Genomic DNA, 245,457 nt, shown 5'->3' on the forward strand with positions numbered 1-245,457 from the left:
GTTAACGAGGGATGATGGAGGAGAGAGAGTCGGAGAGGAGGCGTACTGTCTGTGTCACATTCCTCTTCTCTTCATTTGTCTTTTCTCTCCTCTTTTCCCGTGTCAATTACTATTTTTTTTTTCTTTCTGCCTTTCTCGCTCCGGACTGGTGGATGGTGTGCGTTTGCAGCCCCCCCCCCGGTGCTGACAGCTCCTGATAGAGCCGTTCTAATGGGAGCAGATGATGATTGACGGCCACGCAGCCAGCTGACAGCACGTAAAGGTCACATTAGCTCCCACTGCGATGGAGGAGAAGATGGAGAGAGGCAGCCAGGGAGAGGGAAGTGAGGGGAAGCAGGTAGATGAGAGAGAGAGAGAGAGAGGGAGAAGCTGAGAGGGAACGGGAGAGAAGACAGACAGTCAGACGCAGAGATGAAATGTCAGAAAGCTCTGGAAGGTAGTTGAGGATAATAAAAATAGAAAGGGCAGAGACAGAAGAAGGGAAGCATCGCAAAGGGAGACGGGAACTTGTTTCTGTTTCCACCTGTCGTCAGAGTGAACGTGTTTATATCATAATCGCATTTGTCGGCCAGAGATGACGTCAGTGACTTTGTGCAGAGCAGCCCCCCCCCCCCCCCACTCCCCCACCCCCCATCAGTCAGAACTACGACTCTGTAGCTACGAATTCAAATATTCAAGTACAGAAGCCACGACATTCAATTTAAAATCCAAACTGTTTCATTTACAACGTGTTTCAAGCCTTTTACAGAAATCTTTTGAAAACTATCAATTAAATCTGGGACTTTTAAAGCTGCAGCAATATCAGAATCAGAATCAGAAAGTATTTATTGCCAAGTAGTTTTACACCTACAAGGAATTTGCTCTGGTTATTGGGGCATACAATGAACATAGAAACATTAAAACATAAAAAAACACAATAAATACAACACACATAAGAAAACAATATATATTTACTCACTATTTACTTCTTATTTACTCCCTTTTTTCTAATATTTATACAAGTAACATTTGTTTAGATATAAACATATCTAAATAAAATATATATAATAGATAAAAGATATAAAAAGTGAAGTAAAAAGTGAAATGCAAGACAGTGAACAGTGTGGATAGATAGAGAATTTGGAAAACTTGGTTATTTTCTTGGAGTCTCTTCAAAAACCTGTTTTCATGCCATATTTGTGTGTATTTCAAATCCTCTATTGCAACCTTGACCTGTGCACAGTCACCCCCTCATTCTCTCTATCCTCTACCTCCTCTCCTCCCCTCTGCATTCCCTCCCCTCCATTTTCCCCTCCTTCATACATATTGCATTCTCCTGTTACTCCAGCCTCACACTACATGCGGCCTGACAGTCCCCACATAACAGGCTCCTGACATTTCCTGATGGATATGGAGACAGCAATGAGAGTTTACCTCTGCTTCCTCCTTGTCCTGCTGCGTCTCACCCACCTCCTCCCCTTCTCCTCACCCTTCTCACCCCCATTCTCCCTCGTGTGCTGTGTGAGGACAGAGAGAGAGAGAGATGATGTGTGTGTACGTGTGGAGGGAAAGGTGTGTGTTTCTCTGCAGGCTGTTTATACTATAGTCTGGAGTTTTCCCCCCATCCTCATATGGCAAGTGCTGTGTCCTACCAGCCATATACACACACAAACACACACACACTTATACAAGGAGCCAAACATCTCATTATGTCTATAGTGCGATGTGTCTGTGTGTGTGTTCAAAGCTGTGTTCAGCCCATAAACAGACAGTAAGAGCACTTGCTCAGGTTGTTTGTATGTGACAGAGAGAAAAGAGGCAGAGAGCATTTGTATGCATATTTGTATTTGAGTGTGTGTGTGTGTGTCAACTGAAGAAGATGAAGTATGCGTGAATGTGGGTTTTTATTTCTCTGCAATTCATCCAGTGTGTGTGTAAGTGTGCACGTGTGTGTGTGTGTGTTAAATACTGTCAGTGGACAGATGGTTGTGAGAGCCGCTACATCGTTTAAGAATAAGACTTTTCTAGGGTGTTGATAAGTGTGTGTGTGTGTGTGTGTCTGTTTTGTGTGTGTGTGTATACTTGTAAATGTGTAAAAGTATTTGTGCCTTTTGTCATTATGAAAACCAGAAGTCCTCCAAACTCATTTTGCAGGTCATCGCTCTGAAAAGGGCACAAAGTGGATTTGAAGGTGAAGGATGAAGGAAAACTCCGGCCTAGTACAACTGCAGGCTTATTCAATATTTTTTACTACCGTTGTGTACAATGACTTTGTTGTTGCCAAAGTAATTAGTAAGATCTATAAGAACGTTACAAGTCCGGACAGGTTGTAAAGAAATTGGCTTTATATTTGCTGCTTTTCTTAGTGGAATGCACTATATGCAATTTTAAGGAATGTTATAAAAAACAATAATCAATAGATAGAAAATGAAATGCACTGTTAGTTACAGCCACATATGCAAATAACAACTTTTACCAACCTCTTCATTCTCGCACCCTCCTACTCTCCTTCTATATATAACACTTCATAATAAGGTCATATACCCTCACACACTTCCATAGTCACACTTATTCTGCCATTGTTCTGTTCAGGCTCTGTTCTCTTTTATGGTATGAGTTGAATTATGTCTCTTTTTTTATGTCGACCAAACAAAGTCATTATTAGTTTGTTTTTTAAACTTTAGTAGCCGCAGATTATACCAAAGTACAACTTACTTAAAGACAGTAAACGTAAGTCCCAGGTTTTATTCCTTTCCAGGGATCAGTTGGATTGAACACACATCAGCAGATGCAGACCTCTACGTTTAAAGCTGTGTGCACACGTTGAATTTTTGGAGAGAATTTTAGTTTGCCATCAATAAATCCTGGTGTGAGAATGCTCAGCCTGTTGGAGCCAGCGTCGCTCAGGGACGTGTTTTGTCATGTCCACGTTTGAAGGACATCCGAGACGTCTTCAAACGCAGCCACCGAAGAAGGCGGCACAGCTCGTGTATGTAAATTGATGTCGTATTGACACAGGCTCCAATTTACAGAACATTTTTCATCCTCAGAACTTCATTACCAGTGATGAATGCGTCGCCGCTGTTCCAAACACTGGCTCCCCTTCACCTTATTCAGAGAAATAAAAAAGCCTGATCTTGCAAATCACAGATAATGAAGTAAAAGGGAGGAACGCTGAATGAAAGAGAGAAGAGAAATTGTGAATTTGAGGCGGTTTAAGTCTGGACGTGATCACGACTCTCCTCCATTGTCCTGCTTCACCTCATCCTTCCCTTTATATACGCCCTTTGCTCAAGTATAGATTGGTGGGCGGTGAGGGAAGCGTGGAGCGCCGCGGGGAAGGAGGGATCATCAATAGTGTTGAAACGGAGCTGTGACACGCGCCAGGGATCCTAAATCTTACCACGTTTGTTTGTTTGTATGGAAGAGGGAGATAAAGTGTAATGCACGACTTTTCCCCTCAGCTCGTGACAGTGTTCGGTGTTTCAGTCTCTGCCGGCTCTAGCTCTATTCTTGTGAGAACCATCACTTCAGTTTAAATCCTTTAAACATTTTCTAAAAAGGTGTTTCATCCTTCACCTCTTTGATCTTTGGATTTGCTCAAGGGCTCAGGTTAAATAAAGGTTAGTGTGTGATTAGAGGACGTGTTAACATCCGGGAGGTCGAGGATTAAGTACATAGAAAGTATCGCTAAAGGTAGAAATACATGATTTATTAAATTATACAAACCCTCGATATATAATCAAGTATTTGTTTATTGACGGTCAGTTTTGAGACGGATTACTTTCTCATTCCGAACCATTTGTCTTGCCGCACACACGGTTTTTCTCCCCATCTATATGTCCTGATGCATTTATTGAGAATTGCTTGAGTTATTGTCTTTAAAGGGAATATTCATGAGGCGGAAAAAGTCTTTATCCCTCATTTGATTTAAGTACTGGCAGCTGCCACAGAGACTCCACCGCCAAAAGCTCATTAAAGATGCTGAGTCATTCCTGGTCAGGGAGAAGCTGAGTCTGCAGAATGCTGTGCTGCTGCAGATCAGTGAGGTCGACCAACCTAAACTAACCTGTCCTGCGTCCTCTCTTCTCTCTGTCCCACGTTTCCTCCGTCTCCCCGTAACAAAATCTTCCTCTTTTATTTTTTAGGAAGGGCAAATCTTTAGCGGCGGCAGCCATGTCACCGAGAAACACAGTGACTCAGCTCGTGATTAGAGCCGATGTGAGGAAGTGAAATATGATACGGCCATTAGGGTGTTTGTTAATGTTCTCTGCCCCGCTGCACCCAAAGGCAGCTCCATCATTACAGATGCATACAGTGCAGAAACTTGTTCAAACTTCCAAACTTTTTTATCAGCTCTCCCTGAACTTGTTACTGTGCTGGTGTAGTGCAGGTAAATTTAGCCTCAATCTCGCTGCTGATGTTTTTAAATTCAAATGTGTTCCAGATATATTATCTCACAGCTCAGATACACTGTGTGTCTCTCTGTCAAACAGTGCTGGTAAATTAAAGGAAGGCAGGTTTGACATTTGGAGATTAGCTCAGCACCAGGCCTGGAAACAGAGGTAAACATCTGGCTCTACTGAGAGCGACTGTATGTGCAGGTTTATTTCTTTGCCATGTTCTATGGATCCTTGTCATTGTTTTGCTGTGGTTTAAAATATAGATTATATTTAACCAGATCTTTTCCCTCTCTGTTTTCACACTTACAATTTTTTCTGAATTGATCAGTTAGAGTTGCTGGGAGTAAAAGTTAATGGGGAGAAATGGCATTTTGTCTTCATGCTGCCCACTGAAACCAGTAACCAGTGGATATTAAAATCATAACCTTAAAAAAGGCTCTTATATTTAGTTATTTACCATGAAGCGTTGGAGGGTTTAGTTTTGTCCGATGTAATGAATGAACCTTTATGCCGTGTCATTAGCAAAACAAACAAACAAACAAACAAACAAATAAATAAATCTCTGATAAAGATGTGTGGAGGGAAGGAAGCAGGGTTACAGGGTGTTGGCTTTGATAGATGTCAAAGACTCAACTGTGAAGCATTTCCTCTCTCAGCGGCTATCGATTGACCTCAAGGAGCGAGGGAAAGAAAGGAGGCAAGGAAAGAAGAGAGAGTACCGAAGGACATGAAAGAGGAGACTCGTGAGGACGGAAAAGACAGCATGCATCTGAGGGTGAGGAGAAGAGGTGAAGGATGGGGGGGGGGGCAGAGTGTGAGTCAACGTGAGGGGGCAAAAAGAGTCAAAGTGAAAGAGGATCTGATGAGGAGGGGGAGACAGATGAAAGAACAGGGGGGGGAGAGGGGGAGAGAACAAGTGGATTTGGCAGGAGGGGAGCTGGATGGAGGTGAAGTGGAGTTCACCGGGGGGAGGAAAGGAGTCTTTCATATTTCGGTAATTATCAGTTTCACTCGTCTCTTTTCTCTTCAGCTCTTTCCCTTTCCTTCCCACAAGCTTCTATTTCCACTATCTCTGAATTCTTCCCTCTTTCTATCTTTCTGCTAGTCACCTTTCTTCTGTCTCTCTTTAAAACACACACACACACACACACACACAGATAAACACTCCTCTTCCTCCCACTGTCCACAAATGAAGGTGTGCAGTAATCTGGGGGATGGAGCCGCAATAAAATCGTCCCACCAATATAAACGCCCGCCTAATGATGAGTGATGATCCGTCTCGTTCTTATAGCATCAAATAATTAAGTACAAGGACATTTATACCAAGGTCCAGCAGTCCCCTTGTAAAAACACATTTATACGCACTGGATTTTAGATTTTTATTTCTGCTCCTAAGCCCCACACACTCATAAAAATCATTCCTCTAAACCGTGAATTATTCTCTGAGAAATAAGGAAAATGTTGAAAAAGGCTGAAAGGTTAAAGAAGGCAAAAAACATGTATGGATCCGCCCCTGATCTGGTTTACTACCACTCAAAAAAAACACTAAATCAAATTATTAAATTGATTCAGTAGTTTTTACATAATCAAACAAATATGGATCAAAACATAACCTCCTTGTAATTAAAACAAACCCTGAGGCCACTGCAGGTCTCAAACAACGTCCCATCCACTAACATGGATGAGGCGGGATTTTACAACCTATACTGCCGCCGGCCACCAGGGGCGATCGAGCCGCGTCTCTTCCAGGGAGCCGTCATGCCGTCTGTGTTTATCCACCGTCTATAATTCACAACATGTTGGAGCATAAGATGAGCTCAGGAAGTCAGTTTCAGCCAAAATAAACAAAATGTACAAACATGGCCCATCATTAAGTCTGCATGTTCAATACCTCCTCCATTTCTCTCTCAATCTCTCTCTCTCTCTCTCTCTCTCTCTTTCTCTCTCTCTCTCGCTCACTCACACACACACAAACACACAGATGCACACATACAAACCCACAAATCATCTCAGTTGTCGTACTTTGTTTTTCTGTCAACTCCCTTTCTCTCAGGCGTCGCCTCAGAACTTCAAACCTCAACAGAGACATTGAAAAATGCTGTTTGTCATATTTGTGTTAGTTTTGTATGTTGTTTACTCCGTTTTGTCAAGAGGAAAACTGCCTCATTGTTTTGTGTGCAAATCTTTTTGTGAGTGTGACGGACAATGACGCTGTCAGAGGAATGAAGGAAAGACGAGCAGGGAGTGAAAGAGAGACGGAGGGAGGAGAGGGAGGAGAGGGAGGAGAGGGAGGAGAGGGAGGAGAGGGAGGTGTAAACAGCAGTAGGATATTGAAAAGGCAGAGGAGAGCTATCAGAGATCCTGTTAATTAGCCGTCCCGTTTATCACCGTGGGCAAACCTCGGCGAGGTACCCTCTGTTGTCGAGTCGGGGGAAAGTCGGGGAAAAGACAATTTTTTCAGAGGCAGCGGAATGAAAGAGAGACGGCAGATGAAAGAGACGAGGAAGAGACAAGGGAAACGAGTTAAGAGAGAGAGAGAGAGACTCAAACATTAAAAGTAGGGCTTGTTTATTATATAACACCACAATAAATATGTCTGTGTATACAAACTTAAATATATATATGCTCCTGGTATTTGATGGACAGATATTCAGAGAAATATCAATATGGACTTTTTATAGCAATAACAATAAGAATGAGATCTGATACTTTATCATTACCAAACAAGCGAACATAAGAAGAAAGTTCATTATTACAGATGAGTCAACGATATTCTTTGCTTCATTTATTACATAATTATCTTCTCAAAATCCATTTCAGCATATATATTCCCCTAATTCGATTTTATATTAGAATATTTAATTCCATTCTGCCACTAATATATTTTATTTTGAAAACACATCACTGTTTCCACAATTCCGCCTGGTTTCCCAATGGTGCTCGTCCCATTTCAGTTTTCAAGCTCCAGGGAGCGTTGTAGTGTGGACGCACAGAAACTGACATGCTTGGAAACGATGACACAGCATTTTCCTGTTGGGTTCCTATGAGTCCTTACTCGAGTGAGAGAGGGGAAGTTAAAGTGTCGCTAACAAAATAAAAGTTTCTCCATGTCGTCGGCCCAACAAAAGAAATCCCTGCTCTCCAAACAGTCTACAACTTCATGAACAGAACTGTCCCTTGTTGGGTCAGTTCTTATCACCAGAGCGAACATTTACTTTTGACATTTCCTCTCTTAGCATCGAAGTGCTTTAGCACCGCAGCACTTTGAGAACTTTAATATTTACAGACCCAAATGGAAACAAGCAGCGACTGCCTCTGCTGCCATGTTCATCAGTGGAACGTTCCACGGCTGCAAAGTGAAGCACTTCAGAGGCGGCCTCGCTCCAGCCGCTCCAGTAGGATCCAGACTCACGCTCCGCTTGGAGCATGCACTTTAGTTTTTGGAAGCTGGAGCAGTGTTGGCAACTGTTGTGTCGTGACCCCTTCGTCGGCATTAGTTTTTGTTTTCCAATCAAAATGTGATTGTTTCTTCTCAGATTGATGCATTTGAATGGATTTTAACAAGGAGAGGTTTCACTGAACAATAGTTATTAAAATAAATGTGTCTGACATGCACCGGAGGAGAAATTGAAGGGATGCAGCATGTGAGGAGTCGTTGGCACTGAGACCAAACCTGGGTGTTGAGTATTACACCTTTTCTCAGCGGCACACGAATATAAAAATATCGATAAAGAGAGAAAGTGATAAAACCCTGAACAGTGAAAAATATTCAGTGACAAATTAATAAAAGGAAAAGTTTAGTGTCACTAGTGAAACTGACGAGTTTGCAGAGCTACAGGACTCTGTCTCTTTCTTTTCGGGCGCAGAGAGTAACCTCTGAAGGACCGTTTAGTTATTTACAATGTTAATTGTGAAATGAGTAAAGTAATTAGTGTGATGGAAGTTTTCTGGATGCAGCTGAAGAGTTTGATTTAAAGTTGAGGCATCAAGGAGACCAGGAGGTGAAACAATAACTGGACGTTTACCAGAGTAACAAAAAGCCCCCCCATCCAAGTCTGTAGATGTCTCACACAGCCCCCCCAGCTTAACTTTGACCCTCCCCACCTCGCATCACCCATACTGTCACTCTCTGTATCTACATGTAGGTATTTATTACTTATGGATAGTAAAATGTAAATAATGTCCCTTCGTTGTGTCCACGAGCATCAGTCACCAGTCAACATGTGTTTTAATGGGCGTTCATGCGTGTACTGAAACTACATGTGGGATGTTGGGACTCAATAGTATACCCTGTGGGGCTGGAGCCTCCACTCTAACTGCCCTCTGTATACCAGCCACATCTAATTGAATCTAATTGGGACAATTAAAGTGAAAATCTGTAGTAATTAGGGAGTAATTGGGCTATTGTTATTGTTACAAGTCTCTGAAGGGCTGACAAAGAACCAGTGCACACTCCTGCAAGAGATGCACCATCTTCCTGTTGGTGAGTTTCCTCCTTTTCTCGCATGTGCATGTAAACATGGGTTTCCAATTACATGTTCCTGCAGAATACAGATGTTTGCATGTTGTATGAAAGTCGTATTTGTGCAGCAAAATCCACTTGCACACTTTATTTCACTGACACGTCTTTATTGGTATTACATAGATTTCAAATAATACTTGAGATACAAAAACAAAAAGCAATAAGATAGACTGAGAAAGAGGGATTAGCTAGATTACGTTAATCAGGTGTGATGATGTAATCTGGGATGCACAGTAAAGTACATGTTTGTTGAAAACATCTAAAGCCGTCATGGTTTATTGGTTTGTTCTAGTCTAATATACAGTCTAGGTTATAAACACATGGTAGTTCCTTTCACTAAAAGCCTCGTATACCACTCGGACGTATATGTCTAACATGGGTGGTGTAAACTGGAACCACTTTGTTGGTCTAAATCTTCACATCTGTGTGAGATGCTCCTCTTGAAGACCTCGTATACATTTTAAAACCGTCTTTAATATCTAATTTATTGAAGTCAGCGCATGAGAAGGACTGAAAAGTACATTAATGAAAGTTCACGCACTGTAATTGAGTTGATAAATAATAAAGTGTGATCATATCACGTCTGTTTTCTAGTAGTTTGGTGCACATTGGAAATATTCTCACTAAATACTAAATAATGAATCTTCACTTTTTGTCTATTATTGAAATAAGTGCATGATGAAGACTAAATGATACATGAGTGATACTTAATGTTCTTTGATTTAGCATTTTACACCCTGATAACCAATTACAAATAATGCAATAGCTTAAAACCATGATTGTGAATGCAATTTAAAAGATAATAATACATACTTGTAGTCTTAAAAGTGTATTTTAGAAGATAATAGATAACATGAACTATAAAAGCACATATTCAACCCCTGTTAAAGATATAATATGTAACAATTCTTCATTAAAATATGAAAAAACAACTATACCCATTATATATTATGTTGACTTATATACCTACATCATCCAAAAGGTTTCCAACAATGTTCAAACCCACAGGAAATCACACTTTCATTTAAAATAATAAGTCTCAGTTTGGTTTCATTTCCGCTTTAACTTCATCATCAACGGTGGTGAAGACTAGAACTCCCATGATCCCACGCTGCTTTATGACATCATCAAACTTGGTCTTTTGTTATTGTTTTGATTGAGCAGCCAAAGTTATTTATGGTACCTTTAAATAAACTACAAAACTAAACTACTCTTATACTGAACTTTAACAGCAGCAATGTAAACCTTCACCCATTCAGATAACACTGTACATATTGAACTACCAGAGGTTTGTTTGTTTGCTGCAGTTTGGTTTCTTACTGAATATGATATTTAGATATAGAGACGTAAACATCCTCTCGACTGATTTCTATGTTAATTAAACCTGAGAGAAGAAATGTAGACGATCAGGTTGGGAAAATAAAGGTGCCACATTAGCATGCCGTCTTATATGGTGGAAAATTCAAATCAAATGCGAAACATTCCATTAAAATGTCTAATGAAGTGAAAACAATAGTGAATGTGTTTCTGGGGAAATGCATTACCTCCACTCTAATCCTGAAATAGTGCCGCGCAGCGCACAGGGAGGAGATCTCCTTCAAGGTGATGACAGCCATGTTCCTTTATTGTCTTATGTACCTGGGAGGATGAGTTGAGAAAGTACATCTAACGATAACATTATGATTCTTGTTATAGGAAAATCCTTTCTAAAAATTAAACCTGAAACAAATGGAGATCACTTTGTATTCCTCCTTTCCTCATGCTTTATGTTTACTCCAACAGAAAATGCATCAGGTTGTGGATAATGAGGTTTGGAGGGCGGAATGTTTTTCTCAAATGTCAGACCTAAAAATTAAAAACCTGAGGCTGGTTTCTTGTTCTTTCTTGTTCTATTCTTTTTGTGCCGATGCTCAGAGAGATATTAATGGCTCCCAGGACAACGGCTAAACTAGATCAGAAAGGGCACGAGTTCTCTCTGTTGTTGTCTTATTACAGTACCTGTTTTTTAAAAGCCTGAATGAGGACAACATGAACGAGATGAGTTCATATCCATAATCTCACCAACTAGAGACACTGCAAACGTACATAATAACACAATAATCTTCTTTTTTATAGCAGTCTTTCTCATCAATCATACAAAGCGCGAGGTCAAGAAGGAATTGAAATCTTTGTGTATTTCTACCTATGTATGTCATTTTCAGATAAAATTACATAGGTAGCTAGGAAGAATTTTTCATGACAAGATAATTGGAGGCTGAAACAGAAAAGGCAGTTTCCTCCCTACATATGAAAATGAAAAGCTGGTTTCCTGGTCGACTGCTTTTTCACTGACTGATTTCAAACTCCGAATAAATCTGACATGGAACCTGTGGAAACCAAATTATGATTGTTAACCGTCTTTACTTTCTTGCTTTGTATTTGTCCAACATAGACTTACTTAGTTTTTAGCATCAAATAACCAATTAAAACCCAAATTAGCAGAACATGAACTCGAACATGTGCTTTGGCTGTTTGCTGTATTTATACATTTTCTTGAGAGTGGCTGTTATTCTTTTGAAATCTTAGGGACAAAACCTCTAGTCCCTTCCTCCCAAATTCAACTGACTCTACAGTGAAGTGATTACACAAATCAATATGGATCTGGTTGATTCAAACAACTGTTGTGCTATCTTCAAACCTTTAAAGCACACCTGTGTTTATATATACTTTATAGAGAGAGGGACGGGTTCTCTTTGTTTCTGTTGGTGTTCTGTGGCACAGCTGGAGGACAGATTCACTGTGAAGCCTGCTGAGACAGAAAACTCACTGTTTCTCTTTTTGTCACCTCTTCCTCCCTCCCTGCGTCTCCGTATTCTCTCTCTCATTATGGGTGAGGGCAGAGCCCGCGCCTTCCTCTACCTCCACCTCCCCTCCGCCTCTGAGGTTCTATACCTCCCTGTTGGTTCTGTCCGTCTCTTTCTCTCCCTCCCGTCACATCTTCCAGGCTTCGACTGGGTTCGAGACAAAAACACCTTCAACCTCTCAGCTTCTTTTCTTTCTTTGTGACTCCTGTTTTGCTCCCTCTCTTCTTCCCTGAGGGGTTGTGTGTCAGGAGCTGCCCGAGGGAGTCCCCCCCCCCCCCCCCCCATCAGGGTGCTCCCCACCTCCCTGGTTTTCGGCTCCCTCACTTCCTCCCACGTCTCCCTCTCCTCTTCCTCCTCCCTCCATTTTCCTCAGTTTTCCATCTTATCCTCCTGGGATTCCCGGGCCTTAATTATTCATTGTAATTTGAAGATTAATTCTGCACGGCTACCTCCCTCATCTCACACACACACACACACACACACACACACACACTTTCTTTCCTTTCCTTCCATCCACATTTTTCCTCCTTATTACTTTCTCTCCTCTCTGTCCTCTATCTCCTCATCCTCTCTCCTTCGTGCCTCCTATGTTGTTCTTTTCTTCCTCTTTCTTTTTTCCCTGTCCACTTCTCTCAGCCCTCCCCTCTGGGTCTATACTAGTCTTACTTTACCTATACATCCTTTCCTCCCGGCTCCCTCCCTCTCTCCCTCCCTTCTTCCCTCTCTCCCTCCCTCCCTCCCTCCCTCGTTCTCTCCCTCCCGGTGACAGGTTCCATTATCATGTTTCTCACGGCTCGCCTGCTCTCCCCCTGATGGATGACCTCACACGAATATTAATTTACTGTAGCATTAACAATATCACATCTTATTCTACACTTACCTCTCCTCCCCCCACTTCCCTCTCTCCGTCTCCCCCCTCTCTACCCTCCAAACACCCTTCAGCCACTTCTCTCTATTTTCTCTTCTCATTTCTCTCCTTCTACTCTCTCCGCCACGTCTTTATCGCTCTTCGCACTGTCTCCCAAAGTTAGCGCGCCTCGCTCAAAGTAAATTCCTTCACGTCGTTTCGTGTTCATTCAGAAAGACAATAAAATACATTTAGCTACGGAGCAATTCCATTACCTCGCAGCAGCTTATCGTCTTTCCATTTTGAATCCAAATGCAATCTTCACAGAAAACCTACAGCAAATGTACACTGCAGGAATACAACAATAAATTGACTGGCATTTACCAAGGCCCCTTGGGATTTGCATAATTCATGCAGCGCATCATGACCCGCAATGCATAATGGAAATGTTGAGTGAAAGGTGCTTGCACGGTTTATATGGATCGTAGGTGTGAACAGAAAAGCTGTTGACACGAGAGGAGATGGAGTTGAGGAGGAAAGATGTGGAAAAGATGAGTGCAAGTTGTTCATCGCTCCTTCTTCTTCATCCTTTCTCGTGCCTCCTGCTCCTCTCTCTCTTCCTCGGTCCTCTTTTCTCTCTCACACATTGCATCCACTTCTCACCCTCTTCTCTCCCTCTCCGTTCTCCATGCACCACCTTTTATCCCATCATCTTTCTCACAGTCTTGAGAGGCTCATGCACAATACACACAGTGTTTATCATCACCTGTCTAAGTGCATTTGATCAACAGGATGCTTCGTGGGCTCTTTGGCTGCTGCTCGTCCTGAAGTCAGAAGTGTTGGACCTCGCAGACAGAGATAAATGCCGTTACATTTTTTGCAGATCAGAGATGTTGTGTGGATAAAATTGGTTGCAGGGAATTCGCTGAGGTCAACAAACCTTTGTAAAGATGCAAATTGTCCCACATTTCCAGGAGGAATAAAATGAACAGGGGAGGCGGGGAGACGTCAATCAAGAATAGGCCGTGCACGTCGACACTAGGAGTTCCACTGTGTGTGCATTAATAAAATGTACATTACAAAGTGCTTATTGGGCAAAAGTATGCATACAGACTATAGAACTAGATACTACTGTAGCTTATATAATTTGTATTATATTACTGTTATTTTTGTTTTGTTTATATTGCATGTTTAACTATGTACTAATAAAGGAATATGTCATTTTAAATCTTTTCGCTGACAAAGATGCTTATGTAGATTTTGCTTAACTTACTATTTTCACAACTAGAATTTTGTGCTCAGATATTTTGTTGCTCGGATGTATTTCTTGCGCTTCAGCTTTAGTTTCTTCTTCTCGTGATCTCACTACTTCTGTGTCAATCAAAATTCCCCCAAACCGTCAGAAAGACCGCGCTCTTAAATAGAGATAGAAAAAAATTACTTAATCTAGCATAGCTGTGTAAATTACAAGCGGTAATAATTTTGAAAAGCAAGCTTGGTGTACTGGAGAAGATTGTCATTTTAAGAAAGAGCATAAAACACATATAGTTGGATGCTTTACCTAAACTAATAAAAAGAGAAGAATCATTTTCTCTCTCAAAAGTTGCAGCGGTAATTAAAAAGTCACCTTGATCATTTTGGGATAATTTTATTGCTGACTAATGGACTCACAAATCTACTGACCCATTTCAGAGTGAAACCTTCATTACAGCGTCTGCGTATGAATTCAGTGATTTCTCTTTTTATGGGACACATGCAATCAACAATTATCTGGTTCTGTGCACATGTGAAACTCAATATAATTGCCGGTAATTTCCTGTTTCCTGCCGTCTCTTTGCAGCCCATCCAGTGTGTGTGTAAGAATAATGCACACAGTGTATATCTTAAATTCCTGCTGGGCAGAATAATCCCAACTCTAGAATAATGTGGTGTTTGGATGATGATTCAATGAGACATATATACAGTTCATCTACCACAGACTAAAATGAAAGACCACCTCTTATTTACAGTAGCTGTCAGTGTGTGTGACAGTTTTAGTGATGACCTTTCAAGCCAGTGAGTTAACTGGAGAAGATTAATAAGAATTCAGAAGACAGACAAAGACATGACGGTTTGATGTTAAAAAAAGAAGAAGTCACAAATGGTTTATTGGTAAGAAAATGCAAAGCTAGAATAATAGGACGTGTGCAAGAGGAATAAAGATGAAGAGAAAGCGATCGTGTGAGGAGATAATGATGTTCTGTATGAATACTGCAGTGAAAGGTGCTGTGTGCTTCTATAGGAGGCAAATGTAAAAGATGCATGGAAAGGAGCCAGTCCACTGGAAATTGATCTTGTTCCTTCTCTGCGTGAATTTCCTCAAACCAGTGCAGTGCTGGTTCTAAACATTCTGCTGCTTCCTCTCCATCATCATCAGGGGTTATGATCCCAATCTCTAGTTCCAAGTCTTCTTCAATACAGCAGGATGTTCATTTAGTAAATCAAGGTCCCCATTAAGTGTCAAGTAGATGATAAAGCATCCGTATCCATTGGTCCGTGGCTACAGTGTGATTGACAGCTAGTACTGTCCACTGTGGGCAGGTGTAGGTGGGCGTGCACCAGGCTCCACCCCCTCTCTGCCAAATATGGTAACATCTGGTTTAAAAAAACAAGATGTCAAGAACCAGATTTTATTTTCGGTCTTAGTAGGCACTAATGTTAAGATGGTGATTTGTTTTCCATTGACCCGTTAGCGAATCTGACCTGATAGCGGCTATTTTGTGTAGCTAAATAGATTCTGGCAAAATTACAACTGTGTGTTTAATCACAGTCGAGCTAATGAGATTACGTGAAGCAGATTTATAGACAATACAAAACACATTACTCATAATACCCAGCATTAAAGCAATAGAGGCTTATTTTACTTTCAAACAGTGACCTGCACTTTTGAACGATCCCAGACTTAACCACCCAGAAGTTTGTTTTCCTCTCATTTGTCCTCACTTAGAAGAACAGGTGTCGTAACTTGTTGCCTGAAGGACATTAGATCTCACTCTGACACTGTGTCTCTCTCACTGTATAATGCCAAGGACTGCGTCTTTAGTGTTAATGCAAAATAGATGGAGGACAAATGATTGAGTACCTCCATGTTGGCTGTATTCTCTCACCTCTGTCCTTCGGGTTCCTGCTTCCCTCAGTGACTATTCTGCTGCTGACTTGAGCGTCACTTTGTCCAAGTGTCTGTTAGTGTGTCTGCCAGCGTCAATGCACCGGAGAGGGGTAGATTGTGTAGTAATTTACGACCCCAGTGCAGGCAAAGCTCAGTGCTGTTATAGAGCTACACTGAGCGTAAGCAAGAAAGTTAATTAAAAGTTAAATCTGTTCAGTTTTCTATGAAATGTTCAAATTAGAAAACCACCAGTGCACTAAAGTTTCTGCCTTTTATGAAGCTGTTCTCAATCGGCACATTTCACCCCCCCCCCCCCTCTCATCTGTCTGTATCGGTGTTTACGTGAAAGCAGGTGCAATCGGCGCAGATGAGCCATTCGAGAGTAAAATAGAAGCCACTGGGTTGTCGGCTGAAATTCTGTGCTCCAGTTTCTATAGACTATTGGTTGAGACAGCAGACAAATACATTTACAGGCTGATGGGCTCTCAGGGTTTTCCTGCTCCCACTCATATGCAGAAGCAATTCACTCACTCCCTCGTTTGCCTCTTCACACTTAAGGTTTTGGAACTTTCTCCTTTTTTTCCATTCGAGCAAATCCAAACTATTGAAAACCTGAATGTCACTGATCTCTCCAGTAATTAGATGATGCCAGATGGTAGTGATGATGATGCTATTGCACAAATGGCAAGAAGAACTCTTGAGGTTGTGTTTGTTATTTTATCACTTTGTCTGGTTCATACACTTCTTCACAAACTATCCCTCTGAATAAGGTTTCTGCTTCTTATCCAAACGCTCACTCATGTCAATATTTGCCTAAATGACAGAGCCTCTGTCAGGATGCAGTCTTGTGGAAGCTGCTTGTCGGGAACTCAAACTCGGTCGAGCACTTTTGTCGTTGCAACTAATCCGGTGTGTCTGCATGTTTCCAGCAGTAATGACCGGCCTCTCCATGTTCCCTGCAAACCAGACTCACTGTTTTTTTTTTATACTTCAACAAAAAAAGGATGCTCATTTATTCTGCATCCATTTGTCTTTTCTTGACAACTGATGGATGTCAGCGATGACACTCAACAGCTTCACGTGTGTTTCCTTCGTCCCGACTGAGACATGAGGGGCGTAACAGAACCCCCTTAAGGAAATGTGAGTTTACCATTTTTCTTAACAACTGCAGAAAAAGCAATACATGTCATGACACACACTCAAATGCAAAACCAATGCATTCACTCCCTTGAGTGCTTCCTCCAACTGAGAAAATAAACCACAGAGCTCAAACACAAGGGTCTGAAATGTACCACATGATGCAAACATGTAAATTATCGGCTGACACATGCAAAGCACCAGATCAGGATTTAACCGTTTCTCCTCAAGCAAAAACCCTTTTACCTCTCCTCCCTCCCTCCTCAAGCGGATAGAGAGACTCTTCTCCTCTTCTGTTCACTGTCAGACTCAGACTGTGAGAGCGACTCACAGCAGCAGCACTTACACCTTCACTTCTCGGTGAAACTAGCTGAGACAGAAGGGAAAGACTGTGTCCCCACTGGGAACTGGTTGTATTTCAACAGTCTGCAAAGAGAAGAGTGCACCTCTGTTACTGGGAGACTAAATCCCAGCATGAACAATTTCAACAGTATCCCAACATTTGTGAAAACCGTGTTTCAAAAAATTTCACATAAAGGAAGGGTTAGGGTTAGCGTTAGAATAAACTAAACACCTTATCTGTCAAATTTCCCTCCTGAAGATGGAAATCTTACAAGAGGATTATTTTGTAAAACTTAAAAAAATATTTCCTAAAACATAAAGGCAATATAGTTTTGTGCACATATTACTCTGACAGGACTAAATCTACATTTCTGGAAGAATGTTTTTCATAATAATACATATTTGTCGCTCTGGTGGGTATTTTTGGGAGAAGTGAAATAAGTAGTACTCATTAGTGGAATTAATATGGATTTGATTGACACTTGTCGACCTCTTCCACTTGTTGATGAAAGAAAGACACAGAGATTGTGCAGGTTGAGTTTGAATCACCTAGAAAACTGAGAACAAGTTTTAAAGCCATTTGTTGCTGCAGTGGCTGTCGTACACACACACACACACACCTCACAGTACTTCTCTCGGCTTACAAGATCACCCAGGTCTGACACAGTGACACAGTTGCGATGGCCACTCCAGGCTATTCCTCCTCTAAACCAGAGAGAGAGAGAGAGAGAGAGAGAGAGAGAGAGAGAGAGAGAGAGAGAGAGATTGAGAGAGAAGAGAAGAGAAGGTGATAAAAACATAAGGGAAATAGAAAAGTGAGAGTAAGACTCTTCATTTCTCTTAATCGATTGATGCTTGAGTAAATGTCCAATTAATCTGCCTGATGATAGCAGGACGAGCTCTGTGGATGAAATATGCATGAGGGTCCTTCAGACGGCTCTGCATTTAAAACTCCTTTTCATCTTACACCCTGAGGAAGTGTGTCCGATTAGTGTGTGTCTGTGTGTGTCTGTGTGTGTGTGCTCAGACCTCTAGGAAGCTCAGGATAATGTAAACTCAGAGGGGAGGTGGCTTCGCTGCAAGTTACGCGCATAAACACACATATTGACTGAATCATCCATCTACTGAAGAATACAAACTCACAAGGAGAAACATAAATCCACAACAGGTTCCTTTAAACACACATCGGGACATTCAGAGTGTCTGTGGTCACCCCAGCTACACACCACGTTCAGCACCATTACTTTGATTCAAGCACAGACACACAAAGTTGGGCAGTCGCAGTACCTCGGGGCCGAGTGACCGATCGATCATCGAAAGCCAATAATGGGACAGGACCCAGACGCTGAGTGGGCAGGGTGATCATTGTTAGTTACACAACACCACCATCTCCCTTGCACTCACAGCTGCAGCAGCGTGTGTGTGTGTGTGTGCTTGTGTGTAAATGCAGAAGGTAATCTGTTTGTACTGAAGCAATATGGCTGTTAGGTTTGCACTGGGTGGGGCTCATGTTAAATTTGTGTGTGTGTAGAAGTGTGTTTCTGGCTCAACTTTTCCTCTTGAACTCTGCCTTATTCAATACTGTACTTATTACTGCTCATAGTTCTTATATCATACAATACCTGTTAATACTGTATTATTCCATATATATTTGCTACTGTACATATCTTATTTATTAACATTTCAAATACGCACAATACTCTACACTTTAACTCCTTTTTTTGCACTTCTGGTTAGACGCTAAACTGCATTTCGTTGTATAAGTACTTGTACTGTGCAATGACAATAAAATTGAATCTAATCTAATAGTACACAATACTGCACATATTCCATATGCAGTGATTGCAGTTCAACTTCGCACAAGAGTTGGAGTATGAGGAATAAGACCAGATGGAATAGAGGCTTGTTTCAACAGGTTCTTCTTTCTGCTAGTTTTGTATTTTTGTGTTTTCTTGGGTTTTGTGAATTTGTGTGAATGAGTATTTAAATCCAGTTATATTTTATTTACTTTGCACAGTTCCTACATTCGACAGTTTCTGAGCTCGACAGGGTTGTAAACAAACTTGAAAAGACAGAATTGGAGAAAGTGTTAAAACATGTGCACATAAAAACGTGTTATGAGGATCGTACAACCATTGGTAATGGTTTAAAGATTTAGATGCAGTTTCCTCTTCTGCAGATGTTTTTCCTGTCACACTGTCAGATGCCAGATCTGGAAATGCAAAACAATTATTTTACGTGTCAGGCTTTTATGTTGTGTCAAAATATGCCTCATAACAGACGTCTGTTTTAACTCTGTAATCTTGTTTTACCCACTTTGTATTCACACTACAGAATCTTCACATTACATAATATGCTCAAAACACCACCTGGAAGCGAACTTTGATTTTGCTTTCAGAGTTTTTGCTTAAAATGTTCCTACGTTTGGATAAATAGTCACAAAATATAAGATACACAAAAACAACTTTTTCCTCCCCTTGAATCGATCTCCAAGCTGTTCTAGGCAGTAAATTTATTGCAAGTCACATATCAAAAGAACGAATCAGAATTTTTGATTTAATCTTGGTAGGATTTGTCGAGGATAAAACCTGAATGTATTTACATGTACGTCCCGTGTCCTGCTGTGTTTCAGCCTCACAGAGTCAGAACGTCTCCGATTCTCTGATCCTTACATCCTTCCTCCATATATTTTCAAATCCAAGATCATATCTGTTTTTATTCCCCGAGTTATGCTCTGCAAATATCCACGTGCCCTAGCATTTCATTTGTATGTGCATGTGTGTGTGTGTGTGTGTGTGTGTGTGTCTGTGTGTTTTCTCTGTGTGGGTCTGAATTGAAAAAGCCATGATGTTTGGCATTATGATTTAATTTCCATGGAAATAGGTTGCGGGGGAATGCCCGGAATGAAATGGGAATTTCAGAGGCACCAGCACATACTATATCAGCTTTTTGGTTACACACACACACACACACACACACACACACACACACACACACACACATCATTCCTGCTGAATCAGGTCTTTAAATGTAAAAATGTAAAGCAATTATTCAAAATCATGCATGTGCTGCTGATATGAAACTACATCAGTTTTTTTTCTTTACAAAGAACATCGTGGAACTGTCTTATCTTAAATTCAGAAAGCGTTTACAGGCCCCAAAACCAGTGCTGATGGACTGGTCACGACAGAATGCAGTCTCCTAAACTGTGTATAATTTGAACTGGCTCAATAAGAGCCTTTTTTTCCAATATCCTTCCCACACCTGGGGCCTCGGCTCACACCACAGTGACTCTGAGACACTGCCTGCTGGGCAAAGCTGCCTCTTGCATAATCACAGGAGCAAACATAAAGACAGCTGTGCCCATAGGGTCCAATATTTATTATTATTATTATTATTATTGCCTAATAACACAAGCTGCCTTCAGGAGGGGTGATTGGAATTCAAGGAACAGGAGGAAGAAGAAGTATCAAACGTAGAAGAAGTGTTTTAACAAGGGGTGAGTGTGCAAAGTGGAGGATGAGGACATGCCCTCAAAAGGATCAACGGAACCGGAGGAGGAGGATTTTAATATTCACAACATGGGCCCAGACTTCATGTGCACAAGGAAAACGAGAGAGGAGATGAGAGCAAAGGAAAGAAATTAGAATATAAGGTGACTTCCAGCTCAATTACAGAGCCAGTGAAAGCCTGCAGCTTCCACATCCTCGCTCGTTCTCCTCGTGCTTAGTTTTCTCAACATCCACATCCTCTCTTCCTTAAACTCTTGCCCTCTGTCTCTTCCTTGACTTCCTTGTTTCATCACTTCCTCACTTCTCCTCCGCAGGGCTTCTCTGTCACACGGGGCCTGTAGGTGAGCAGTCGTCTGATTTCCAGAGTGTGGGTAAAGCCAAATCCAGCGACAGGATTCTTTTATAGTGCAATTCCAATAATGAGATGCACTCGTCTTGACCCCGCAGACGCTTCAGAGGAGGTTAACCTGCAAAAGGAAAGTTAAATCCGACACTTCCCTCTCTTTGGTGGAGTTACAACTTCCAAATTGTCCATGTGCATTTCAGAAGAGGGAGAGATAGAAACGGCCTCAGCCTGTAAGAGTGGAAAGGAAATGAGGAATGAAGGGGGAAAATGGACGACAAGGTTTGCACTGGTCTGAACAGTTGATCCGAGCCACGGTTGAACAAGACGGTAAAATAATAAATGTCCCTGGTAGAAATAAAAATGTACTACAAAGGATTTTAGGACGTCTTTGCAGGAAACTTTGAAAGTACTGCGTGTGTGAGTTCAGAGCCTCATATCTCGTGTACTGGCTGTCATTCTACCCACAATACTGTTTCCATTAATTAACTGTCATTTCCAAATGTTAACAAATGCCCCACTTGGATGTGGGAGCTGACAATAAAAATGATTTGTTTGATCTGTCTCCTCTAACACAAACCCCCCCCTCCACACAGAGTGCACCAAGGTAATAACCACGCGGTATCATTACCAGAGATTAATAGGGCCTTTAATATAGTCATTAAACTGCAGTCTGAGAATATGGATGCCAGTTGTCAGCCACGATAGGATTCTGTTCCATCTCAGGATGCTGGGAGGATCGTCTGGGTGCCGCGGTTATAGGCACCACTGGAACCATCAAGAGCTAACCACATCCACTGGCATTTACGCCTCACTGGTTTCCAAACTGAGAGGGTTGAGCTCGCCTGCGCTGAGGCGACCTATCACTGATGCAAATGGCCTTTCAGCGTGTAGCTTTAGAAAATGATATTGTTAAAAATTATCTTTGACACAACTGTTTCAATTTTGGGACATTTTACACCTTTGCACAATGTATATGGGCCTTTTCAGCAGGTTTCAGAGACACGTTTGACCCTGGTAAGATGCTCTAACTATAACAAATATAACAAACCGATCATAAACAAGCTATAATATAAATAACATCTATAAACAAAAGTCCAAAAAGTACCAACAAGGACATTTGGTCAAAGAAAACATTTGCTTGGTCACACATAAGGAAGATGTTGCACATCGCAAACTCTCCATCTGTGCACATTTGTAAAAGATAGTAAAAGCAAGGCCACTTTTCCATTAGGGATACACACAGTAAAGTATAGTTAGCGTGTGGTGTATTCACATGGTCTGAGCAGCATGCTGTAAAACACCACCTGTCTTTATCTGACAGGTATTTATGCACGTCCGATGTTATCCTGCTGCCGAGCCGCACAGATCTCACATCTCATCTGAGATGCTTTTCTCCTGAGGTTTAATTTGCATTATCTCCTGCATGTACATTAGATGGGACTGTGTGTCACCAGGATGATTTCAAAAACGTTATCGCCTAATGATCGCGGCTCTTATCTTAAACCCTCTGGTCGGACGGCAGTAATGGTTTCTTTGTGTGTGTGTGTGTGTGTGTGTGTGTGTGTGTGTGTGTGTGTGTGTGCTTCAAGCTTCCAGCCAGTGATTTAACTTCCTTTTTACTTCCTCATCTGTTATAACTGCCATCACTAAAAGGCCGGATTCTTTTAAGTTTGGAGCTTGGATTCATGGATCATAGAGGCAGGGTGGTTGAGAACAGTTCACATTCAGGAATCAACTGATCCATGATCCCATGTTCTCTCTCTCTGTGTGTCTGTGTGTGTATGTTCTTCTGTGTGTATGTTCTTCTGTGTGTATGTTCTTCTGTGTGTATGTTCTGCTGTGTGTATGTTCTTCTGGGTTCTCCAGCTTGATTGTCTCCAGCCTCCCTGTAAAAAGCTGGATAGATAATCGCTGGATGTTTTGAGTAAGTATTTCAACAACTAATGGAACCAATTCATTTCGTTGTCGACTAATTAGTAATTACTTTTTTTAATGTGTAATTAGTATGTCACAGAACTGGCAACATGCGGTCCAGCAGAGCAGAGCCAGAGCACCACAGCAGTATCTTGTCCGACTCTCGGTCGAGGAGACTTGGTGGTTGTGGTGATTCTGTGGATTTGAAGTGATGAGTTTAATCCTGAACGCAGCCTCAGTTTCTCCTTCAGGTTTTAATAGTTGTTGGAAGTTAAACCTGGTTTCCCTTGTAGCCACAAAAAGAGGCTGACCCAGTGAAACTGATGACCTCTTCTACCTGCTTCTCTAGCTGGGTCTCAATTCAGCAGCTGCATCCTTCGGAGGACGGACGCCAGCTGCATCCTCCAACAGTAACACGTAGAAATATCTTCTTAATGTAGAGATCTTCTTCAGATGTTTTCTGACGATTTCACCACGCCTCATTGGAGCGCAATGAATCATGGGATATGTTGTTTTGGGAAGGATCCAGCTGGTGGAGCCTCCGATGGTCGGGGGTGGAAGGACACGTTTGTCGGAACCTTTTGAATTAGGACGGCCTCGTTGTGCCGCTGTGATGTAATTGAGATGCAGCGTATAGTATGTCTCTCTCGCCTCTCACCCTGTCCTCCTGTCACATCTCTGATTGGACGATGGCTGCTGACATCATGAACAGCTTGTCTCCTCCAGGCTTCAGCTCGATAACAATGTCTTTCTAACACTGCACACGATCAATCAATCAATCAATCAATCACTCGGCCGAGCAGCCGATCACTCTCACATTACTCTGAACACAGTTCAGTCGTGTAGCTGACAGACGTGGCTCCTCACAGCCGCCGACAGACGAGCTGCTCTGGATGCAGAGTGTCCTGCAGAGCGCCGTGCAGAAGCCAGACTCACAGGACGGCCTCTCCCACAGCCGAGTAGAGGATTTCCCACCAAATAGAAAGTCTGCTGGATTGTGAACTGGTTATAAGACCAAAAATCCACACATCCACATTTTTTTGGGTGCATTTTAATGTGTTTATCTCGATGATATTCTCCTTTTTATTCTTGCAACAGAAATAACAAATACCTCCACACAATGAAGTGTTGTTATCACTTCAGGCGGCTCTCATTTGTTCCTTCTTCAAGGTGTATTCACTGTAAATGATGATGAGAGAGAGAAATCCCATTCATGTTACTGGTTAAGCTGCTGGTTCTCAAGCTTCATGAGCCCTCACAGGGGCTACACATGATTTATGTATCTCAAATCCAAATAATGGAAATGTGTTGCCTTTAGGCTTTTTCTAATAATTTATGAAGTGAACCTTTATGTGCCTTCACCTGTTGAAGAGGTTGATACGTTAGGAAATAGCTTTTCACTCTCCTGTGGGCTGAGTAAGACGTTCATTCTTACATCTGTTTAAGAAATGTTGTCCTGGAACCATGTTTTAAGAGTGTGTGATTATGGATTTAGAATACTCACACTTGAAATGTCTTTCTTTTGGTCTTGAATCCAGCACAAAGGCTTCAAACAGGCCTGTGGGCAGGAATCCTTCCGCTCACTCACACACACCTAACCTTTCTGTGTGGACACGGTGACTTGTGGTTTTAATGAGGACGAGAGGCTGCTCACTTACTTTGTCTGAGGTCCTCAGCTGATTAGTGTTTTACTCTTTACCTGCAGCGGGTTTTAATTCACTGATGGTTGAAATTCATTCTTTTTTCCAATCCTGGTTTTTCCACAGTTTTTCACATTTCTTATAACAGCTCATTCTTTCTACATGCGACACAAGAAAGGTTATATGGAATATACAGGAAACTGAATTGTCGCACAGAGTTGTGTTGATTTCTCTGCTGCATTTCCAGCTACACAACATCTGGGATCACTTGTTTTGATGGTGAGAGCTCACAGTGCTCGGAGCTCACACCGTCTCCAAGTCTGAGTTTGGTCAGGTGCACAAAGCAAAGACAAGGATCCGGGTTTAAACAGCACGTTGGTCTTCTGGGAGGGAGGCCGTGTGTTTGCACGTGTGTGCCTGCATAAATGGACTCACTGTGTTGTTTGGACACACTTTTTATTTTGCACATCCTCTTTTGTTTTCAGAATGCGTGTTTGTGAGTTTGTGTCTGTGAATAATCAGGCGAGTAATCTGCGACACGCCAACAATTTTTCTTTGCATGTACGGGCAGCTTATGTTTAAGAGGAGTTTAAGTAATCCTCAGAGGATTGAATACAAAATGACTTCATCTGTGTTTAACACATTTTTGCATAAATAGTGTAGAGTGAGTGTGTGCTGGTCCTCACGGGTGCAGATACAACTGAAAGGCAATGATGTGTTGCTTTACTTAACCAAAGTCGAGTCACCAGATAATGCAGCTTGTCTCGTCCAAATTTATTCTGTGCCATGGATTGATTAGTCAGAATATCTCTGTAGTGCAATATTTTTTGTGTGTGTGTGTGTTTTGTGCGCCCCAGTGAATAAATACACAAAATGACGCTCTGCATTAATGCTGTGTCCTGCATTTAAACTTGCACGGGGCAATTCACTGAAGTGAGGCTCATCAATATCCATTTCCATGAACACAGAAAGGGAGGACCTTTTTGAATGCACTTGCAAAAAAAATGCACAACCGCGTAACACAACTGTGTCTCCACGACCCCAGAGGACCTTATATAGGACATCGTTATATTTTACCTCACAATGACACTGGGTCAATTTAGGTCCAACAAAAACACTTGTTCTTGGCAAATATGATGACACCAATCAATGTTCCTGCAAATACACACACACATATACTGACACACAAAATCACCGACCCTCAGTCTCCACGGAGCCTCACTGGAAATCTTTGGAGATTGGCTCCCATTGTTAAAGGCTGTGTCAGTCACTGGCCTGTGAGCTGGAAGATGATGAAGAGGAGAATAAACAGACAGCTCCTCTTCAAGTGCAGGGAAACACTCATGATGCTCATCAGCACCAGTCGTTGTGTGTCTGTGCCATTAGCAGCGATGGTTCTATGCTGAGCTGGAGTGGAGCCATCACCTAGAAATTCATTCTTGTCACATTTCAGAAACTCGCCTAAAAAAATCTTTTTTTTTTGTCAGCTCAAAACAATTTAATTATAGTTTAAGGATAAATCCACATCTATCCCTAAAAAGCATTTTAGCGGTTGTGCCCTCGCTGGCAGGAACAAAATGAGTCACCTTGAAAAGCAGAGTAACTCCACCTTTGTCTCTGCGGTCGTCCGTGATTTCATAATGAAGCTCTACAGTCGGAGGGAGAGCAGCAGTGTTACCAGCAGCACGTGTGTCTGGTGGAGCAAAATATAAAATACAACACCCGCTACCCTGGAATCCCCTCACAGCAGCAGGTGGACCTCTGCTCAACGCTCGCCCTGATAAGAGCTGATAATTGTCACTGCACCAGTCCAATGAAATTCTGTAGATGCCCTTTAGAATAGAAGAAAGGAATAAAACACACAATACAAACTATAGAGAGTGTCGTCATTTATTGTGTGTGTATATCATCGTCCACCCCTCATTTAGTGGAAAATCTATTTTGTAGTTTCGACGTAATCCTGCTGACAAACAAACCAGCAACAAACAAATGAAGGAGGGAAAAAAAGTCCCATTTAAACCCGATAATTATCTCCTTAATTAATACAAAACACTAATACGCCTGCTCATCAGCGTGATAGATTATATTAGCCGAGGCGGCGGCGTCACTGCGAGCTCCTTCTAATGGATTTCTGAAAACAACAGGAAGACGCTACTGGAAGGAAGTGCAACGCCGCAGTAGACCTTTCATTAGCAACAATGACTACAGGAGGAGAACAAATCAAAATGAAAGCAGCTGTTATCCTTTTAATCCTTTAAATAAACCTTGGCAGGAGGTTCTGATGAGAGCCAAGTGCTTGATGAAGGTGGAGGGGTGAGGTGAGTGGAGTGGAGGGGGGGGGGGGTGGCTTTGAGTACCCGTGATGGAGGTGGTCACACGTGAAAACCTTACAACGGATTTCAGCCCAGTGATCAGCCGCGGCCGGGCCCCTGCTGCTGTGGCTTCTTCAACCTGTCGTCCCAGCTCACTCATGAATAATTTATCCTGGACCCCATAAAATCACATCTCTAGAATCACAGATTAACACACCAGGGGATGAGGGTGATAGGAGACAGGGAGGAGAAGCCGGGGGGGGGTGGGAGTCGGACCCTCATCTTCCACCTGCGTCTTGACGTGTCATTGATGCGTCTTTGTTGCCTCCTTCACATCTTCAACTCTGTGTTCTCCAAAAGATGATGAGGAAAAATTATTTATTAGCAGTGTAGAGTCCAACACGGACATCTGTGCCCATTAATATTTTACTCTGGCTGAGGAGGTACAGTGGGTTATCCCCCAGTCACCTAGAAGAACAGAGCTACAGCCATTTGCATCCTTTAGCATTGACATAAATATACAGATAGACGATCATCCTGGATGCAGATGCTGCCATCTTTTGCGACATTGACGATTTGTGAGGAGCCGCGGTTTCAAGGTCATACTCATACAGGCACTCGACCAATAGCCTGTCTCAGCTGTCAATCATGATGTTTATACCAATAAACACGTCAACAAACGTCAGTGTGATAAGAACCAGTTTTTATTTTGGCCCATGTCCCGTCCACTGACGTAGGGTGTATGACCTATCCCGCAGACAGCCACTAGGGGGCGAGCCAGATGTTTTTGGCTTTAAATTTCAGACCCAAAACCTATGAGATTATCTCACCTGATAGAACCGATGCATTATCTGACAATCCAAAACACATGTCTTATCACCGCCCTGCACCTCCTGGCTTTTCCCCTCTCCTCTCCGGTCGACCTCGGCCTCGCTGAGGAAATCAATACATTTACATGGGTTTGGATTTAATGGCAAAATTGGCAGCTGCACCTCTTTGAAATTGGGGTGAGAGTAAATTCTGTGACAGCCGTGTATTCACAGCACCTTTCAGCGACCCCGTCTCACCTAGCTCTCGCTCGCTCGCTCGCTCTCCTGCTCTTTGTGCTCCCATCATGCTCTCACGGTGCCATCAGCAGAGAGAGAGAGAGAGAGAGAGAGAGAGAGGGAGAGTCTGCTGGCGTGCTTGTACAGATGTGCTGGAAAATTTGAGGAAGGGCGGTTGAGTGCATGCTTTCACAAAAAGTGTCAGTGGCTGGCGGTCACCTCACTGTCGAGGCTCGGGGGGGTTTAAGGGGAGATTAAAGTTACCTGGCATCTGGTGGTTGGCCCTCGCATCATCTTTCTACAAGGGCTTGTGTTAAATATATTGTGTTTGTTGTATCTTGCAGCATAAAACTGGGTGTTAACATTTACCCCGCTCGTTAAATGTAACTTTAAGAGGCCTTGTTATCTTTCCGTGTTTTCCCTTTACAACTCAACTCCACACTTTCCCTTTGAGGCTGAATCATAATCACGATTTTGAGGACGGAGATATGAATGTATTTCAGGTGCGGGCTCCGAGGTGTGTGATTACAACTGTGAGGGAGGCTGTTTTGAATTTAATGAAGCTTCTGTTGTTTGTCACCCTCTTTAGTCTGGAGAGAAACTGACGGGAGTCAATAGGATGGAGCACAACATCTGTTCAGACTGAGCTAATGTAGAGTAAACAAAGCTCAGACGAACTGATCCTGAATCTGCTTTAATCATGTGGTGATTTTAGGTTTTTTGTTTGCTTTTTGGGATTCTTCCTTTTAAACGAATCTGAGAGAGTTCCACGCAGGTTAACGATTTATTTGTGGTGGTGGGTGTTTGACCATCTGATATATTAACTCACATTAAACCCTTCTAGGCGACGCGTAGGAAAATATTAAAAAATATATAAACATATTTACAGGAGCTGCCCAAATCAATATTAAAAAGATTGATTGTATGAAAACTTAATGAAATTGAAGTTATTGTCTTAAACTGTTTTGATTTTAAGGTCTTTGTAAAGGTCTCAATTTATGAGAGATTTATTATCTTTTCTGTTCTTTGTAAAGTTGTCAGAAAGTCTCTTTAACTTTTCTCTACATAACATTTCAACAGATTGTTTTACTGGGAAATGACACAAACATCATTATTACATCAGATCTGCAACAAGGTATTTTGTGCAGCTTTTATATAACAGCCAAGATTTGTTTGTCAAAGAAGAAAAATCTCCTTTGGGTCATGACAACAAAAAAGAAAATACACAATAGGCCTATTTCCCTCAGGGGGCCACTTCATAAGCCAACTAGAGAACAAACAAGGCGACAAATGAGTCAATAACAAATGTCTATACTTCCTCCCCTGCCCCCTTTGTGACCCTTGATTTGTGTATCACTGACAGCCCTCTCTCCTCAGCGCGACAACAGACTGACAAGGCATCAATCTGTGCTCCGTGGCACCGAGCGCCCACGGGGAGGCCAGACGATCGATATTCAGAATACATTCTACCTTCCACTTCCTGCGGGGGAGAAGGAGTGGAGAGCGGAGGCACACACACGGCTGCACGCACACGTGCTCGCTTGCGCTCTCGCAGCGACACGCACGCCCGACACCGGGGAGGGCATGTGCAGTTGACATGTCAGCGTGCTGCAGGCGGGCGGCGGTGAGCGAAGCCCCCTGTGGTGAAACCTTAAAGTGTCATTAGCTTCCTCTGTCGCAGACACCACCTGCCTGGCTGCCATTCAGCCTCTTACATGTGAACACTGTGCCCGAGAGGGAAATAAGAACACACTAAAAATACACGTTTATAAAAATACAAACGTCTTAGTCACGGAGGCTATACACCAAACTCTGAATAGATTGCAATCTTCTCTTGGAGGTGGGTTTGTCTTAAACATGAGAGGTCATTTGGACACACGGCTTGGACACGTGGGCAGACTAAAAGGCAAGTTTATTTGTATAGCACATTTCAACAACAAGGCGATTTGAAGTGATTTACATGTGATGATAAAGACATCAGGGAGAAGAAGCATAAGACAAAACATAGAAGCTTTCAAAACGAGTTAGATAGAAATAAAACATGTGAAAAATTAGTAAAATAAGAAAGAAAAGAGTAAGAATAACATTGCAGTGCTGGAAGGCCTGTGTAGCAAATATGAAAGTGTTCAGCATTGATTTGCAGCCGACCTGCAGTTCTCTGGGAGCTTGTTCCACACATGTGAAGAGAGACTGAGCGCTGCCTCTCCAGGTTCAGTTCTGACTCTGGGGACAGAAGAGCTGATCCAGACGACCTGAGGGGTCTGGCTGGTTCGTGGTATAGCAGCAGATCCGAAATATATATTTTTTAAAGTGTCCCAACTTTTGAATAATGTGATGAACAACTTAAAGCTGCCGGAGAAGTGGTTCATCACACTGTTAGAAGTGAAATGAACTTTTTTTCACCCCTGCGCAGCCGCCATTTTAATTTCAAAAGAGGAAAAAAAATTTTTTTACTATTTCTTCCCCTCATACTGTTTTTTGCAGGAGTTGAATTTCTGCAGACGTGTTCACTGTGTCATCACAGATCGGGAGCTCCCTCCCACGAACTGGCTTCCTTCTCAACTATGAATGCATTTATACTCATATGTAGTGGGTTTAAATTGGTGAATCTTCAATATCAAGTCTCGCAGAAGGGTCATTGTTTAGTGAGTAACTCATAAACTGTCATTGTTATTTTGAATTTATTATTTTAGGATAGAGACGAACATTTTGACATGAAATGGTTTCACACGGAAAGTTAATGAATCCAGACATAATATTTTTGGCAGTTGTTTTTCAGATTATGCATGATTTGCAATAAATTAAATATATAAAACTGTCATTTTGAATCCAATCTAACTTTAGCTGTAAAGCAACTTCCGCTTTGCTCATCAAGATTTCTCCCTGAAATATTGTCCTTATTAATTCAAAATTAATTTAATGCACTTAACTACATTATTGACTAAATGCTGTTACTATATTTTTTATTTTTTTTGATTCCTCCCTTCGTGGTTACAGCAGATTAACGACTGCAGGTGACATTTTGTACGTCCGACAAACGCACTCGCTGACTCCAACAAAACTACTGAAAGTGACAATATTGTACAGATTTCTGATTTTACAGATGTGTAGACCCGGCTGCTCTTGTCGTCATATCTTGTTGTTGCTCTATCTGAGACACAAAGACCCTCTGTTATTGCTTTTTGACCACACGGCTACAAGCTCCTGAGCTGCCTCCCGACTTCATGATCCTCCTGGAGGTTCTTCAGAGACAGAAGCAGGAGCAGTGTGGGTGTGTTTGTGTGCATCGCTCCGCCTGGTGATATTATATATAAACACAGCGGCTGTCATAGAAGCAACTCTCTTTATTTATGTTTCATCAGCGAGCGTAGGCCGTCGTCCTCTGCTGCTGTGTGTTTATGCAACTGGTTATCAGATATGAGGCAGCCTTCTTATCATATTGCATGTCTCCAGGCTGTGAGTGGGTTCCACCAAACTTCTCCCAAACTAAGCGATTGAAACGGAACAGAAAAAACTTTTAGTCCTCAAGACTCGTTGCCCGCTGCATGAACCCCAACAGTTCAAATCCCATTTCTGCAGTGTGGAGAAACGGAGGGGGGGGGGGGAAAGGGAGGGAAGGAGATGAGCACAGGGGAAGAAGGGGAAGAAAGGATGTTGGGGGGGTGGTAGGGGAGGGGGCTGGCATGCTCCGTTGTCTCAGTAGATAAGGAATAAGCTCATATGGCTTGAAATCTCCCTGGATGTGCTTTCAACACGGCGCATAAGCAGATATAAATATATTAATGGGAGCAGCCTCTACATTTATTAAAGAGGGAATCCGCCACTTTTCTGTTGCACCCTGAGGGGTAATGAATGACACAGTGATTCATCAGGGTTTTGTGTGTCTGTGTGTGTGTGCGTGTGATCACTGTGACTCTCCAAAACATGCAGACATCTGTGAGCTGTCATGGAGTTTGTGCGTCCGTCTGAGAAAAGGCCAGATGTTGTGCAGCATCCATGATGATCTCAACAGTGGTCCGATCTCCTGTTGTCGTGTCACTGTCCCGGCGCTTCTGTTTAATTAATAACAAACTACGTGAAAGACAAAACCCACAGATATCAGCTCTGGTTCACTGAGAATCCTCCATCTTTTCTCTGCCTCACCTCATTGTTTCCCTTCCGTTTCTGTCCTCCCCCTCCTGATGCAGGTTTTCATTTTTCTCATTGCTGCTCCCCTATAGGCTCCTATATTATTCATGAACTCCATATTGTTTTTGGGGGCGATGCAGAATACATGTTTTGCCTCCTATATCACCTACTGCACACCAAGCAGGCTCTGCTCCAAAGACCCATCCACAATTTAGCAGGGGCCAAACTTCAGGATTACTGCAGCCTACTGCATTAATAATTAATTCATATCGCTCCAGTGTTTTTTCTATCAGGCCTGTAGTGTTCACTGTGACGATTCAGGAGAGCGAGCGGTGGGGGGGGGGGGGGGGGGTAGGGTGACAGATGCCGTGACCCGGACGTAATCTTCACCTTCTGATACTGGCTTCCTCCATGTTCTCACTCCTGTTCTCACTTATGGCAATTTGCTTACTTATCCAGACGGGTGAGCACGGATAAAGAAAGGCTTCCGGGTTTTCTTTGGTAGCAATAGTGGGAGAAATTCTGAAAATCCAAAAAGCATGAATGGAAGAATGAGGAAAACATGAATTAAATACCTTGTGATTACACTTTTAGTCAAGTAAAATACTGTCTTAGTTTTTTTTCGCATTTAAAACTGAGACATTTTATTCTGGCCCCGTTTCAGTGTGAAATCTATGGGGCTATGAGATAATGCCTTTTAAGGCGTGTCACTATAGACTGGAACTAATACTGATATGGCACTAAATCCCCAAAATGTTGACAAACACGTGTTGGTGTGAATGCAGCACAGAGTCAAGAGTTTCCGACACCAACCAACATGGTGATGGTGCAGGAGGTTGTAAAGATAAATCTGAAAACAGTCATTATTCCTGTATCGGTGCAAAGTGACCAACTCGCAAAATCCCTCCTCAAAAAGTTCTGTCATGTTAAAATTCCTTCCTTGTGTCCTACAAGCATCTCCCCTCAACTATCACACACAACCTTTCCTCTGAGAACTTCCTTCCAGACCTTTACTCTGCACGACACCACTCACTGTAATCGTTTCAAAGTCCTTAAGTCACTGGACCTCGCTGTGTCGTCTCGGCAGACAGATGTAATGATTGTGTAGTCACAGACGGACATGTTGTTCTCGCTGAGACTTAAAAGCAGATAATTGGAGAGAGGGAGAGAGAGTCTGTGAGCAGGAGCAACGTCTGCACGGTGTCACCTTCCGTCACATCCTCACTCGTACAGTGTCGAGAGTCCTCGCTCCTCACCGTGTAGATTTATGTTCCTCAATTTGTGGTGATTGCCACTGATTCTGATTCTCCCCTGCAACACTGACCTTCTCCGTCTCGCCGGAGTTTTTCCTCTGTGAGACGCGAGGTCGACTTTGAAAAGTTTAAATCCAACTTTCCCACTTTTCCGTTTAGTTTTCCTCGCAGCTGCCTTGCTGCCAACCCCCCCCCCCCCTCCCCCTCTCTGGCTCCCGCCGTCACCCACCCTGATGGTGTAAGTCTCAGATTTCTGTGCCAAGTAATCTACCCCCATCAAATGTGATGATATGCAAATTGGTTGATTATAACATGACAGCAATCAGTGGGGCCCTTTTCCAGCCATCGGATCGGATCTAAAACTGGCTGTAGAGATGACACTAAAGCCAGGCATTAGCCAAACGGGGGTGAGTCATCATGCGTTGCGTGATTATGGCTCGACAGTCGGCACACACGTAGGAGATGTGTATAATCCATATCATCCACATCCTGCAGAAACTTATATTTCGCCATTTAAATTCATGGTTCATCTTTTATTCCGTTAGAGAATTAACAAAAACGGAAAGAACCGTTTCCCCCCCCCCGAAAGCCGCTAAACATTTAATTAAAGTATCATTTATGCTAAGTCCATTTTCTATTAGTCGCCAACAATGTTTCCCTGATGGACTCTTTGTGAACCGGGTCAGCGTCGGCTCCGGGGGGGTCGAGCTAATTATCCCATAGTCGCCGTCTGATTTTCATCCATCCCTGACCTCTGACCTTCCTCCTGACCTCCAGGACCTCTCGTGTACCCCGAGTCTTGTGTGTGTGTGTGTTTGCAGTCAAAGGCCTGTGTGTGTGTGTGTGTGTGTGTGTGTGTGTGTGCTAAAGACCTGTCTGCGCACCAGACACTGAAGCAGTTTCATTAGGATCACTAGCTCCCAGGAGGGGGGCATGTGAATAATTACCAATTAGGCTGTTGTCAAGAGTCAGTGGTTGTGCAGCGCTGTGGCAGCCCTGGAAGGTGAGGGTGGGTGTGTGCATGCCTACGTACTTGTTAGACACGACTCTGTGTGTGTGTGTGTGTGTGTGTGTGTGTGTGTGTGAGACGTTTTCTGATTGCACTCCCCAAGCGGTGGAGCGTGTGGCCTGGGCCGTTAAAAACAGAACATTGTTTAATCTAATGCTTCAGTCATTTGCTGGAGTTTTTGTCACCTCATTGTAAAGTCACCACACGGATCACACACACTCTCCGGGTCTCTCGTTACCTCCACCTGTAAAAAGGCCTCTCGTCCTTATTTAGGACAACAAGCTTATTTGTCTGTCACACACCTGCGTCACACAACCTGAACCCTTCTCAGTAAACCCACTTCTATCTTAGAGGCTCAGAGGTTTTTCAATATTTCTGAAAACACTGGTAAGAGTCATACTTCTGCCATAGCTGAAGGTTTATACTCTTATTAAAAACCATATGCTTCTATCACAGCTTATTTTAGATGCCTTGGCTTTATTCTCACTGTGTCTATTGTAGTTTTTTGTTTTTTGTTGTAAAGCACATTGTGATACTGTTTTAAGAAAAGTGTTACAGGCCTATATTTACATTCGGTTTAGTGATAGTCCCTTTTAGTATTTAAATGTTATTGCAATGCATGTAAATTAGATAACTCATCACCATAAAGTCTTATAATAGCTCAGATGAGAGAAAGGAAAGTAAACAGACATTTTTCTGTGCCTTCATCCTACTTTCATTTAAGCCCTTTGGGAGAATGTCAGCACAGTGGGGTTCTCTGGAGTTTGCATTTCACGTATGATCAATGTCTTTTTAGTGCTTGATGAAAGCGAGTGATGAAAGCGGGAGTCATCTTCTTCTACAGCCTCCTTTCCTCTCCCAGGAGAACAGGGGGATGAAGGAGGGCGATACATGACGTTACAGAGTGGTCAAACTCACCTCTCCTCCTCCTCCTCCTCCTCCTCCTCCTCCTCCTCCTCCTCCTCCATCTCCCGTTTCCCTCGTTCTTCATTCTGCTCGGCTTGTTCCGTGACAGGGTGAGATGGGATGGGATGATAGGAGAAGAGGCGAGGTGGTTTGGGTGATGGGTTGCGTTGTCAACTCTCTATCTCCCCGGATCTCCTCTCATCTTGTTCCGCTCACCCCTCTTCTTGATCTCTCCACACCTTTTTGTCTTGCTCTTCATCTTTTTTCAGCACCTACAGCTACACTTGCCGGCTCTTTATGTTTCTCTTCCTACATCTTTCACTCCTGTTTTGTCTGCCTGCCCTGAGAGATGAGGAGGAAATGTGGATGTAAAGAAAGAGAGAGAAATATTGTTCTGTGGCTTGGACATTTCATAACACCCTACAATTTTTTCCAAACCCTCTCCCCTATTTTTAATTCTCTTTCTTTTTGAGCTTTTCTTGCAGTGACCCGTCTGCCTGGGACTTTACTACAAGAACAACAAAAACTTCAGTTTCACAAGTCAGTCTTTCTCCCACCTTTACCTCCCACATTAAGAACTGAGTGTTTAGCCACAGAGAGAGAGTTGCACTTCAGAGAAGACGTGACACTCTTCTTTCTTCTTTCTCCTCAATCCCTCGATATCTCAGCATGTCTCTGTCTTTATTTGGCAGTATGGACAAACAGGACCTGCCTGTGGTGTAAGGAGAACGATGGAAAGGAGGCTTGATGTTGTTGGAAATCTTCAACCATGCTTGCAGCATTGGATCCATAGTGGTTTGTTAGTCGGTCTCTCAACAGGTTTCTGTCTCGATCAAAAACTGCATCTCGACAACAAAATGCAAATATTGCCATGAATTATCACACAAACATTCATGGTTCCCGGAGAATAACAGCTACTAACTTCAAACTAACTTTACAGCAAACATTTTTAAGTTCTCCTGACATGTAGCCTCAGCTATTGGATGGATTGTCATGCAAATTAGTGAATTTAGATAATCTGCATGTACGTGCACAGGTGTTTTGTATGTATAAGTCAAAGTATTTATTAGTTAAACAATAACAAAGAAATTCACCTGGAGAAAAACCCTCCTTTTTTACGTGTTGTCATTCTGCATGTGCATGAATGTGTGTTAGGGTCTGTATGAGTTGAAGACGGTGCACTGCCACAGAGTTGCTCATCAAGATGTGAAATTGTGTGTGAAAAAAAGTTTGCCAACGTGTGTGTGGGAGAGAGAAAATGGAAGATTTCCCCTGTTGGCTGAGCACGTCAGGCCTGTCAGGAGATGAACTCATCTCCCGGCCTCACGCCACCAGGCTGCTGCTGCTGCTGCTGCTGAGGAGGCTGCTGCTCTCACCTCTTTCAACTCAGCTCTTATATGACCGTCAGATAGAGACACATATGAGACCAACTCAGCAGGAACCAGCCACACCTCCGATCCCACAAGTCGAACATAGAAACAGTGGAGATGTGAGTTGGTTTGGTTGAGATAAAAAAGCAGTTCTTGAATTCTCATCAGGAGATTTTCAAGCTGGTTCAGGGTATTGCAGATTAACATTTCTCAGATTAATGCGCAGCAGTGGGTTACTTTGAATTAAGAGGAATCTCCATCATGACTCAGAGGGAGTCTCTGTGTCTTCTTTCCCGCTCTCCCTTTACTACTGTATATTCATGTACTGTGATGAAACCAGAGTTCCCATAATGAGGCGGGCAGATGAGAACAAAAGCATCCTCATGTCTCTGATACATCACTTGTCCCACTAACTCACTTTTTAGAAGAATATTTCTTTCTATATTCATAGAAATGATCTGTATCCAGCTCAGTTTGTGGAGTCTCTTGGGGAATATCAGAGTAAAGCACATGACATTTAAAACGGCTCATAATTCAACCACTGAACCGCGACTAAATCTCAATTTGAAAGTTGATGAAATCCCCACCAGCACAGTTTGGTGTGAATTCAGGAGAAGAACCTGGAGTTGTATAAAAGGGGCCAAGATTTGTATTTATCTCTATGTATTCTTTTGATTAATTTGTGTGTGTGTGTGTGTCTCCATGTGTCCATAACTAATTGCAGTAAGTGACTTTGTGTTTCAAGGAACTGGCTGCAGCCCATGTCTGTCCCAAAGTCCTTTCACATTCCTCCGCTGGATTTAGGAGCTGTCACCGTCAATTCACTTTCCTCACATCAGTCACAGCTGGAGAGGAACAAAAGGTCATCTGAGGGGGGGGGGCAGCGCTCCAACAGGTCAGGTGGTCAGGAATGAGGAAGAGAATCAGAGGAGGTGAAGAGGAGAGGAACAGAGTCATGGACACACATACTGTTACAGTACCGGTGGCAGCAGCGGGCGTGACGGTGGCAGCGGGGGGGCGGGTTGTATAATTTGATTTGGATTAAGTGTTGCTTGGAAGAATGACACAAATTCTACAGGGATTAATCCGGCTTTAATTCAATCTGGCCACGGGCAGCCTGAAATAGCCTCGCTCCGGTCCTGCTGCTCCTCTGTGAAAGCACAGCTGCACCTGGCATGGGGTCCACGGGCCACACATGCAGGTGTGTGTGTGTGTGTGTGTGTGTGTCTTTGGGTTTGTGTGTGTGTGTGTGAGAGCACAAGACAAATATGTCTTGTGGTGGTATTTAATTGTGTAATTGTTTGGACGTGTTGAGAACAGAAACAGATGATAAAGCTGTTTGTGTTTTTATCACTTAAAACGCAAAGTAGACTTCAAAACTTATTGTCAAGACATATTTTTCCCCAAAAAACTGTTTCCATGTTGAAGTGATGGTTAAGAAGCTACAGGTGAGGTCTCAGGTCTTGATGGTTTTTGTTATGGATCAAGACAAGACATCACCAGTAGGTTTAATTTCAATTAAAGGAACAATACATGTGACTATAGGAACATAAAAATGGCATTAAAAGCCTAAACAATGCCAGTTACCAGTTTCAGTGTTGAGTATGTGTGCTCTAAATCGATGAAGTTTGTGTGTGTCTTTTTACCGAGTGAGAAAGAGAGACTTTATTTGCTCTCTAGCACACACAAACACACAAACACACAACTGGCTGTCTCCCACCATCTGCCTCATCAGTATCGTTTGGCTCGTTGCCTCCAAGCAATCTACAGTTCAACGCAGTTTCCTCTAGAAGGGATCATGGTCCCACAGCTGATGTTAAAACAGTTCTAATCACGACTGCACTGGTCCCCTTGAATCTGCACCTGTGCTCAAAACACCAATGAAACAATCAGGACTGAGAGTTTAGGTTTGATATAAGATCAGTAACAATCTGATTCCAGAACATTTAGATGGTCTCACAAGGTAGAAACCGGTCAGAATAACTCTGCCAGGGTCCTGAGACTTATTAAGCAAAACAGAGAAGTTGTAAAACCAACACTAACAGACCTTATGTGTCGTATTAGCAGCTAACGCAACATGCTAACACTGTTGCCCTTGATTTAGCCTTCGAAGGAAGCAGAGGAAAGATCCATTTATCTATTGCTCTTCCTGGGGGATCCCGAGGCGTCCCAGGGCCAGATGGGATTTGTAGTCCCTTCAGTGGATCCACATCCATCTCCATCTTCTCCCCTCTCATGACTCCTTCACTTTGGGAACGAGGAATCTTTAATTAGCCAAGAACGTACGAAAATACTTCATAGAAGAACATTGCGACCAATGATCAGCCAATGAGACGTGGCCTTTGAACACTGAACCAAATGACTCCAAGGTGATGATCAGTGACAGATGCTTAGGTGACAGATGACGAGAAGAGAACGAGGGATAGTTTGGACGCCACTCGGTTATAGACGGGAGAATAAAGACAGAAAAAGAGGGAGAATGGATCCACAGAACAAAATGTGTCCAGAGTGAGACGTGAACAATGCAGAGGCTGGACGGTGCAGAGGTGAGATTGTAAACACACACGTCCGTGCAGAGTCCAGAGATGGCTGGAGGCGTAGATGAATAAATCAATAAATGAAAACATGGAGTGGGCGGGCTGCAGATAAAGGTTCGGGTCACTGTTGAGAGGTCAGGCCTAGCATTAGTGGACCCTGTGTGCATGATAGCTCTGGTTTCATGGCGACCCTGTGTCCTATCACAATAAGAGTAGTGTATATATTACTAACACACACAAAATGTGTTTAAGGCAAATGTACTGCCGAGATACATATTTAGTGGCAGAGCTTTTTAAAATGTAGAAAGTGCTGCGGTTTTGAACCACATTAAACTGTTAGACTATAATAACATTTAGCTGGGTTTGCACACTGACTCCCACATCACAGAGCAAAACCAATTTGTTAAAGGTTGTGGTTTCTGTTTAAACTGGAACAGTATTTTCTTAAAGTCTAAAAAATGCCCTTTGAAAGACGGTGTTGTCAGGGAACATGTTAGTAATATGTTCAATATCATAATTTTGCAACTTCATAGATATGCTCGATAAAAAAAGCTGAATTTATTGGCTTGTGTTGCTTCAGATAAAATGCATATGAACGTTATTTCCATGAGACAGGGTTGCACATGCAGGTAACATGACAAAGACGTGTGCTGTTTCCATTACATTCACGCTGACCACAGAAGAATTAATGGAAATCTGTTTTCCCTGCAAACTAAAAAAAAAAAAAAAAAAAAAGAACAGAAAGAGAAGGTGCAAAACATCTTAAAGAGAAATCATCATCATCATCATTTTTTCAATTTAAAGCGTCAGACCGCGAGCCGGGCTTGGATGTCAAGGTGCCAGAAATGATTAGAAGAGGAAACGCGTCAAATGAGAGGCAGCCGGTGCTTAGTCTCCCTCATGGTCCAGCTTTCCACATATTCCACCAACTGATTTTACCTCTTCAGAGTAAAAGAGAAATGTAAAAACAAATAATATAAGCGCTGCAGGTGTATTAATCGAAAAAATGATTTACCTCATGTACTGCAGTAAAAAGCTCTTTAATACTTTGTACTCGTTAATTTCTCCTAACGCAGATCAAAAGGATTCGTGTGGAGAAACAAACACTGACCCACATTCTTAATGGTCCTTTCTAATTCCCACTGGGGGCCCCTCATGCTAAAAATATTTATACTCGCTATATAACGCAAGGTGCTTTGGATAAAAGCTTCCGCTAAGTAGCTGTTATCATGTTGCATTACTCACATTTGGACTCGCCGGTGCCTCCACGAATTAGGCCACTCGTTATGACTCATTAGAAACGAGCCTCACAGCCCACGCTGCCGGAGGCCTCATTTATAAAGATGAGTCGAAGATTTCACCGTTCCAATGTTTGTGCACAGAAATCCATCGCAAAATAACTTAGTTATGAATCTCGGCCTTGATCATTAATTTCCCTGCTTCATTTCTGAGCCGGACTCAGAAAGAGTTTTCTCCTCATTTTGATGTTTTACCAAAGCGGGGGGGGGGTGAAAGGCTCCAGAGAGAAGTGAGCAGAGAACAATTCAACTTTCTGCTCCGGCACAGTTTGTCACAGAAGCAGGGAAGTGGAGGAACTTTGAGTTTGAAACAAGGATTTGTTCACACAACATCTCTGAAGGACCTTCCATTCACACTCATACTTTTCTTCATAGTGATTTAACTTACCAAACTTTCTATCTGGTAGAACTTTAATGTCTTTCCAGAGAAATCTTCAGCTTAGTCGAACACTTAAAAAGTAAAAAGTAACATCAAGGTAGAAAAGAAAATACGCTTTTTAGTATTTTGTCGCTCGTCCCTTAATGTGACTTAAAGTGAAATTGCAGTATTTCTCAACCTGCCACAGGCTCTGTCCTGAAGCTGATTGGACTCTTACGAATCATTACAACACACACACAGACACACACACAGCCACACCCACACACACATGCCCTCACCTTGTTTCCTGGAGTTTGGTGTGTGTGTGTTTGTGTTTGAGAGAGAGAGAGGAAGAGTTTAAATTAAATCCCAATACCTGAACACGTGCACTAAGTGTTTGAATGCCCTTTTATTGTGTGTAGCTGTATGTCACGGCAGTGCAGAGTGTTAGTGCTGCATGGTTAGCCCGGTGACTTGGCATTTAGACTGCAGGTGATAGCAGCACCCTGTGGTGGGTGGGTGTCTGTGTGTGTGTTTGTGTTTGTGTGTAAGGCAGACAGAGGGGGCTGAGGACGCTGATTAGCCTTATAGCCTAGGGATTGAGTAATTATAATGGAAGTGTGTGTGTATGTGTGTGTGTCTCATCATGTTTATGCAGATACTAATTTGTTTGTGTCAATGGGCTCTTGAGTGTGTGTTTGTGTAACTTTGTGAACTGTCCTCAAACAGGCAATGTCAAACTTTCTAGGATCAGATCGACTTGATTCTGTGACACTATGAGAATAGTTGGCATAAATGAAAGGTTGAGTTTATTCAATGACCTGTCTTGGTTTGTAAAGTCTGAGAGAATTGATGTTTCAGAACAGCTGCCATGTTTATTCAAATAGAAATTCAGCAGCAAAGTCTCATCATGGCCCAACGAGTGGTGTGTTGACCCACGTACTTTATTTTGACATTGGACTTCGATCAATGTTTAGAACAGGAGGTATAAACAAGAAATGTAAAATACAGGCCCTGAAGAAACTAAAATATATATTCTTATTTGCATATGAAATAACATCTGTCTCATACGTGACCATAGTGAGTAAATAGTCATGTGTGTGTGTGTGTTGGGGGGGGAGTCCTTCATCTGTAATGGCTATCGACAGCTTTAATTGTAGCTGTGCTGACAAACAACTACATTTCATCCTCGTCTTCATTTACTCCAGTTAGTGTCCCAACTCCCCAGTTACCACAGAGTGTGTGTTCACGGAGGACAGCAGTGTGTCTCCAACCAGCTGCTGTCTGTCGGATATGGTTAGAGGTCAAGAGAGGCAGTTGTGTGTGTTGTGTATAGAAACAAGGTGTGTGTGTTTGTGTTTTTTCTGAGACCCCTCGGTCGACTGATTTTTATCTGGGAACATTTCGGTCTCTCTATCCGGGGACATTTTGGTCCCCAGGAGAAGCTGCTCTCGGGGGGGGGGGGGGGGGGGTCATCCTGGGCATTCTGTCCACTGTGTGAAGGTGTCCCCGACCAAAAGTGACTCCGAAAGAAATTCAATACGACTTTTGTTTGATATCCACTGTCGACAAAACATGTTGTGGCACGTTCCGATCGTCGTTAGCGCAGCTAGCACGTAGCAGCTCGGAGGGGTAACTTGACTTGTTTACTAAACTTCATGAACAAAGCTGTCACTCTCCAAACGCAGTTCAAGAATCTGGAATCTGGTTTGACCTACTTCTTATCCAGGTAAAGCCCCGGTGTGCGTTTCTTTGTTGCACACGTTTGGGGTTTGAAAACATGAAAGAGAGACGAAAAGGTACGCATTTTAAAATTCCTTTTGATCCCTGCTGTGTATGTCAACAAAGAGCTGAATGAATCCGACTTGCCCGTGTCAATCTGCCCGTCTGCATTGTGTCTTTGACTTTATGTCTCTTTCTTTCCGTCTTTGTGTGTCTTCGGTTCACAGGAAGGTCACGCAGTCGCGTCCCCGTCATCCTCCGTGTGTTCCCGGCCGCTCACGCTTTTCACGACTCCTCGTTACAGGTGTTTGGATGAGACAGGAAGGAACAAGACGGGGAGATGGAAATAAAAAGATGCCAAAATAGTTTGAGGCGTGTGAGGAACTCTTTTTTTTTAGATCTGGGTCCCGAGAGTGGATGTTTGAGAAGCACTGACTCCAAACTGTCAGGGTTCACTCAGAGTTCAGCTCGTGCTCCTGTTGATTTCAATTAATTCCCTGCTCCTCGTCTTCAGCCAGAAGACATTTGTGACTTTAGCAACTCTGTCTTTATTTTCATCTTTCAGAAGATTCGGTTCATCCAATTATTTTCGGGGTAAATAATTGAACATATTCAGAGACGCCGAATGGGAATGGATGACATTTTTAATGTTTTCTCCTTTGGAGCATATTTTTCCCGTAATATTTTTTAAATAGTGTTGTAAATTGTGACGCTTGTGTAGAAATAATTGTTGTGGTTTTGAAGCATTTGTCCATCATCACCTGAAAGAAGTGTCACACACATCAAACTCCATCACAGCTCTTTGTTTTTGACAGCATGAAATATCAAAGACACTCGCAGGCACAAAAGTTTTAATCTTAATTAAAAAATTTTAAAAAAAAAAGCTCTTTCAGATTTTGTTCTAGCAAATTTCAGCGGTTTCAATTCAAATCCCTCGATATTTCATGTCTGTGTAAACTCGTCCCCGTCTGTCCTTCGCTCTCTCTCTCTCTGTGCTACACTTTTTCCCGATCGCCCGCCCGTCTCTCTCTCTCTCCCCGTCTACTTGACCTCACCTTCTCTCTCTTCCCTTTCAGCGTCTAAATTCCCATTCACCTCGCATCACCAGCCCGCCACAGTTTGATGCTCCTGTCCTCCCTCTGTTTGTCTTTATCCCACCTTCATCTCCCTCTCCCTGCTTCCCTCCATCCATCCAGCTCCTCGGGGGGGGGGGGGGGGGGGGGGGGGGCAGAGGCTTTGATGCTCCCAGGCCGCTCTCCTCTACCGCCGCCGATCCGCTGTGAGGGAGAATCATATGGAGCCTTTGAGCAGGATTTTGCACTGCTCTGGGTGCTATATGTTATCTCCATCCTGTGTGTGTGTGTTTGTCTGTGTCAATGTGTGTGTCTGTGTGTGTGTGTGTGTGTGTGTGCGTGTGTTTGAAGCCAAGGAAATGCATTCCCCCAAGAGCTCACTAAAGTTCCTTCGTGCTCAGCCATAAGGTAGCGGTGAGCAGACACAGGAAGAGGGTCCCTCGGGAGGAGTTGTGATAAAACACCTTCGTCTCTCTTCCTTTACGTGTCCACTCATTTTCATTCAGTCTCTCTCTCTCTCTCTCTCTCCCTCTCTCACCTCCTCCGTCTTTACTGATGCTTTGTTGGTGTTTGAAAGGAAATGAAGCGCTGTAACATGAAAAGGATTTTCTCCTCCTGAAGTCGGACCATCTCTCTTTTTTTTTCATCTCAGCTCAAGTCTGTTTACTGTTGCTATTATTATTATTATATATTTTTTTATTATAATGATCCTATTCTCCATGTGTCCCCACATTGGATTATTCATAGAGGGCGGTGACTGGTAAATAAAGGAGAAGTAATTCAGTCAGCTGAAGGGTATTCATTTTTCTTACTTTGCCGAGGAGGGTTCGGTTTCCTCAGATTTCCTGGTGGAAGGAACCACGCAGAGTGCAGTTCTGCCAGATGTTTCTCCCAGTAAGAGTTTCTTTCTCTGTGGTGGGAGCTGTTGGATTTTTCTCTACAAATTTAAAATGTAAAATCAAATTTAATTGAATCCATCAGCAGTTTGACAGCCTCATGTTAACACTTAGGTGTATTTTGTTTTCAGATGTGCCAACTGAAAAACAACAACATGAAAGCTGCTATTGAACATAATTTACCAACCTGCCAATCATCCTTTCTGCTTCTGTAATATTAAGTTGTCACAGCTGAATATTTGTGGGATTTAATGCCACTTTTAACTGAGCGTGGTTGTTTGACATCTTTCATGAAAGCTACGTGGGACTCTCTCCCTCTTGATGGAGCTGTTTGTTTCTGTCGTTAAAAAACAAAACTCTCATGAGGCATAATTCCACTGCACCGAGGCACGACCCAGTCAGAAACCAGACAGCGGTCATCGGGGACACTGCGGAGCCGGTGAGAGTCGAGGTCTTGGGACTGGAAACAGGCTTTTATTTTGGCGTAGCGACTTGGATATCACGTCTGAGCCCGACCGTGCTCCTCTCCTCGAACTCACAGCACTGACCGCAACATTACAACTCTCAGCGGGGGGGCTGAAGAAAGCGATGGAAGGGAGGAGAGGGAGAGATAAATAATGTAAAGAGAGTCCGTGAGTGACAGGGAGCCAAACTAATAAAAAGGAGAGAGTGCGCAAGGTAACAAAAGCCTCAGAAATGAGCCGCTTAAGAGCTTAGCCGGCATTAGAGACGCCTAATTTCCCAGTGAAACCATCTCAGCCTCAGCTGTACAGCGGCAGGAGGCAGGAGCCTTATACCAGCAGAACAATAAAGAACCCGTTTCATCATTTGTTTCTCCCTCCACTGACATTTATTCATTTCCTGTATTTATTAATCGTGGCTGCTCCATCGTTACTCAACCCTCCGAGGTGTCGAGCGTTAAACAATGAAGCGTCTTCAAGGAACGAGATCTGCCTGCACGTGAAACTCTTTATGAGTGGAAGGGATTTGTCTTGTCCTGCCTCAGATATCTCCCAGTCGATCACCTCGACTTTTCACCGGTATCATGTTTGTAGAGAGAAGCTGCAGCTGGTCCGTGAATCGGCTCAGGAGTGCTGCAGCTTCTTCCCTGGAAGTCAACCCGTCGCCTTCTCTCTCTCTCTGCGCTCTGACCTTTTCTTATCCCAACTCTCGGAGCAATAGATGTTGAGATTTAGTAATAAAAGACGGGGTTCACATGCGCTCTTGCAGAAGCCGAGAGTGTCCTTGCATCAGCTCACTTTTAGGCAACGTTTTTAAAAGAGAGAGAGAGAGGTGGAGGGGAGAAAATGGAGAAATATAGAGGGAGGGAAAGGAGATAAGAGGGGAGAACAGGGGAGGAAAGGATCCCGGATTAGAAGGAGTGGTGGAGACAAGACCCTGCACACTACAGAGGGAAGGTAAAGCTTCTCCTGCAAGCGTCAGGGGAGGAGAAATGAATAAAGACGACTGGAGAGCCTTATTTTCCCCTCTCACGAGAGAGGAGGGGGGGCAGCCAGAGTTCACCGAAAATTCACGGGAGGAGAGAAAGCAAAAATGGTAGAGCGGGAGAAAAAACCGCCTACGCACATGAGATGAAGCCTTTATCTGCACGTATCGTCTCCAAACACACCCCCCCCCCCTCTGCAAAAACACACTTATCTCATTTTAGTGTGCTGTTTAAATAATGGAGAAAAGTTGTTTGGTAACCTAATTTTTACCTCTTCCTTTGGCCCCGGGCGACGCAATGAGGATTAAGTCAAATTGGATGGTTAGAAACAAAGAAGCCTGCATGAGGGAAGGGAAAGACAGATGGATACACACACACACAAACACACACACAGACGCACCACACGACACACACAAAGTCAGATGCATATTTTCACGGTTTTGTTTTGGATTCACTCCAACTCCTATTATGTTGTCTTGTCTAATTAGTTTCGTCTAATGTAATGTAATCCCTTTTTCTTTTTTTCTTTCATGGATGTTTTTAGATGCTGCGTATTTACTTCATCTCGGAGAGAAACGGTTCAAAAGTAAATTTTTGATTCCTGTTTAAAACCTCAGAGGCTCTGAAAGATAATCTCAAGAAACGCACCGGGTTCTTTGAAATGTAGATTCTGAGGACGAGCAGGAGGAAGGTGAGTTCAGGCTTAACCGTGGGATTCTCGGGTTCAGCTCCTCTTCTCCTCAGCGGGTCATGTGTGAGATAACAAAACCCTCTGACTTTTCTATGATGATTTATTCTTATATGAGCAATCCTCCTTATTGCAGTTGATCCGCAGCTCAGCAGGAGTGCACTCGTGTGTAGGAGGACCGCCCCCCCCCCTCCTGTCTTGTTTGTTAATTTCAGTCAAAGCAGGTGTGTGTTTGTTCACCAATAAAATCCCATAAAAGAGATTTATTGAAGCACTAAACTACTGTATTTCGTATATTTGTTTTATATCTATCTTGTTTGTTTAATGCTCCGAGCGCTACTTGACACTGGCACAGCTGCAGCTGAAACAAAGGGTAAAGAACTAATAACTTCAGTCAGTGATTACTAGTCTGATTTGAAGCCAATATTTACCTCTTTGCTGTGCTTTATTCAGAGTTATAAGTAAAAAAATCTGTCACTGTCAGTTAATGTTCTGTTTTACTATATATTAGCCAATAAAAAACATTATGATTTGTCACCACATTTGTGAATAATAGGCCTTCAACTGTCCAAAAAGCAGGAATCACCCCGTGGAGGGTTTATCCTCAGTGGTCCACATCTGTGGAGTCAGTCCTCAGGTTGCAAACACACAGTGATGACACCCCACCCCCCCGAGGCCTCCACACCCGCTCCGCTGCTTGGTTCTGTCCCGGCTCTGTCTTCATGGCGACCTGTCAGATTCCCACTAATCCCCAGGATGAAGATGCCATGTGGCCTTTGGTGCTTCGCTTCTCACTGTACCTCTCCTGCACTCCTCTGTTTCACTCCTCTCTCCATCCGCCTCTTCTTCTCTTCTTCTACTTCACTGTGTCAGTGCCCGTATGAGTCTGATCTCTCTCTCTCTCTCTCTCTCTCTCTCTCTCTCTCTCTCGCTGTCGGTCCCTGTAATCGTTTCTCCAGACAGATCAGGACTGAGCTGTGTGGCTGTGTGGTGGAAGGAGTGCGTCAGCCTGTGTGTGTTTGTGATGAACATGTGTGTGACAGCAGATGACCTCGGTTGACTCTGCTTTCAGGTGCATTCAGGGACAATTAACACTTCCCCCTCTATATACAGTCCCCCCCCCCTCCCCTCCCCCCAACACACATTTTAATTCATTGATAGATCTGCTGTCTGTGCTGCTGCATCAGTTTTGACAGTGATTAATTTGCTCCAGAATTAGACATATGTGTTTACCGCCAAGTGATTAATGGTCATAAAATTCGTAGTGAAACTAATGAAGCTCGGTTGAAAGTTCAATCACAACAACTGTTTTGAATGTTTAAAGTTCTAATCTTTAAGATTTCTGCCCTGGTTCTCATATATTCTATCATCTTTAAACGATATGGACAGAAAAACCCACGATGCATTAATATAAAAGTCAGGAAAAACAAGAACCATCAGATTTTATGCCTTAAACAGAGCGAGCCCTCGGCCTCACAGCAGCCAGGCACAGTGACGTCGGTTGCTTTGCTGCAAATAAAGGTCAGTTCCTGATAAAGGTCAGGTAAGCTTTAAGAAGAGCCAAAAATAATGGTTGTCATGGTAAAGTAAGCATAATGTACATGTTTACAGCTTCTCCAGACTGCTGTCAAATCTAGGATACAACTGGAAGAGTAAACAGAGAGAACACACCTCCACCAAGGCTGTTTGACCACGTTATCACCATATTCAGTGTCGAGTTCATATAAACCATGTACACAGACATATTCTGCCAACTGCTTATATTAAATGCAGGCAAAATATCTGTATTTGTTACTGTAAAGTACACAAAATACTTATTTTGATTGACAAAATCTGGATAATTATCTTAATCTGCATCAAATCTCACCTGTTCATAGGGATTAACACTCTACAGAGGTTCTTCAGAAAGTTCTCTGCATCGTTTACTGAGAAATGTACAGAAATCACAACATTTAAAGGACTCTCTCCTGACCAATAACACATCCTCCAGTAAACAACAGACAGAAAAACCAAACACATGAAATAATTTAACTTGTGCCTGCTCTGTCCACAGTTGACATAAATAACTGACCACTCTGTAATTCTTCAAACTGCCCCAGCAGAAAAATTAATCTCTTTTCATCTCTTTGGTTTGCTCCATGCAAAGATCCTCCTCAACCCGAGAGGATCCACCGGCATTAGAGAGAAAACAAATCTGTAAAAGTAATATGGCAAACATCAAATCAACTTCCAGCTAAGATTTGATTAAAGAGCGACACCTCCCTCGATGTGCGTCCTCCCCCTCTCTGAGCTCCACTCACCCCTTTCACTCACACTCTCATCCCTCCTCTATCCGTCTCCCACACACACACATGCACTCGCTCACCGAGATTTATCCCCCCCCTACCCCCCCCCCCCCCCCCCCCCACTTGTTTACCAGTTTTCGGCCTGTCAGTCGTCGCCAACGGAACGGAGGAGAGACGCTCTATACCTGACCAAGAAAGGGACGGGGAAATCATAAGAAAAACTATTTGCATAAGCCTCAGGGGAGAAGGGGGGGGGGGGGTAGCTGGATAAGGACGATGTTCTATTTTTGTCGGATCTGGCCTGGGATCAGTGGCAGATTGGGGCTCAATGCATCACTCAGCCACTACAAAGATAAATGTATAATTGAAAGAGAAAGAGAAACAGAGAAGACAGATGCACGATTCAGACTCCAGTCCAAAGCTTTGAGGCGATCACATGCTCTGATCTCACGCACATCATTAGCCAACGTTTTCTTCTCCTCGACGCATACCTGCATGCATGTGTGTGCTGTGTAATACGAGTGTGTGTGTGTTTGTGTGTGTATGTGTGAGTTACAGAGGACTGAGAGGAGTATTTGACAACTGCCATGCGTGTGTGTGTCTGATCATCTGTTTATATTAATCTTGGATTTTGAGCAAAACCAATTTCTTTACATTCATACTGACATGTGATGCAAGAGTCTCTGCGCGATTTGCTGTCAGTGGCGTGTGTGTGTGTTTGTGTGTGGGAGTGTGTGTGTGTGTTGGATCTTTTTATTTGAGCAAGCGTGCACAAAGCAGCACCTCTATATGTGTAATCATGATAAAGTTTGCACACTCCCTGGTTGAAGGATATAGCAGAGGAGCGAAGGGGATATAAACAAGGCTGAATGGGAATTAGGTGAGAAGGAAGGAGCCCCCCGGGGCCAATAAACTTGCTTAATTATAGGACTCCTTGTTAATTCCGTCTCTGGCAAAGCAGAAGATCTTTGACTTGCCAAGGAAACGCAGCAGCTGCAGCGCCTGACTTTCCCCTGAACTCGACGTTTTCCAATCTGCAGCACGGAGAGACTCACACGTGACTCGTGCTTCATTTATTTGTGTTTCTTAAATATTTTGAGAATGTCTCAGTTTAGACTGTTCAGACAGTTGCTAAGCTGCAGGAAAGGTCAGGATGGAGAGGGAAGTGGACGGCATGTGTCTAAAGTTTTTTTTATCTTCAATCATGCCTCGTCGGAGGGGGCTAATGTTCGAGAGCGAGTCTTTCTGATTCTGTTGCTCTTGCCAGGAGGCTTCAGAAGAATGTCAACGGGCGGAGTGGAGCGGTGGCAGGTGAACGGTTTGTTGCCAGGAATGTCATCACTAATACGGACAAAGATTTGTCTGTCTCACAGCACAAACAGTTTATGTTCCCGTTAATGTTTCAAGCAAAAGACGTATTTGCCTTGTTAATGTAAAGTGTATTTATTACACAACAATACATTTAGGATGCAGGTATCTGCTCTTCCATACGCCACTGATGCTCCTGAGAGAGGTATTCTCTTTACCCTTTTTTGTAGCTGCCTCATCAAAGCCACAATAAAGAAACAAACAACCAAAGAATTGACCCCAATGGGAATAAAATTAAACTACATCGATTATGGTCCTGCTCCATAAGTTGCGGTGATGAGGAGAGTTTGGGTTTCGAGACGTTATTGCAACCCTCTCCTTGCAGATCATGTGTGCGTTTGTGTATATCTGTGTGTAGGGAGTCGTATTATCGCTTATTTCCACACAAATGGCCGGCTGGTGTGAAATGAAAACTGCCATAGAGGGAGCGAGGGAGCGTGGATTTAAAATATAGAGGGAGAGTCATTGATTAAATGCTGCAAAGTGAGAGTAATTCAACAAGCTTTGGGAATACACGCAGTACACGCCTTCCATTATTCATGCCTCTGCATTTCTCTCTTCACCTTCCTCTTCTCTCTCTCTCTCTCTCCCCCCCCCCCCCCCCTCCCCCCCTCTCACCTGTGAGGCGGCTGTCGATGTGCGATGATGAATCGTGGCCGGTTGGGAAACCAGCGTTTGGTTCTGTCATTATTCAATAACAGGTGCTACAGAAATCAAGGCACTCTGGCAGTTATTGTGCTGCTGCCGGCGCCAGGAGATTTTTATGCCATAATTTACTTTACTGCCCTTGTCCCATAGAGCCAGCGTTAGGGTGAGTTATTTGTCTAACTGGGGAGACGGGAGAACTGTGGGCGTCCACCAGTTTGACTAACTACTTCAGTTTAATAAGAAACAAAGTGTTCCGCAGTCGTCGATAATGACAAAGTTGGCAGCGGTTTATCAGGGAAGCGGTGGACGGGGGGGCATTTATCTCTGGCAGCTTGTGCAGACACAACATTGAAGCTGCAGAGAGTTTACTGGTGATATGGATAAAAGAATGGGAGTCATTGACAACAGATAAAAAGTATATTAAACAGATATATCGTTCTGCAGGTGACTTCGTGCAGCTATCTTACAAGAGTTCACGATGATATTGAAAACTCAAATATTTATCTAACAACATATGCGGATATTATGCTGAACGACCGAGGTCAAAGCTGCATGTTCCTTAGTTTATAAGTCAGAACCAGTTGCAGTAAACTTAGAAAAGCAAACAAGGAAACAGCATTGATCTTGTACTGCGGGATAGAAATTGCCCAGGTAGGATTATAACAGTGTGTTCTGTTCTCCTGCAAGTCAGAGGAGCCAGGAAAACTTGAAATGCATCACGTGCAAAGAGGGAACAGTAGGGTTCAGAGGACAGAGCCCTGAGGTGTCCCACAGGTCATCTTCACATGAGACCAACACCACAACAATAGTAAAAACCATAAAAAAATTGAAATAGAGGTGAATAACAGTGAATGCAGGATTTTTGATCTAATATGATTAAAGTAAAGATTTTCAAGCAACAGTGGCAACCACCAGATCAGTGGTGACTTTGTGGAGCAGAGTGCAGCGACTGTTTCAGCATTTAAAAGTGAGATCAGTTGTTCTGCTACAACTTTTTAAAACACCCTGGTCAGTTTGGACATTTGTTCAGAGGAGGGCTGAACACTTGTGTCCTTAAAAGAAGCAGAGACTTGAAAATCAAAATAGAGATGATGAGTATATAGGCTGATGGATTTACATTCTTCTTTGCGAACTCTCAGGATGTCAGGAACACACAATTAGAGCTTCAGTCTGTTGTAAGGGACTCTAGATGTTGTGTCGAAGGAATCAAAGTAGGTCGTAGTTTTTAAAGAATCGTGTGTCCCCTGCTGGAAGTAGAATGTTCAGTCTAACTCCACATTTCTTTAAGGAGGAGTCTGTGTTGACATTTGGATGTGTTATGGTTACTCACATTAAACAAAGCCCTCCACTTGTGTCTGTTCTTTTCGATAAGGTCGTACACATATTGTGCTTTGACCTTTTTAACCTTTATATAAGATTTTTAATTGTCTATTAAAATGTCAAGTTGTCGGTTTAGAGGTTCATGTCCAAAGTCATCAGAGGAGTCAAAAGTAAAAGTTTGATTTATAATAATTAGCTGTGGTGAGTTACAGCAACAGTATTATTTGGAGTGCTTTGATTATTCTGTCCAGGTGTTCCTGTCTTATACTGCAGTCTCTGATTAATAACCACTGTGCACTTCTTCAAGTGGGTATAACTTTACATTAACAGCAATAACACCATGCCACAAATACTTTGTTATGCACCATGTGGCCAGGCTGGGCAGGTGGCAAAGGAAAACTGGGGTTTAACCGTCTGTAATAGGAGAAGCAGCAATATGGTCCCTACACAAGAGGGAGTTAGTGGCAGCAGATGATTCCTGTTGTTGGTGGAAGGAGAAGAGAAAGAAGAGCCGGGGGGGGGGGGGACGTGTGATATAAATAGTCACTGATGTAGGGAGGCTGGTGCAGGATGCTGCAGGTTAGATGCAGCCATGTAACGTGAAGGATGTTACATGAAAACCAACTGTGAATAAAACCAAACAGGAGCGGGTTTGACCGACCGAGGGTTTGGATATAACTTGTCCCTAACTTGTCCCCCCCCCCCGACCCTTACTGCTACTGGCTAGCAATAGAGCTGCACCTGAACACGGCGATACATTTCAAGGCCTCTGATTGGTCCAGTTGAAAACAGAAGAAATGACGATTCCTCTCCTCCCAGTGTAACGGTTGTGTTCTGCTGGTTTTGCGGTGGCTGTCTTGCTGAGTTAACAGTTGTGAAACCTTCCTCTCGCTTCAGAGTGTTTCCTGTGTATCATGACTTCGGCAGGAGTCGTTTCTACTGTCCCAGCTGGCGACTTGCCAGCCCAGCTGACCCCCTGCAGGGGCAGCAGATATGTCAGCCCGCTCTGCTTAAACTGCATTGATATGTGGGGGGGGGATTTATCTTATGTTAAGCCTGCGGGCTGCAGCCTGCTGACTTATACCGGAGCTGGCCACAGCGACGGCCAACAGGGGTTAATGGTTTGGCAGTGGGAGCTGAGGACACGGGACTTACGTCTCTGCCACTAATTGCACAAGGGAAAGATTTGTTTAAATTGGGAGAGAGTAAGCCTGCAGGGCTTCAGTCGGGGGGGGGGGGGGGGGGGGGGGTTGGGGTTTCTCTGCTGAATATGTCAAGGCTCTGGACCAGTGGGGCTGCGTCTTAGCAGTACTGGGATATTTGCTCACTTCACGGATATCACATGATTTACTCAATGTATGATTTCCCCACGCAGCTCAGGCCCAGATGGATCAGATGTTTTAGCTTGAATGGGACAGAGAAAGTTTAGTGAATATGAGTTGTTCTTGTTCACATACGGTAAAGACTAAATTGATTCCTCTTTTACAGTTATTACGGTTGTCTATGTGATCTGCTTCAGTTGATGCCACCATCATAAGCCGTCTTTCAGACATGACCTACGGGTGAAATCCGGAGAATTGGCCACAGAGTTTTACCCATAGTTTTTTTTCTGCTAATGCAAAACACAGCGGGGGGGGGGGGGGGGGTTCTGCTCAGACGTGTTCACAACAGCATCAAACTGAGGTGGAGCAGCCGGATGCAGCAGACAGAGGCAGGAAGTGACGTGTTAACTCTGTGTCTTTAAGTCAATCTACAACTATAAACTATTCCAAAATAAAGCTGGTGAATCTGAGGATATTATTTCCTCTGTCTGAAATGCTTTTCTTGTCTAGTTTGTTTCATAAACATAAAACATCAACTTTAACATAACATCTGGAAATACAGGAGACTGGAAGTTATCTATGTGTATTTAATAAGAGGCTTTCTGCAGAAAGGATTGACACAGAGAAACCACAAGGATGTCAAAGTGAAGATGCAGGACATTCAAATAAAATTATCTTCAATAAGAGGACTGGAGCTGTCTCTCTGAACCAGTCCAAACTGGTTCTGTAAGCGCAGGATGGGAGAGGAATCTGAACACTGACACCTGATTTACATATGTTTCCTTTGGAGATAAAAAAACATACATTCAGTTCTATAGGATCTGACAGTTTTCAGCTCTCACACAGTTCAGACCATTCAAACAGTCCAAGTCATAAATTACTAAGACACGTTGTATATGTATGTAGATATAGATCATTCAACTTACTTTTCAACTACAACATAAGTTTCACACATACTTAGTTAATTCTTCCATTACACATCTCAGCTCAGTGTTTTGTAAAGGGGATGGCGGTCGACGTCGGGGAGATAATCCAACATGGCCTCCGTTAATTTGATGTAAACAAACTCACTGATTGCTGTAGAGCTCCCAGACGACTGCGGAGCACATGATTAGCAGCCATGTTCTCATTGATCGGCTGAGGGATGGACGACAGATTAACATGTGTCCACTTCTTGTGCGTGTTTTGCTTTGCTCCCCATCTTGAATAGAACCAACAATAAATAGTACATGTTATTCCCAGTCTCCCTCTGTCCCCGTTCATTCCGTGACTTCCACTACCGGCAGCAATATCAAGCTAAATATTTGTATTTAGCTCGAGAGGAAATCACATCTACGTGTTTTTAAACCTTGTTCTCTTCGTTTTTTCGAATGCTCCCCTTCTCTCCCCCTCCCTCCCCCCCTCTTCTGTGTTGCTCATGTTAAGCCTCCTATCTGATGTGTTAATGAGGCGATAATGAGACAAGGTTTCGCCTTAATCTCAGGCGGAGAATGAGAGCTGCGGACGATCTGAAACAGTCGGTGGGATTAGGGCTCTCGGTGACGTGAGGGCGTGAGAGAGAGAAGTGGAGGGAGAAATGGAGAAGGGCAGAGACCAAGGTGAAAAGTATATATGTGCGTGTGTGGTGTAAATTAGTGGCAGACTGTAATGTGCTCTGCTGGTGATTGAACAATAGGAGTAGGAGGAAGCTGTTGACCTTGATGGGAACTGAATGATGAGGCGTGTTGTGCCCAATCTTCACATTTGTCGTTTTTTAAATCCATCCTGTGTGACGGCTCTTTTATTGTCTTCAAAGTTTCCTCTTCTCTCATCTTCTCTCGCTCGGCCCTGCAGTCTTTGTCTTTTTTCTCCCCTGCTCTCCGCTCTCTAAAAAGATGAAGGGATGTCCTTTATTTCTCTTGATGAAATACCAGGGAAGCTCCTCTGCAGATGTTCCGTGGCTCCCACCTCGTTCACCGGTGGGATCCCTTCTAATCAATCAGGTCCATTACCACTGAAGTCTCATCATTTCCCCTCATCACAGATTTACCCGTCTTTGATTTACTTGAAAGTTTAGCCAGAGTGACTTTCAACAGAACTTATGGGGACTAAAAGTTTTTGATTTTCCTTGTGGTTGAACTTTGAGGCATAAATTATCTCAAGAGCAGCAGATTGCTTTTCTCTTAACTTGCCGCTGCTTGGCTTCGTCACGAGTCAGAGGTTTGAGGACTCTTGACTTCCCGCTGACTCGTAAAGCTGACAGCTGAGTCCGGCTGTCCCCTTCTCTGTAGTTCCTCCCCTGCTTCCCTTCGCACTCTTTTTCTGTCTGACGCCATATGTTGCTTCTTTGACCGAGATTCTGCCCCAAGGGATTATCTCGGATTATCCAAAAGTCTCGTCTTCCAGCTCCAATCCCACTTCTGGCTCATCCTCTGACTTCTGATTTCCCTCTGCAACCGGAAACTTTTCTTCAAGTTGTACACACCAGCACCCTGGACCATTATTATCAAAATGCACTGATTTATGGGTCGTCAGAATATCCCAATCCTATTTTTCATAAGGAGCAAACAGTGTGTACTACAGAACAGCATAATGGAATTTAAATGTATATGAGTGAAAAGCAAAAATAAGCAATACATTTTACCATGAACAAATATGTTTGAAAAACCAGAATCTATTAAATGATGTCATAATTGTTGCATTTTTGATGAAAACACCAGTGAATGCTAATTCTACATAACTTTAGTTCTTCTTTTTGGTTATGTTTACCTCACTCATGAAGACAAGTGCAGGAGAACGCATGTAAGAATCCATATGGAAATACACAGTGCTGGTCTCTGTGTAAGAGACAGTGGGATAGTGGGACAGTGGGACAGTGGGACAGTGGGATTATGGGAAACGGAGCTGAAGCAGTCTGTCTCCTCGTTAGCAGGACTCGGTCTCACGACACAGCAGCACGCCACACGGGGAAACTGTCAGAGAAGTGATCTCTCTGTTTTAAAGATGCACTGCTGTGATATTCAGCACACACGGCAGACATGGGCCATAGGGTTCACACACGCATGCAATCAGTATATTGCCTATTCACACACATGCACTTGTGTGTGAACCAGTTTATGCACATTGAGCACAGATGCCTTTCGGTTCGCACACACTGCAGATCAGCTAGGGGCAGGAACACTCCTGTTTGCATGCCAACTGTAACACACTTGACCTGCATAAACTCAAGTGATTCATGCAAGAAACACACAACAAACAGCAGCAGAAGAGAGAGAGAGAGAGGGGGGGGGGGGATTCTCCCTCACTTGAAATGTTAATATTTATGACACCATGACACAATGAACTACCGCTGAGGACGTTTCCCTCGTTCTCCTACTTCTGTTTCCGTGATAAATCTTCTTTCCAAGGTTGTGATTACTCATTTTGTTTCTTGCTCTCCTCTGTGTATTCCTCTGCATATATAACCTGAAATTCAAACTGAATTTAAATGAACACAACCAAAGTCAAACTAAACTAAATAAAATAAACTGAACTAATATTTCCTCTACCCCCCCCCATATCGCTAGCATTTAAGTCAAAAAGCAACTCACGTGTGCCCCTGCTCATGTAAGCAGTGAGGTATTACACACATTGTGTTAACATGTTTACTAGAGAAGCAGATAGAGAAACCTAACACACTAATGCATAATGATATGTGGAACCACAAGAAGATTGGTTCTGCTCTGATACACACAGTCATGAGCTTCTCTACACATATGCATGCGTGGCACCATTCACTCTCATTCACAGCAGCACACACACAATGAGCTGGTTATGGATATTATGATATTGTTAATTTGATTATATGGAAATATTGTGAATAAATGTGAATGTAAATGGGAATACATCCCTTGTCAAATGTTAACCTTAAAAAATGTAAATGTTTTGATCATGAGAAATAATTCTATTGGTGATTAATGTTAAGAAAAAGGTGTCGATTCTGCAAATTAAAAATATATTGTCCTGAATTAAACTCTTGTTACAGTTGTGTTCTTGACCCGGCTGTCAAAAACAGTTTGACTAAATCTTGTATCTATTAATTTCAGAAGTTTTTATGTACGTCGGCTTCACACTGTGAATTACATTTACATTTCTACACATTAAAACACATTAAAGCTATTGTGTTAACCCAGAGAGTAACACAAAGAGTGTGTGCGCTTACACAGACAGGAGAGCTGCTCATGGTTCAAATGTTCACAGACACTGTTTCATTTTAATCATAATTAAAACAGAAAGAATAAGAAAACTGCTTGTTTGGCAGCCTCCCAGCAGACAGTGTGTGTAACTGTGACTGAACAAGAAACAGGCTTATAGTCAACAACAACACACACATATACACACGTGACTTATATACAGTATGTATAGAGGACAGCATTTCAAATCCAGTGTGACTAATCACACCAACATCACATTAGACCCGCTTTACACTTTGCACTCCACACACAGGCTGAGGTTTGAGAACCATCGTGTGTGTCTAAAGCATTTTAGTGTTTTCATGACAGCTGGAGTCAAAGGTCACGTTACACCTCACATGGAACACACACAGTGGTTTTACTGGAATTATACCATGTATAATGGGAATTTGTACACAGACTGATGTGGGGAAACATATGGTCGAGTTTATGTAGAACACAAAACATACACACATGAAGAGAAGTCACACAACTGGACTGAAGGAGGATGTGGTTTGTGTTGAGAGATGTTTCTAATATTTTGTCCAGGCTTATTGAATAAATATTAGAAAACTCTCACTATAACCTAATACACGTCACAATATATTTTATTTTATTTAAACTTTGGAGTTCAGTGGATCCTCAACACTTCAGAGCTTGTCGGAGTTGTACTCAGATTTATGTGAAAGCACAGCCTCCATCTTTCTGAAGCTGGTGTTTTAAAGGCAGTGGTAAATCCTCCGCCTGCCGACTGATCCCGGGCCCCTGTGTGTACTGATATGTGTTTCAGGGTGGCTAATTAAATACCTGCCTTATGAGTCCTGATTATGGTAATCGACTGCCAGGCAGGCAGGTCTCTGTAGATCAGACAGTGGATGTCCTTGTGATTAGAAGTGTAGTGGAGCTGGGGGAGCACCGGGGAGCAGGTCATTAGCAGGTCTAAATGTGGTAGCGCTGCTCAGGGAGCCCTGTGATCACTCCGGAGAGTGAGGGAGCCACGTGGAGGAGGAAGATTGAGGATTGTGGGTCTTTGCTAAGACCCTCTTCCTTCCGGTGCTGTTCCACTGGCCGAGGCAGAGAGGGAAGACGAGGGCCGGGTGGATTAAACATCAAGAAGATAAGAGATGACAGACTCCAGTCGAACCTGATCCCGTTTCAAACGCAGTTACTTTGATGAATACGAGGCTGGATTTCAGTTTGTATCCATTGTGATTTTAAATGTTATTGTTGTAAAATGAGGGGGTGAAAACACGAGAACAGCACTTACCAGTCTTCTTCAAGTAAATCAAGCCGTAACAGATTGATCACACTCGTAGATATCAGTCCAATAAATACTTGTTTTCTCAAAATCCATGAATTATTCAGAGGGAACTCAAAAAAGACATCTCTAGATGGCCCATGTCCCATTGGTACACTACGTTTCGTGTATATAATATAAAATATCAGAAAGAGGCTTGTAAAATATGTTGAATTATAATATATACATAGAAAAACAGAATATGTACATGAGGCCTGTAGCTGTGCTGAGACTTTGGGACTTGAACTCATGTTGTTTTAGAGGATTTGCTAAATCAACTAATGCTGTTGTTGTTGTTTTGTTGGGAGCTCCCTGTACAACAGAGCCACACACGATTATATCATAATGCAGGAGCTGCCTCAGCTGAGTGATGTTGCTTTTTACATTGTACAAATTCCATTTTCATCAGATCATCAAAAATCAGTTAAAAAAAACACAGAGCTGCTGGTGCACCTGAAGCCCCCGGGGGCACTTTGTGCTCTTTGCCCTGGTGGTGGTGCGGCCCTGCTTATTCATTGTCTCTATTTTGGGAAAACAACATTTCTGGTCATTGTTTAAGATTTTTTATGATTTTTGGAAGTTCAAGCATCTCAGTGAACATCTCATCATCATCTAATCTCATCTGTTTCAGATTTTTTAGTATTAAAACTCTGCAATGTTTGAAAAATAGATTTGGTCCGTGCAGAACTTTCTCGTTTTAGTGATGATTGTTCCCATAAATGCACTTAAAGCACTGAAAAGCTTTGAAATGTAATTCCACCAGTTGATAGAAAACACGATATGTGATCAGATTAATTATGCTGCCATGGCATCACTATCTGAACCTAATAGTTATGGACTATGGTTCTAACAGTAATATCTACATTCTGATATACATGTATGTGTGCGTGTGTGTGTTTATGATTATATCTCTGTATTTACGCTTTTCAATAGACGGCAACCAGCTCCACCAGTCTCTCTCTCCCTCTCCCTCCCACTCGCTCCCCATCTGTCACACACACACACACACACAGATATAAACGTGCCAGCTTCCTGCCTCCAGACCCACCGCTGGCTCCGTGCATGTAGAGCAGAGTGCACGCCTCGTGTGAGCCCGGAGACCGCTGCGCTCTCTTTGACATCATATTGAATTTGGTGGTTTGAAGACCGGCTGTTTGCTGAGTCTAATTCACCTGGACCAGACCAAGCCGGGCGCCGGGGAGGGGCTGATAATTAAAAAGGCTCGCTGCTGCTGGGATGGAATATTCATGGGAGATTACTTCCAGCCTCCAACACCTCTACAATATGCACTTCACTGCTGCGTGTGTTTGTGTGTATGTGTGTGTGTGTGTGTGGATGTGCATGCATGCACGCACAATCACGCTTGTTTTGATGGATACATGCACACGGAAATAACACTGACATATATTCGTTTTGTGGGTCTATGTATTTATTAGCCTTTGTGTGTCCTTGTGTTCGATTTGTGTATGTCTACACAATCATGCTACTGTTGATTGAATTGTGTATACACGTGCATGAGTGTGATTTTTACTATTGACATTTTGCGTGTCCATTTTCCTCTTTGTGTGTGTCTGCACAATCAGTTTTGTATACAGGCACACAAAGGAGTAAGTGTGATTTGTGTAATTGGGATTGTTGCTAGACAGTTGCGTGTGGTGTGTCTGTTTTTATAACTCTATGTGTGTGTGTGTGTGTGTCTGCATGATAATGGTTAGAGTTGTCTATGCACCTGCACAGTGTTAAGAGGGAGTGACATTTTTGTGCGTGTGATTGCAAGTAGACATTTATGTTTTTATTACTCTGTGTGTGTGTGTGTGTGTGTGTGCGTGTGCATGTGTCTGTTTGTGTTTGTCTACACTCCTCTCTGTGACCTTTCTCTCTCCCAATAATGCAAAGTCATCAACACGCCACAGAAGATATTTAGGTCAGTGAGAGATGAGAGACGGAGCGAGGGAGTGAGAGACGGACAGAGAGAGAAATAATGAAATTGACGGGCCCCGTGAGGTGATGACAGCCGGCTGTCCTCACGCAGTTGATGGATGACAAATGCTCAGTGTCCATGTCCATCAGTGTCCCCCGCTGCTCATCCCTGTCAATACAGCACAAGTTAAACAGAAGATCTGGCCTCTTGGCTTTCATTAACTCTGTCACTGACATTCTCCTCCTGTTGATAATGTCTCTGTGAAATGTGCATCAGTGAAGATACGTCGTAAACTCAAAGTCGGGAGCGGCAAAAACATATTTTGCTCATAAATATTTGTGCAGCGATCTGGCTCAATAATATGCAAATATCTGCATAAACCCTCCAAACCAGGACACCTCACTGGAGACATTCAAGTTCTTCAAAACTTCTCCGCTGTGTTCAGACACCCTGAACTCCAGATAAACTCCTGGAATCATCTGGAGAGGCTGCATGGGGGAACGCAAACGTCCGACTCGGAGGCTCTGGACGCGTGAGGGATGCACCGAAAAGAAAACAAACATCTCAGGATGAAGGAGAGGAGACGAAGATGAGGAGGAGACCAAAAGAAGATGTCAACTTGGAGAGACAAGGAGATTGGAGAGCTCTCCCTGATGAGGGCCAACGATGTGCTGGGAAAGAAAACAGCAGAATGAATACATCGTGAATGCTCCCGATATTTTTCTGTGGTCTGAAGAAGCTGGAGAATCTCCTGCTGCGTTCTTCACATGTTCAAGTCCGGACCCCATTTTCTGGACAGCTTCATTATCTCCAGTGTCGACCAATCTGTCCATGATGGCTCTTTATTTGTTATAGATCCTTCAGTACCCAGGAATGACCCCGTCCACACCCTGAAAAGCTTTGACCTTTTAGCCCAGTGCCGAATCGCCTGGCTCCTCCTCTCCGGTGCTCTCTCTCTCCCTCTCTCTCTCTCTCTCTCTCCTCCTCGCCTCATTAGGGTGAATTTGAATCCGGGGCCATTAAGGAGCGAGAGGCGAGAGTCTGAGATGAGATGAAAACAGTGGGAAGGCAATAAAAGAGCCTTGTTAGGAGAATTTTATCACTGTTTACTCCGCTCTTAGTCTGGAGAACAGCCTGCGTCACACCAGGACCTGGATCCATATCCGGCACAATGGGGCCGCAGCTTTTTAAAATTTGATCTTGTTTAACGCAGACGGTTTAAAAAGCCATTCGGGACCATTTTCACTTATTTCAAAAACCAACAGCAGCCGCCCCCCCCGCTGACATTTAAAAATATAGTCCCCTGTCTCCCGCTTTAGTTTGTTAGAAATCAAGCACCACACGACCTCACTGTGGTGTTTCTGAATGAGAATCTGAACCGCAGCATCTTTCATACCTGGGCAGAGACAGGCCTCTGCCCCGACCATTAATCATAATTCCGCGGCTTTGTGTGTGTGTGTGTGTGTGTGTGTGTGTGTGTGTGTGTGTGTGTGTGTGTGTGTGTGTGTGTGTGTGTGTGAGAGAGAGAGATAGAACAGCAGATGAAGACACGGAGCAGATTGAGCTATTTGTTATCACAGTTTATCCCAACACCGGGATGCCTGCTATTTTCCTGCCAACACTGGGAATGGCAGGTGGAAAATGGGATTCCTCCCTCTGCTCTGTTATTTTATTGGATTTTTTTTTCCCACCTTATCTTTGCCCCTGCATTTTTTCTGATGGATCGAGAATAATTCTCCTGTCTGCATTCATGGAGGTCACGGAGGTGAGGGCGAAAAAAAAAAAAAAGAGGGAGTCAGGTGGCGGAGGGCAAGATGGAGGAGAGAGAGAGGGATGGGGGTGAGGGTGGATGACATGCTGATAGGGGGAGATAAACATTTTTCTGCAGTTGTTATCCTGGGTGAGGCTGTGACCTCTCTGGCTTGTTGATTGTAATGTTTGGCCGAGGCGTTATCTCCCGACCGCAGAGAGCAGCAGATACTGTCTGGAATATTAGCCGCGTGTTAAACCGGCCAAAGACACTGGGATGCTCCAGCTTTGTTCTCCGTCGGCGTGCATGTGTGTGCATCTCCAAGAATGTAGCCGAGCAAACACGACCGGTGCTGCAGGTACGGCTCGGCATCACAAAAGGCCTAGGTGTGTGTGTCTGTGAGTGTGTGTGTGTGTGTGTGTGTGTGTGTGTGTGAGAGAGAGAGAGACAACACAAGTCTCCAGTGCCTCAGCTTGAATGAGTGAAAGGAAGATATAAAGTATATATTTAGCTCGGACTGGTGTGCGTGCCTTTACCTCCAGCGGTCAGCTCACTGGGGGGGGGGGATTAAAGAAAGCATTGAAATAGATTCATTATTTATTCATCCACTTCCACCTACCTCCACCGCACCATCTACGTCCCCCGGGGGTGAGCGCAATGAAATTAGATCTCTGCAAATGAAGACACCTCATCTGAAGCTAACTGTGGATGAGCTGCACGCAGGGATGGAAATATGAAGTCCTGCTGCATGTGTGTTTTACACATGACAGGTTGTGGCGGGATGCAAATGGACGCATGTTTAAGCCATGGAGGAAATTGAGCGTTATGTGCGTGATGCAATGGCATGCGGGAGAGACGCTGGATATGTGGGGGGTTGGGTGGGTGGGGGGGTAGGGGGGGGGGGGGGAAGATGGCATGAGTTCCCCTGGATTTGTGTCAGCGAGTGATTTCATGTGCGAGTGGACTGTGAGCATGTCAGGATGGTTGTGTGTGTGTGGCGGAAAACGAGGGCATGTGTGCATTATTGCATGCAGTGGTGGCGTGAGTGTGTCCAACCCCCCCCCCCCCCCCCCCCCCCGGTCGGCTACAAGCACTTGGGATTGGCTCAACTTCCCCCCCGCTGAACAGATGGGGGTCAATTGGGTGTATCCACGCAGAGCCAGCCTAACCTTGAACACTGGAACTAGGTGCGGGCTACCTTTCCAGTTCACCCGTGGCTCCGCTCGCCAAGTGGCCAAGAGCCATGCCAGCCTGCCACCCCCCCCCCCCCCCCCATTCCAATCTACCGTGCTCGCAGCTGCCAACCCCCCCCCCCCCCCCCCCAGCCACCAGTCGAAACGAGAGGGATGAAGTGGGGGAGGGAGCATCGAGCGTGTAAGAGAGACAACAAAAAACGGGAGGATTGGCAATAATAAGGATTTACGGAGAAAATGAAAGGAGAAAATAGAGATGGAGAGATGGCGTGGTGGGGATGGGAGAAGAGGAGATTGAGACAAAGAGAGGATTGACAGAGAAAATAGGATAAATCGGAAAGGATGTGTTTTAGCGAGGGGGGCGGGGGGGCAAAGGGGAGAGAGTTGTGGAGGGGGGGGAGGAGGAGAGCGCTCGCCCCGCTAGTTCTGTGCTAAGCATGCACGCAGGGCCCTCTCATTATTGTATTCCATTGGCAACCATCGCTGAGCTCCTTCATGTGTACTAATTGTCAGCTGGAAAAAAGAATTAGAGAATGGATTGTCTCAAATATGACATTGGTCACGATCAGCTGCAGGCGGGACACAGTGGGAACCAGACAAAGAAGCCAAACGCCAAAGTTTCATCAAAGCCTGAAGCTGGCAGGTGGAAAAATGAAATTACTTCCATTGAGTGTTGCATGGAAATAATATAAAAATGTGGACACTTCATAACAGCGAATGGCAGAAAACTGAAGGAATGTGTTTAGTTAGCAGAAGACAGAAACAGTCGAGAGCAGTGCAGACCTCGAAGTCGATCATTTCTACTTCATCGAGTTTTATTCTTCCACCGCACGTCTGACAAATTTAGAGTTTTATTGCCGTCAACATAACAAACACAAATTCTCAAATCAAATGAGGCAACGTGTCATTGTTTCCCAGCACCGCCCACCACCTGCACCAGTCAACAGCAAGTCACATGACACTGTGTTGATGATGTAAATCTTCCCAATTAACACATCATGAAAATAAATAGAGTTAAGTGGTTAGAAAGGCAAGATGGATGGAAGAATAGACAGACAGACAGACAGACAGACAGACAGACAGACAGACAGACAGACAGACAGACAGACAGACAGACAGACAGACAGACAGACAGACAGACAGACAGACAGACAGACAGACAGACAGACAGACAGACAGACAGACAGACAGACAGACAGATAGATAGATAGATAGATAGATAGATAGATAGATAGATAGATAGATAGATAGATAGATAGATAGATAGATAGATAGATAGATAGATAGATAGATAGATAGATAGATAGATAGATAGATAGATAGATAGATAGATAGATAGATAGATGGATGGATGGATGGATGGATGGATGGATTATTTGGTCCATTTAATTCATTGAGCCACACACACCCACACACACAGACACAAAAAAGTTAACACACGCCCCCACGGCCCCCGGACATCTTTGCAGTGGTCCTCCTCTGTGAACCCTGGGTTCCCGGGCCCTGGTGTGACAGATTGCCAGCCGAGCACTTCCTGGTTTCTGCCGGCCTCGTTCCTATCAGGGGCCACCGTCTCCTCTGACACGGCCGGCTGAAGCCCGTCCCCGTAATCACATCAGAGCCAGAGCGGAGGGAGTGACAAATCACATCACAACACTGACTCACTGCAGTCGTTGTGTAGCCTCGGCCCTGGTCCCTGTTTTTGTCTGTATCTCCCTGAATGAAGATTCATGCTTCTGGCCTGTGGGAGGAAGAGTAATGTGATAGAGAGGGTGTGAGTTATACATTGTGTGTCTGTGTGTGTCTGTGTGTGTGTGTAGGTGTATGCAATCTGTAAAAGTCGCCAGTCGACAGGCAGGTGGGATGTTTGAACAGTTAACTTGGCCTGGTTTCCTTAAACTAACTGTGCTGCGGTGATGTCATTTCTTATTCACTCTGCAACTTTACTTGGTGTGTGTGTGTACGTGTGTGTGTGTACGTGTGTGTGTACATGCATGCTGATGTTTAGGGAAGGTGGAAATCTGATCAAAGCATCAAGTCATATTCTTTTGATATGTAACTGTGCAGCAGCAGAGGGTTGTGGGTAAAAAAAAAGCTCAAATGCAAATATCCTTTGCATTTTTCTGCAAATGCACATACTTGTTAAATAAAACAAAGCCAGATGAGATATGATATATATATAATTCCTTCAAAATGACATAAACAGATTGGTCTCATGCTGCTGAATCTATTATTGCATGTTTTCATTTTCCTCCTCTTTAGTTTCTCTCTAAACTGAAGAGTCTACGTGTGTCCTTATGAAAACAATGCTGCAGTAATTTGAGTGGCACGAGCAACGCACCATGAATCAAGCCAATCAAGCACAAGTCGTTAGTTGGATGAAGGATATTCCTGCTGTGCTTTTAGAGCAGGATTGTGATTATGGTTTGGTACCGCTCCCACTGGAATAATTATGGGATTAGTACAGGTACCAGTACCCAAACGTACAATTTGTGTGTACTTTAATCTGTCTATAGGTGTGTTGTCGTCACTATTCTTCTTTTTCTTCTTCTTTTAGGTTTCATTGTTAGTTTTCTGCTTCTGTCAGCAGAGTTTCTCACACACAGATAAAGAGATTAAGACTTCCTGAGCTCCAGAGTTTTATTTAATTATTTGGGCTGGTTAGAAATATGCCTGGCCACCTTCTGTCGACCCTGGCTGGTGAGTGGAAACTTGCAAGTGGAATTCAAGGTGAGATGGTGGCTCTGTATGTAAGACACAGTGCAGATCTTAGATGATGTGTCCTGTTCTCTCCTCCTCTCCTCTCTTCTCCTCTTCTCTCTTCCTTTCCTCTCCTCTCGATTTGTAGACGTGTGACACTAGTATGCATTTATAATAAACTCTTCATGTTGTGTTGTTTCATAGTCAGTGGTTCGGGCTTGGGTCGGGTTGCTATAAAATCCATGTCAGTTTGTTGTTATAGCCCGGTGAAAAAGAAGAAATGTGACCGTTTAGGTAAAATTGTGCGGTGACTTTGACAGTTCGAAATGTGTGAAGTTGTGCGTTTGCATGAGTGCAAGTGATGTGCTTTCTTCTGCCAATAAGCCTGCACTCATTAGTATTAATGCTGTAATTTTGTGTGTGTGTGTAGATTTGTGCACCCACCACTGTGCGTGTTTGTTATGCCATGAATCTGTGTATATTTATCTGTGTGTGTGTGTGTGTGTGTGTGTGTGTGAATAGCACAGAGCATGTCTGTCTCCTCTGGGGCATAATTAGAGCGAGTGATGTAAATAAAGCGTTGACGGTGTCAGACGATACCTCCACAAGCGTTTTTCTCTCAGATTGTGTAGATTGTGTTGTTTAAATAAGGTGCAGGCGGAGTTTGTGTGATGTCAGTGAGGAAAGTGAAATGCCTCCATACTGTTGCAGTGCAATCTGGGTGTGATGGAGTGTGCAGCGGCGTGGCAATGTTCTAGTGTTGTGATTTCACTGAGCTCCTGCACAAACACAAGAGAAAGAAATGAGTGGAGAAAGCGATCTCACTTTCCTTAAAGATAAGTGCACTTGGCCCGTGGGAGTTTCACTCTGCTGCAAAGTGATGAAGTTCCAAGTTGTGTGCTGATCTTTTGGTCGAAGCAATAAGAACATTCATTTTACGGGGTCCAATTAATGTGCCACCAGCCATCTCCACAGTGCTGTTCAGCTCCCCGAGGCCTCAGGGCCCCACGTTTGACCTTTCGTCTTCTCATTTGGGGCCAAGAAGGAGGCGGAGCCAAGAAGAAGGCGGAGCTTCACATGATCTGCATACCAACTCCCCTTTTCACTCACATTTACCACTTCCTGCTTCTAGAGGTGACTTTAACACAGATTCTAAAGAAATTTGAAAAACAGATGTAATCTCAAAGCATGTCTGGTACATAGTGAAATGCATAGCCTCTCACATAGCACACAAATAGAACCTTGTGAACCACATTTGCAGGTTTAAACACATGCAGCGCAGGAAGATATATAAACCAGAGTAATGTTCCAAAATGTGACGGCATCATCAAAACTCCCAACAAAAAGAAACCAGCAGTTTGTCTTTGCCTTCAAATCCAAAATACGGCTCAGTGAAACACAGTATTACTTATTGGCAGCGGAGGGGAAAGAAAGTTCAGCCGAGGTTTGAAGAGCAATTTTTCATCGGCACACCTCGAGAGACTCCGGAGAGAGGGCCCCCGATTGAAAGGCATGAATATTCTGCTTTCAATTTGCATACGCTTAGCTCCTCATCCTCTGGCCCGCGCACCTTACACCAGCGTTCACTAATCTCTCACACGGCTCGCTCTCCTCTCTCCAGAACAAATGTCATCATCAAGCTGTTTGCCCTTCTCCTCTGTTTGAGCCCTGCTCCATCGGCTGGAGCTGCAATCAATTATGCAAATAGTGCTGTTGTCCCGGATAAATTGAGCAGCGTCAGCTCTGGTTCTGAGGGGCTGTTGACACACCTTCTTATTTTGCACTTGCAAATAACGCAAAGCTCCAAGTAGCCATACACGCTCACAAGTTGTTGGGTAATGTCAACACAATGATGTGTTATGACTCAACGACTCCCTTGTAAGGTTTGACAGACAAAGTGTGACAGTGACAGGGACAGAGTCAGTTCTCTTTGGCAAGCAGCTTTTGAAGTTGTGTATTCTAAGAAAAGTTTAGCCCTGAGAAAAGTCCTCTAAATGTCCTCAAGCCTGTTCAGTTTAGATTGTCTGAATTGTCCACAGGGGTCACACACAAACATTCGGACCGCACAACTGGCAACGGAAGCTTGAACAGGAGGGCAGTGGATTTTTTATTTCCATATTTTCTCCATTTGGTGTATTAGAAGATTTCACGAGTCATGACCATTGAAATTATTATAATGTCACATCTGATGAGATAAAATCAACAACCAACAACGAGAAGAAGAAGAAGATGGAACACGAGAAGCTTGAAAAAGGCTGAAAGAGGAACGAGACAGTGGTGACATCACACATCAATGAAAACTGGGAAAGTGACTTCACCAGATTCCAGGAAACACGTCTGAGATCTCTGTCCAGGAGAAGCAGCTAAGATACAGAACCACCAGGCCACTGGTGCAGGACCTGAGAATGAAGAAGTGGTGGATGTAATAATTAAGCTGCACAATGCATGCTCGTGTTCCAGATGCAACCAGTGGTTAAGTGGAAACTGTCTATGAAGCCAGTGGTGAGTCTTTGAACACACACTACGCAAACAAGGCCAGGTCAGGCTCCTTGATTCTGTGAAAGTCAATTTAAAGGTCCCATCAGAACACCCAGTCGATGTATGAAGGCACAGACCTGCTCTGATCATAGAGGTGATTTAACTCTGTAGGAATCCTCACCCAATGTTTGAAACATTTCAATAATAGTCTAGTGTGATGACTTTACATTTCCTCAGGAAGGTCTCTCATGAACACAACACAAGTAATAAGAGACAGTCCCAGCTCCTCTATATTTTCTGTGGTAGATCATTTCCAGCGAGAGGACAATCTTCAACCTTCCTGTTGTCATCATGAACAACCCACACTCAGACGCTCTCCTCTACACCAATCCATCAGCTGCTCTCTCCCTATCTCCGGTGAATCCTTTTCCCTTAGAGTGGCTTGAAAAAGAGAAAGACGAAGAAGACTTGCCACGTGTTAAACTTCAGGATAACAGCGATAAATGCCTCAGGTCTCGGAGCAACCCAATCTGCGGAGGGAGTATTGATATAAGATTGGTCTGTACTGTAAGTGGAACCCTTGCGCCTGTGTTATTGCTTGCCTCCAACCATTATATTCATATTCATTTTCTTTTTGTAAGATCCAATTCTAGGGCAATTTGAAGTTCTCATCATCCGGTACCAACAAATAGACAGAGGTGATGAAAACAGTTTGACCCTGGTCATAGACGGCCTCTCCCGTCCTCTCATCTTTCTTTGTCTTTATTGTCCCATCAGTCGACTGCTGGAGTCCTCAGACGGCCTTTTATTCTCCTGCAATAAGAGATGTGCATCTTTGAGCCTTATGCTCAAGTCTTTATATATTCATATGAGAGCTGCACATGTAATTAAGCTCCACACTGTAAATACACTTCGGCTAACAGGGTATTTTTGAGGAAGTATTAGCGATCCTGGCTGTCAGCATTGGAGTGTCACTCCCAGTTGCTCATTATGCAGATTTAAAGTGACTCCCATTGAGAGACACTAAAAGGAATCGTTGAATATGATATCATTTGGTTTCACCGTTAATCTAGAATCATGTTTTGTTTATTTCTTCCCCCCCCCCCCCGACATCAAGCAGCAGTGTGTGTCTGCGTTAGCATCATTTTCTACTGACGCTCATTATCAGGAGCAGTGGGAGGGTGAGGAGTCAATTTCTTGCATGTCTCTATGATTGCGTTGAGCGGAAAGTTGTGTGTCTTAATTGCAGCATTGAAGATATTATTAAGCTACCTTTGATTAGCTGAGCTGTAATCTAATTTACAAACCCAGTGCCCTGTATTAGGTGCGTAATTACACAGTGGGCCACACGTGCCACTACAAGTGGCAGTTTTGTGTTTGCGGTGGCGTGTGTGTCTGAACGCACAATTGAAGCGGCCGCAAGTTCTATTACACTCTCTGAATACGCTGCAAATTATAACTTAGTCTAATATGCTATAAAATAATGCAATATAAAGATGTCTTTGGTATTAAATGATTTGGGGACACACAAGAGATCTTTATTTATATATAACAAACAAAATAATCATATAAACATTTGTCTGTAGTTCCTCTTATTGTAGATAAGACATTCGACAACCTTTAAACTCATCAGCCATCGTTCCGATAATGAATTAACCTCTGACCTGTCGTTTGCAGCCTCTGGTAGACGCTGGATATCCAGAAAAAAGGTCTGTCACTGTCTTAGGCTGAACACAGATTAATATAAAAGTGAATAGCCTGCAGAGCAATGCATGTCACTGTCACACATCTTTTGTTCTCCTCGTGCACTGTTCACCAGCAGGCAGCCCAGAAACCAGAAGACTTGCCCCCAAAGTCCTCAGATTCTGCATATTCACCTGCAGAATCTCATAGAACATGTATGATTCCATGTGCAAAAGGAGTTTTTAAACACCTGTTATAAACACGTATGCACACAGTATATTTGTAGATTAGCAGCTTGCAACTGCACACACACACAGACACACAAACACACGCACACTCATGCACACTAGGGCAAGAGGGATACTACTGCAATATAATTTGTCTCTTGTGATGAATTCCCACCGGTGTCTCCTGAGACATCCAGCCCATGCTGACAAACCAGCACATTTTTCACTCCCACTCCGCTGCTCCTTCTCTCTCTTTCTTCCCTCTGTTTCTCTCATACTCCAATGAATTGATTTTTTGCCTTCCCTCCCTCTATCTCCCTCTCTCTCTCCCCCCTCTCTCTCTCTCTCTGTCTCTCTCACCTTTCTCTCCACGAGGAGGAAGAAAAAGTGCGTAGCTCTAAAATGTGGCTAATGGCTGCTGGGATCACTCTGGTTATTAAGAACAAAGTGCAATGCCTCGGGCCTGACTGTTGCCGTGCTTCGTTTTCTCAGCCGGAGCCGGCGAAGTTGTTTCTTTTGCATGTTAAGCTGCTCTCTGCTGTTAGTTCACACTCTTGGCACATTTCCTAACGTTGGCCAACGGGACGGCGCGGTTGGGATGAATCAGTTTGTATCTCTGGAGGTTCTGGATCCTTCCAAACCTTTTTGACTTTTCTATTTTTAATGATGGGGATGTTGTCTCGACCCTGATCTTCCACAACTCTGAAGCTGTGAAGCACAAACTATTGTCCAAGTTATTTCGTCTTTGTTTGCGATCAGAGTCGACGCCCAAGAACTCCAGAAAAGATAGATAGAATAAACAATAGGAACTTAGAGAGTGATGGAATAATAGAAGACAAAGATGACTGAGAGAAGGAGGGTTGTGTAGAGAGAGAAGAGGAGGGACAGGAGCAAAATGGAGGTGAAGAAGAGGGAGAAGGAAACACAGTTGTTCCATTTACCTGTCTGTCTGAAGTTGGCTCTAAAAATAGGAAACAGTGGCATTCCTTAATCTGCCATCACCTCCACAGTGTATTCAGATAAACTGCCCTGCAACCCTGAACTACCACACACACACTACCACCCCCCCACACAAACACACACACACACATTTAAATATCAAAGCATCATCCAGTTACCGAGGAACAGAGCAGACGCACAGCTCCATATGAACCTGGGCGGTTTCGTGTAAATCGTACAGTTTCGACTTTATCTGAAGTCACATTAGCTTTTTTTGCCGCGGCGGCTGGAATAACAATCCCTCGGTGAAATGATATCGGATTCAGTTCCTCGGAGTCGGCCCGCTGAGGTTGAGGAATGAGGCTGCTGGGCAGATGTCACATGTCGGGGAAAGTGTGGGTGAGCAGTAGATCATGCAGTCGTCATGGGTCTTATCTGCAAACTGCCACATGGCTACTTGACGGTCGGCTGGGCCCGGCCTCACCGTGCCCTCCTTTCTACCTCAGCATCCCTCGCGCTCTTCCACTCTTTTTGAGTCCTGAGGTTTTTTCTCCACCTCTTTTTCATCCTTTCTTCTCCCATTTCACCATCTAACCCGTATTCCTTTAGCCATCATTCAGGTTTTTAGGTTTCATTTAATATGACAAGTTTCAGCTGTGAATCCTGAACTTACAGAGGTCCTCAAACAAAAAGAAACATTTAATCAAACGTAAGAACTCTTATAATAATAATAATAACAACTAATTATAATGATTCAAATAAAAATGTAAGGTATAAGAAATGTACAAAATGAGTTTGGTAGATTTGATTCAAGAACAATTAGAAATAACCCCCTCCAAAACTGAAATTAAATGTGTATCATCTCCCTTAATATGATCACTTATGTAGCCTGAGTAGAATTTTTTATGTAATGTCATGCAACGTTTAATTGCAATTGGGTATTTTTACATCATTGCACTGCTGCTCCTGGATCTGATCTGTCCTGTGACTCTCACCGTTTCTTCATGACCTTGAAGGCACCACTAACGCTCATACCCGGAACTAATTGCAACACAAGGACTCATTAGCCAATGACAGTCGTCCTCCCATGGGCTGTTCTACCCATCCTTCCCAGGACGTGCCGCCCGGACAACCCCTGTGACCTGCTCCCTCCAAAGAGGCTGACACAAGGATATACAAAAAAAAGTTAAACACCACAACTTCCTGCTTAACTCACTAAGGTCATCAACTGTCACCTCCTCCCCCCCCGTCACATGTCAGACGCCCTGAAGTCTGATTCATAGTCAAACCACATACAAACATACAAACGTTATTATCTCATTTGCATTTAATAAAATAAAAGCATGATTGCAATAAATCCAGTAACAAATCACAAACAGGCGATTACAGAGATACTAATGAAGGCAATAAAAACAATCCGACCAGAAATATTGTTGGAGCGTATCTGTAATCTAATTCCATTATGAATTGTTGCTGTGATTAACACTGTGGTGGTGAAGCATCTCGTAAAGGGAACGAGGATTCTCTGCTACCCATCGGAAAGAGGCCGAGTGACACCCGCTCCCCTGGTTCCATTTGAAACACTCTGTATCCATTATTGTCACCACTGCTGCGAGTGTGGGCATGGGGATATATATATATATATGTGTGTGTGTGTGTGTGTGTGTGAACGTGACACCTCCCGTGTGTGTGTCAGTGTACAGTACATGTGTGTAGGCGTATATCTCTTTCAAAGACACATTAACACCTTTTCACTTGGCAGCGTTTACAGGGTCCCGTCTTGGGAATAACACAACTGCGGTACAATACATCTGGGACTTGTGGCCTAGTGTTATCAAACACCCGCTCCTCTCCTCCTCCTCCTCCTCCTCCTCCTCCTCCTCCATCACTCTGTTAATCTTTTCACCCAGAGTCCAGTTCGGCAGTGAGACAGGGATGCAATGCAGACGAGTCCAAAAAAATACAAAACAGAGTGTGCAGCAGAAAAAGTTGAACCGGGCTCAACTTTACCCACGATGCACTGCAATGTCATCCAGTGAGATGCTGCGTGGGCCAATCAGATGGACACAAACCAGCATTCCTGGTGGATTACTCTGTAACTTGAACTGATTGTCTCAACAGAAAATAAATTCGCAGCCTCTCGATAACTTTCCAGAGCTGTGAAGTCCAGTTTCTGACAATTAACAGTTCTTTAAATATGTTAAATTGAACTCCGAGGTAACAGATCAGTGTTTGTAAACAGTAGTGTGTGTGTGTGAACCCTGTCATGCCTTTATTCACATACACACACACACACAGAGACACACAAGCACCTCTTCTCCCATTATCTTTTCACCCCCCTCCCTCATTCTGCTTGGATGGCTGGGAAATCAGCCAGGGAACAGAAAAGGTCAAGTGACTCCGTTCCCTCCTCCTCTCCTCCTCCTGCCTCTCGCCTCCCCTCTCTCTCCCTCTCTCTCCCTCTCTCTCTCTCTCTCTCTCCCTCTCTCTGATGTGTGTGTGTGTGTGTGTGAACAGCAGTGGAGAGGGAGGGGCCCGTAAAGAGCATCAGCGTGAATTGTTGCATGATAACGAACCTGCAGAACTGAGCACACCATATCTACACCATATCAGGTTGTGATTTACATTAACATTTAATTTCTCCTTGTCATTTTATTCCTAAACGATGATGCTGGCTAACAGGCTCTCGGGGGACGGGGAGGGGTTATCAGTTGGGGGGGGGGGGGGGGGTCCTACCCACAGATCCCCTCACTGCTTGTGGGGATGTGTTGACAGAAACTACTACAGACTACAAATGGTGCAGGAGCTTTTCTTAGACTCAAGGCTGGGGGCAGATCTGCAGGGATGGCAGCTGCCACCCAACAACCCTGAAGAAAAGGCGTTGCTACCCCAGCTGCCACCCCCAGCTTTAAACAATTTAATGGTTAATAATGATCATGTATTTTACTTAACTAGTGTCATAAAGTAATGTTTTATTTTATCCAACGGACTAATAAACAGTTGGTTTAGGTCTTTTGGGAATGAGGATGGATTTTGGATCAATAAACACCGACCTTGTTCTTCGAGTGACAGAATGCAGATGATGTGGCCGTCAGTCCCAATGTGACATCACTTTTAGAATAGATTTACAAATTGGCAGATGGGACAGCGGGGGGTGGGGGGGAGAGAAGACAAAATAGACAGTTTGTGTGCAAGTGCGTAAATGGATGATGAGGCACGGGGTGAGTGAGTGGAGATGTTGGTCTCTGTCCTCGGTGAGTAATGACCACAGAGGAGGACAGATGATCATGTTCATCAGCTCCCAGGACAGAGGCTACCAGCCCCCCTGCTGGGGAGGATCAGTCAGGCTGACCGCCTGTAATCTGTGTGTGTGTGTGTGTGTGTGTGTGTGTGTGTGTGTGCGTTAGAGCGTGTGTGTTTGAGCATGTGTGTGTGTTTGGGTGTGTGTGTTTGAGCGTGTGATTGAGAAGAGAGCAGGGATGGAGAGGGGGCTGGATGACAACAGTGATAATGTGCCAGTGAACCGTATGCACACATAAAGACATAGATATACGTGTGTGTGTGTGTGTGTGTGTGTGTGTGTGTGTGTGTGTGTGTGCTCATTATTGAGTCATTCATATTCAGCAGGAAAAACTTGTGTCAAATCCACCACACTTCTAAATGAAGTCCCCAAAGCAGAGCAGGGATCAGTACATGATGAATATCCAGCGTTCAGCTGTGTTTCAGTTCACTGAGTGGGACGACCCACACACAGACCTCAGGTCAGGTGATTTATAGGCTTTGTTTTCTGTCCATAAAAATCATTTGACCACATGCTGCTGCTTAATGGGAACAACGAGGTGTGCTAACTGTAGCCTTTTCATCAGCATGACCTCAAAAGACTTGTATGATGCTTTTTCAATGTAAAACCTAAAAACCTTCTTATGTCATGTGACGCATTTTATATTATTCAACCTGAATATGAGTTTAAAATGTCTCCTTTAAAAATGTACAAAGTTTAAGATGCACAAACAAAGTCGGAGCTCTTTGGTCAAGGTTCAAACAGGAATTCCAGTTTATTGTGAGTAAGAAACACAAAGGATCATCTCATTCACTTCATTAACTGATGAATGCACTTAAAGTGTTTTTGAGGAAATCATTGTAATCCTCACATTCACTCTGAATTGCTCTTTAAAGAGAATCATTTTAATTAAACCAACTGGAGATGTAATTAATAGTATTTTTTTTTTATATTCTTGATGAGCTTTGGGAATGAGATACACAATCGTGTTTGAATTGAACTCTGGTGATGATTTCTTTATTCGAGCTGATGCACGGCAGAGAGCTGGTTGAGTTTCCTGCAGCCTCCTCCTCTCAGCACTCACAGCAGATTGTATTGATTGGAGATTCACCCTGTGTTCACATCACTGCGTTTCTCTTTGGAACAAAAAAAGAAAGATGGGATCTCACTCGTCAATCTGCGGTAAACTGTATTGCTTTACCAGCTAAACTGTGAGAACGATCCGTTCGGCCCCAAAGTGTGTTTACACATGCGTGCGTTCACCTTTTGTGGCAGTGATACAAACAGGGAGCTTTAAGTGTTGTGTTACAATGATGCAAACCCCTGAAACGGCAAACCCAGCAGAGGAGCTCGTCTCCTGCTGCACAACACGTGAACACAACTCCTCACTTTGAGTAGCAGCAGATCAATAGTCCCCCGAGACAGGAAGTGATTTCCATTATAAGAAATTATCTTGAGTCAATTTAAGGACAATTTGTGTGCTATTAGAATTTTCGAACAAATAACTTGATCAGTGTTTAGCTCTGTTTGTTTGGGATGTGGGGGACAATGACACTGATTGATAAGATTTTCTCTCATGTTTGGATTTTTCACTTTTGATTTGTGTGATAACCAAACAAAGGAAATGAAAAAAGACCGACAAGCTGTTTTTTTTAAAGCTTTTAAAAGCGTGATCATGATGGTATTCATTGCATTTTCTTTTGTACCTGTGCTTCCATATTGAGTTGTGAGTAATCATATCTATCTGACGCCTCTGCTATTTCCTTAAATGAATAATGAACGTTCCTAGGTCAGTTCCCTGAGCTGCTGCAGTCTGTCTCTACCTGTTTTAATATTTCTTTCTCCAATAACTGTTGGGTATGATCAGATTTTACACAAAAATCATTTTAAAGTGTCAATGTGAAAATAAATTACATGATTAAAAAGTTGCCCACAGATTTGAAGCATGTACCTTGATGGAAAAAAGCAATTTTCAGTTTGTAAAGTGTTTTTCTATCCGAGCACAGATTGTGTTCTCATGAAAAACACGTATTTGACATAATAATCTAACATGTAGGGCCATCCAAACACTTCTAGGACAGGAGATTGAATCCTCACTAACCTCCTTCTACAGCCAATGGCACCAGCTCCTCAGACACACGTGTCCTCACTCTGTCCCCTGTCTTCCTCCAACAAGACATGTCAGTGATGACAACCCTCAGTGCTGCAGGTTCGACTCCCGTGGAAACACCTGGCGCGTTGATCCCAGCTCCGCAGCTCCATGATAGGTCCACTCTCACGCACCCCTCCACTCCACATCCCAGCTCATTGCGCGCTCCCGCTGTCAATCTCCTCCACTAAACCCTCCCCCGAGATATGAAATAGGCCGTGTGGCCGCCCGGCTCCTGCACTAGTTGCCCAGACGGCGTCCCGCTTCCATCCGAACACGAGAGCCGCGTCTCTGCTGCGGTGCGTCGCGCGCAAGGGCTGGACGGAGATGACAAGAGCCCCGCGGAACTGTGCAGACAAACATGGATCTCCGTAACACGCTGGTTTCGGTGCTTTGGATATTATTGCTGAGCCGAGTGGAAGACTGTCACGCAGAGGAAGGTACGTGGAGACATGTGGTCCGTGGCGCGGGCTTGTTTCTCTTTCAGCCGCAGCACGCAGGTCCGCGGCGGCTGCAGGAGTTTGTCCGGTGATGGAAGCAGGTGCATTTCTGTGCAGTAATGAGAGAACGTTCATTTTTTTTTGGTGGAGTTGGAGATGAGGCACGATGTTTATGTTTATCGGTGCGCAGTGAAAATTCTCAACAGGAAACAATGGTTGCGTGAAAACGCGTTTCCAAAAAGGCTTACCCGACAGATTTACGCATTTGTGTTTCAAGCGTCTTTTCCCGGGAAAACCCGTTCACATGAGCTCGACTGTGTTTTTATTCACTCAGTTTAAAATCCGGTCCTGTTGATGATAAATCAGTTCTCCCTAAATCACTGCACCTGCTCAACTTTAAATTGCGGATGTGCCCAAGTTGTTTAAAAACAATTTTGCTCCAGAGATCAAAACCTGGTCCACGTTTGGATCATTTCTGGAGCCACCGTCCGCTTCAGTTCTCACTTTGTGATTCACTCCGAGAGGAGAAGTCACATTCCTCCACCGCTCCTCTCTTAATAACACACAAATCCTCAGTGTGATGTCACTGAGATCTGAAAAGAATCGTTGATTTCTGTCCTGAAATATTTGCGCAACTGGTTTCTTTGTCTTTTTCCTGCGCTTTGGCTGCTGCTGCTGTGGCCCAGACGCCAGGGCGCATTACAGGCTGATGTGCTTTAATGCCGCTGCACGCAACTCGCCTCCCTCTGAGCTGCATCCCTCCACCAGCTCTCTCTGCCTCCATCCGTGTGTTCTTCCTGAGCACTGGGAGATAAATTGTGGATGTTTCCATCAGGAATCAACACCGGGCTGCAGGAGACTGATGAATGATTCACTGAGTGTGTTTTATCCAGATTTGATGCTGATGTGGGAGTTGGATTTGCCGGCTTGTTTAATTGCCCCTGTTCATGTGCACTTTGTGGATTGGGTGTGCAGGAGAAGGAGCATTCACCATCAGCCAGCAGCCGGCTGATTGCAGTTAAATACTTCATGCCTTTACAAGTTATTGTAAACCTTGTGCAGCTTGTGAGTGTGTGTGTGTGTGTGTGTGTTTGTGTGTGTGTGTGTGGCTCAGGTGGAAAGTGATCTAAATCACTTCTGAGATCGTAGAAGTGGAAAAGAACATAATGGCTCCAGACCCACCGGCTCTCTTTCTAAAGAGGGGCTTTATTATCCATTCATAGATGAGTGGGTTTGGGATACACACGCTCATGCACCTGTGCACACAAACACAATTTCACCTGCTACAAGACTGTGCACTTCTGGCACACACACGCACATACAACATATATGCATACATCATTGACACGCAGCAAAGTGCATCGGCCCCACACGCAGCTCAGGGTCAAATGCACACACTCGCTTGACACGTTCATGTTGCGTTTGCGTGCAAGCTTTCTCACCAAGCGCACGCACACTTTGCATGATGGGATCATTTCTGGGCTTCGAGGGCCCTTCTGTTCATGCACTTCGCACAAACACACACTTGCACTCCCCCCCTCGCGTTAACACACACTTCCTCTCGAGCTTTGGATTCAGCGCTCGCTGCTAGACTCTGGCTGCCAGATGGATTCGGTTCCCTGGAACGCCGGCTAGCTGGATTCGGATGCTAGCTTTTGTTGATTTGCTGCTTGCGATTAATTGCTGTGAAAGCAATGTGCTCCTGAAGGCGGCTGCTGGCAGCGACTCTTTCTCGCTGCTTGTAAAGGATTTTGGACACTGGAGAGGTTTCCTCCTCCCCCCCTCTTTGCTTTAGATTCTCGGCCATTACCTCCATATTAAATGAGGTAATCTACTCAGCCGTCCGGGCTCTGACTGTTCTGTTAGAGTTTTTCTCGACCTACAGAAACGTGTGTGTTGGTTAAGCCTGCACTCGTTCCTCTGTGAGGATATTGAGAGGATCTGTTAAAGCCTTTATTATTTTACAATAGGTATTCAGCTCTTTGATCCCCACTCATGAAATTCTTCTCGTCTGCCCTCGTTCCTTATTATAATCCTTTATTAGCTCTAACTCACAGTTTTTGTGTTTCCCTTTGTGATGCTGCGTGGCTGATGTGTGCGTCTACATTATTATATTGTTAGTTCTTACGTCCTTTGTCCTTTCCTGTCTTCCTTTGTTCTTCCCACTGGTCCTCTCGTATGTCTTCTTCCTCTCCTCCACTTCCCTTCTCCTCACTTTCCTCCCTGTAGCTCTTCTTCCCCCCCCCTACATCCTGAGCTGACTTAGCAGGTGCTAATACGGCCGGGGGGGCAGCGTACTGGCAGAGCCGGGGTTGTCCACCATCCCACAGCAGCACCTCACACACACACAGACACACACACTCGATCCAGCCACCCCCCCGCCTCCCTTCAGGCCCCCTTTTCTCATTCCCCCACGCCTCACCGCTAACACACCTTGGCATCTCATCGGGATCTCATTTACTTCCCCTCCCTCTCCCCCTCCCACCCCTGCATCCATCCATTCTGCAGCAGGCTGCGAGAGGGCACGAGCCAGGTACGGAACAATAGAGGCCGAGCGGGGGAGAGGAGCGGAGTGATGGAGACTCAGAAAACTGCAGCGTAACCTGTGAGATCATCCAGTCGGTGCGGCCGGGGGTTCGCTTGATGCCTCGTGGTGTCGGAGTGGCCGGGGGGGGGGGGGGCTCGGGTGCACCGTGCTCCTGGCGTGCAGGCAGACTCTCACTTTACCTGCTGCAGCCTCATTCTGCTCAGGCCTTTTCTCGTCTTGTGTGATTTAAAGTTTACAGGTTTTTTCTACCATGAAAGTTTAAGAGTCTTAGACGGAGACAGTTTGGGATAAACATGTCAGGAACACACAGAAGTCTCCTCGTGTACCTCCTGACAATATGAGTGGTCTTCCACCAGGCAGCCGCTCAGCCCTAACCCTAATGTAGCTCCACTTCAGAGTCAATGTATGTTCTTTTAAACATTTCTTATCTCCAAGGTTTTATGTAGCTACTATACAAGATCCAGTAAATGTCTCTGAAAAGACGGATTCTAACCTGAAGATAGATCCGATAAGTTTTAGGGAGCGTACTAAAGACTGTTTGACACATGTACGTCCTGTTGCCATCACCCAGGCTGGCTGGTTTGTAGAGGATCATATTTCTGTTGGTGTCCTCTCGTCTTTTCAGCAATGTTTTAAAAATGTCATCGAGAAAAAGTGCCTTTTGCCGTTGGATGGAGACAATGATTATATCGTCAGAATCCTGTGAGCTGGTGATGCTGCTTTTTCTCTTGTTTGAAGCTGTCTTCAAGTCTGAAGGTCAGAAATAGACAAAATAGTGTTTTCACAAACCTCTGTTGGTCAGAGGCGCGTTTCACACCAGTTATTTTGGTCCGTACTAAACTGGAAAGTAAGAAGGTCCGGGCCAGACAACGTGAAAGCCTCTTCAGCTTGTTCTGTTATCCTGAGGAATGAAGCTCATGTTGGATGATGGTTGTTGGTGTTGATTGGTGCCACTGCAGGTGGAAGTGTTTGTAGTGGATGTGGTACATCCTCAGTGTGTGTGAGACAGTTTGGAAAATGACGGATCACAGAACTCACCATGAACTCTGGATCCTTCCTTCCTTTGTCTCTGGATTATCTTCTGTTTTTCACCTTTCAGTCTCTGTGCTTTATGAAGTGGAGTCACTGGGTCTCGGAACACAACGCATGCAAATTTCTTTCAATCTCACTGTCGCCTCTTCACCACACTCCGCTCTGCCAAGGGAGAATTAGTTTTCTTCCACTTGTGTTTTTCATTAAGTTTATTTGCACACAGACACACACACATCCTCAACAATGCATTGTACTGGTTTGAACCTACAGAAACAGACTCATGTTTGTTTACTTGCGTAACCAGAATCCTTCCTCAAGCACAAACACACAATCACATCACACAGTTACACTTTCTATAACCACAGTCTGTTTCTAACTTTCACAAAGTCGTAATAATAACGTCCCCAAGCCACAAATCTGAAAACACTGTGACTTTGAACAGGAGCTTTAATTTAGATGTAATCTGAAGTTCATTCTTTTGTCTTCTGAGAGACTTTCTGTAATTTGCTTTTTTAACTTTTCAAATTCCTGCAGGTGTCGTATTCAGATAAGACGTCACCTTCACGTCACTTCTTTGATAAACCTGCTTTTTATTTAGATGGAATCCTTCTTCAGTCAAGTCAATTAAAGAGTCTTTTTCATTATTAAACTCGACTCATATGTTACATAATTACTGAATCTTATAATTAGCACTTAAAAAGCAATCTGAGTAATATGGGGTTTCACCAGCGATTGCCAGCCTGGCAGAGAGGAACACTCCGCCCTCCCAGGCATCATTTGGGACTAATTGTCTGTGATTTATTCCGGCTTATTTCTGCTCTGCTGCCGCTGCTGGCCCTGATTGCACTTGTCTGTCTCTGGCCGGCGAGCGCGGCCTTGGACCCGTGCACGTTGGATCAGATGACTGTGACCTCTGAGAACGCTAAAGGTCAACTGTGGTTTGTGAAGACGGCAGGCGTATCGCTGCGTTGTTCTCCTGCTGAGCCCTCGGGGACATTGTCATTTTCTGGAGAAGATGAGGGTGAAGATAGGAGGAGGAGGAGGAGGAGGAGGAGGAGGAGGAGTGGAGGCACAACTGCGGTGAAATGGATGAAGGGAGGATCCCCCCCACCCCCCAAAAATGATTCATGACAAGCAGGAGGGGGGGGGGGGGGGGAGAAAGGGATAAGAGGTGTGTCAGGTACAGGGGTGAGGAAAGAGGTTTGCTGAGCGGAGTGGATGAGGGAGTGACAGAAAGAAAATTGGAAGGGAGTAAAAGCAGGTGAGGGGGGAGGGGGGGGGGGGGGGCAACGGATGAGGGAATTGTAAGCTGCCACCACAGCTTTGTTCCATGGCTGTTGTATGTTACATGTAATGAAACAGAGCATGGGTTCCTATAACACGTCAATGCACCAGATCAGCCAGATGCTTATTTACCTCCCACTGCACTGGAACGCATTGACACTGATGGACTGAGGAACTGTGTGTGTGTGTGTGTGTGTGTGTGTGTGTGTGTGTGTGTGTGTGTGTGTGTGTGTGTGTGTGTGTGTGTGTGTGTGTGTGTGTGTGTGTGTGTGTGTGTGTGTGTGTGTGTGTGTGTGTGTGTGTGTGTGTGTGTGTGTGTGTGTGTGTGTGTGTGTGTGTGTGTGTGTGTGTGTGTGTGTGTGTGTGTACCGGAGAGTATTTGTGTTTATTGAATCCCAATGGGGTCACCTGATTCCCTTTGTTCAGGGAAAGGACGCTACAACCGCATCGGGGCTTTTCTGCTGGATCGGCAAGAATGAGCCATCGGGAAAAGGGAGTGTGTGTGTGTGTCGCCATGAGCGCGAAAGAGCTGTGTCTCTGTAGATCTGTGTGTGTGTGTGGGGGGGGGGTGAAGGAAATGTGACGAACTTCGGAATTTTAGAAGTTGATTTGAGACGTTTACAAGTGTCCACATCCCGTGTTAGTTTTTAACCCTTTGTTTGTTTGATATTATTCTCATTGTTGTTTACACGTAGTTTGAAGGGCTAAGACAACACATCTGTCCTCTTTATTGTAAATGACAATAAAAGTTGAACCTTTACTCAGTTTTACCGAATATATATTTTTTCTCTAAGCTAAGATGTTAGGGCGACATGTTAAAGTTGCATATCTATGTGTTTTAACATCAAATAGTTAATTGATGAAATGATCAATTAAGTCAACCTTATATTAATTGTGGTTAATTTTCAGTTGGTTATTTCCATCGTGTTAAACTTTTTAAAGGGTTGTTCAATAAATCACCAAACCTTTCAGTTGAGTTTTTCAGGAATCACAAAGCAAGACGTTATCAGAGTGTTTGTTCAAATAGCAGAATCATAAGGACTTGTGCATATTGGAGGAGAGAGGTCTTCAAACCCACACTGCAGAATAAACCAGAGCTACATGTGAGTTCATGTCAGAGCCTCATGCAAACCTCTCAGGGGCCTGTTCCTCTAAAGGTTCTGCAAAAGGTTATATGCAAAAAGAAGTCCAACGAACACAACTACAGAGAAAATACAAAATGTGTGTTACCACCCACATCGCCAGTATCTTAGAATTATACTCCAGCCTGATTTCTATACAAATGATTCATCGTTGCTGCTTTTGTTCGGATGCTAATTGATTAAAAGCGTTTTTTTGGCAGGATTTTGTGTTTCAGTAACGTTTTGATCTTTTACTTGATTTTATACAAAGTTGAAAAATGTCACCGGTGTGTCTCTGTGCTGCAGCTCTCGCTCTCGGCACAATTCATCCGCTCGCTGTGTTTTGCATTGAGAGTAAACACTAACTGCATTAATGAGGAGCTCAATGTGGGCGGGCAGGTTGGGAATTGATCTGACAACTCTGCGGTGCTCAGTCAGTCAGTCAACCACCCTCACACTCCCCCCTGGCATCTGAATTTCATTTCCTTGTTTTTTCCGTTGGTGAAAACAAAAGGAAATCAAATTAAAAACAGGTTTATTGAGATTAGAAAGACTTCAAGCTCATAAGACTTTATTCATTTGATGTGTGGTCAGACTCCCGGAAGCTGCCGGCCAAGTAAACTCTGGCAATCTGAGAGAAAAGTCCTAAAACCACAGATTGCCCTCGATTTGGCAAGACTTTCTAATTTCTTTCTCCACTTGATTTTGAATCTATTATTGCAGATTCTCAGTCCTGCTCTGCCCGTGAGCGCTCTGTCGCATCAAGCAGCTTTAAGGCTCCTGAGAGGAAATGTTGGGAAGGTAGTAGAGATCTGTGTGTGTGTGTGTGTGTGTGTGTGTGTGTGTAGGTATTGTTGTACTGGAGGTTAAATGCATTGCCCTCCCTTTCAGATGTTGGCTTAGAGACCATCAAGCTCCACTGAGCCCAGTTTAAATGGCCCCATCATACTCGTGTCATGGAGGTGACAGTGGTCCTGGAATGTGCAAGAAATCTGACCGAGCCCGACCCGAAGCTGAAAGGCATTCTGTGTTTTGTGTCTGAACCCGACCCAATCCAAATGTTTACAGGCACGTGCACTGTATAAAATAGTAAAAGACTCTGAGCCTTTGAACACGGAACAGCTGAGGCAGCGTTGTCCAGTCGTCCAGATCCACTTACGTAACGGTCACATGAGCTGACAGGAGGAGGTTCTCATCCTGTGGAACACGAGGCCCGGTCCAGTCCATGTGTCCAAACTGGCAGCACACTTTGCATATTTCAACACAACACAAGAGGAGCCACATCTATTCACGACTGTACGCATGGATTCACGCTCATGCTCCCGATAGCTTCGCTCTCTAACACACACACACACACACACGCATGTGGCATGTTTGGCCACTCCACTCCACACCCACCCCTCCTCTGACATTAGTCTCCCCTCTTCATCTTTGCTCTGCTGTGTCAGTGTTCGCCTGGCTGGCTCGGGCTGAGGCCGGCCAGCCTGAGGACGCCGCCTCCTAATGTGCTTTTCATGTCGGCTGCTCCTGCGCCATGTCGGCCCCGATGGCAACATGTTAGGAGAACCTTCGTTTTATCTGTGTGTGTTAGTGAGGAAGATGAAGAACACTGCGGCTGACATTAAACTTGTTTAAATATGTACATGACTCTGGATCCTTCATCATCCCTCTGTCACTACCACACGTCTCTCTTCCATCCTCAGCTCCGTCGACTACAGATACATTAGGGTTTGTTAAGGAAAGAATAATTATCTTCTGTAGAGTCGTCTTAAATAGTTTCCAAATCTGTTGTGTAGTGTTTGTGCACACAGGTAGCATTACCTTTAGCATGTACTCAGTGATACAACTATTGAACTGCATTCTCCTTAGAGTAGAACTTGACCTGAAGCAGTGGTGCGTTCAGGTGCAGGTATAAAAACTGAAGATAACTGAAAGTCAAGTGATGGCTGCAGAACCTGGGTCCATTTCATTCGTTTGGTGGAAAAAAAGGAAGGTATATTAATTTGTTATTTCATTTAAACATCAAAATATGATTTCAAAGAAACACTATTTCCATCCTTAATATAAATGGGTTAAAAATCAATAAAACAAATCTCCAATCTGATCAAAATGGCCCCAGCGTTGCATCAACAGCGTGTGTTATAAGAAAACTCTACCAGGTCTATCCATTTAAACAGGCTGCATTTCCTCAGCTGAACCTTTGTCACGACACCTGAATGCACCGGAGAGTGTCAGTTTCGGTCAAAGAGCAACCAGCGGCGGACATTTTAAACCAAATAGGATACGGCTGGTCACAGCAGGGGGTGGCCTTTGGAATAGCCGCACACTGAGAGGTGACGGAGGGGACCGAGTTATTTAAAAAATGACACGAGGGCTTTATTGTCTTCTCGGTTAGATGTGAAAAGTTTGTAATTACAAAACGGGTGTTGTGGCTTTTCTACCCTGAATCATAATCCCACACAGATTAAGTAAAATATCCAATCCAAGGCCAGGAGTACACACACACACAATCAAACATGCAAAAGACTGGTTCACACAGTAGTTCCAGGGACACACACTGTTTGTCTACCCGGTGCCGGCTGCCCAGCAGGTTTGTTTCGTCCTTGTCTTTGCTGGCGATCCCCCCACCCCCCCCCCCTGTCTGTGCTCCGCGGTGGTAATGACCGTCATGTTGGAAATGGGTCCGGCTGGGCCCTCGTAAGCCATTACCCCCATGCCCAGGAAACCCCATTAATCTTTCTGAGAGGCGTTTGACCTTTCAAACTCATTAACCACAGCCGGTGCTCAGACAAACGCATACACAAGCCGCAGATGCGCCCTGGCTTTCGCTCGCACACGAGCAGTGCGAGTGCACGCAGGGGTGCTCGGGCAGACTCGGCTCTCACACACACACAGACACACACACAGACACACACAGGTGAGGTCTGAAGCTATCGATGTGTGTCCAACTGCCAATATCGCCTCGACCAACTCGCCATCTCAGCCGCTCTCGCCCTCTTTCTCTCTCCTGTCTCTCCTCTCCTGTCCTCTTCATCCCCTCCTCATCGTGTGGGTTTGGTCAGTGACCTGGAAAATTGCCCAACCTTTTAATACGCCGCTTCCTCGGTAATGAATAAATACATAAATCGCACGGCTCCGGCTCAGTCGCTTTTATGATACCCCTCCTTGCCCCCCCCCCCCCCCGTCCGGCCGGCCTTCGCCGTACACCTGATTGCACCTCGTCATCTCCACCCTCTCCACACAGACACGCAGGGGGGGCGGGGGGGGGGGGGTCTTTGTAGTGATAGCCCCCCGCAGAGAAGACTCTGTGTAATGAAAGGGTGTTAGTGACTTGGCCGGGGGCGAGAGAGAGAGAGAGAGAGAGAGAGAGAGCCCGTGAGTGTGAGCCGCGTAGATGGCAGAGGATGTAATGGGTGGGGGGGGGGGGGGCGGAGTGGGCGAGGCAGGTTAACATGCCAGCATGGGACTTGCTCTTCTCAGTTTATCAGAAGGCGAGGGCGAGGGCGAGAGAGAGAGAGAGAGAGAGAGTGCGTGGTAGGTGGCAGAGGATGTAATGTGGCGAGTGGCAGCGAAGGTTAACACAGCAGCGTGGGACCTGATCTGCTCAGTTTATCAGAAGTGCAAGGCAAAGTGGAAAAGACTGTAATAGGCTAAGTGACCGGGGGGGGGGGGGGGGGGGGCAAGAGGAAGTGAAACCTGGAGAAAGAAGTTAAGAGGCTGGAAATTTGGACCCAAAAAAACAAACCAGCTGACCTAATTCATAGCAGCTGAATTAAACTACTGTGGCTAGAATCCAGTATTTTAATGTCACACCATTTCGGTCAGGCGAGTTGAAAGCCTGTTGAAAAGCAGAAATGATTGTGTGTGGGATGAGATGGAGACCAGCGGCACATATTGGGAATGGAAACTGGGAAATTGTAAATGTTGAAAAGCAGGTAAAATATGCAAATGATGAAAAAAAGCCCCCCCCTGCAAAACCAGCTTGTAAAACACCAATGTGTCCATGTTGCTTTTGTGATGGCCACATGTGTGTGATGTACACAGCTACTGACACCGTTGTGTGTTTGTGCTCTCGGCTACTTGTTATTACAGAGACCATAGGCACATTCGTGAACATGTGTCTCTGTCTGTGTGTGTGTGTGTGTGTGTGTCTCTGTGTGTGTGTGTGTGTGCATTCCTTTTATGTGCCTGGTGGTGATTGCAATCAGAATGTCATCAGTGCACGGTGGTCGGGTGGAGTGTGCGCCTGTTGTTTCTCCCGGCTTCCTCTCAGCCATTAACGTGGCCTTCCTGTCTGCAAGTCCATTAGCAAGCCAGCCAATCGGCTCGTCCGTTAACCAGCTGTCTGGGCGACCGGTCATTTAGTCGGGTAATCCACAAAGACTCCGACCCAGGAAGCAAGGCAGCCGGCAGTCAATCAAACAAACGACTGGTTATCACGTTAGCCGGATGACTGTTGCATTGTCGCAGGTGTTTGTGCGACTATATGATACACACACCTGCAAAGACCGTGAATCATTATAACTGGAATATGAAAGTAGAAAAATATTGCTCCTCAGGCAGATCCAGGGAAATCAAGTGAGCCTGTTGCTCAGCGCAGGTGCCGGGACCAGACCGGCAATAAGACGCTAGGGCTCCATTTGCTAAGAAAATATGCAAATCAAGTTGTAGCAATAACCGCCATCAAAGAAGAACAGCGCACTCTAAAAATATGAAGAGATCGCGGGGGGGGGGGGTTGCATGTACAAATTGTGCGGCTCAGCTGGAAGACTAATCCACGGGCTGGCACTCGAACGCCCCAGAGCACCACTTCGAACCGGAACAGGCTCTGATCTGATTTGACGTTCGAGGATGGAAAACCCTCTTCTCTGCAAACACGACTTATTGGCCTCAGAAAACATTGCAGTCATTCTGCAAAATAGAACATCAGGCAGTCTGCCTCGTGATTAAAATCTCCACAGGGAGTTGTGTATTAATCTGATTTTGTCGTCTGTTTCGGACAAATGACGGTTTTACAAGTGTGGAGATGTTTTTCTTTGGCTGCTTGAGCCCTGTTGCTCGTTTAATAAAAACTACTGAACTTCTGTCTATTCATACTGCTTTTGTATAAATACATCAGTACCTCAGATGTATTTATGTATCTAAACATGGGCGACATGACGGCTCAACAAAAGTAAAGCCAAATTGTCTTGATCGCCCCCTGGTGGCAAGCTGCAGTATAGGTCAAAAAAGTCAAATTACACTTTAAATACATTTCTCTAAGAAATGCTTTCTGGTGTTTTATGTAGTTCAACACTGATGTTTTATAAGTGTTATTAGTTATGGGTTATTTAATGCTATAAACATCATGATGTAGGCTCATTCTGGCTTGCGATTGGTCGAGCTTGTGTCTTGGTGGGACCTTGATCCTGTGGCTGCAAGATGGCGGCGTCCATACCTGGGATACTTCAGCTTAATTTCTGCTTAATGGGAGGAGGTAGAGAAGCTTTGTCCATCTATGATTCACAGTCTATGATGCACAAACACACAAACACACACACACACCAGTGGCTCAGGTAGAGGTGGAGCTGGTTGCCCATTAATCAGACTGCATGTGGTTCGATCCCCTGCTCCCCAGGTCCGCACGTGGAGGTGTCCTTGGGCGAGACACTGGACCGCAAATTGCCCGTGATGTCCATTAGTGTGTGAATGTGATGTATGAGTAGAGTGAAGTGTTAAACAGAAGCAGTGTATGAGTGTGTGTGTGTGTGTGTGTGTGTGTGTGTGTGAGAGGTGGCGTAAAGCGCGGTGAGTTCGGTCGTTAAGACTAGAGAAGCAGTATATAACTGCAGTGCGTTTACCATTACATTAACACCGTGAGCCCATCCACTTTCGGGGGCTTGTGGTGTAAATGTGACACGCAATAATAAGATAAACGATTGTGTGATAGCTAATACTGAAAAAGCTTTTTCTTTCTTTTTCTCTGCAGCTTAAGCTCTGGAATTATTACATGGTTTTTACAGTATCTCCCCTCGGTCCCGCCTGTAGCTAAACGCCAGCCACGGTTATTACAGTTCTGCTGGGAAGGGAATGGTGTGTGTGTGTGTGTGTTTCTGTGTGTGTGTGTGTGTTTCAGCAAGAGCCGGTTTATGTGCTGTAATTGTTTTGCCCCCCACATTTAGTACATTTGCTGTGTGCGTTGTGGGAGCCGTGTTTCTGGGTCCACACACTCTACGGATGAATTGATTTTAATGGGGTTACTGAGGGTTATTATGAGGGTGATGGTGATGTTAGCGTTCTCTCCCAGTTCCCTCTCTTTGTGTACTGGCACGCGGTTCCTGTTTGTCCAGTTTTTGCTCTTGAATTTGCATTTGAATGAATCACAAGAAAAGAATGGATGCTTGCTGTGGTCCTGTGCACGGCTTTTCTCTTTTTTAAATTTGTTTATTAGGTGCAAATATTGAAAGTCCATGCACGTGTGTCCTCTCCCTGTGTGTGTTTGTGTTTGTGTGTGTAGATCTGTGGAGGTTAGTGAGTATTGCTGAAGTCGTCAGACGGAGCCGAGGTGACTGGGATACCTTCCTCCCTCTCACTCTTTCTCTTTTTCTCACCCGCTCTCTCTCTCTCTCTCTCTCAGTTGCTCTTTTCATCTGTCTCCCCGTCCCTCCCTCCCCTCTTTCTCTCATTCTCTTTCGCATTCTCTTACTCCATCTCACTCGCTCACACAATTGAACTTGGCAGTGTTTCAGGGATTGAGTGGCTTGAGTTAATGGCGAATTACCTGCCTCTCTGAAGTCGTGTGTGTGTGTGTTTGGAAGGAGGTAAAGTAATGGACTTTGCTGGAAGGTCATTTGAAGGAGCCTGGCACTAAATCACTAAATGCCACTAAAGCACTCAATGAAGCCCTCTTCATTTGGCAGGATTGTGCAGATTTACATGTGAGTGTAAATTGCTCACTAGCTTGTGGAATGTAATTGTTTGTTTTTGCGCTGGATAATCTCCCCCCCCCCCCCTCACCCCCCACATAGACAGTAGCACTTGCAGCCAACTTTCAATACCACAGCTACGAGTGACATTGGATTTTCTTTTGCCTCCGTGTATCGTTTGTTTGTGTGTGCATGTAGCTGTGTGTGTGTGTGTGTGTGTGTGTGTGTGTGTGTGTGTGTGTGTGTGTGTGTGTGTGTGTGTGTGTGTGTGTGTGTGTGTGTGTGTGTGTGTGTGTGTGTGTGTGTGTGTGTGTGTGTGTGTGTGTGTGTGTGTGTGTGTGTGTGTGTGTGTGTGTGTGTGTGTGTGTGTGTCTGTGACTCTGGAGGCTGCTGACGGTGATGCAGGGCGGCAGCACCACTCAGACGTCTGACTCAGACCACACCACACGACTTGAGTTCATTAACTAACTGACCGCCAGTTATCGAGCCAGGATGACGAGGAGCACTCTTCCTCTCCAGCGTCCGTCTCGGGAGCAGTCGCAGGAGAAAGGTTGACTTGATGATGAACATGTCGGGGGTGCGGCGCCGACAGAAGACGTCGAGTCAAAGAGTCTAGATGTTCAATCTGAGGAGGGACTTGTTTCTGTCTGGTTACATCCATTTAAATTGGCCTCACTGTCTCGTTTGAGTGTAATTTAGTTGCTCTGACACCTGGAAAAAACAATTGTAAATGGTAATTTCTAAATTTTAGTGTTATTTCCACATCCATGCACCTTTATATACAAACCTTTCGAAACACTGCTGCCCCCACTTTAGATTGGAAAGCGCTGGGCTGCATTATAATCGGAACAGGCAGAAACTGAGACCTGTCTGGTTGGAGAAATGGAGTTTGGATGAATCTTTAGATTTCAGTTTTTCACTTCTTGGTTGTTTTCTGTCCCTTTTTCCTGTCCTTTGCTTTCAAAGTCATTTAAATGAATTGGGCATATTTGCTATTTATGTTTATTTCAGTCATCGATCAAACTAAATTAAATGCAAACACAAATCTTGAAGGAAAAATAGCAGAAAGAATAATCTTATAAAATCGTCCTTTCCTTCACAAAACATTAATTAACGAAGCAAATAATTTGATAATTTCACATCATATATTTGTGAGTGTCTATAAACTGACACATCTTTTTCTTTTCTGTCTCACTCTCTGTCTCATTCTGAAAGTCAGTGAAGATGGACGGAGCTGAAAATTCCTCCCACATCCTCATGTGCAGAACATGTGACTTATCTGCAGATGCCACCTCAACAGTTATTCTAGTGTCTTTCTCTTCCTACACAGACGCACACAGCGTGAGGGCACAAGGAAATCTTGCTTTTAGCCAGCCCCCCCCCCCCCTTGAGAATGGAAGCTGATGAAAAATTCAGCTCTGTTAGTGAAAGAGAAGCTGTAAAGAAAAGCCCTTTGGTTTAGTTACTCTCTTCTTCTTCTTTATGTGTTATCACCCAGTCTGTCGTGTTGTCTCTGATGGTCTCCAGTCGTTTTCCATTTTGCATTTCCACTTTTATTTTCTCCATCCATTTCCCTCTCTCCATTCCACCTCACGTCGGCCTCTCCTTCTTATTGAAATATCTCTCAGTAAATCTGTGTGATAAATGGAGAATGAGGCTTGTGACTGTGCCACGATTTCAAACAGCGTGACCCTCGGTGACTGGGCAGAGCTTTGCAGTCGACATTTGGCCGGAGCCAGGAACCTTCTGCTCGGTGGGACCACGTGACCACAGCAGCTGAACAGGTCTCGGACCCGTGACCTGGAGAGGTTTGAAATCATATGGTGAAGCGATGGCTGTGGATCTCAGGAGCGGCTCCTGCTTGGGTCGGCAGTGATGGAAACATAACGTTGGGTAGAAGGAGCTAATTGTCATTCAGTGTGATATTATGTAAATATACATCAATGGTTGTGTACTGGGCAGCACTGGTAAGAATGGGAGGTTATCCAGTGTCTCTGGTGTGTTAATGAAGTGGGACATGACTCACCAGGGGGGTTTACCTGCGTTTAGAAGAAACCTGCTTCCATCTGCTGATTTGGTTTGAAAGACATATTTGAGTCTATTTTCCGTGTTCTTCCGGGGTGTTGATTCGGTGGAAGCCTGGTGAAGGTCTATTGAAATTGCCGGCAGACCAAGGTCAGAGGGAAAAGGTCGATTTGGAATGCAGCTCAGAGAGGGACACTACTGAATCTAATCTGTTTATACAACTTCACCTCCAGTCTCCCTGCCGTCTTCCTCTCATTTCAAACTTGACAAACAAACAAACACACACTCTGTCTCATAAACACACACAGGGACGCACACGCGCCTGTCCTCACTTTATGGAAGCAACAGAGGTCCCTCGCTTTATCTCGCAGGTGAAATCGGGAAAATTGAAGCGTTGCATTTGCATTTTAATTTGCCCTCAATCAGGCGTCGTGTTTTGTGTTGCGGTGAAATTGCCTGGTGTTCGCTCCTCGTCCCTGTTTATCAGGGTCCGTGGGAGACGGGCCTCAAATTCAAATCACTCTCCCCGTGTGTGTAGGGATCGGACTCCCTCTCTCTTCTGTATCCACTCCTTTTTTCTCCGTCACTCGTTCTCTTTCTCTCTTTTTCTTGATATTTTCTATCTTTCTGAGCACCCCCCCTCATCTATCTATCACCCTCACCACCTTCCGCTCCTCACCCTCCCCCCCACCCCCCCTTTTCTCATTGCCAGGTGAGTGATTCCACAGATTTCATTAGCGATGCCATGTGCCACGCTACTTGGCTCTGAAGGGCTCCAGCAGTCATGGACTCACGACCCCGCTCTGCCCTCATCTTCTCAACCCTCTGTCATCCTGTAGCCTCCCCCCGATACACACACACAAACACACACTGACACATTCACACCTCTCCCCGTCCATCCCTTGATATCTCCCGACCTCCCTCCACACATATTTTCCACTGTAGCCGGCTATAACACGGCCATAAGCTGTCTGTGGCAGATGAAGGATCTCCTCCACACGAGCTGCTGCTCCTTGGAGTCCAGAGCAGTGGAGGTTTAACCCAGTAGTGTCTGTAAGAGCTGAACAGTACATTGTGTGTGTAGTATATGCTGCCACTTTGTGTTCCTTCAGATCACAGAGGAGTTTGTATCGCATGTGCACGATCAAGTTTAAACTTCATGCCGCTTTGGATATTGTCCTCATCTGTTCTCTGTTTTCTCCACACACCCCCACCTTCCATAAACATCTGTTTAAGGTGCCAAAAGCACTGCCTGATCCAAAGCCGCAGTCAACACATCGTCCATGATTACAACGTGAGCAAGAAACGCCTGAAGTCATTTTGTTTGTAACACAAGGTGAACATACATTTGATCAAATCCCCCTACGTGTTGCTCTAGGTGTTTCTGATGGCCGACGCAGCCCCTCGCTCGATAGGCCGAGCCCCTCGGGGACAGGACCTCTGAGCTCTGAGCTGGGTGATGTGGGTTTTTTGAAGCAAGGTGTCGAGGAGGGCGTCAGGGATCGGAATGTATGACCTCTGACCTTTAACCCTCAGGGAGCAGAGAGTCCACCGCACAGCATCGAACAGAGTGTGTTTGTGAAGGGTGCTTTTATGTGGTGCAGATGGGACATAGTGTTTACAAGGCTCTTGTTGTGCTGTGCTGATAAAGGTGCTTTAACCATTACTGTTTTACTATCTGGATTATTAAACAGTATTCTGAGAAGAGGTTTCTGCTTTACGCCCTGGTTTTTATAACACTTGTACAACTTAATGAGCTTCTCAGGGGCCAGGAAGAGAATTACAATATTTCACTCAGTGGACCGGTAAGAGATTTGCAAACAGGCGACATAACTGGCATTTCCGTCATATTTCTCCTCGTTGAATAACCAATTATACTGTATAATACAGTTCTTGTCTTGTTTTAATTTAGAGCCGCGTGTGTATTTTTAACAGAGTAACTTGTTTGCCCTGTTAGTCGGGGGCTAATCGCGGAAACGCTGCCTTTGAGTTAATATTGTATGTTTGTGTGTATTAATGGCCTGATTAGCAGGACCCGAGTTGTCATGTTGATGAACTCTAATTACCCGAGGCCCCATCTGCAGATTTTATCACTCAGCATGTTGCTCACTACGTGTCTGTTCCGAGGACACGGCAACGTCTCGATTGCCACACACATCCACATACGTGTGAATGAACACGTGTACTAATACGCACTTGATGGATGTCATTGGAAAATACATTTGCATGTGTGTGTCACAGTATTCTGTGGAGGGGTAAGTGTGTGTGAGCAAGGACGGGGGTAGATTTACTCATTGTACATGTCTTGAATGACACCATGGACATTTCCTTGAGGTTAATGGAATCTTACTGGTCTGCACAAATTGTTTGAGTTTTCTTTTTCGGTAAAAGTATGAAGAACCATAACCATCAGAATAAGAAGCCCACCCCTCACGTGGAACCCTTCACGTCGTACAGGAAACAGAATCCTTGTTTCCTGTGGTGTTCCCTCACTATCTCGTCCTTTTCAGGGAAACCCGCGTCGGCCTCAGGCGTGAGCGCTCAGGGACGGCGGCCCTGTGGCGGCGGCCCTGTGGTTAACAGTTAGAGGAAAACAAGCAATTAGCCTAATAATTAAATCCCCCAGTCAACCAGCCAGTCCGCGCAGTGGAACCAGTCCTGCTGTGCTCTGCATTTCCATTCACAGCAGCACGGATCCCTCCCCCCCCCCCAAAAAAAGAGGAAATAACAGATTAAGTCAGTTCTATTATCTGGCCGGTGATGAACATGCAAACAATTGGAAGTGGAGGAAGAGGAGGGTGAGGAAGACGTGGTGGTTGTGGTGGTGACTGTGGGTGTGCACTGCTTTCTCATTCTGTCCTGTTGGGTTCTTGTTTACCCGTTTGGGGGGGGGAGTCATCAGTGAGGGGAGGGGCTCTTTGTCTCTTTGATTCCATTAATTACCGACCTACTGCTGCTGTGGTTTGGCTCAGTCTGGCTCTCTAACCACTCGCAGCTTCCTGCCGCTGCTTCCCTCTGCATTATGTATTTATTGCCTTGGTTTGCTAATTAATAAGCACAGTTTCCCGAGGAGGAGTCCGCCTGCATTTGTGTGCTCATCACTAATGGATCCCTTTGCTGGGGCCGGGTGAGTTTCACCGTCTCCTCAGAGTCGGACACTTCCTCAGTTTGGGTCAGTTCGGTTTTCTGTTGGTGTCTTTTGGATCGTGGTGAGCGCAGCAGGTCTCTGGTGGAGCAGCCGGCTCAACTCCGCTGATGAGCTCCCGTCTGACATGAATCTAATATCAGCAGCTGCACAAGCCCGTCATTACAGGGTTTGTATGAAATGAGCTCTACGGCACTTTGCAGAAACTGAGGAACCTTTTGTAACGGGCGATAAACCGGCTCAGTAATCTGCACGCTCCTCACATCCACCATTTTATAACTTTATAATGTAAAACTAACTTCTCTCTCCTCTGTTTTCTTTGTGTTTATGGTCTTGTAAGTTTAATTTACCCTTTAGAAAGTGTAGAGGTCAAGAAAATCTCACAGGCCAACATCCTAAAATAGTTTGACAAAGCACCCACCATTAAAAACTATAAAGGTGGATGTTGCATGTCAACTGTGAATTTAAGTTTTGAAGAGCCGGAGATAAATGGGCTATATTGACAGTAAATGGTGGTTTTATAGTCTTAACAGCCACTTAAAGCAAACAGGGCCTCCACCTCATATATCTCAGCAGCAGTTTGTGCTTCAGTGTCTTGCCCGAGGACACTTGGGGAATTGAGACCCTCAGATTAGACCGCTGTCCTGACCAGTGATGAAGAGGTGGTCTTCATGACCCTGGAGATCCCCCGGCTCCATCACCTTCTCTGGTGAAGGCTTTGACAGTTAAAGAGGAGGTCTTCAGGCTTTTAGCTGAAAATGACAACCTCCAGATGAACCCTCATCTTCGTCCCTGATCATTTCGTGCTTTATCATCCTTCATCGGTCCTTTTGATCTTATCCATGTTCTTTTTTCCCTTTGCCATTACCCCCTCACTCCGCTCCCATTGTCTTTTTTCGTGCCATTTATTCCGGGCTTGTGTTGGGGTCGACAGGTGGTCGTTTTTTTTTCCGGCCTATTGACTTCTTTGACAGAGCCATCTTTTCTTCTGCCTCTCTCTCTTCTCTCCGTCCCTGCCGAGCACAACTGGTCACGCAGCCTCCTGACTGATTGGCTGTCGGACGCATCGATCCCCAAGGTCGACCGGCTGGCTATTGACAAATGTTCCTACAATATCCCCCCCCTCCTTCCTTGCATCGTCTTCTCCCTCCCTCACTTGTGTTTTCTTACTTTTCTCTCATCTGTCCGCCTCTGCTTAGTCTATAACTCACGTTGTGTCATCTCCTGTCGACCCTTTCTCCCTCTCCCTCTCCTGCTCATCCGTCCGTCCGTCCAACCATCCATCCATCCATCCTCCTTTCCCTTTATCTCTTCTGCGTCCGTCTCCACTATCGTTCATCAATGCAGCAGAGATCGATGCTGAGGATAATGGGGGCTGGACCTGCAGGGCGCCGGTAAAGGTTGTTCGGGTCCTCAGACGCGGTGCTGACACGGCCGGCATGATGGGAGGAGAGAGTGGAGATGAATTGATGAGGAGCGAAGGGAGGAGGTGATATCGCTCATGGTAAAGGGGAGGACGAGGAGAGAATCAAAAAGGACGAGGTGGTGTGCGCCTGAAGGCAGCGATGAGACACATGGAGGCGACTTTTTTGGGGAAAGGGAAAAGACTGATGGAGTCGAGAGAGGACAGACGTAGAAGATCCCTGGAGCCGGTAGAGTGCTGACTCTGCTCTGCTGGTTAATACACCTCAGTCCAGAGATAGAGCAACCCACCAGGCCTGATGACGTGAGGAAATGTGCAGCTGCAATGGAGCTGGATGATGCATCAGTATATTACTCATATTCTAAAAAGGATAATGTTATAAAGCTTAAAGGTTAAGATCAGCCGAATATCAAAATACATCATTCCAACTCCTCCCCCGGGATAAGCAGTCATTCAGACCGGGTTTCTTTTAGCTGCTGAAATACATTTGGGTGTGTGGCACTTATGTGTCTCGGCATATGAAATCGTGAATTTAAGTTTGCTTGGTATGGAAATGCTAATAAAATCTGTATCTAGTGAATTTAAATGTGGTTTCATAAGGGGACTGTTGGACCTCGGAGGTTTTCAAAGTAAATGTTACCGATCAGATTTGTTCAGATATTCCTGTTTGCATTGATTCTGGATGTGTTCAGAAACATGGCGCCATCGGACCACACATTCTAAAAAATAAGCTTAAGTGTAAAGTTAAGTGGGCTTAAAGGCTCCATCATCATCTCATTCTGAAATGTGAAGTAATCCACTCTTTCTGACGTAGCCACCAGATGGCTAATGCCTTTGTATTAACCCAGTTTAGTTTTCAGTACATCATATTCCCGTCTACGGCCTCATGAGAGAGAAGATCTGTGAGCTGAGCTGATGGTAGACAGTTGGATTGAAGGCAGAACAGCAACATGTCCATACACAACCTCTCTACCCGTAGAGGCAGGGGAGTGTTCGGGTGAGATAAGATGAGTTTGAGATGGAGAGGGTGCACTGTGTGTACACGTGTGAGCTTTGTGTGTGTATATGCAATGCCAATATGTACCCTATGGTTTTTCCTCCCCCGTGAGGAAGCTGTCAGTCTCGGCGCTAAGTGCTGCAGGACGTACACACACAAATAACACTCCCACGAGGGGGTGTCTGAGTCGAGGAGGGTTTCAGTGATTGGACTGAGCCTGAAGCAGCAACCTGCACACGAGTGCTGGTCACACGGGTCAGACAGATAAGAGGCACCTTGTCGTGTCAGACGTTAATATCTACATCCTTATTGGACACTTTGATGGAAGCAAACATGCACTCACATAATTACTCGCTGTTTGCACTTGTCACAGTGAAGCTCGGACCAGAGGAGACGTGGAGCAGCCAGGCCGGCGTAACCTTCCTCTGGCAGCTGATGTTCTCTGCCTATATTTAGTAAAGGGAACTGCTCTGTATAAACATTGTTATTATAACTCTCTGCTTGTAGGTCCTGCAGCCTGGGCCATATTTCCCCTTACAGAGAACTGTTCATATCCTGGTTTTCCTTTAGCATCTTGTGATGACGGCTCCCCCACACTGCTCTATTGAACCATGATGTTCCTGAGTCTCTCCTGAAACACAACCTCTGCTCTGCCGCCTGCTAACTTCACCCGTGATGACGCAGCACACGTTTCAATGCGTTCATCTATATATAAATCTGTGTTTGAAGCCCAATCGTCTGTGAAACCACGTCTGTGACGCGTCAGCTTTTCAGCGGCTGCTTGGTGCTTTTGTTTACCTCTGCACAGCGGGACGTTTGCTTTGCAGTGCATTATGGGAAGATGGGAGATAGAGAGAGAAGGTGGATATTATGGCTGTGGAAATGTGTGCGTGTGTGTGTTTATTCCTTGTCGAACCCTGGGGAGAGTGCATTATGGATATAATAGAAAAATAACCTGGGAGGAAAACAATAAAAACCTGCTGGAGATCGGTGTGAACTGTGTGCATCAGATGAGTTTGGCTGCACAGAGCGTTTCTCTGCTTATTGTTGTGTATGTTGACCCACTGTGGTGTTAGTTGTGTGTGTGTGTGTGTGTGTCTCAGTGCAGGTTCTTCTCATTCTTTCAGCTGTCAGGGAATAAAACAAAGAGGGGATGGAATAGACTAAAGCAGGGAGGGGAGGGGGGGGGGTGAACGTAGAAGAAGACGACCTAATTTAATCTGAAGTGGTTCTCAAATTGAACCAGAGGGAAAACAAAGTCATCAGAAAACCTTGGAGCTCCTCTGGACTTACGTAACGCCGAAGCCCTCCTCCTCCTCCTCCTCCTCCTCCTCCTCCTCCTCCTCCTCCTCCTCCTCCTCCTCCTCCTCCTCTCGTGCATAAGGCAGAGGGTGGCCCAGCGAGGGTGAACATGACGGGTGGAAGACGCCACAAACAAAAACGTTGACTTCTCGTTGTCAAACTCTCAACCGTCCTCTCTCTTTGCCTCCAGTGTCTCACCAGGTTCATTTGGATCTCTGTTGCACCCACATCCACCTCTGAGGCCCCGGCATGCCCCGTTCACGATGGTGAGTGGCCTGAGCAAGCGTCTGGGTGAATAATGCAGTCTGCGGGCTGCTGGCTGCAGCTGGACTGAGGAGAGCGACTCGGGGTGGAGGAGGTGGAGGAGGTGGAGGAGGAGGTGGAGGAGGTAGCGCCACGGTGCAAAGATACAGACTTGAATTATTTAACACCCCTTCTGAAAGGCTTGCAAGCAAGGCATTCCCAGAATTAAAAACCAAGCCTGTGTGTGTGTGCGACTTTTTACACACAAGCTAAACATGGACACACACACACATGCTTGTATCCAGTATATGCTGGCATTCAAAGTTTGAGCCCGATCATGCGTGACATGTGCTGATACAGGTGCACTCACATTATGCACGCTTAAACTCGGGTTATATTTACCCACAGGACAACACAAGTGTGTGTCTGTGTGTGTGTGCAGACCTGCACGTCCCACACGCGTGTTCTTCATGACGACAAAGGTTAAAGCTGGAGCTTTTCTCTGCATCAGGAGAATCTAATTGTGTTCGTCATTGCATGAGATATTGTTGAGTTGCCTGAATGACATTTACAGGCAAACATGCATGATCTTTTTAATTTGACAGACTGGGATGAAGCTACAGTGCAAAGTTATCTAACACTTGTGTATTCATTCTATATTTATATACAACCACAGCTCAGCCTCTTGAGTTAGAGAATGACATCAGATTCAACTCGTTTCCATCCTCGAGCCCGTGTGTGATAATCTGTGAGATAAAGTGAGTGTTCTCCTCCTGCATCATGAACTCTGGTACCTCGTGTGTTATGCAAGTGCACATGAAGCTGCCTCACTGAGCACACTCCACATATGCACACTTACTGTTGATTGCCTTAACCTTACAGAACTCCTATATGCCTTATGCTATAGTCCTTAAACAGGGTGATCCCACAGCAGAGATGTATGGTTGCGTAAGAACGGGAGCAAATCTATGTCAGTTGTGTTATTCAGTAGAAATCCAGTAGAATGAAGTTCAACTCGAGGCTTTATTGTTTCTCAAAAGCCTCTTTTTATTGGCCTTGTTGCACGGTGAATTAAAAATGTTTTTTTATTTTTGCCTTCAAGATGCTTTCGATTTGAAGAAGTGGGCACTTTGAAGTGTTTACTCGAAGGTACCAAGGTTGCACTTTTTGGCAATTCAGTAAAATGCAAATTGAAGCCTGCGGGGGGTGGGGGGGAGAGGGAGTTCATAATTTCCTCAACAGGAGGGACTGGGTTTTGAATTAAACGAGTCAAAAAGGAAACTGCAGAGCTGCAGGTGACCTGTGTTATGATCTGCAGGGTGTCACGGTGACAATCAGTGAATGAAACTCCTCTGCAGCTCCATGTTGTTTTGCTCTATTAGAACTACTGATGTGTTTGTGTGTCACATTTGAGGCCGTAGTCCAGTTTTTGGCCTGAAATTACAGAACTCCCACACAAAAGTCCCAGACCTGATTCAAATCAGGAGACAGTGGACGAGCGTGAACTCTCCTCCATCGGTCGTGAACTCCTCATGAACTCGCCAAACGACCTAGTGTCATGTCGTGTGAACAACGAGAGTCATCCCTGAATAGATGGAGACGCTGTTCTCTTTGTCGATGTTTGACTTGCACGTCTCTTTCATCACCGCTCACCCCCTCCCTCTCTCTCTTTCTCTCTCTATTTCTCTCTCTATTTCTCTCTCTAACCTCTTGCTTTGCAGATTTCTGCCGTGCGATATTTTCCCACATCATGTTTCCAGCACTTAGCTTTTAGTGCTGTGACTGTTCCTGAAGTGGTTTCTACATTTGTCCCCTCACTTACCCCCCCCCCCCCCCCCCACCCCCCCACACACCATCCCTTTAAATAGTTCTCCAATGCCGGGGTCCACTCAAACCCCCGGCTGACGTGGCTCGCCTGCACCTCGGCATCACGGAAAGAAAGAAACACAGAAAGAAAGAAAGCTGCTTTGGATTTCTGTGTGTGTGAAATGCAACCTGATGGTTTCCTTTAGAGCTAAATCTGACATCAACATACTGTATCGCCTCATTTCATCGGAGCTTTACAGAGGGTTGACTTTGGGCCCAGGTGCCGGTGAAGGCAGCTGAACTCGGCAGCTACTCTCTCGTAACAATAAGACCTGACAGCGCTCTCACCGCCCTCACTACATCGAGACAGACAACCAATTACAAGCTGTTACAGGACCTTACAAATGAAAATAAGTCCCTTTGGCCTCTGGTCGCTCCGTTTCTCTCTCTCTCTCTCTCTCTCTCTCTCTCTCTGTCTTTGGCTCCGACTCTCGTTCTTCTCTTCCATCCTTCTCATCGCTCCTCCTGAAAATCTATGTGCCTCGTTGCTCGGGAACATATTGTAATAGAAAAGCCTCGGAGGTGTGTATCCGTGAGGTAGCAGCATGTGTAACCTTAATAGCGTCTCTTTTTCTTCCTGAGGTTTCTGACTCAAACTGTCTTTTCTCATTTTTCTCTTCTTCTTTACAGTCAGTCCTCACTCTGCGCCTGAAGTATTAGCTCTTTTTGCCTTAAATGCATCTTCGTCTTCTCGTTCGCCCGCTCTCTGACTCACTCAATGCCGCTTTTCTTTCATCCCCCCCCCCCCCCCCCCCCCCCCCCCGAGCACACACAAACATGCATACACACACGCTCACTTTATTCTCCCTGGAAGCGATTTGTCTTAACAGGTGGTCATTCAGATTCAAGACTGGCACTGCAGGAGAGGTAGAGAAAACGAGGAGGCAAAACTGAGAATTATGGGAAGAGGAGGAGGAGGAGGAGGAATAATATACTGGGGACGATTTCAAAGTGAGTAGAAAGAGAAGTGATGTGCTGGGGGATGTCTCAGTACTTCTCGTCCACACTTGCACATTTACCCTTGATAGCCATTTGAGTTTGTATATTTTTGGGGGTAGAATGTATTCTGTACCGTCTTTGTCCTTTTATTAAAACCCAACTGGTTTCTGCTCTCCAGCGCGGGTCACAGATGATATTCAGTTTGCAGAAGCATCACAGTGGTAACGTCTGCAGGCTCCTGCATTGATTTCAGGGTTTTACCTCAGCGTAGAAAGGCTCTGAGGGGATTAGCACCTTCAACCTTATCATCAGGCCACAGGAAGTACCTCATCACACACACAAAGCAGCTAAACCCACTTTTACTGCCTTCTTTATAATGGCTCACCTCACTGGCTGCTTCAAGAGGAGCCGCCGAGCACTTAGCCATTTCTCCTGGTGTTTCTAAATGGATTTTTTTATTCCACTTATCGACATTATACTGTTAAATATGTAAGTTTAAATGAACATTGTTCTACAGGACCTTTTATATCAATTAGCTAATGGACATAGAAATAGCTGCTGATTTCAAATGTGAGAATTTGCCCTTAGGCTAAATAACATTTGGCAGCAGCATAAACTATTTGTAAAAAAATTACTCATTACTTACAGTTGCAGTTTATTCTGTATTACAGGCTTTATGGTTTCAGCACCTTGACAATAACAACTCACTTGTGATGCGTTGTGTAGTTAATTACACATTGTGCTTAAAGAGTGGACACTTCACTCTCTAACCTATGTCGCGGTAGAAACATTTTATGACTCTGGTATTTGTGTTTGTGTGTGTGTCTGTGTGTGTTTTTGTTTATACCAGCGACAAAGAGTTCCCCGACGTCCCCTGACACCATTTGTTTAGATGGGTCTCTTTTTGTGTGGGGGTGTGTGTGTGTGTTAGTCCGTCCATTAATACACCGCATTTGTCTTTTATGTGCCTGTTTGTGTTTTTATGTGACACCTCATATCCCCGTCCATTCATCCTTCTTTATCTGTCCTGCAGCAGCGTTACTGTATTGCTTCTGTCCAACAGTTTATCATCGGCCCTCCCACGTCTGTGAGCAGGAGGGGGGGTGGAATAAACAGGAACATCATTCTTCATATGCAGTGCTGTGATTCAAGACCCCCCCCCCCCCCCATCCCCGCCCCCGCCCCATCTCCGCCAAAGTCCCATGATCCCACCCTGCAATAGGATCCTTGAGCAAGACTGTAAATCCCAACCAGCCTCAAGGGGGCTGATATTTTGTTTTAGTGGGGAAGTAGAAAACCTGTTTTCCTCCTCAGGGATCACAGATACCTGCTGAGAAATCCCTCTGGTACATGTGTACATACCTGCGGATGTTTCATGTTGATTTGCTGCATCGTCTTGTTTTGAATCGGTCTCAATTTGTCTTTTGTAGCTTTAATTTGTCCGTTTCAAGTCGATTGTCTTACTGTGTTGCTACTGTATTTACTGCTGTGACAGGACAAGTCCCAGGTCTAATACAGAGACAATTCTGAGGCTGGTGGAAAGTTATTAAAACAATTCCTTGTCCCACCTCAAATCTGCCAAAGCAAATCTGGATTTCTTTCTTAAGAAGTTTCAGTCGGTAAAAGCAAATCTCAAGATGTTGAAGAGAAGATTTCATCAACTTTTTAGCAACAGAGACGAGTTCAAATCAGGTCTCAAGTGTTTTAAAGCAATTCTAAAGATGCTGAGATAACTCTGTCCGATCTGATCTCAATTATTCTGGTTCTAGTCTTAACTTTGTCAACGCAGGATTTAGTTAAATGGAACAAAAGTCAAAAATCAATCCCAAACAATCTCTTTTGTGTCCAAGACAAAGACAGATCCTGCCATATCTGAAATGTCTTTTTTTGGGCAATGTAGGTTCATCCTCAGTTCACGTCTCTAACCTGAGCTTTATTTAAAAATTCTCTGTCTTAGTTTCATCTCGTTTAAAATTTCAGTTTCTCCTTCAGCTCTCCTGTTGTACAAAATTGATAAAGTCCTTAGTGAAGTTTTAGTGACCTGAGAGTTTCCTGAAGCAGCGGCTGTGCCTTGTTCTCGTCTGATAAGCAGCAGGTCACCGGGAGGACAGCGGCACGATCACAGAGCCAGCACTAATCCCACCGTGGAACTGTGGCAGATTATCACGGTGATCAAGCCCCTTTTTCAATGGGACGGATTTAAATATGGCTGCTGACACTGTTTCTGAGCTGGGGTTCGACAAAGAGACAGATTCCTCCATCTGATAAAAAGAACGGTTCCGCTGAAACAATTACGTCTCATTCATGTCTTTGTTTTAGACGTTAAAGCACATTTCCTTTTCTTCCTCTTTCACATCTCTACTCTCAGTTGAATGGTTGTACACACACTTAGTTCAAACACAGGGAACGCGAACCCTCAACCTAAGAAACCCTTGATATGGCCTTTGTGCCGGAGCTGTCTTCAGGTTGCCGTCTCCCACCAAGAAGCCAAAAGAAGCCGAGCACGAGCCGTGGCTGCACTTGACAAAGGTCACATTTTTAGTGTTTGCCTTCCTGAGCGTTATTGATGCACCAGTGACCCCCCCCCGCCCTCCTCTTCGTCTTTTCTCCTTGAATACTTCAACTGAGAGAAGTGGAGTTCATCTCTTCCCTCTTTCACTGCCGCAGAGCTCATCCTTGTGTCGTCGGCAAGGCTGAACAACTCAATTAATACACACACACACACACACACACACACACACACACACACACACACACACACACACACACACACACAGATCGGGGGAGGATGAACGAGTGGGTGAGGTGAGAGGAGGAGGTGGAGAGAGAGACGCTCACACTTCAGATTCATGTTTAATGAAACCTCTCAGTTGACGACAAAGACTGAAGCAGATCCCTTGAAACTTGCACCTCCTTCCTTCACATTAAGGTTCATGCATGAAGGTTGCGTGACACACTGCAGCAGAGACACAACACACACAGTACAGATGTTATTTTCTAAGAGAAAAACAAGATGCTGTAGAGCTCGTAAATGTGTGAGAATAATCCTTTTAGCAGACGCCAACTTTTGCACAATGCTCATCCAAGAGTGGCTCCTGCAACTTGTAGGTTCTCAAGTGTTTGGATTTCCAGATGGGCATCAAATAGCTTTCGCTCCATTACTGGGTCACTTTCTCTCAATGTTATTATTTTCTGTTTGGAAAGGTTTTTTCAAAGTCTCTTCTTTCAGGGGCTTCTAATGAGAGCCCTTTGAAATCGTCTCTCCGGCTTCAACAGCTGCTCATTTTTTGAATTTCACCTCAAAACACCAGCAGCTGTATAGACTCTGAAATGATTCCTCTTGTTTCTCCTCCGTCTAATGTGGCCGAAGCAGAGACGGCTCGTTACTCCTCCTGTGATCACAATGTTTCTGTGTCCGTGGCGAAAGTCCAATTGGATCCGAGGACAGATGGACACAAAAACAGCAAAACTGTCTCACAGATCCACATTGTCCCTATAATGACCGGTAATTATTCATGAAACAAGCTTTGCAAATCAGTGTTAGGAGCTAATGTGTCACGACCGTGAGTCAGAGGCATAAAGAGAGAGAAAGCTTTTGTTCTTTTCTTTTAACTTGAACCTCTCTCGCTCCTGTGTTGACCTCTCCTGCCCCTGCTCTGGTTTTCCTCACTAACTTTTATGTTGGCTTCTCTGTTTCATCCGTCTCCCCTGCCCCGCTGCCCCTAATGACCCATTAGTCTTTCTAACCAGGCTGTGATTACACAGCTTATATATTCAGTGTGTGATCACAGTGCCAACTTGTGTGTGTCTCTCACTGACGGACGGACTGCTCGCCCGGGCACACTGATCCCTCTGTGCATCACCCGGTGGATCCATTGGTTTGCCCTTCATGCGCTCCTTTCTCTCCTCCTCGTCTTCTCTCTCTGCCTCCCTTGCCAACGCGACCCTCTTCTCCCCCTCCCCCCCTCCATGTTGGCTCTGTTTCTTTATTCTCTACACTCTCCTCTGCTGATTATTTGCTTCTCATCATCATCTCTCTCTCTCTCTCTTCTCAGCCTGTGTCTCTCCAGCACCCCTTGCCCTCTCCCACTCTAATCTCCTCCAAATGCCTCCATGTTATCAGCGAACCACAGAACTGTGCTCTGGGCACCCGGCGGTGTTAACCCCAAAAAACAATAAAGTTAAGTGTTTAGTAAAGGATCTCTCATGGTCCACCACGGCTTCCCTGCACTGCGAGCAAGAAGCTGATGTCTCCTTTTTCATTCAAACCCAAATAAAGAAGAAAAAGTCTTTAGATTTAAGGGTTATCCCAACTATGGCGACATATTTGTATTAATAAACATACTTTAGTAACCTTTATATGACTTAACCCTCTAAATAACTCCTTTTAGACAAGAGTTGTTCATAGACCTGCTGCAAATATCTCTGCAGGTTGGCTTGAAAAAGATCATCCGGTGAATTGACGCGTTTATTTCGAGTGTAACTTCAAATAACTCTGTTTCCCTTTTAGTACGTCGGCACCGTCCATGTGTCAGAGTCCACAGCCTCCCTGTGAGGATGGAGAGCATGAGTCACTTAGATCACAGGTCTAAGCTACACAGCTACATCTTACAAGGACTCCAGCGTGAGTCAGACTGCGTAGGTTTCTCCTCTTCTGCTCACCAGGGCGTCCGTGAGTCGTTCATGATGATAAGGCCAATTTCTGTCACGTACCCGAACAGCAGGTCTGAGATCAGACTTTTAAAGGAACGGATTGAGAGGCTGAGGTGAAACATTCAGCTCTCAACCCTCTCCGCTGTGCCGTGCGGTATCTCTGACACGGCTCCTAATGTGGATGAAACTCGAAGCAGAAAGTTGAGTCACACGCTGAAGGACGGGATGAAAGTAACACTTTTCAAGAAGGGAAAGAGTGTTCGTCTTTGCTTGTCAGACCTCATTTTGCCTTGAGGCTGCAGGTGTCGGGCTCACGCTATATTCAGCCTGGAACTGTGCGTGTGTGAGGTTTTGAAAGCAGACAAGCTTAAAGCATGAATAACTCTAATATCAGCGAAATCCGTTAAAAATGAGGCGATCATGCAGCTCGCCGTCTGCCACTCCAGATGTTAATGTTACAGTATAGATTAAGATAAATGTGCTGATGATGGATTTTCTCGCACGCCGGCTGAATACTGCAAACAAACAATATGTGTTCTCCCTCCGGCTGCTCGAACACATCCTGACCAGTGAACTGTGGCTTGTTGGTTTCATCTTTCAACTTCTGTTTGAGAAAACTGTTAAATATGTTCCGCTCCGACTCTCTGAGAGGCAATACACGTGTAATCATGGATAGTACGCAGTATAATGAAATACAAATACTGCTCTACCCAATGTTTGTGACTATAGACTTTGTTGTAATTGCTAAATCAGAGTTTCTTAGTCTCTAAAATGTCAGATATCAAGAAAAAGGTTCACTGTAAGGTCCCATCTGACCAACACCGAATTTATTCTGTTAAAAATTAACTAATAAACCATGAGTTTGAATGTTTATTCAATACAAAAAGTTTTGTATTTAAGATTAGAGTAAAATGTAACTTCAAGTAACCAGCCTCCTAAGTTAAATGTTTAGTTTGTTCATGTTTTCATATACCTCATTTTATATTATTTATGTTTGTTTGGAACCTTTAACTACTAAGTAATTTATCAGAAAAAGCTACTGTCAGATTAATTAATCATGACAGAAATTCTCTCTCCACATACATACAGAATTGCTGACAATCATTTTAGTTTCCACCATGAGATTTTTCACGTTTTCTTCTGTTGTACATAGTTGAAAATACATCTTTGCTTTAGAATTTGTTGCTGCTTTGAGCATTTTATTGGTCATTTGTCTTCCATTTCTCTCAATGAAACCAATTCTGCTTATACACGCACTTATATCGCACATCTGCACACATGTGGGTGTAAACTGTCTGCTTAGTCAGAGGCAAACAGTAAAACCGCGAGGATGTAATTCTAGTTCTCTTTCCCTCCCTTGGTCCTTGTACTTTGTATATTCAGTCTTGTTGACATTTGCAGAGTGAAACATTTCCTCCTCACATAAGAAACATGGAGGTCAGAGGTCACCGGGCTGTTTCTCCTCTTCAGCACCACCTGTGTGTTTCTTGTGTAGCTGTCCATGGTGCTGAAAGCAGACTCATGACTGACGCAGGCTTTTTAATCACCGTGTTTTCTCTGCTGTGTCTTTGAAATGTCAAATCAGAAGCACACTTTGTCTCTGGGCTTGTTTTTAAAAGCTTTGTGGTCTCTGGTTTGTTTATACTGGTGGAGGCTGAGGATGATGGGAAACTCTTTGTCCAGCATCAGTCGTCAACAGACGTCATTATCACTGCCTCACCGGGCGAACTGGCAAATTGAAAATCATGTAAATTACATGTATTTTCTTTTTGTTAGTCTTTCTAGTCCAAACCTATTTCCACTGCCAAGCTGGAGGAAATAGAATCTTTCAACTTAATCAACCTCTGACCTCACACTCGTCTGTTCTCTTCTTCTCTTCTTCCTTTTCCTGCAGTGGTGCTGCTGAACTCTAAAGAGACTCAGGCTGAGCTCGGCTGGACGTCATACCCCCCCAATGGAGTAAGTGGGCTAACTTGCATTTGTCATCGTTTGCTTGTTTGTATTTGCTTGTCCAGCTGTTATTAGCGCGCCAGAACCCCCCCCCCCCCCCCGAATCTCTGTATATTCATTGTTCTTCAAATCCCATTTACTTCCCACACCTTGCGTTGGCTTCCCCCCACAGAACAGAGGTCATCATTTACATTAATCGATGGTGCTAATTCCGGCCCGGGTAGAGCGGCGTCCAGACGAGCGACAGAGAAACGCTGCCTCAGATGAATGAGGCTCCGCTCTATCGATCCATCTGGCTTGTAAAAACCTCTCGCATGAGGTTATGACTGCTAGACAAATACAGGAGCCCTTTTTAAAGGACCTGCCAGCGCCACCAGAGCAGTATGTCACCCGGCTTCCCACCTGGAGGTTGGCCTTTCCATGGGAACACTCAGGCACATGCATACACAACGTCTGTTGTTAAAAATAGCAAAGAGAGAGAGAGAGAGAGAGAGAGAGAGAGAGAGAACACACTGCACTCTCTGTGATTTAGTTTCTGAGACTCGAGTGCAGTTTTTTATATTATCATCACATGTAATCCATTTTCACAGTCTGGTGTGTGTCCGTGTGTGTGTGTGTATGAGAGAGACACATTTGTTGCTCACTTTGTTGATCACATTTGCTGATCTGTTGCACTTATTTAGCTTTTAACTTTAAAAGCTCACTGAAATTATATAGATATTTTTGTCTGGATCCTCCCCTTAACTAAGGACAAATTGCAATTCACCAATTACTTAAAATGTAATCATAAATAAGTCATAATAAGGTGAAGTTAAAATAAACTTTAAAGTTAAGATATACAATATATATCCACCATCCAATTTGTCGTCTGTAGTTAAAATAATTATAGGGTATTCATTATTTAAGGCACCTATATGAAAGTTATGCTGTTCATGTAAATAAAAAATACATTTCTATATCAAAATAATTGAGATATGGATGGTGAGCATATTTTAATAGTGTGCCCCCCCCACATCTCACTGTCTTCTGTTCAGTAACAAGAAAAATGTGTTATTATTTGACTGTTAACCTGACGTGACTGTATTTGTTCTTTCATTTTAATTTTTGCCACGACCCTGATCCCTTCTTCTCGTTTCCCTTCCTCGTCTCTGTTCCTCTCTTCCTCTTCACTTCACCTCCCTATCAACTCCTCCTTATCGCCCTTTTATCCTGTCTCCTTTGTCCAGTGGGAGGAGATAAGCGGCGTCGATGAGAAGTACAAGCCCATCCGCACGTACCAGGTGTGCAACGTGATGGAGCCCACGCAGCAGAACAACTGGCTGCAGACCGGCTGGGTGACGCGGCGCGGCGGCCAACGCATCTTCGTGGAGCTGCAGTTCACACTGCGAGACTGCAACAGCATCCCGGGCGTAGCGGGGACCTGCAAGGAGACGTTCAACCTCCTGTACGTGGAGACGGACAGAGACCTCGGGGGGGTGACCCGAGAGGACCGCTACACCAAGATCGACACCATCGCCGCCGACGAGAGCTTCACGCAGGGCGACCTGGGCGAGAGGAAGATGAAGCTGAACACCGAGGTGCGCGAGATCGGTCACCTGAACCGTAAGGGCTTCCACCTGGCCTTCCAGGACGTGGGCGCCTGCGTGGCCCTGGTGGCGGTGCGGGTGTACTACAAGCGCTGCCTCGCCACCGTGCAGAACCTGGCGGTGTTTCCCGACACGGTGGCCGAGGCGGCCTTCGCCACGCTGGTGGAGGTGCGCGGTGCCTGCGTCAACAACTCCGAGGTTGACACAGACAGCCCTCCCAGGATGCATTGCAGCGCCGAGGGGGAATGGCTGGTGCCCATTGGGAAGTGCAGCTGCAGCGCCGGCTACGAGGAGGGACACAGCAGCTGTGAAGGTAGGATCTGAATAAACAGACCGGGGGATAATTGGATAGAGAGATGACAGAATACAAAGAATAATAGAGGAAAATATCGGTGTATTTTTTATTCAGTTTGTATATTTTTAAGTGATGAAAGTTGCTTTTTCTCCATCAGCTCCAGTTTAATTTGGCTGTTTTTATTAACTTCAGAGACACGAATGAAAGTTTCTTGAAAGACGACAAATCATTTCTCAAAAGAGAAAAACTTTGTTGATTTGCATTGAAAACTTGAAATCGTCTCTTCACACTGGATCACAGGATTCGTTCCTTTTGTTTTTTAAAAACAGACTTTTACTGTGAAAGTGACGAGAGGGAGACAGATGATGAAAAGATGAATAAGCAGGAGACAGAGAGGAGTTGGATTTGAGAATGAAGGAGGCTGAATACTGGAGAGAATAGAAGAACAGATTAAAAGAACAGAAGGAAGATGAGAGATGATCCATGTGGAAAAAAAAAACCTGTGAAGCTATGACTGAGGCTGTGAGTGTGTAGGAGATTTTGAAAAATTCCACGTGACCGAGACGAAGCGTTCACACAATTGAGAAGTTACAGAATAGATGTTTAATGAAATCAAATCGAGGAACAGAAAAGCTTCTCTCACTCATTGTGTTGCTTTTTTGTTCAACACTGAAAACGACAGCAATGCTCATTTCACATGTGAGTCGCAAAGAGTGTTGTCACAATGTTGTAACCCTGACAAACAAACACACACACACACACACACACACACACAACCACACATACATGCGCTGGGTGCTGCACTCTGACGTCAACAGATCTGAACAGTATTTTGTGTATTTTGTATATTTTGTCACAAGCCATTGCTCACGCACCAGCAGCAGTTGGATCCTGTTGGCTTCCCCCCCCCCCCCCCATCTTACATTGTTGTGCGGCGTAATGTGTGTGTTGGTCTCCACGAACAGCAGACTGTGCACATCGTAAAGGAAGAGGAAAAGAGTAACAGACAGAAGAAAGTGAAATGTAAAGAAAAGCAGAAGTCTGCTGTCAGTTATAAAGTCACAGATTTCAGGAGTGTAAAAAAGTATTCATAGATGTGATCGATATTCATCTTGAGATTTGAAATAATGAAATTCTCAGACCGGAGTTGCCATTGAGTCTCTATAAGAATAAGCTCTGCAGAGTTTACACAACAAGCACGGGGGCTCAGGATGGAACAGCTGGCTGCAAGTTCACAAAAGCAAGAACTTATACAAAGAGGCGTTACTTTACACACAACATGAAAACAGAAGACATGCCAGAACTAATACAAAGAGGAGCTTCATAAAACTTAATAAGAAAACAGATATGAGCTCCTCCTGTGTGTCTATCTGCTGTGTCCCTCCGCTGTAGCAAACTCCCTGTTTGCCAAGGCCACAGCAGTGAGACACCTGGTCCGGGGACTTCCACAGCCTCAGACACTGGTCAGTGAAAGTTTCCATAACAATAGACAAAGTTGCACTTGATATGAAGTGATGCAGAACATTTGCTCTGCTGCAGAATTCCTGGTTCTGCACTAAGTGGTTGACAGTCGGCGATAAGCGGCGCCCCGCTGATTCTGGCAGTTGGTGTGTGTGTGTGTGTGTGTGTGTGTGTGTGTGTGTGTGTGTGCAAACAAAGTGTGTGTTGTGTATTGATCTGCTTCTGTGTAAGTACCGACGATGCTGCGATGAAAGCCGAGCTGAAGATAAAATGAAATCTGATGGACAGAGGGAGACGCTGCGGAGAGACGAGTGAAGTCAGGAAAATAACATTTTGAAAAAAACACTGGAATGATGGGAGAGAGGGGCAGATGAAGACAGGAAGCAGAGAGAGAGAGAGAAAGAGAGAGAGAGATCTTTGCTGTGTCTAAAGTTTAGCGATTGTCAAGGTCCATAGGGAGAAAGGGCCTGCCAACCACACACACACACATTCACACCCACACACAGACACACACACATTATCTCTCAATTTGTTTCTCTATCTATGGAACACTTCCTCTATAGAGGCTCGTTCCCCAGCTCAGCCGTACTGGTATGAATATGCAGCCCCGACATCTCCCACTGCACCAGAGCTATTGATCAGCTGTAATGCTCCGCTAAACTGTGGAACTGCACTGGGACCACTCATACACACACAAAGTAAAGGACACACACACTCACTAGCACGCTGCGGTTTCTGCACAAACACACACACACACACACACACACACACTTAGTTTGATTTAATTCTGTGTGAAACAAAAGCACTGCATATCTCTCTCTCTCTCTCTCTCTCTCTCTCTCTCTCTCTCTCTCTCTCTCTCTCTCTCTCTCTCTCTCTCTCTCTCTCTCTCTCTCTCTCTCTCTCTCTCTCTGCCTGAGAGGATGGGACGGCCAGTTGGACTTTGTGCTTGTGTCAGCATCATGCACACGGGACATGCAATTAATAACACAACTCCTGTAAAGCAGCTAATCGTAAAGCAAACAACTCTGATAAAATTATAGATTCTGTGTGTTTGTGTAGCGTGTGTACAGGTGTCCTTTTTACTCCTGGGTCTAATTGTGTAACTGAGCGAGTGCACACGCACCAAGTGTCGGCCGCGCAGGTCAATAATATTGAACAGCCGGTGAGTAGCTACTGATATTAGTGTAAGCAGATAGTGTTGAGCAGTCGATGAGAGGATTAATACCTCACACAGTGTCAACACTGGATTATTTAGGATTACACTGTCATAGTTCTCTCACCTTGTCTGTGGTTTTAATGCCAATGCAGGTGTAACCATACTGCTGATTTACTGATAGTGAACATTAAGTAGTTTGTGGTGTGTGCTTACTGCTTGTAATAATTTCATGTGTCTGTGTTTCTCCCATCTCAAAAGCCTTATCAGCTTCACGTGAATTGTCGAACGTGCAATTTGTTTTATATAAACTTTGAAGAAACGGGCGATAATGATGATCATGACAAAGTGTGCTCCTGATTATTGTGAAGCAGGTGAACTTCTCCTGTTTGAGTCCCTCAGCTGCTCTTCCCTCAGCTGCAGTTCACTTTTACAGTTCCTGAGAGAAAACTACAAACGGCTCATTCCTCACATTCCACTGCTCGAGTTCTTCTACTTCTCAGTTCTCCATCTTTGTGCATAATAACTGAATCGCTGTCAGAAGCTGATGGATGAAATGCATTTATCGTCAATATGTTGTTTTCACTTTGCTCTGCTTCGTCTCTTTGAACTTGAGTTTCCTAAAAAAGAATCTCGTTCAGAATGAATTAAAGCAGAACCATGTGTACGTGTTATTGAAAATTACCATATGTGCTCAGTCAGCTTCCTCTCGCATAACAAAGGTGAAAGAGCATAAAGAAAGGATGGAAATTAAGAAGCAGACGAGGGAGAAGTGTGCACACGCTGCAGCATCGTTGCCACGCGTCTTGACCCTGTGTGCGTTTTACAAATGTGCACAACATGCACGTGCGGTGATGAGCGTGCACGTTCTCTCCGCAGTCATTAGGAAATGCCTCCAGCAGGAACAGACCCAGGGGAGAAGAGAAACAAATGATGTAATAATTCACCTTTCAAATACACGTTTCATTAGCGTGGGTATTTGTGTGTGTGTTTCTTTCACACTCACGAGCCTCGTCCTGTTCTAATTAAGGCCGGCTGCTCTTTCTATATAATTACTGAGTGTGGTTCAGGCCTTCAGCAGATTCTCTTTATTATCTCTGTTGTTTGCTGCTCCTCAATCCGGCTCCAGGCAAATTCACCGCCCTCCTTCTCTTTCCTATTGCTCTGCTTCCCTCTGTAATTTACTACACGCCTTCCTTCTCCTCCTCTTCACCCCCCCTACTTCCCTCATTTCTTTATTTCCTTCACCCATTTACCCCCCTGCCCCCCCACCCGCATGCGTTCCTCGCGCTGCCAAAGAAGTGTGCACTTCATATCTACCGCACTGATCTTGGAGGAGCTGCACGACTTACTTTGCGTCCTTTATTCCCTCTTCTATCTCTTCTTTTCACCTTTTCCCTCCTTCTTCTCCTCCCATTCCTTCCTCTACACCAGTTTTCTTCTGTATATTTTCTGTAAAAGGTTGTTTTCTATGTTCCTGCCCCTCGCTCGCTGCCCCCTGTGGGAACCATGTGGCAGGGTGAGTCGGGTTAACAGGTGGAAATCTGCTGGAGAAGCTTGGAGATATATATTGTGTGTGTGTGTGTGTGGGGGGGTGTGGGTGTGGGTGTGGACGTGAGAGAGCGCATGAGGGTTGTGTGTTTGTGTGTAACCTAAAAATTTGGCACCGGTGCCCAATCGTATGTTTCTGAAGTCGCTCCCAGTGTTGCACTGGTGTCTCCCTCTGTCTGTTGTCCCTTCTCGTCTCGTCCTCATCAACCCCCCCCCTCCCCCCCAACTCTCTGTCTCCCACACAGAAGTCATCCCGTTGTTTCTTCTTTGACATTTCTTCTCCTCCTTTCCGTTCTTCCCTCAAACTACTTTGTGCCTTTTATAGAAAAGCCGCCTCTCGAATCACTTACCACCCCGCCTCTTTCCTTCCCCGGCGTTTGACTCCTCTTTCAATCCCCTTCTGTCTTTTATCTGACTTTTTTTTTTATTCCCCTTTTCTTTAAACCAGCCCTCCGTGGCTCGGTGCCACCCCTGCCCATCTGGTCAGTCCTCCCTCCCTCCCTCCGTCCCTCTCCCTCTTTCTCCTCTCCAGCCGCGTCACATGCTACTGTTAGTCATCCCTCTCCCCGGCTTTTCACTTTCAATAATTCATGGGACTCCTGGGAGAAAGACAAACGTGTTCTTTTGAGCCCGGCATCTGATGTATTTATTCAGCCGGCCTGCCGCACAACAAGTGGCCATTTAAAACACACTCGGACCCGCAAACATTTGCACACACTCTTAAAAATGTGAAGTCATTCTCACGAAAACGAGCATTTGTATGCGAAGCTGTTAAATGTCCCCTGGTTATTGAAAATGTGTGATGGAGGGAGGCCGAGCGTTCACCATTCATCTTCCCCAGGCCTTTGTTTACCTCTGGAGAATAAAGGAGGGAAAGAAAATGAATAAAAAATCAAGATGTTATGGGGATGGAAAGTGATAAGTTGGGGTGGGGGGAGGGTAGGATAAATAGGACGAGGAATACACGGCGGTGCAGAAAAGAGCAGTCAGAGTTTTCTCATGCTCGTACGGTTTGTAAGTCGCTCTGCATAAGAGCTGAATGCATAAAATATGAGCGATAAAAGCTGAGGAGGATTTGCAAAAGAGAGGAAACGGAGGTCGGACAATGACGGAAGTAAAATGAGGAGCTTTAGGGGTTAAAAGCTAAAAATCATGTGGAGGAGAAGGAAGCTGAGCTGCAGGAGGTGAAAAAGGAGTTGTGGAGGTGAGAAGAAGGAAAAGAGTGGAACACAAGAGAGGTCTGGCCACAGGCAGAACGAGTGTGAAGATGGGCTGAACCTGCAAACTGCCACATGCCTCCTCCCTCCCTCCATCCATCCATCCATCCTCTCTGTCCTCGCAGCGCTCCCACTCTCCCACACCCGACTCATGAATTAACCACAGCTGACATGAATGCATCAAAGTTAGAAAAGGTTGGCGCTGCAGCTTAATCATGTTGCTAACTCAGCCGACACGACGGCCTCGTTCCTCTGCAGCTCACTCAGGACCACTGAGCTGAATCTAGCTTCCTGTAAAGGACAGAAACACCCTGTAGTGAAAAACTCCTGCACGTGAGAAAGTGACAGACGTGATGTTACCGAGGAACAGATTAGGAAGACACCTTTTCTTCTGTGTTTCATTTCCCAGATTTGACTCTTTCATCATCAGAGCGCTGCAGTGTGACCGAGGCACGACACGACAGTGGCTGCTTGTAACATCACTCGAACTCGTCGGAGTTGAAATTTGTCGCCTGTGATTAAATAATTGGGCTGAAAAAAAACAAAGTGTAAACCGAGCACACAGCAAGAAATTTGAAAATCCCCCGTGGAGTAATTCATTCATCAGCAAATGAAAACAAAACAGACGAAAAAGGAGGAGATAAATCAAAATGGATGAATGAGGGAATATAATGGTGCACAAGAGCAGTATAATTTAGTTTTCCTTTATCTCCTGGGGGAAGTATTTATCTCATTTATGGTGCAAGAAGCATGTGGCTGTCAGTCAGTGGCTCTTTTTTACAAAATGTTGCTTTCCATTGAAAATCAATGCACGGTAACACAGTAAGTAAGTGTTTCTTTATTGAAAGAGTGAATTCTTCTACGTCTTAAGTGAAATAATCAGTTTGAACATATATGTTAAAGACACATTTCACAATCTGAACTGGCTGGAAACCACAGCTCAATGAAGTGCTTCTCACTGGGCAGTGGTGGAAAGCTTCAGAGCCAATTATCTTCACCATCAAATGTTGTGATGGCCACATCTGCCCCGTGTTCACAGATGGTGTAAAAGTGACTCTGCAGTTCTGTGGCTGCTCTCGTGTTTACCTAGGGAATACAGCAGAGGAGGAAGAGGAACTTGTGATGTCAAGTGAGACGACTGGTGCCCCCCCCCCCCCCCCCCCCCACCCGGCTGTCACCTGAGAGTTGTTGACTCTCGTGACTCTGGGCCGCAGCTGCTGATAAGACGCGGGTTGCGACTCCTCGGTGAGCGACTGTGACTCATGAGAGGTTCCGTGGGGACAGGCGGCCTCTTTAGCCGGAAGATAAGTTTGTAAGACTCGATTATGTCAGACTGTCTAATACCGTGTGTCCTGAAGTGACGCTGCAGAGAGACACTGGTGCCCAACACAACTTGCGAGTGTGTCTTTGTGTTTGTGCACATGTAAGGAAGGATTCTGGGCCTCCAGAGACACACACACACACACACACATGGAATCTACCTCATCTGTTAGAAATGATGTATTCAGGGTGAGAAGGCAGTGTCGAGCAATTGCCCCGCCGCCCCCCCCCCCCCCCCCTCCGTCACCTCCATCCAGTCCCATTCAACCTCTAGTAATAACTTTCCATCTGTTCCAAATGGATGTGGGATCAGTGTATAGATCTGTCTGCCCCCACTTAACCTTGGTGAACACACTTATTGAGTCTTAACAGGAACGCCTCAGCAGGAGTGGCATTAAAACTGTAATTATTATTTCTTGCATGCATGTGTCGGTGTAGTCGCAGGAATGAAAAGGGGAACAAATGATATGTTTAATGCATCTGGAGGGCGAGGAGTCAAAGGTCAGTGGATCTGCAGAATTGGACTGTTTTTTTGTCACTTTATTCAAATGGCTCCACCAGTTAGTGAGGAGCACTGGGCAGCATTCAACTTGTTGGGATTATCAACAACTTATAGTGGTATCTTCAGAATCCCACTAATCTAAATATGATTATGTCTTTCTGCAGGTTTTCTTGTTTTAGCTCATAGCTGATATTTACACCACATTGGATTTCTGATATTAAATCTTCATAGTTTAAACCAATAAGCTCCACAACTTATTTAGTAATGTAAACTTTCAATCTAACGGGTTAAACGTCTTTAACGAGGGTCTTTATCGGCCCGAGGCGCTTGCTCCCCACATTTAACTTGTCTCCACCACATCGTTAGACTTTATCACAGCATCATCGCACACTGAAGACCTGTGTACTGTCACTGCACAGTCGTCATGTATCCGGAGTAAACCTTGAATAACACAAGCTTGTCGGCCATTAAAGTGCATCTGTGCAAAGGTTTACACGTTGGTGTGCGTGTGACAGGCTGTGGCGCCCTTGCTGTTTGATGCTACTGTGCATATGCGACTGTGTGTGTTTGTGTGTGTGTGTGTGTGTGTGTGTATGTGTGTGTGCCGTCTGTATTCACAGCTCGGCAGAGGGGCCTGCAGTGAGGACAGAGTGCCCGCCCCCCCTGGCTGCGCAGCGAGCCTGGCATGCCAGCCTGTGCCAGCTCGGTTTCCCATCCCCCTTCCCTCATCGTTTTGTTGTCATTTGTCTTGGCCCTCCCCATCACGCACCCGCCCTCATGTACACCGATACACACGCGATACACACAATCACACACAAACACACACACAACCCCCATCCCAATGAAAATGGATGCCGTTTCCAGGGACACCTGCGCCTCCGTGTTCCAAATCCTCCACCCTACATGGACACAGATACATATGCACTATTGGCCAATGGTTTTAAAACATCCCTTTCTTTTTATTTAGCTTTAAGCAGATTCAAGTCCAGTGAATCACCTTTAGAGCTGCAAAGGTAAAACGTCTTTGCATTAAAGTATTAAAAGTTAAACTTCCCGAGGTAAACAACAAACAACTCTAATAGAAAAACAGCCTTTCAGAGATTAGGGAATTGATTTAGTGGCAGTTTTCCTTCCAGCAGTGGAAGTGAATTAAGCCTTGAAAGTTAATGCAAACTAATTCCTACACGTTCCGCCATAATGTGTTGATTTTAAAACACCGGCTTCAAATGATGGAAGAGCAGCACGGCCCCCGGGCTGGAAGCTCATGGAGCTGGTTTGGGATTAAATGGAGAAAGAGGCGAAAACAAAACAACCTGCGTGTGCAAAAAAGTGTTGGAACAAACTGTCCAAACAAATATATCAATTTGAGAAAACCTAGGTAAAATCAAGGACTTGAGAATCCCAGATTAGCTTTTACCTATATCATATATCTGTTTGATGGTTTAAGCTTCGAGGACACGGAGTCATTACAGTTTTTAACAGGATTTCTCGGACGCGTGCATTTGCATCTCCACACCCTCATCTACACAACGCGCTGAGGAAACAAACAACTCCACATATGTGTGCGCAGACACGGGCTTACTCCCACTCTCTGCCAGGCTCCCGTGCGTTGTTTGTTCATGAACCGCTCCATCTGCTTCTGTCTTCACGGCTAACCAAGGCCTGCCTACCACGCGTAACACACTATCTCACACACACACACACACAGACACACATAGAAAACCCACACACACATTGTTTTAATGTGTAATCATGCGTCGTTCCACAAACACCTGTCGTCCCCATTTGGACTTGACAACCCATAATCTCCTGGATGGACAGGCTCATTAACACTCAGGCTCTCCTGCATCAAATACACAAAAACACACAAACCATAACTCTAGATCCACACTGTAGCTAAATCTAGTTTCATATTCTGCCGGAGTTGTGCAGGATTTTGAGTGCAAACTCCATCAATAATTGTTTCATGCTCCTTTTACCCTCTCTCTCTTTCTCTCTCTCTCTCTCTCCATCCCTCTCCCTCTCTCCGTCACACCCGTACTCACTCTCACTGTGGGGAGCAGTGTGAAATGATTGGCATCCCGAGGTGAGTGTTATGGGTGACATTTCCACTGTAATGCGGTATAGAAGTCTCCTGCCGAGCCTCTGCGCCGCTGTCACAATGCGAGATTGGGGGCAAGAGGTGGGCGGGGGGGGATGCAGGGGTGGAGACACGGAGGCACAGGAGGGGAGAGAGAGAGAGAGAGAGAGGGAGAGAGAGGGAGAGAGAGGATGGCAGCTTGATGGGTTAACACATACTGTACATTTAGACAGAGGTGCATCAAAACCAGTGCACACACACTTCACCTAAATACATGGAACTACATGCGTGGTCAAAAAGACACGTGAAGTAAAGTAAGCACACGATACAAGACGTGTTTAAAGGTTAAAATTGTATATGTACAAATCAAATCAAACTTTCCAGAGAGACAGACTTGTTCTCTGAAGAATATCAAAGCGTTACAGCCCATAAACAAAATAAAAAAGAAGAGAGTTGACAGTTTGAAAGACTCCGAGCTCATCTTGGCCTGCTGTGGTTTAATTTTCTGTGATGTTCCAACACCACCGAACAACAAAGAGAGAAATGAGTTGTGTGATCTGAATAGAGGATCCGCTCTTTTCAGAAATGTCTTGAAAGGATTTGAAACACGAGGCTAACTGTCCGTCCCCTGAATGTAAAACTAGCCTTGAATTCCAGGCACCCAAAGAAACTCATGCACACTCGTGTATTAAAGTCAGTTGTGAGCGGTTCTTCTCCCGGCTGTGAGAATGACTGTCTGTGCAGTGAGTAAACACAATGTGAGCACAGCATGAAGCTTCACCTCGTCTAACTTCAAATGTGATAACAATACCACAGAGAGTGGATGATGCACACAAGCTACACAATATGTTGGAATAACAGGGAGAACCAAAACCCTTTTTAATAATTACTGATCAGGTTACATCCAGAGAGAAGTTTGCACTGATGGGTCGCGTGAGGCTTTTGTCTCCCTCGCTCTTGTGTGTGTGTGTGTGTGTGTGTGTGTGTGGGTTGCGTTGCTCACCATCCAGAACAATGTAAATCTACTGTTGAATTAGTTATTTCCCCCCCCCTATCATCCATCACACAGGACACACTGTGAGGGCGTAGTGCGGAACAGTGTGTGTCTGTGTGGCGCGGTGAACCGGCGCCGTGTTTGCACAGATTGAAAAATCAGACACGGGGAAAACACAAGTTGGCACACGCCTGCTGATGTACAGGGCATGTCTGCCAGGGCAAACGCACAAATGCACTCACACAGACACACATTCACTGACGACACATACTTGTAAATATGCACAAACACGAGTTATCATTTAATCTGCTCACACACACGTATGTGCACAAAAGCCGTGCTTTGGTTTGACCTCTACTGTTTGTTTGTGTTTGTGTGTTCGAAGTTTGTTTGGATCAGTGAACATGTTAAGTGCAGCACTGTGTGTGTGTGTTGTTTGTGTGTCCATATTGCACAGATAACACCTGGCAGCGACTGGACAAACACACACTCATCACACATGGAAACTCATTCAAGTGATGAGTTTGTGTAAGCACAGTTGAACGCACCTCTGGGTTTGTAGCTCAGCTGTAGATGTCGCATGAGTGTTTTGGCACCGGGAAAACACACAACACAAAAACACACAAGACACAAACACACACCGAATCAATGGCGGACTTGTCGTGCGGTTTTAACTGGCCCTGCCGGCGGTGATGGATGTTGTTTTCATGGAGCCCCTCTCCGTGCTCTGGATCAAGTTCTGCGAGCGTCATGCGGTCTGACACAGAGGGGACGGGCGGATAGAGGGATGACGAAGGAAAGGGAGGAGGGGAGGAGGAAGAGTGGATGACTGCAGGGAAGGAGGAGACAGCAGAACGGAGGGATTTAGGAAAGGAGAAAGAGAGTTGGGGCTGGGGAATAAGAGAAACTGGGGCCACCTGCTTGGAGGGAAGGTCACAGTCAGCAGGGAGGGTTGGAGTCCTGCTGAGAGAGGGACACGTCACACAAACACACACAAACACACACAAACACACACACACACAAACACACAATGCTTTTTAAATCCAAAAATAGTCCCACATCCTCTGCTCAGTTACTTTTCCAACGTATTTAAACATGAAACATGTAAAATGAAGAGCAGACACAAGGAGTTGTCGTGTTGTGGATGCACATGATGGAGATTTGTTGTCTCATCTATGAACTTGACTCTTCATGGCCTTCACCCACACACACACACACACACAGACACACACACACACACACACACACACACAGTCTCAAGCAGCCTCGCCCGCTCACTGTTTTTATTTGTCCTTCGCTCGTGTTGTCTCATCCGGCCGGCCCCTCATCCATCCCCGCGTCGTTACTTTCATTTGGCACGAGGATAAATCTCATCCCAGTTTATGAGGCAGCAATTGTGAGGCAGATAGAGGTAGATAGAGGCAGATAGAGGTAGATAGAGGCAGATAGAGCAGGCAGCCGACTATTAGACGCAGAGACAGATGGAAACGAGGGGAAGAAGACGGTGAAACAAGCAGACTAGATGCTAAAGAGGAAGATGAACCAGCAGGCGGGGAGCCTGTAAGACAGATGTGCTCTCGTTGTCTGTTAAAAAGACAAACGTTGGCATTTTGAAGAGTGAATAGAAGCAGTTTAAGTTGCACAAGTATTCAGAAAGTTGAGACAAGGCCGGAGTTGGTCTAGAAACTTGGGAGAGTGGGTTGAGAGTCTTAAAGCTGCAGGCCACCATTTTACTCCAGGACAGATGTCGTCAAACCCTCGTGACAAAGAAGTGTAATCAAGTCTTGATATTTTACAGTTTAACCATAAACTTGAGTTGTGTATGCGACACACAGGATCATGCACCAGTACCCCATGGTCCCTGCACCAGTACCCCCTGGTCCCTGCACCAGTACCCCATGGTCCCTGCACCAGTACCTGGTCCCTGCACCAACAACTGCAATCCAAACCACTGAGAGAGTGGGACTCCAGTGAAAGAAACTCTCACAGTCGGCTAAAAACAGATTTTCCAGCCGGCAGTTGACAAAAGCCTGAGTTTCCTCTTGATTTCCTGAGCAGTGTACACACACCTGCTGTGGTTGATACTGCACTCGCCTTCAAAGGGCTGCTGCTCTGTGTGTGGTAAATGCACCGGTCAGGGCGGCCTGCAGAAAGCCTGTGTCAGAGCTGTAAGTGACTGTAAAGGAAGTGAAGGCTCCCACTTTCCCCTCTTTATGGTTCCTTCATCCTGTGGACACCCAGCTCCTGTGGGATGACAGTGGTCAGGGAGTAGATTTCCACTGTCAACTCTTCCACTGCAGGGAATGAATGAATGTAGGAGGTGGCTTGGTTAGAGATGTGGTCATTTCTTTAGGATAAATGCCCTCAGCCCGTCAGTTCTCGAAATACAGTCACCATCGCTGAATTTGCTGAAGTAAGCGTTCCTCATCTTTTTTTTTTTTTTTCCATTTTTAGTGTTTTAAGTTATTATCCTGGACGCCCTCGGGGACTGGTAATTTTCAGAATGAAAGAGGGGGTTGATTTCAGTGTCATTAAAGCAGCGCTCGCTTAGTAATAAAAATCATTTTAAGCTCGCCTCGTATACGCTCGATATTAATGGCTTTATTAAAAAAAAAAAGAAAAACTGTTTTCCATCCTGTCAGGCCGATGTTTTCATTTTAAGCAAATCGAGCGGCGGTTGCATGAATCCGGCTGAGCTGCTGCAGCAGATGTCTCTCTGTGTGTGTCGGTGCCAACCTGCCCCGCTGTCACGGAGGGGACGTCCTCCATCAGTACAGGACAAATTGACCCGGCCCCTGGGGCTGCCTGAGGGGACACGGTGGACTGTCCCTGTCCCGTCTGCAGGAGAGACTCTGAACATCTCACTTAACCAGCGGGAGACACAACACTGGAGGTTCAACACGGAGACGTCAGGGAGGAGCTGTGGGCGTCTCATTGTAGAAAATATAATGGTAGTAGATGGTGGTGATTGGGAATATGAATAAATAAATAAAATGAAACCACTAATCAAAGCTGTTTATACAGTATCCATGACTGTTTGTCAAATAAACATTTATTTTCCAGAATAATGCAGAAATTATACATTTGTTTTCTTAGTCCAAACTCAAAATATTTGTGTTTAGCTCAGATTCCCTTTCTTTGTCATCTGGGTTTGTATATGACATCTTTTAATTTAGTTATTTTTAAGGATGTCGGATGATTTATCTGTATTGGATCGTTTTTTTTCAATCCTGAACATCAGCATCGCTCCCAAGAAATCCATATCAGTCGGGCTGTAATTACATTTAGTTAATAGCAGCTGTCGAATCCTCATCATTGGAAAACATTTAAAAAATGATTAATATGTGAGAGTGAACTTTATTCTGCAGTTTGGTTGAATTCCTGTGACACACATTTATTTTATACGGCGCCTGTGAAATGTCAAAAACCACGATTTGTCCGTCGTTGAGCTTTGACGAGTGTCTCAGTCTCAGTATTTAGGGGATGTGAGTCTCGGAGCTCACACGGTTTTAATGTCACGGTTTCATGTGTATTTGTGCGACTGTGTGTGTGTGTGTGTGTGTGTGTGTTGAGTGGCCGCTGCGACTGGTGTCCCCTCCATCTGTGCTACGGGTCCCCAGGGGCCTTTAGACGCTCTCTGATGGCACATCAGAGGCCCCCACCCATAAACACTAGCATTAATAAATCGCTCTCCTCTCTCTCTCTCTCTCTCTCTCTCTCTCTCTCTCTCTCTCTCTCTCTCTCTCTCTCTCTCTCTCTCTCTCTCTCTCTCTCTCTCTCTCTCTCTCTCTCTCTCTCTCTCTCTCTCTCTCTCTCTCTCTCTCTCTCTCTCTCTCTCTCTCTCTCTCTGCTGGCTGACTGTTGTTTATATGGCTGTAAAATTCAATTAGGCTGCAGGGGAGTGGGCCGGCCCGCATTACTGCCTGCCAGGGTGACATTTCATTTGCAATGAATCATGGGCCAGAGGAGGACCGGGCCGGCGAGCAAAACAACACTTCTCCACTCCTATCTCCCCCCCTCCTCCTTCTTCTTCTCCTCCTCCTCCTCCTCCTCCACTCTTTCTTCCTTTCTTTTTGCTCCGCACGTCTTCACTTACTTTACGACCTCTCCCGGTTGCGTCGGTGCATAAAGCCTTCTCCCTATTTTTATTTCCCCTCCTGAGTTGTGACGCTGAGAAAACCTCCAGAGCTCCCTCTTGTTTACTGTCGGCTGTCCACGCGCGTGTGGTGGTGTGTTCACTTCTTCTTTTTTTTCCCTCTACTTCTCCTCACTGCATTTATTCTCTCCGTTCTTTGCCTCTCTCTTACTTTTTCTCTGCTTCTCCTGCTGTCCCGTCGTAGCACTTTTATCAGGATGGTCACCTGATGTTTCATCCCTTTGTTCCTGCTCTTCTTTCCCTCCCTCTATGCATTTGAAACCCTCCTTCATCCTTTCTTCCTCACTCCTCTCCTCCCACCTCACTCCCTCCTTGCTCCCCTCCTACCTGCCTCATTTTGATTGAGGCACGGACCTCACCTCTTCAGCCCCCGAAAACAAAAACCCTTAAACAACAATAAAAAAAAAGAGAAAGAAAATGTCTCATCACATTTGAACATGCGTCACTTTGCCTGACACAAACAGTCTCCGGCGGTCGCCGCTGCCTGGAGGGTTTTGGGACCAGGCCAGCTCTGCCTTGGGGGACACGACAAAGAATTAGGATTTCCAAGAGTGCAGCAACTTGTAAGTCAGAAAGTGATGGATTCTGGGAGTTTTCTGGCCCGCACCACGTGAGTGCATTATTTAAAACAGATACAAAGAAAGAAAAGGAAATCTGGTTAAGACCACAGAGAGGTGAGATGAGAAATTGCCTCTCGTGCTCATTAGGGCGATGTAAACAGAGCGGAGTGAATGGGGTGGATGAGGAGAGCATCCAGTTACACTCTAAATGAATGCAGAAGCTGCCATTCTGATTACACAGCAGAGGGATTCTACATAAATCGAGGATAAACTGTGAATAATCTAATGCGTAGACATCCACGATGAGGAGGTATTAGTGTCGCCCTTCGAAACATGCTTTTGAAAACCTACCAGAACTTTAGTTCCTCTCAATTCCATCTACCAGAAACGGGCCGGGGACTCGTTCTGTGCTCCGTGCGTTAGATCAGGGAGCAGGATTAATAATGCATGTTGAGTGCTCTGATTTTACTTTGTTCCTTTGTTCCCTGAGTGTAAAGTTTGGGTCTTTTTTAGATTTGTGTTTTTGTGTGAGTCAGGAGAAGAGTTTTGTTTAAGTTGTAATGTACACACACACACACACACTTGATAGGCTTGTGTTTCCCTCATTAATCCTAAGTTTTTTTATTAATTGTCAGGATGATACAAATAGTTGAACTTGTCAGTTTTTAACTATTGTTCTAGAAAATAATCAAAAACCCAATTATTTCAAATAACAAACAGAAAAACATGAAATCATCATAAAAACAAATGAAACAGTAAACATTTGGTATCCGTTCACGATTTATGATGTTCATGAGTTTATGTTTTCACTAATGTTTGTTGGTTTGCTTATTAATCAGCTGGATGACACACAGGTCAGGAAATTACTCACTAAACTATTCATTTGGGTCCAGTTCATTTTTTTTATAACTTTATTTACTTAGTCAGTTAATCTTGAATTCTGATGAACACACAGTTCAAACAACTTCTTTGTTCTTCGCCTGTTTAACATCAATATAAGTTTTCAGTCTGGTTCATTTTATTTTTGTTTCCTCTGATGAAAGCTAACTCAGATATGAGCTACTTTAGATATTAAACTCCACCGCAGCATTCACAAGGCTGCAGTGATCTGTATCCTGATTCTTATATCAACACAATGATGGTTAACATCTGCCTGGTAACTCGTCTGCATGCAAATGGATTGTTCGTCAGTTCACAGAAGACACTAAACCTCCTCCTGTCCACTCCCGGTTCCTATAAACCCGTCCTGTAGCCGGTTAACGAGCCATGTGATCGTCATGTGACACATCAGAACGGCTGTAGATGGAAGCAGTAGATTTACGGTGGCGGCGGGGGGGGGGGCTCGCCATGTGACTCCTCCGATAAGACCGGCCTAAGGAACAAACGGTAAATTTTCTCCGCCCTCGCCCACGATGAGTCTCGGTGCAGCAGGAGAGCGCCGCCGCTGACCTTCAGGTGTCGCCATTTGCATGATATCAGGCAGGTGTGTGTTTTTATGTGTGTGTGTGTGTGTGTGTGTGTGTGTGTGTGTGCACCTATGATTGTCCTCTGAACTCCGCCAGCTTTAAAAATAGGATCTCATTTCATATTCCGGTTGAGATGTACCATGCAGATTGCTTTTATAATGCAGTTATCACCATGAAACACACACACGCATGCACACGAGGGTATTCTACATCATGCTCTCTTCACTTTTCAGATGTCTGCCATGCACACACACACAAAAACACATACACACTCACACACACACACACATCTTCAGTGAGTCGGCCCCTGCTCCCAGTTTAGGGATGAGCCCTGAAGGGAAGGTGATCTTTATTTAAATCCAGTTGTCTGTGTTCAATCCTAATCTCCTTCCTCAGACAGAAGGGATTTCTCCTGCTCCGCTCGGCCCACTGATGTGATTCACCGCGGGAGGGGGGGCATGGGGCGATGAAGGGGTGGTAGTAAAAGTGAATGATGGGAGATGGATAGGATGCAGGAGAATGATATCCGTCTTTGAAAAGGGCGGCGGACATAAAGGCAAAGGGCTGCAAATGGAAGAGCACGGGGGTCGAGGAAAAGCCACCGGGAATGAGACATTAGTTGTGCGTTTGTGTTGATGTTGAGCTGAAAGCCGAGGCTGTACCAGGTTGTGTATCGTCGTTTGTTTTTGGTGGGGTCGGCATCTCCATTAACCCAAAGAGCCGCAGCGAAGCATCGTGGGTGACAAATCCTCAAAGAGCCATAACTCCAGGATCCGTGCACCTCAAATAAAAAAGCACAATTTAAAGGTTAAGTCCACAGAATTCAGGTATTAAAACAATCCTCACATCCCCACAGGTTCCGTTTGTGATTCCTGGAGCCACATGCGTTTCTCACTAAAGACTGAACCTGTGGAATATACATATATATTCCTTATTATACATATATATATAGAATTCATGTTTGCACAGAAACAGATCTGTGGGTTTTTGCCCTCATCTCTTAATCGGCCAAATATGGCATTTCTGAGTTTCCATCTTGACTAATAATCTATGTTATGCTTTGGTGAAAAATGTATCCAGACATTAGTCATAAGAAAGAATTCTAAGATCTCATTATCAGACCTTGGAGACAAATAATTGGTTTAATATTCTACAGTTTAACCATAAACTTGATGAAAGAAAACATAAATTTAATCAAATAGAACTTAGATGAAGCAGAGAAATGTCGTTTTTTAATTAAAATATAAAAATAAAATAAAATCTGTTTCGGCGTTGTTTATTCTGTATAAGAAAAGTTATTCATAAATATAAACCAGTTTCTTTCTTACTGATGTTTTGGATCTGACCCTTCAGTTATATATAACGGGGGGGGGGGGGGTTGCTGCATGCATGTGTTCTGCAGCTCTAATTAAATTTTGCCCGGCACCGTGTGTGAGACACTCAGCATGTTCTCCGCTCTGCTCGGCCCAGGCATTCTGCATGGCCACACAGCATCACCGAGATAACTCCTCCACCAAACTAACTCTTCATCCCCCTGAGTCGCCTCTCAACTTCCTCTCTCTCTCTCCATACTCTCGCTCGCTTGCTCGCTCACCCCTGCCACAACTTTCTCCCTCCCTCTCCCCTCCCCCCGTCTCCTTCACCCTTCGGCCGTTCTTTCCCAAAGACAAAAAGTTTTCCACCCCTGTTTGAGGGACTGGATCGATCCATTGTCAGACCTCCCGCCGGCGTCCTCGACCGCTGGGCAAAACCATTAAACTCCACATGGGGGGGATTACGCTTCATTCCTCTCTGAATTCTCCCTGTCTTGTTTTTCGCCCGCTCCCCCCTTTCACTGCCGTGCCCCCGTGTCCTTCAGCTGAGGTGTGTGTTCCTACGTGTGTGTATTTGTCCGAGGCCCTGCCTGCGACTCACAGGAGGAAGATACCAATTAACACATGGGCAGGGGATGCTGCTGAGTCTGTGTGCGTCGTATGACTTTGTTCCTTTTTGATCAGTTGCTCAACAAACAAGCAACCGCAAAAGTTAGGATAGACAAGTGTGTGGGGGCATGTGGGTGTGTGTGTGTGTCTGGGTCGGTGGGTGGGTGGCCCAAAAAAGTCCACCCCCTGATTGGACCAGTCAATACCCAGTGTGAAAAAGGCAATAACCCCTGGTGGCAAACCTCTTATCGCCCATCTTTTCTTTCCCTCTTTATGTCTTTCTTTCTATCCCTCCATCTCTTTCTATCACACAACCCCTCTCTCTCTCTCTCTCTCTCTCTCTCCTCTTCCACTCATGTGTGTCTTAGACCAAGAGGACGCCTTAGAAACACTCCGTTTGTTTTGTCTTGTTAAATCACTGGAGGAGAGGAAACAGTAGGTTGACATGGTTTGACTCATGCTCTCACTTCTCAACCAGGGGCATCGACATCACCCTGAAAACTGCAAACACACAACACAAGTGTTTTAACTCTAGGAACTTTCTCCTGGAACTAGGAACCTTTACAGGAAGTACCAGGATCTTGATAAGGTTCCAGGTGAATCTTTTTCACCCACAACATGTACTTAAGTATCCAGAACCTTCGGGATGGGGGCTTTCTAAGGTACATCTCTATTTCAGGTCAGCGATAATTTCTACAAACCCTTTAAAACAGACTTTACCTGCAGATCATGTCTGGAAGCGGCATACGAGTGGCCAGTCAAAGCCTTTGCATCACTCTCTGTGTGTCTTTATACACCCGGTCAAGTTTGTGTGTGTGTGCGCGTGCGTGTGTTGTGGGATTTGTTTTCTTCTAACCCTGCAGAACTCTCGATTCCTGCTGCCCTGCTCCCCAAAGACACATTTTGTCACTTTGTCATTTGTCATTCTGCAGTCCCCCACGGCTGGCTGGCTTTGGTGTGTGTGTCTGTGTGTGTGTGTCTGTGTGTGTGTGTATGTGTATGTGTATGTGTATGTGTATGTGTGTGTGTGTGTGTCCTGCTGGACACCACACAGCTGCAGCCCTCATTCTGGCCTCATTACTTCACACTTCACTCCTCTCTGCTCCTCCCAACATAATCTCAGCCTCCCCTCTTCTCCTCCTCTATGGTCTCCTCCATCGACACCTTTTCTCCCTCTAGATGTTTCCTTCACGGACACTCGAGGCCAGAAGGTGTCGGAACAGTTGAACAGTTCTTCGGCCTAATAAAATAACAGAAACTGCATCAAAGTTCCACATCTCAGCTTTAATTAGTGCAAGATTACATTAATAAAGAAACAAGTGAACGGACACAATCTGAGTTAAATATCCTCGGAGTGAGGAAACGTGACGATAACGGACTCTTTCATTCTTCCGTCACCTTCTCTATCTTTTGCGTTTCTTTGTCTCTTCATCTTCTCGCCCTCTTTCCGATTTTCAATCTCTCAGGACTTTGGGCATCATTAATTCATTCCACCCTTTACCCTTTGCCCCCACCAGAGTGGATGACATATTTAATTCATCGCTCGGTGTTTGCGTGTGAGCTTATGGAGATTTATTGCATTGGAATTAGGATGCTGATGCGTGTGTGTGTGTGTGTGTGTGTGTATGTGTGTGTGTGTGTGTATATGTGTGTGTGTGTGTGTTGCTGTAGGCTAACAGAAGTAGAAAAGGGAAACGGGGAATTGCAGATGAAGACGAAAGGAAAAAGCCCTGCCAGCCCTAAAGATGGGAGTCCCCAGTGGACACGCACACACGCTACACACGCTACACACGCTACACACATGCCAACATAACGTCCTCCTAGATCTCCTCCTATATGGCATGAACACTACCCTGAGGCAAAATGAACGTACACACAACAGACATGTTCCACACGCAAAATACGGACCTTACACATGCATGTTTGGCTTGTGGTGTAAATGCTCCACACGCTACAGATTAGCACGCACGCACAGGGAATCCCCCCCCCCCCCTTTCCTCCTCCTGCACATATAGCCTGGATATTGCAATTATCCAACCTTTCTCAAACACTCATCCGTACAAGACCGGTCACATCTGCGTTTTCCTGCTTGTATCCCCATGCCAGTCATCGTCTTTCTCTGAGCCGGAGTCTCCTCAGAGCCGAGCGCTGTCACAATCCCTTCACCGCGGCATCACTGAAATCTTCCCGGGCGGAAAAAAAAGCAAAGCACCATCATTAGCTCCTCCTTTAGGGAGCGATCTGCGGGCCCAGAATAAGCAGGTTTTTATATTTGTTTGACGGTGGTGGCACCGGAATTCCTATTCCGCTCAATTTGTGGAATGAAGCGAGCATCAGAGCAGATCACTGGGCGGGAGCTGTGGCCGCAGGGCCCCATTCTCTGCCTGTAACTCCTCTCAATTGATTAAAGCAGGAGTGTTATCATCAGCTCTCCCTCCGAGCTTCCATTTCTTAACTGGGAGGCAACAGGAGAAATGCTTTCTCCTTTGATTTATTTCACACACATGACTGGCCGCGCATTTTTTACCATTAACCGAGGGAACGATTTCATCGGCTGTCATAATGAGAGTGACGCCATTAGCAGTGTCCCGTAAGTGAACAGTGTGTGCACATGTGAGTGTGTGTGTTTGTGTGGGTGAGTGTGTGTGTGTGTGTGTGTGCAGGGTTTATAGACCATGCTAAATGTCACTGGGATGTCAGCCACGTCATATGGCCTCTGTCTGTCTGTCCGTCTCTCTCTCTCTCTGCAGCACAGATCTGATAAAGCGTGAAGATAACAGTGGCACTAGGCAAGGACAAAGTCATCTCTCTCTATCTCTTTCTCTCTCTCTCTCTCTCTCTCTCTCTCTCTCTCTCTCTCTCTTCCTCCTCCTCCTGTATGGATTTCTCTGTCCTCTCTCGCCTCATCTTTGGTCTTGGTCTCTCTCTTCCTCCATCTGTCTCCTTCGTGCCCACACCTCCATCTTTGGATTCCTCTCTGGTTGTTTCTGTTGGCTGTGTCCCTCTATCCTCAGCCATCAGCTTTTCCCTTTGTTTCAATAAAGAGCCCGACGTGGAACCGTTAGCCTCAGGGCTGCATCCACACCACATGTCCAGGGAGGTCTCACACAGCATCTTGCTTGTTGTCTACATCCACTCCTCACTTAAGCCTCAGTTGCAGCATCATCACTCTGTTACTCTCAGACTTTAATCTATGATCTCCAGGAAGACGTCAACAAAACAAAACTCCTCCCAGTTTCTTTAACTTTTCTATTCTCTAATTGTTTATTTGTCTTTACTACCATTTATTGCATTTTTAACTTTTTACTTAGTTACTTATTTTTTCTAACTGTGCAGTTGTAACAAAGCAATTATCAAAGTTCTACTGACTCTTTATCCTCCTTTAGTCTTCATCTTGCCACACACTGTTGTTTATATTAGTCTGGAGAAGTTTTAAACGCTACACGAACAGAGTATTGACATTATAAATGAAAAGTTGTGTATTTATGAACAACACAACCTGCCCTTATTGTACTCACACTTGCTGCTACAGCCACATTTGTTCTGGTGTGACCAGCAGCATAAGGGGGCTAATGTCAGTTCCCTTAATTAATGACTTTAACCTACTTGTGCTACTTTTACACCTCATGTTTCAGTTCGTCCCATATATGCAAAAGTGAAACGGGAATAGATGCACAGACGTCTGACGTGTCGTCCAGTGGCCTCTGTTCAACAGATTCCAGCTTCCAGCCTTTCAGCCACAGTTGTTGACCTGAACAGAGCCGTGATCTCAGCCTCATTCGACCCCTCTTACCGAGCGGGACACGACCTCACTAATGCTGTAGTGGCTCATTTGGATTAAATCCCTGCAGCCGGGTTCTAAAATCCTTCTGAAGGACATTTCAGAATATTGGAAACTGCTAAAGCAACATGGTGATGGTGTGGTGCGTCTAAACACTTGTCCACGCAAGACTGTGCCATAAAATACATGTTTATAGCACAGACTGTCAATTATATTTATAAAATGATGCTTTATTGATCCCTGAAGGGAAATTCTATTTCTGTTGTTGCACCTGGCCTCCACGGCGAGGTCAGAGGTCGGGGCCACGTGCTAACCCTATGTTTTATGTTTAAGATTCAATCCACTTCCATTTACTTTGGGTTTGAGGAGAGTATTGACGGACGTATTGATTCTTTGCATGTGTGTCAGTTGTCATCCCAGCATCCTCTTGCTTGTGCTGTAGATCGTTGTGAATCTTCTCCAGCAGACAAAGAAGAGCTCCCAGTTGCTCCCAGTCCGAAAACAGCCTCTTTTAAATATGCGCTCATTGTCCCTTTTTCTTTATCAAACCCGTTTCCACCTGTTTGTTCACAGGCTGCACTTGAAGTGAACCCTTTATTGTTGGGGGGGGGGCAAATGAAAGAGTTTCCATAGATGAAGCAGAATTGAGAACAGGGGATGAGTGATGCTTGGGGGGGGGGGGGGGGGGGCTCATCTGACTTTTAAGCAGCTGTGAAACGTGTGCGAGCAGATCTGAGAGCATCTGATGGAGTCGGGGTCGCTCGCTGTCGTCTGGACCACAACAAGATGAAAGGTTCCTCATTCTGCTTTTCAGCCTCTTGTGTCAGCGCAGCACCGGATCTGCTGCTGCTCAGTGATGGACGCCAGGAGTTCAGTGAGGGTCTCACGTCGCCGCTGACTGATGTTCAGGGCCTTTACATGAAGCCTTACAAGTAGCAGCCGCGAGCTCACACACAAGCCTGTTGCACGCCATCGAAACAATCGCACATTCTCTCCTCCTCCTCCTCATCTTTCTTTTAAATGTTAAAAAGAAAGGCAGCAGACATCAGAGAGCAGTTTAGAGGGCAGGGAAGCTGGGAATCAACAACCTCAGACTGAGAAATGGGATGAAAAGGGGGAAAGGAGGGTTGGAGTTGGTGATGAGAGACGTGACGCCCACAGCTGCCAAACCACTCGTCCTCCTCGTCGGGGGTTTCCCTCCTCTTCCCTCCCTTCTTTCTTTCTTTCACCTTCTTCTCCCTCGGTTTGTCTCCCCTGCTCTGCCCGAGGCGCTTTCTCTGGATCAGATCTGACTTGTCACGAGAGCACAGTAATCCCTCCATTACAAGTGACCTGCCCAGAATGTGTGTGTGTGTGTGTGTGTTTGTGTGCGACTGTGTAAAAGTCAATGTCTCTGGGGCTCCGGCCTAGATTGAATTATTCATGAAGCATGCTTATTCCTTTACTCTCACTTTCTCTCATTTTGCCTTCCCTCCACTCCCATGTGTTCTCCCCCGCTCTCCCTGCCTGACCCTGCTGCCGGGTGCTAACTGACAGTCGGCCTCACGCCATGTCAGCATGCCTTGACACACTTAAACATGATTCCTTGTTTCACACACGCGTTGTGCGTCTAGACTCGGCGTGTGCGTGTGTTCTGTGGGAATGTGTGACAGGGGGAGGCTGAGGACAGGAATCCACAGCCCCTGCTCTCAGAGTGTGAGTAAGTCTCACAGACAGATGTGTCAGGGGGGGCTCGCTAACTGGGACTCCGCGCTGCAGACACACACATGCACACACATTAATAAAGTCTGTGAAGCACTTATTTGACCAGAGGGTTCATTAATAATACATCCTCTAATTTAGGTTCACTTTCATCACATATTTTCCATATCAGTAGTTTATTATATATTAAAGAGAGTTGTACGTTTTGGACTTTCAATGATATGAAGATGTTTGGATTTTTGACTGTTATTAGTAATTTAAAGAGGTGACTTTGTGTTAAATAGATTATTATTGACATTATCTACCATTCTGTACCAACATCTCACTTCTATTCATCCATGTGGGAAGATAAACCAATGTGTATAGAGTGTGTGTTTGCATCCCTGCTGTCCTGTTTGTGTGTTGAGACACATATTGATCTGCAGCGACCTGTGATCAAACACAATTAGGTGTGAATGCTCCACACTGACTATCGACATCTCCTGCCGCTGAATGTGTGTGTGTGTGTGTGTGTGTGTGTGTGTGTGTGTGTGTGTGTGTTTATATGCGTGTACTCTACTAATAGGTGAGCAGATACTAGACACACACACTGTAGAGGTGTTACCACACTGCGCTGGAGCTCTGCGGCTGGTTCACCTATTTGTAAAATACTGAATATCGTGTGTGTGTGAAGATGTAAACACAGATGCATCAGACTCGTATGTCTCCAGGCCTGCTCTTCTGTGTGTGTGTGTGCGTGTGTGTGTGTGTGTGTTGGTGTTGCACTTCACTCTGCATTGATCAGAATGGCCTGCATCTCAATCCATTATTGATCTTTGTGTGTGTGTCTGTGTGTGTGTGTGTGTGTGTGTGGTGCACACCTCGAATGGCCTCATACCTCTAGTCTTTTTTTTCCAACTGTTGTCTTGGCAGTCTTTGTTTACCCCGTTGTTCTAGGATCAATCTAATTGGCCGAGGTCTGTCTGTCTCTCACTCAGCGAGAGCAGAGCCTGAACAAAAGGAAGGAAGGACGGATGGACGGATGAATGGCTCTTGTCCTTTATTGACCAGCGGGTGTTATCTCTCTGTGTGTTTCGGGCTTTTGTGTTCACGTTTAAGAGAAGAGATGCTTCATGTGTGTGCAGGGAAACAAAGGTTGTGTGTGATTCGGCCGTATCCCCATCGTGTTTGGAGCTGTTCATGCGCTCACAGATTTGTGCGAGTGTGTGTCTGGCCTTGTGTTACAATTATTCCAGAGCCACAGGTGTGCGTCAGCAGATGAATTTAGAGAAAGCTCCTGTGCCCGTCGTGGCCCGTCTCATCGAGGCGTCCCTCTTCTTCCTCTGAACGCCACCTCGCGGGGCTTTCGGCCATTTGTGTCGGTGACTGCGTGTGCGGAGCTTAAGGTCATCAGATCCCATTCTGGTCCAATTCCACCAGCGCTCAGTGGTAGATATCAAAGCGTCTTGAGGAAATACTAATGAGGCCTCTTTATAGACACAGTGGGTTGCACACACTGGAACACATGCCCCCAATGCCAACCAGCCAAGCAGGAAGAAGTGCTTTGGTACACAGAGGAGCATGAACTGCACAGGCCCGGCAAAGCTAATATAATAACATTAAATTAAATTAGCAACTCCAGTTAACAACTCATTACATAACAGCGGCAGTTATGGAATTTATTCAGCCGATAAAAGAACAATGAGACCTCGACAAAGAAATATTAAAAGCTGTTAAAAGCGGCTTAATCACGTATTAAAGGTCGATTAAGAGCATTCTTACGGTTTGAGGTCGAATCTGTGGGAGTGTTTTGAGCAGTCGGGTTATAATCAGAAGGAGTCGCCAGGAGTAATCTGCCGTAACTTTCATGGAGAAACGCAGCTCTTGCTGATTGTTTCTGGGGATCCCAGTCTGGTCTCCAGGTCTGGCCTGTGGTCGAGACCTGGAGACCAGACTGGGATCCCTGGTGTCCCTCTGACCAGTTGACTGGCCCTCCTCCCTCCTCGGTGCAGCGACTCCCAGCTCTGATACTCACGTCTTCACAGTTCAGCTGCTTCCAGAGATAAAATGTCCGGGTTGAGCCCACGCGAGAATGTTTGTGGGAACATGACTGAGAAATTCCCAGCGAGCCAGTGGGAGTGTTGATGAAGTTTTTAACCCACAGGGTGAAACTGGAAGAATATAAATATCTCTGAGTGGTAAAAGAGTTGTCACACAGGACGCCAATGAAGAAGTGAACTGGGAAAGAAGGCTAGATTCAGGAGCTTGTGACGATAAGGACGATGCCAGTGTTGATGAGCTGTTACCATTATTCCCAGCAGACTTTAAATGCAATGTTCTGGACATTCTCTAAAAATAAAAAAAGTCTCTGAGAAATGAAGTCACCATTTGGTCTCATAATCACTTTCCCTTTAGCTTTGACTCATCCACCTCCCCGAAAGGAAATATCAGGCCATTAAGCTGCTGCACACTCTCCTGTATCAGTGTTTTTCTTTTGCTGAAAAACTGCTTCGACTGGAAAATGCTAATGACGCCTCACAAAGTGAAGCACAACATTAGTTACTGACGGAAAAAAAACAAATCAATCAGCGGCCCGATGCTGAAATGCTCCCCAGAGCAGCGAGTAACGGCTGAAATGGTTCCTCTTATAATCCTTTCACCCATTGTGGGTATGAAGATGTTGTTTAGTGCAGCTACATATGGAAATGTTAGGCGATGGAGTTTAGATGGGTAGACGGCTGAGGTGAAATTAATTGTGGGGGAAAGATTTGCATCCTTTCTAGTGTGTGTGTGTGTGTGTGTGTGTGTGTGTGTGTTTGTGTGCTTTACTTTGAGCGGGGCTCTTTCCTGTCTTGCTTGTGTCACTTTCTCTCTAATAACCCGTCATATTGGGCAGTGTAACCTGCCCAGCTGGCACTGTCAGAACATGTGTCTGGATGAGTCGGGATGACATGAGATTGTGTGTGTGTGTGTGTGTGTGTGTGTGCGCATGTGTGTGGTTATCTCAAGTCTTTTGTTTCTTGTCTCTTTCATATGTTCGTCTGAGGACAAGGAGGAAAATACTTGAAAAGATTTTCAGGTTCATTTCCAAATGTTCATCAATACCCACTTCAGTATTTAGTGGTGAATCATGGGTAATCATTTAAAATGTAGATATTATGTGAGGAACATGAGTTACTGTGAAAACATGGCCTCAGCAGTATTGATTTTTTTAACTAGATGCTAATAGAATTTCTGAATGCTGAGAAGATCGGTGATCAGGCGCCTGTTGGAAGGTTCATGTGAATCTGGGTCGGATCCCTCATTGGCTGCTAGCTCGACTTGTTGTTTCACTTATTAAAGCCAAAAGAGAATCAATTACAATCTGTTTTTATGAATTCATGTCATCCACCATTTGAGTCCCAGTCCAAGGTTTGAAAAAAAAAATAATCTGGGAATCCAACCAACTCCTGCAAAACACAGAAACATTTTTTTAAACTGCAGTCTATCAATATGGATTTGTTTTAATACAAACAGAAGAACAGTGGAGCACAGAACTCCGTCAAGGCCCAGCAGTCTCCTTCAGTCCAATCAAGCTGCACCAAATCACCACACACTCATGGACGTCAGCTCCCTAAATGTGCCTGATTCCTCTGCATCAATATCAATGAATTATCCCCCAGGAAATGATTGATGATGCAATTGTAAAGAAATTAATCCTGATACGCATCCGCACCTTTCGTTCAGTAGTTCTTATGCAAACAAACGATGATGAAAACACAAACTATACCCGGTTGTGCGTGTGAACAGCAGAAAACCTGAAACAGCAAGTCACAGAGTGCATGTGTTGGTGGTTGTGAGTTGATGGAAATCAGTAACAGCCGAGATGTTACAAGTCTTTCTTCATCATTCGACTTTTTATTTATTGTTTTATTCGAATACAGGAAAAAGTTAATGGTTTAAGTGTCAGGAAGGAAGAAGAAGAGGAGAGAGTAGAGATGTTTGTGTATATGTGTCATCTGTTGTTGTCTCTTCGACTGTCCTGCAGCCGGCCGCACATTTCTGTCCGTCTGCTCTCACACTGTTGTGTAAGGGTTCACTTTGTCCTCTTGCAGCCGGATGGCTCGCTAAGAAGTCCATGTGCCCACAACCGACCTGAATACTGCAGCAGGCACTCTGTTCTCTCTGTGTGTGTCTGTGTGTCTGTGTGTCTGTGTCTGTGTGTGTGTCAAGTGCCTAGAAATCGCTCTGTGACAAAACCGCCATCTCACACTTGGCCGGGAAGAAACTGGAGCGTCACATGAAAGTTGGCATTGTGCTCGTAGGAGGTAAACTTGTCTCTTGTGTGGCGGAGAGAGAAAGAGTCAGAGGATAAAGACTGACTGGGAGGGAGGGAGGGAGGGAAAGAAAGAGAGAGAGAGAGAGAGAGAGAGAGAGAATTACATATCACAAACCCTGCAAGCTCAACATAAAACTTTCCAGAGCGACTCGTATAATGCGACCTTACATCTCCGTCCCTGGGCGCACCTCTATATCTTCATCTACCCTCTATATCCTCCTCTACCCTCCTCACGGTGGCCACCACCTCATTTCTACACGTGTCAGCTCCAGACGGACGAGAGTTGTTCTCTCGTTGTTGCTTCTGTTTTGCTCGTGTCACTTCAAACTCTGAGGGGTTGTGCGTCTGTCTTCACATTTTGAGTTCAGAACATGCAGCCTCCAGTGTGTCTGCTGCAGCTGCTGCTCTGGATGTGTGTGTGTGTGTGTGTGTGTGTGTGTGTGTGTGGGCCGAGGTGCTGGACATTGTGTCAGACAGCGTGTCCTTGAGGTGCCAGACGGTCTGTTCCTAAATGGTTCCTGTACATTCGGTTCCAATACAAACTAAACTGAGCCCAACTCTGAAACACTGAAGTTTCGAGTTTTATTCTCAAATCCAAAGTAAGTCTTTTACAACATTTTGTTGAGATCATTAAAATCCTCTTGAGTTCTGCAGCAGTTAAATTATATCGAATGAAAAGATCAAATGTACTTAATCATAATGTCAATCCAGTGATTTTCAGCTAAATATAAATTCAATGTCAAGACAAGTTTTATTATTAAATATTGATGCTTACCCACGAACACTTAATTAAAGCAGTAGCATTTCCTTATAAGAATTATAACTGTCAAACTGGGAAACAGATTTCAAGTAGCAGCAAGAGTACTGAGGATAAACATTATTAAATCTGATATTAACTCATAATTATCTAACTTTAAAGGTCAAAGTCATACAGGCAGAAGTGTTGAGTAATTAAAACAAACCCCTAAACAATTAAACTTTAATAAAATCGTCAGAAAACCTGAAAACAGTCCATTTATTTTATCTAGATATTTTGGGGGTATTTATTGTCAATAAACATTAATATATCTCTGAATTATATATTTGAGACCGTAGAACACTGCTTTGTACATGCAGACTTTAATATTTGCTGTGTCTTGTATCACTTTTGACAATTCCCAATTCCACTAACCTGTCTGAATGGTCTTTAAATCGTCCACCTGGCAGTTGTGATTCAAACAACTGGTTCAAACGTCAAGTGACATTACTCACAGACCCCTCTCTGTTCAGGTAGATGCACCTCACGGGCTTACAGGGCTCTCAATGGTTCTCTCCTGCAGCTCAGATCTTCTCTCTGACATTTCATCACACAACACTGCAACTGATTCACTCATTACCATGGCAACTGCTCGCTGCACATTGTCTAAAAACCCCCCCGACCGATACACAACTGATCATTATTGTTCTGCCACATGCACGAGACAGGGGGAACTTCCCCTGAAATGAAATCAAGGTATTTATTATTTTTCTACACGAAACCGCGTCGTGGATTCTTATTTCATCTGTGGACACGCTGTGAGGGAGCGGGGGGGTGGGGTGTGGGGGGGATTCATTAATCAATCTGTGAATTTTTCAACAAGGTGCCACCGAGGAAACTGGAAACATATTTGAAGAAAAACCAGCAGATTATTAAGTAGTAGAGGGGAATGGTGGTGGGTGTTTCTGCTGCTGGGGTCTTGGATGATTGCATGTATGTGTATGTGTTAGGTCCTGGCTTTGTGTGTCTGTGTGTGTGTGTGTGTGTTTTTGCACATTTCTCGACTTGGATGGCGGCCGCTCCTCAGAGTCGGAGTGATCCCACTCACTCCATGTTCTTTCCTCGGGGCGTGGAGATAGTGAAAGGTATTAATGGAGAGAGTGGTGGGAGGAAAGACAGTGAGCGAGCCGGAGGAAGCGTGTCGGGATGGGAGGGGGAGATGGATGAACAGAGGTGATGGGGGGGAGGTGAAAGAGCAGGATGGATCGGTGGAGGAGAGTGGGTGGAGGAGAGTGGGTGGAGGAGGTCAGCGAGAGGAGGAGCGGCTCGGATCCAAATCCAAAGGTGTTTTTGGCAAACACACCCCCCGAAAAAAACTACTCCGACTGCCCAACCAGCTCCACCGGATATTAATCCTAGTTTCATCTCTTCCAATAAAATCCCTCTCACTCACCGTCTCTCTCCCTCCTTCTTGACCTCATTCGAGTAATTTTAAATAGATCTCTCTCTCCCTCGCTCCCTTGCACTCATCTTCTGTTCGTTTCTCCTCTTCCAATCGATGCTCTCTGACAAACTGTTGAGGAGCCTTACACAAACTCTTTTGCGTAAAAAAGCAAATAAAAAAAAAGAGAGAAATAAGCCCCGGCTGTGCCAGTGTGCCAGAAGCTAGAAATCCCGTTCCCCTTCTCCAGCGCTCGTCTCCGGCTCTCTGTGGCCTCTCCGTAAAGCCGGAGCTGTCGTGTCCCTGAGTTGACCCTGTGTGCCCGGACAGCCGGCCGATGTGCCAAGGGCGGGAGTGCAACAAGGACACTGCACAGAGGCGAGCAGGGAGCAGGACCCTGCATGAGTGAAGGAGGAGGAGGAGGAGGAGGAGGAGGAGGAGGTGGAGGAGAGACGGGAGGTGTGTGAGCGACCGAGGAGGAGGAGAGAGGGAATAGGAAAGCTTGTGGAGACTCTGTCAAGCCAACACGGTGAAGCCACAGAGCTTCTACCTGAGATGAGTCAACCACGCTCAGGCCGCCACTTTGCATAACCCGGACAATAAGGATGTGTTTTTCTTTCCTCAGACATTTGTTCAGAGAAAGCAGGAGGCGATGCTCTGAATGCAGAGCAGAGGCTTGAGTGCAGCTCACAGATGATTTTAGTGGATAATTGCTGTGAGAGAAATGTTTGTGTCCGTCTGCTGCGGCTGGGAACCGACCCTGAGATCACCGACACACACAGGAGCTGAACAACCCACACTTAACAACTATATATATGAATGTATATATATATATATATATATATATATATATATCTCTGTTGTGTCTTCATTGTCAGAAAGCAGCAGTTATTGAAGGAACCACTCCTTAGCATAAAAAAAGAAGATGAGAACTTAATTTGATATCACTTTGTGGTATTGATTGTCTACATTGTGGTTAAATCTGAATCCACCCTTGTTAGAAATAATCTCAAAGGGAAGGTTGGGACATTTAATATTTTCCATATTTCCTTTGTTTCATAAAATACATATTAAATTAAAAAGCCTGATGTTATTTCCCTGTGTTGATTAAAAACACATGTGAAGCAAAGACAATGTTCAAATGTTTATTCACAATTCAGTGAAGTTTCATTCGCCCAGTGGGAAGACGATTAGATGAAGGATATGTTCCCACATCTTTTAATTCTAAAACTAGTACTTTTTAGATAGATTAGATAGATGTCTGCTAAAAACTAGTGTCCAGCTGTCTTTATAGGGAAATTACTCAAGTGTATATACTTGACCCATGATTCAGATCTTCCATAGGAACCAGTGGACTAAGGGTCACAGGGAGGTGAGGTTTAAACTGGAAAGTATCGATAGATAACAGTAACTATAATACTATTTCCATCCTTAGTCTTTAAAAAGACAGAAAAGGATCTTACCTCAAAGCAGCAATTGGCCAAATCCTGATTTTAGTTTGTTTAGCAATTATTCCAAGGTGTTTCTAGGAAATCCTCTTCCTAAAGTTACACAACAGTACTACACTTTTGAAGAACTCTCCACAATGTGTTCCTGCCAGAACTCTGGAGCAGTGGAACCACTTCATCCAGCCACGCTGCAGACAGTTCCATTTCTTTTGTATTGAGCAGAGAACATCACGGAGTAAATCTTCTGGAAGCGCAGCGTTGGATCGATACTGCATAAAGTTTTACTCGTATGGAGAGCAAGTACTTGAACTGTACAGTAATCACTGAAGCCTTTTCCTTACAGCGGAGCTCCCCGTAGTGCAACTTAGTTAAAAATACAGATAGAGAGGTTTATATTGAACCTCACTGCTCACTCTCTCACACACACACACACACACACACACACACACACACACACCTACACTCGGCTTGCCTCCCAGCGATAGAGGAGTGAGGAGGGTGTCAGCCAACAGGAAGGCAGAGATTGAGGGAGGGAAGAGAAGGCGAAACAAATGCAAAGGGAGAGCGGGTGCTGCAGAGCTGTGGGGGGGGGGGGGGGGGGGGGGGGCAAATCGATACGCTCGCACACACAACCCTCCCACGCAGCAGCTAAATAATGCTGCTGCTTTGTCTCGCCTTCTCCCTCCGTGACCCCGATCATCTCCATCCAGCGTGTTGAAGACTTTATTCTGTGCTCGCGAAAAAAAGAGTTTAAAACACAAGTTTTCTTTAAAAAAAACAATGTTTGCTTCCCGATATTAAAAAATTGTTATTAGCTTGTAAGTCTCTCCAAGATTTTTTAATTTGTAATATTTTCTTTGACTACAAAATCCTCCTCTGTCCCAAACGGCAATCTCAATCTGTCGGTTAGAACGTGATTCTCCGGTTTCCAGTACGTCAAGTTCAACGGGTTCGAACATCTGCTCCTCGGTGAACTTGACCCAGTTAAATCGATTTGAAGAAAAGTTATTTTAATAACTACGAGTTGGAGTTCATCATAATCATGGGCGGATTTCCCCAGGGGGGACAGGGGGGGGGGGATCGTGCCCCTCAATATCATTGCAAACATAAGCATTGATTGTACCTATATCATTTTAAGTGGGAATAGATTAGAGGAGATAGGAAAGGGGGGGGGGGGGGATAAGAGTGGGAATAACACTACTGATGCTAATGGGTGTAGTTGTGTTTTTAATGATGGTGATATAACAGGAGTTGTAATGATGATGATAATACTGCTGATGATAAATAAGAGGCTAATTAGTAATGATAATTAGAGTTTTGTTGTGTCAGATCTGGATCCTGCAGCTCCGGAGTCAGACGTACCAGCACAATGAGGACAGAGATTTAATTAGCTTTATTAAAGTAAGTTTTGGTTCAGGCGTGAGGCTGTTGCTTGGTGCTTTCACCCTCCCTCCCCCCTCACAGTGCCTGAGTAACAAATCTGTCGGGGAAGAATTTGCAGTTTTTCCGCCACTGGATCTGAAACTAAATACATCAAATTGGATTTACAACTTCCCCTGCTCGTTGCCAGAACAGGGCAACACAACGCCGGACGGCATTTAGGTATAATAACACGTAATGGAGACATCTTCACCAGCCAAGCAGTCCCAGCAGCAGAGTGGCCGTGCAGCGGGAGCGAGTGTGAAGCAGGTCCGTTTAACTGGGCCGCCTGTGGTGTCAGTGTTTGATTGTTACTGGTGCAGATAGCCACTGCGGTGTGAATGTCTGCTTGTTAGGCCCGAGTTATGACAAGCGTGGTGGCTGCGTGGTCAGTAGATCTTAACGTCAGCATCTGCCTTCAGTGCCCTGGTCTGTCAGCCGGCTGCCTGACGAGTCTGATTCACCCACAGTCCATGTTTGACTCATGGTTAATAAGCAGAATCACAGCATTTGAATTTCTCCCTGTTTTTGCAATCGTGTTTTAAGTGAATAACTTTTCCAAACCTACAATAATTTGTAGATCTTGACAAAACTTCTGTAAGTGAAGGACAGAGTTTATCCATGTTTGTTATGGATCAGCTTGAAATACAAGTACTGGCACAATGACAGAAATGATGGTAAATGGCCTGTATTTATAGTATATAGTAGTATTTATACTGGAGTTTTACCATTCGCCCATTCTCACACAATCGTTAGCACTCTCTTTTCTGTGAAGGGCCATTCAGGGTTCAGTATGTTGCCCTCAGACGCTTCAGTAAGACTTGGATCGAGCCGCTGACCTTCCGGTTGGTGGACGACCGCTCTACCCCTCATCCACATCCTGCCTCTGATGCACCAGCAAGTTACATTTGGGAGTTTGGTTTTACAAGCTGGTGATTCCCAGTGCAGGTCCCAGTTTATAATGGGATCTGTGTGTGTTTCATGTGACCTATATGAAGGAAGATATGTCCAATAAAAATCCCACAAAAAGTTCAAGTTTCCTTAATTGGCCTTAATTAGGATCCAAGGCTCATTGAACTTTGATTCCATGTGTTTCTCATGTGACCAAATCAGCTTGAAGAATGTGGGATTGTGACGTGGAGTCTGCGTTGGTGCCGAATTAACCACATGCATCAACTTTTATAAACCAACAAAGAGGGAGAGCCTTTGATTGCCCAATGTTCCCAGTGCACCGATGGCCTCTAATCTAAATGTGTCCTTCCTCTCTTCTTCCCTTGTTTACCCTCCACATCCTATTCTGGGTACAGTGTGACTGTTCAGTGAGTCTCCAGCCACCTGTTTGCCTGTTTCAAGCCGACACTCACCACAGCTCCCAGCCCGTATTAGGCGATGGTTGTTGACAGCACTAAGTGAGGCAGTAAGCAGCTCGGTGAAGTGTGTGTCTGTGAACGTCTGTCGCTTCTGCTTGTGCAGCTTGATTCTGTTCAGTTGCTCTCCGCTCGGTTTGAACCTCTTTTTCTTATGCTCTGCAAATACCTCTCTGTGTCAGATGCACCCTGGCCGACCTGAGACCCGTGGAGACGAGGATACACACACACACACACACACACAAACGCACACGTGAGCGGCGGACACAAAAAGCATCGGCACAGAAACACACACCTAACGCTTTCGGAGTGACTTTACTCGATGACTCACTGTCTGGTTCAGTCTGTCTCCACATGCTACAGCATCTGGACCATAATTCCCAGCTAAGACCTTGGCGGAATGTCCTCCTAGATGTTTGTGTGTGTGTGTGTGTGTGTGTGTGTGTGTGTGTGTGTGTGTGTCTGTGTGTGCGTGCTTCATCATGCCAGGATGAAGATTGCACTCTGAGTGAAGTGAAAATCCTTCCACGCGGCAACGACAACCCTGGAGATGGATGGAGGGTTCGGAATGGAGCTCGCTGTGACGGATTTGGTCGAATGGTACAAAGACTGTTGTGAAGTTTGTAACGATGAACACCAGAGTGAGAGGAGGTTTTACTTTTCTTTTTTTTACATATACTGTCCTCCCTCCACACTTTCTCATCCCTCCCTTTTATCCCTTATTTTCTCTCCCTTAATTGCTTGACTTGCATCCCAGGGCTCCTCGTGACGCCATCTTGCATGTCTTAATTAAACGGCTGCTTAGAGAAGGGGTGGGGGGGGGGGTGTTAAGGCACAGAGTGAATGGGGGGGGGGTGCATGGGGGAGGATTGGGGCTTGAGAAGGGATGGGCGGTGGAGATTAATGAAAGAAGAGTCCGTTAATCACACAACAAGGTCAAGGCCGCTTTACCTTCACAGCTTAATTGAGGCGCCCTGATTGTGTTGCAAGGCCTCATTTTTAATTCAAACAGCAGGTTGACTAAACCACGTTAATTGTCGCTCTGTGTGTGTGTGTGTGTGTGTGTGTGTGTGTGTGTGTGTGTGTGTGTGTGTGTGTGTGTGTGTGTGTGTGTGTGTGTGTGTGTGTGTGTGTGTGTGTGTGTGTGTGTGTGTGTGTGTGTGTTTGGGTGTGTGGGTGGGTGGGTGGGTGTATACATGTTGGTTATATTCATGTTGTTGTGTGGGTTTGCTTAACAAAATGTGTATTTTATTAGATAATGCTTCAGCTCGCCCTTGACATCGTGACTTGTTGTTCACTTCCACTGTTTGAAAAACTTTGTTGCCGAACACATTTATATTTCATTATATTTATAGAGGAAGCTGAATTCATCCCTTCCTTACGTGTTTTATGCAAATTACATACAAAAAAGTTTCGGTAAAAGTCAGATTTTTTAAATTGCGTTTCCATTTCAACTGTTTCCAAATCAACAGTCCCCCCCCGCCCCCCCTGCTAGTGACTCCAGTGCATAATCAACAGCTCATTTGCATTCGTATCTCCACGTTCCGCTCCTCACTCCTTTATTATGGGATGCAATTACTGAGCTGTGTCTGTGGCAGGAAGGGCCTTCTGACTGAAAACTGCTGTGATCACTGTTTTTTTTTTTTGCAGTTTCGGGAAAACAATAAAGAGAAAAATGTGAAAGTATCGGTGTAGCACATGTGTGTTGTGTGTTTTCCATATGCGTGTTGTGATCCCTGACACGGATCTAAGCCGTTGAACTCAGCGGGGGGGGCTGAAGGAGGGGCCCACCTCATCCATCTCTTTGATAGACCAACTGTTCCTCATCACATGGGGTCTCACGCACACACACACACACACACCGTGTACACACACCTCCAAAAACATTTGAACTGTCGGGTGCTCTGACCGTGACTCTCGCTCGGCAGTGAAAACACTTCATCAGCCTTATGGTCCAAGCGACCCCCCACCCCCCACCCCCACCCCACTGGTATCTCCATCCATCACTGCACCCGCTCGGGTCTCTCTAATAACTTTGGATCAGGGACACTGGATCTCAAACGTCGCAGGGAATGAGCGATGAGCAGGGATTTGTCTTTTGGCCGGTCAGCTGAACGCCACAGTGGAAACGTTATAGAAACCTGAGGCGGGGGTTTTACCTTGGGATCAGAATGTAGAACCAGGCACAGCACTTCTCAGGTGCTGCTTTCAGCAACTAATAAAGACGTGGTATTAGTTTTGACTCTCAGATTAATAGATATATATAAAAAGGGAGGTCATACATTTGATTATTTCTCCGAGACATTTCCTTACAAAATGTGGCTGTCATAGGAAGGGCAGTTATAGAATTAACATTTTATTCTAGGGGTGAAAAATACAAGGTCAGGCTGTGATGATTTGAGTTTTGCGTTCATGAACAGGAGAAATGATTCATCACCGTTTTATAGTGTGATGGAGAAACAGAGATTTGACCTCTTGGCCTTCGATCAGACGCACAGGTCAAATGTCAAATGAGCATCAGGCCTGTGAGCCTTGATTGTGTGTGCTTTGTGTGTCCACATATGATGAATCCACCTGAAAAACCTCACACTATCAAACACACTTCTACCAGAATGAGCTAAGGAAACACCTGTATGATGTAAAGCAATGCAAAAACAACAGCTCAGCCTCTGACTTACTTCTCCATTTGGTGGTGTAGTCTGCTGAAATGATTATTTCTAATAATGTGCCTGTTTCATCAAAGTAATTTGAATGTCAATTAAAAAATCTGCAAAAAGCATCAGCTGCATAAAAATATCACGTTGCTTTATCAATAGCTCCCCTGGAAACTGAAATGTTTTGCAAAGGTTGTACCCATTAGTGGCCTTCAGTGTTGGAATGCATTATAATGAATCAGATGGCTGCTCACACTCAGTCTATCAAGAGACCCGTGTTTTACAGGTAGAGCATCCACCTAATCCTCTGGCCGCTCTGCACAAGCATGTCCCTCATTCACACACATTAGGAGCTAACAGCTGTAAAAGATGCACAGGGCACTCGTTTGCATAATTGCACTTCATAGGCGCCTTTTCCCTTTCCTAGTCCCCTTTAAGTGACTATATTACATGTGTCTGCCAGGGGTGAGGAGACATCTGATTACCCTTCACCTCCTTTAACAGTTCTACAACTCCACAGTTCTCCTCCTCTGCCGTAATATCTCCGGCCGATTGTTTTTAAAGATCTGGGTCACAGTGTTTATGAAAAAGACGGATTCGGATGAGGCGAATGGAAACGGTACAGTGTGTCATTAGCAGGCGAGACTCATTCACATTCGCATCCCAGATTTGAATGGCTGATTCAAAAGACACTAATGAAATCGGCATGTCGCAACAGACTGCCGGCTCGAGATTATACTTGTTAATTTCCATAACCAGGCCACATTCAACACACACACACACACACACAGCATTGAGGGGGCTGCAAGAAAACAAAAAGTCTCTTGTTTCCATATCCTCCCTAATGCCTCCATCAGCGAATGTGATTATAGCTTTCAGTTGAATATATTATTACATTTTTTTGGAAATCTAGGCGTGTGTGTCATGGAGAACTGAACCGACTACCACAAACAATCTGAGGATCATTTTGTGTTTCTCTTTTTTTTGTTCAGTCTCTGACAAAATAACAAATACAAACACAAGACAAACATTTCCTCTCAAAACTTTTTCCGTCACCCATAACGTGCAGACACGGTGTAGACATCTTCAGTCAAGTGCTGACAAGGCAAGATGTGCACACATGCATCAACACACACGCACCAACACACATGCATCAACACACATGCAGCCCAATAGCACTGAATCTGGTTCTGTGAGCACATGCTCCCTGACTGGCAGCTGATATGGTTTCAATGTGAACGACTGGGCGGCTCCCTTAACATTCTCACTTACACCCCAACGCTAACATTAGCTGAACCGGTGCTTTGCTGCAAGCTGTTTCCATGCAGAGCGTGTAGGCATGTTAAGATGTGTGTGTGTGTGTGGGGGGGGGGGGGGGGGGGGGGGGGACTGTCCATCTGGATTTGAAGGTGGTGAGGATGATAATGATGATGATGATGATGATGATGATGGCTATCAGTGGGACAGGAAGGCTCAGAGCCCGCAGGCCACCTTGTAAGGCTTGAGTGATCAGCGCTCCCTTTTTTCAGGATGTTCCCGTCTCACTTGTCTGTAGCTCGACTGCTTTTTCGTCTGGACCTTGTTTTTTGCGTGCATGTGCACATAAGCATTGGAGACATCTCCCCACCCCCCTTGTGTGCCTTGTGGCTTTTTGTGTTACCATACACACACATGCTTGCATGCAGGTGTTTCTGGGATCGGCTCGGACATGAATAAATGGCCGTGTGGTTCAGGGTAAACTGAAGCCATCAATCAGGTGCACTGGGAAACAAAAACACTGCCTACTTCAGCACGGTGACCAGTAGACATGGCTGCTGATCCCAGCAGCTGCAGCGTCAGGGTCCAGTGATTAAGGTGAGGTGAGATGATCTGCAAAGTTCTACGGCTGTGAAGCGCACTGGGTGTCTGCGGGGGCGATGATGTCATCGTAAAGGCTCCAGTTACCCTCGGAAAATAGATGTGTGCCTTTCAAACCGTGTCACTGTCAGTGAACACGTGCCTCAATGGATCCCTGAGACGATGGTTGACCGAGTCACATAGAGGGTTCTGCCATTTATTAAGATTGTATTGTTGTGTGCGATAAATTGTTGTCTTTCGGAACATTAGCTACAACCCCAACGATTACTATTGGTTCTGCTTTTGTTTCATTCTCATCAGTAAACTCTCAGGAAACATGCACAACAAGGACAGAATCCTTCTGTATCTGTAGACTGACCTTGATCATGAATTAGCCTAAATGCAGTCAGGCACACAATCAGATTTATAAGTATATAAAAATCCATTTGCCTTTTATTCAATAGTTGTCAGTGGAAACAGGCTGAAAAATGGAATTAAAAAAGCCTCATTCAAACTCCATCTCCACAATGTGTCTGCTCATTGTGCTTCAGTCAGGATGAGAGCAACAGCTAAACACCTGACACATAGAAACAGTGTGCGTCCGTGAGATGAGACAGCGAGAGGAGGAGGACGAGGAGGAGGAGGAGAGTGGCATCCTGAAATTGTTCCCTCTCAGTCTTTTGTTCCTCGGCCTCTGATAAATCCTGTGAAAATGATAGCCGGAGCCAAAGCAGGGGCAGCGGATAATGGATAAAAAAAAATAGGGAGGGAGGGAAGCAGGGAGCAAACATGAGGAGGAGGAGGAGGAGGGGGGGAGGAGGAGGAGGAGGAGGAGGAGGAGGCAGGGCTGAGCAGCGTTTGCCACGGAGCAGAGCTGATAGCAGTCGGGAGCTGTTTGAGAAGATGAGATGGGAGAAAGGTAAACATGAGAGTGACATGGGTATTAGTGGACACGGTGAGAACAGAGGACAAGGGCGTCCCTGTCAACAGCCAGTGATTGACTTATGTATGTGTGTGTGTGTGTGTTTGTGCGTGTCAGAGCCTCAGCGAAGTGAGTCAGTGTGTGTTCATAAAACACAGATATGCCCCCTCAGTCCATGTGTCTGATCTCATCATGTGTACACACGAGAGGAAGTGAATCTGATTAGTTTGAATCCATAAACACGTCTCGCTCTAATGTCACATTCAACATGGGATCACATGACCAGCGATAACACACACAGGACTTCAGGGAGGACATGGATTCACATCACGTGCTACACTGTGCATATTACCACACAAATGAAGAATTGCATTCATTAATACACTGACATAAATGGTAGCCAGCAGTGTTTCAGGGGACATGGTGGGGGACCGGCCCTCCACACTGTGCATACACATACATGTTAGTAAAACAGTAAAGTTTAACCCCACACCTTTCAAATCAGCTTCATTTCCCACGAGCATTGATATGTTCCGGTTTTCAACAAACACAGATTATGCAGCTTTTGCCAGAAAGCTAGTAAAACATGTTCCAGAAATGTTGGTTCCCATTAAAATAACCTTAACTGACATGTGAGTACTCTGAATCCTCAAAGATGACAGTACATGTTCTGCACATTTCCATGGTTCTCAGAGGATGAATCTGAACAGTATCATCATCAGGGTCAGAATACACGTGGCTTAATGTAAATACAAACTGTGCATCAGCATGTCAGTGTGCTGATGTTAGCATTTAGCCTAAGCACCATGTAATTACCATCCGGCCCCACAGAGCTTCTATGGCTGCAGTCTCTCACTGTTGATTCTCATTACCTGTAAATTGTCAGAAATAATCCAACTCCATTAGAGGGTCGACTTCAGCCGATAGAAAGAAATATGTCTCTGCTTTGAACTCTATTTAAAGATCTAATACTGCTGACGTGATAAACAGCCAATCGTCAGGTCACTCTTTTGTGATGTAGCCGCTCTGCTGAGACGTCCGGTGAATGAATCTGCTGCTGTTTACATTGAAATAAGGAAAATAAATAGAATGTGCTTTTGAGTTACACGTCTGCGGCACAAAAGCACAGCTGACATTACCCCCCCCCCCCCCCGCTGGAATGTTTGCTAGTTATCCTCCTGTGTTCCCTGTGTGATGTCAGTCTGTGGTAACCAGGGCAGAGCAGCCAGTGAAATGATAAAGAAAGGCGTTGACCTGAATGGCACGGCTCAGAGCTTTCTCCCTGATTACACCGAGGCAGCCGCCAGTCGGTGGGCGGACCTGAATGAGGTCTTTACTTTGAGTTAATAACAGGGCTTTACACTGTCATTCAGGCCGTGGTCATATCTCCAAAGCAGCTAGCCGACAGGTTATGACACTGCATGTAGAGAGAGAGAGGAGATTGTTTGTCTGCAAAGAGCCGAGCACGGAGAGTGTCACCGAATTGCCTTTTTCATCAGTCACTTAACGTCAACCTATAACACCATCAAAACCAAAAGCCTCCATCATGGATGATTCGATACCGGTATTCAAAGTAATTTTTCAGTTTCTTAGAGTTTGACTCGAATGTATGTGCAGTTTGCATCTCGGGAGAAAGATGGAGTGATTACAGCGAATTTGGATTGTGCTTGTTTTCCTACAAAAGTCGAGAAGCTGAGAACTGGGATCCAACTCGATGGAGCACTTTGAAATCCGAAAGGTAGCGACTATTCAAACATTAAAACCTGTAAAAATATCAATGCTCGGTCTGTTCGAGAACATTAATTACAGATTCAGCATTTACTCAGTTTCAAAACAAATTGAATGCATAATAATCCAGATTTATAAAACTCACATTCTGCCGTAGTAGAGAGAATTCATTCACTCTTACTGGATCCAAACTGGACAAGCTTAACACATTGTGAGTATGCTATGAAAACTGAGGGCTGCCACAGGTTCTCTATCATGTTTGGAAGGGGAGGGTGGGGTGAGGGGTGTTCAGCTGCAACATGCAACCTCACCACTAGATGTCACTACTTTCTACACACTGAACCTTTAAAAGAAAGTCAAGAAAAGTTCTCATGAGTGCGAGTTGTGAAAAGGGAAATATGGTTCTTGATAAACTGCTTGTGCAACAAAACCTGCAGGGTATTTTTTTTATGGAGCAGTCAGAAGGAATAGTATATGTGACCAGTACAGTACACCAGCATTCAGTTTTCCAGTTGCCCGAGCCCATTTCCCTAAGCTCCAGCTATTCTCAAGTACTTTTAACTCTGGTTCAGTTTGGCTCAAATCCAGGTCTCTTCAGCCAGAGTCGTATTATTCACCGCCGGCTTTTAAGAACCGTTTCCATTCAGTTAAGCCCAATTCCAAGTGGTCTTATTCTGTCAAAGATATCTAGGCTCCACAACCTCCTCATCATTTCACCATTTTATAATCTGACCCAAACCTGAAACACTTAAATGTACCCATCAGTCATTTTTAGTCCAACACGCCTATCCGTGTGACCTGGAGGACCCAGGTATGTGTGTGTGTGTGTGTGTGTTACTGAGTGTGTGTGGGTTCGAAGCTGTTTGACGGTAATGGAAATTGTCTTTGCGGATGTTAAAGCTGCCCACCGTCTGAAATAATGCAGAGGAATTAAAGCTCTATTAATAATTGATTTCCACCTGCTGGAGTCACGTCCCATTCTTCTTCGTGCCATCTCTTCTTTCCGTGCATTGCCTTTTAAAACCTGTTAAAAGGCCTCTAAAAAACAAACAATTTAAATATTTGGCTTCTGTGTGTTTCGGTCGGTTTGTGTTTGCTCGTCAGTGGAGGTTAAGCTGTGTGTGTCTGTGCACACGTGTCCAAAGCAGCCCTCCTTTAGCGTGATTAATATTAATCAATGTGTACTGTCACGGAGGCAAAGGGACAATTCATTGCTCGCATTTATCGTATTAAGAAACCTCATGATTTATTAATGGGCGTGTGTTTAAGTTTAGGGGAAAGAAAGGGAAGGGAAAATAAAAGAGAGAAGGGCAAAGCGTAAATTGATTCCCTCGACAAAGGCAGAGAAGTCTATTAAAGTAATTTGTGAACTCATTGAAATGTAGATTCTTCTGGCCTTTTTTCTTATTTTTTTATTTCATTCATTAGATGGTGAAACTTCTGTCACATCTCAGTGTGGAATATCTTACTGTCACTCATCGGATTTAGATTGATACCAAGCTTTCTAATTTTATCCGACCACCCTCGGGCTTCCCGCTCGTACACACACCAGACAAAGCTTGTGTGGCGTATATTCCCACTATAGATGACCTCAGTCTCACTGGCTGTCACCGTCTCTTTCAGTGTGTCTCATTCGTATGCGTCACACGTCCACCCCTGTCTGTCTCTCTGTCAAGCTGAAGGTAGTCCGGTCCCCCGTGCTATCTTTGTACAGTAGTTAGCCGAATGTCTTTCTGTCTCTCTACACACCATCTGTCCGTCTCCAATGGACTTGGCATGTCGCTTCATATCTATATTGATGCACCTTGAAGGAATATGTCTATATATGTGTGTGTTTGTGTACATGTGCTGCCCTGTTCCATTTAATCGAGGCTCCCCGTCGGCACATAGGACAAATTGATCAGTTGCTTTGCCAGCTGGTCCTGGCAGATCTGTCCTTCTGTCTCCCAACACCCCCCCTCTGTCTTTCTATCCCCCGATGCTCTTGTTTCCACTTTAACTCATATACCTTCACAATTAAAGGGTATAGAAGGGATGGAAAGCATGTCTCCTAATGGCCGAGGTGGTGTTCTTTACAAGCATCTTCTTCTTCTTTTGAGTCACAGTTGGAAGCTTTTTTAGAGATTCCACATTCTCCCATTGGCAGATGGCGGCGAGCCCCGTTCTGATTGACGTGACCTTGCCTGGCATTGGCTGTTGGCCGCCCCCTTCGAAGCGTCCCTCGCCGTGGAGGACGACGGGCGGCGTGCGCAGCCAGCTCCTTTTGTTATCTGAGCCGCACATATTGTCTTGATACCCCCCTATCATTAGACACACATTTCCAAGGTGGGCTGGCGAAATGCGTGTCCACACTGAAATGAAGAGATAAGTCTGAAATTCAACCAGACACCAATGTGGCCAGCTCGCTTCTAAGCGTGATGGGTAGAAAATGCTAAACCAATTCCTCCTCTCGCAGATCTATGCATAATTTTGCCTTGATTTGGGCGCCATTGGTGCTTGATGTTGTTGGCGTGGTGAGGGAGGGATAGATGCAGCGTGGTCATGAACAAAGAGCCTCTACAGGGTGTGTGTGTGTGTGTGTGTCTCTCTTTTTCATGCTTGACTGTGCTGTGAGCTCGAGGCTTTTCTCCGTGTAATGACAGACATTAGAAAGTCGATTACATGATTCTTCCAGCTTCAGATGTGCGACTCGCAGGCGTACACGAGCGCGAGGACACAAAACACAAAACACACGCAGTCGTGCACTCGCTTTGGTCGGAGGCAGGAGAGGCTGACGGCGCCTGCTAATCAATGTGTGATGGCAGGCCTTTTGTGTATGTGTTGTGTGTGTGTGTGTGTGTTGATGGTTTGCAAGCATGTCCGAGTTGAATAGGTGAGACAAGACAGGCCCCCTCCGTTACAGTGCTTGTGTGTCCATGAATGTTCATGAGCATTTCAGTCCTGCAGGATTGTGTTTGGCTCTGCGCCTGCTGTGTCTTGTTGTCCTCACACGTGTCCACGTCGCCTCCTCTCTTTATCACCGACCGTGGTCAAAGTGTGACGCTGCAGCAGAGGTGGGAGACAGATGTGAAGTATTGTCTCCAGCAAGCTCCATTTGCTGTTCAGTGTGTTTGGTGTCAGTCGCTCCCCCCCGTCCTCCTCTCGTCTGTCTCCTGTTGGAGACGCAGCCGAGCCTTCATGGTCGGTAGGCTGGTGACGTGAATGACATTTGAAAAGTGTGAACCAGACAGTTGAGGACATGTTAAACTTGTCTGTGATCTTTAAACAAATGTCTCATGTCTGTTATCTCATTCTTTTGAATGGAGATCATGCAGATTCGCTAAATGATCCTGATGTAGAAAAACAAGTGACACATGTTTTGAGTCATTAAAATCTTCTCTTGATCTTGACATTGACGTTTCTACCATTCTCATGTATTTAGACCTGTCCTTGATACATGTAGATCTGTTGACAACTGTTCACGTCCTCGTCCAATCACAATTCAGTCTGAGGTGTAAATCATGATCTTGGACTTGACTGTTATAAGAACTATACTAAACGTGGCAGAAACCATCTTTTATAACTTGTATTTTGACTTTAATTTTGGCCCATAGCCCATCCACTAACATGGAGGAAGTAGAGTTCAAATCTATACTGCAGCCATCCACTAGGGGGCAATCGAGACGCTTTGGCTTCACTTATAAGGAGCTGCCATGTCGTCAAACTTTATGGTTTTGAGAAAAAATCAACTCAAAGACGACGCCTGCCAATTAGAGCAATTAGGCAGCTGTTCATTGAGTGAATTAAACCTGGAGAGTCGACACGCGGAGAGGAAACTCTGAAGCGCTGTTGGTTTCTCAGAAGATCAGCAGGATGAACATCGATCGAGGAAATAAGATAAAGCGGGCCGATGAGAGAGGAACGCGAGGCAGAAATGAAACGAGAAGCCATGAGGAATGGGAGAAAGGGAAAGTAAATAAGACAGATTTATTACGAGGATAGAAATAGAGTTAGACATGAGAGGGAGGGGGCGGGGGGGAGCATGCCCGAGCTGTTAATGTAGACCTGCTGTTAAGAATAGGGTCTCAGAAAAGGGGCGACCGGAGCATCGAGCGAGATCTAGGCTTCAGCCGGCTGCTTGATTTCACACTTATTATCTCCTCCTGCTACAAAGACCCGACGAGTGGAGAAATGAGAACTGCAAAGAGCGAGGCTGTAAAATAACCTGCTTTATTCTGTTTGTGTTTGTGAGTGTGTTTGCATGCACCCCCACCCAATGTCACAGATGTACTGATAAGCTTCTATTACACGGTTTATATTCCTGTGAGCCGCACACGTAAGGTCACGAGTGCTTATCACCCTCGTCCACATTGTCACCCTTTGTACTCTGATGTGCAGCGGTTTGGATTCCAGCGCTTAGAGACGTCTCACGTTGAAGAGATGAATGCAAAATGACAACACAACTGCAGAAGCAACAACACAAATGCAAACATCACAACACAGCAGTAAAAGCAGCAACACAAATTAAAAAAAGACAACACAAATGCAAAAGCCCCAACCTTACAACAAAACAAATAACACCAATGCATACGTCACAACACACCTGCACAATCCACAACACAACTGCTAGTGCAACAACTTAATTATTAAAGCAACAACACAATTTTTAAAGCCACGACACAAATGCAATCATCACCACACAACTGCAAAAGCCAGAACCTAATTATAAACAGACAACACAAATGCAAAAATAAAAACATGTCTTACGCTATAACTTAAAAAAGTGACAACAAGATTACAAATGCCACTACTGCAAAAGCACCACAACAGAAACACAACCACAACAGAAGTGAGCGACAATGGATGTTGACAATGAAACGAGCAGAGTTACTGTTGGGAGCCGTCACGAAAAATGTGATGCTGGTCTATTATTGGTGTTACGGTACAGGTGAGCTCCTCTTGTAAGGGTTACCTGTACCGTAACACATCAAATAGACAAGCATCAAATTTGATCTTCTTGAGTTGTGTTGTTGCATTTGTAGTCGTGTTGTGGCTTTTACATTTGTCGTTTCCTTGAATCAGCTTGTGAGACGTCTCACCCACCGAAGGAAATCATTTAAAAAAAAAAAGAAGCAAATAAATGGCAAATGAGGGAAACTACAACAAAATGCAGTTGTGTAGTTTGCGTGGCTGCGTGTCACATCGGCTTGATTTCATTTTCATTTCCGAGCCGGTTCAATCCTGCACAAGCCTTTGAAGCCGAGGCCACTGTTCACACGTAATGTGACAATTGTTTGTCAGATGGATTTAGTCTCCTCTACTTTTCTCTTCTAATCCCATCTTTTATATCGTCTCTACGTCCCTGTAGATTCACTTGCTTTATTTCCTCTCTCGTGCACTGAGAGGGAGATTAGAGGGTTTCTCTTATCCTCAGGCTTTAAAAATGCAGATGTGCTTAGTGGCGTTTTACATGCAAAGAACCCGAGATGCTTATAAATGATATAAGATGGTTTTATGTTATCTTTAAAAAGGAGCCGGAGCATTTTTATTAGGTCGTGTATAGAAAACAATGTGTGATTCATGTGCTGATCCCCATGTGAGTAAATCTCCACCTTTCACAGGGATTACTCTTGTCGATGAGATAAAGCAGAAACGATTAAATCACATTCCTCCTGGCATTATCTGACGTTTGGCGTTTTTGTGTGTCCTCTTTTGCAGCGTGTCCGCCCGGAGCCTACAAGATGTCCTCCAGGCAGCAGGAGTGTTTCCCCTGCCCGGCCAACAGTGTGGCGGAGGAGGAGGGATCCGTGGTGTGTGTGTGTGAGGAGGACCACTTCAGGACTCCCCTGGACACTCCCTCAGCACCGTGCACACGTAATAACACTATATTTGATTATATTCATACGTGCGTGGCGACCTTTGCCATTCTGTCCTTCCTCCTGTAACACACTTATATGAGGTACTATTCCATCTGGACCTTTTTTTTTCACTAAGTGAGCAATTTCATGTTTGTAAGCCAATCATTATCTCACCCCCCACCATTCAACCGCGTCTTCTATGTCCATAAAGACGCCCCCCCCCCCCGTGATTTACCCGTCCTTCACCCTGCATCCTGTCGTCCTCGTCCCCCCCCCAATGCTCATCCCATCCACCACTCCGTCTGACCTGCACCCACTTCCCCCCAGTCTGTGTCTCACCGTCTATCCTTCGTCCTCCATCTCCTCCTCATCGCATCATTTCTGTGTCTCACCCCCCCCCCCCAACCTTCACCTCTCCTTCGCCCTCAGGTCGTCCACTAAAGTGTTAGTCCACTTATGACCAGGAACTAGTCTTCCCCAAAACACGGGGAAATGTCTGGTGCTCTGTTAATAAAACTGTTTTCCTGTGGTCAAAGTTATTATAGTTGCAGACTTAAAGTTTAATATTTATTATTTTTTTTTCCTTTTATAAGTATATCGTTTGTATAAATTATCCTAAACGTAGAGCAAAAACAGTTTGAGTTCATTCTCCAAAGTCCAAATATCCTCGTACACATTATTTTATGTTTTAAGGTGGATTTTCCTTTGATTGTAACTGTAACCTCTCCAAACCTGTGATTTCACCTTGTTGGGTTTTATCCGGTCATTACGTATCCATCCACTTCAGCCATGTCCTCCGGCTCTTAACCTTTTATCACCCGTCCATCCCTCATTCCTCCCGACCCGATGACCACATTATGCAGTCATCACGGCCAGTTTCTCCATCTTTTTAACCTTGTGCATTCTCTCCGTGTTCCTCCCTCTTTTCTCCTGACATCACTCATCCCTTTTTCTGCTCTACATCCATTATCCACCTTCCTCGACTGGACCATCCTGTCTTCTTTTAACCTCTCCATTCCTCGCTTTTGACCCCTGCACACACACACTCTCTCTCTCTCTCTCTCTCTCTCTCTCTCGGGTCTGTCTTCTCAACCCGGCCGCTCATCGCTCTTCTCTCTCCGCTCTGCCTTTTCAAATTTACCTACCTCTCCGTCCTCTCCTTTCGTTCCACGCGTTCAGAGTTATCATCTTTCTTCCCTCCGTCAAACCGAAAATCTCATCCCTCTATCCTCCAGCAACAAACTACATCATCTCCTCCCCGCTGACCCCATCTCTTCGTCCCACACCTCTTGCCTCCCGACTCCTCTCCCTCACCGAATTCCATTCTCCTCCAATCAAGATGCACTGCCAGGCCGATGGAAGCAGCAGCGTACAGGGCAGCTCTATCGATCCCTGCATGGAGAACAGCCTGTTGATTTAGCTTAGTAATTAGATGGAGGAATAATGGGCTCAATATCCTGGGAGTACTCAGGGCAGCGAAACCATAAGGTCACTATGTCTGTCCGGGCATGGTTGTATGCACACACTTCACTTGTGTGTGTGTGTGTAGAAGTGTGTGGTCATACTAGCTTAGGTGCATTGGAGGGATTTAATTAGAATATTGATCGCAGCGCTCTGTGATCCCTGTGTGATAACATTTATAGCAGCCTAATGACCACATTAATTACACTATTGATTCGGTAATTATGATCATCCCCAGATTTGCCTAATCCACCGCATGTGTGCATCTGGAGAAAGGGAGCGCTTGATGAATCTAGCGGTTTAGGAATAAAAGAAAGCGTTAGGTTTGATATGCAGACTTTATTATCCCTGCAATTAAAGAATAATACCAGCGAGGTTTTATTCTTCTCCTCTGACATTAATGCTGGAGAAATTTTCCCTAAACCCTCGTCTGTTTACCGCAGTTAATAGGCGCCGCTGCCTCTTTGGAATAAAAAGGCTCTTTATTGTTTAAAGAACCAGATGAAAGAACACGCCGCCACATGTTTCCGATGAGATTCATCTGGTAATGCTTCCTGACACCGCTAATTACCATTAGCTAATTACCGTCCGTTTACACATTTTCCATTACAGCACACAGTTAAATATTCCCCGGTGGCTGGGAGGAGGAACACTTCGGAGACAGGGGGGGGGGGGGGGAGGAGTATTTCCTTTGACAGAGTGGAACCACCGCTGACAGAACAATGACACCAGCCTTATAATGAAAAAACTACCTCAGAGGGATGCAGAACGTTTTTTCAAATGTGCGGCTCCGAGAGTCAATTTTGAAAAGCTGTGGGAGACCCCGAGTTTCACGAGGAGGCGGACGAGTTGCAGAGGACGAGTTTTTTAGCATCTGGGTTATGGAAAATACAAAAATACAGACTCCTCATTTACTTTAATGCCAAAAGTTTTAAATAAGAGCACATTAAGGTTTTCTTTAGGATTTCTTATCTTTAAATTCACCCTTGTTTAAAGAGCAACTCCTGATTGATGGATAGAAGTTAGATAAACAACACATTGCCCAAAATAGATCACAGTTAGAAGAGCCTCATATAGTTAAATATTTAAATAGATAAACTAGCTCTCTACGCTTGCAGATACTGAATATCTAGATATAGATAACCTATCATGAAATGTGCTGTTACCTTAACCACCTACAAATGTATCTTCATGTTATCTTGATGAAGTATTAATTAAATGTATCTTCCTTGTTTAGAATGATTAAAAAACTCATTAGCTACGTTATTATTTTTCTTGACCGTTGTGCCTTGTTACTTGAAAACAACTATTTATAAATCCGAGTCTTCTAGCGTCTGCTGTGGGCAAAATTATAAATAATAATAAATTGTCTTAAACCTTTCTGGTAGAATATTATTGTCTTGTGATGTTGAGGAGCAGAACTTCTATTGAGAGACACTCTGATATTGAAGTTGAGACGTTAGGAAAGAGAAACGTCAAGAGAACGAGGGCGTGCAAGGCCGAGTGAGCTGTGAACAAAGGGCCCAGCTGTGTCGACCTCAAATGTGTGTGAACGTCTTGTGTGTGTGTGTGTGTGTGGGTGTGTGTGTTTGTGTGTTCTCACTGTCAGTGTGAATGGTTTCTGGGTTTCTTACGTAACCCTGTGCTCCAAGTGTGTCATGGAATGTGGGGGTGGGGTTGGGGGGGGCAACTCTGATGTGTGATGTGTTGTACAGCTTGCACCAAGCGACACATCTTCACTTATTCATCACGCAGCACATGCACACACATGCAGGGGCGCATTGAAAATTCATGGCCTTTAATGGACCCAAGCTCTATTTAGCCGCCGTGTGCACGGACCTGCAGGAAAAGGCTCCGGTCGGGGGGGCACGGACACACTGATGAGATCCAGGCGTCTAACCTGACATTTGTTTCAGACCTTTTCTTTGACACGTCTCTGTTTCATCTTGTGGTTGATTTTAATTCACTTTAGATAAGTAGCATGATGATGCTGAGTGGGGGGTTTTGTTACACAGATCACTGTTTACATAATTTGGAATTCAAGCTCACACATATTCACAGGAAAAGGAGATTTCACAGGAAGCCATGAGGTTTCTATTCATTGAAAAACACACACACTGGATATTCAACATTCATTCAGTTCCCACTTCTATTCTTATTCTCCAGATATCACGTTTAATCCCATCTTCATCTCACTCCAATAAATGTTCTGTTTACCATCACGGCCAAACCATGAAGACTCCACATATGCTTTTTCTCAGTCACCTCCTCCCATTAGGATCAACTGGTTCCCATCAAATGAATTGTTTCTTGACACCAAATCCTGCGAGGAACAGGATGATCACAGCATGTTGTGTGTGTGAAACCCAGAGCGCTTAGTTCTGAAGTCACGGGACAGATCTCCTTCTCTAGCGTGTTGAGGTGGACTCTTGACATGTTGTGTGCACGAGGCCTTTTTCAATCTGTGTCCAGCTTCATTCAAGGTCACAGAGATTACAACAAGTGGACACATGGGTCCACATAAACAAGGTCGGGTAACAAAAATACAGTTAACGCATTGTGTGTCCGGAGACTAGATATTTTTTTATACTTATTTTATTTGAAGCTCTGCCAGCCTTTATTGTGTGGTGTTTCTTATATATATATATATTGGCACAAATCGTCAAAGTCCAAGATATTTTGTCATTTTAAATGGCTCGAGGCAAAAGGATGTGTTTTGCCAGAAAGGTTTGCAAAAGAGGGAATACACATTAGTCTGGTTCCCTGTGTGTCTCGTCTTTTGTTTGCCTTTTCGAAAGAGGCTCATGAATTATTTAGTGGCTTTAAAACAACAAATCGAAAAAGACAATTTTCCCTGTTCCTGTTTCTCTCAGGGCCCCCCTCCCCTCCGAGAGACCTGGTCTACAGCCTGAAGCAGTCCACGCTCATCCTGGAGTGGGCGGCGCCGTCGGACACGGGCGGCAGGCTGGACCTGACCTACAGCGTGGGGTGCCGGCGGTGTCTCGGGAGGCAGTGCGAGCCGTGCGGGGCGAGCGTCGGCTTCGTGCCGCAGCAGGTCGGCCTCACGGAGAGGACGGTGACCCTGGTCAATCTCCTCCCCAACACCAACTACACCTTCACCGTGGAGGCCTTGAACGGAGTGTCGGAGCTGTTGCCCAGCAAGAGGTTCTTCACGCAGGTCAACGTGTCGACAAACCTTCCTGGTAAGTCACAGTTTGATATTTGAACACAGGCTGAGAGGAAGGGGCTCTTTCAATGTTAAGTTACTGTACCAGTCTGAACTCTCAGGAGACAAACAACAGCTGAGCAAGAACTGGGTCACGCTTTCAGTGACAAAAAGATGATCTGGCAAATGCACTCAATCGAGACAAACTAGCTCAGTCGCGTGTCTCTGGAACGCTTTGAGAATTCAGGCTACATCACGTGTGAGCTAGAAATTAAATTTAAATCAACTTGCTGTGCGGGGGTTCCTCGGTATAAGCATCCTGAAGCAGGCCAAGTTTGAGGGGAGTCCATTAGTATCGAGCAAATAGACTTCCAGGCTCGATTTGACTAAATCTGCTGCTCCTCTTCCATTAAACAAACGTGTGATAAGATTTGTGCTATTTTGCAGTAGATTGTGTTAATGGTTGTGTTATGGAAATATTTCCAGATATGGATCCGGTTGATTCTTCTGCTTTCTGATAAAGAAATAGATTAGATTTAGTGTTTACTAAATGTATTTGCACATTTGACTCGAATACTCTGAAGCTCTCAAAGGTTTGGTTTGTAGCCGAGTTCGGTCAACAGGGGTGGGCCGCTTCTGCACACACACACACACACACACACACACACATACACACACACACACATGTATACAAGACATGTACACACTTCCACCCCCTTTAGATCATAAATTGCTGGACTCTAAAGCGACACCGTGGCCTTTCAATATCCTTGTAATATATGCAGATTCTCACACTGCCTGCTGCAACATACAGGCACATCGCACCCGGCATTCAAAGCCAAGTGTGCATCCTGCAGAGTGACTTTCATTCATGTGTACACTAAGTAGCATAAAGTCATTAGACACACTCCCCCCCCCCCCCCCCCCCCCCTGCACTGGCAGCGTGTCTGTCGATAGAGCACAAAGGTCTCCGGTGGAGGTGATCGTATTATCAGCAGAAGCAGCAGGCCATTAGCCGGGCCTTTACAAAAAGAAGAGCTCTCAGACCATGTGCTAGAATGTTTCAGTCGGACCAACAACCACTGATATATTCCTGCAGGTGTGTGAAGTCGACAAGAGGAGTTAACATTTCATTTTGTGTGTAACCCATAAAGAGCTCTAGGTCAGCAAAGTTCACTCCGACAACTGAAAGGGAACAAAAATAAGATATAGTTTAGAGGAAATTATTAAAAAAGCTTTACTGTTGAAGAGGTAGAGCGGCTCGTCCACTGGGTAGAGGTTGGCGGTTCGATTCCCCGTCTCCCCCATCCTGCAGGGCAACATACTGAAACCCACGAGGGATGTATCTGAAAGAAAGTGCTGCTCAAAGATGCATTGTTGGAATGTGTGTGTGTGAATGGTGACTATAAATATGGACCACCTTCCATTTATTCTCATGTAGAAAAAAACTTTTTTCTGCAAACCCCCCCATGCTTTTAAGTTTTTAATTGGTGTATTGGAGATGGGCTCTGGGACTGGAATGTGCGTCTGTTTGTACACAGTAGATCGGTGTTGAGTATTTATAATAAATCTGCACGTGACTTGTTGACCTAGATCCTCCTCTTGACCAGCTGTTGAGGTTATGTAAGTGTCGTGTCTCAACATCTGGACTCCAGAGGTTGAAAACACACATCACTACCACTCTCCTCCCGTTTGTTATCACATTCCTGTTTATGCTTGTTATCATTTTTCCTAACGCTGATCGGGATCTTGAAACGTTTTTCTCAACTTGAAGATGCATTATAAGATATTTGAAGAGTCACAAAATCGATGCTTGGAGGTAGAAAACAAACCATAAGTGTAAAAGTGGTTATGGCTCGCCCGCCATACCCATACTCTTACCTCATTGCTCCAGTAACAGAGTTTGTCAGAGTCTGAGTCATATATTCCAGGGATTGATTACAAAACCAAAACAAAAGGCTTAGCAAGTAAATGTTTATATGAAGATCCACATGAAGTTACTGGTAATGCAATACAATGCAATATGATTCACCAGTGTTGCGATACAGAGGGATTCAACATAATTTGATTCAGCACGATGCTATGCCCACCCGAATCTTGAAGTTCAAATCATCTCTGCTGCTCCTCAAACCAAACTCCTCCACCCGCGATCTTTTGAACGATAAACGATAAAAACAGCTGACGCTAACTTGGCTAACAAGCTCAGCCGGCTCCACCTGCCCAGAGGGATTAAGCTCAACCCAAGGTGAGGGACACTTTATCACAGGGAAAAAGAAGGACAAACCTGCGGTGATTATTTCTCCTGTCCCCGTGGTTCTCTCAACCTTTCTCCCTTTTATCCCCCCCCCCGTCCCCGTCTGTCTGTCATGTCAGCAGTTGCCATGGCGTTGATTCGTGGTTATTATGGGGTATTAGAGTGTGAGCTGTCCCTCTAACCATGTCATCCAGAGGGATTGGACAAGGGGTTAGGAGAGTGTGTTCGCAGGGGTTTCAGAAGACTTTAAGACTTTCTGTGTCAGGGAGGATTTAGACTGACATTTGGTGTGTGTGTGTGTGTGTGTGTGTGTGTGTGTGTGTGTGTGTGTGTGTGTGTGTGTGTGTGTGTGTGTGTGTGTGTGTGTGTGTGTGTGTGTGTGTGTGTGTGTGTGTGTGTGTGTGTGTGTGTGTGTGTGTGTGTGTGTGTGTGTGTGTGTGTGTGTGTGTGAGATACATAACAAACGGTATTTGATGTTGATATGTGTAGAATTACTTACACATGTAATGTCACATGTCTGCCACACAAGTTTTAATTTGAATATAAGAAACAATTCTTATTTTGTGTCCTTACATATAAGATATGAAAGATTTAAAATTTAAATTGAGGCTATGCTTAATCATTCTTTTGCAACCTCTTCTTTAACTCCGTGTCTGATTCTTGTCGTTAGCATTTCCCCGTCATGTTCTCATTTTAACATTTGTAATATGCACATTTTGGAAATGTTCTTATACTAGATTTATTAGCCTCTAATGTCAATATTTTATCTTTTAAAGTCCCAAAACTAAAATGGTAACATGTACCAAAGAAGCTATATTGTATTCATTCTCTTATTATAAATATGTATAAATTATGTTTTTAAATGCACTGGTATCGGCCAATATGCAAAGTCCAGGTATCGGAATAGGGAAGCAAGAGACAGTGTAAAATAAATCACACAAAAAATTGCATCAATAATCCAAATCGGATGCACATGCATTAACACTACTGTGCTGAATTCAGACACTCCTGCACAGACCTGAACCTTGTGTCCGTACACGTGTGGGCGCCTCCACACCAAGACTTTACTCCATCAAAACTCACTGACCTTTATAAATACTGCAGCAGGGATTTGGCACAAAGCTAACACATCCCACACACACACACCCGCACACACACACACACACCCTCTGTCTCTCTCGCCACCTCATCATCACTTTATTACTTTCTGCTTTTTTTAACCTCCTCCTCCCTCTGTATCCAGATCTCTCTTCTTTTTTCTCCACCCTCTATTTCCCTCCTCATTTCCCACACCATATCCTTTCCTGCTCCCTACATCACCTCACTATTCTTGGCCGGTAATTTCTCTCCCTCCTCCTCCTGCCTCTCTCCATCCACGATCTCCCCTTCCACATGTCAAGACATAATCGCCGCTGCCGACCCTCCTCCTCTTCCTCACTTCTGTTCGCCCTCATCCTCTCCTACTGTACTCTATCGTATTTGTTTTTCTGAGCTTGTCAGCAGCGGGTGGCATGGTTTCGCCAGCCTCAGGAATTAAGGGCACACTCCGGGAGAAGGAGGTTGGTGCTATATTATGGCCAAAAATCCAAATCACACACACACACACACAGACTCACACAGACTCACAGGGAGTAAATCAACATTAATATATACTAAGACTCTCTTTCTTATTAGAAAGCATCTGAAATAGCATTTGAAATCCAGCAGTACCTTCCATTAGAATCCAATACAAACTGAATTCTTCACAAGTATCTCCTCGTACTGGATCCTCGCGCCATGCACAGTGGACGGGGGGATGGATTTCTTCCCAGACGGATGGGGCTTTATCAGGACTCGCCAGGCCACCCAGAGGAAGGAGGGAGGTTTGCATGGTGTGTCAAGGATGGATGGATGGATAAAAGGGAAGAGGGAGTGGGGGATAGAAACATGGCTGGGATTGCGTGAGGAGGTGGGGCGTGTGGCTGGTAAATGGGGGATCAATTTTGCCCAGGGCTCATGGGGCCCCTTATCCAGCTGTGGATTAGGAATGCATACATGGATGCATGTGTGTGTGTGTGTGTTGTTTGTGTGTGTGTGCACTGAGTGCGGCACGCCATGCATGTGTGACAGCATTTTGACTTATGCTTGCACGCCATAAGATGTGTGCATTGCTTCACGCTTGATTTGTGTATATGTGCAAGAAAAGCTGCAATAACGACACGTTGCCTTGACATTGTTCCATATTTTGTACGTTTTCCTGTGTGTGCTTTAGTGTGTTTGTGTGTGTGTGTGTGGATAGACTTGTGTTGAATGTCTCTGCCCCCAGTGCTCGATCCAAAGCCCTTTAGCGGAGGCAGGGGAGAAGAGAGGGATGCAGGAAGGCTGTGCAGAGGCAGTGGAGGTGCAGGTCAGGGAGGAGGAGGTGGGATTGGCATTTCAATATCCTGAGAGGATTACTGGCCGGGCTTTAGATGGCTGGTCCCTGTAGAGTTCCATGTGCCTGAGAGATGGGAGAATAAAGGGAGGAGAGGAGAGAGGGATGAATGTAGAAGTGGAAGGATGGGGGAGAGGTTAGAGAGGCAGCATTCTGAGCCAAGTGCCTCGTGGGTGCGTTAGGAGTGAAGAAGCCCAAATTACACGGGTTTCCTCCAGAATGATATGCATGGAGGAGAAACTTTATCTGGAGTTACCTGGTGCTTTAAACAAATCCAGGACGGGAGAGAAGTTAATATGAACTCTACCGTACAAGTTCCTGGAGATGAGAGGAGCACATGAAGGTGTAGAGATTAAAGAGGCAGAGCTGGAGAGGCAGCTGCACAGAGAAGAGAGAGAGTAAAGGGAAAAGGTGAGACTCACCACAGGATGGAGACGGTGTAGGAACACAGGAGAATGAAGCTGTTGCAGGAGTTGGAGATTTGAGGGAATGAGTGAAGTAAGGTCAAAAGGAAAGAGAACAAATGGGCGTCAGTAGAGCGCGCACCTCCGCCAAGGCCCAGCAGCTCCCTGAAATTCAATCTCACACACTCTCAGAATATAAGAGCTATGAACTATTCCTTGAAAAATGTCCTAACCTCACAATATTAAAGAAATATAACACATTTAAATAATAAACTTGTATAATGAGTAACTATACACGCAAGAAGACACAAAAACAACCAACTTATAGAACTTGTATTATTAAAATATATATTAACTATGTTTTTACTTTTGCATGTATACTTTTATGTGTACATTTGTTTATATTTGCACTTATCAGCAAACAAAAACTTAATATCAATGTCAACTTTATTTATAACAATATAACAGCAATACGCAAGATGACATCATCATTCTACATCTCAACTTTTTGCCTCAGAGTCAGAGAAGAACATTTTCATTCCGCCCTGGTCAGCAGGTTAAGTAGTAACTCTGGACCGGCCCTTTAGTGTAAATGTGAGAAGTGCTGGTTTGAATGATGAAGGGAGATGAGAACACAAAGCTGGAGGTGGAGTTGTCTCTGACTCATCCTCCAGAACCTTGTAATTCTCTAAGAACTCTGGAGTTCACGTCTCAGCTTCAGCGTTTGAATATTTATGGGTTTGACTCTGAATTAATTTGGGGACTGAACTTCCCCGGGATAGTGACAGAAACAAAAAGCCCCGTCAGGTGATGTTTATTCTTCCTTCCACCGAATGAGTGCTTCTCATCTGTCTAAGTACAAAACTGCCACTTTGTCGTCTTGTTCCCATTTGCCCTCTCTTCATCTTCTTCTCCTCCACTCCTCCACTCCTCTGCATGGAGGCGTCTGGATCCTCTCTCCTTTTTTCTTGCCTTCTTAATTAGAAGTGATGGGAAGGTGCAGGCTTCAGCAGGCACCAAATGAATAGAGTCATCAAGCTACTTTTCGGGACTATAGCCCAGCCACTTAAGACGCTTTGTCACCCTGTGATGGAAATTTTAATTGCCTACCTCTTGGCTTATAATTGGAGTCTATGAAGAGGTTTCTCCGGGCCGTCGGTGTCTGTGCTCTGGGTTTTACAGGCGGTTTCTGGTTGTTGGGGGAATTCTGGTGTTGACTTATGAACAGAAAACAAAGCTCGGAGGTGGCGGATGGCACGCGGCAATGTCATCCTCGTAATGGGAGTATTATACAGGGGCTCCGGGGCCGCTCGCTGCACATCTTTAGCCGGATCCCCCTCAGGAGAGGAGATAAACAGGTGAAAACACAAACTCTCATTGCCGCTATGAGACCACAAAGAGAAGATCAGACTTCCAAACGTCTCATTTACTCCGTCTGATACTCGGTGAGGTCTGTGTCTCGCCACTGTGAAGAGAGAGAGAGAGAAGGCTTTGCCGTGTTTGGATGTGGATGACATCTTTGTTTTTGTGTGTTTGTGGGAGGAAGTGAGTTGTGTGCAGATACAGCTGTCTCTCTGAATGACAGTGTGCTGCTCTGATGTAACAGTGGGTGGGTGACAGACAGTTCAACTCATCAGACCAATGTTGCACACACTCACACACACAGACACACAACGTTGTTTCTTTCTCCGCACCATGTTTACTTTTCATGGCAGCATCTTAAAAAACAACATATACAGTGTATTTTTACCTTGTACTTTGCGTATAATGATATAATAATACACTCTAACATCTCAACAGCCTGATCATAGTGTGTCAGTGATAAAGGAAAGTGGATATTTAGGTGTGTGTGTGTGAGCCTCCATTGCCTTTTCTCTTCGGCTCCTCCAGGGCCGACAGAGCTTTCTTCACCTTCTCAGCCAAACTCCTGCAGCAGGCTTGGGTCAGCCACCCTGTGTGTTTGTGTGTGTGTGTGCGTGTGGCCTGTGTGTGTTTTTGTATTTGTCAGAGGCTCCAGACGGAGGCTGTCTGGCTTAGTGGACGTGTCCTGATCACACCATGTCTTTGCCTTGAGGCTGAAGCACACTGGGCCAGGAGAGAATCAGTCAGGGTGCAGCTGTCAAGAGCAGTTTAAGCAAGTCGGCCCAGAAATCACCTCTTCCCCTGGAAGCAGCATGAGATCCTAGTTTTAACAGATTTGTAAGCTTGTTGAAGGCTGAGCCAAGAAGTTATAGTGGGGTTAGGACTTGGATCAGAAAAACCTGAATAAAGTAAATGTATTATCACCCTTAAATTGCTTTTCCACATTGTTAAGGGGCAAGATTGCTTCACCGAGTCATTGCGTGCTTTTAACTGGGGTTCGGTGATGTGTGATTTTGATCAGGCACTTTTGACTAAAATCCAACTTGCATGTTCACTGGCTGTTCTGGGTCTTTCTCTCTCTCCCCCCCCTAAACTTCTGACTTACACCTTTAATCAGATTTTCTCCTGCTGCACGCACACATGCATGCACACGCTAGGACACAAAGCAAGCACGCAGAGTTTGGATGGAAATGTGCCTCACTCAGTCTTCCCCTGCACTATTCCTCCGCCTCGCAGATAAAAATATCCGTGTGTGTGTGTGCGTGTGATATCATTCCCTCTAAACACCACCCCCTCCCCTTTTCTTCCTATACCAATCTGAATGATAATAACCACAGATAATACCTGTCTCCGACTCCATCTGCTCACCTCACCTCTGAAGCTGGGTCCTGGATCATATCAGCTTTTCCTTTTCTCCTACTGGTGCACTTCCATTTTCTCCTGCTTATTGTGTGTGTGTGTGTCTGTGTGTATATGTATGTGTATATTCAGGATGAGGCATCCAGGTGGTTCGCACGCTGACACTTTGCCAGATAGCGCTCCACTGCTGGGGCAGGCTGATGGCCACAGATTAAAAACAGCGAGAACCTCAGCAAGATAATGAGGGAAGAGCTGCTCGGATATACGACATCATTAGATCAGGATGCCACAGAGTGTGTGTGTGTGTGTGGGGGGGGGGGGGGGGGCAGCAGACATGTTGGAAGATGCTAAAACGTGCCAGCTCCCTTTGGTCGGCCACCATCGCATTTTTCTAATCTTGCAAGGATTTGTTACCTCAATTAAATTATACGAAATCAAACTTGAATGCTGAAGTAGGGTGGTTTAGAGCAAATAATAATGCATCTTAGTTTCATTGTCAACACAATTCCACTGAGCTCCTATGCTATTGAATGTGTTTTTCTTTGCTGGGATGAAGGTTGAGCTGTGAACTGACGGCTGGATGTAGTTTTGCAATTCTTACATCAAACAGCTGCTGAACCTGTGGTCGGTGCTTTCTCTAATCGAGTCGGTACAAGGAACTCATTTGTTTAAGGTGAGAGTCTGATGGTGTGCAGCAGTGGATCCTGGGTCTGTACATTAGCTGCACTGGTCTGGTGCTCAGTGTCTGATGAGCTTTTTGTATTAGGGCTAGTGAAAGAAGGAGAGACAACTTTCCCAACCACACAACTTCTTGCTCATTGGAAACTTTGAAGACTTTATTAAAGACGTGCACCCTCCACTGGGAGTTTGGAAAACCACTGACATGAATGCTGGTGGCAGTAGGTGCATGAAAACCCCCCGGGAACGGTCCAACCAGAGGAAACTAAATGTCCCCCCCCCTCCCTCCTCTGCCGTCAGTGACATAAATCACTCAACCATCCGTTTAACCCCACGTAGACGCCGGGGGTGTTGTACCCAGAGGGAACAGCACGATGGCTTCCTATTAACCCTTCCAAGATGAGCAGGCCTGATAGATGCATCCCTCTCTATCATCCCTTTCTCATCCTCATGCGCTCGTCTTTCCATTCTGCGTGCACCCTCTCCCTCTTTTTAATATGCATAGGCGGCAGAGATGGTAAGAAGTAGAACAAGAGAGCCCCCCCCCTCCCCCCCCCCTCCCCCTGACAAGATGGATGTCATCGCCTGTGGGGAACAGCCGATCCCCCCGAGAACGGACATGGAGACGCAGCCGAGCCGGGTAAAGGGAGAGATGAAGAGACTGAGACAAGGGGAGAGAGTTTCCAGAGCGAGGGACGCGTGGAAGTGAGGAAGAGGAGGACTGACTGTGGGACGTTCAGCCAGGCTTGTTGTGTCGCCCCCTGGGGAGAGCAACTCCTCTGCCTGCCACCTTTGGTAACGAAATTGAGATGCACCTCGATTGCCTGTGTATGCAAGTGCCCACAAGAGCAGCTGCCATTTTGGGCCAAAATCTTTTCCAAAGATCAACCTGCCATGGAGACTCGAGCAAAGGGACGTCACGTGACCCCCAGCGTCTTTTTTTGGACACTGAAAAACAGGGACATGCTTTTCAGCCTTTTTGTTATTAATGCAGCTCTTTTCAGACATGAACTGAAAGAAAATATTAAGGAAATAGGGTCTGGACATATTCTGGAGTTTGCCTTTCACATAAATGAAGAACGGAGTAGGAGATCTTTTCTTTTTTCATCCTGCAATATTTGTATTCATCTGGGTTTCACATCCGTCTCTTGTTAGACATGTCGTCCACACACCCTCTCACTCGCTGCGAGTTGTCTGGACGTTTTTCCTTCTTAATTCTCACGTGGGCTCACAGAGATATCAGCAGGGGACCGGCAGGGAAAAGTTCTGGAAACTGTGCAGACGTTGGTGCTTGTCTGAAAGAAGTATTTGTACACAAGGGAAGAAGTGTGTCCTTGTACTTGTCAGTGTTGACATTCCCTGTCCTGGTCATGATTTAAAAGAATCCAGTAAATGTTCCTCTAAAGTAAAGGACGGCAAAATACTCAACTAGTGCACCACAAGGTAGATAATATTCATGTTTTTCTTTATATATTAATAAAAAAGGAACCTTCTGACAAGTTAAGGTTTCTTGAATATACTTAAAATAGATTTTATATTAGTCAATTGTCTCAGGAGTGTAGAAATTGGTTCTCAGCCCGAGCTCGTCCTCGTGTGCTGCCTCTTTGCCGTTTCGTGCCAACCTCCATCCGTCCTCCGTCCTCGTGCCTCACACTCTCCTCTCAGTGTCCCTTTGAAGTTTATTGACCATTATCTGTGTCAGTGGCTAGAATGTGGCACCGCGGCGCTTCCATACAGGATCCTATCAGCAGATGTATGTCCGTGTGATGAGAGCCTATCAGCGTGGCTGCCGTGTGATGAGGCTTTGAAAGCATCTGCCGTGCACTTTCCCCTGCAGGATTGGAGAGGCTGCCGTCACCTCTCCTTCACGACTTGAAGAAAATCATTGTGCGATTGTGTGTGTGTGTTTGTGTTTGTGCCCTTTTTGTGTGTATGCTGCAGATGAATGCGAGAGGGCGAAAGCCATTTCAGTCTGCTGTCAACATTCATCATTGATTTCGTCCTCTCGACCACAGAGCCAGACCCGACACTATACCCTCCAATTGCTGCCCGACCCTTCAGTGTGTGCGGAGTGTGTGTTGAAGTATCTGCACATGTGCCTGCCTGTGTGAGCAGCTGAGCACGTGTGTGGGTCTTGGAAACAATTAATTCCACGTTACCAATCATTGCTCACTAGCTGTCTCCAAACTCTTTATTCACGAACCGATGGGTTTTGATTTGGCCAAATCTGTGACGCTGTTTTCAGACATAAGCTCAGAGGAAATGGAACTCCAGATTCTCTTTCACGTGAACACAGGAGCAGATTGTGGGTCAGCTGCATTACGGCACCGGCCTCGGCTTCTATAACCAAAAACTCTCGAGTCTCGTTATCTTTCCAAGTTGAGATCTTCGTTGGTGTCTTCTACGTGAAAGTCTCCTCGGTTTTATTTGAGACATTTCTATTCTTTTTGTTTTTTACTGCTTCAACCCACTCGTTCACAGTGAATCCTCCGGACATTATTCCACTGAATTCACTTTTTACTTGGGGGAACTCTTGATATTGTCCAGAGCCTCTGATTTGGACAAGTTGTGTTCTCTCTTACAGCCCCTGCGGAACATTTCAGGAGATTAACCAGAGTTCACTGCAGCTTATGTGAACATCTAAGACTATTCAAATCTCTACACAACAAAAGGTCCCTGAAAGATCCCGTCTTCCTCGTGGCTTCTTCTTCCTAGAAGACATTTTCTTGAAAGATAACAAAACACGAGCAGCAGCAGCAGCAAATTCAAGTTCTGGGTCATGTTTCCTTTTATTTATTTTTATAATGTGCCAATTATTTAGGAGTTTCCTACAAAGGGAAGCAGCTGAGTGTTAGAGCGTCAGATAAGTTCACTTCCATTCGAATGTAAAAGTTTGATAGTGAACTCTAAACTTGTATCATCAGCTCCAGACGCTTCCTGTTCCTCCGGCGCAGGAGCTCGAGCCCGTGTTTGTTATTTGTAGCCGAGGTGGAAGCTCCACGTCTGCACCGGAGCCTCCAGGTGATTATATGTGTGCTCACCTGTTTTTGATGTGTCAGCCCGAGCCGTGATGCGATCTGGAGTTAGATGCATAATTCAGCTCGCACAGGAAGGAGAGAACAGCAAACAATAGCCTGCAGTTGTGTGTGTGAGTGTGTGTGGAGAGCAGATTGACACTGTGTTCTTGGTTTAGTGTGCGTGTGACTGAACTTCTCTTTGTGTTACGACTGGCGGAGGCTTTGAGTGAGAATTGTGCGTCTGTTCTTTCAATCTTAACTGTGACCTCACTCCCGGCTTCTCTTCTCTTTTCTATTTTTATCCTTAACAACCTTCCGCTCTCACTCGTATAATCATACTCTTACTTTTTTCTCCTTTATGATCCGTGAAGGTAATGCTTTGACTTTCCAGAATGCTTGACTGCAAAATTACCTCCATATCTATATAATGGGTAATAACAGTACAGATTCATTGACAATAATTTTATCGATTAACTGTTCAAATATTTCTGCTTTTCTTTTTTTAAAGCAAAGTTTTCGAACTTTCAAAATACCGCTACACACTTTGAATATCCACGATACATATTTTTAAGTGTTTCATATTAAATATACATGAAATTAGTTTATTGAATTTGTTTATGGATCACGATAAATTCCACAGGGGATTTATAATTCACAAATTGTATTTATTTTTTTTAACTTTCATACACTAATAGCAATTAGTGAAATCTCATCTTAGTATTTACATTCATCATGTTATTTAATCTAATTAATTAAGACTTAAGATCACACATTTTCTAATTTTACTGTCATAATTACTACTAAAGTTATTGCTTATTGAATTATTTAAATGCATATTTTAATACAAATCTAATGATAGATTTTATGTTGGTATTTTTCCACATTCCAAGTGTCCAGAAATAAGTCATGACAGAAGAATATCAATGACCTCAGACAATAATACATTAACTCATTCATTTCTTGGAGTCTTACTCTAACCTTTATTAGAGTGTGACTAACCCCTTATTCTAAATTCAACTATTTCCTTTTGACCTTTTAAGGTTTATGTGGACTCAAAACACGACTGCATAGACAGATGCAGGTCCCCACAACATGAGGAACACCTGGACAGCACACACACACACTCTGTTACCATCTTTCCTCTATAATACCAAAAGTCACAGAAGTCTTCATGAATAATGTATAATACCTGTGTTTTCATAGACATCAAAAAACTGTCAGATGAAGATAGACAGTGAGAGAGAAAGAGTCTGTCTGTCTGTGTGTGTGTGTGTGTGTGTGTGTGTGTGAAAGTGTGTGTTGATTGTGTCTTTGAACGCTTTCCAAAAATGACTGTATTATCCTTCTGTTTGAGAAGAGGACTGAAGGAGCAGCACAGATGCTGTTCACGTGCGTGTGTGTGTGTGCACGTGAGGTAAATTATTCTGGTTATTTGTGAGTGACAGGTGGAACATATTCATCAGTGTCACTGTTTTCATTGAGGAAACAGATGAATTGATGCTAAAAGGTCAGAGAGGAGACGAGCAGGAAAGAGGAGTCGTGTCACATGACCTGGTGCCTTACGGGAGAAAGAGGGAATAAAACCAAACAGGAAGCTGGAACAGAATGTGCACAAAAGGAAACAGGAAACCTCTTTTAAATGAGCGAATTGAGGTAATAATAGTATAATGATTAAAGTACCAAAAAAGTGGCAAGGACCAGCCCTCACACCCAAGTGCCGATAACCTTAATGGTTCCAGTGGGACTGCTCCTCACGAACCAAAAAGCCTTTTGACTAACCCCTTAATTTCTCTGTGTTCTTGAGTGACAATCCATTTTGCTACTTCGTTAAACATTGGAATAATTAGCACTCGAGCAGGAGTGGGTGGAGCTGCCTGTCGTTTGTTGACAGACGAACAAAGACGCCGTCGTCCACCAGTAATGAAATGGTTTGCGCCATTACGCTGAATCTCATTTGGAAAAAAGCTCCACGCTGATAATTCGTCTTCTGTCTTTTCTTTTTCCGTCCTGATCGATACGAGGTGGACGATCTGTCAGGATGAGTTTCACCGCCGCTCCCCGGGACCGAGTCAGAAAAGGACTCGGAGATAGAGAGAGAGAGAGAGACGGGGAGTTGGGGTGAAGAACGTCTGCATCTGTTAGTCCAGTTAGTCTCGGTGCCGACCTGTCAGTCAATCCAATTCTGCATCGACCCGTTTGTCCCGTCCCACTGTAACGACCCAGGCTCGGTTCGATGCCGCACTCAGACAAAGGGACGTTTGCAGAGTTTGTCCATCAGTGGGGAATTTAATTAGCAGTTCCTTCTGACACATTTCGCTTTCAATTAATCCATTACCTCTGTATCCCACCTCCTTTTGTCTCCTTCCTGTCTCTCATGTCTGTATATTCGAGGTTCCACTTCTCCATCCATCCGTCTCTGCACTCAATCCTAATTCCTTTTGCTCCCTCACTTCACATCAGAGTCTAAAATATGCTGTTTTTATATCAGTGCTGTCTGTTCTCTGCCAAAATCCCCCTCTTTATGAGAATCCATCATGTAGGACTCCTCCGATGACCTTTGCCTGCGCAGTCAGACTCTGCTTAAAGACTGGAAATACCAGAGAGTTGAGATGACTTCTGGTGTCCCTCAGGAAACGCCTGACGCTGATGTATTTGCAATACCCAAACTCATTTCTCCTCCTCTTCCTCCTCTTCCTCTTCTTCCTCTCCTTCTCCGCAGCGCTGTCTTTGATCAGCGAGCTGCGGCCGGAGAAGATCGAGCAGAAGAGCATAACTCTGGTGTGGAGGGAGCCGATCTACCCGAACAGCAGCCGCACCGAGTACGAGGTCAAGTACTACGAGAAGGTAACTTACACACTCCACAGGTCCATCATCTCACAGCGCCTGGTCTATTAATGGTCGCAGGGGGCTTAGCCAATCCCAGCTGACATTGGGCGTGAGGCAGCGTTCACCCTGGAAAGGCTGCCAGCCTATCACAGGCCCAATATGAGACAAGCAACCAATCAATCCTCTAGTCTGCTGCCGATGTCCAGTCTCCATATTAGTGCTCCTCTTCATTTGCTCATATGGAAAACTGTTCCAGTTCCCACCGGCCTGATTACGATCATTTAACATAGCACTTAGTCAGATTGTGTCAGATCGTGTGTCAGATTCCCCCCCCCCCCCCCCATCAACAGTCCTGGTCTTCACAGTAGATCTGTCATTCACGTAAAACCACAGCTGTCCCGATTTTTGTATTTGGCTGCGACATATTCTCGCCCGGTTTCACACCTCCCTCTCCTCTCCTCTCTACGCTGCACCATATTTAACAAACCCCTGCCTCCTTAATGCTTTTAGTAGAAAAAAAGAGAAACAGGAACGATTTAGACGGAGGCTACGGGCCAGGAAAAAACTTGAGAAAAGATAACAGGAGGTGAAAGAACGAGATGGCGGCGTGATAACAGAGGGAGATAAAAGAGTGGAGAGGGTATTAGGGACAGCTGTGGGGAAGACGACTCGGTGATAAGACGCTTGTAAGAGCACCGTGATGGAAATAAACGAATGAAGTTGCTTTTGTGAGACTAGGTGGGTGGGGGGGGGGGGGGAGGAGGAGAACAGCGGGAGAGTCGGGAGATGAATGGAGAAAGTGTGAGGGACGGATGGAGAATAACCGAGACCGAGACGAGCAAGTTGTAGGAAAGCCATGAAATGAAAAGGCAATATAACGACACTCTCGGAGCCTATTACAGTTTAAAAAATGGCTGTGCTCAGTGAGTGCACTGGCCTTTCCTTTCTTTATCCCTCTCTCTTCTTGTATAAGCTGCAGCTCCACAACACGTCTGCACACGTTGAAGTGAATAAAAGATCATTTGCTAATCATCCAATAACACTTCAACATATGAGGCTGTGAATACGTGTTTAATCGGGGTCAACACATTGTTGCTGCTGATGATGATGACTAACAATGCTAATGATTAATTCACAGTTTATTCATAAAGTGACATTAGAACATCATCTGTTGTTTTCTGTTAATCTGCTTTACCTCGGAGTCTCCACCTGCTTCATTCTCCTTTTATTTCTCATAAATAATGGGTTTTAAAAAAGGTCGAGTTAAATGCTTACACAACTATTCGCTATTCGAACATTTATTCAAACGTGGGGGGGGAAAGAGTTCGTGTTTTCAAACTTCACCTGAGTGGGATATGAATGTAGGCATCTTATTTCAACAGATTAGACTTCCTGTCTGGGTTTCTATTTCTATGCCCTGAGATGATTGACACAAATGTATTGAAAGCAGGTGAAAGAGGTAAAACTCTTCAACTCTGTCCGACTCATTGAAAGTTCGTCTGACTCCTTCAAAGTGCGTCAAGCTCTTTGAAACTCTCTCTCTCTCTCTCTCTCTTTCTCTCTCTCTCTCTCTCGCTCTCTCGACAAATGAAACATTACCAAAGCCCTTGATTTGGTTAAAGGATTGTGTCACACGTCCTCCAGCATAACACACTGTGCCTTGGGAACAGAACAAGCCATCTCTCACAAATGGATTCCACCTCCTCGTCTCACTCCTGCTTCTCTCTCTGTGTCTCCTCTGTCTCCCGTGTCCCTGTCTGTCTGTGCAGGTACAAAAGGATCAGAGTTATTCCACCATGAAGACGGCCGCCACACGGATCAGTGTCAACAACCTCAAACCTGGCACCACCTACGTCTTCCTCATCCGCCCTCTGTCCACGCCGGCCTCCTCCTCCCTGTCCTCCTCGCCGCTGTCGTCATCTTCGTCCTCTACTTCCTCCTCTTCTTCATCATCCTCCTCCTCCTCCTCCTCGTCATCCTCCTCCCCGCCACCCATGGACTACGGGGCGTACAGCGCTCCCCTGGAGCTGCAGACACTTGGCGAGTGTAAGTACCCGTTTTTACGCCTCCTCCCCCGTTCTCCTCCTCGGGTTCTCTGCTTTCTCCTCGCTCCCTCCTCCCGCCGCCGCCGCCGCCAAGCCAGATCGGGATGGGGGGGGGGGGGGGGGGGGGGGGTTAGTGTAGGCACCTGGCCAGCCCACACAATGAGGTGTGCTGCGAGTGTAAGCGAGACAGGAGGGGGGGGGGGGGGGGGATTTGAGTGTGTCTGAGACTACGTGTTAAGATTCAAGATTTTAGCAGGAAGCTGTGAAATGGCTCCTCTTTGTGCAGGTTGATATAGTGTCGCCTGTGCCAGCTCACGTCTCAGTCTGGATTTGTGTGTCTGTGTGCGTCGCAAACCTTGTGCCTGTTCATGAGGTCTTAGTTTTGAACCTCTCATTTACACAGGAGATGAGTTTGTTTTACTCTGGGCTGCTTCACCATCTGACTCACTATCCTCTGCAGTTGGTCAAAGAGCAGCTACAAAACAAAGAGTTGTGTATTATTCAGCAGTCGGGGTTGTGTACTTCTCTTTGTGCTGCTTTAAGGTGAAAGGTCACATGTGCACGTTGACTTTATTTCGGATGATGCGTATTCAGTTTTCTGCTTCTGCCTCAGGGTGGATCAAGTGCCAGATAATAACCGATGACCTGACACTGACTGTACACAGAACACTTCAAATTATTTAAAATAATATTATCTTGACAAACCACAATCCCTTGATTATCACATTGAGCTGTTGAGTGAATAATGTATAAGCAAGTATAAGTATGTGTAGGTTGATTATAAACAGACAGTTGAGTTGATTGAACCAAACTTTACTAAATCGTTCACATTGTGATGGATTTTCTTATTATTATTATCATATATAATAGGTATATACCACATTATTACATGTATAGTTGTTTATTTGATATTATATTCATTTATTGTTCAAGATTGTAAATATATAATTAAATTGATTTTCTCTTTTAATTATATTTTGGGCATTTCCAGATATTCAGTTATTTCAATTCTTTTTTATTTCCTTTTTTCAATTAAGTGAAGCAAAAGGTTTTGTAAATATTACATCAATCTAATATTTGTGGGTCGAGTGAGAATTAATTATTATTAATAATGGAAAGGTTGTGGTTTGGTGGAATAGGAAAATGTCAGTTTACCCTGCACTCTAACCAAACAGCCATCAAATGAATCCGCCCTTAAAGGTCATCGCCTTGTTATTTACTCTCTTGTTCACACTTGATATCTCCTAATTGAATACACCACATGTCCGTGCATGCTTGTGTGGTGAAGTTGTGTTGATATGCACAAATAATCCTGTGCAACTAGTTCATTTACTGTAAGATGTGTGTTTTTCTTTTGTTCATGCGTAATAAGAGTGTTGTTGTTTTATCCGTCACCAGTGGCCCTGGCGTCCAGCGAACAGAACCCAGTGGTGATCATTGTTGTCGTGTCGGTGGCTGCCCTCATCATGCTGCTCTCCATGGGAGTGGGACTGCTCATCTGGAGGAGGTAGATATGGATACACACATGCATACATACATATATGTCTATATATATATATATATACATAATTCATTCATTTCTTCCTGTAGCTCATCCTTTCTCTCTCCGATGTTAATTCACAAACACGCACTGACATGTATACGTCTAAATCACATATTCATTTAACTGTGACACACTGGCCCCCGTTTAGAATTCAGTCTGCTCAGTGACGGAAGGATTTCCTCTCTGAACGGAACGTGGAGTGACGGCAAGAGAGAGGGAGAAATTAGACGATCAGCGTTACCTCATCGTGGTTTAATCCGAAACATAAAGAAGTCGGCTGGATAATGGTTTCTGTCTGCGCTGACAGGGAACTGTTGGCAGGGTCATAACCAGCTTCTGATCATTTTATTTTGGAGGGGAGTTTGTACTTTTTTTCGGGCGTCTAATTAGTTTTCACACAGAGACGCTGGAATTGCACAACAGCAGCTCGATGCGAGAGAGAGGTGAAAGCTGTGTCACATGGTTTATTCATACCCAGAGTTGGCTTCACCACTCGGGCATGTGAAGAGTTCAAAAGTCGTTTATACTTTACTGAGGAGTTTGACATCATTATTTGACCAGATCTGAAGGTAATTAAAGACGGCTAGTGGCAAACTGAGGTGAGCACCATCACACTCTGCCCTCGTTGTGTGATCCTTTTTACTTTGTGGTGTGCTGCTCAGTCCTTTAATAAGTCATTCTTAAAAATTGTGTAAAGCCCAAATTGCTTCTGGTCGAAATACTCAGTTGGTTTGTTTTTGGTTTTAAAACTGAAGTGCCTGATTTGTTCTGTGGCCCTGAATCTTGAAAACAAACAGCCGTAAATTGAACTCAGTGAAATATTTAAAGACAGTTTAAACACACAACCCTGAACATTTAATAGTTTTGCGTGTTTGCTGCACGTACGCCAGACAACCATCAGACAACAGAATTTCAGCTGATTCATTAGCGTGACCAGTCGAACACTTTTCAAAAAGTTATGAAACACATAACTTAAAACATTTATAAGTTGTTTTTATGGCTAACTTGCAAATCAGCATAGAAAATATAGTCAAACAGGTCGATAAAGATTCATAATGATAAAGAAGATATATAACTCGCTCTCTCACCACACATATATCACACTCCCTCTGTTGCAGTCTGACCGACCATCAACTCTACAGCGATAAATCCCACCCACGTCAGTGCACCGTTAAAACATCCATAAAATTGTTACCATCCTCAGCAGACAGGCAGAATTTAGCATAAGCTGCATAAAAGTTTGATTTCCTATTTGAATTCCATTTCTCAAACAAGTTTTATGCGAAAATATATAAATATTTAAAATCTCTCCCGTACATTCATGATACCTGAAAGCTTTATTTTTACTTTTTTCGAGTTTTTCTGCAGAAAGGGAAATAAATTGGAATTTGACGTTTATGATTCTAGCAAACTTATGATCCCTCGTGTGTTTTAATGCATGTTTAACTGTCTTATTTGTTGTACTGTCTATATGGTGCCACATCAACTGTATATCCTCAATGTTTTATTCAGCTGAGCAGATAAAAAGGGAGGGGGGGGCATAGAGTGCATTTCTGCTTCCCATTCCAACCACTTTGCTCTTTGACTCCGGTCCAGCTCTATATTCTGCCAGCTCGCCTCACACACGCCCACGCACACTCACTCACACACACGCACACACACACGCTCACACAATTCATACCATACACTCCATCACACATGCAGGCAAACGAGTAGAGAGCGCATATCTACTCCCACACAGTTAACACTCATACACACATTTCCAGAATCACATTTCATCTGGCTGGCATTCAATTGATATCCATCCAGGGAGATTTGCTGCAGCACTGTGGAAACATTTGTTTGCATAGATTGTGTGCATTCTCACTTACTCTCCCCCAAACAGACACACACATACACACAAATACACAAACACACACACACACACAGATCTACATCGGTGCGTCCTCTCAGCCAGATAAAGTTCTTCAGGTACGACTACCTGTGTAACGGAAGGACTGTGATACGGAGACCACCAGACCAATTCCAGATACACACAAAACAGAACAATGACGCAGCCAATCAGGTGTAGAAATGGCTTCTATTCATTCACTGCAGCGCCACACAACTTGGTGCTGTCTCTCACGCACCTGTAAAGGTATACGTGGGGATAGACGAACACAACAGCGCTGCATCAGAAAAACACAATGTGCAAAAAAATGGGATTACTCTCACCAGACACGCACAAGCGTTTGAATACATTTTTGCTTTCAGGAAAAATCAGCAGGGTCCCCTCGTGCGCAGCCTAGCAGGGAATAATAACGCTTATCTTTCCTCTTTTATTTCCATCATCGCATTCATTGCAAGTGGTCTCCATTGTTCATCCCTGCTGGACCATTAACTTGCTCTTTATGTTTTGCATAGAGACAAAAGAGGGAATGGCTTGATGCCTCAATTACTATGCTCGGGTGTTTGCAGAGACAGCCGGCTCCCGGCTCCGGCTGCGGGGTCTCGGTGACATCGATCTGCTCCCTCGCACAGGCACATGCAAATGAGTCCCGCGGCACACACGTGAAGTCATGGCTGCAGGCGGCCGCGGGCACACATTTACATCTATGTATACACACTGGGATGTTTTGCACAATCCACTTGATGCCTCATTCATCACGTCTAATGTAAAGTGCGTGTCAGCAGCTCTGAAACACGGGTGTGCCTTGGTTTTCACTCTTCGCTCTAACGCCTGTGACACACACACACAGAACTTTCTATGCATGATTGGCAGCACAGCAGCACTTCAGCCCCATTTTGCCGGATTTTAAGTGGCTGCTCGGTTGCAGGTTTTTGAATTCCTCCCACGGTTGGTGCATCTCATCATTTCAACCTCTTTCTTCTCTTGTATGATTGTTTCTATGTCATTTTCCTGAGAGTTTTAGTCGAATTGATGAAAATGAAAATCATTATTTGAGCTAAAAAGGATAGTTTTCCAAATTTGTAATCATTTTTGGATTGGAAATGACCCTAACACTCTTTTCTTTGGAACATCGGTGCTCAACTTAGAGTTGTTTTTTAGTCTCAGCATTAGATAAAGTTAATATAACACATTTCCAGAGAACCTGGCTCTAGAAACTGTCTCTTCAGGTTAAATGTTAGAGTGAATAGCATCTTAAACATCACGTAAGTAATGTCAAATTTCATTTTCATGTTGTGTCAGACTTTATTCTGCTGTGATGTGGCTTAGTTTTGCACGTCTCATGCTCTGGCTGTCTGACAGCACCATGTTAGATTCATGTTACAGTGACGCACATGGAGGACGAACCATCACTCTCAGTAAGAATAATGTAGGCAAGGAAAAAGAAAAAGAGTGCTTTGTATTTTCCTCTCTCGGTTTAACCTAATCCTGACACATCACGTACACACAAACACACATGTGCACACACGCACACGCTCAGCCCATTGGTGCTTGACAGAGTTTGATTGAGCCAGACTTCCAGGGCATTGGCCGAACACACTCCAGGGAGCCCAGGCTTGACTGGTCAATGCAGTGGGATTGTTTACCCTTGACCAGCCTCACCAGCACGCATGTGTGTGCCTTACAGGATTGAGTGTGTGTGTGTGTGTGTGTGTATGTCTGTGTCTGGTAAGTGAGTTACGAGCCATCAGGAGATGGAGAGGGGATCAGGAAGAAGGGAGAAGTGGGTATTAGAGCGCTGCCGTTTCATAGGGCTGCTGACTCTCAGGGACAAAAAGTGAGGGTTCCAAGGGGATTAAAGGAGAAACGGCCAAGTGAGAAGGTCTGGAGCACAGTGGTGAAGTTTCCCCGCGCGTCTCGTACAGATCAGTGCGCCCATGTCAAACCCCCGCCCCCCACCCTGCCCACGCCCCAGCAACATCAGACCAAAACCTCTTTGGTTTCAAATGTGATAGTTGTCATTCCGAAGGACTCTTGTCACTTTTTGAACATTTCTAACATCTATTATTTATCGGAGACAAATGAATAAATGATCAAATTATTTCTAAGCATGGACCTACTATCATCTTCAACCCAAAACTAAAAATAGAAAATGTACCTCTGTGCAAGAAAGACCTTAGATTAAAGGAAGGGGGTAAAACTGCTCATGAAGTCACTCGGCATGGAAGGAAACTAATTTGTCTCCAGTTTGATTCTCATAAAGCCGAGTCCCACTACTGGGTGAAACTTATTGTGGCTAAAAGTTAAAGTGACTTCTTGAAATTACCTAATTTCCCATGTATTTTGCCCCGAATAAGTCTGAGTTGGCCTAATTCCTCTGTGCCTCACTTTGCCTGTCAGCCACCAATCTGCTCCGACTCTCTCACCTATTATTCATGTTATTTCCATAACTGCACTTTATTTCAGAGGAGAGTTCAGATGTGGGGGGGATGAAGTCGGCTTCATTTACATGAGACACACATTACATTTCATATTTCTTTTTTTGCTCTTAAATTTCTCCTCCTGAAAACGCCAGCTAGTAGAACTTCACCTAGCCTGCTTTTACCAGAGAGTAAGAGAGAGAAAAGCTGCATTCATAATGAATTACAATCATTGCTAAATTTAAAAAATGACAACGCCTAAAAAGCTGAGATGATAATTTGTGCCAAAATTAACATTTGATCAGGCGGAGACGACTGTGACGGGACTTGGCCGCAGTCTTCAGTGTTTTGGCATCGCCACGTTCCTCTCGGCCATCTGGTTCTTCTGAAGTGAGAAACTTAACATTTGGTTTACAACTTCCAGTCAGAACCAGAAAACAATTAGCAACGTTACTGGTTTGTCGGCAGCAACCACCACGTTCCAAAGATTCCAGTGATTTCAAATTTGAGAATCTATAAATCATAAAGTTGTGTTTATGATCATGTTTTAAAGGTTCAGTGTGTGAGATTAAGGTGAAAGGGATCTATTGGCAGAGTATACAAATAATCCTATTGATTACTGTTTTCTTTACCCTAGAATGAGACATTTAGATTTAAATACTTTATATTTACATCAGGAGCGGCTCCTCTCTACGGAGGCCGCCATGTTTTTTTTTTACAGTGTCCCAGACTGGACAAAATAAAACTTTTAAGTTTTTATGACAACTGAAGGCTACCCCAGGTTCTCCTTCATGTTTGGAATGGGAGGGTGAGCTGAGTGGTATTCAGCTGCAACGTGCAACTTCACCACTAGATGTCACTAAATTCTACACACTGAACCTTTAAAGTCAATGAAGAGAGCCAGGATTGACGTTGGCACCCCCCCCCCCCCCCCCCTTGTTTTCTTCCCAGCAGCGTCTGCTCGAGCTCCTCCAATGTAACTCCTGCTAGTGTGGTGCTGCTCTCGACCTCCTTCTCCACTCTTCCTCCTCCTCCTCCTCTTCTTTCTCCTCTTCCTTCCTTCACACAGCTGATGCCCAGGTACACTGGCATGTCTGCACTCCCCTCCTCCACAAACCCCCCCCCCCCCCTCACTCTTCTTTTTGTTTTATTTTACCCCAGTTGTCTCGCCATCTCTCCACCCGTGGTTTCCTTTCTCCTTTTTCCAGCTTTTCTCTCAAACCATGAGAATCATTATAAGACAAAACCAAGTCTCCTTCTCCCTTATCAAGCTGTTTGGCCGAATTCCATTTGATACGCTCAGTTCCTCAATTCATACCCAACGAGAAGCAACCCCCCCACCCCCCAACCAAGCTACTTTGCATCTGCCACTTCATTTTTGTCACATATGTGACATTTCCAAAGCAGTAATGGAAATGGTATGAAGTCATGGGACTCTGCCTTCGTGCAGCCCTGCCAATTATTCTTCCTTATTTCCTTATTTCCTTTCTCCACGGCTTAGTTTCCCCCCTCGTTTCCTTGCTTCCTTCATATCACTCCATTTGTCTCCTTAAATTTGTTATTTCACTCCTCCTGCTTGACGCTCTGCTCATTTGCCTCTTGTCAGTCCCTTCACTCATCCCGCGCGGTGTCTTCGCTGCAGTTTTCCATCACTGCCTTGCTTCCTTAATCTGCAGCATCCGTTCGTATCCTGCACTCCACGCTACCATCCCTTCTTTCTTTCTCTCCTTGCCTCTTCCTGACCGTGTACTATATGGGCTACGCTGTGTGCCTCTTCAACTGTTTCCCCTTCCGTGCATACCCTCCTGCCCAATTATCCTCTTACCCGTAACCTCACATTTCCCTGTCACTTCCTCTGCTTCTCCATCTCCCAGCTTCCTTACATGTATCCTCCGTGATTTATCTCCCACTATGCCCTCAACCCCTTTGCCATGTTCCCATTTGCTCCCTTACCTCTCCTCTCCCCTTACGCCTGTTGCATCTTGTTTCTCTAGGTAGCACCATGCCCTCTGTCCCCCTCTCCCCCCTGTTCCCTCCCTTTCTGCTGTGCTCCCTTATCTATTAATTCTCGTCTCCTCTCCCCTGTCTGGTATCTCCTGCCCTAAGGAGCTGTGCTGCATGTGTCTGCTGGTGTGTTTTGACAGACAGGGTCCTGACCTTGTCTCAGACCCTGCTGCTGCAGAGGCTGTGGGATGTGTCAGCCTCACCCTTGATCACATCTCCCCGCGCAAACACTCACAGGGACGTGCACATGCAAAGGAACACAGTCCTGTTGACGCAGAATTCGCACGCGCACACGTCTGCACAAAAGCCACACGCAAGTGAGCGCCGGGCTGCGAGTCCGTCGGGCTCTCTGTGAACTCACAGCTTTGCACCGACTCTGTGTGAAGTGCTGATGTGTTCTGACATTCACATTAACACACGGCTCCCTGAGCAGATATGTTTCACTCTAACACACAAATGCAGACCCACACAGTCGGGTCTGCAGACACCTGCGTGAGAGATTCTTCCATGTAGAATCTGTGCACCTCAGTTTCCTCAAGTCGGAACTCGGCTCGTAGCAATTGTCGCCTCTTTACAGGAATGGCTGTGATTGAAATCCCTGAGAACCTGACAACCTGCCAAATGTCCCATGATGATATTAACATGTGTATAATATGTAAATCACATAAATGCTGCTGCAGAATCTTGTATTTTTATATTCTGTATAACATCTAGGTTACATTCAGAATATCTTCTATCAGCAACTTGTTTATTAGAAGAACCTTTGACGTAAAATAGATTTTTCCATCAATACTTTCTTTAGTTCCTTGGCTGATTCGCTCATGTCTTGTTTCTCATCCCTCTAATCCAAGAAAACACAGAATATCTCTTCATCACTTGTTAATTTGACACTTGCAGTGTGTGTGTGTGTGTGTGTGTGTGTGTGTGTGTGTGTGTGTGTGTGTGTGTGTGTGTGTGTGTGTGTGTGTGTGTGTGTGTGTGTGTGTGTGTGTGTGTGTGTGTGTGTGTGTGTGTGTGTGTGTGTGTGTTCATATTATCCTATGGATTTTGCCGATTCGAGCCTGAAAGACTCGAAGTTCTCTCATAAGCTCAAAAGCCGTCAGCAGCCGGATCCTCCTCTCTCCTGTCTCGACCCCCTGTGGTGACGGGGAATGAGAGATACCATTGTGTGCATGTACAGTATCTGGTGTGTGTGTGTGTGTCTGCACATGTGTCCACCTCTTCCATGAAAACTCCCATCATGGTGAAACAACAATAGCAAATCTATTCCAGGCGGATCAGCGCGTGTGCCTGCGACTGGCCCGGTCGAATCAGGCAGGATTTCTACTGCTTCAGCCTCAGATCCTCGTGCTGCTCATCAGTGGCGTCACATCAGGGGCCTTTTCCTCCGTGTCCCTTCCATCTCCATTGTCAATACTCCGGTGTTAGCACGCTCTCATCTCACTTATCGCACATCCCGTAAAACCTTCTACGTTGCAAGACAAACAGCGTCTGATGCTTGTTATTTGTTTGTGTCTGCCAGCTGAGATTTAAAAAAAAAAAAAAAAAACACTGAGTGATGCCGTCTTTATTTCTCTTTCCAGACAATGTGGCTACAGCAAAGCTTCCCAGGAGGGAGACGAGGAACTCTACTTCCAGTGTAAGTGACGACGCCGACCTCTATTAAATCCCAGATGTGTGTGTTTGTGTGTAATCTGTGTTGGTCCGTGTTCAGTCACTGCTCACGAAGGGGGGGGGGACTATCCATACATGCTTTGTCTTTTCCTGTTCCCTGTGCACGAAGTCATGCGACACGCGTGTGCCTCGCAGATGACTTTTTGAGGCATGAGGCAGTGTCACGGCATTAATTCTTAATTCTGAGTGCATGCTTAGCCGGCTCTGAGCCCACTGACACACTCCATTAGGTGGTGTGTGTGTGTGTGTGTGTGTGTGTGTGTGTGCGGCGGAGTTTGATGGAGAGAGATTGAAATCCAGAGGAGGGAAAGATAAAGACCTGGAGAAGGGGGGGAGGGCGAGGAGGAAAGAGCGGGGAGTAGAAGTCAGGAAGCAGCAGCAGCAGAGATCTCTCTCCTCCCAGAGAGACCACGTTAAATGTTGTTGTTGCACATGTTGTCGAACAAGATTGTAAATGTTGCTTTTTATAAACTCACAAAGCCCTCAATAGGCTTTTTGTTTGACGGTGACAGAATGGAAGTAGTTTGACATATCTCTGCTTGTTTGGTGCGTGCCAGTGCTCCTCTAATATAGTGTGTGAGAGTGGTGGTGTGGGGGGGGGGATGGGGGGGGGTGTACATGCGTGTGCGTGCTCATGCTCATTTGCGTTGTTTAATCTCCCAGCATGCTTAGCCCTCTGGAGAGGTTTGGAGCACTATGCCTGATGAATAATGAGCCAAAGCCATGAAGCTCGGAATTAAATCTGCCCAAACATAGACGTGCCAACAGCTGACAAGCACGCAATATACATACAAATACACACACACACACACACACACACACAGACACAGACACACACACGCACAGACAGGTATTTTTGGCCTGTTTCTCAAACACATGAACGGACACAGAGACACTTCTTTTGTTCTCTTTATCCGCACACGCTCTCTGGAGACCACTTCCTGTTCTGTGACGGTGAACCCGCTGCACACTCCCATTGGGCTTCAGGTCCACCTCGTCCGAGGACAGGAAGTGTGTGTGTGTGTGTGTGTGTGTGAGTCCGTCAGTGTCAGCCTGTTTTCAAAATAAAAAAAATCCTCCATCCATCTGTTCCATCTGCCAAACTCCCCAGCTGTAGAGTAACACGGAGGGACACAGGAAGAGGGAGAGAACCAGTAGCTAAATGAGTGTGTGAGTCAGAATGTAGAGGAATAAAGGAGGAGAAATGAGTGTGTGAGGAGAGAAGAGTGAGGAGGTGAGGGAGGGAGAGACTCATCATAAGTGACACTGCTCAGAACATTAGTGTTATGTCGGAGTGAGTGACCTAGAAACGCCGGGTGGGGGTTGGCGGGGGGCGGAGGAGAGACTCAAACCGAGCAGTTTTGGAACGCATCCCCAGTCAGACGGCAGAAACGTTCGGGGCTAAACGGGCCCACCCTGTCGTCCAGTGGAGTGTGAACACGCTTCAGTTTCCCCTCAATCGCTCGTGGCTGTGACACAGTTAACCCTGAAACTAATCAGCCACTGAGCCAGTGTAGTGTGTGTGTGAGTATGTGTGTGTGTGTGTGTGTGTGTGTGTGTGTGTGTGTGTGTGTGTGTGTGTGTGTGTGTGTGTGTGTGTGTGTGTGTGTGTGTGTGTGTGTGTGTGTGTGTGTGTGTGTGTGTGTGTGTGTGTGTGTGTGTGTGTGTGTGTGTGTGTGTGTGTGTATGTGTGTGGGTCAAATGAGTGAGAACGATCAGAGACATTTATTGCTCACCTCTTCGGCATGTGAGCACCCCCTTCATGTGTCTGTGTGTGGTTGTGTGTGTATGTGGTTGTGTGTGTGTGTCGCACAGCTGGTTTTAAGCTACAGCATTTAAGTTTTAAAAAACCCTATTTGACAGAAAAGAGGCTTCGATCCTCCACTCAGCCCTGGCCATGAATAGAAAAGGTTTCATTTGCCTCATAATTGTACTTTTGGCTTTATTTGTGTGTGTGTGTGTGTGTGTCTTTATGTGTGTGTGTGTGTTGGATCAATAAGCCGTTATGAGGCAGCCAGCATAGGATTCCTCAGGTCGATCTGGAGCCCTAATCACATTTCAGGGCCTGGGCCACGCTTTTGGGAAAACTCCCCGACGCTTTCCAGGAAGATTTCCAGGAAGATAACGTGTAGTAACAAGGGTCAAAGGTCGTCTAATTGAAAGCTGGACCTCACTGGTTTAATAGTTATTGGCTGCCGGCTGGTTTATTTGGTAGTTGTTTGGCGTCCGGCAGTTGAGGAACAGTCGGGGGTCAATAACGCTCGAAATAGAAGCTGAAGTTTCCAATTGTGTCTCATTAATGTCACAGTAGTGATTTTCTAAAAGTCCTCGGAAGAATTTAAGCAAATTAGGTAAAGTAACCTTTTTTTTCATCCATTGATTGGATTGGAGAAATTTAGTGTGAATTATAGGGTCTGTTTTAAAGGAGACATAATCAACAGATTTATTTATAAGCTCTAAACTAGAAGAGCCAAGGCTGAGGTACTGGTCAGGGACGAACCCATTATAGTTTGGTGCAGTCCTGAAACCCATTTTGGAGATTATTTCTTTATGCTGAGGCTCTAGAGCTGTCACTCACTTTGGAGAACTCACACGCAAACTCTAAAACTAACGACAAAGCAGCAGTCGAGCACCCTGGTGTCACTTTGAGGTTTTTTCGCCGCCTCAGCGTTTTTTACTTGTCTATTATGTCCTGTCCCAGTTTGTCTGACGGCAGATTATGTTGTGTTTGTGTGTTATTTTTGCATAAGTGTGTTAGTGGGATAAGACTGTGAGGCATGCAGGAAAAGACAAAAGGCCTGGTGCCGGAGCCCTGTGATCTGAGTAAAGCCTTGTGGACCAAACCCAAAGTCACACTTGAGAACTTGGAGCTTATGATCTCAGTTCTTCTCTGTGTTCTCTGTGTTCTCTGTGTTCTCTCTCTCTCTCTCTCTCTCTCTCTCTCTCTCTCTCTCTCTCTCTCTCTCTCTCTCTCTCGCTCTCTCTCTGTAGCACAAGGTCAACACACACAAAACCATAGAATTAGACAAGTTGTGGATCCCTAAACGGAGGCGTTTCTTTTTCCTTTTAAAAGAGGAAACAACTTGTTTTAAACAGTTTAAATCAAAATCAGAAACTTGCCAGTGTGTTTACAGGATCGTGTTCGGTTGTTAAAACCACACAGAACATGTCAAACTCAGATTTCTACCTTGGGCCCGCGGTGTAAGTGGAGTTTGATGGCAGAAAAATGTTTCAGCGATCTCACACATCAATGGCAGAACTCTGGGTATTGAATTCCGTCCGTGGATCAAAGAGCGAGAGCTTCTTCCCAGACACAACATTTTGGGTCTGAAATTTAACAATCACAGCCACAGAGAGAAACTCTTTGTTGGAGGAGGCAACGCCACCTATTCCTCCGCTGACTGCAGCCTCAGCCGAGCACAAAGCGATGCCGACATGAAGAGTGTTCTGCTTTGTGTAGAGACAGAGCACGCTGCCGGGACCGCAAAAACAAACCAGCTGACTAGATCGCTGTTTTATTTTTACCCACACACACTGTGATATCTGAATCTAAGGGGCTTCTTCTTTTTTATCCATTTCGTGTATCATGTGGATTGTGTGTTCTGTAAAGACGAGCCTTAACATCTTTAAATATCTTCATTTGTTATGAAGGTGAGTCTTGATTGTGTGATTGTGCGTTGTAGTTAAGATCCCGACGCGGAGGACCTACATCGACCCGGAGACCTGTGAGGACCTGCTGCAGGCCGTCCACGCCTTCGCCAAGGAGCTGGACAACTCCAGCATCAAGATAGAGAGAATCATGCACACAGGTACGAGACTACACAAAGTGCAGTGCAACCGGGCGACAAAACAACACAAAGACTTTATACATTTACATCAGCAGGTACTATTAGTGGTCTTAAGAGACTGAGCTGCAGCAGAGAGTCTATCCAAAGTCCACAGGCAGAATCAGGGCTAATAGCCACAGGTTAAAAAGCCCAAAGGCTCCTGGCTCTGGTGTATCTTCATCCGTTTTGGGTCAACACAGCCACAGTCAGCACAGGGTCAGCAAACACACAAAGACTTAACCCCAATTTGCATCTGCCTTTGTGCCTCCGTGCTTCACCAGATCAAAAACAGAGATAATAAAAATCTAAGAAACAAAGATCATATTATTTGTTTGTTAGACACTCACTGCTTGACGAAGGCCCACAGGTTTCTAACTCTCATACAAAGTTCATAACAAAGACTTTCTGTCAGCCATCGTCGTGTTTACTTTTCAGATGTTAGAAAAGTTCCGTCCAGAGCAGACATTTAAAAAATGGGCCCATTTTGAAATTGAAGAACAATTTGAAGAGTGGTGGTTGTGGCTCAGATTGTACAGAGCGGGTCGGCCACTCGTCAGAAGGTCGATGGTTCAATTTCCCGGTTTCTATGTCAAAGTGTACGTTTGGCAGGACACTTGAGCTGTGACTTTGTTGAATGTGTGATCTGCAATTTAAAACACTTGGAATTGTTCTTTATTTAAATGCAACACATTCAATATAAGCCTCATGTTTGGGACGTAAAAAAGCAATAAGTGAGGAGTTTATGCAACAATAAAAATTGAAATATTTCCTCAAAATTTAAATTAAAAGGAAAATAACAGACACGATCCACAGTCGCAGTAATCTCCACTCAGCGTGTCGCAAGACAAACCGGAGGAGCCACTTCACTCAGTGTGGAAACTTTCTCAAAAATTGATTAGGTTGTTTGATTTGCCTCGTTTCTCATTCCACGGCCTCACCTGCACCGAACCTAATCTCTCCCCTCTTTGATCCCTTTGTATTTCATGTGTGTCTCTCTCTCTCTTTCTATCTCTCTCTCTCTGTCAGTCGTCTCTGTTCATTTGCGTCATCTTATTTTTCTCGTCCAATATGTTTGTATTTCTCTGCTGCTCTACAAACCCCCCCCCCCCCTGCTCGCTTCACCTCTATTCATGTCTTTCTTATATAGCTCCATGTCATCAGTCTGCTTTTTCTTCCACTCTTTCTGGTTGCTCCTTATACAGAAGAAGAAAAATGTATGTGGGGACAAAAGAAGAAAAATCAATATGGATCATGACCCCTGTGTCTCTATCTCCCCCTACAGGTGACTTTGGGGAGGTGTGCCGTGGCTGCTTGAAGCTGCCCAGTAAGAGAGAGCTGCCGGTGGCCATAAAGACGTTGAGGGCCGGCTGCTCGGACAAACAGCGGCGCTCGTTCCTCAGCGAGGCCGGAATCCTGGGGCAGTTCGACCACTCCAACATCATCCGACTGGAAGGCGTCATCACCACCGGTAAGAAGGGGGTGGACGGGGGGGGGGGTACATAGGAGGAGTGGGAGGGTTTGACCATCTTCTGTATCATAAAGAGGATTCATTCCTGTCACTGCTAGAGGAAAGTGAGCCACAGGAAGAAGAAATAAGGGAATTGGAATTTCATTATTTCGGTATCACAGCCTCAGATGGGGTCATGACCTCTGGAGAGGGAAACCGGAGTTGGGGCAAAGGCGATGGACGGTAGGGGGGGGGTGGGTCGGAACGAGCACCTGGACGCTCCCACCACTTCAATATCACACACGTGGAGGGGGGTCAGTGATCACAGCGGAGAGGGCAGGACGGCTGAGGAAGAGGAGGATAGAGCCGGCGTGGATAGATGTCCGCTACCGGCGGATGAGCCACATCAAGGTCCAGGGTCCGCTGACAGATAGCAATCTAGGTTCTTGAGTGAAAACGGGATGGAGGGAGTCAGAGGTTACAAAACAAAACAGATTGTTGAAGGAGGGAGACGGAGAAAAGAGACAAGAGATACAGAGAAGATGAGGTAGAGGTTAATGGGAATGGCAGGTGAGGGGAGAAGCTTTAAAGAGTTTGTGAAGTTTTTGTTACTGCGGGAGTGATGCGCAATGTGTTTGTGTGTGTGTTTGTGTGTGTGTGTGTGTGTTTGTGGGAGGGCACAGTGCCCGAACACACTCTGTGCTCAGGAGGATGGCAGCAGATGTGCAGGGTACAGTAATTGGTGCTGGAGACCCAGCGGGGCCTTGAGATCCACTCCAATCCCTCCCACCTCACACACACCAACACACACACACACACACACACATACACACACACACCTCACATGAATGTTTTCCTCACACAAAAAAAGTGATCCCATATGGTTGCTTCTTTTTCACTCTTATTGACACACACACACCTGCTTGCCTGCCTCACTTGGCATAAAATCACACATCCGTATAAACACACACACACACACACATACACACACACACACACACACACACACACTATTTGACTACAAATCACCTGCTTTGCATCACTTACCCCCCCACTTAGCCCACCTGCAAACAGCATCCTCCTCCTCTTCCTAATCCCCACATGCTTTAATTCATTCAGGTCCACATGAGAAGTGTGTGTGTGTCCTCTTGCATTATCCAGCACAGATTTCTGGAAATGAGATTAAAGGACACACAATAAGGTGGTTTTGTGTCATTTAAGGAAATATTTTGTCACCTCAGGGGAGAAACACACAGGAAGTGACCGACATGACATGATAGTTAATTTTCTATGCACAAAGATGAAGCTGAGAGGTGCATGTGATCAGATTTGATCAAATCTCAGGAAATACCTTTATTTAAATTGTTGAGTTTGTATCTGTCTGATCTCAGGTGTTTATTTGTTTTGAATACTCTCATTCAAGAAAATTAAGTGTGTTTCCACCGTAGTCTGAATATAAAGATGGACGACAGGACGTCTCCCAAAAAGTGAAGCCAAAGCGTCTTGATTGCCCCCTGGTGGCTGACTGCACTATAGGACATATTACAGGTCATGCTAGTGGATTGGACATGGGCAAAATTAGAAATTCAAAATCCATGTCAGATACATTTTCTTCAAAGATGTTTTTTTGTCATTTTAGGTAGTTCTTCTCCCACTCATGTACGTTCAAGTTGTTTGGTTTAAAGTACTTAATGCCTTGAAGACAGCGTGATGCTTCATGATTGACAGCTGACACTTGTCAAGTTTAATTCTGATTGACGCAAAACAGCAGCGTTCCTATCAGGGATACTTTGTTTTGATTTCTGCATAGAAGGAGGAAGTGGAAATGTGTTGTCAATCTTCATTTACATGTATTTGTACGTGTAGGAGAGTCGCTCCCTCCGTCACACACACATTCCCTCACTTTTCCCTCGCTCTACATTTCTGTCAGGATTTGCAAACTTACTCGACATCTTCAAAACAAGACGTCTTCCTCAGCATCGAACCGTGTGACACAACCGATCCTTGCTCGTAGCATGTACGTGTCTGTCAGACCAACACAGAGCAGCACCACTGATTCGCCCTCCGACTTCCACGTCCCTGTGCTGACTCACGGTTCTCACAAATTAATACATGCCAAACCATGAATTGTGTATATTACATTACAAAGTTAGCATTTTTCTCTGACACACGGCTGCACAGTTTGTGGGGATTTACAGCCCAGCGTCCTATCTCAGGATATGTAATTTCAGATACTAAGTTGTTTACAGATCCGTCAAGCTGTTCCTGACGCTATCGCACTTCCATACTCCTCTGCTACTTCCTCCTGGTTCCTCTTTCCTCCAACTGCTGCACTCTTATTATCCTCCTCTGTGCACTTCATAGCACAGCACTGGATTTCTGCCATCTGTGCCTGGCCACATTGTGTGTCTGTGTAGTGTGTGTTGCCGTGCAGGCCTGGGCTGTTGGCTCGTGTGTGTTTTGTCGTGCACAGATCAGGTGTGTGTGTGTGGGTGTGTGTGTGGGTCATTAAACTTGCTGAGACAGCCGGGGCAGCACACAGGTTCTCCTGGCCTCACCACAGTTCAGTGGGTGAAGAATGGCTTTGCACAATGTCTGCCGCGCTGCCAAGTGGACTGGACTCACTTTAATCTCTCCCTCCCGCCCCCGTCCTCCGTGTCTCTGTCTCTATTACCTCTCTCCATTTCTTTTTCTCCCCCCTGTTCCCACAGTTGTATTCCAATTTCAGCTGCTCACACACCCGGCTCTCTTTCTTTTGTTTCTCCAGGTAACACCATGATGATCATAGTGGAGAGCATGTCCAACGGATCCTTAGATTCCTTCCTGAGGGTACGTTCTCTCCTTTTTTATTTATTTTTTTGCATGTATCTTAAAATTAAATGCAGAATAAACCCTCATTATAATCTTCTGCTCTCATAAACAAGGCATTCTTGTTGTAATAATCCTAAATTCCCTGCTATTACGGCTCAGTCCTAGGGCAGCAATACTTGCTTATTACAGCAATAAGGGAAACGTAACGCAATTAACAGCACAAATGGAGTGTTTCAGCTCCGAGATGCTGTAAGCTGCTGTAAACTGTAATTGTGCCCCACTGCTCTGTGAACCACGGCGGCATGTTTTATAATGAAATGAATTAATGGCCTGTTTGTTTTTATTCTGCAAATAAAGGGATTCAGCTCAGTGAGCAGAACATTGTGCCGTACCAACAGATGTTTGTTTGTTTGTTTTTCAATCTCTGTATTCTATACGCTTCTTTCCTCCGTCGTTTTCCCCCTCTCCTTTCATTTCTAATCTCCCTCCTCCCTTCCTCTCTCCCCCCGATGACTCCAGAAACACGAAGGCCAGCTGAGTGTAATGCAGCTGATGGATATACTGACCGGGGTGGCATCAGGGATGAAGTACCTCACCGAAATGGGCTTCGTCCACAAACGTCTGGCCGCACACAAGGTGAGGGAGCAGGTGGGGGGAGATGATGGAGGAGAGGGTGCAGCGTGATCTATATGTCTCGGGCTGTTGCACGGATTTCGCAGGTGGGTTATCGCGGGGAACGCAATTTGTCCTCGTCTGCAAACACCTCGGACGATCACTCAGCTGCAGGATTTTATTTGAGGGAACACGTGAAGGTTTGAAAATGACAAGACAAAGCTGTCAAAACCGTTTTGTCACATTCAGGTTTCACCGGGTGAGTTTGAGTTTGTGGCTTTTTTTTCCCTCCTAAAAGAGCCCATCTGTCAAACTGCAAATGCACTGATCACGATGTGGAAAGACCATTTGTTCTCACAAACAATCAGTCAGCCCCCGGTGCAATAAGAGCTTTGCCCAACCGGGTGCTGACACCGCAGGCTGCGTCCCCACCACTGCATTTTCATTTGAAAGGGCATCGACTCTGCAACACAGCTGAGAAGTTTGAAAACCTGTTGACCCTGTTTTAGTTTGAAAACCCTGTTGACCCTGTTTTAGTTTGAAAACCCTAAGGCCCCGTTTTAGTCTGGACGGTCTGATGTTATGAAACGATGATGTAGAAACTCATCTTTCTGGGCACAAAGTAACCTTAACTGACTCGTTCGGCTGCTATCACATCACATTACACAACCCTTGTTGGAGGACGACCACTCTACCCCTAGGCCACAGCGCCCCACGTGACCCTTTACCAGAAAAAACAACCGGAATCAGCCTCGGTCACCGGTGTATGCCGTTGTTGTCTTGGCAAACACCTGTAGTCGAGTTAAATTCTAGATTTTACAACGCAACAACAGTTTACATGTGTAGGAGACAACTCTTCTGGTGAACATGGCCTAGATTGCGTGACTGGACCTTTTCAGACGTGTTTTTTAACAAAAATGTTGTGGTATGGATTTAGCCGACAGCAGTTTTTCCTCCGAATATAACCCGTTTGTTTCCTCCCCCTCAGGTGCTGGTGAACGCCAACCTGAACTGCAAGGTGTCCGGCTTCAGACCTCTACAGGAGGACAAGATAGAGGCCATCTACACCACACTGGTAAGAGGAAATCAAATGTGAAAGCCTACGTCCTCTTCTGCAGCCAGGATGTAAACTTGAACTTCCCAAAGTAATGAACCTCAGCGTGGTACAGAGCCAGTTGGCATGGAGTTCGTGCATGTAGCGGTTTTTTATTTTTAATGAGCCTCAAACCAAATGAGTTCTAACACGTGTCACATTAGGTTCAGTTGAAGTCATATAATTAAGACTTGTTTCTGTGGATATTTTTGGTTTCCTCTCCGGCTAAACTCGCTTTTCCAAGAGATTATTTTCATCTCGTGCAAAGTGTTACTGCCGCTTTTCAAAGTCGGTATTGAAGCTCTACATTTTCTCCACGTCCTTGTGCTCCGTGTCTTACCTCCTCCTCCTCCTCCTCCTCCTCTGTCCCCCAGCACGGAGGGAAGAGCGTGGTGCTGTGGACCGCTCCGGAGGCCATCCAGTACCACCGCTTCTCCTCCGCCTCAGATGTCTGGAGCTTTGGCATCGTCATGTGGGAGGTCATGTCCTACGGAGAGAGACCCTACTGGGATATGGGCAACCAGGATGTGAGTTGTGGGGAAGGGAGATGGGGACATAGATTGGAGGGTTGCTTTGTATTAATCTTTCTCTCTCTCAAGTATTCTCTCTATTCCCTCGCTCCCGTTTTTATTTTATTTCAATATCTGCACTTCACCAGCCGCCCTCGCTCTTTCACCCCCCCCCCCCCCCCCCCCCCCCGGAGTCGCTTTATCAATGAACTCTGTATCCACGGCGAGCTCGGATCTTATTAAAAGAGAGTCGAGAAGCCGCAGTACCTCTGAAAGCCTTTCCAGGGCCTAAGTCCTCCTTTTTAAGTCTGCATCAGCTCCGTGACCAATCCTGTTTCCTTGTAAGGACGCGTTGACCCCCTTCCAGTGCCTGCCACCCCCCCCCCATCCACCCCTGCTCTTAAAAGTGCCGAAAATCCCTTCTGGGTAAAAAAACTAAAAACAAATCTGCCTCTTTCAGGAAATGTAAAGCGCTCGCTGCTTGGGGGGGCGGAGGAGATGGTTCAGCCGATTGGATCCTGATGCTTGTCACTCGCAACCTGTTATTTCCAAATCACTGTGCATGGGGGGGCGGTCTCTGCTGCCGTCATTCGTACCTTTTGTCCTTCAATAAACCAAAAAAGGTTTTTAGCTCAGCTCTTGAAGGAACACAGAGAGCAGATATTCTTTGTAGTATTATTAATCGTTCAATATATTTATTATTGTTCGCCATGTCCAAAAAGCTTCGATGCTAACGCCCTCTCAAATGAATGTCATTGAAAAATAATGCATTCACTTTATGCAGGGGGGCGCATGGTTAAAAAGCAACGGATTATTAGAATGTTTCATTTTTGAATGTCCAAAAATAAATATGCATGAGTTATTCAGCAGGGTTATTTTTTTTTTCTGCCTGCTGCCCTTTCACTGAGCAGAGGAAAGTTTCAGGCTCGGCCTCGTCCTCCGTGTTATCAAACTTTCCAATTGAAGGGTCAGAGGTCAAACTTGTAGAGCGCCAGGGAATATTAATCCTTTTTAAATTGATACATTATATCATAACGGATTTGTGGCTCGGCCCCGTCCACCTGTGATCCGTCCTGGCCTTTATGCACCGGCTTTGATTAAATGGAAAATGTCAAACGCTGAAAAGCATTTTGTGAATGCTCTTTAGTGAGATGGCAGCTTAAAGGAGGCTGAAGGGAACAGTAGAGTGGGGCACAGGGTGGGGGGGGGGGGGGCTGGTGGGCTGAGGTAAGAGCGAGGGTTTTAGGAAATAGCGCGGCTGATGGACGTCTTCTTTGTGATCACGCTCCAACTTGATTTCCTGCTCAGTGTTTCTGCGAGTGATTCAGGAGAAGGATGTGTTGCACGTCCCTAGATTTAGGCTACACAGGAAGTCTCTGGTGAGCTGTTATAGTGAATGGTTTTAGAAGGAGGGGACCACGTTAGTCTGATGGAGGAGCATGTCTGCAGGGAGGCTCTCCTGCTCTGATGTGTGAAGACGAGGAGGCTTCACGGGACTACATGAAAAGGATGAATGGAGACAAATCATTTCCTAAGGGTCATAGTTTTTTTGTTGTTTGTCTTCTGTTTTAAAACTGCCAGGAGATTTGTTTTAAATTCACAGGTTGACAAGATGTTTAAATATCACATAGGTCCATATCAGTATGAAAATAACAGAAATACAAATGACAAAATACAGAAGCATAGAGTGTGGATACATGACTGATTTGTACGCTGCACATCTGGGAAAACAAAGAACAACAACACGAGTCAGGGACAAGGAAACACAAACTCAGTGTATCTTCTATTAACTCAGTTAGTTTCCTCTCAGATGGGTTCAGACAGAACACTTTGCTCCACACATTTGTTCCAGTTTTTCCAAAAACAAGATGTTATTGTCTTATTCATTGTTTGTGGTGTAATTGCTTAGAAAAGAAAATTAGGATTCAGCACTTTGCTTCATTATTCACTCCCCCCCATCCTTTGCTGAGATCATAATCCACTTATCAGGTAAATACTTGGAAAATCACTAGTTCTGAAAACGTCTAACCTGATATTGATGGGGTGTCTTCCTGCAGGTGATAAAGGCCATCGAGGACGGCTTCAGGCTGCCGGCTCCAGTGAGCTGTCCCACACATCTCCATCAGCTGATGCTGGACTGTTGGCAGAAGGAGAGGACGGAGCGGCCCAGCTTCAGCCAGATCCACTCGGCCCTCAGCAAGAGCATCCGCTCCCCCGACGGCATCGGCTCCTCCACCCTGGCACGCAGGTATGGGTTCGGTGATACGCTACAGCTGGCCTCGGTAAACGGACATTTATCTCTATGAATCTATTTCTCTGAGCACTCAACCCGTGTTCCTGCGTCTTTCAGGACCCTCAGTTCATCCATTACATTAGCAGAAAGACCTCTCCCCTCCTTCCCGGCCTTTAACTCGGTGGGAGAGTGGCTGGACGCAGTGGACATGGGACGCTACAAGGACAATTTCACTGCGGCGGGATACTGCTACTTGGAGTCTGTGGCACGAATGACTGTACAGTAAGTAGCTCTTTATAAAACACTGTGTGACCTTTTTAGATCCTGTGGTAAAGAGAGAAGTCAAGTGAGTGAATAAGAACAGATGGAGATGGAGGCGCTGGAGAAAATCTGTGACTAAATAAATACTTGCATTGGATAATTAAATAGGCTGAACACAGATCTAAAGAAATAACTGATGATGAAAATCATTTCTGAGTTCATGTTTTTAAAAAGCAATAACACAAAACACTATTTCGCTCCAGTTTCTCAGCTTTGAGAAATAACAGCTTTCTTCTTATGTAATTATTGATTTAATGTGTTTTGAGTTTTAGACGTTTAAATTAAAACATTTTGAAACATCACCGTGAGCTTTAGTAAATTAAACTAAGAATCTGTCACCAAATAATTGATTTAAAAAAACAAAACTAAATATAATTAGTGTCTCAGAGACACTTTCATCACTATTCTTATCCTCTCACTGTAACTGACAGATAAATTTGTTTTATATGTCAACCTTTTTATGAATTTCGGATTTCTGGATAAAAGTTATAATTTACTTGACATTCAAGTTGTTTTTTTAGTTTTAAGTTTTATTTTCTCACTTTACTTTAATAAGTCATGAAGCTTTTTGTGGAAGGAAAAGATAAAAAGTCCTGAAATAACTTGTTTACATTCCTGGATTTATTTTTGTTACACACCCCTATGTGTTCATTTTTTATTATTATTATGTAGTGATATTAAATTATTACATTACATTATTAGAACATCGCACATGAAATTTAACAGAGCAATACATTTAAAAACTCTCTTGAATTGGAAAGAAACTATCTCAGAAATGTTTTGTTTTATTAATTTGTGTATTTTGACTGTTTTACTTTTGTCTATGTGCCCTCTGCTAACATGGAGGAGGCAGAATGTATTACCTATACTTCATCCAGCCACCAGAGGGCAACCAAGATAATTTGGCTTCACTCTCAGGAGCTGTCACATCTTTAAAAAGATAAAAACAGAGAGTAGCTCAGAGGCTGTGTAAATCTATGTCCTCAGTGAGCTCCGGTGGGCGGTCCCCAGTTTGAAGAGCGTGATGAAAGTTGTTGGCTCGTCTGCTCACGTTGAAGATGGACGAGCCAAGTTCTTGAGCGATGATCTGAGCATCAAATTATTAAAGTCACTAACTCCCACCTGACGACACTGGAGCCCAATAAATTCCACATCCCCTTCAACTTATCGGCGTAAATCTCGTTTGTGTGTCCACAGAGACGTCCTGAGCCTGGGCATCACTTCCCTGGAGCACCAGAAGCTGATACTGGCGGCCATCCAGACCCTCCGAGCCCAGGTCATCCAGATGCACGGCCGGGGAGTGCAGGTCTGACGGAACAGCCGACGAGCCGCAAGTCTCACGCTGCTGCTGCTGCTGCTGCAGACGGATGAGGAGGCGGAGGAAGAGAGAGAGAGAGAGAGAGAGAGAGAGAGAGAGAGAGAGCTCTTCCAGACTAACGGAGAGATGAGCAGATCTTTCAGCCACTCCTCTATTTACTCCTCCTCCCCACACTTCCTCATGCCTTCCTGGATAACCTTCCTTCCTTATTTTATTACAGTTTTTTTTAAATGAACTCCCCCGCCTTCCCCCTGCTGGAGACGAGCGGGATTGAGGAGTTGGGCAGCAGAGGAGTGATGTCATGTGACTTTTAGTTTTCCCCGTGTGTGACCTCTATCTGCACTTTGACCTTCAATAACTGTGTCAGCCCTGTCTCGCCGGTTTGAGGATCAGGGTGCTGGGGGGGGGGGGGGGCTCTGGTCCGGAGCTGACCTCCGACCTGCAGGGGGAGGCTGAGATTTATTACGCTGCAAACGCACCAGTTGTCAAAGAAACACAATTCTTGGGGGACGGGGGGGGGGGAGTTTCCCTTTACACCAGGATCGATTCCCCCAAAAAACAATATATTGACTCTTCTACAGGCCGTGGATCAAATGGCTCAGTCCTCAGACGAGGGACGGCCACACCCACATCAGACTTACTGACCGTGATGACGCAGAATCATACGATTAAAGGGACATTTCTGGAAAGTCAACGTGGCTGTAAACCTTCAGACCGAGCCGTCCCGTGATAGGTTGAGAGGAGTCTAAAGCACGAACTGCTCTGTATAGATCTATATACAGTATTCATCGTGTGACAGTAAGTTGTGGGCGGTGATTTTTTTGGACTTTCAGGAATATCACCGCCCCGCGTTTCTTCTTTTTCTCTTCGGGGCCACAAACGCTGCAAAGATCCGGCTGTAAAGCAAAGGGAATCAAACCAGTTTGATTTGTTCTGTCGTTCGTTTCACGTCGCCATCTCTTTCTTTATTCCCTCCGTCTCTCCCTCTCCTCCTCTGTGCTCTCTATTCGTTCTTTCTTCTAATTCCCCCGGTCGCCTGCTGGATGTCATCTCGCCTCCAAAGGCTTCTCCCTCTCACCACCACGTCTAATCCTCTGTACAGAACTCAGGCCAACGCTGGAAGTATTTATTTGTGTTTACGGACTTTGAGGCGAACCTCCGCCGCACCAGAGGTCAAGAGGGTTTATTTAACTTAAAAGTATTTAACAAAAAAAAAGTATTGTTGAGCAATGTCTCGTCGTTTTGTTACCGTTTTGATTTTATTGTTTGATTAATTTACATGATGAGCTTGAGCAGGTCAGCTGTTTTTACAGGAAGTGACGGGAACACTGGATGATTTCAAAGCGTCTGCACACGGGAGCTGTGTCCCAATTCAACAACAAACCTTCATGGGCCACATTGTCCGAACCGGGGAAGAACCTTTAAATGCTCATCGTTTTTTTTAAATGTTACCAGTTCGGATGAGTTAAAGTTAAATACTTTCTTTTTAAAAGTGTGAGCGTCAGACATTTTGGTCTCGTCAATGAATGGATCCCGGGATCGAGGATTCGCCCGACGAAGGAGGCGGAGCCTGAACTGGGACACAGCTGGCATCTATGTATTCTTCCAGGTCCACCATCATTGGATTTGCCGTATACATCCCAGTGTGCAGTGTGGATACAGGACTACAGAATGTCAATGAGATGCTATTTTCTTTCTTTGTTGCTGTCATGGTTTTATGTTGCTGTTTCTCTGCCGCTCTACGTGGTTGCACTCTTGAACTCCCAGAATCCTCTGTGTACAGTGATCTCCCCCCCCCCCCCCCGCCTTTTCTGTCCTATTTAAATACAGGAGGTTTGAAGGAAGAAGTTTATCGGGGCATGGTTTGATTTTTCACAGTTTCACACTGTTTTGACCGGATCATTGTCTGGTCTGGTTTGTATTTGGTACAAAATGAGTTTTAGTCCTTATTGACGTTTTCACACACATGTTAACATATCTGGAGAACACTCGGTTGGTCCCTTTACACAACACAACAAACACACACATGCACATACACACACACAAACAAACAACAGACGACCTCGTCGCCACGATGAATGAAACTCGAGTCCCCCCCCCCCCCCCCCCCCTCTATCCCCGCCTCTGTTACTGTAACCGTTATGTTTAATACTGTAAATATGTATTTGAAAATGCGAAATCTATTTTTATAATTTGTTTGAAGAACAACGTGTTGGATATGATATCTTGCTCACTGTGTAAGGATTTTTGTTTGTTTGACTTTTAGGGCCATAGCTGAGAAAACACTGGTGTTTGGAATATAAAAACTGAAAAGTTCATTTTTTATTTGTTCTTTTGTTAGTTTTTTCGATGATTTTTACTTGTTAGAAGAAAATCTGATGGCTGTTGCAATATTGAAACGTGTTATTAAAAAATTACAATACAAGCCGGTGTTCCATTTGTCTTCTATTTGTGAAGTGAAAGATTGGAAACGTGTTTGACTGAAACTCGTTTACTCAGGAAACTCTCCTCCTCTTGGTTTTGGGTAAAGTTTAAATAGTTTTGAATCAAAGGTTTTGTGAGTGTTGCTTGAATGCAGTTATTTTTTTGTGTGTTAACTGTAATTGTAGAGTTTATTAAAAAATATTAGCAACATGAAGAGTTGGTTTATGCCTCGATCCCCATTTGATTAGCCTGCACTGGGACTAGCTGGTTCCACCATATTCCTCCAATCGACTGTTGGTCTTTCTGTGATGTTTTCAGTTTTAGAAAAGAGTAAAAGAGTCACTTTGTCACTTTTAACTTAACCTCCAGAGTCTGGGTGACCACATTTACCATTTTGACCTCAGGTTTCAGTGCCGGGCCTCAGGAAACAGGGACCTAGCGACACACCGAGCAGCTCGGCAGTTAATGGTGGACGGGCTCTAAAAGATGAACTTTCCCAATTATCCGTCCGCCCTTTAACTTCCCTCCTGGTGCAGAGGAACGAAGCGTTGGCCTGGTCTCTCTCTCCTCGAGGCCACCTCCCGCCCTTATCTGTGTGTTCGGAGGTTAATGCCCTGTATCCACTTGGCTGTGGTCTGTGAGTTTCTCTCCCACTCGACTCCACCATCCAAAGTTATCACGTTTCTCTCTCTCTCTCTCTCTCTCTCTCTCTCTCTCTCTCTCTCTCTCTCTCTCTCTCTCTCTCTCTCTCTCTCTCCTGGACTCAGGTTATATTACTTACTGCTTTATTACACAACGCCCACACCAGCACTGAGCATATGGGAAATGATTGTAAATGCAAATTAACTTTGCGTGGGATTGCTGTGGGCAACTGTGTGGGTGTGTAGAAGCGAGTTTGCGGTACGCGAGTCTGTGCCTGCTACACATGGGTCAGTGTGTGTGTGCATAAAATTGTGAGTGTGTGAGTGTGTGGACACTCCACGGGCGTGCATCTGAGAGTGAGATCTGTTTTTTATTTATTTATCCCGTACAGTTGCAGCAGCGATCCATACTTTTTATATTACAGCCTTATTGGAGTCGAGGATCGGAGTTTGAGACTTAATCAGTTTCATCTCGGCGCCATCGCTGGCTGCGGCTTTCCAAAAACCTCCCACGCAATCAAACATCGTCTCCTCCGGATGCTGCTTAGAGGATACCCCCCCCCCCCCGACCGAGCGGCGTCTGAGCTCCTGGTTCAGAAACACTGGATTTAGATAATTCATTATCGGAGGCCTGGAGATATACCGGAGTAGAAGTTGTCGAGTTCTTGTGTTCGTGGTGAAATGTGATGAAGATAAAACACAAGAGAAGCTCGGTTACAAGTCGAGACTCAACAGCTCTAAATACATGTTAATGCATTTCTTTACATTTCCAACAAATATAAATTATGTTTTCTCAGAAAGTGACATAACTGCAAAGCTGTTAACTGTCATTTCCTGCAGATAACTGTGAGAGGGACATGTGATGGATGATAACATATAAGCTGTTCAATATGTTGCAGGCTGTAATCCACATGATATAAAGGATAAAAACCCAGAGCAGCCCTGACTCTTGACTCCTGCTGCTCTGGGTCACACATGCTAAATGGAGCAGAGAGCGGAGCTAATCAGCTGCTATCTGCCTCCTATTCCTCTGTGGTCCCACATAATAAATGCTATTAGCCTGAGTATGATGTCTTAGTATGCAAACAACATATCCCACAGTAATTCTGCTCAGTAGCGATGAGAGAGGGGGGTGGTGGTTGGGGGGGGGGAGTAGTGTTTTATTAGGCTGGTCACGGTCTGAGCACAAATCTTCCATCAGATCTGCTTGTTTATTCACTGTAAATGAGACGGGGCCCGAGATCGAAGGAGTTTGTGTGTCGAAGAAAAAGCGCAAAAATAAACATTGTGTTACCTGGAATCCATCACTTGGCTCATGGCACAGACCTCCGCAAACACCCCCCCCCCCCCATGAAACCACACAGAAATTCGGTAGAGATGCTCTGACGTCGTTGTGAGGCCATGGCAGATCCGTTCAGATCGATGGACCCTCCCTCTCACTTACTGGCTAATGCATCACAAGATAATCAATGTTTTTCACTCTCACTCATCAGTGGGTGGGGGGGGCGGGGGGGTAACGCTGCAGCCGGTGGGTGTTTAAGGCCTGTAAATAATTCAGCAAATTACAACACACACACACACCACTGAGGTCCTGAGATGTGAGTAAATCAACCAGTGGTGCATTTCCTGTTGGAATGAAACTTCAGAGGTCAGAGGTCGAGTCTGCGAATTCCTGAAGCCAACGACGGGAAATTCTGATTTGATTTAATTCAGTTGGATGAAATGTTTGTGTTGATTATGAAGCAAAAACACAAACAATTATGTTATTTCTCCAATGTGAAAACATTCTGCGTCTTTCTTATTTACATGATACTTTAAAAAAAATTCTTGTATATATTTTTGCTAAGGTGCCTAAAATGTCATGTTCAATTGTGTAGAAAACCTTCAAACGCATAAGGGGTATTCACCATTGTGTCCTTTATTCCAAACGTTTATTTATTTATTATTATAATATACAAAAACTGCTCTTTACTACTTTAAATCATCATATATTAAATATATTGGGATTTCAAACCACTGGTGAAAATCCTACCAATTCTCCCTCTCATAGCAGCAAACAGGAAATGGTTAAATAGCTCAATTATTTAATGATGGTAATAATTGTCATCTCTTTACTCACTATGAGATCAAACCTTTTAAGAACACAGAAGAAAAACATCTTCTATAAAGAATGTAAAAGAAAGAAAGAAAGAAAGAGAGAGAGGTGGTGGAAGAAGGTTGAAGGAGGCACATGGGGAAGCAGACGACACCTCTGTAAAGACATTAGCGATTCTCAGCCGTGTGTCGGGAGGCCTCTCTCCTTCTTGTCCTCCTCCTCCATCCCTCGCTCCCTGCGCTCTGTGTGGAGATTAAAGTGAGCGGCACAAAGGGGAGAGCGGTCCACCTCTAAGCCAGTGTGAAGGGGAAACTTCCCCGAGTACAAAAGTTCTGCTCTCCGCTCTTTGCCGGAGCGTGCCACCGCTCAAATCGGCTTTCAGAAATTAATCCCTGCATTACGGAGGGAGGGAAGTAAACAAGCGGAGGACAGGAGACCGGGGGGGGGGGACAGAGGTGCCTTAGGTAGAAAGCCTGTGTTTCTCCAGAGAGAAGGAGGAACGTGAAGGCCGTGTGTGTTTCTACGTGTGTGTGTTTGTGTGTGTGTGTGTGTGTATGGAGAGGAAGGATAAAGGGAAAGGGGGGATCGAGAGGTGACCTGGGGGAGGTGAGGGGAGGAAATGAAGCAGCACGAGCTCGTCCTCTCCTCCGGGACTTTCCTGGGAAGAAAAGCATCACAGCCTTTTTTCTGCTGCATGATCTCAAAGCCACCCCCCCCCCCCCCCCCCTCCTCTCTCACTCTCATCTGTCCAGCTTATTACTGGCTTTGTCTTCCTCGGCTTCATTCAGCCACTTCTTCCCCCCGATGGCAAAGAGTCATTGTGTGTAAATCCTTCTTCCTGCTGCCTTCTCTGCTCCCCCCCTCCCAACCCCCTCTTCTGCTCTCTTTTTCCCGCTCCAGCTCTCCACTGAGAGGTGCTCGGATAAGGCCTCGGGTTCCGTCCGACCGAATCAGAACTTCCCGCTGAGCCCAGATTAAACTCTGAGTGACCGAACGGACAACGTCCCTCTGGTGGACTGCTGCAGAGCCTCCATCTTTCTTTTGGACGGATTTCAAGGCCTCCAAACTCTCTCAAGACTCCATATGTTCTCCATTCTCTCCCCTGTTTCTTTCGACCTCCAATTTGAACCTTCACAAGGACTCGAGTCAATTCCTGTCACATCCGGGTCATTCCTCGTTAGTGTTCTTTCCTCTGCTGCCTAATTAAGATTTATCCAGACTGTCAATCAGGTTCGATTCCTCCTCTTAACAACAATCTGTCTTTTAGTGTTAAATCCAAAGTCCCTGTCAGAGTGACACTGGGCCCAGTGGTCGACCTCCAGGTGAAGACGCTGGAGAGAAACAGGGATTTTTACAGTTGCATACTGCCACCTGGTGGTAAATGTGAAAACTATATTTATTCTAATACTTTAAACTTTTTAATGTAAAGACAACCTACAGATGTTTGGTATCAGAATAACTTAGTAAGTAACCCTAACCCTAACCCACCTCTAAACTGAACAGATCTAGATACATTTACCAAAGAAGACACTATTTAAATCATCAGGAAGCAGAACTCAGTCCAAACAGATATTTTATTGAAGCTTTCAAAGAAATGTCATATTTAAGTGCATTTAATGAATCTAGATTAAGCTCTGTTTCAAGAAGGCAGAATGAGGATCTCAGATTTGATAGTAAAGTTGTTGCTCGTTATTTATAATTAAACCTTCTTCATCCCCTGTTTTTCTCAATATTTTATTTAATTCTAAACTTTTTTACTGCATTTTTTATTTCACTCTTCTCATCATCTAACCAATTACATTCCTCTAGTTAGTTCTTATTTCTACAAACTAATCATCACTAATACACATCTCCCTCACTGTGTGAACCGTCGTGCTCCTCCTCCTCACTCCTTCCAGCTGAGACCCAGGGTCTCGGCGATGAAGGAGAAGACGTGCGTCTCCTCCAGGATGGCCTTGGCCGTGGGTTTGCCCGCCCCGTGCCCGCTGTGGGTGTCCACCCGGACCATCAGGGGCTGGCGCTGCACGGGGCTGCGGCCCACGCCGTGCTGCAGGGCCGCACAGTACTTCAGCGTGTGCAGGGGCACCACGCGGTCATCGTGATCCGCCGTCAGCAGCAGCACAGCAGGGTAGGGGGGGCCAGGGTAAGGTGATGGAGGGAGATTATGAAGAGGGGAGTACCTGAAGAGCAGGGTGAGGGGGGGGGGGGGGGACAAGATGGATTCTTTATTCATCCACACCTCTAATTCTCTTTCTCTTCTGTAGCGGACATGTTGTGCTGGTGTGAGTTTCGTACTTGATGAGCCACTTGAACTGCTCCGGGTCGTCAGCACAGCCGTAGTCGGTGGTCCAGGCGTGGCCGATGGTGAACTTGTGGAACTTCAGCATGTCCATCACCCCGACTTCTGCCACAGCACAGCCGAACAGCTCGGGGCGCTGGTTCACACACGCAGCTGTGCACGTGTTTGAAATATGTGAAGATTTAATTGTTTTCTTTTATGAACACAGACACACTGTCCTAACTTGACACTCTGATAGTACAGAGATGTGGTCAAGCTCTGTTTAACCCTTTAAATCATTTGCACTACACTGTCACTTCTTCTTGTAGCCCATATTAGAAAAGCAGTGACAATATATTGAGAGAAAGGGAGAATGTAAAATTTCACATGCTGTTACTTGCTCTAGCCAGTAGGGGGAGGTGCCAGCCATCTACCTAACCTACTCTGTGTTGAGGTTTTTTTTACCTGTCTACATCCTGTCCACCATTTTCCCGCTCAAGCTAGAAGCATACTCTCTGCTTTGCTCAGATCGTAATCCGAACTTCTGTGTAGATGTGTGAACCCTGTGACCTGTTGAAAGGTGCAGGGATTCTTACCATTCAACGGTGAGTAGTACGACATCCGTAGCTGCTGATTAAGTTGAGAATCATAGTAGATCGCGGAGTGAAAAAAGTCTGCTAGCCGCTAAGCTAACGGCTATAATATAAAATGCACTCTCATTGGCTAATAGCGTTAGCGGAAAAAAAGTCCTTTAGCTGCTAAGCTAATGGCTATAATATAAAATGCAACTGTCGTTGGCTAATAGTGTTAGCATATAAGATCTGGGAAATAGTTGTGAGCTAACCGCAATTATTTCGCCTGTTTATAGGACCTGTTTATAGGAAACAACGATCTACAAACTTGACATTTAAGACTTGACTTACAGACTTTGAATTTACTTTTAATGTGCACACTTTTCTTGTTTAAGCTTTATACTTAAGTTTAAGTATAAGTTAATTTAAAGAAATTGTGTTGTGTTAATCTCATTATTGATTCTCAAGTCCAGGGCTCCTATATTTGTATATATTTATATATTGCTCATAGTTCTTATATCATACAATACCTGTTGATACTGTACTATTCCATATATATTTCTTACTGTACATATCTTATTTATTTACATTCCACTTTAAATATGCACAATACTCTGCACTCTACTGCCTTTTTTTGCACTTCTGGTTAACTGCATTTTGTTGTTTAAGTACTTGTACTGTGCAAAGACAATATAGTTGAATCTAATCTAATCCAAAAAATAGCATATATATAAATATATATAGTTTTTTTTTTCACATTTGAGCCTTTATCGATTCATCAATGTATACATTTACTGCAGTGTTCCAAAAATCTTATGTCCTACAAGGAAGCTTTTAATATTGCAGCAACAAGAGTGTCTTGAGTTTCTGATGTTAATTTTAACCCTTTTTCTTCAAACAAAAATCATTAATATTATTATTATTGTGTGTTGTTCACAGTCTAACGTATTAAACTGCATAGAAGCGGCTGAGCTGTTAAACCAGAAAGTAGCTGAGGTATAAATATTACAGGACAGGGTTTCCCCCACATGACTTTACAGTTTCTGCAGCTCTCTCTCTCTGTCTCAGGCTTTATTACTGGATTCCCCATTAAATATAAATAGATCACACACATACACACACACACACACACCAGCTGGTCCTGTACTCACCCACCAGCAGCCCTCCGTTAGAGGCCCCGTTGATGGCGATGCGACTGGCGCTGGTGAACTTCTCCTGGATCAGATACTCGGCTGCCCACTGGAAGTCGTCGAAGCAGTTCTGTTTGTTCCCTAAACTTCCAGCTGCAAACACACAGGAAAACACAACCTGGAGTTAAATGTTCACATTTAAGGATTTCTACAGATGAGATAGGATAAAACTTTAAGGGTAACAGAACGTGTCTAAAAAAGCTTTACTTCCTGTCGGGTATTTTCAGGGTTTGATTAAATCAGTTGTTCAGAAATTCACGTCTGAGCCTGACCTTTGACCTGTTGGTCCACGGTCATCGTCTGTTACTGAGAACGTGACAGAACGTGACAGATCCCATGTTACAGTATCTGACACCAGATGGCGCCATTTGTCTCCAGGTGAATGGTCCATGTTCAAAGCTGCTTGAGTCGGAGGGAGTGTTAAATCCAAGCAGGAAATAACGAGGATGATATCATATCCAAGTCGGCAACACGACCGTTCCCACAGGACAAAACACTCCCAGGACAATGGGCCACTTTGTATCATCAGCAAAAACCACAGACGTAACTCTGGGACAGGACGACTCTTCATTTGTAAAGACTTGCAAAACTCCATTGACGTTCTCTGGCTTGTTGGTTGGTCCATGTGTGTGGATGGAGATCCACTCTGACCTTATTCCTGGCTGGCTTTAGTCACCTCCACCCCGGCCTGGCTCCTCTCAGACTTGACCTTTGCAGCACCATTGGTGTTAATGCACTGAGGCCGAATCCCTTCAATTCGGCTGAAGTGAATTTGCAGACCCAAGATTCTTCCCATGATGCCCCTGGACACTGCAGGCGACAGCATCAGCATGACGGCCGGTTCCAGGAAAACATTGCAGGAGCTCGTCAGCATGATGTACGTCCTCCACTCCACACTTGTCTTCAACGCAAACCCCACGATGTGCGAGGCGTTGTAGGGCGTGTGGCACACCACAAACACAGTGAGGGTGGAGAGCGTGACTGTCAGGACTCGCCTCTTCCCCATGAGGGGCAGATTGGAGCGCCACACAAGAGTAACGCAGTTGAAGTTGTCATAGCAAGATAAGGAGTCATCCCTGACGGAGACAAAGTGGGCAACCCCTTCGGCCACCAGTGCAATTTTGACCACAGAGTCCGCTTGTTTCGACCAGGTAAGGTCATCCGTGATGAACACTTCAAGGAATTTGAAGTCGGAGACTCTCTTCACTACAGTTCCGTCGATGTGTATGGGATCATGACACTCCGCCCTGAAGGAGCAGACCTCCACCAACATCCTCACCTGGGAAACAGAGGGAAAGATGGTGGAGCAGATGGAGTCTCCTGCCTCAGTTCTGTTGAAGCGCCACATTGACTTAATCCCCTTGACTCAACATGTGGAGTCTGCAAAGGCCTGAGAGAAGGAGCTTGACAAGAAGCTCAGAGAGAGAACAGATGAGTCAGTCGGAGGACTTTAGGCGTTGGCTGTAGGTTGGGATGAGCATAATGGAAGCGTGATCCAACTTCACAAAAGCGGGACGGGGGAGGGGTTTATAGCTGTTCCGTATTTGCGAGTAACAATGGTCAAGAATCTGGTCAATCCCCGGGTGGGAAAGTTAATATGTTGATGATATTTCGGCCCTGTTGAAAACACCAACAACAATAGAGACTGCTTCAGGGTGAGCATCCTCAAGTCCATCAATAACTACAGATCGACTGTATGAACGACAGTGCAGTGTGTAGAAAAACAACAAAATAAACATAAAGCTGCGTAGTGCATGCGGAGCCATTGTCAGTGCGACCTTTCTCTACGGCGCACCAGTCTGCACAGCCACCTGCAGGTGGTCAGTTTGGGACAAGGCGTTTTCCACCAAAGTTTCCTGTACTTTCTTCAAGTTCCACCAGACATATTAGGGGTAGAACAGTTTTGCTGTGAGTTAATTTAGACCCTGGTTCCTGCAGAGGTTTCTGGTTCCCAGGGAAATTCCCTGTGGTGGAAACGCAGCTTAACTCAACACTCATCCATCTCACTCCTCAGTGTTCGTACCTTTGTGCCAGGTGAGGCCGTACTCCCCCCCCCCTCTGATGTTGGCCACCGCCAGAATCCCCCCCAGGTGTCTCACATACAGAAGGTAAGCAGAACTGAAAGAAGCATAATTCACAGAAGGTCAGAATTTTTTTAAACAAGTACAGGAAAAATTTATAATCATATAAAATTAGATAAATGAAAAAGATTTTGAATGGATCTGTTGAACTTACTTGTAGTGAGGTTGAATGGAAGCTTCGAATCCTCCGTAACCATAAAGGAAAACAGGATGAGTTCCATCTTTCTTCAGGCCCTTGGCGTGAACCAGGAACATGGGGATCTTGGTTCCATCTTTACTGGGATAAAACACCTGAAAATAGAATCAGAATCACAGCTTTCACAAAATGTTGGAATTATATTTGTGTAATCTCGTATTTGTCTATTGCTCTAGTTTGAACTGAAGCTGGAGAAGAACCTGTGTGGTCTGAAAATCCTCCTGCTTGATGCCTTTCACCTCCACCTCCCTGAACACTGTGGGCTCCGGGCTGGCCTCACTCAGGTCACAGTGGTAAATGATCCCTGGGAACCACAGGGTACAGAGGTCAGAAGTGGGTTTACGCACTTGGATCAGTGTATTTTTAATCATCGATTGTTGATATAAGATATTATATAACCTGCAGTGACAGTTATATGGGTCATTTTATGCATTTAACTTTTTGCTCATATTTACTGTTATATCATAAAGGCACTGGGAATAGTCAAAAGATACAGCAACACAGCACATGCACCAATAGGTTTTCTGAAACAATGAGTCAATCAATGGTTTTTATATTATATTTTCTATATCTTTTATTTATGATTGAAGATAATACACTGAATATATTTGGATTTTTTTTGTGTACATTTTAACACTTTTGGGTATTTTCTTAATCTTTTCTGACATTTTATGGAAAAAGAAGCTTTAACAAAATGCACTTACGTAAATTGTGTGGGTTTTATTGAGACCATTTGATATAATTAGGGAATTTGTGCTTTTTTGCTTAAAAATAAAGATCAATAGTCATTTTAAAATAATTAGGACTTTACCAAAAGATAAGTATAGATTCAGATTTTGCAGCATCACATTAACATATTGTTTTGCTGAAGGACAGAGTCACCTGGCGAAGTGAAGGAGGTGAACTTGTAGAAGAATTCCGAGTGCTTCTTCTTGCAGCTCACTCCGGCCACTGTGCCCACGTCCAGCGGCAGATCCCGGACCAGCCGAGCCGAGGACAACTCGTACACCTGCAGGATGTCCTTCACGTCGTGGAGGTAGTTGACCAGCAGGTGGTGCTGGTTCACACAGGAGACGAAGCCTGCAGAGGGACACAGAGAGGAAGTGGTGTTGGAGTGCCAATGACGGAGTTTGTTTGTTGTTCTTTGATAAATAGACAGACAGATAGATGGATGGATGGATAGTTAGATGGATAGTTAGATGGATAGATAGATGTACTGATAGGTAGGTAGGTAGATAGGTAGGTAGGTAGATAGATAGATAGATAGATAGATAGATAGATAGGTAGATAGACAGACAGACAGACAGACAGACAGACAGACAGACAGACAGACAGACAGACAGATAGATGTACAGATAGGTAGGTAGATAGATAGATAGATAGATAAACAGTTTGGTGAATTTAGATGCAACTGTGCAGCACAGAGTCAATGCAGGTGCAGACTGGGGATCCTGAAGTAATCAGAAACAGCCAGCAGGGGGCAGACTAACACGCTGTCAGTATGATGACTATTGGTCAGTAGATGGCAGTGGTGCTACAGACACTGCCTTCTCTTGGTGACTGTTTCAAATAACACTATAAACAATATAACACTATGAAACATTTAAAAAAATTTAAATGTTGCACTACTTTTCAAATTCTAATGATTTTCAACAATTGCAATGTCTTCCATAAAAACTTAATTTATATTATTGCCAATTGTCAAATTTTTTTTCTGTTAAACACAGCACTAATGAACAGACAAAAAAACACATGGTATTTCTACACATATATAATATATTAGTACGTATTATGGTCTTTATAGCATTTATTATAGTTATATGTCTAGTTTATCGATGCAGTGTTTTTCCACTCATTCTAGTAATTTTCCAACATTTCTACTGACGTGTGTGTGCGTCTGTGCATGTAAACATGGATTTTCAAGGCTGTATGTTTCTTTGCTCTCTGGAGACAGTTACCGTCATCTGAATGAATCACACCAAAAAAAAAGTGCTTATGAGCCGAATATCACTTTCTGTAGAGTTCCCTTTGACGAACGTCTACTACCACAGACTCAGAACTTCCCAGTTACTGTGGTCAGACTGTTATTAAAGCATTAGCAACAGAAATTCAGCGAAAGGGTGTTTTGTAAGAGTTAAAGGGCTGAATTGTGGAACTGCGATTCCTTGTGTATGCCCTCTACGTGTTTGAAAGTTTTCACACGCTCAAGCACATGGCCACACACATCGTGAAATTCCCCTGTAACTTATATTATATAGGAGGACTTCATCTTTTAAAAACTCCGCTGAGTCTCACCCAGGACATCCTTGTCGTGCTGTGGCAGGAGGATTGTCCAGTGCTGCCTGTCTGGTTTCTGGATGTCTATGTTCATGAGACAGTATCGAGGAGAATCCAGGTTGGAGCGGAAAGTGAAAACGGTTCCCTCGTTGGTCACATAAGAAAACTGGGCCTCGAAGTTGTCCACGAGTTTCACCCACGGCAGCAGCCCTGGAGGAGCGAGGAAGAAAATCACACAAACTCAGTTCTAAAAGATCCATCGTGTGATTTTGTCTCTATTTACAAAAACATATTTTCACAGAACTCTTGCACAGAGCGTTTCCAGATGACTGCTTGTGTAAGACAATGTATTTTACACCAGAAAATAGAATTTTGAAATCCCGTCTGGTGGAGTAATAAGAGGTTATGTCACTGGCATTAGCATGAATTCCTGTTATGCTGATGCAGCACAGTTATTTGGTGCTGCAGAGATGTAAAGTTATCTAAACGCCGGCAGGGGTTTGATACTGGGAACTAATTGCACAGAATTTAATTAAATCAGGTCCGGCAGGCACAACCTACCTCTAGTGACAGTTGCAAATCGTGGGAATGCACCACTCATCTGAAAGTACCTTGTGGTAAGAGGACTTCTGCCTACTGCAGACGGTAAAATCCCACTAGACGTTTTGACGGTGCTATTTCTCCTGGGAACAGGTCAATGTGTTTGTGAGAGACATGGATTGTAGACGTTCCTTTTCACTAACCCAGTAAGTTGTCAACCAGCAAACTGGGTCACTTCAGCTGATGCATGATTGTGTAAAATCAAATCACCATCATTTTACCGCAGTACAGAACAAAAAAGCTGAAGCAGAACCTCAAGTTTCTTAAAGGTCAAGTGAGCCAACATTTCAAGTTGTGTTTGTGGAACGTGTTGTGGCTCAGGTCACACAACACGTGAGGTGGGATACAGAATAACTGACCTGTGATGCCCCCGGGAAGCTGCTGCAGGTCACAGTACCACAGCTGGTTCACCGGCTCGCAGCCTTCAGTGATGGACAGGACGGCGTATCTGCCATCGTCTGATACCTGGTAGGAGGAAGTGAAGAGCACCTATGTGAATGTGGTCGTTGCTGTAACAAGTTTTAAACTGATTATAGGTCCGTCAGATGCGTTCTTCCCAATCAGGGAACCAAATCTTTTTGAAACCACAAAGAAATGAGCGACAACTTGGCTCCTGCCTCTCTAGGGGGCACGATAGACCGAAAGTAGTCAAATTATCCCAAATACAACATGTACCATCTTTTTACCCGATGACATTATCTTGAGAGAATGCAATAGCATGCGCTATAGAAGTGCTGCCATGACAAATAGTCGACCAATCATGGGTGAGAGTGTGAGTGGCCAATCCTGACGTTCGATATATACAGTCTATGCTTCAGACTTACGGTTACTGAGCTGTGCCACTTTGGATTCTCAGGGAACTCTGCCACCAAGACGTCCTCTGACTGCTTGGTGCCGATGACGTGGTAGTAAAGCTTCTGATTGATGTTGCTGGTGGTTTCGGTGCCTTCAGCCAAAACACAGGGCGGGGTATACGTCTTGAATGAATGCTTTATGCAACAGACATTTGCACTGAATTGTCGTAGCGGTGCTTGTGTGCACGGCCGTCTCTTCCTCACCGTCTGCTTTGCCATCGTGACCCAGGTAGCAGTTGTAAAAGACGCCCTTGGCATCGTGAGTCCAGGCCAGGCAGCTGAATTTCACCCTCTCCAGCACGTCGGGCAGCTTGCTGAGGTCATCGGCCCTCATGAAACTCACCGTCACCCAGTCCGAGCCGCTGCTGCTTAAACCGTACGCAAAGTATTCACACTCCTCCGACAGGCGGCCCACTGGGCGGAGAGAGAGAGGGGCGAGAGAACAGAAGGAAGTCGTTAGCTTTCTGTAAAACTCTTCTTTATTTACCTGGAGTGGGTTTGGTCTAAACAGGAGTTGCTCTGCAGTCGGTCTCACTCTTCAGGGCCACCGTGCCGTCTTCAGAGAGTTTATTCGGGTCAAAGAAGACGGTGGCAGGTGCGTCCAGGGAGTCCTGCACGTACAGCACGTCCTGGTTCTGGAGGCCTTTGTTATGAAAGTAGAAGTACCTGAGTGTAAAAGAGGAAATAAAATGTAGTCGTTTGTTTTGTTTAGCCTGTGCGATGTCTGCACGTCAAATATCCACCCGTACCTCTTCCCTCTTTTGTAAGGGCAGCTGAATTTGGGGTAGTCGTAGAGCTCGGTGAGGCGCTGGTGGAACCGAGGCCGGACAGCGCACTGCTCCAGGTACGGCATCGTCAGTTTGTTCTGCTCCTCCACAAAGGCCTGAGATACCAGGGACGAGGACCGGGTGAGATTTGAAGTATTTTGGTTAAAGGTTCAGGGTGTAGAATTTAGTGACATCTGGTGGGGAAGTTGCATAATGCAGCTGAATACCCCTCACCCCCACCCTCCCCTTCCACACATGATTGACACAATAATAAAATAAAAGTTCCCTTTTATTATCTAGCAAATCTTATCTCAATGCCAGGGACAGAGTTTAAACTCCTGAGTAAATAAAAGCATAAAAAGTAAAAGCAGGTTGACTGCAGGTGAGATAAAACACTCCTCAGGTTTCACAAGCACAACAGAATCTATCGTTATGGATTGTTGTGAACATAATTCTAAATACTTATACTTGAAAACACATATGCAACCTAAGTTAACGTGAAATATAAACATAAAACTTTCCCTGGAAAGTCCCTGGAGCTCTAACACACGATATCATAAGGTGGTATAAGTTGAGGCATGACACGTTTCCTGCAGGAGCTCCTCCCACACCAGAGCGTACCATTGTCTCTGCGCTGTCAGGGTCTTCCAGCCAAGCGTAGGGGTCACAGATCTTAGTTCCATGGTATTCATCAACCTATTAATCAGAGGTTAATCAACTTGTTAGAAATAACTCTACTTCCTTCGTTGGAACTGACACTTAAGCTTGTTAAACTGCCAAGTGTTTGATTGGCAAGTCTGTTCTGTGCAATGTCCTTAATTCTAAAATGTGCAGATAAGATTTGTTGGCATGTTTTCTGGGCACATGGATGTGGAGAAACTAGAATAGTTTTCTGCAGAATTTCTCCAAAACCACAGAAAAGACTTCCATGGAATCCTGCAGAAGGCTTGGACAGGAGCCAACGAGGAACATGGACCAACGGGTAGATCTAGTTACATAACGATTAACAAACTAACACTTGACAACAAGCAAGCAAGTAGTTAACAAAAAATAAATTCTCATTTTGATACATTTCCCTTTGTTGTGTGTCCTAATTTTTTTAAATAGTAAGTTGAATTGGTTATAATTGGGGTTTGGACTTTTGTCGTTTGCTTGGGGAAACTAAATTGTTATGTATATTTGTGCACTATTGTCAAACATATTAAAGGGTTAAACTGTTGAGAAATCAAATTGCAGGTTATTTAATAATAATAAAATCATCCTTAGTGGTTTAAACATCCTCTAAATTCAACTCAATGCCTTTTCGTACCTCTGACTTCACAGTTCACAATGAAATCAAGATGTTCCAATGGAACAGATAGATATGTGACTTATAAATAATAATACAATATTACAAGACAGTAAGGACATTATTCATGCTTCAGATATGTAATTGTAAAGTGGTGGTTTTTAGGAAAAAGAACACAGTACATGAACTTGTCATTTTAGAGCTGAAGCAGTCGAAAGAGGTGAATGAGCTTCACACAGATGCGGTTTCACCACAGCTGCACGAGAAATGCAACACACTGAACTTTTGAAGAACTTGTTCACATGTTAAGTTTAAACTTTTGTTTTTGTTTCCTTCAGTCTCCCTTTTGCTTCTCCACTCCGCCTCAACCCTCATGACTCCCCCCCTCTCCCCCCCACCTCTCTCTTCCTGCTCCTGTGAGCACTGCACCAACAAGCCCCCCCCCCCCCCCCCCCCCCACGAGGAGACAGAAACCCGCAACACGATCACACACTGACCTTCTCCTCATCTCTGCGGACGGACGGATACTTTAAAGCCATTTTCCTGAAAACAAATCAGACTGTGTCACTTCTCAGTTTGATTCTTTATTCTGAAGCTCTGGACGACGCGACGCAACGGAGCCGCGAAGTGAAAGTGAAAGCAACACACACACACACACACACACACGCACACACACGCACGCACGTACGCAGACACACGCTCAACAGTGGCGTTTTGTTCTGCACACAGGAAATGATGTGGCACCTACGCGCACAGCGGCCAGTGTACGTGTCCTCGCGCCCATACGTGCACCAGAAGTCGTTTTTGCACAACTTGAAACATCCCGGCATTAAAACATGACACCTGACAACACAGAGTACGTGTCCAATCGTGCGTAACCTCGACCTCCACTGAACCATCGCCTCTTATGAATCCCAGAATCCACCCTGAAAGAGGATGAAGAGAGTAAGTGAAGAAGCGAGGGGACTTTCTGTGTTGATGAACCTGCAGACGTGTGGAAGCACAGTGCTGCACCAGGGCGACGGTGGGCTCTATAAGTGTGTGTGTGGGTGTGTGTGTGTGTTCTCTTTGCATCCCTCAACCAATATGACAATTGCTCGGTTGTATTGTTATGCATATAGTATGAGTGCACTTCTTTTCATTGTGCTTTTGGAGGTGTTTGTGTTATGAATCATGGCTGCGTGGGGTTCCAATTCCTCCTGAATTCAGTCGCACCACAAATATCAGTGTCCTGCATTTGCCTAATATCTTTCATCAAGATCCATGAATTATCCTCTAGGAAATGTTGGAAATGTTAAAGAAACATTTTAGTGATTTGCACATTTGTCTGAGTTCATGCGGAAATGGAATCTGTTCTTTCTTGGCCTGTGTCTGTAACTTTCATTATTGGAAACCTGATAAAAAGATTAATCATTTCATCTCCATGCTATCGACACATGATCATGTAAAACAGAGATAATAAGTTTATCAGTTAAGCTTTGGACCCGGATGTTTTTATTGATCATCTAAATAGTTGATAAGTTTAAGTGTGTTGATCAATCAGCCATCAAACGTTCACACAAAGGTTTCACTTTTCATTCCTCAGTAAAAACAGAAGCAGTTTCAAAGTGATTTGATGGTTTTCACTTTGGTTTTCTCCCCGTGCTGCAGCACTTCTGACAGTAAATGAACTTACTATGAGCACTGCAGTCATGTGATAATATCCACTCAGGCCTTGCATGTGTAAGCAGCACATTGTGTTGCACTGAAGTTGCATCGTACACCTTCATTCAACAGGTTAACACAACATCGGCAATCGGACAATGACATTGCATGAATCCTCTTTCATTGACATCAGTACATGCAAGACAAGGAATTTCTGTGAAACCCCCTGAAATGAGTGGGTTTTTTGTGGCTGCAGATGAATTATACTTCATGCACGGACCTGAGGCACCGGTCCTCTCGGTGTAATGTGGTGCAGACACACTCCCAGAGAGAGAGAAAGAAGAAAAACAGAGTTTCAGACGTGTAATCTGTCTAATCCACAAAGCTGTGAAAACGACTGGGGAGCAAAAGGGGGAGGAAAGGAGGGAAAGATGGGAGGACAGGGAGTTGGAAAGACAGCTAATTTCCAACTAATTTAGCTAAGGTGATTAAGTGAGACCGGCTTGATGAGAAAATAAGCTGTTAGAAGGCCTCTGACCTTGTTTCAGTGTATTTACCTCTGAGCGCTCACACTTCACATGAGGCACGAGACAGAAACAAGAAGTATAAACAAACAAAGAAGTTTTGTGTTTGAATTAAAAAGTAAGAAAATACAAGAAAGAATCGGCCCGCTTTACTCTTGCTTTATTATAATTGTGCTGAGTTGTTAAAAACTTAATTAGTTATTAAAAGAAACAAACCCCTGAATTAAAACTACACCCGCAAAACATTTGACTTGTTCTGCAAAATCGTTCATTCAAAACTACCTTATCTTTCCAAAAAAAAAACAACACATCACTACAATAAATACTAGACATTACCCTCGGGGCATAGCAGGAAAAAAATACTTTATTAACCTGTAAAAATAATGTTTGAAAGTGGTTTTAAAAATACTGATAGTATCACATATATGTGGTAAAGATATCCACCTCATAACATGATCAATACTGATTAAATTATTTATGACGTGAGTAGAGCTTTCTTCTCTTCTGAAGGTGAAGCTACAGTTGCATGTTAATAAACTTGCACATTATCTTTCTTATGTTCTAGAATAACCCAGGAACACTGATTCTAAAAGGACAACCCTTGGTTTTACAGTAGTCCACTGAACTCAGGGATGAGTCACGGCTGTGGTGATTACTTAACCACTGTCCGGCAACAAGTTCTGTAATTGGCAGTAAAGTCTGCGGCGGATCCCTAATCTTTGGGGTTGGTGGGGATGAAAGTGGACCAGGCCACGCCACAGACAGATGGGCTGGTGTGGAGCAGATCTTATTTTGGGGCCCCAGACGTCCTGAGCCTTCGCTGAGCCAGCGGCCCGACTGTAGGCCGGCTCCACGGCTTTGGCCCGGGCCCTGCGTGGCGTGCTGTGCAGATGGGCCCTAATTGGCTGGAGTGGGACCCAGGTAGTTTGCCAATCTGTGAAGACGGAGAGATTAGATTAGATATGTCAGATTACGGCAGAGCAGAGTCAGACGGTTTTCAGTGACCGCAGAGAAGCTCCAGACTCACCCACTGAGAGAGAGAGAGGGGGAGGAGGAGGAGGAGAGTAAAAGAGTGGAGAGGTTAGGAGAGGAAGAGGGGGAGAGGAGAGGGGGCAGGCACTGAGCTGTTAAAGGAAAAGAGATGGGGTGTTGAAACAGTGTGAATTTGAGGAAAGCAGGAAAATGAAAGAAAATGTAATGAGTTATATAAACCATAGAATTAAGAAGTTTGAAAATAAATGGGACATCTCATATTTGAAAGTTATTTCAATCTACTGAGTCATTAGTTTTATTACTTAATTCATGATGATCAAAAATACACATTTACCATTGTAAATTAAAAAAGGTAAAAACATTTAAATAAAATACCCGTGTATGTAAACACACATATAAACACATATATAACCACACACACACACCCAAGTGAACAACATAACCCCCCCCCCCCCACCCGCGCGCCACCCGGGCCCCCCGCTCCCGAACAGATGGCGCCGCCACTGAAACAGATAATCCGTTATTGTTCTGGATATTTTGATTATGGTCATTTTACAAAATCATACACAAATCACCACGTAACCTCGGCCTGATCCTGGAGTTACCGCTGCTCTGAAGCTAATATGGTGGACTCGGGGCCCGGAGCCGTATTGTAATATAACTGAGAGTGCTATTCCATCAGCTCCTCATTATAGAAATTGACGATGTAGAGATTTGTTCTGTGTAGAGAGCATAAAGAGCGGCTTTGAGGAGATTTGAAGAAGGTGTTTACAAATCGCTGCTGATGATGATGCTTTCCAGATCTAATCCACGGAGGCACAAAATGTTTTTTCTATATTGTAGAATATATTCTTAATTCAAGGTATTATTGCCTATTTGTTGATTTTGTTTGATTGATATGATTCATTAATTTCCCTGGTACAATTGTTCTTTTTTTAAATTATCATCGTAATCTCAGTAAAAGAAAGATATTTGAATATAAAATTATATTTATATCTGTTTTTCTAAAATGGATAAACTCCACCATTAATGATAATTAAAATAAAAAACACAGTGCGACCTTAATTTTAGAAATAATCGATAAAGGCCGTAGGGGTGGTTGCAGCCTGATGCCAAGTATTGATCTGTGGTTAATGTTTTTGTTCTGCGCCGCGCATGAAGTCCCCGGGACAATAAAAGACCAGTGAGATTAAGACAATTAGGGAGTTGATTGTTATCCAAAAGACGAGGAGAAGAAGAAGAAGAAGCAGATTAAATGAGGAGATTTGGGTCAAAGTGGTGGTAATGTCCAGAGGAGGAGGAGGGGCTGGGGGAAAGAGGAGGGTGAAGAAAAGGTTGGAAGAGGAGGAGGAGGGAGGATTGGGGTCAGAGAAACTGATCGCTGTTGTTACGGGAGGTGGCCGGGGCCCGGTGAAGAGAGTGATGGAGGGAGGGCCTGATTCCTGGCAGGTTTGGATTAACCCACAGAGTGAGGTGGGGTGGAGGTGAGGTGGAGGTGAGGTGTCACCTTACCGTACTTCACCTGATTTCCACACCGGGCACGCCTGTCTGGGGATTTTCCTGATCTGTCTAGACTTCTGAATCAGCAGTGGGTGCTGTGGTGTTTGTCTTTTCTGCCTTCTCTCTCTCTCTCTCTCTCTCTCTCTCTCTCTCTCTCTCTCTCTCTCTCTCTCTCTCTCTCTCTCCTCTCTCCCGCATCCCCCCCCCCTCCTTTATTCTCCTGGCCAGCCTAATTAGCAGACATTTTTATTGATCCACTGGATTTGGTGGCTGCAATCCCCTTCTCTGTCTGCCAGACGGATCTGGGCTATCTCCTTAGCTGGTGGTCTGTGAGATTGGCGAAGAGGGGGGGTGTGTGGGTGGGTGGGGGGGGGGGGGTGGCGACACGCGGGCCCACCTGTTGACCACAAGCCAAAAGCGTGCAGACTTTCTTATGCCTATGTTCTCCCCCCATCACATCATCTTTAAGTCTCCCAGTAGCTCCTGCAGCCCCTCGGTATCCCCCTCACCCTGTTTCCTATTGGTCCCCATGTGATCGGGGCCTGCGAGCTGCTAATCGTGGGCAGGGGACGAGCGGAGTTAGCGATAATTGGTGTTTTAGGCTCGTAGACTCTCATTAGTACAGGAAGTGGGAGATAAACGCCCTGCGATAATGAAGTGGTATAGGGAAGGATTAAGGAAGCTTTATAAACTGCAAATTAGCCGCCACACACCAGCTAATAAAATAACATCTGTTAACACTTGTTGCTTTTGAAGACGACAGATTCTACCTGCAGGAGAATACAACAACATATTCAATTTCTAACTCTTTCACAGAGGCACAAACAAACAGACAGGTTATTATTGTTATCATTATTATTATTATTCTAATTACTGTATTTCTAATCTGCATTTCAGAGTGTATTGAATTACCGGATCATTAAGTGTCAATCGTGGAAAGAAACAGACTCAATAGATCTGATCTGAGAACATTAAGCAGAAAGGATGATGCAGCTGAACACATCATTTTTTAATTTATATATATACGATAACTTGCTCATCAGATTGTGATTGCAAGTTTCTTTGCATTGTCCAACAAACAAATAAATAAAAGTAAAGTAATTCTAAAGTACCTTATTATCCTGTTGATGTACAATCAATTCTGTTGTATGCGTCTACAAGTCAAAGGAAATATAAAACTGCTCTATTTCATTTTACACAAGTACCGGTTATGTTATAGTATTCATTTTAATATGTCAGTCATTGCCAGGTCTACAGATTAAGTACTTTTATTTCTAATACTTAAGTGCATTAAGACAATATTTTCAATGTGTGTTTAAGCTCTGTTGAACTCACAATGTGTGTCCTGCTGGTTGTATCATTTTACACGTCAGACCAGCTTGTGCTCTCTAACAGATATCCTGCAGGGGCTGGAACTTGAATTTCTCAACTTGCACCTGCGACTCCAGCGCTGTTTATTTTCAAATATCGAGGGAGTGATATTGTTTGTGCTTGACTCAAGTCTGACACGTATTTTTGAGGTTGCCATCTAATGTCAAGTGAAGCACAATCCTCCTCACATCCCCCATCCGGAGCTGCTGCTGCTGCTGCTGCTGCTGCTGCTGCTGCACCGTCCCTGTGTTCCTCTTCTGCTGCTGCTAACGGATGCTCTCTGTAAGTGTGAACATTCACATGTCTAATCTCAGAGAATCACAGCATCACCTTCGAGATACATTTCTCACATTCCACTTCTGATTAAGCAACAAATAACTCTCATACGCTCCGTGGAGGTATGAGATCATGTTTATTGGAAAAAGAAGAAGAAGAGGAGAGAGGAGTTGTCGGTTACACAATCAATTTCTTAGAAATAAATAATGGTCACAAATGTTCTTGGTAGTGAGGCTGACTGGACACTGGGCCCATACAAGAATATAGTTAATTTCCATTTAGAAGTATTAGCATTAGCAACGTGAAATGAGTTAAACTTCTGTTAGAGTGCATGATAGGATATAAACATGCACATTTTATAAAACCGGAGGAAAGTGATTTAAAGTAAAAGGATAAATAAAAGAAACAGGTTGTTTAAATCCGAAAATAATCTGCTCTGCGATGAAATTAGAAGTGTGTACAAGCTTATTTGGTTCTGAGTTGCAATCTGCACGGCCAACAGACTGATGATGATGATGTTGCACAAAAGGATGTTGTCTCTGCTTCCTCCTTCCTCCCGTGCAACTCGGAGAAGGTGTGAAAATGACTGGTTGTTATTTTGGTCCGTCACAGTCAAGAGTCTGAGAAAGTTTGACTTCTGCTTCCCCGGTGACCAAAGTGTGAGCGCTCAGACTGCGTTCAACTCACAGGGATGAAAGATAACGATTTTTATCATGTCCTCGGCAGGTTAATGAGCGTGTAGTTGCCCGGAGGCTCAGGCAAGTGAGTTGTGTGTGTTGGCAGCAGATGCATTGCGGATCTTTTGTGTTGTATTTCATTGCAGCTTCGAGTCATCGATCGGCTGCTTTGCAAAAAAAGCAGAAGCTCAAAGACACAACAAGTTTGTGTCAGCAACTCAATTTGCAGCAACAATTAAAAAAATATTATCAGCTATAAATAAGACAAATTTGGCTTAAAGATGAATATATATCGTGTATTTGTACCTTTAAGCTACAGTGTCAGAATCGTGGTGAGTAGTTTATTAAAGCTGAAAGAAGATAATGGCCACAAATATTGTTTATTTTGCATTTTGAGAAGTGTTGTGCAAACCAGCGTCTTTGCATCTATTTGCATTGACGTTATGATCATTTATTGGTTCTGCTTTTCTCCTTCTACCTTTATGTGCTCGGCCTTAGACTCGTGGCTGAGAGACACTTGACACTAATCTTCAAACAGATGGAGAAAAAGAGGATTTAAGTTGTTTTTTTCATAACCTCCATGTACATGTATATATATATAAAAATAAAACACTTATAGGTCACCGTAGTTGTCTTCTTTCATGTATTGACAAAGTACATCAAGATTAACTCTGGGCCTTTGTGTTTCAGATCACACCTGGATTATATATGTTGACTCCCTTTGACCTTTAAATGCGACATAGGATTTATTCCCCATATGGAAACATGATTGCTTCCATAAGACGTTTGGTTTTCTTTGCCACACAAAGGCGTCTTTCAGGGACTGAATATAAATGATCCCCCGGAAGAAATAAAAAACACAGTTATGTAGACGTCACACTGTGTCATGTCTCTGAACTGGAATTTAAGAAATTTTAAAATAACCTTACAAGGAAGTAAATCCTTTTGATCTGGTGTCATACAAACAATAGATCAAATGAAATAGAAATGGAACTCACTCAGGCATTACACAACAGCCCCTTTATGAAGCCTCATGCACATCTGATAGATCTGGATTTTTATCTTGGATCATTCTCTGACCAATTTGTTAAAATAGAAAATAAATGCCTCATTTCTCAAAACTAAAGAAAGTGAGAAAACATCAACTTTTGTCCAGTTCAAAGTTAAAATGTGACGGTTTCTTTTTAAGCCCTTGTCTCGTCCTTTCACAACATTTAGTAGGAATCAGTTGTGCAGATTTTAATCCTGCTGACAAACAAACAAATACACAAACAAAGGGGCAAAGGGGCACAATAAGCACCAGCTCCTTGAGGAACACACACATTCTTCCTCCTTTATTAAAACAACGATGAAAAGGAAGAGATGACAATTGATAGGTCAAAACATAGAAAGATAAGAGGGACAAACCCTGACGTCAGGACCCCCCACACACACACACACACACACACACACACACAGATAACAAAAGGGACTTCCGACCCCCGAGGACCTCGACCCATGACGAAAATAATCCCGGGGCAAAACAAAGATGCTTCCAGGAAAAAAAACAATTGTTAGCGATGAAGTGCAATAATGTAATCTTACATATCTAAGGTTTAAATAGCCGGGATTATCCGCAGGGATCTGGTGGAAAAAAACTAAGCTGGCCGGGCCGAGTAAACAACAACCCCCCCCCCCCCCTAAAAAGTGACGTTTCTCTTCCGATGGGTCATATACTTCCTGGTAGAATGGGGGGGGCGCAACGATGCTCTATCAGATAAGTAATCCTCTGTACAGATGTTTACCACTTGGCAGGAATGGAAAAACATCAGGGGAGGGGAGCGGCCGACTGATTGAGAACGAATGCAAAAGTCTGGAAACTAAGTGAGTGAGTGATATCAGCTTTGTCTGCACCTATCTCTACGTTTCACATATTTCGGGGAGTGGCATGTTTCCAGCTCAGAGGGACGGGCCGTGTGTTCAGTTTCTGACATGTGGGCGAGCAGCTGTAAACACCGTGAACCGTCGCATTCTTTCCATGACTGGACTGTTTCTGCTTCCATTCTCGGGGAAAAAATAGATGATAAATCGCTGATCCCGGATCTGGCAACACAACAAACCGGCCTTACCGACAACGCATTGTCATGACAGGCACACACTGTGAAGTTCCTCTCACCTTTTCTGTTCTCATGTTTTGATTAGGGAGGAACTTGAACTTCAGCCTTTGCTCATTTCCAGGCACCAGACAGAACAAACCTTGTTTTTCTGCAAACACCCTGAAACGACTTGTTGTTCTTGTCATGCTCTCACAAGACGTGATGATGCCAAACGAAAAGTCCCCTGGCTTGTTTGTCTATGTGTGTCAAAGGGTATGTCACGTGAGGCACATGAATCACCAGTAATACAAGCCAAAGCAATTACATAGTGAGTTATGATCAACCATGACTTTGCAATTTCCAGTAAAAGCAGAGATACCATGGGGTCGAGATTTCTGACTTATTTATACGTGACTTGTTTCTGATTCAGTTAAATTGAATTATTAATAAATCCCGGATAAATTATCAGATCACAAATCACTATCCGCGTTTCTTTATATCGATATTTATCTTGCGCGAAAGAGCTTCATCAAGAATTTCATCGTGTGATTTTCCCCGTTTTTCTCTGAGTCATTAAAACACAAACATCTTCTCAAATGAATATTCTGGAATTTAGCGGATCCGTCAGAAAAGAATTGAACTGGTTTTGATGGAGGACGTTCGTCACCAGCTGGTCCCGCATGCAGTGTAATAAACTGAGATAGAGCCAGAAGTTTCGATTTCATTTTTATTTATCGTTTGATAACACTCTATATAATTAACCTTTGGCGACAGCGTCACAGCTGTGTTTGCTGTTAGTCAGCCTTTTTTTAAATCAGGCAAGTACAGGACAACTCTGCAGTTGAGTCACCGAGGAACTCTCTCACTCCCCTCAGTCATACGTTGAATGTAAAGGATTCAGAGAAGTCAAAATTCCCAACTTGCACAAGCTTTAAGTGCCTGGAGCGTCGAACATACTCATTCCTTCCATCGCCCGGAGGCTGTGATCCACTAAAAGCTTTCACCATACCCCGTCCTCTACGCACATACATTACCCGACACGGACCTCATTTACGGGAATTGGGGATTTATGTTGAAATTTCCAAGGAACCTGTTCAAAGAATGCACGTATGAGGGGGTTATTAACATGACAACCTAAAACCCTCCTCGTTAGCCTGATACATTTATTCTACTTGTAGTTGAAGGATGAATGGATATTCATTTTACAGCCTTTTCTTTGTGGAGGGGTTAAATCTACATGAAAAACAAACATTAAGCACTTTAATCCCCCTTCAAGCTCCCGGTGGTTAAGATTCAGTTCATGAGTTATAGCGTGAAGTGCTGGGAACCATCATGCATCCATGCATGGGTGTGAAACCCTCACAATTAATTACCCCAATAAACTTTTCAGCAACCTGCTATTTTATTTGAAGTCCGTGTTTTGGGGTACGTGTGTCGGGGCTTATGGAAGTCGGGGGAATCAGTGGTCACTGATGGGTAAACAATAGGATTAATCACTTTGTGCTGCTAATTGCCCTATTTGTTTTCTTATAGCTTTTTTTTGGGGGGGGGGGTGTACTACTTGTAAAATACTGTACGTCTCTGTTAGACTTCACTCATGATTCAGTTCTCTAACCCGACACCTCATGTGGGTGCAGATTCACTGGAAGAGTCTTATTTAGCTGAGGGTGAATCAGGAAGTGGTGTCATGTTGTCAGATCAGCGTTTGAGGCCAGGTGGCAGCTTTCTCCGCTCTGTTACTGACTCTAGAGCAGCACAGAATTAGAACGTTGCATGGTAACAGGTGGGTTTATTTTAGACTATTTCTAAATAGCACCGGTGCCACGTTGTTGGAGATACCACGTGCCAGGTCACTTCCCTTTTGTCTGATTTTCTCCTCGTCTCAGACAGGTTTAGCTTCAGGTGACCTCATGTCTTTCCTCCGCTCATCCTTTTCACCTTGTCCGGTGACCTCCCCCCCTCCCTCATCGTGCTCGGAACCAGTTCCCCCCTCTGCCTCTGGTGCGGGTGAGACCTCCCTCCCTGGAAAAGATGTCTGGACCAATGTGCCGGATGTGATGTGTGTCCAGGGGTGAGATGAGTCTGCTCGCATGCTGTCCTGCAGCGCCGGGTCTTTAGCCTCTGAGCCCTGAGCCTGAGTCCAGACTGTCTGCAAATTAGAGAAATTAGCCCAGCCAGGCGCGGGTCAGTGAAAGAACCCAAATCCCTACCTCCCCCCACCCCCCACCCCAACCTCCACACACCCACACACACACACACACACTCACACTTCCACCACCACCCTTAACCCCCCACGCTACACTGGAAGCTCAACTCTTGGAATAGCATTCTTGCCATATGGCCACCAATTTACTATGAACCAGCCAAGTCCCGAAAATAAATAACAATAAACGTATTTAGAAATTACAAGTTTTTTTTTCTGTTTCTATTTCTGTTTAACTGAACTGTGGGAATGAAATGCTCCTGAAGATGTCAGGATTTTTTGGTGACTTTTATGTAATTGTGCAATCATCATATATTTGTTATAATTTCATAGAGAAAGAGGACGTGATTGTAAGAACACTTCACAGGAACAAGGAATTGAGGAATTGAGTCCATGGTTGCCCATTGTTTTTTTTTTGTGGAGATTTTCGACACTCAGCCAGTAGGTTATTTAACATTTGGTAAATGTGGGTGAAGATGCACGCTGTAAGTTCCAGTAAGAAACATTTACCAGAGAAATTACACCTTTTCTACACTATTGACTCTTCTAGATCCTCATTATTTTAAACCTCTAATGTAAAGTGGAAAAAACACGGCATTTATGCGAGGAAATTTGATAAATTCACATATCATCACGTGTCTCTTCCGGCCTTTTACAGATGAGCACTTTCATTTCACTTGTGCTTTTCTTTCACGCAGGTCACAACCTCACACAGAGAAAGGACACGTTCTCGTTTTTCCCTCCATGTGCCGCGTTATCCGCTCTCTCCTGACGAGCTATATGCAGAGCGACAGGTGACCCGGTGATCCGTGCTGCGTGTGGGTGAGTCTGAAAGTAAAGGGGACAGTCACCAGACAGGTGACTAAGTCTCTTTCCATGTGCTCCAGGTGACCTAACCTACATCTGCACGATCCCTACCTGGCCACCGACCCGGGGCACGTATAAGTGCTTTTAAAAGAAAGGAGTTTACGTGTTGAATAAGAGGATCAGTTGTTTACCTCGGCCGATGAAGGGTTGGTTTTCACCTCCTGGCCGTTTGTTGGTTTGTAAGCATGATTACACAAAATCAACAAAGCGTGTTTCCATGAAACCTGGTGGAAGGATGTGGTGTCAATCGAGGAAGAAGTCGTGATATTTTGGTGCCGATTTCTATAACAACGCCATATTCTTTAACTTTCTTTATTAGACTAAGTTTATTGACACTTTTACAAATTTCCCATTGAATAATTTAAAGATTCTGATGAAAACAATCAGGCACATTTAGGAAACCGAGATCTGTGAGTGTGTGAAATTTGGTTTAGCTTAATTTAAGGGTTTCCACCAGATTTTACATAATTCAAAAGAAAGGATAAAGAATTGGGCAAATGTGCATTTGTATGGGTCCAGAGTTCGTGTGTTTGTGTGTGTGTGTGTGTGTGTGTGTCTTGGGGCTCCCCCTGGAAGACGTTCTACAGTGAGATGTAGGTCAAGGAGATACAGTGGCACCAGATTGCTCATTAAGTGCCAAACCAAGCAAAAGTCCACGAGTGTGTTTTTCAGTGGCACCAGGCCGGCCATCTGCTCTCCCTTTATTCATTCATTAACATGTCTTCTTTTGTGTGCGCGTGGATGTGCGTGTGCATATGTTTATGTGTGAGCATTCATCACAACAGCACTCGCTGGCCAATTGCACAACGTCACCGATGTTGTTGTCCGAAACCAACAGTTGTGTGTCAGATGGCCCCGGGGTCACGTGACCGCGGCGGCGCGTGATTGGCCGGCGCGTTGAGCTAAAAAGGCTTGGCGCAATCCGGGGGCTCATGAGTTTGTGGTGACAGTGGCAGAGTGGCTGCAGGGAGAGAGAGAGAGAGAGAGAGAGAGAGAGAGAGAGAGAGAGAGAGAGCGGATACCCAAAGGATCTAACTGAGAGGAATCCCTGAAGAAAACCTGGAGATAGAAGAGAGAGTATAAAGAAGAAGAAGAAGAAGAAGTGGAAGAAAAAAGAGGACAATTAAGGGATGACATAACCAAAGACATGAGGATCCTACAGCTGAATGAATGTGCTAAAGTAAGACTCGTTTATTTGTTGAATTTTATTTTAGAATAATCTGGGATTGCTCTAGAAAGATGCATAGATGACACGGCTGAGCAGAAAAGAACAGGTTGACCTCTTGGCCTTTTAAGAAAAGGCCGGTGAACTGCCAACACTGCGATGTAGGCCAAGAATGGTCAATGGACTCTGGTTCCTCATGAATGGAACTGGCTGCCTGAGTGATGAGTGACCAATCAGAAAGTTTCTACTCTTATTTAGGATCAGGTCAGACTATTGTGTAACTTGAATTTGTGTTGTTGTCAGTCTGAAGTGCGTCAAGACAGTTTTTTCCTGCTTTTCTCAAAACGACTTGACTTCACTAATAATGACATCATAATTAATTTCTCTCTGTCCTCCTGCCGTCCTCTTTCAGATCTTGAGCTTCGACCAACATAACTGAAGACACAGGACTTGGACCCCAACGCAACCAAAGTACTTTTATGCCAAAGCGACTCAAACCAAACAGAACCAAACCAAACCAAACGTCCTGAGCTCAACCCCCCCCCTGCAGAGTGTTATTTATACTCTGAAGATGAAGCTGGACAACGCCCCAGGAGACATGAGCACGTGGAGGGAGCAGGACTTTGCCCTCAACTGCACCTACATCGTCCCGGACCAGGTGTCGGACCCCAGCTTCAGGCTGCCCAAGGCCATGACCTCCGTGCCACGCAACCTCACCTTCGAGTACGGCACAGACAACGAGGTAGGAGCTCGTTAATTCAAGTTCATGGTCATCCCTCTTCTTTTAGATCAGACAAATTCAAATAAGTTAATTTAACTCTCCTCAAAGTTAGTCGTCGGCCTCGGTGGTGAACGGGTGAAGTCGGTTTTGTGAGATTAGAACTCTGTTATTGAATATAATAATTCTGTATTGCATAACATTCTGTTGGGCCATCTGCATTGGGTTACGTGGAACAAAAGATCTGCTGACTAATGAGATCTTCACAAATACAGTAGAGTGCGGCAGGGTGTGTGTGTGTGTGTGTGTGTTTGTGTGGGTGTGTGTGTGTGTGTAGGCCAGCGGCAGCTTGAGGTCAGGGGCCTTTTTGCGTCTTCTGGTCACCCTATGTTTCGTCACCCAGAAGTTTTGAGCCATTGTCTTTGAATCTCCTGCAAAGAAAGTGTGCAGGCTCTCTCAGCACCGGACATAAACACACACACACACAAACACACACACACACACACACACACACACACACACACACACACACACACACACAGAATAATGGCAGGGATCAGCTGAGCTTCTCCCAGCTGATGTAATTGCATCCAGTCTTCCCGCTCATCTGTTTTTCTTCCTTTACAACTGTGCTTGTGCTCTTTACCTCCCACGCCCTGCTGGCTCACCCATTCAGGTGAATCACCGAGAGCCGACGTAATCTCCTTGTGTCAGCCACTCAGCTGGTCGGCTCCCCGGTGCAATAAAATCTGCCCGGACATGTCACCTACGCTGCAAAAGCTCAACAGCAAAGCAAAGGGAACATGCAGTTATAGGGGAAACGCATCATCTTGAAAAAGGAAGAGAGAGAGAGAGAGAGAGAGAGAGAGAGAGAGAGAGAGAGAGAGAGAGAGAGAGAGAGAGAGAGAGAGAGAGAGAGAGAGAGAGAGAGAGAGAGAGAGAGAGAGAGAGAGAGAGAGAGAGAGAGAGAGAGAGAGAGAGAGAGAGAGAGAGAGAGAGAGAGCAAAGTCACACTCATGTCTTTAGTCGTCACTCTTTAACACACAAGTTTTGCGGTCTTCTTCTCTGTCCCCTTCCTCTTTCTGTCTTCTCTCGGTCTCTCATGCTCTTATCTCCTCCTCCTCCTCCCTCTGCAGTGTTTACAGCTGTCAGATAAGAAAAGCTTGCGATACATATATATATATATACCCTGTGATAAAAAAATCACATTTAGGGCTCATTTCAAATCCCCGGGCCCTTGACACTCTGAGTTTTCAACCTCTGAGCCCCTCCTGCCTGAGAGGGAAACTCTTCATACATCTGATGGGCAGAATGAAAAGAAAGGAAAAATGACCACAAGCATGAGCACGCACTCACGGGGCTGCCAGTAATCTGCTCTGCCCTCAACTGGCTCCCGTCCATGGAGTGGTTTCCCTTCCTGAAGATGGTGTCATGTGGACTTTTTTCTCCTTGACTTGCTCCCTGTGCTGAGCTGCCAGAGCTGGGAAACCCATTTCCCTGAAAGATCCTGAAACAAAGCTGCTGCCTGCCTGCCTGTGGGTTTGTGGGACGGCTCACATGCACATGCCACCTCATGTAAAGTTCAACAAGGGCTCAGGGCGATGGGGTTTTTCACACAATGTGTTGAGACGAGTTAGATCAATCGAGCCTGAATGAAAACAAGGAACTCAACAAACTGTCGTCAGACACGATCCACACGCTTGTTTGTTCAGCGCCTGATTGGCTAAGATTCCCCGATGTATTAATTCAAATCTTGAAGCGTGCCAGGAAACGCGAAGGAGGGCGGTCGGTGGGTTGGGGGGGGTGGGGGGGCACGTGGCAGATGGGGCGTCAGCAACGGGTGCCAGTGAGGGCCGGAGGAGGGGGGGGGGGGGGGGGAGAAGAAGGAGGAGGAGGAGGAGGCAGTGGAAAGGATGCTTTGGGGGAGAGGGTGTGTGTGCTAGAGGATGGGATGGTGGGAGGAGGAGGGGGGGGGGGGGGGGGGGGGATTTAGGTTAAAACCAGATGATTAACTTTCATCAGGGGCAGGCAGCCGGCCAGGCATCAGGCCTCACACCGGGGCAGGCAGCCGGCCAGGCATCAGGCCTCACACCGGGGCAGGCAGCCGGCCAGGCATCAGGCCTCACACCAGGGCAGGCGCAGCAGCTATTTCAGGAGGATCCAGAACAGGACGTGGAACTCAGGGGGGGGGCTTTGGAGAGAAGGAGGGCGTTCAGGGAGTGTGATAGCGTGGGTGCACTTAAGAACGCCCGGGGGCCTCCTTTCTTCCGTTCCTTAACACCCTTCACCCCCCCCCCACCCCTTGCACCCAACCTGGCCAGGCTGAGCGGTTAAGTAGCAGCAAGCGGCGCCGCGACCACAGCGATTCGTTAGTCACGCAACGCCAGCGAAGCACAATGTCCCTGTCACACTGGTTCATCGCGTCCAGGAATCACCTCACTGGCCTCGGACGGCTGCTGGACACACACCCCACACACACACACACCCCTGCTAACCCCACTGACCTGTTGCTCCTATAATTAACTGCTTAAACATGATTTACAAAAAACACTACCGACCTTCCCAGTGTGACAAACCTTCCTCCACGTCTTTTTTTGTTACAGGCCGGCCTCCGCACAGGTCGCCGTGAAAAATCCTATCGAGGCCCAGTTTGAAATTTAAATCCTCAATGGCAGGAAGAGAGAGTGTGTGTTTATGTTTGTGTGTGTGGGGGGGGTGAGGGTCAGGATGGGTTGGAGAGGGAGGGGGGGTTATTGAAGGATTGAACACAAAGCTCCTCAAGAAAAGCGTGGCCGCGTGTGTGTGTGTACGCTGCAGATGCTAGTGCCTGATGCCGTTTGTGTGAATGTGTGTGTGTGTGTGTGTGTGTGTGTGTGTGTGTGTGTTTGAGGAGCCCTGACCCCAAGCCTTGTGGACCCCTCCATCAAGTTTGAATCATAAAGCTGTTCTCCTCAAACAAAGACGGCATTAACATATCCTGTTGCTCCTCGATATAGACAAAAGACGAACTCAAAAGGTAACGAAATAAAAATAATAATTAGTCAGTAACATTTCCTTGTTGCAATTAAACACCTTCTGTACATCGTTAACAAAAAAAATCTTTCCTGAAGAGCAAGAAGAATAAGATTCTTTGCTTTGTTTGCTTTTGTCTTTGTGTTATTCCAATCAAACACGTGCCATTGTCGAGTTAGGAATGTGGCGTTCTTGAAGAACAAAACACAAACAACAGGTGACACTGCTTCCTCCCTGTGTGTGTGTGTGTGTGTGTGTGTATGTGTGTGTTATAAGGATACCAGGTCAGAGATCAGTCGAGTAAGTCAGAGAAAGTGTAATGCTCTTCATTCGCTTAACTTATTAGTGTGGAAAGTGGGTCACCTTGTGCGTCTCAACGTGACTCCCGGAGCCGCCTGGGTCAACATGACGAAGCCACAGCAACAGGAACCAAACAGCGTAAACAAACGGACCAACACAAAAACAAGATACAATGAGAGAAGCAGCGAAGGGACAGTTCCTCTGTCAGAGACGAGAGGCCGTGTGGGTTCTCGAGACCAGAGAATGATTCCAAATTGTTGTCTCTGAAGGCCCAGTGTCCAGTTACTGTGTGTTATGTCCATGTAAAGGAGGAGAAGAGATGTGAAACAATCACTAATCGTGTATTTGGCCTGTTTTCCAGGTGACGGGTGTGTTCAGCAAAGAGTACATCCCTCAGGGGACACGCTTCGGGCCCCTGCAAGGAGACATCTACACCAAAGACAACGTATCCAAGCAGGCCAACAGAAAGTACTTCTGGCGGGTAAGGGAAACGAATCTACACCTGCACAAATCCACGTAAATCCACATTCATACATTTCTTTATATATTCACACTTTTAGCTTTAAATCTAAACGTGGGAAAGTGACCCTGGGAACCGTCAGGCTGCAGCTGGTGACCTGCGCTCAGCTTCCTCTCTTATTCAAGACATTGGTCAGATAGTGAAGTTTCACATCGAGTCCTCGTCAGTACGTCAATCAGGAAACAAAAGGGCTTTCACACACTCTTCACTTGCGTGCAGGGGTTTTGGTCAAATTTTTAGAGGAAGTTGCCGACACTGTTGCTCTTACCGGCACTGAAGTCGTGTGCAACCTTCGTCACATACACAAAGGAAGGGACTATTGTTCAACACACACACACACACACACAGGTTCCAAACAATCCTCTACTTCCTGTCTCATTTTAGTCCTCATGTACCCCCCCCCCCCCCGTTTCTATTCCCTTTCTCTCTGCTCCAGATGAGTGTTGCTTGTGTCACGCTGGGATTTTTTTTTTTTTTATTCTGCTGAGTCAATTCCCTGAGGAGTTTTTTTTTTCTTTTTATTTCGCTGCCCCACCTACGTGTTTTCCTTCCGGCTTTGTTTCCTGCATTTCCTGGAAATATGGGCAAAAGCAAAAGACTGACATTCCCTGATGATCTTATCACGCTCGTGACACAGGTGTAGGCAGGGCGGACATGCGTGCCGATTGGCCTCCTGCCACCACCTGCCTCGTCGATCTGATTCTGTTAGGCCCTCTGGCAAATATTTCCTTTTTTTTTGTTTCCACGATCGTCCTCACAAAGCATGCACATTATAAAAGGGCTCAGTCATAACTATGTGAACCGCAGGCACCGAGAATAATGGCCCAGCGCAGTCGTGAGAAAGAGAAAATGAGAAGAGGGAGAGTGAGAGTGAAGTTGTCAGCAACTGTGGTCAGTGGGCGGGCCACGCCTCCACACCTCCCGTCTCAAATACAGACGCCGGAGCTCAAACACACACACACAGGTTGAACTCTCGTGATACAAGGGGCAGAGCTTTACAGCTGCACAGAACTCAGGAGCAGAATAACTCAGGAGGACACAGGATATTTAAGCGTACATGGCAGAGGTGATTAATTTGTTTTTCTTTCAGATCTTGTTTAATTCAAGGTTTTTCTATCTTTTGTGGATTTTTAAGTGGATTTTTTTCAGCATCTGAATCAGGATTTTATTCCAATTTTTGTTGGGTTAGGGTGGTTGAATTTCTATTAGACAATTTAAAATTAACAGCTGAAACTAAAAGTATTTGTTGCTTGACATGTATCCTGAAGTTGAAACCCCTTTTTCTCTTCCCCCTCCTGCAGATCTACAGCGGTGGCCACCTTCAGAACTTCCTCGACGGCTATGACGTCCACAGGAGCAACTGGATGCGCTACGTCAACCCGGCCCGCTCTCTGGCCGAGCAGAACCTGGTGGCGTGCCAGAACGGCCGGGACATCTACTTCTACACCATCCGGCCCGTGGAGCCCAAACAGGAGCTGCTGGTCTGGTACAGCCAGGAGTTCGCCCAGAGGCTCTGTGGGCAGCAGGACGACATCAAACAGAGTGAGTGCATGAAGATGTAACAATGGATGATGATGACATGGTCTTGCCTACGGGCTTTTAAAAAGTAGAGAAGATATTGGTTATTCATCGGGGGGGTAGTTCCTGGTCTTGCACATGAACTTCATTCCCCTTGTGTCACTGCTAATCCAATAATGACTTTGCGAGAGAGGGGGGAGACTTATCAGCTGTTTTTGATACGGAGGCGGCACGATGACACGCTGACAGTTCTTTCTCTCTCTCTCTTGATCTTGACAAGAATTACTACAGAATAACGATTAGAATCTGTGCCGAGACTTAACAGATGGCACCAGACTCTTTAACGGCAACATTCCTTCACTTCAAAGAGAATAAAGACGCGTCGCTTCATGAATAGGACCTGATTTTATCTGATTCAAACAGCGGTAAACACACTCGGGTGGCTGAACCCCAGAGAGCCAAATATTTATGTAGGATAATGGGAGACCGCACTGAGCGCACTCAAATAAAAAATAACCACGAGCCTCTGAGTAGAGTGGATGAATCTAAGGGGAGCGATGGATGATCAAAGTACTTCTCTGAGTCATTTATATTCCCCTATTAATAGAATGGAAAGTCATAGCCTCATCCTCCTGACTGCTGCCCCAGAGTCTGATGATTCACGCATTCAACTGGATACACCAGTTGTGTAAGCATTCATCCAGGTGACTAATGCACAAAAGGGGTTTCATGGCATTGTTTAATCTACTTAACGGATCATAAAAAGGCATCCACCTGCTTTTATGAGCGTGTTGACAGACGTCAAGGCGACTTCAGGTGAAGCGTGGCACCGACCTCGAGCTTGTTAGTGGTGGAATCTAGAAAAACTTAACCTCAGAGAACATTTTGAATACTTTCACGCTTTCAACTGGGTTTGTGTTAACTGTGCTGTCACAGAAATGTGCACAATTTAAGTTGAAGATAATATATGTTTGAAAAAAAGTTACATTTATTAAGTTACATTTTAAATGGCTAAAAACATGACATTTTAAAAGTAAGTCTCACTGAGGACTTTCAGGTGTTGACACAACACTAAGGGACAAGAGAGTTTCTAGAAATGAGAAGGAGAAGAAAAAAAAGAGGAAGAGACGTTTCAAATTTTCTTGTGGCCAGTATACGGTAAGACAGAGATACTCAGAAAAGGTTTCATGCTCAGATTCTCAGATTCGTAGATGCTCTAACATGACGTGACACATGGACTCCCACGCGCTTTACCACCAACCCGCTCTCCCACACTTAAATCACTACTCGACTAATAGAAACCTAGTCTGTGTGTGTGTCAAGACAAAACTGAAACTACTATCATTTACCATAAGAGGGAGGTTGTTCAGTGGGAGGATGACTGTGTGTGTGTGTGTGTGTGTGTGTGAGGCATTTGAACTCATAGTGACATTTTCCTCCTTCTTCCTCCCAGAATACACGAGCACCGATGACGACCGCGACTCCGAGTACCCCAAGCACCTACCTCAGCAGACGTGGTTTAAAGAGAGGAGAAAGGAGGAGATGAAGGAGGAGCGGGACGAAGAGGGAGAGGAGAAGATCGATGTGGAGATGCTGGAGAGAGACACTCCACCCGACACACCGGACGAGCAGATCATGGACTTCAGCAAGAAGGTTGAGAAGGAGGAGAGGAGCGACAGAGATCAGCACAACCAGGGGATCATTCCGTCCCCTCAGCCCGAACACAGAGAACCCAGCCTGGGCTTGAACCACCCTTACCTGCCCGAGCACCACCCTGTGCTTCCAGCTCCACACCGAAATGTCCCACTGCATCTCCACGGCCTCTACGGCCACAGGGAGGGACTGGTTTCTTCTTACCCTCTCTACCACCAGTCCAGACCCCTCCAGCCCCCTTACCACCAGCTTCTCCCCCCCTACGGGCCACACTACCCTCGCCTCCTCGTCCCCTCGTACTCCCCTCCCTTTCCCGGGATGATGCCCTCAAGAGGATCCCTCCGATACGGCAGCTACCTGGGCTCAGACGGACTCCCATACCCCCCCATCGGCTCACCCAATCTAATCCCAGTATCCCTCCCCTACCCTCCGTCCCCGCAGGGGGGTCTGAAAGAACTCACGGCAAATGTGTCGCCACCTCGCGGCGCCCCGGCCACGCCAGAGCTCTCCCCTCTCCCCAAACCCAGCAGCCAGCATCAATCCCCCGAGCAGTCGCCCTCCAGCTGCGATGAAGCCATGAACCTGAGTCTGGCTACGGCCAAAAGCAACGGAGCACCGCGCAACGGCCCCGGCCACAAGTCCCTGCCCTACCCACTGAAGAAGCAGAACGGGAAGATCAAATACGAATGTAACATCTGCTCGAAGACTTTCGGACAACTGTCGAATCTCAAGGTAACAGTTCAACTCCTGGCTTTTGTAAAGAAAAACCTCTCGTTTGCCGTTTGACACCGAGGCTTATCACGTTTCTTTGTGTGATCTGTGTAGGTCCACCTCCGAGTGCACAGTGGCGAGAGACCGTTCCAGTGCAACTTATGCAAGAAAAGCTTCACTCAGCTGGCCCATCTCCAGAAACACCACCTGGTCCACACCGGGGAGAAGCCACATGAATGCCAGGTAGGTTGAGAACCGGGACCCACTTGTGTGTCTGTGTGTGTGTGTGTATGTGTGTGTTGTCCTCTCTCTTTCCTTGACCTCACCGTAACCCTGGTATAAAATCAATAGTGAGACATATGCAAATAAACAAAACAGGTAAAGCTTCTGACTCACGAGCCGTCCTCGTTACCCTAGAACCTGATTTTCACTGAGCCATACCCACTTAAGCATGTAATGACATTAACATGCCTTTGTTTGCTAACGTGACTCCGTGGGTGTGAGTGTTTTGTTCGATGGAACTTGTTGTACAAAGCTCAATAAACATTGTTCCTCTTGTTTGGTAAGTGTAACTAAGAACAGGACTAGCTTGTCCAAACCCAGCTCTATTAATAACATGAGCCTGACGTCACATTGTTCTCCTAAATCCTCCAGAATAATCCTGAACACAAACCAGAGCGTCTTGTCAGGGCGTTAATAACCAGTCATGTGTCACGTTTCTCACCTTCACCTTTCATTTCATGTTTTCCAGGTGTGTCACAAACGCTTCAGCAGCACCAGCAACCTGAAAACGCACCTGCGGCTCCACTCCGGAGAGAAGCCCTACCAGTGCAAGCTGTGCAGCACCAAGTTCACCCAGTACATCCACCTCAAGCTGCACCGCCGCCTCCACAGCAGCCGCGACCGCCCCTACCACTGCCAGCTCTGCGCCCAGGCCTTCTTCCACCGCTTCTCCCTCCGCATCCACCAGCGCAGCTGCTGCCTGGCCAGCTCCTCCGCTCCCGTCAGCGTGCACATGAAAGAGATGGTGGAGCGCTTCGACGCCAGCCAAGAAGCCGACACGCTCGCCGAGACGGCAACCGCGCCCCAGGTGGAGGAAGCCGTCGAGCGCTGGTTGGCTCGCACGTTGGAAGGCGAGGGGAAGGAGGACCAGCGGGAGGCCACCATCCTGCTGAAGGCCCTGACGGCAGCCATCAACGCACCTGCCGTGTCCCTGGCCCAATCAGTCGTACCCACGTTACATCACAGCCCGCCGCCGGCCTATCAGGAGAGGGCCAGTGTTGTTCATCTCCACAAACGGCCGACGGTGAAGACCGAGGGACAGTGAGGAGAACGAATGAAGATGAACATACAGCATATCATCAACAAAGAAAAACAGATGTCGCCAAATAAAACTCCCTGTTTTGTCCACCAGGGGCATCGCAGGGATTATGAACTGTCACAATCCACCGAGCGCAACACCAAAAGAAGAGCATCCAAAGACTGGGCGAGGGTATTCAGTGATTGTACTTCCTCCCAAAAAACAAGTTTAACAAATTACAAAGAGGGAGGCATTGTCAAGCTGTGAAGTATTTAAAACTCTTTTCACTCAGGTAGAGAAGTGTTTGCTTTTTGTGCTTTAACTTATTACTTTTTTTTTATTTGAGTTTTCTATATTTATTTAGTTTTGTCATAGCTTGTTTTGGCTGTTAGTGTCTTTTTTCTATGTCGAATATCTCCCTGGAGATCAGATCCCACAAAATGGACTCAGGAACAATGACGTGGCACAAACCAGTTTATGAGTCTTCAATTGTTCTAATTGTGTATTTGTTTTACTTTGTGTGAGAGTGCGTTTGTGCCACTGTGTGTGTGTGCGTGTGTGTGTGTGCAGCGAGTGGGAGCATGTAAAAGACAGTGATAGCACAAACCACCTTCCTGCTCCTCGACTGTTTTATTTATTTATGATTAAAAAAGGGAAAAATCAGGTATCTTGATGAGCGATTGCCAAAATTACAATGAAAGAACGTGAATATGTCTCACTGGGTTTGGTTCCATTATTCAACTGGTTTCAAGGGAAACAATTCATTCACAAGATAAAGACTTGATGTGATTGCACCGTCACAGTAGCGTCACGTGCTTTCTTTTCTTTCAAACTGAAATCAACGTAATTTGCTAAGTATAGCTTTTCACCAGATTGAAATGTTTCCGATGTTTTCTTACACAAACTTGGACGTACTTATACTTCTACGTGCGCAGCTTTACCGCAGAATGCATCCAAATGTACCTCAGCAACAAAAACAAGCAAATCAGGAGCAACCTTTTCTAGCATTGTTAATATTTGTGTCACTTAGCACTGGAGTTTTAAAATGTAAGTAGATCTGTCCGTGTTTACGTTAAAAAAAGGAAACCCAGGAGGAGGCAGGAAGTGTTCTTGAAAACTTTACTACTGAGTCAGTAATGTCTTTTTATCATTTTTTGTAGTTTTGATTTCCTTTTATACAATATGTTTCTATATCTAGTTTATTTTTCAAAACAGGTTATGAGATGTTCAGAATTTATATGTGAGAGACTATTTTGATGATACTTTTATATTTACATGATGTAGCATATTAAAGATATTGTTTCTATACACCTGGTCTTTTCATGTTTGTTTGATTGTTTCGCACCCGTTGGTTTGGAAGCCAAACATTAAACCAGAAGGAACCATATTTGGAGGAACAGGGGGTGGAGCCTGACGGACCCACTGCACGCCCACCCACACCTGGGACATGATCCCATTGGACGCTACGAGCGTCCATTCACACAGTAGCAAACACAGTATTCTATATATATATATATATATATATATATATATATATATATATCACTATATAATTGACTTCTTATTAACAAACGGTGGAAATGATCATTCATTTGAAAGATTCTAGTTAAAATTGGTAAATAACAATAAACTCTGAGCAAACTAATAATACTTTATAGTATATATGAATAAGGGAAATGAGTCGAGACCCGGACTGAATTTGTGTCCACTGCCAGGAAATACCAAAGCTAACGCTGCAAGTGAAAGGTTA

The 245,457-nt window shown here is 44.8% G+C and overlaps 3 protein-coding genes across 4 annotated transcripts; 2 read left to right on the top strand and 1 right to left on the bottom strand.

Annotated features, from left to right (window-relative positions):
- Positions 1 to 77,650: 77,650 nt before the first annotated feature.
- On the top strand, positions 77,651 to 203,872 carry LOC133972809 (ephrin type-A receptor 7-like). Its single transcript, XM_062410385.1, has 18 exons — positions 77,651 to 77,866; positions 109,244 to 109,308; positions 110,526 to 111,198; positions 158,593 to 158,748; positions 163,067 to 163,396; positions 177,566 to 177,690; positions 179,442 to 179,718; positions 181,116 to 181,224; positions 189,156 to 189,211; positions 192,930 to 193,055; positions 194,356 to 194,541; positions 197,288 to 197,349; positions 197,851 to 197,967; positions 198,932 to 199,018; positions 199,411 to 199,563; positions 201,603 to 201,793; positions 201,896 to 202,060; positions 203,297 to 203,872. Exons 1-18 carry the CDS (start codon positions 77,788 to 77,790, stop codon positions 203,409 to 203,411), a joined length of 3,072 nt encoding a protein of 1,023 aa, XP_062266369.1. The 5' UTR covers positions 77,651 to 77,787; the 3' UTR covers positions 203,412 to 203,872.
- A 6,260-nt stretch (positions 203,873 to 210,132) lies between these two features.
- Positions 210,133 to 221,330, bottom strand: LOC133972450 (prolyl endopeptidase-like). The gene is made up of 15 exons (XM_062409918.1): positions 221,178 to 221,330; positions 220,014 to 220,088; positions 219,375 to 219,508; positions 219,161 to 219,291; positions 218,830 to 219,039; positions 218,596 to 218,717; positions 218,131 to 218,236; positions 217,190 to 217,381; positions 215,777 to 215,974; positions 215,095 to 215,198; positions 214,853 to 214,989; positions 214,641 to 214,735; positions 212,579 to 212,710; positions 210,873 to 211,029; positions 210,133 to 210,757 (listed from the first exon to the last, which is right to left on the bottom strand). The coding sequence occupies exons 1-15, from the start codon at positions 221,217 to 221,219 to the stop codon at positions 210,463 to 210,465; spliced, it is 2,130 nt and encodes a 709-aa protein (XP_062265902.1). The 5' UTR covers positions 221,220 to 221,330; the 3' UTR covers positions 210,133 to 210,462.
- Positions 221,331 to 233,370: 12,040 nt separating this feature from the next.
- Positions 233,371 to 245,015, top strand: prdm1b (PR domain containing 1b, with ZNF domain). 2 transcript variants are annotated; one of them, XM_062410139.1, is made up of 7 exons: positions 233,371 to 233,990; positions 234,388 to 234,717; positions 238,367 to 238,486; positions 239,827 to 240,067; positions 241,497 to 242,428; positions 242,522 to 242,650; positions 243,159 to 245,015. In XM_062410139.1, the coding sequence occupies exons 2-7, from the start codon at positions 234,547 to 234,549 to the stop codon at positions 243,732 to 243,734; spliced, it is 2,169 nt and encodes a 722-aa protein (XP_062266123.1). In that variant the 5' UTR covers positions 233,371 to 233,990; positions 234,388 to 234,546; the 3' UTR covers positions 243,735 to 245,015. The 2 variants fall into 2 exon arrangements, with proteins under 2 accessions (XP_062266123.1, XP_062266124.1); XM_062410140.1 differs by lacking the exons at positions 233,371 to 233,990; positions 234,388 to 234,717; positions 238,367 to 238,486 and adding an exon at positions 239,433 to 239,591.
- Positions 245,016 to 245,457: the final 442 nt, after the last annotated feature.

This window comes from Platichthys flesus, chromosome 17 (assembly GCF_949316205.1).
Source record: "Platichthys flesus chromosome 17, fPlaFle2.1, whole genome shotgun sequence".
Classification (NCBI taxonomy): Eukaryota; Metazoa; Chordata; class Actinopteri; order Pleuronectiformes; family Pleuronectidae; genus Platichthys; species Platichthys flesus.

Coding starts and splice junctions, on each gene's coding strand:
- LOC133972809 (XM_062410385.1), top strand. CDS start 77,788: ATGGATCTCCGTAACACGCTGGTTTCGGTGCTTTGGATATTATTGCTG. Junction 193,056..194,355: donor AGAGAGAATCATGCACACAG/GTACGAGACTAC, acceptor CTCCCCCTACAG/GTGACTTTGGGGAGGTGTGC. Junction 199,019..199,410: donor AGGCCATCTACACCACACTG/GTAAGAGGAAAT, acceptor TCTGTCCCCCAG/CACGGAGGGAAGAGCGTGGT.
- LOC133972450 (XM_062409918.1), bottom strand. CDS start 221,219: ATGGCTTTAAAGTATCCGTCCGTCCGCAGAGATGAGGAGAAG. Junction 219,292..219,374: donor CCTTACAAAAGAGGGAAGAG/GTACGGGTGGAT, acceptor TTTTACACTCAG/GTACTTCTACTTTCATAACA. Junction 219,040..219,160: donor CGGCACGGTGGCCCTGAAGA/GTGAGACCGACT, acceptor CTCTCCGCCCAG/TGGGCCGCCTGTCGGAGGAG.
- prdm1b (XM_062410139.1), top strand. CDS start 234,547: ATGAAGCTGGACAACGCCCCAGGAGACATGAGCACGTGGAGGGAGCAG. Junction 238,487..239,826: donor ACAGAAAGTACTTCTGGCGG/GTAAGGGAAACG, acceptor CCCCTCCTGCAG/ATCTACAGCGGTGGCCACCT. Junction 240,068..241,496: donor GCAGGACGACATCAAACAGA/GTGAGTGCATGA, acceptor TCTTCCTCCCAG/AATACACGAGCACCGATGAC.